The sequence below is a fragment of the Lissotriton vulgaris genome, chromosome 8 (assembly GCF_964263255.1).
Source record: "Lissotriton vulgaris chromosome 8, aLisVul1.2, whole genome shotgun sequence".
In the NCBI taxonomy this organism is placed as follows: Eukaryota; Metazoa; Chordata; class Amphibia; order Caudata; family Salamandridae; genus Lissotriton; species Lissotriton vulgaris.
The window spans coordinates 1,261,479,974-1,261,768,331 of NC_141696.1; the positions used below are offsets into that span (position 1 = coordinate 1,261,479,974).

The 288,358-nt window shown below is 45.2% G+C and overlaps 1 protein-coding gene across 1 annotated transcript; it reads right to left on the bottom strand.

The window, feature by feature from the left end:
- Positions 1-29,022: 29,022 nt before the first annotated feature.
- On the bottom strand, positions 29,023-233,399 carry WASF3 (WASP family member 3). Its single transcript, XM_086935176.1, has 10 exons — positions 233,161-233,399; positions 197,573-197,674; positions 127,728-127,870; positions 112,807-112,941; positions 109,731-109,884; positions 96,294-96,411; positions 95,224-95,399; positions 85,144-85,407; positions 70,465-70,832; positions 29,023-30,301 (listed from the first exon to the last, which is right to left on the bottom strand). Exons 3-10 carry the CDS (start codon positions 127,858-127,860, stop codon positions 30,144-30,146), a joined length of 1,506 nt encoding a protein of 501 aa, XP_086791302.1. The 5' UTR covers positions 127,861-127,870; positions 197,573-197,674; positions 233,161-233,399; the 3' UTR covers positions 29,023-30,143.
- Positions 233,400-288,358: the final 54,959 nt, after the last annotated feature.

The window sequence follows — 288,358 nt, forward strand, 5'->3', positions numbered from 1 at the left end:
ACTCTTCCCTCTGAAACGGTTTCATTTCACGGATCTCATCAAGAATCAAATTTAACATGTCCTTAACTGTCGTCTGCTCCCCAGCAGTAAACTTTGTATCCAGATTGAAAATTGGGCTAAGTGGGGTACCATACACAGAGTTAACGGTATTAACAGTTTTAGCGGTGTTAGTGATGTTATCATTATGACCCAAGGTCTGAGTCTTACTCAAAAGAGTAACCTGCTCATCCCCTTGTGGGCCAGGTCCTGATGAGCTTTTGGGCATGGGCGTGGAGACGGAGATTACCTTAGGAGTGAGACTGGAATCTGCAATATAGACTCTTTTGTATCACTTAGCAGACCTGCAGAGTTTGCGGTTTCTAGGTGACCGTCAATGCCCGAGGAGCCCAATAATCCGGCGGGTGTAGGCAGTAGTAGTGGAGCGCCCATAACTGTATTATAGAGTTCAGGACAGTCTTTTTCTCAAATAAAGGAAATGGTTTCTGAATCTGTGGTGCTACCTTTTGTCCTGCTTGACAATCTTCCAGACCAGTATGCTTTTTGGTTGGGTCGTCTGACTCAATGACTACCAAAATGCCACTGTGGCTAGTCGGGGCAGAGGAGTCTGCTGGTACCACCCCTTCATCCTCAGAGCTCTAAAGGGGGGATTCAACTTTGGCATTATCTTGATCATTAGCCGTAGCGGCAACCTCTTTCGCCTCTTTAGCCTGTTGACGACGTGCTTTCGCCTTAACACGTGCATTTACGAGTTTGCCCATCCTAAATCCTTAATTAAAGAATGCAGCAGATGGATTATGGGTAATGTAGTCTGATAATCGGCTGATCTTATAGAGATACCGTTTTTAAGCTCTATATAACAGACTTTGCGAATATATAGGGTAGTAGAGGGATTTCCCCAACAGCATCAGTGAAAAACGAGTGAAATGAGTTTTGTTCTTTTTTTTTTTTTTTTGCTCACCACGTTCAAAGCTTTGCTTTCGCCACTTGTAGATCAGTGAAACTGCTTATTTTTTTCCAGACCCGCCACAGCCTTCCACAGCCTTTAGTCTTTAACCTTTAGCCTCCAGTCTCCAATTCCGCCGAACGTGAGTCGAAGAGCTGTGCGGCCAAAGAGAAATGAAGAAGAGCCTCCGTCCAGCGGCAACAAGAAGCTTGAAGTTACCGGCAGCCGCGTTTTCAAAGTCACTGCTGCCAACGGGTCCGAGGACCGAGAGAACGCAGCTGGAGAGTTCACAGTACTGCCGCTCCAAACAAACAGAATCAAAAGGACGAAGCGCCGGGTGCCAGCTATTCCAGTCCAGGAAAACCGAAATCTTGGCGGAGTTTTCATTTCGACATTGCCGCTTCAGCTGCTCTAGTACGCCAGAAACGCTCCGAATAGCAGCAGCCGCCGCCATCAGCCTCATGCAGGGGGGAGGAGGAGCGAGGGAGTCAGGTGCACAGGTGCTACGTGGAGGCGTGGAGCTCCACTGTAGCGGTCAGCCTTCGGACAGCCATGCTGATCCGAGTCTAAGAAAGGTGACGTCCTACACCAGTTGTAACTTATTTAGGACTCTTTCCTGGGCATTGATAAGGAGACCATTACAATAGTCAATATTTGACATAACCAGTGTGCTAATAAGAGTCCTGCCGGCGCTGACTAGGAGACAAGGTAAAAGTTTATTTACCATCCTGATGACATGGAAAGATGAAGAGACAACTGTGTTGGCACGGTGTATGAATGACAGCTTGTAGTCAAACAGGACACCCACATTTCTGACGGGAGATGGAGGTGAGCCTAGCTTAGCTGGCCACCAAGTAGGGGACCAGCTTGGGGAGAGATTACCAAAGATCATCACCTCTGCCTGGTCTGACTTTAATTTGAGGCAGTTGTTTGCCATCCATGCACTAATGGCTAGCATTCCCCCTTGAAAGTTTACCGCAACTGCCCCTCTGTCATTGTGTACCGCTAGCACAAGTTGTTTGTCGTTGGCGTACGACGTTAGGCCCATACCATGGGATTTGATGACCCTCGCCAAGTCCGACAGGTATATATTAAACAAGGTCGGACTCAGCGATGATACTTGCGGCACACCACAGGGGAGTGCAAATAGTGGGGAATTGAAGTCGCTGAGAGTCACTAGTTGAGTCAGATTGGATAGAAAGGAGGCCAGGAGGGCCTTGGCTCTATATCAGATGCCGATGGCTGAGACACAGTCGATCAGGGTGGCGTGGTCGACCGTGTCGAATGCTGCTGATAGATCCAACAGCACCAGGACCACGGCACCCCCACTATCAAGTATCATCCTGATTTCATTGGATGCCTTGAGGAGGGCTGTTTCAGTGCCATGCCATGGCCCTTTCTGAAGCCAAATTGAGTGTCATCTATAAAGTTATTTTTGTCAATAAAATGTGCCAGCTGAGTGTTCATAACCTTTAAAAAAAAATTGCGGGGAATGGTAGACATGCAATTGGCCTGTAGTTTTTGGTCTCTGTGGGGTTAGGTTGTTTTTCTTTAGTAACGGCTTGATGACTGCCTTTTTCCAGTTTCAGGGGCAAGTGCCTGTCATGAACATCGAGTTGCAAATGTTTGCTAGGTTGGGGCCTATAATGTTGGAAATCAGCTTCAAAGTAGCTGGAGGGCAAGGGTCATTGGGGGATCGGATTTTGACAGTGAAAATTAGGTCCATGATCTCTTCCTGAGAGACCTGGCTAAATTCCGAGCGATTAGCAGTAATCTTATCAATCGAGCTGATTTCAGGGGGGTTTATTGTCACTAGGAGCGTCAGTCAGATTGTCGGTCTTGGTATTAGCTGAAAAGTTGGCATAAATACTTCTAACCTTTTCTTGGAAAAAGCTGGCCAGAGAGTTTGGGTGGAGACTATGGGGGAGTTGGTCCCTGGTCCTGATAACTTGGTCTCTACATGGAACAGCTGTTTAACAGAGTCTTGTGCTGTTTCAATTTGTTTGAGGTAGTGATAACTTTTCTCCGTGATTATGAGAAGTTTGTATTTGGTCATTGCCTCCCTGTAGCGGGTTTTTTCTGCAAGGTCGTAATCTCGACGCCTGCGTCTTTCTTGATTCTTGCACCTGGTTTCTCGATTCTTAGTGTCTCAGAGAACAAAGGGGTGGATGGGGAGTTTAGTTTTGGAAGTATTTTAAAGTGGTACCAAGGTGCTAAATACGTTATGGAGCCATTGTGTGTAGTTGATGGCCCCCAGTTCAGGATCTTGCAGCAGGTCTTGCTGGGTAGATAGCAAGTGTGATTTGAGGACATGTGGGGCAATGCTACCTCACGCCGTGAACTGCTTGGGGAGATGTTACCTGGAATGACGGGGGGTGTTCCTCTCTGTCTGAATGTTGAAAAGAACCGCAGAGTGGTCCATCCAGGATAGCGGGAGGAGCTTCTCTAGGGAGATTTGCTGGTGGTTGGAAAACAGCCCCCGTCTAGTGTGTGGCCAGCAGAGTGTGTGGGGCTGGTCACTAATTGGGAGAGGCCTACCACCTTTAGTTCTGCTATGAAGGCTGAGGTGTCCTGATCATCGTGGGCTTCTAGGTGGAAATGGAAGTCTCCCAGGACGATACAATTGAATTCTCCTGCTAAGGGTTCTAATAGATCGCTCATGGCCGAGAGGAATTGAGCTTGTGAGCCCAGTGGGCGGTACAGAAGGATGCCCCTGAAGGAATGGAAGTGAGTGAGCATTATCGTGAAGGTAAATGCTTCACAGATCTTAAAGGGAATTAACTATGTGCTGACTGAGTACTTGTCTAGGTAAACTAGCGCCAGGCCTCCTCCTTTTTTGATAGTTCTGTCAAATCTGCAGGCACAGAATCCGTCAGGGGTTACAGTGCAGAAATCTGGACAGGAGGTGAGGGTCACCCCAAGTTTCTGTGATGAACAGAAGGTCTAGTTTGTAGCCCTCTAAGAGGTTCAGTATTTCGTATTTGTGCTTGGGAAGGGAACGTTCATGTATGAGTGCTGAGTGGATTTGTTCGTGGTTTGTAGATACAGGGTGAGTGCAAGTGGGCAATGACCTGTCGGTAGCATCTAGTGTGAATGGGCAGTTTGGGCAGCAGGTGGTGGACTGCATGACTAATGTCTACAAGTTAAAACAAGGGCAGGTCTGTTTGTCGTTAGTGGCGTGAAGTAAGTCTTTTAGTTGCTTGCTGGTGTAGGTTAACGCCTTGCTGTGTGAGGCTGGTTTGAAAGGGCCAGGGGGCATGGACCTGGGCCCGGTTCAGGCACGGATGGGTGCAAACGGACTTACCTTTGGCACGCACGCTGCGTGTGTCCGCTGCGCATTGCGACAGGCATCTCAATTTTATGGGCAAGAGATCAACTGCTAGTCTGCTGAACTGCGTAAGTTTACCAGAAGTTGTGAATCACTTGCGGTGTGCGCATCTGCATTCCCTCCACGCAAACTGAACAATCAGTGGAGGACCGGGGAAAGCGCCGAATGAACAATGTGAGTGCTGAGCAATTAGAACAGATTATGTGCAATTCGAAATATTTACAAAGTAAAAACGATTGATTTTAAAATGAGCTAAGTGCAGAATCACGGGAGCCCTTTTTCAGGCACTCCTGGTTACAGTACCAAACGAAGTGGGTGTCTGTCCTCAAGCGCGTCCGCTGCGTGTTGCGGCAGGCATCTCAATTTTATGGGTGAGAGATCAGCTGCTAGTCTGCTGACCTGCGTGAGGTTACCGGAAGTTGTGAATCACTTCCGGTGTGCGGGTCTGAATTCCCTCCACGCAAACTGAACAATCAGCGGTGGACCGGGGAAAGCGTTGAATGAGCAATGTGAGTGCCAAGCAATTAGAACAGATTATGTGCAATTCGAAATATTTGCAAAGTAAAAACTATTGATTTTAAATACGATTGATTTTAAAATGAGCCAAGTGCAGAATCACGGGAGCCCTTTCGCTTGCGCTCCTGGTTACAGTACCAAACAAAGTGGGTGTCTGTCCTCAAGCGCGTCCACATCAAAAGTTCTTTGGATTCTGTACATTGGATTCCAGTTCAACAGAGAAACCAATTGAAGTCTCTTTTGTATTGCTCACTGTGTATATTAGATAAAGGGACCTAGTAGCTGCAATTTATGATGCGACCATACAGGCCCACTAGATTGTTGAGATCCTCCTCCTCCTTCTCCCACCACTTGGTCTGAGGGTTCAGAAAGTGAGAAGCATGGGTCGGGCATTCTATGTCAGGAAGCGGAGGCGAGGATTTTGCTAGTCCTTTCTCCATTTTATTGGACAGCAAGTTATTAGTAAGAAAAAACAATACACCATGGACTACCCAAACCAACATGGCAGCGGTAGTCATGGTAACATAACAACCAATCAGAGTCCAACAGTTAGCATATAGGGAGTCCCAGCTGTTAGTCCTCCCTCTTTCTCCATTGCTGCCTCGGCAAGATAAGTCACGCTTTTCATATCTTTGTCGTGGCAGTTTTTGTTGTGATTGTAGACAGCTTTATTTGGATATCGCTTGTTAGATATTGACTTTGCCTTTGTTGTAGGCTGTGTTTCTAACGCGGTAGGCTTTCAGCCCGAGCGTTTCTTCTTCGCGCGTGCGCGATCTTGGTGTCGGCTTCTGACGCCGATCAGCTGTTCTCCTCAGCGCTCTTCGCGCTTGAGTAGAAACGCGCTGAGGCACTGCGCTTCTTTCGTTTTTTGGCCTCTTCCCTCACACTGACGCCGTTTCCAGTTCAACAGAGAAACCAATTGAAGTCTCTTTTGTATTGCTCACTGTGTATATTAGATAAAGGGACCTAGTAGCTGCAATTTATGATGCGACCATACAGGCCCACTAGATTGTTGAGATCCTCCTCCTCCTTCTCCCACCACTTGGTCTGAGGGTTCAGAAAGTGAGAAGCATGGGTCGGGCATTCTATGTCAGGAAGCGGAGGCGAGGATTTTGCTAGTCCTTTCTCCATTTTATTGGACAGCAAGTTAGTAGTAAGAAAAAACAATACACCATGGACTACCCAAACCAACATGGCAGCGGTAGTCCTGGTAACATAACCAATCAGAGTCCAACAGTTAGCATATAGGGAGTCCCAGCTGTTAGTCCTCCCTCTTTCTCCATTGCTGCCTCAGCAAGATAAGTCACGCTTTTCATATCTTTGTCGTGGCAGTTTTTGTTGTGATTGTAGACAGCTTTATTTGGATATCGCTTGTTAGATATTGACTTTGCCTTTGTTGTAGGCTGTGTTTCTAACGCGGTAGGCTTTCAGCCCGAGCGTTTCTTCTTCGCGCGTGCGCGATCTTGGTGTCGGCTTCTGACGCCGATCAGCTGTTCACCTCAGCGCTCTTCGCGCTTGAGTAGAAACGCGCTGAGGCACTGCGCTTCTTTCGTTTTTTGGTCTCTTCCCTCACACTGACGCCGTTTTCGACGGCAAGAAGTATTTTCTAACTGGAATTTTATAAATTTTAGTTTAATCTCAGTCAGAACTTTTGTGTTTCAGGTTTTCACTTGTGTTAGCCTGTGTGGTACCTGTGTGAAGGGTTTCCCCTTATATATAGTTGGGGTGTTTGTGTATGGGTACCAGTTTTTCTGCTAAAATGCAGTCCGGTCCTTCTACTGTCGAGGTGGTGGCTCCTAATGATCAGCCACAACTGACCCCTTTGCACCCTCCTGCAGAGGTTGACAGGCTTCTCTCTTCTGCGATAGCTCAAGCTCTGGCACCTCTGCAGGACAGTGTAAACAGACTGTCAGCCCATGTTTTTAAGAATGATACAGGTGTTTTTGGGGACAGTGGGGCAGGGCCCAGTGGTGTTCCGTGTGCTCTACCACGTACGGCCAGAAAGCGTGACGCGGGGCACCTGGAGGGCTTCAATAAATTATCTGAAGTGTTCCGTAAGAGTGCGCGCACGCTTAGAAGCGCACCCTACCGGGGGGACGACTCACCCGGAGAGACTGGTGGTTTTGCCACCCAGGACCTTGACCCGGAGGAAGGGTTCCCCATTGAGGGAGATGATGAGGAGGACGAATACGTAGATGAGGATGAGGACGCTTCCTCAGAGGATTTTTCTGATGTGAGCAGGTCTTGGCGCCCAAAGCCCAGCGCTGCTAGTCATACGGAGGGTGATCTTGCGCCTCCTAATATGTTTGACCCATCTACTATTGTAAGACCTAGGTCATCGGAGTGGTTTCCTGAGCAGTCTACAGCTGATTATGTCGCAGCTAAGCTTCGACAGCCTTTACCTCAGGATGTTCGCCTCCGCCTGCGTTCTGAGTGCCCACGCCCTTCCCTTCCCTTTAGAGTGGCATGCACCCCTGAGATTGATCCCAAGTTGTGTACCTTCTTCGCCAAATATATCAAGGACCCAATAAAAGGGTATAGATAGGTCATGGAAAGCCTGTCAGGATAAACTCTTGGATGTTGTGGGCCCTCTCACTAAAATAATTGAAGTGGCCCAACGTTCTAAGGAGTCGGGTTTACCGATGTCAGTTGATGACGTTGCTGGTTGGTCGCAACGGGCAATGTGCCTTCTTGGCAATGCCAATTGCGCGCTTTCGGCGGAACGGCGACGATCCTTGCTTCTTAAGATTGATCCAAAACTAGGAGAGTTGTCGTCTTCTGAGGCAGGCCCTATTGCACAGGGTGCTTTGTTTGGTGACCCCTTTGTGAAGGAGTTGGGGACGTTTGTGGCAACCTTTTCTGCTCTGGACAAAGCTCAGGCTTCTATTAAAAGATTTTTTCCCAAAAAGGTTTTTGGCGGGGCCGGCAGAGGCAGGGGTCGCTCTTCCGGCCGTCAAGTCCAGCAAGGCCCCAATAGAGGCCAGTACAAAAGAAATAACGGCTGGAATGATGGACGACAGGGTACCTTTTACCCCTCCAGAGGAGGCAGAGGCCAAGGCAGAGGACGTGGTGGATTCCAGTCCAACTCCAGAGGATTTAATGGTAAGATTTCGTATCATCTCTCTGGTTCAAATGGGGGGAAGGTTAGCGTTGTTTCCCCAGGCCTGGGCGTCAATAACTTCAGATCCTTGGATTCTAGAGACGGTTCAGGGGTTTCACATCGAATTTTACGGTTCCCCCGTTCAACCTTCTCGTCCTCGTCCTCTAGTTTTTTCTGTCACAGAACAAGAACTTGTAGATTTAGAGGTTCGGGCGATGTTACAAAAAGGCGCCATTATCCCCTCGGTGCTTCACCCAAACGGTTTCCTCAGCAACATCTTCCTGGTGGAAAAGAAAGGCAAAGGGTTCAGACCAGTAATCAACCTCCGCTCCTTCAACGAGTGGCTAATTTACAGACACTTCAAGATGGAGGGCATCCATCTTTTGAGAGCCCTTCTGTTACAGAACGATTGGTTGGTTCGCTTGGATCTGAAAGATGCTTATCTTTCGGTTCCAATCTTTCCTCCTCACTGTCGATTCCTCCAGTTTCTGTGGAAGAATCAGGTTTACGAATTTCGTACGCTTCCCTTTGGTCTTTCCTCAGCACCTTGGTGCTTTACCAAACTCCTGCGCCCGGTGATAGAGCATCTCCGTACCCTGGGGATTCGTCTGATTGTTTACCTGGACGACATTCTTTTAATGTGTCAGTCCAAAGACCTCCTTCTTCACCATCTTCAGGTTACAATAACCCTTCTTCAGTCTCTGGGCTTCATCATCAATGCCCAGAAGTCGGATCTCTTTCCTCGACAGGAAATGACTTTCCTTGGCTTTCTGATCATAACTACGGATGCGACTCTTCACCTTCCTTCCGAAAAGATCTCCAAGATCAAGAAGGAGATTCGCAAGGTTCTCCGGCGGGATCGAGTATCCCTCCGCCAACTGGCCAGGATTGTGGGCTTACTGTCTTCATCGATCCAGGCCATTTTTCCAGGCCCTCTTCATTACAGGGCTCTTCAGAGACTGAAGGCGTTTCATCTCCGCAAGGGTCTCACTTACTCGGAACTGATTTCCTTAAATCTGGAAGCCCGATCGGAGCTTCTTTGGTGGTTAGATCACATGGATGCCTGAAACGGGAAGGCGATTTTCGGTTCCCGTCCGGATCTTGTGATCGAGTCAGATGCCAGTCGCCAGGGTTGGGGCGCCTGTTGCGGCTCACTCTCGGTGGGCGGCAGGTGGACGGAGGAGGAACTTCACCTCCATATCAACTGCTTGGAGCTCCTTGCGGGCTCGTTCGCAATCCGCTCCTTCACCTCGACCAGGGTTTAGTGTTGTGTTCTTCTTCGGATGGACAACACGACTGCTGTCAGATACATCAATCGGTTGGGAGGCACGCATTCCAAGGTCCTAGCGGATCTTGCAAAAGACTTCTGGAACTATTGCCTTCTTCGCCAGATCTCTGTCACGGCGGAGTATCTCCCAGGCGATCTGAACACAGTAGCGGATTGGCAATTCAGGAATTTTCGGGATGCCAGCGACTGGAGGCTGGATCCTTCAGTATTCCGGAGAATTTCGGACCTTTGGGGTCTTCCAGTGATGGACTTATTTGCGTCCAGGTGGAACGCCCACCTGCCCCGCTTCTACAGCTGGAAACCGGATCCGGGGGCGGAAGCAGTGGATGCCTTCCTACAGGACTGGTCCCAGTTTCCAGCTTATGCGTTTCCCCCCTTCCTTTTCATTCAAAGTGTGGCGGCTCAGGTCCGCAGACAGAGAGCTTCTCTGATTCTGATCACGCCAATCTGGAGAGCTCAATGCTGGTTCCCTTCTCTTTTGGAACTGTCCTGGGACAAGCCTCTTCGACTTCCGTCGTTCGACCTCATTCTGACGGATCCCTTGGGTCACCCGCATCCGCTGGTTCTCCAGGGCCATCTACGTCTCATGGCATGGAGGATTTCAGGGGACGTTGGTCTTGTGACTCGCTTTCGAGAGACGCTGAGCTCCTCATTCGAGGAGCCTAGGCCCCTAACACCACTAAACGTTATAGATCAGCATGGAACAGATGGGTTCGTTGGTGTGTGGGAAAACACCTGGATCCCATGGGCTCCTCTGTCACCGACGTGATTAACTTCCTCGCTGATCTTTTCAAAAAGAAATTGGCGTACAGCACCATTAATTCTTTCAGGTCGGCAATATCTGCTGGGCATGCCCTTGTTGATGGCTCTCCGGTTGGCGAGCACCCTTGGGTTTGTAAACTCCTTAAAGGTATTCGCCTTTCGCGTCCCCCAGAACCCCGTTATACAGGATTGTGGGATGTTAATGTGGTCTTGAATTTTCTAAAGTCCTGGCAGGATAATCAGTACCTTTCCCGCAAGGAGCTTTCGGCCAAATTAGCGATTCTCCTCTGCCTGATTTCATGTAAGCGTGCTTCAGATGTTCGTGCACTGGATATATCAGCCAGGGTTTTTACCCCAGAAGGGGTTACGTTTACTGTTTCAAGAAGAACTAAATGTAATACCAGGTCAGTAACTTACCCGGCTTTCCCAGATTCGCCAAAGCTCTGTGTTGTTCGTTGCCTTAAGACATATGAAGATGTTACTCTTGAGCTCCGCCCTCCGGGCGAGAGACAATTGCTTATTGCGGTTAAGAAAACTTTCAAGGCAGTTTCCTCTCCCACCATTGCCAGATGGGTCAGGTGGGTTATGTCAGAAGCTGGAATTAGCACCACTGACTTTGGGGCTCATTCCACTAGAGGTGCAATGGCTTCCAAGGCTATACAGGTAGGTGGACGCCTGGAAGATATCATGAATGCAGCGGATTGGTCCTCGGATTCGACTTTCAAAAAGTTCTACTTTAAGCCAATCCATGAGGCTGCTTCGTTGGTGGCGAGTAAGCTTTGAACAAGCAAAATCCTCGCCTCCGCTTCCTGACATAGAATGAGAAATTTCCTAGTTACCACAAAGGAAAGTTTCAATTCTATTAAGGAGGCGGAGGCGAGGATTTTCCCACCCAGGCTTTATCGAGCCTTCCCTCCCGAGACTGGACTATGATGATTTTACTACGTCTAAGGGAAGTATCTCTTTTCTGTGTTTTAATGTTCTCATTGATAAGCTGTGCAATGCTGATTAATTTCTCTTTGCAATTCGTTCCGTTTACTCCATTGCAATGTTCTTGAATTCTTCGACATTGTTCTGGACGAGATATTATTATTATTGTTTCTCTTTCCTAGGCTCCGATCAAAAAGCGGACTAGTGGTTGGATGACTTCTTTCCTGCGGCAGCACCCAAGAAAGAGGAAGGACTAACAGCTGGGACTCCCTATATGCTAACTGTTGGACTCTGATTGGTTGTTATGTTACCAGGACTACCGCTGCCATGTTGGTTTGGGCAGTCCATGGTGTATTGTTTTTTCTTACTACTAACTTGCTGTCCAATAAAATGGAGAAAGGACTAGCAAAATCCTCGCCTCCGCCTCCTTAATAGAATTGAAACTTTCCTTTGTGGTAACTAGGAAATTTCTCATTATCCTATCTAGTTGCAAAATTATGGAATGAACTTCCGATTAGGCTAAGGAAGGTGGAAGGTGAGAGCTGTTTTAGGAAGCAGCTGAAAACCTGGCTGTTTGCGTAATCAGATTTAGTGGGCGCTGAACTTAGTCCTAGCGCTGGAAGACCCTTGCTTGATAGGCATGCACTTTATAGGTTCCAATGAATTGTACCCAAAATCGCCTTTACATCCAGTGACCCTGCCACTCTTTTTAACCCTCCTCCCAGCTTCTTCTCTAAACCTACCTTTCCTTTCTCGGTTTGATTCCTTTTCCTCATCACAACAGCAGTCCTCAACCCTTATTCACTACATTCCACACAACAGTGCTTCTTTTGACTTGCTCATTATGCACATGAATATCGTGCCTGTGTTAAAGATGTAGTTCACAGGCAGCAGGGCATTGATAATGTTGGAGAGAAAGATCAAAAACAGCTACAAGTGGCCTGCTTCACTTATAAGTGTCATTTTGTTGTTACAGTGCTGATGCACAAATGTTAGTCCCACGACGCAGCATCATAACAGCCTAGTACTAATGAATATTAGTAATACTGTGAGGCATAAGCATTACCTGTTGACTGGAAGCACAAGTTACTACTTGTGTAACAATACATCTGTAAGAGACATTAGTTAGTGATAGATTCCTTACCTTAGCATATCTCCAGGCGTCATACTGGATCCGGAAAGTGTTTTGCTTAGCAGTACCCCTGTGCGTCAGTAGGTGGCATCCTGCAGCTCAGCGTCTGTCGCTGGCATCTTATGCGCCAAGATGACATCACAGAGACTACTTAGGCGCCACCCATGCGCGCTGGCCTCAGTTCTGTACACGACTTTCCGCGCCTGGAACGCAGAGCCATGCAAGATACTGACCACTGGTGCATTGAAACTAGGGCCGTGCAAGGGAGGACCTTAACCCTAGTAACCAGTTCGCAGAACGTGGAGGATGGGCGGGCCGGTAAGGAATCTATCACTAATGTCTCTTACAGATATATCTTTACACAAGTAGTAACTTGTTCATCTGAAAGAGACACGTTAGAGATAGATTTCTTACCTTAGAATAGATACCCCAGCAATACTAACCCCAGTGGTGGGTCTGCGAACAAGATTACAACAGAAAGTCACGGACAACGGAACGGCCAAAGAAGACGTCTCTCTGGACTTGACTGTCAAGGCAGCAATGGTTGGTAAAGGTGTGCAGCGAGGCCCACGTAGCTGCCTGACAAATGTCCTGCAAGGGAACGCTGCGTCCCAAGGCAGTAGTAGCTGCTCTCACCCTGGTGGAATGGGTACGCAGTCCCACAGGAGGCTCCTTCTTAGCCAACGAGTAACATGCATTGATGGACAGAACGACCCACCGAGAGATGGTGCGTTTGTGCCCGGCACAACATTTTTTGGCACCCATGTAGCCAACAAAGAGCTGGTCATCCACCCGGAACTGCTGTGCGCGCTTCAGATAGAACGAGACCGCACATTTTTGGTCCAGACGGTGAAGCCTCTCTTCCTCTTTTGAAGGATGCAGAGGCGGAAAGAAGGTGGGCAAAGTGATGGTGATCCTGATGTGGAAGGGCGTGACAACCTTTGGCAGGAAAGAAGGACGGGTCATTAAAACCACCTTGTCCGGAAGAACAGAAAGGAAAGGGGGCTTAGAAGAAGGAGCCTGGAGCTCCCTCACTCACTCTTCTGGTAAAGGGCAGAGGTAATAGCTACCAGGAAAGCCGTCGTGAGAGTGAAAAGACGCAAAGGAAGTTATTAAGGGGCTTGAAGGGAGCGCACATAAGATACGTCAAGACAAGGTTTAAGTCCCATTGAGGCATGATGAATGGAACAGGAGGAAATGTGTGCGTAATGCCTTTCGGGAAACAATTAACAACCGGGGACTTAAAAAGAGAGGGCTGATCTGGAAGCCGTAGAAAGGCAGATAAGGCCGAAAGATAATCTTTGATAGTGCCCAGAGTAGAGCCCTGCTGGGCCAAAGAGAGAAGGAACAGAAAGACCTCGTAAAGAGCGACAGAAAGGGGATCCACAGCCTTAGCTGTGCATCATGCCACAAACTTGTTCCACCTGCAGGCGTATACCGGTTTAGTGGAGGGATGCCTGGCTGCCAGAATGACATCACATACTTGGGGGGAAGATAGAAAGCAGTCAACAGTCGCCGCTCAATCTCCACGCACGGAGGGGAAGGCTAGACAGGTTCGGGTGGAGGACCATCCCCTGCTGCTGCGACAGAAGATCCTCCTGAAGAGGCAGACGGATCAGGGGATCAATTGCCATGCTGAGTAGCTCGGGATACCAGTACCTTTGTGCCCAATCCGGAGCCACAAGGATGACTTGGGCCTGGTCATGCCGAATCTTCTTCAGCACTCTGGGTAGAAGTGGTATAGGCATAAAGGCGTACAATAGACTGCAACTCCAGTCACGACAAAAAGCGTCGCTGAGCGAGTGCTGCCTTGGACATTGGAATGCGCAGAATTGATGACTTTGCGCATATTCTTCGGTGGCGACTAGATCAAACCAAGGCTCTCCCCACTGCAGAAAGAGACCTTGCGCCACGTCCGAGTTCAGACGCCATTCGTGATCCATCATGCACCGGCGGCTGAGCTTGTCCGACCTGGCGTTCAGCGAACCTGCCAGGTGTTGAACCACCAGGGTAATGCCCTGATGTTCCAGCTACGTCCAGAGGAGCAGAGCCTCCGGACATAGGGTCCAGGACCCCACCCCGCCCTGTTTGTTGCAATACCACATGGCGGTGGTGTTTTACGTGAACACCTGCACTACACTTCCATTGGCAGAGGGAAGGAATGCTTTCAGTTCAGTGCAAGTCGGATCACCGGAAGCTCTAGAAGGTTGATATGGAACTGGGACTCCGCCGGAGACCAGAGGCTTCTGATCTCTGCCTCTCCGAAGTGGCCTCCCCATCCCAGGAGGGACATATCCATCACCACTGTGTGCTCCGGTTGGGGAAGGGATCTGCCATTGACCCAATCGCGATTCGTGAGCCACCAATGCAAGTGTCGTGCAGTGCCTTTCGAGATCTGGATGTGATCGGACAGGTTGCCCGGATGCTGCCCCCACTCGAACTTCAGGTCCCACTGCAGAGCTCGCATAGCCATCTGGCATGTTGCACTAGCAGGATGCAGGAGGCCATCAGGCCCAGGAGCCGGAGGGTCATCCTGACTGAAACACAGGATAGAGGCTGAAAGATTGGAATCATAGCCTGAATATCCCGGACTCGCTGCTCGGGAGGATAAACCCAAAACTGTGTCAAATCCAGAACCGCTCCGATGAAGGGGAGCTTCTGAGAGGGACTCAGGTGCGACTACGGCACATTGATGGAGAACCCCAGCAAATGCAGGAGGTCGCCGTAGTCTGAAAGTGGGTGGCGACTGCCTGGGGAGAGCCCGCCTTCAACAGCCAGTCGTCGAGGTAGGGGAAGACTGACACCCCTGACCTGCGCAGGTGAGCTGCAACACCCTCATCACTTTCGTGAACACCGAGCGGCGCTGGTAAGGCTGAAAGAGAGCACAGCAAACTGAAAATGCTCCTGGCCTACCGTGAACCACAGGTAATGCCAATGGGCCGGCAGGACGGGGATGTGAAAATATGCGTTGCGCAAGTCCAAAGCTACCATTCAGTCTCCAGGGTCGAGAGCAGCCAAGACCTGAGCCTGAGGTCCAAAATGGGGCGCAAACCCCCTTTGTACTTCTTGGGGACCAGAAAGTAGTGGGAATAACAACCATGTCCTACTTCAGGCCCAGGAACGCGTTCGATGGCCCCCTTGGCCAAGAGGGCCATAACTTTCTGCTGGAGAAGCGCAAAGTGATCCCCTGACATGCGGTGGAACTGAGGTGGCATGGCCGGGGGGTAGACTCGAAGAGAAGGGAGTAGCCCCTCCGGACGAGCTGCAGCACCCACTTGTCGGAAGTGACAACGCCAATGGGAACGTGATGACGAATCCTGCCACCCAATGGCGTGGGGTGCGACCCGAAACTCACACTAGGAAGGCTTCAAGGTAGACGTCGCGGAGGTGGACCGAGTCTCACGCCGGCACCCTGACCCAACTCAGCGGCCTCCACGCCGACGGGCAAGATGAGTCGGGTTCTGCACAGGTTTTTGACCGAACGAACAGGCAGGGGCGCGTCTGCCATGGCCATGAAAGGAATGAAACGTAGATGTAGCCGGGCGCGTGGCAGAAAGGCCCAAGGACTTGGCCATAGCTCGAGAGTCCTTAAAACGCTTCAGTGCCATGTCAGCCTTATCACCAAACAGTTGTGTGCCGTCAAAGGGCATGTCCATGAGCGAGCTCTGGACGTCCAGGGAGAACCCAATGGATCTCAACCAGGCGTGATGCCAAAGCGCCACGGTCGTAATTGCCCTACCGAGGAAGTCTGCAGTGTTTAAGCCAAAACAAATGGCGAGTTTAGCCGCGTCCTTACCCTCAGCCGCAGCCTGAGACAGCACAGTTTGGACCTCCTCCTGGCACTGAGGCAACACCTCAGCCACGGAATCCCACACCGCATGGGAATAGTGGCCCAGGAGACATGCAGTGTTCACTGACCGCAGTCCTAAGCTGGCCGAAGAAAACAACCGCTTGCCAAACTGCTCCAATTTTTTGAGTCTTTATCCAGCGGAGCCTTGGGAAAGGCACTCTGAGACGTAGAAGCTTGAATGACCAGATTTTTGGGTGTAGAATGAGTGATCAGAAAGGCAGGGTCACCCGGAGCCGGGCGACGACGCCTGGCAACGTTCTTATCCACAGGGGCCCTTGTGGCCGGCCGTGACCAAGTGCCCAACAAGACTTCGGTGAGGGCATCATTAAAGGGCAGCAGCAGCTCCGATGAAGTGGACGCTGGTTGGAGCACCTCAGTGAGGAGATTGGTCTTCAGGGTCACAATGGGGAGATCGAGGTTAAAGACCTCAGCAGCCCGACGGAGCACCACTGTATACGCGGCACCTTCCTCCATAGGGGGCGAGGGAGAGGCAAACCCCGGATCAGAGGAGATGTCAAGGCCACCAGCCTCCTCCAAGTTGTCCACCCAGTCCTGCTCAAAATCACACTGATGAGCAAGCGGGTCCTCAGACCCTTCCCAGTCATCCTCCTCCGCTGGCGGCGTAGGCACAGGCCTCGGCGTTAGGGCAGGGACCGGTGAAGGAATAAACGGCACCGGGAACAGTGCCGGGAACTCGCCAGTTCCCAATTCAGATGCCAGGTGGGGATAAATCCCTCCGGGAACCGGGGCAGAGGCGGAACCAGCGTTATCCACCGTGGCAGCACCGGGGATGGAGCCGGTAGAATGGGACCTCTTGGCGCAGAGGCCGGAGCCAGGGGCGCAGTATCCTACGGCCCAAGGGCTGATGGCGGCGCTGGGGCTGTATCTGCCGCAGGAGTTGACTGACCAGCAGGATCCAGACACGGGACCATGGGGCCCGAAGGCGCACTGGCGGGAGCCCGAGGCCTAAACAGGTGGTCCATGGCATCTGTGTGGGAGTCGCCGACGGACCCAGGTAAGGCAGGTAGGCCGCGGGACTCCCAGGCTTCAAAGGAACAGCAGGGGCAGAGCCGCTGTCCTCCTTGTCCGCATCCGAGTACTGACGGGGACGTCGGAGAGCGAAAACGCTTCTTCGACTTTTTGTGCAGTCTCTTACCCGAATCCAAGGGTGAAGAGGAGTGGTGGTGACGGGTCAGCGAGCGGTCACGGGAATGACCCTTGGATCTCGAACGGCGCGGGGACGAGTGCCAAACTTCAAGCAACTTTCGGCGCCGTTCCCTCAAGGCCTTCGGGCCATAGCCCTGCAGTCTAGACGGGACCAGGAGTCATGGTCACGCCACCGACATATTGCGACGGCAGGTCCCGCAAGACTTAAAACCAGGCATCCCTACAAGCACCAGAGAAAACCAACACGAGACAAAAGTCTCAAAAAGATAGTCAAAAAATGACTAGGGTACGTGCTCTAACCAGATCTGCGCTTACTGGCGTGGAAAAATAAAGAACGGACGCCAGCGCGCATGGGTGGCACCGAAGTAGTCTTCGTGACGTCATGATATGATATGATATAAAGGGTTTTGTAGCGCGCTCTGTTACTAAAATAGTATCCTGGTGCGGAAGGGGAGGTCAGATTCCGAGGAAAAAATGGAAATTAGCAGAATTAGAGGGTGATGTTGAACAGATGGGTTTTCAGCCCTTTCTTTAAGGCCGTAATGTTAGGAGCAACTCTAAGAAGGAAAGGGAGAGCATTCCAGGCCCTAGAGGCCCTAACCGAGATGGACTGGCCACCTAGTCGGGAGAGCCTAAATCTGGGGACCGTCATTTGGCACTGATTGGCCAAACGGAGACATCTGTTAGGGATGTACAGGGCAAACCTTTTTCTCAAATAGACAGGACCGGTCAGATGGACCGCGCGGAAGGCCAGAACAAGAGTTTTAAACATAATCCAGTGGGCAACCGGAAGCCAGTGGAGGGTCTTGAGACAGGAGCGGACACTAGAACTGATGGGGAGATTGAACAGAAGCCTGGCGGCCGCATTTTGGATGACCTGGAGACGTTGGATCAGGAAGGCTGGGAGACCACAGAACAGACAGTTGGCATAGTCGAGCCTAGAAAGGATTAGGGCCCGCAGCAGCGTCTCCTTGGCCTCTCTCGGAAGGAGGGGAAAAAACCTGCGGAGGGCCTTGAGAGTGGCAAAGCAAACCCCCCTAAGTTTTTTAATATGGTCTTCGAACTTAAGATTATTCCCGAACCAAACTCCAAGGTTTTTTGCTGGGCCACCAATGGATTTAGGGCAGGGCAAGTCACGAGGCCATAAGAGGTCACTAAAATTGTAAGGGAAGGAGCTGTAGAAGATCACCTCAGACACTATCCTCATTGCACTTGAGCTGAGCAAGCGCTAACCAACGGAAGACGGATGAGAGGCAGAGTTGGACCGCCAACGTATCCAAATTGTCCTTTGGCCAGGTGAACAAAAGTTGGGTATCGTCGGTGTACGCCATGATTTTGGCCCCCAGTTGTTCCGCCAGATAAATCAGAGGGGCCAGGTAAATATTAAAAAGCAGGGGGCTAAGAGTAGACCCCTGGGGGACTCCTGTAGAAAGTTTCTTGGGGAGGGAGGCAAAAGGAGGCATCCAGATCTGTTGGGTCCTATTGTCCAGGAAGGACGTCAGCCAATCTAGTGCGGGCCGGTGATACCGACGGCCGCCAGTCTAGTGAGGAGTAATGTATGGGGCACCGTGTCGAAGGCGGTAGAGAGATCCAATAGAATCAGAGCTGCTCTGCCACCTCCGTCCAGGCACTCCCGAATAGCCTCCGACACTTCGACAAGCGCCATTTCGGTACTGTAGGCGGCCCGAAATCCTGATTGAGCGGGATGAAGTGCTTGGGAAGTTCCAATAAAATAGTCCAGTTGTTTAAAAGCGATCTTCTCGCAGACCTTTGCTAAGGCAGGCAGTAAGGAAATAGGGCGGTAGTTAGAGAGTACAGCTGGATCAAGCCCAGTTTTTTATAAAAGCGGAAGCAATTTGGCTTGCTTCCAGCAGAGCGGGACAGTAGCAGAGGAAAAAGAGAGATTGACAATCTGGGTAATCTCATTGCTTACTGTTTCAGCTATCTCACCCAGGACCCTGTCAGGGCAAGGATCGGAGGGAGACCCTGATTTCAAGGCTGCAAGGACTGTAGTAATGTCGGACACAGTCGGGGAGAGAAGAAAGCGAACTGCTCCGTTGACTTCGGTATAGCAGTGGAGGGGGATCTGGGGGGGAGACTGAAAACCAGCACAGACAGTCTGAAGGTCTTCTTGGATTTTAGCAGTTTTGTCTTTAAAAAAACCAAGAGAGCTCTTCACACCATTGCTCGGAGAGGGGCAGTATAGGCTGTGCGGCACATGGTGAAAGGAAGCTTTTTACAATGGAAAATATTTCCTTACTATTATTGTTAGCTTTTCGATTCGCCCTGCATAATAGCGGCTTTTAGCAGATTTAATGGCAGCATAGTAGTTTTTTTGCGCCGCACGCAGGTCACTTTTAGCCTTGGGTTGGTAGGTTGGTCTCCACGCCCGTTCGAGTTTCTTGCAACCCAGTTTTAATTCCCGAAGGGTGTGGGTGAACCAAGATTTGGAAGGCTTATGCGTCATCTTGGCGCATAAGACGCCAGCGACGGACGCGGAGCCACAGAAGGCCACCTACTGACGTGCAGGGGTACTGCTAAGCAAAACCTTCCAGATCCAGTCTGATGCCTGTTGATATTCTAAGGTAAGGAATCTATAACGAACGTTTCTCTTTCAGATAAGCACTTTTACTGCCTTTTTATTTCGAAATTTGGCACTACCAACAGGTGGCACCAGATGGCAAATCCCACACCTATTATGGAAGTGCCTATACTAGCGGAGACGGCACTTAGAGTCTGGTTGCAACCACACATGAAGTCAATGAGGCAGCAGCTTTTGAAGGCACATTTGTTCTCAGCCTATTGTTGCATTCTATCAATGAATAACCCAGTAAGTGACAGGACATACAAAATTAAGTCAGAAGTAACTTTTATTAGTTTTTGTTGTAGGTAATCCATTTTAAGGTGTACAAACAGATATACATGGCATATTTAGAACACATTTTCTTTACAATTCTTTAAGACAATTTTATGTTTGCATTGGTAAAATACTGACTAAAAGGAGATGTTAAAATACTTCTTTAAAAAATTGGCAGAAAAATGATTTGGAGTTCTTTTGATTACCAGTATGGTACGTTTTAATGTTCATGCTGAACTATAATCACATGCCTTTGCAAATGCTTATGCAAAAATCTAATTGTTAAACATATCCCTGCTCTTAAAAGAAACCACCACAGTAAAATACAACTGTGACGAGCAGGAATCAGCAAATTCCAAACACATAGTTTTTTCAGAAATGATTCACAGTAAGAAGAAATACCTCTGTTTGTGTACCCGTATATCAGCTGGGAAAGGAAATCATTTATTTTGCTGATGCACACTTTCAAATATATTAGATAAGCATGCCACAACAATTGTGCACAATTATGGACTTATTATGGACTGACAAAATAATTTCAGCAGGGGACAAAGAGCAAAGAGTAACCCAATTGTGGAAAGTCCTTCATAGAAGCACCACCACTGTCTCCATAAAATCATCACACCACCAGGTTATGAAAACGGCGAATCAGAGAGACCAGCAGTCTTCGGCTAGTTTATGATACTGAAAATATGGGGCAGTCCTGCAAGAAGAACCATTGGTGGCCGGATAAAGCAGGACTCCATGGGCCACTTGTCATCTTTGTACTTTAGAGTACATGCCTGTCATCTAAGCTTAAAATATTACGGGTGTTGGGCCACTTCAGCCTGCAGGGCGTGTGACAGAATCTATTTAAGATATGAAAACTAGGGGATTAGACATTAAGAAGATTCTTGAAAGTAAATGAATGACAAAAAAGGAGGGGAGCTGGGTATATAGAAAACGTTAGATTGGGAAGATAGCTATTAACTAAGGTATTAAAAGACCAGTGAGTGATTAGAAACTTACTCCCTGATCTCCCACTGAGGATCAGATAACAAAAATCCCATCAACATCCTATGATTTAATCATACAATTCTAAATATCCATTTATTTTGTTGCAACTTCAATAAAGTAACTTCTGACTTTTTGCAAAGGGCACATCAAGGATTTAAAGAGGCAATTATTGTTCTTAAACTAAACAATCTTCATGGTCTCTGAAAAGAATACTTTGTGCTTACATGCTATTTGGAATATCTGTGCAATACTACATTTCTCTAACAACAACACATTTTTTGCTGCAAAGTCAATTTTGGGAAAGCTATTTAGAGAGGACACCGCAGATTCTGGAACGGCATTAATTGTGAAGTATTTGTGTGCAAACCACATTAATCTACCCATCATTGTGTGTTTGTGCCTTTATGCATAAGACGATTCAGAGATACATTGCTGCTTTAATGTACTTGTGTGTATGAGGCAACCCATACCATATAGAGGGAGGTAATGTTGCATGGTAGCAGATGGAGAGAAGTACAGAAGATAAATCCAGCTTAGACCACCCAAATCATTAAACTGCTTTCTCGCAGAATGCTAGATGGGTGAAATTTTGAATACAATGTGTGCATTTGTTGAAACAGTTTATTGTTATTATAAACATCTGTAGAGTGCTCGATTATCTAAAAGACATCCTGGCTCTAAGTAATGGTAACACTCATATCGGTCAAGTTCATGTCGCAAAAAAAAAATTGCAGATGAATTTCCACAGAATGTATAGCGCAATCCTTAATCCACAAAAAGAATGCTTTGTAGAACTAGATAGCAAAACAATGGCTACTTCAAAGAGAAACAGGGCTACTCCAAAATGCTGGTTCATTAGTGTCTGAAATTCTGCCACACTTCCTTTGACGGAGGGTTCCACCCGAACCTGGAACTCATTGTAGAACATAGTTCCACTATATAGAAACACATTCCTCAGTTACAACATAGACGTGGAGCTGCAGTGCATAAATTTTACAATTATTTGTCCCTTTGCTCTTAAAAGGTGAATGTTTGGTTTACCACTGAACAAGTATAACAATGTATGTCATAAAAAGCAGCACACCAGACGGAATTCCATGCTTCATAAGACATTGCTGAACTTGATTCAATCAAACAAACAAAGTTTATTCGCTATTAAGGTAAATGTAAAATCAATGGTTACGAACAAAGTATACCAATTTCTACTGAGCCAAACGCAAGTGCACGTTCTGATGAATACTAGAAAACTCACTGTCAAATGAAAGGAGAATACTTTGAACTTACTGCCATCCTCCAAGATCAGACTCTGTGTAATATAGCAAAAGCAACAATATTCACCAAGGACAGTGAGGAAGTCTTGGAAGTCTTCTTTCAAACTCAAGGAATGAAAATGGAGCTAATGAATTTACCATTTTCCCCCATCTCACACAGCAATAGGGTCCTATTGCCACCAAGAATGTGGAATTGTTGGACACTGCTACTTTTTGTTTCTGGATGTAAGGAAACTCTGGATAGCATGTATAAGCAGTTATAAAAAGGGTCTGTAATGTGACTGGTTCTGCTAATGACCTCCCTGTAACCTGCAACAATTAAGAAAGTGAACTGAAAAGTTTTTCTGCAAATTGACCCAGAAGGATTTTCTGAGGTCTCCTCTTATGAGTGAAAGCTCAGGACTACTGAAATAATCCTGTGCTCTTCAGTGCCATGCAGTACCTCCTTTTCCAGATCAGGCATAGGTTAGCACTGAGTTTCCACTTTATGTGCTGTAACTACCATTAATATTCATAAATGCTGAACACATAGGATGTACTTTAAATATCAAATTGAGAATTCTTAGCCCTATGACCGCTAAAATAAAATAAGTAAATCATTATTGGAATAACTACATCCCTGCCTATAAGACACATCAGAATATCCATAATTAAAGAATAAAGATAAAAAACCTGAATATTCTCCATGTACTTGCTTTTTTCTTAGAGAAATATAGTTCAGTTATTCTAGTGAGGGTTGCTTTTTGCGTAGTATTTCCATCTTGAGTCAGATAAGTTAGGACTAGATGCCTTTTTCTTGGGGACAAAGCAACACATAGCATCAACCTCATCGGGGTCAATAAAGAAAATTCTGGAACTCCCACCCGGATCCAGCAAGCTCCATCATTCCTTAATCTCGGAAAGAAAAAGAAGACCCTCGTCCGTAACAAATAACTTACCCACATATAACCACAGGGATGATGGGCCAAAAGTGGAAACCCCCTATCCTGCCTGTGTTTCTTTCCTAATATCATACCCTAGAATTTAAGGACAGAAGAACACTTGTAATTCTTTGCCTAACTTACAAGCAACTGTCAGGGAGGCAAGGTTCACACAGAGGTATGGCTGTGTCCTCACTCTCCAGATGCTAGCATTGAAATGGCACAGCATCAAATATTAGTACATCCCTAATAGGTTAATAAAGTGCATAAGCAATAGTAGCCTAAAAAAATTACTAGTGGTTAAAAACGGGCAAAAGATATGTAAGGTTGGCATCTGGAACAGCAGGTTAGTTCTAGATTTGTTTTATAAGACTATACTATGCTTTGACCGATCCAACAACAACTCTTTCTAAACATGCATTCAAAAGGGAAGACAAAGAACATCTCCAATATTGGTTTTGAATACTGAAGGTTGACCAATTGATACTGGACATAAGATTCAGGTCTTTCACTTATTAGATTTGTTTAGGGTATTGTACAGTACACATACATCACCAGATGGCTTCATGGTGCTTAGAACACAATGATTAAAACAAATTGTATTTAGGTAACTACCAAGTAACTTTGAGAAAAAGTACCAAATGAATTCATCTGAAAAAGATTGCTTTACGAAAGGAATGATACATCATTGAACAGTGATGGATAGCGTCTCTTGTAGAATTCCAAAAGTATTGTAAATAGTAAATTATGATAATGTGTTGAGACTCCAGTTCCGACTGAAGTCCATGAATGAATAAGTTTGATCCAATTGCTTTTCAGCAATAAGATAATATAAGATAATAAACAAATTGTTGAGTAATCAGTAGAGGCATTCAGGTGTACCATGTCAAAGGCATACGAAGGATACTATGCTCTTTGCAGATTAAAACTGATCTGAAAAGCCTTACCAGATTTGAAAGCACACATTATTGTGCACATAGCAAATTAAGTTACCGATGTATATTCCTTTGTACAAGACAGACCTCTTTTACACTCCTCTCTCTCTTTTTTTTAAATTAGGCATATATAAGTCATAAAACATCTGTTTGGATTTCATGATCTATAAGCACAAGCAAGAGCACAGTCAAACCTACATATGGACTTTGAAACCGTACATATGCTGGCTTATTGTGGGCACACTTGGTTGATGCACCTAAGAGCAACACCAAGAGAAAAAAAAGATTGTTGAAACTTTGAGTGAAATTTTTAGTGCTATTCAGAGTGTTGCCGACTTCTTTTCATTCGTAGCCGACACATAAGATGTGTTAACTTTTCACAAGCAGTTTCACATATTTCTATATAATATTAACAACGTTTAATATTATTAATGTAACACTCGCTGTCTTGTTCAACTGTGTGTGTTTGATGGAATAGTGCAGCACACGTGATTTGTGTTTAAATTAGTGGCAGGGTTATCAAACATTCATAACATTTACATCATCTGTGGTTTGGAATAAGACCATACAAACTAGTGGTTATGCTTCTAATCTGGTAGACCCGACTACTGACTGAACGGTCACAATTCTGCATTAAAATATTCTTCACTCTCCTGTGGTAAGTTACAGCTTAGATAAGCTATATATCCATCCCTTTATGTTGATCCCTTCAACTTTGCCTGTCTTTGACAGGTAGGTTCCCTTGAACTACTTTGGAAAATATGACCCTCTTGCCCTCTACATGGCTACTGTGTACAACTGGGTAATGGGACTGCTATTATTCTACACCAGGATGGAGTTAGGGCAGGCAAACTCTCATCTCATCTCATAAATGTAAATTAATTTCATCTATCTGCTAATTCCCAACAAAGATCCATTCTTGGTGAGGTCCCAGACCAACATATGTGGCTCTCATTGCCCCCAAACTCCACCAAGCACACACCTCCATGTATTATGCTCTTACAGTTAAGCTATAAATTGTAGTAGCCACAGTATCTGCTGGGCAACCTGCTTCAGCATCTCATTGGACAGAGTACCTATAATAACACTTCCTGACTACCTCGTAAGTCCTTTTTAAAGGAAGGATCTTGACTAGAAAGAGGACCTAAGAGACGGAAATAATATATCTTTGGAGCAAATTTCATCATGCTTACGTTTCACACTTCTTACTAACCTCGTATTTCTGGTTCTGTTCTTTGTGCTGCGGGTACAGCTGCAGGTGCCAGCACAGGCGGTATCACATGGGAAATTATAATTTACAGGGGTCAGTACAATACAATGGCAACTTTTTGAGGGTATTAGTTCATTAGCTAGGTAGAAGCAAGACTCTGGAATGAGCATAAAATAGTAAAGAACACAGACACAGAAATAGTGGGTTCTGCATTATCAAAGCTAGTAGTTGGAGCATCTGTGGTATCTTCAAACAAATATCTTACTCTTCACAAAACAAATTGTGCGTAACGTGTTGGGATCTGAAATTGCACTTTTCATTAAAATATCGTCAAACAAGATGGTTTGACATACCACGTGGTGCTGATTAGCTTATTTATATAGACAGTTGACATTGTACTGTAGAAAGCAAATCTGCCATCCCAATCTGAAAATGTTGGGGTTAACCACTTGCGGGTAGCAGTGGAAATGGTGTGTTTCTAAACGGAGAGAAGCTGCTTCTTACATACAATGATTTATCCTTTTTTTTTTTACAAGCAGTACCCTGCCAGAGGGTTGCAATGTTTGTTTGGAATCCTGGCATGATCCTTCCAAGTTCAATAAAAAACAGTAATGGGCTATAGCACCTTTATCTGTGATGCTTAAGACACTTCATTTTGTAGTGTGCACATTGTAAATTGTCGGCCTTAACTACATATTGCTAGAAAGGGGCGCCATGATCTATTGAAAAATTGCAGTTGCAGAGGCTAGATTACATTATAGGTAACTCAACCTTTAATTCCATACTGTAGCAGCTACCTCTGCAGGCGAGACTTGCACAAATCCGCACCATCAAGAAATGGGTCTGCCAAAGTGGAAAATGTATTGTGAGCGGTAACAAGATATGGCTGAACTACACTATTCAAATACGTGACTGCAGTTAACAACTGTGAGACTCTAGTGTGGACTTACAACAGCTTCCAAGAAGATGGTCGACCAGTTAGGAATATTGAGCATGTGGACCACTCGGTCTGGATGACTTCACACAGTAAGTAGACAAGCGAGTTTTCATAGCGCTTATGCTATTGGATTTATTAGCAGCATTCAACACCTTCAACCACGTCCGGCTGAATACAATGGACATGTTGCTTGAAGAGGCGTGGTACTAGATTAGTTTCATTCATTTTAAACTGGCCATTTACAAGTGCTGTCTCTAATCCTCCCACTCTTTCAACTCATTCTTTCCTACTTCATGACAAAAAGTATATTTTTGCCAATTCCATGAAAATACATTTTGCTCACTAACACCTGCCAAGTGGAAAAAGTGTACCGATAAAAGCACCTTCACACATTTACTACTACAAAGCAAAGATTCAGCCACTTTACAGCTTAACTGATGTGAGAAAGCAATGCATACTTTCTCAATATTTAAATGTTATAATCAGTTGACAGACGAAAACAACTTAGGCCATGGCCAGAAAGCTTGGCTACGGTGATTCCATTTAACTGCACGGATGTTATACCTTGTGCTGTGGATAGGTTTATAAACCTTTGTTTAGAACTTCCACACATGAAAAAGACAGCACACGGTACAAACTATACATGCAGATCGACTGAATGTAGCATGGTATTTACTGTTGGGGTTAGGTGTTGCAAGCGGCTCGAGGCGGTGTCGCTCACAGATCATACTCCCTCCCCACACTCAACCACAGTAATAAATAGCATATTAGGTTCAGCACATCTGTATATATAATCTACAGATGTATAACAGGTTGTTAGAGAATGAGGGCCTGGTAAAAGTTCATGAAAATAAGAGTCCCCAGAAAGGAACAGTAATAAGAAGTACAATTGTGCCTTTACTTAATAGAATGAGCCAGTTATTGTAACAGAAGGAGACAGTACTATGCTTCTTCCAGGCCGGTAATTAGAAAGTAGTGGGGCAGCAACCTGTAGGAATGCATGCTCTCTGGTTCAAGAATGAAGGGTCCCTAGATTATAGTGAAAAAAGCCCCTAAAAACTATTAATAAAAGACTATTGTGTAAAAAGAAAGTGATGGATGTTAAAATGTAAGTACATAGCATCTAATGGGAGATCTCATCATCTGTAACTACAGAGCCATGCCTGGCTCACTAATACCATGTGAAGATGTTCACTCGTGGTGTCTCACTGAGGGGTTATAAAACAGGCTGCCACACCTTAAAACATCTGACAAAATGCTGCAAGCACTAGAAGAACAATTTAAGAATGAAGGCAGAGATCCCCAACGAACACCACTTCCGTAGATTAAACTACGAGCTAGTTAGATTGTCTTCAAAAAGTTTTCAGTAAAGAATTTCAGACACATAGAATTTGTTCCTCAGAAACACTACGAATACATGCCTCCTACTAAGGTGGAACCGGAAAGTAACATTTGTGATTAAAAAAAAACCCTGTGATGGAGACACCCATTCTGGAAACTGTTCACTCCTTAGCAGAACACCAACAGATGATGAAGGCCTCTGGCTTCTCAAAGAAGTTCTTAGCATGAAGAGCTGAAATGGTGTCCTTACAATTGTGCAGTAGAAATACTATTTTGAGGAATGTGATCACTGGTGAGAATTACTGATCAAACAACTGATTAAAATTAAATTCTGAAATAATCTTTAGAAATAACTTTTATTACCTTCCAAAGACAATTGTGAATGGGCGTCTAAGAAGACTGCAATGGAAAATCTCAGAGGGACAGGATGACTGGAATGAGTTCTTTGGCCAGAAAAAACTATCTTTATCAAACAGTTCTTTAACACATATAGGAAATTGTTGCATTTCGGTCCGCATTAGAATCATGTGCCATTCTTCACCCAAAACTATCAATCTGACAAAGAACAACCCGTGTGTGAAGTTATGGCTTAATATGTTGACTTGTTTTGACAACAAATCTATAACTCCCAAAGCGCCTCTCCAAAGCTAAAGAGATATCCCGAAGCATGACAAGGTTTTATAGATTTAGTTTTTAAGTTTACGCGAAGCCACTGATGCAAACTAGTAGTATGTTAGCTACATGGACTGTCTGCCTGATTTGGACCCCTGTACCAACTGTCAAATGTAAAAATAACTTAAAATCGATATTCAATGTCTTCTAAACAGCACTATGAAAGGAACACTATCTGTGAGTATCTGCAGTAATGTATATGAGTTTCACTACAGAATGGAATGCAAAAATGTAGAACTTGCGGACAGATGCAATAATTGCAGAGTAACCTTAACTTTCGTCAGTTAAAACTGGTACAACTCGTGCAATGACCCTGGTTTGCAGATTCTGGTGGGATGCATGTGGCCATAGTCATATTTCTGCTCCGAATCGCACTACAACTTACACGACTTTCACTTCCCTTTTAGCCACGGGAACACTGGAACTGTTTGACATCAACACCTAAATAAAAAAAAAAGAAATGAAGGTGCAAGGTACAATGTGTTCAGCAGGTACAGACATTAACAAAGACATTGTACAGGAAGATCAGATTGCAAACATAAATAGAGTGGTTTCATTTCACGTTAAATTTAGAGCCAAAGAAGCACACCTGCAGGATTACAAAATATCCCTCATTACAATTACTGAAAGGGCAATTATTTAAGATTAAGGTGAAAAGGAAGTGTGCTGTAAAAAATGCTGATGGAAATAAAATGCAGTAAATTGAGACCAACATACCCAGTCTAGCATGTATGATCCACCAAAGGACTGCATGCTTTGCAATTCCAAACAAATGTCAAGCAGAAATAAAAGTATTTTTCACTTAACACAAGGCTGCATGTGTTGTTCCAGCTATATGCCCATTCTCCTTGTACTGGCTAACATACATTTTTTGGGGTACCATTTGTATTTTATTATTAACGTTTTATAAAGAGAACAATATTGCTGAACAGGCCAAACTATGGCAGTGACAAACATGGAGGAATGAAAAATGCAGATTTACTGCAGAGCCACAATATTAGACATATATGCTCATCATGCTCTGACACTACTAGTCTCCCTCCTTACAAAGTTCATAAAGCAGAAGATAACCTCATAACGGATAGCAGAAATGGGCATTATTAAGACCACAGAGTAGTGTGCATTGCAAAATATTATTATTTAAAAAAATACCCTAATGTTAATATGATGGAATGCAAACAGGAGCTTGAGTTCAGTACCTGACCGGAACCAAACAACAACTTCAATTAGAAAAATGATTTGGAAAACATCTACAACGTATCAACCTTTCGCAGGATGGTGTTTAGTCAGCATGGCCAGAACTGGCCCATAATCTTGATTTTTGGTCAACAACGTAGGACATATGTTGTACCAGGTTTGAGAAAAGCAAAGGATCAAACGTTTTGTACTTCTGGAAAAACAGGACTGAATCTGTGTACTTCATCCCAAATAAATAAATAAATAGCTCAGGTGGTCTTCCCCCACTTTTCGTTTTCACAGTCGTTTAAAAAGTACCAATTCACCTAGTTGAAATATCTGCACGAAAGTGCATCACTCTGGAGTATGCGGTGCTAAAGCAGATGCCTTCCCTTTGGTCTCTGTGCAGTGCATCGATCATCTCCTTCAGCAACAAAAGTTATCTGGTTAATGGTTGGAAGGTCGTGTTACATCAAGAAGCAGCAATATGCGCATCGGTAGTTGAAGAAAATTGGTTTTGTTATTACAATGCAAACACTAGAACCCTACCTTTCAGTGCAGTGCTGGTCTGCTATTATAACTTTAGTGGCACTTAGTATACAGCAAGTATTGTAAAACATGTTAGATCAGGTTAAAACAATGACTGCATCCTTAGAAAAGGTCCTAACTACCTACTCATAATTCCAACTCATTAGTGAAGACAGTGCATTGCTACTGCTTTTCTTCATGGTTAACAACTCTGAAGTCTGTTCTTCAATATTAAATAAACTGAATGTGCCTGACACATTTCACTATGGAGGCATGCTCTGGCCTCAGTCTGACCAGTCGTTTTCTTCAAGCTCGGATTCGTCATCGGAATCGCTGTACTCTACGGCAATGCGCCTGGAAAGGATGGTGGCCACATCATTTCCTACTGGTTCCCTTTTAGCTTCTTGTTCACGCTGTTCTTGTACCTTTTTCAATTGAATGCCTGTGGGTATATAAAAAAAAAGATAAGGTGGGGGATTGTACCAGCTCAATCTTGATGGTTTACCAATGGCCGAGTGCAGAGACAATTAAAAAATGTCATGTTTCAACAACAAAGAAAAATAGGACAAATATAGTCATAAATGATAGGTTAAGTCTTGACATAGACAAAAACAAAGGAGTCACATGAGAAAATATTTCTAAAGTATTCCTAAAAAAATATTTTCTTCCCCTCAAGATGCACTATAGCACTTTGCCTTCAATTTTCCAATAAGAAACAGTAAATAAGAAACATGTAGGGCTATGTATTTACCCAGTTCAGAATGTTGGTGCTAATTGCAGCAGCCGCCTGTCAAAGAGTGAGGAACAGATAATGGAAAGGACTCAAGATGAGCAAACACTGCATTAGCTCGGAAATAAAGCATCAAATATCATGAGATGGCAACCTGGGCAGAACACGGATGGCCGCAGCGCCATGTCTTCAAATCATGCTTTGGGCACATGATTTCCTTAGTATGATCAGCAAGCCTATGGCCTAGAGGTTGAGTAAAATAAATAAATACATTTTTATTGTGTATTTTGAGACAAAGTATTTGATCTTGTGGGATAGGTATCACAGTGGAGCTTCACTGGGCTTTTGAGTTTGAATATAATTAGTATTCTTATTTTAAGAATACAATGATGATGTGTTCATCACCAGTCATTTATTGAACAGTTGCAAGGCTCAAAAGACCAAAGGCTTGAATGCACAGGGGTTCAATGTAGGTTCAGGAGGGCAGATTCAGGCAAACGTTTCATGGGTATGGAAATACTGTCCATTAAAATTATCTGTATTCAAATTTATCGGATATTGATATATTCAAAATCTGGTATGGATCCAACACCTCACTATTTGTAAAATGAGTTCTTACTGGCATCGAGCTGTAGGACACGTTACATATGATAGACACAAAGTCATGGAATTCTAACACTATTCATTACATTATCACTCAAACTCGAAGGTCCAGTGAAGTAATTCTATTTTTTGTAGAATATGGAATATACATTCTACAGTTTCTCTAGGAGATTAGGGTCACTTAGAATGTCGCTTCAGCTCAGAAGGTGATATTCCCCATTGGCGCTACTCAGGATCAAGCTCATCTGCTCCAGTAATTTTGGCAGGATTCTTCCCTTACATTCATTATTGTAACACTACATTGAAGATTAAACATTTCCGGTAGTGGACTATTTATTGCACTTGGTGCATCTAAGTGGAGCATCAAGGACAGTTATGAATATCTAATTTGATGCATAATCAAAAAATGAGATAATTTGGTCAACAGTTAATATGTGCATACTGGACTCCAGAAGTCCAAATGTAAAGGTGAAGTGTGAGGTGAACCACAGACAGGACCAAAATAAAGACTACAACAGGACTTGTGCAAACAAATAGAAGCTACTTCATTAAGCCCACATGTGACCAATTATGTTGCATCTGGACTGCTGAATAAAGAAGCATTGGCAAACGCTTCAAAGGAGACATCCCTGAACGTGTACTTAGAGAAATGTTTTATGTATAATAACTTGCTTTCATAGCAACTTGCTGCTCTTTAAGCCTTTACTTTAAAAAAAAGGAAGCACAGACAAATTAAAACCTCATCATAAAAGAATCTGACTCTACCACGTTATTGCAATGATCACTAACCCATGTCAATGTTGGAGCAACCTAATGAGAAAGGATCTTAACTATCTGCACATCTATTTTTCTGGCTTTACCAGAGGTGGGAAAGTTGTTTATGACTTCTATGAAAATACCAATGATTGTGAACAGATCCTATTATGAATTTTAGTTCTCAAACACTAGACTGGAATAGCAGAATAATCTAACACACAGTGGGGGAATAGCAAGGGCAAACAGGAACTCGGAGTAATGTGAAAAAAGATAAATTAAATAAATTGGTTTTGCCAAGATGACAGTACCACCTGCCTGTCTGGCCCGGAAAACACGTAATACAAACAGTGGTGTGTGCAGTTATTACTTACACAGAAAAAAAAGCATTCATGGGTTAATAAGTAATGACACCCAGGAGAAAAACGAAACTGCTTCAAATATAAAGGCTAAGGTATTACTCAATGTGGTTTCTACAAAAAGGTTATGTACATTTTTAGATCAAAAATGTGCTCAGAGCTCATGTGATCACAAAATGAGTGACTGTGTATAAAAATACAATATTGGCCCAATAGATTATTCCAGTCTAACATGTTTGATGTATTATAATTCTTAGTATTCAGTAGATGAATATTGATCCTAACGTTTATGTCAACGATGTTTTGTCCTTGCTAAACAGCCATATCATTAGGACTGGGGAGTGGAGAAACTTATCACATTTCTTTTTTATAAAAAAAAAAAGAATAAAGAAAGGTATTTAGAAACATTATGCTGAAAGAAATCATTGCAGAGACATAAAAAAAGAAAAGGGTAAAAAATGACGTGTATTGCGGAGTAGAATTAGGGTGGGTATATTTACTGAAGGCTTCTGATGGATTAAATTTTAGTTTCTCATTTTACTTAATAGTAATATGTAGTTTTGTTAACTGCGAAATTTTTACTGATTGATATTGTGATGCCCTTATTACTCAAGGGTTATTGATTAGTTCATAAATTAGCAATATGAGTAGTAAGAAGCTGAATTATACCCCCCTAGAGAATATAGAGCCACAATAATTATTGGCCCCTCATTTCTGGAAGCCACCCTATTTCTCAAACGAACAACGAATCTCAACTGTATTTAGATCATTTTGAAAAATACAAAACGAAACTAAGCAGAATGTATTTTTACGTGAAAATTCTGATTGAATATCTAAAAGATTGGATACAACTACTAGGCTAGGTTTGCAATGGGCAAGTGATTATTACAAATGACCCAAAATTGTGACACAGGTTTAGTCACATTTCTACAACTAGTGCACATCACCGGATGGTTACAAGCATTAATATGGCTTTCGAACACAGGAAAAAGAAACTGCAGGAAATTTGCTAATCTAGAAAAACAGATTCTGAAATCTGTTTTTTGTTACTAAATGTATCCTGGAAAAAATTGAAAACTGCAATGCTGAGTTCAAGAGAATTAAATCCAACAAGAACAAAGTACAGAAATATATTAAAACCTACAGCAATGAGTGTACTTATCCCTACTTCCTTGAGGAATGTAATTATCATACAAATCAGTACAACCAGCAATCAAACACCATTTAGAACTGGGGAAGCTCCAAACAGAAGACATGTGTCCCCTTTTTCAGAGTACTCTGCCAGTTGTCAAAGTCTGACACCTGGACTATGTACCCCAGTCACGATTCTTGGAAAGAACCCAGCTGGGAGTATGGGAAAAATGGAGACCTCAACACCAGTACTTTCAAGCAGGGGACAAAGAGCACGTTTAACCAATGTTGGCCACTGCAGCAATAAAACTCTCAGATAGCATGATCCCCATCTTTAATTTGTCAAACATACTCTCTCATCTGCTGAAATAGCTCTTCTAAGTAAAGGTCTATCTTTCATACCAACTAAAATTACTGATTCCTTTAATTTAGAGAAAGAAATGTTCATTTTTTTCAGAAAACAGCCCTAAAACAGACTTTGCATCCAGCCCCATTATCAACAGTAACCGATGTACAGGCCTAATGCCCTCTTTGAAAAACGTGTCATAGGGATTTCCAAACAGAAAGTAGGACTTTAGTCTCTTGGAACATCAGCAAAGACGAAAGCATAGTTCTTAAGGCCCTCAAGAATAACAGTGAAACAATTATTAAGCCATTTGAAAAAAGTGGTGAAATACTGATACAGGACATAGAAAATACAAGACAGAAATATTGAGACAACTATCCAACTAGACCTAACGCAAACCTGTTAATAAACACTTACAACAATTGAAGAAAGAGCACTGGAAACTTACTTGTCAGACAAAATAAAATGAAATTCTTAACAATAATGGATTCCTGTGTTTGAATACCATCCATAAAGATCACAGCACCACTGTACTCTACTCCTTTTCTGAGATTTAAAATAAAAAAATAAAAAAAATACCCACCAAGTAGACCTATTGTGTTCGCTTGTTGTGTTTTGGAATCCATCTATTTTTTCCTTGAGGACATTGCTATTTCAAACCTCACCTACATTAGACATAGTGGGGACTTCATCATAAACAAACTAAACTGAAAGCATGCAATTTGACATGAAACTGGAATGTTTGGTATGGTTAAACTTTGAGACTTTATGCCACAATAGATCCCACAAAGATGGTATCCAGGTTATAAAACAGGCGCTTGAGCAGCAATCAGACATGGTGCAATAAAAGTTCCTGAAATCACTCCTTAGAGTTGCAAAATAAATTACTTTCAGTTAGATGTGGAGTACCATCAACATATTCCATGGACCTTATTCCATTCCAAAATTCGCAATTACAGATGTTAATAACCTATAATAAACACATAACCTTTTTAATGGAGGAGAGAGATAAAATGATGTTTTTGTGATTTGGCATAGACTGGTAGGGACCTTAAAAGTCTTCTATGAATGGCTCAGTTCATCTTATCTGGACTCCAAATTCACTATGAATTTCAATAAGACCGCCATTAGTTTCTGCAAATGGCGTATCATTTGGCAATGTCTGAGAAAAGATTATTTTTTCTGTCAAACTCTTTTTTTGAGCACATATGACGGTATACATTGGAAATAAGCCATTATACACGACAACAAAGTGCTAATGGTGGATTCAGTTGTTTATGACATGGCTTAATAAAGATTTCAGACAAAAGTAAATTTGACAGGGTCAGCTGGTTAGGTGAGTAAACAAGTAGAGTGCCCTCTAACCCGCCCCATGCCTGAAACAAACAAACAATAAGCCATGCAGGAAGGCAAAGTAAAAAGGGATTCATTTAATATGACAGGTAAAGAGGTATCGGTTGGGTTGTGCGGGTTGTTACAAGACCAAGAAATTTTGAAAATGCTCTCCGAGCTGTCTGGAGGATCAAAATTAAAAGAGCTTTAAAGCTCTCGTGCGGGATGTACAGGCAGTGAGCAAAAGGTTTTCTTAACCCCTTCGCTGCAGGAGTAATTCCCCCACGGTGCGGGGGGTGGGGGGGGGGGGATCCGCTGCGCCACAGTGCTCGTGACGAGCCCAGCTCGTCATGACTCACAGTGGAGCTGTGCTCATGACGGGCTGGGCTCGTCACAACCCCGTCCACTGATGAATTCTCACACACAGGCAGGGAATTAATTGCCCGTGGGTGGCGCGCAGCCGTTATGACAAGCCCAGCTAGTCATGAGCACATCTCCACTGCACTGTGGCTCATGACGAGCTGGGCTCGTCATGAGCACTGAAGGAGTTAAAGAAAAGAAACCAGCAGTCCCGTTTTATATTCATAATTCTAGTATGAATCTAACAGTATATCTGCCATCCGTTCAATAGTTAAAGCTTGCCACATCTGTCATGCCATTGTGTAATAGAGGGTGCTGTGGTTTTCTTCCAGGCAACCGCCAAGGTCATCTTGGCCATAAAATGGCGTGCTTACTTGAGGTTTGGCGTTTTAATGAATCCTCACCTAACCCCAGTAGTGCAAAACCTGGTGGAAACTGGAATGGGGTAACCCAGTATCATTTTAACTTATCTAAAATTTCACCCCAGAATGGCTGTATGATTGGGCAGTCCCACCAAATATGCCGGAAGTCACCAAGAAAGCCACAACCCCTCCAGCAGAGATCTGTTGTGTTAAGAATTATGGTTTTGAGTTTAGTGGGATAGTGATACCAATCGAACTAGACCTAATAGTGGGCCTCTCCAAGTCCCAGGGAGTGACTGTGTCCGGGAATATCTCTACACACTTTCTGCCATTGTTTTCCAGATATGGGGTCGCCAACGACCATCGTCCAGAATTGGATGTGGTGTGGTCGATGGGGAAGCATTGAGTAAATGTGAGTAAAGGGACAAAATTAGACCTTTGGTTCCCCCTGCTTGCCATACTAATTTCTCAAAATCGAGAGTTCTCTGGTGGCTGCTAGCCAAGCCCCCACTTGTAGAGCCCATTGTTTCAATTGAGTGTAGTGGTAACTTTTGGAATGGTATTCCAAAGTCTCATCAACAGTTTTCGAAAGTGAGAAAATCCCATCCATGAAAAAGCTCTGAGATAACGAGACATCCCCTTTCCCTCTAGGAATCAAAAGGTACTGTTGTGGAGGCTGGGAAGAAGGCAGGACGGATGTGTATAGGGGTATATGCGGAAGAAGAAGCAGTCCAGCCAGGCAGTCTGGCATCTGTGTCCAACACTTTGAGGGTCGTTCGTGTTGGAGTGCTCAGCAAGCGTTCAGTGGACGATGAGGTCATGGCTTCCAAAGGACATCCCAGATATACTGACCTACCAATTCGACATCCATGTGGAGCCAATGTTTGTCCAATTCTCTTTGGGACCATTCTGCTATAATCCACAGCTGTGCTGCTTTGAAGTACAAATAAAAGTCTGGCAGGGGGAGGCCTCCAGTATCCTTTGGGAGTAGCAGTTGTTTGTAGGGGAGTCGCGCTCTGCGATTTTGCCAGATGAAGCGCAGGACCAAAGAAAGGAGCTCCATGAAGAATTCTCTGAAGAGGTATAAAATGTGTGGCAGCACTGTTATTTTAGTAGCATTGATACGCCCTAACCATGAAAGGTACTTGGGGGCCCAATGTTTGAGATGTAGTTTAATTTGACGAAGTAAAGGGAGAAAAGTAGCTCACTAAAGGTCGGAGATCTTGGGGGTGAGTTAGAGTCCTAAACGATTATTTTTTCTTCCATTTGAAAAGGGGTCGTAAAAAGCAGTTGCTCCATAATGTGTGCCGGGAAGAGTCTGGGTTAAAAGAAAGGATTTATGTACGTTCATGCGGTATCCCACCACCTTCTAATAGATAGCTAATTCTCTTTGTAGAACATTTAAGGAGGTGAAGGGGGCAGTGAGGGAGAGCAGCATATGATCTGAAAATAGAGAGATCTTGTGTTCTACAGATCCAAAAGGAATGCCCTGAATCTCAGTTATAGCTCGAATGGGCACTGCAAGGAGTTGAATTCTGAGAACAAATAAAAGCGGTGAAAGTGGGCATCCCTGGCGAGTACCATGACAAACAAAAAACCACCACTTGTGAAAGAGGATTTACATAACAAGCATGGACCATGCCAATTAATTTGTCGTGGAAGCCAAACTTATGAAGGGTTTGGAAAAGGAATAACCAGTCCACGCAGTCGAAGGCTTTCTCAGCGTCTTCAAATGAGGCCCGATTGGTCTGGGTGAATCAGTTCAAGAAGGATCTTTTCTAATCGGGTGGTCCAAATCTTAGTATAGAGTTTTGCATCCAAATTAAGTAAGGATATAGGCTTGTAGGAAGCGCAATACTGAGGGCCCTTTCCGGGTTTAGGGAATACAGAAATTAGTGCTTCACTCATCGATGGAGTGACCTCCTTGTTAATTGCTATGTGTTTAAATAGAAGTGTATAGTGTGAACTCCGCACTAAGTCGAGTGGGACTTCCGCGATTTGAAATTGGCTACTACCAATCGGACCTTTTCCTTGTCTATTGGTTGCTCAACCCCTCGTTTTGGGTCACCGATGCTTGCGGTATTGCAATTCTCGCCAAGTAGTCTTGCTGAGCGGATTACCCTCTCCAAATTGGATTAATATATTATTTTTCGTGCTTTACCCACAGCTGGCGTGCTACCTCATTTCCCTTATAATATGTTAGATGATTAAGTTGTAATAGAGTGAAATTGCCTCTTATTATTGCTAGCGTTTAGCTTACCCCTTAGGGGAGTGATATTCCTCTGTAATGTAAGTGTTGGTGTTTCTTTATGTCATTTTTCTGCAGAACGAAGTTCCGCTTTGAGAGCCAATCTACCCTGAGTTTTCGTTTTAGTCAGGGCAGAAGAAAGGGGGTGCATTTCCCTCTGATGGCAGCTTTAAAAGGGTCCCTGGTATTGGAAAAATTGGTATCTTGGGATTTATTTAGTTGAAAGTATTCTCAAATAGTTTTGTGTAACTCGCCACTAAAGAGACGATCTCTAGTAAGGGACTCAGGAAACAACCAGCGACAGAGTTTTAGAGTGGGGGTCCCCACCCTAGGGTCAACTCAACTGAGGCATGGTCAGACAACGCAATAAGGGGGAAGTCCACTGTTATAATAACCTGTTTTAAAGATTGGCTGATAAACACATAGTCTAGTTGTGATTAGGAGCAAATGGAATGTGATAAGGTGTACTCCTTAGGGTTGGGGTGAGTCGTTCACCACGCATCCACTAGACCAGGGGTACTCATAGTACAGCCCGCGGGCCGGTGGCGGCCCGGCAAGCCTTCCCTGGCGGCCCGCGGACCTTGCACACAGCAAACTTTTTTTTTTTTGAAGAGTGTCTGCAAACTAAGTTACAGCAGCGCTACTCCGAGACTCTGCTGCTCTGTGGGGGCCGGCCGGGGGATTCCTGCCATAGTTGGAGTGGAGCTGCCGGGGCGCTAAGAGGTGAACAACACAGCCTCCTTAACATGCTAATGGTCTTTTAAAGACCTGTTAATGTGCTCAGTGCGGCTATGTGTGCTCCGAAGCGGTCTCAGCCCGGGCTGACACAGAGGCAGGGTGAGAAAAGAGGGAGAGGGAAAGAAAAAGAGACTAAGTGAGGAAGGGAAAGGGAGAACGGATGAGGAAGTAAGAGAGGGAAGGAGGGAAAGGGAGGGTCGAAGCAGGGCTCAAGTCGAGGTACCACGCTGGTGGATGGCGTCCCCCCACTTATTTTACCGGGAGCTCGATAATTGGAGCAAATGGAGAAGCACATTCACTATTTGGCCTCTCTGGGGTGAGATTGGAGCTCATTCAGAACGCTGCTCACGCGCTGGCTTCTCTGATGCAATCGCATCTAAGGGGCGAGCAAGAGAAGGCAATGAATCTGAAGGTGCAAGCCACCTTTCGTGACATCACTTCTTGTTGTGACGTCAGCGTCCCCCCCACTTCTTTTTTTAGGACTTCTGCCCTGGGTGGAAGGGAAAGGGAGGGTAAGAGGGGGGGAAAGGGAGTGACAGAGGGAGTGAGGGAGGGAAAGGGAGATCGGGTGAGGGAGTGAGAGAGGGAAAGGGTAGGGGGGAAGGGAGGGAGGAAGGGAAAGGGAGGGGAGGGAGGGAAAGGGAGACAGAGCGAGGGAGGGAAAGGGAGACAGAGTGAGTGAGGGAGTGAGAGAGGGAAAGGGAGGGAAAGGGAGTGACAGAGTGAGGGAGTGAGAGATGGGGAGGGAGGGAAAGGAAGGGAGTGACAGAGTGAGTGAGTGAGAGAGGGAAAGGGAGACGGATCGAGGGAGTGAGAGAGGGAAAGGGAGACAGAGGGAGGGAGACAGAGAGAGGGGGACGGAGAGAGAAAGAGAGCAAGAGAGAGATGTGTGTATGCCGGGTCTGGTGGCTCAGTGCATGAAGGTGTCCGCTGCAGGGACCAGTGATCAACCTCATGGTCCGTTTTTTATTTATTGCTCTAGCCCCGCCCCCTCCCCCACTGGCTCCCCCCCCACCCTCCCCCACTGACCCCGCCCCCACTGGTGCGGCCCTCGGACACAATTCACAGTGTAAATTTGGCCCCTGAGAGAAAGTTTATGAGTACCCATGCACTAGACCAATCGATCGCAGGGTAATGTTGCAAACCTTTTGTGAAGCTGCCTGTGCATGCGCTGTGTGGATGTGTAATAGCCATCTGTGGGCCCCTAATGACATTGAAATCCCCCAAGAGTATACAACCTCCCTCAGCATACCCTCCCCCCCCCCCCCCCAAATAACTGGAGAAAAGTGACTTGGGCTGAATTAGGGTTGTAAATCAAGACAATCATACATATTCTATCCGATATTGTTCCCTTCACCATCAAAATTTGCCCTTCTTTGTGTCGGTTTTGCTACTAAGAGGGTACAAATTGAGGGAGGAATGAAACAGAAAGGGCTATTTCACAGTTTTAAGTGGGTGCTGAAGATTGATAAACGGTTGGGTAATGCTTATGGCAAAGCAGTGTTTCTTCACTGTGCTTCAGATGATTCTCTTGAACTATATAGTAACGCTCATCAGTAAGGTTTTTCCATATCTCGTGTCTTCTTCCCAGGAAGTTAAGGCCCTTGACAATCCAAGTTAATGTGGTCAATACCACTGTTGTTATGTTATGTTAATTTTGACTTGTATAGCGCCAAATCACCGTCAGGTCTCTAGGCGCTAATAACAGGTGGGAAGAAACAACAGCTGAGTGAATGGAAAAATACGTGTGGTGGTTAAAAATACGCAGTGCTTAGGGCTTCTCTAAGGCGTAGAGTTTTTAATGATTTCCAGAAGTGCAACAGATTTGATTCTTTGCGAAGAGGCTCCGGTAGTTTGTTCCAGATCTGTGGCAACAGCACAGAAAACGATCTCCCTCCCTTGGTGGCCAGTTTGTACCGGGGACAAGACAGCAATTGTGCATTGGAGGACCTTAGTGATCGTTTGGGGTTGTAAACCTCAAGACGTTCCTTGATGTAGGCGGGTGCTTGGCCATGGATTGCTTTATGAGCTGTGCATAAACTTTTAAACTCCACCCTCTGCTTTATGGACAGCCAGTGCAGTTTGCGCAGCAATAGGGAGGCATGGGTCCGTCTTGGTAGCCTAAAGATCAGTCTAGCTGCGTCATTTAGGACCACTTGTAGCCTACCGGTCAAAGTTTTAGGCAAGCCCAGATAAAGGGCATTCCCGTAGTCCAATCTTGAGATTATTGTTGCAGAAACAATTGTGCGAAGCGTAGGAGTGGAGAGAAGAGGCACTAGCTTTCGTAGCTGTCTAATTAAATTTGTACAGGTCCCTACTACTGAGGAAATTTGGCTGGCCATTGACAGCTCATGGTCAACCTTTACACCAAGGCTTTTCACATTTGAGCATGGTTTCGGGGTAGGACCTAAGTCCTGAGGCCAGAACAGGGAACTCCAAGGTGATTCAGCGGCTGAAATCACTAGGACCTCTGTTTTGTCAGGGTTGATCTTTAACGAGTTTGTTGTCATCCAACTCACAGTGTGTCTAAGGATGTTTTGGGCCTGGGTCTGTGCAGATGCTGTGTTGTCGATGCTGAGTAGCAGCTGAGTATCATCGGCATAGTTGAAAATTCTGCAGCCCATGTTTACCAGGGAATCAATTAGGGGCTGCAGATAGATGTTAAATAGAAGTGGGGATAATGCAGAGCCCTGAGGGACTCCACACTCAATTGTACCCAGGTCAGATGTAAGGTCCCCTAATTGAATCCTTTGAGTCCTCCCAAAAAGGAAGGATTTAAGCCATTGATAGGCTAGATCTTGTATCCCAAAAGCGGCCAGTCTGTCCAGAAGCAGGGTGTGGCTGACAGTATCTAATGCCGCTGACAGATCTAATAATATCAGGGCACACGGTTTCTTACTATCAGCCATACTTCTGAGCTCATCAAGCACTGAGAGCATCACCAGCTCAGTGCTATGGTGCGCGCGAAACCCCGCTTGGCGTTCCTGGAGCAGGTGGTGAGTCTCCAGGAACACTGAGAGTGATCTCAAGACGTGTTGTTCTAAAGTCTTGGACAGAAAAGGCAGCTGGGATATTGGCCTGTAGTTTTTTAGATTGGCAGGGTCAGCCTCAGACTTTTTTATTAGGGGCCTAACTCGTGCTTCTTTAAGGCTTGTTGGTAGATATCCAGTATCTAATGATTTATTGAGTAAGGAGATAATGTGACTCTCTAAGGTAGGGAGCGCCATTCGGAAGACGCTAGGAGGACATGGGTCCGATGGGGACCTGATTTGGTTCCACTCATAAGCCGCCCAAGAGCTGTTGTGTCTATTTGGGGAAACTTAGAGATGGTATGTTCTGAGGGGGGGATTTGAGAGTGCAGCAGTGAGGAGCAACTGCTGGAGGTATTATTAATGTCAGAGAGTATAGTTTTCACTTCGTCAAGGAAGTAGTGTTGGAAGGTGTTACAGTCTATCAGGGTTTCTGATTTTCCTGCTTTCTTGCTTAGCTCTGTCAACATTTTAAAAGTTTCTTTCTGTGTATTTTCTGCGTTGTTAATTCGGGATTCATAGTATTCCGCTTTGGCTAACAGAATGCACTTTTTATAAAGCTTAAGAGATGCTTTATAATGGTCCCGTTCTATATGATCGTTTGATTTCCTCCAGCATCTCTCTAAATGGCGGAGCTTTCTTTTACATTCCCTCAGAGAGGAGTTGAACCAGGGGGCCCCTTTCACTGCTCCGTTGATCATATGTTTCCTTTCGGGTGCTATCTGATCGATGGCCTGGCTAAGATTTTGCACAATGTTCGCATACTCCTGGTCCAAATCACCATGGGTATTAAGCAATTGTGTGCATTTAAGAGGGGTGTCCGTCAGAGTTATTTATTTATTTTTTTAAATTTTTTGAAAACCTTTATTGTGCGATTAGAGGCATACAAATACGGGCCTCCAACCAATCAGGCCGGCCACGACACATTATAAACGCACAAGAGTCATCATTGAAGTTCCCCGGCAGTCACCCAGTGGTATACAGGCAAGCAATCAATCATTAAGAGTCCGAGTGTAACCGCTAGAAGCAGGATTAAATGAGGTTAATTTTATAATATAAGAGGAAGTATAGCAGGATCAATTGCAGCTTTTCAACATCTAAATACCCATGGCGGAGTATACGTAAAGCAACAATACAAAGGGGCTGTGATAAATGAAAATAATAGCAGCAATTGACAGGAATCAATTTATGGTCGCCCCATTTCAGATCAGTTCCCACCACGGCCCGCCACACACCCGTCACCGCCTGAATGCGAGCTAGCACGGATCAGAAGAATCAGAGCAGCAACGTAATAGCCATCCACTATACTAACCCCAGTAAAGAAAGAAAGAGGGGAGGGGTAGAAATGAGAATGTCAGAAAGAGGGAAAGAGAGAACGCAGCGCCATTGCACTCGCTCCACGGCGAGTAAAGCACGCAGAACTGGAGGACCCGCTATCGGGCCAAGTCATGTAAGACATGCTACATGTGCAGTCAATATCGTGGAAGCGGGAAAGCAACTCCTTCACTATCCGCTAACACTCCATGGAAGATGCGCGCAGACACAGCGCCCCGATAAAGGGATACAAAAGAGCCATAGAACTAAAGAAAAAAGAAATCCAACAACAGAAAGACCCCATCCCTCCCACACCACCCTGCAACCCTGCAGAAGGCTACGGCCTACCCCCCCAGCAGCGTGCCTGTCGCCCTAAATAGAACCCGAAATATAGAAGAATCAGAAAGTAAGAAAAAGAACACAACAGACCAAAATAAGAAGAAAAGGGGAAGGGGAAAGGGATCCAGTGGGAGAGGAGATCTGCAATCGAACATTCAGCTACTACCCCCCGCCAGAACACAGCTGAAAACCACATCAGAGCGAGAAGGACACAACCTCAAAGATCAGGAACAGGAAAAAGAATCGGTCATATTGTCACAGCTGCGGGTAGTCCTCATCCACGAACATTAACCAGTAGTCCGCCGAAGCACTTCTGTCTCACCCCTGTCCTTTCCTGATCATGGCGTTCGTGCGTGACAAGGTGGTAGGTAGCAAGCAGTTCGGCATGGAGTACACGCAGGATCGAAACAAGGCAGGCGAAGGGTGCAGTCTAGAGGACCCCAGTCTCGGACAGCAAAGCAAGCAGAGGCTGCGGCAGACCAGACTGTCAAGTAGCAACATCAGGAGCAACAAACAGATTGGGTGCAGCCCCGCCGTCCAGACCAGCGAGGTAGCCCCTGCAAGGCAGCCGCGGGACCACACTAAAGCAGTTCGAATCAAACATCTGCCGGGCTCCCCAGCCAGAACGGCATGGGCGACTCCCAACGTGGGGCCCTCGGTCATGTTCGCTACAGTTGAAACGTCCTGGAGATTCGGGCCGCTGACATACAATCTCGTAAGTGCACGGCGGCATCACACTCCGCAGCAGCCGAGGAGGGCAAAGCAGCACACACCACCAGTCGAGCCGCACTCATGGGGGACGGGCCAACAGGCATGGCGGCAGAACCGCTATCTCGCACAACAGCGTCGAAGGCCATGGCCGCACGCAAAGAACATAGGGCGGCCAAGACATCACCAATTGTGGGCTCACACCCACAAGCCTCAGCCATCGTGTGGTTCAACAAACTAGATTCGCCGCCCCAAGCAGGTCCGGGACCCGGGGCGCCGGCGGTCATCTTGTCATTGCAGCAGGGACTCTCCGCTCCTTAACTTCTGGACCGGGCGTTCGAATAAAGCCCACCGGAGTCACCTCGAACCCCAGCAATGGCAATCTTGGTGCAGAAAGATGGGCCACCAAAAGGCAGGAGTCGCTGGCGCCACCGTCTCACGGGCGCCGCCCGCCGAGTCCGGGCGAAGGGCTTCAAGATGGCCGGAAAAGGCAACAAAGGGGGGGGACAAGCCTCCTATACGGTCTACCCCCGTCTGAGGCGGGCTGCGCCCCGCCACAGAGCCCTCGGGCCACCAGACCGGGTCCGGTCAGTCGCCACCGGAACAACCGCACAACGGCCTCTTCAGCCGACCCCTCTCCACCACCGGGGGCTGGCGTCAGCACACCACTCCGGCCGACCGTCGCAGGCGAGTCCCCGGCCTGCACGCCGCAGAGGCTCCGGAACAAACAAGGGCACAACTCCAGATCCGCGGCACCCAGGAGCCCCCGGGACGGACGGTAAGTGCCAGCAAAGTTTCACCTTCCCATATTTAGTCGATTGTGTCTCCTCGGGGCAGGATGAGGTGCAGGATATGCGCTTCAGGCAGAAAGGTTGACGGAGCCGAGCTACAGTGCGGCCATCACGGTCGCAGGCTTGGCTCCTCCCCCCTCCGTCAGAGTTATTGAATCAACTTTATTCCATTGACGTACTTTTTTAATTTTTGGGGGTGGTTGGGACAAATACCCATCTATTGGAATATCACATTATTAAATAGTTATCCGACCATATACAGGGTCGGATATCTGTAAGAGCTACCTCCGGATCTGAGGTCCAAATGAGATCAAGAATATGGCCTTTGTTATGTGTGGGTGCCTCTACTAATTGTTGGAGGCCAAGTGTGGTCATGGTGGTCTCCAACTGTCGAGTTGCTACGTATTTATGAGATTTGGCCAAATGAACATTAAAATCCCCAGTTACTAGTACTTTCTGGTAGCGTGTGCAAATATCCGAGATAATGGGGGCAAGCAGGTCATTGAACAGCGGTGTAGATTTTGGAAGGCGATAGACTGTAAGAAGGGCAAGGCAAGTGTTTTCTACTCGAGCTCGGCGGAGAAGGGTAGGTCAGACTGCGCGGACACGGGAGAATGGAGCTAAAACCCTGGGCTCTTCCCTGATGTTTAGTCCCGACGACCCCTCATGTGGCATGTAATCCTTAAGCATTAGGCATAGGAGTACCCACAGAGGTAACGAATGACACACATGACACTAGCATGTTTTCCCTTGCACATTAATAAGGTCCTGATGAATCGCGGGTGACTAGACCCACAGCGTGAAACATGTCGACCAACATCACCTTTAGCCTCATCTAGGGTCACCCGACCTAACCTGCTGACACCTAGTGAGCTAACCCCACTTTTTTAACTGCAGCCAGGGGACCCCCAGAATAAACTGAATTCCGGTACCCCTTGCTACATTTTAATATCCCTTGCACCACTACACCTAGCCCAGCCCACACACCCCCACCTCACCATAAGGCAGTTGGAAAAAGATCTCCGCCAAAGAGCCCCTCTTCGAGGTGAGCCCGTCGGGGATTGCACCGCCTCCCCGACGAGGAGCAACCGCCGATGATGAAGCATGACATCCTTCGGGGTGTGTGAGGCAATTACATCCAACAAAATGGATGCCCCAGGATGTTACTCTAACATCTGTGGTCATGCCAACTAACACTTCCCTCACTTTCCATAGGAACAGTGCAGCAACCTCCCTTTGTTTCCCAAGTGTTTTTTAAAGTAATCTTCACCCCAAGTATATCTGCAAGGTCTACCGTTTCTGATATTAGTTTGATAACTGTTAAAAAAATTTTAAACAGAATTGCCACGCCCCCCCCGACATTATCTGCACGATTGTGCCACATAGCGTCATAATCGCTTGGAAGGGCGGCAATGATGTCTGGTAGTGAGCTATCACCCAACCAAGTCTCTGTGAGGGTTAGGACATCTATGTCCTCATTCTGGAGGAGGGTAAAAATTTCTATATGATGTTTTTGTAACGACCGCGTGTTCAGACTGGTCAATTTCAGTTTTAGTTGGGGATTCATAACCGTGCTACCGCTAGTCCGTAAGATATTGGTCTCCTTTAGCTTAGCCAGAGTAGTTGTACTTAAAGTCTGGGTATTTGAATCTAATAGGTGTAGCTCCCTAGGAGAGTATGTCAGTCGTAGGCCAGGGGAATTGGCCCCTGGGCCCGGTTGTGCGCTGACGGGCGCAGACGAGCTTACCTTAGGCGCACCTTCGACGCGCCACCGTCGCGCCCGCTGTGCCCGTCCGCTGCGCTTCCTAGGTGGGGGGTCCATTTTGTACCAGCAAGGGCGGGAGGGCCGAGCACTGCAACGCTCGCCTGCTCCTCACCCAAGATGGCAGTGGCTAGGGGCTGTCACCCAGGCAGCTCCTAATCGGCTGAATGGGCCAGCGGCAGGGCAAGAAAGCAAGTTGAGGCAAATCTGAGCAGTCCCTTGTAAGCCCGAGAGTGCGGTTTGTAATTTCACAATTTTCGGCAGAGTGAATAGTTAAAATCAAGCTCAGTGAAAGTAAGATCAATAAAGTATTAAAACAGCACACACACACTCAGAGGTCCCGGCTTTCCGCCTCGGGACTCAGGCACACTGTCAATCGGTGCTCTGGGAACCGTGATCTTTTATACCAGCAAGGGCGGGAGGGCCCAGCACTACAACGCTTGCCTGCTCCTCACCCAAGATGGTGGTTGCTAGGGGCTGTCACCCAGGCAGCGCCTAATCGGCTGAATGGGCCAGCGGCAGGGCAAGAAAGCAAGTTGGGGCAAATATGAGCAGTCCCTTGTAAGCCCGAGAGTGCGGTAGGTGTGTAAGTTGGTGGAATGATCCCACTTCCTGTCCTCCCTCAAACCCTTGTTGATTGTTTCCAGAACTAATCTTGTCCCTCTTCCCCTTCCTGTGTATAATAAAAAGTCTTCTGTATGGATCAATAAATAAGAAACACTACAACCCAAAATGTGGACTTTGTTACCCACAATCGAAAACCAGTTGAAAAATAGTTGGAATAACTGTAGGAGTGTGGGCATGTAATTCACAAACCACATGAAACCCCTATACAAAAGTAGCTAATGAATAAGGTAACTAGCACAAAATAGTAGTAAGGAACATTAGTGAGCTATATAAGGCTCAATGAGCGTCTTCCATTGACCCTTGGGAGTCAAACACATTGTATCCCAAGCAAATCTTTCCCCACTATGGGACCTACTGTACAAACTATTTGCATACATCAGCAATGATTGGCAAGTAAGGGAGTCAAAGGGTCTTAAAAAGGCTGCCACAAAGGATCGAAGTTGACTGCTGCAGCTGAGGGCGCTCCTCTCCCCGAGTCTCCTGGAGCAGCTTTGTGAAAGCTGGAGTCCGGCTGCAATATCGACAGGGGGTCTTGTGTATGAGGCTTCCACCCTATCGGTAGAGTGCTCAGGATCTGAAATCTTCACGCCAAGTAGAGCCGCGCCTCAGGCAGATCAAGTGATGAGATGTATTGTGGTAGGAAAAGGCCAGGCCAAATTGATACGTCCATCTAGATTTAATATTTTCTTGGCAAAGTTTCTTTGTGATTGGCCTGAACTGTTGCCTCCTTACCAGGGTTTAAAAATAAAAGCAGAATGCCCCTGAAAGGTCACTTTATTCAATTTTCTTGCTGCTTGGAGAATGTCTTCCTTTATTTTGACAGAATGTAATTTTGCAAAGAAATGTCTGGGTCACCTACACTCTCCCTGGATCTACGGACCTACCCTGTGGACTCACTCTAGTTTGACTTTAGGGCCCCCCTCACCCAACAGTTCTGAGAATAGCCCCCCATAAACGCATCTAGGTCTGGGCCTTCTGCTCCCTTCTCCAGGCTCCTCAGCTTAATGTTTTGTGTCTAGAGCGATTTTCAAGGTCCCCGCAATACAAAATCGTGGTGTGGAGATGCGTATTTAGATGGTTAATAAAGCTGTAAAGTGCTTAAAATGTTTGGGCCCCTTCACAGTAACAGCATCACCTCAGGCACCTCAACCTAGATGGCCTGCCTCTGGGTCAGACAAGCCAAATGGGTGCTTAATGCTGACTAGGTAGCAGGGAGTAGCTATTTGGGAGTGGAGAGGAACAGTTGGCAGAAGAAAGGAGAGCTATAACACCGATCTGTTTTGACATAGAGATGCCAGGGAGGGATTTTCCTATTGATCCCAGCACCCTTCTAGAAAGTCAGGCCCTAGCCACATTACGAGGGAAAACCTGTTTTGACATTGTTAGGTAGGAAAGTGGCTAAGAAGCTAAAAACAATTCCTATTTTTTCCCCAAATTGGTTTGGGAGCTCTATTGTTTTGTGTTATTTGCATTAACAATGTTGGCACCGCTTGATTTTAGCACGCACGTCTCTGGGGACCAACTGCTGCTTGTGCCATAGCTACCAAGGGTTGAGCAGAGAATCTCTCAGAACTGCGTTTTGAACAACAGTGAATTTGTTGAGTTCGTAGGGGTGCTGCAATCCTTTATTAATAACCCTATTTTGGACAGGGCCCTTTCTAATCTTCAGCTATGCTGTAAATGATCATATGTCTAGGATACTAACCCTCCCGCAACCCTGGGGTGTTGACTCTAGCACATGTTATGTGCATAACACACCAGCCATTTTTAGGGTGGCCTCTCAGAAGGCCATGTTGTTTAGCTGTATACTCGAGTGCTAATGGAGTCATGCAGTTCTTCAAGTTATTAACGATTAAACCGTGAACTGTAAGCCTTTCTCTTGTTAAATCTACAAATCTGGGGATAATTTGTAAATTCCGTTAGTTCGCTAGGTTTAAATTCTACCAAAAAGTCAATGTAGGTCTTCAACTAATTTGGGCACTACCTATTCATCTGTCTCAATTAACCTCTTTGGACCTTTGTGGCTAACCTTTTAAGTAATAAGCAATCTCGGGTTACTCTTTTCATACTGCCTTTATTTTAATGAGTTTTATTAGGGACCCTTTTGTAGGAAGTTGGCTCTTTATATGATATACCACCAAGGCGTTATAGTGTGCAAAGAGACCAGATAGTTCCCCAGAAGGGTACAGGGCTCAATGTAAACCCAAAGTGCTCCATTTGTGGTAGTGTGGTCGAGCAGCCTTAGGCCTAACACAGAGGAGTGTAAGACATTTGTTATGCACACAGTGATTTATAAATGGAGACAACTTAAAAAGGAGATCCACACCAATTGGATAAGTTACTTACTTTCAGTAACGCTTTATCTGGTAGAGACATGATCTAGCCGCAGATTCTTTACCTTTGAACTTCCCGCCATCAGGCTGGTTCCAGAAGATTTTTGATAGGAGTACCCATGCGCGCCAATAGGTGGTGTTGGTCGACTCGGTGTGACGTCGCAGGCATCAGGTTCGTCGTCGCAATGATGTTTGCGTCATCAATAGAGGTGCCACCCCGGCGGCCTGATGTCAGTACTTTTCAGGACTTTCTACGCCAGAAGCGCAGAGCCGTGAAGTAACTGACCATGGTGTGTTAAAAAAACAACTAGGGCCCAAAGGTAGAGCCCTGAAACTATAAACTGATCCGCAGAGTGGGGAGGATGGGTGGATCGGTAAGGAATCTGGGGCTAGATCATGTCTCCACCAGATAAGGTGTCACCGAAGGTAAGTAACTTGTCCATCTGATAGACCTATCTTGACGTAGATTCCTTACCTTTGAACAGATACAAAGCATTACCATCCCTAGAGGTGGGACTACAGAAAAGCTTCAAACCAAAAAGTCCTGCAGGACAGAATGCCTAAAAGGCCCTCTCTGTGGACCTGGTTGTCCAGGCAGTAATGCTTGGTGAACGTGTTCAGACATGCCCATGTGGCCGCTTGGCAGATGTCAAGGATCAGAACACCGTACTGGAGAGCCGTAGCTGCTGCTTTAGCCCTAGTAGAATGGGCCCTACGGACTTCAGAAGGCTGTTTCTTTGCCAAGCAGTAAAAATTTTATCCAGAGAATGGCCTATCATGAAAGGCGCCTCTTCCGTACAGTGCGCCCCATCTTTGCTCCAAAGCACCCTAAAAAGAGTTAATCATCCACCCAAAACTCAGACTTCAGGAGGAAGATAAAAAGATGTCAACTGTTGCCGCTCAATCTCCACGCAAGGAGGCGGAGAGTGGGCACGTTCAGGTGGAGGACCTTCCCGTGCTGCTTCAACAAAAGATGCTCCCAAAGGGTCAGCCTGATCGGAAGATCGATGTTCATTTGCAAAAGCTTTGGATACCACATTCTCCATGACCAGTCCAGAGCCACAAGAATGACTTTCGCCCATTAGCTCTTGATCTTCAGCACTCTGGACTGGAGTGGTATTGCCGGAAAGGCTAACAGGAGGCATGTGCTTCACTCGAAACAAAAAGTGCCACTGAGTGAGAGATGCCTTGGAAACTTATGTTGAGAGAGACCTTGAGCCACCTCCAGATGCTGACGCCACTCGTGATCTGCCAGGCACCGAAGGCTGAGTTCATCTGCTCTGCCTTCAGGGAGCCTGCCAGATGTTGAACCACCAGGGAAATGCCCTGTTGCTCCAGCCAAGTCCAGAGACGCAGGGCCTCTTGACAAAGGGTCCACAACTCCACCACACCCTGCTTATTTCAGTACCACATGGCGGTAGTGTTGTCTGTGAACACTTTAACCAGCTTCCTAGAGGGATGGTGAGAAGGTTTTCAGTGACAATCGGATTGCACAAAGCTCCAACAGGTTGATATAGAGCCTGAATTCCGCCAGAGACCAGAGTCCTCTGAGCTCCACCTCATTCAAATGGCCGCCCCAACCCAGAAGCGATGTGTCCATCACCAGATCTGTGAGATCTCGTGGGGAAGAGAAAGGGGTCTGACCCTGGCCCAATCGTGATTTGTCAACCACCACTGAGGTCGTTCGCAGTGGCCTCCAATATCAGAACCAGGTCGCTGAGATTTCCCCAATGATGCGCCCATTGAAACTTCAGGGCCCACTGCAGAGCCCGCATGTGCCATCTGGCATGATTCACAAGCAGGATGCAGGAGGCCATGAGGCACAACAGCTTCAGAGTCATTCTCACCGAAATCCAGGATAGAAGCTGAAACATCTGTATGACAGCCTGAATATCCTGGACTAGCCAGTTGGGCGGATAAGCCAGAAACTGCACCATGTCCAGAACTGTGACTTCTGAACGTTGATAGTGAACTCCACCGAGTGCAGGAGTTTCACCAAACTCTGGAGGTGGCAGGCTACTGCTTGGGACGAGCCTGCCTTCAACAACCAGTTGTCGAGATAGGGGAAGAATGGAACCCCTGATCTCCACAGATAGGCTGCGACCACCTCCAGAAGGGAGTACAGTAAACTGAAAGTGCTTGGGCCCACCGTAAACCGCAAGTAGCGACAATGGGCAGGCAGGACGGGAATACAGAAATAGGTGTTAACATAAGAATGGGACCCCCTCTATTATTACTGCAATGGTCAGGGAAAGAGAGGAAAAGCAAAACACTATCAAAAAATATTCCCCCTTGACCTCTATAATTTTAACGATACACATCCAACACTTTAGTTATTGTATTTTAATACATAAGGGCAGACATCAACATTTTTTTAAGCTTTATAGTTTTATTATTTTTTTCACTTTAGTTATATTTCTTAGTACAAAAATTTCTCATTTATCAGTTTGTCACATCAGTTTATATATTTTCAAAAAACACATAATGTAAAACATACAATACTACAATACAATCAATAAAAAGCCATTCCATGCAGAGAAAACAATATATGAAAAATTGAACATTCTCACAACTACATGCACCCCATTCTTATCATACATACTGCATTCATTCTTAATTCTGCGTCTGAGGGATCGCAGATAGAAGTGCGAATTAATACGCAAGATCGACGCGTTTCGGCAGTGTAGAACCGCCTTCCTCAGGACCTATCTTGCAGAATACTCATATATTCACAAGCGATATTTTATAGCCCCTGCATGGTTGGGTATCTGTAACGATAAATGACATACATTTGTTTCAATTATTCTTCATAATTCATATCTTTTTTGCATCATTTGAATTATTTGCGTTGCCCTATGTACAACCAAAAGGAACTATTCATTTACATATGTCATTCTTTAGTTACTTTATCTCTCATGTGGTTGAACCTGAAACAAGCAATGCAATTGCATCGCTGAAGCTCTCATCACAGACACAAAACCCTGACCTCATCAGTTATTATAGGGGTTTTATACCATTAAGGGTAATTTAAAGTTTCATGCAACATGTGTGCTATTATTAGAGGAGACTTATTGGATGAAGGCTATCTCATATATACACAGTTATTACTAAATAACAAATTGAGGGTATTGTCACTTTAAGCAAAAGGAGACGTAACTGGATGACTCTATATATGACTGTCTGTTTATCTCAGAGGAGTCTCCCTAGCTTGAGGCTATCTCATATATGCACGATTATTTCCACATAACAGGTTGAAAATATTGTCACTTTAAACAAAAACAGACGTAGATTTAGTAGATAGTATACCTTCAATTTTATCAATGGACTCCTATCCAACTTCAAGCAATGACTTCAGGGCTTATTTTTATGTAACTTCCTGTATCAGAGTGAGAACAAATGTTGTCACTTTTCTGAGATGGTGCGGTTTAATAAAGGAGTTTTCAAGTAATTGTATACAAAATGCTTACCAATATTATCAGGTATTGACTTTTCCACTAGTTATAGATGCGAAGGATGGTTGTGTTCATTTATTTTTAAGACCGATGTTTATCTGCAGAGACCCAAAAATTAACAACAAACAGACCCTGTCTTACTAATGCTTGGTATTGAAAAGACATGTTTAGGTTTCTTACTGGTGTTGTCTATTTATTACTGACCTTACATCCAAAACGCCTGACCCTTAGATCATGTAGCGACTCTTTCAGTAATCACAAATGCGAGGGATTGTTGTGTTTCTGTGTTTTGAAACCGTTGTATATCTGCAGAGGCCCAAAAACAAAACACATAGACCCTGTCTCACTGACGTTTTGCATTACACGAATTTTAGATTTATTATTGGTTTAGTCGAATTTAATACTAACCTTGTAAATGGGTAATTTAAATTCCTCCCGCAAAACGTCTTCTGACGGCGGATAATTAGCGCGACCTGAGACAACAACGCGCCCTTCGGTGTCTGATCCCGGGGAGATATCAATTTAAATAATCTGAAATAGACGACAATGCACCCTCGTCAAATAAAAATTTTTTTAGCGCTCGCTTGTCTTTTTAAATGCTATCGCATTTACCTAATTGCCAGCCACGCTGTACTTACTTTTGTTTCTCTCCCATCAGGTCAATAGTCTTCCAAACAAACCCGCACTCGTGCTACTCGGGTAGCCTGACATGTTGTCGTTCTACCAACGTTATATATATGGTGTTTTGGCGCCATAAGGTTGATCACATGATTGAAACCCTGGCAACCAATACCCAGTGGTGTTTAAGGAAGTGTTTACACCACTCTGCGGTCAGATGCATGTCGTCATCGGGAGCGCCTAAGATGCGGTCACGTGATCGGGATACCGCAACTGCCATTACTAAGTGGTATTCTTGTTACATTTTTACTTGTTATACAGAAGGCATTATAGCACTACTTTCTCAATGGAATTCAATATGTGACATCTATATATACGGTCTATTTAGGAGAGTTATTCTGTCACATACCAAGAAATATTCTCGTTCAGGCCCCTTCTAACACTGTCAAAGTAAAAAAATCCAAAAACATTCCCGCTTTTTCCTAGTTCTCTCCGATAGTTCCCCTTTCCTGCATTGGATTTTTTCAAGAATACACCACTTCAATTCCGACTCATTGTGGTTATGATCTATACAGTGTTGAGTCAAAGGTGATGTCAGCTTGTTTGTTCTCAGTGAGAACAAACAAGCTGAATAGATGTATAGATCATAACCACAATGAGTCGGAATTGAAGTGGTGTATTCTTGAAAAAATCCAATGCAGGAAAGGGGAACTATCGGAGAGAACTAGGAAAAAGCGGGAATGTTTTTGGATTTTTTACTTTGACAGTGTTAGAAGGGGCCTGAACGAGAATATTTCTTGGTATGTGACAGAATAACTCTCCTAAATAGACCGTATATATAGATGTCACATATTGAATTCCATTGAGAAAGTAGTGCTATAATGCCTTCTGTATAACAAGTAAAAATGTAACAAGAATACCACTTAGTAATGGCAGTTGCGGTATCCCGATCACGTGACCGCATCTTAGGCGCTCCCGATGACGACATGCATCTGACAGCAGAGTGGTGTAAACACTTCCTTAAACACCACTGGGTATTGGTTGCCAGGGTTTCAATCATGTGATCAACCTTATGGCGCCAAAACACCATATATATATAACATTGGTAGAACGACAACATGTCAGGCTACCCGAGTAGCACGAGTGCGGGTTTGTTTGGAAGACTATTGACCTGATGGGAGAGAAACAAAAGTAAGTACAGCGTGGCTGGCAATTAGGTAAATGCGATAACATTTAAAAAGACAAGCGAGCGCTAAAAAAAAATTTATTTGACGAGGGTGCATTGTCGTCTATTTCAGATTATTTAAATTGATATCTCCCCGGGATCAGACACCGAAGGGCGCGTTGTTGTCTCAGGTCGCGCTAATTATCCGCCGTCAGAAGACGTTTTGCGGGAGGAATTTAAATTACCCATTTACAAGGTTAGTATTAAATTCGACGAAACCAATAATAAATCTAAAATTCGTGTAATGCAAAACGTCAGTGAGACAGGGTCTATGTGTTTTGTTTTTGGGCCTCTGCAGATATACAACGGTTTCAAAACACAGAAACACAACAATCCCTCGCATTTGTGATTACTGAAAGAGTCGCTACATGATCTAAGGGTCAGGCGTTTTGGATGTAAGGTCAGTAATAAATAGACAACACCAGTGAGAAACCTAAACATGTCTTTTCAATACCAAGCATTAGTAAGACAGGGTCTGTTTGTTGTTTATTCTTGGGTCTCTGCAGATAAACATCGGTCTTAAAAATAAATGAACACAACCATCCTTCGCATCTATAACTAGTGGAAAAGTCAATACCTGATAATATTGGTAAGCATTTTGTATACAATTACTTGAAAACTCCTTTATTAAACCGCACCATCTCAGAAAAGTGACAACATTTGTTCTCACTCTGATACAGGAAGTTACATAAAAATAAGCCCTGAAGTCATTGCTTGAAGTTGGATAGGAGTCCATTGATAAAATTGAAGGTATACTATCAACTAAATCTACGTCTGTTTCTGTTTAAAGAGACAATATTCTCAACCTGTTATGTGGAAATAATCGTGCATATATGAGATAGCCTCAAGCTAGGGAGACTACTCTGAGATAAACAGACAGTCATATATAGAGTCATCCAGTTACGTCTCCTTTTGCTTAAAGTGACAATACCCTCAATTTGTTATTTAGTAATAACTGTGTATATATGAGATAGCCTTCATCCAATAAGTCTCCTCTAATAATAGCACACATGTTGCATGAAACTTTAAATTACCCTTAATGGTATAAAACCCCTATAATAACTGATGAGGTCAGGGTTTTGTGTCTGTGATGAGAGCTTCAGCGATGCAATTGCATTGCTTGTTTCAGGTTCAACCACATGAGAGATAAAGTAACTAAAGAATAACATATGTAAATGAATAGTTCCTTTTGGTTGTACATAGGGCAACGCAAATAATTCAAATGATGCAAAAAAGATATGAATTATGAAGAATAATTGAAACAAATGTATCATTTATCGTTACAGATACCCAACCATGCAGGGGCTATAAAATATCGTTTGTGAATATATGAGTATTCTGCAAGATAGGTCCTGAGGAAGGCGGTTCTACACTGCCGAAACGCGTCGATCTTGCGTATTAATTCGCACTTCTATCTGCGATCCCTCAGACGCAGAATTAAGAATGAATGCAGTATGTATGATAAGAATGGGGTGCATGTAGTTGTGAGAATGTTCAATTTTTCATATATTGTTTTCTCTGCATGGAATGGCTTTTTATTGATTGTATTGTAGTATTGTGTGTTTTACATTATGTGTTTTTTGAAAATATATAAACTGATGTGAGAAACTGATAAATGAGAAATTTTTGTACTAAGAAATATAACTAAAGTGAAAAAAATAATAAAACTATAAAGCTTAAAAAAATGTTGATGTCTGCCCTTATGTATTAAAATACAATAACTAAAGTGTTGGATGTGTATCGTTAAAATTATAGAGGTCAAGGGGGAATATTTTTTTTTTTTTGAAAATACTTTGTCAGGAGGGCAGACAAGTTATTCACAGTAACAATTGTGTTCATCGGGATTATGCCAGTATGTGGTCTGAGGAAAGTCACGCGTAAAAATATCACAATTTTAACGTTTGTGAACAACTCCACCTTATGGCTATACAAGAAATAAGAGCAGTTCTTCATGCAAAAAGTCTCATTCAACAGTACATCATACCCTATTCCTATGAGCAACCTTCCCAGTTATGACACCGCAATCTGTTCTTACCAATTTTAAATAACAGAAAAAAGAAAAGTTCTATAATCAAAAAACTCAACTAACGTCATCGTTTCAGTAGAATGTCGCATCTTTTCACATTTAGCTGTTGTACATTGCACACTGTCAGTACATTTTTAAAGGCATTAGCAATTTCACACTTCACTCCAACAGCAAACCCGGGTTCCATATAGAAGTTCGCCCCTTTTTAGTCTTCATCTTCCTCCGACTCCAAGTCATCACTCTCTGGCAAGGGTGTGCAAGGCTCCCCCCTGTATTTATTCCACGGCAGCCACACTTTATTCCATTTTCGGGGGCAGGCCCGCAGTACGTATACCGCCCTCTCCTTCACCATTAGAAGGTCCATATTCCCAATCCACCCAGACACCGTAGGCAATTCCGGAGCACCCCATTTTTGTGCGATGTCTCTTTTAGCCACCGTGACAGCCAATGTGACCCATAATTGTTTGTATCTGTTCAGGTCAGTAGGGTCCCAAACGTTCAGCAGACATTTACGGGGCTCAGGTATGAGGGACACCTCAAGGGCTTGGGAGATCGTGCGCATAATTTGTCTCCAAACATTTTGGATTAGTGGGCAATCCCACAGTGTGTGGAGTAAAGTTCCCTCCTCCCCGCATCCTCTCAGACAGAAGGGATGTGGTGCCCGCTGTATCTTGTGTAGGAGTGTTCTGGTGTAATATGTGCGGTGCAGAATTTTAAGCTGTACCAGCCTGAACCTAGCCGATATACCCACTTCTCTTGGTGACGCAAGCGCCTCGTTCCATTCTGTGTCATCCATATCGCCCAGTTCTCCAACCCATCTCTCCCTAAGTTTCTGCGTGGGGTCTGGCATGTTGTTGATCAATTTTTTATATGTGAGAGAGGTTGCCTTCTGGTCCATAAAGTCCGTCAGTAACCTGTCTTCTAGTGGGGACGATTCCGGGAGTGTGGTGTCAGGTGGGATTGCGTGTAGCAGTGCGTGCCGGATCTGCACATACCTGTACGTCTCAGTGGGCCCTAGACCATACTGCTGTTGTAATTGTGGGAACTCTACCACCGAGCCCTTGTCCCAAAGGTCTCCCACCACAGAGATCCCGATTTGGTCCCATCGCGAGAAACCCCTACTGGACCTCAAGTTCCCCAGTGATTTCGTGTCCCATAGCGGCGTCATCAATGTGATCTTTCCCTTCCAACCCAGTCGAGCCTGTGCCGTGTGCCATAGGGTCGCTGTATGTAATGTCGGGCCAATCAGTTTCCGAACCTGGGAGTGAGTATACAGCACCGATAGCATGCCGTCAGTTCCCAACTGCGACCAGTCCGCCTTGTAAGCGGGGTCTGCCCGCGGGACGTGGATCCAATGTTTGATTATTTTAAGCTGGGATGCCCAGTAATACAATTGAAGATTGGGTAGTGCAATTCCCCCTTCAAACCAGCTTTTTGCTAATTTGTCCTGTGCTATACGGGCTGGGCCATTATTCCACAGCAGAGCAGATACCAGTGCAGCGACTTGTCGGAAGTAGCGTGGAGCTACCACATAAGGGGTGTTCTCCAGCACGTAAAGGAATCTAGGGAGTGCCATCATTTTATATAACGCTGCCCGTCCCAGGAGGGTGAGCGGCAAGGTAGCCCAGTATTTAATGTCCGCACGTAGACGCGCCAGAGGCGGCATCAGATTTTCGGTGTGGAAGTCCGCCGCATTAGTGGTGACGAAGATACCCAGGTATTTGAATGAACCGGTCGTTAACTGCAAGGGGCAGTCATCCCGCAATAATGGCTCCGGGCCTTTGAGGACGAAGATTATAGATTTGGACCAGTTTAATGTGTAGCCCGATGCCTTCCCGTGCCCGTCGCATAAGGTCAGTAGTGCAGGAATACGCTCATTGGGATTAGTCATGTAGATCAGCATATCGTCTGCATATAAGGAGACCTTGTCCTCCCATCCCTCCTCCCAGACGATGCCTCGAAATAGTGGTGTTGCTCTAAGCAGGATAGCCAGTGGCTCCAGTACGAGCGCGAATAGTAGGGGCGACAGCGGGCACCCTTGTCTCGTCCCGCGACCCAGGGGGAAGGTTGGTGAAATGCGACCATTCGCTACCACCTGCACCATCGGTGATTTGTATAGTAGCCGTACCCACGCGATGTATCTTGGGCCGAAACCCATACGCGTAAGGACAGCAAACAGGTACTCCCACTCCACCAGATCGAAGGCCATTTTGGCGTCTAGGGATAAGATGACTGCCTGTTCTGTAAGGAGATGTGCACGTGCCATGACTCCATGGACCCTCCGTAGATTAAGTGCTGTGCTTCTATGTGGCATGAATCCCGATTGGTCAGGGTGTATTAGGGTGTGTAGGTGTTTGGTCAGGCGACTCGCCAGGAGTTTCGCCAGGATCTTCGCTTCCACGTTGAGCAAAGAGATGGGTCGGTACGAGGTGCACAGCGTCGGTGGTTTCGCCGGCTTAGGAATGGCGACTATAGTGGCCGTGCGCTGGTCCAAAGGGAGCTCCGCTCGGCTCATACTTTCAACATACATATCTAGCAGGGGCTTGCTCAACAAGGGAGCCGATGCTTTGTACCACTCCACGGGTATCCCATTAGAACCTAACGCCTTGCCGGACTGCAACGACTGTATTGCTAACTCGATTTCGGTGGCTGTCAAGTCCATGTCTAGTTCTGGTTGTGCTTCTTGTGAGAGTGTGGGGACTGCAATGTTGTCGAGTGATGCCGACGCCTCCTGTTCAGTAACTGCCCGAGTTGGTGTGTATATTTCCTGATAATGGCGCGCCAGGGTGCGTACTATTTGCTCAGGGTGTGTCAGCAGCTGGCCCTCCTGTGTATAGAGTCTTTGAATACCTCTGTTGCTACCACCCCGCCTGTCTAACCAAGCCAGCAACTTCCCCGCCTTGTCTCCCACATCATATATCCTGTGTGCTGTGCTTGCCAGGTGACCCTTCGTGACCGATGTGAGATGGGCCAGGTGTTGCTGTTGTCTGAGATGCAACATATGTGTAGTGTCAGGGGTAGGGTTGGACATGTGGGCGGTATTTGCAGCGTTAAGTGCCAATTCTAACTGAGCCAGTTCCTGTCTCGAATCCCGTTTGTGTCCTGTAATAGCCGCTATGGCTGTGCCTCGTAGGACTGTTTTGTATGCCTCCCAAAGTATTGAGGGCGAGGAAACCGTCCCTGCATTCTCTACAAAGTAGTGCGATGTGGCCGTCTTAAGCTTCTTCCTGATAGCAGGGACCGTTAAGTAGTTTGGATATATTGGATAGAGCCTGGCGCGTTTCCTGTCCTTAGACGTAATATGGAGGGACACAGGGGAGTGGTCAGATATACCTCTGGGCAGGATGTCTAGTTTGTCTACTGAGCCCAGTCCCACCCCCAGAAAGAAAAAGTAGTCAATGCGGGAGAGACTGTCGTGCGTAGAAGAGTAGTGTGTGTATTGAGTCGCTGTGGGGTTCAGGTGTCGCCAGACATCCGTGAGGCCTAGCGCGGTCAAGAAACCAGGAAGCGCGGAAGTCCTCCTCTGGCGGTCCCGTATGGGAAAGGTGTCTAGCAAGGGGTCCATAATGGCATTAAAGTCCCCCCCAATAATCATGTCGCCCTCAGGGAGATCAAGAAGGAACTGGCTCAGCGCCGGCAGTGCCGTAGAGTGTAGTGCCGGAGGGATATAAACAGACACCACGTTAAGGGGTTTTCCCTCCCACTGGCCAGACAGTGCCGCAAATCGACCCTGATCGTCCGTTTTGTGACTCCGAACCATGAAGGAGGAGTTCTTTTTGAGGAGTATCCCTGTGCCCCTGGATCCTGTAGTGAATTCAGCATGCACCGCCATGGCATACCCACGCCTGTCGAGCGCCTTGCACGTTGACTCAGCCAGATGTGTTTCCTGCAACATCACCAAATCAGGCCCGTGGCGTTTGATGGTTTGGATGACTAGGCCCCTTTTAATTTTATCCCCCAGGCCTCTAACGTTCCACGTGAGCAATCTTATAGGGGGCACTCCTATTACTGGCTGGTCGCCCTCAGCGGGGGTATCTCGATCCTGTCTGGCCATTTAGGTATACATCTAGTGGTACTGATGTGAGGAAGTGAATTGTGACATATGTGCAATGATTTGTGCCGGGACACCATGAGTGTACGGCCTGGAGTAATACCGTTGCCCACACTGAAGTAACGATGACGAGAACATTAACCATAACATTATAACTCCCCCCCCCCCTGCCCCCTCCCTGCTCCCCTGCACCACGGACGAACTCCCGCCCGCTTCCCCAACTTTGCAGAGTGCTTTATCCCATCCCTGTGCATCTTACTTGCTCGTGGGGTAGGTGAGACCCCACAGGCACCGGCCAGTGCCCGCCCTACTCAGCTCCATCGGCATCAAGTCCCCAAGGGCTATAAATATGTTGTCCCACCTGCAGTCCATTCAAATCAGCCCCGAACAGGTTGTCCAGAGTCAAGTGGGTCCCTTTCGAGATCTGAGCCCAGTTCTGTTGTGTCTTCTCCATTCGCGGGGCTGCCGGACGGATGATCTGTCGGCCCTCTGTTGCGCTGGTGTTGTCGTTCCCTGTGTTGGCGTTGGGATTGCCCCACTTGTCTCCATCCATCAAGCCATTCTCTAGCTACCTCTGGTGTGTCAAAAAACCACGTTTTCCCCTCAGCCACTATGCGCAATTTGGCGGGGAATAACATTGAGTATGGTAGGCCCCTGTCTCGCAGTGTCTTCTTCACATCCGTGAACGATTTCCTTCGCCTAGCTACCTCTGCCGTATAGTCCGGGAAAAAAGCCAAAGTTGAGTTTTGAATCTTGATAGGTGGAGAGACCCTTGCCGCCTGCAGAATTGCGTCCCTGTCCCTAAAGTTGAACGGCCTGGCCAGCACCGGTCGCGGAGTAGCGCCTGGCTTAGCCGCTCCACCCGGAACTCGGTGTGCCCGTTCTACGGAAAAAAGTGTGATAGGCCTTTAGGTTTCAGCTGGGTTTTGATTAGATCCTCAATGTACAGATCCATTGCGGCTTTACCTTCCGACTCCGGCAGGCCCAGGATGCGGACGTTGTTTCTCCGCGAACGCCCTTCCTGGTCATCGAGCTTCTCTTGCAACTGCTTAGTGACTCTCTCCATGCGTTCCATGGCTACTTGCAAGTCTGAGGTGTCCTCGATGAGCGACTTCGTAACTACCTCCACCTGGGACACTCTTTCCGCCATTTTCTTGAAGTCCGCTCGGAGCAGAGTCACCTCTGAGGAGATGGAGCCCACTGTCGTCCGGACCTCGGTAAGGGTTTTCATGACGTCCTCTAAGGTTACCTTCGGGGTCCCGCCCGTTTCTGGGGCTGTTCCAGCAGAGTGGCGGCCGCTACTCTGAGAGTGTCCAGACTGGCTGTACGCAAATTTATCCAGCTTCGCTTGGGTCGACGCACTCCTCGTACCCTTGTTCGCCATGTTGTTGCGTTGGTGGGGGGAGTAGGATCACTCGGCCGCCGGGTCAGTCTCGTTTTATGAGGTGTGCGGTATCTCCGGTCGCCAGGCGGGCAAATGTGTGTCCCACTGGAGTCAAGGGGTATCGAATAGTAGCTGCAGGGCTCAGGCGAGTTGTTGCCAGTGTCCGCGATGATTGGCACACCGGCCCGTAAGTCGGTCTAGTGCGGATCAGTGCTCTGCCACTCCCCACCTTCGCGCTCCTTGTAGCGCTGCTAGGCGCTGCGTTGCTGTTGTTGTACACAGGAGGCACCCTGCGGAGAGTGCCCAAGTCCCCCTGCGCAGTGGTGTAGCCTCGTTAGGTTAGGATTGCCTAAGTATCAGAACGCTATGCAAGTTGGGCACCACTGCAAAGGTCCTCACACGATGCCTCCCTTTCTACATTGGGGTTCAAATTGTCCCCCCGTTGGGTCAGGGCGCAATTCGGGTCTGTTGTAGCGCTTTGGGGGGATGGCAGTGCCCCCGGTCAGGGAGTTCTGCACCTCAGCATGCACGGCGCGTCCGGCCGCCCGACCCACTCAAGATGGCGCCTCCTGGGGCTTCGAGAGACCTTTGCCGTCCCTGGTGATCGTGCTGCCTCCGGGCGATATCCGCAGTTAACCCCGGTCCCCACAGTCCTCCTGGGTCATATAGAGGCAGGCGCTAGACAGGCGGCGTGCGACTGTACCTTTTGTGACGGGGTCCGGTTGTGGTCGGCTGGTTTCGCAGCGCCCCGGCCGAGGAGGGCGGGCTTCCGCCCGGGTTCGCCGGCTACTCCAGGCCGGTGCGTCCAATCAGGGTCAGGCCGTCGCTCGTTGCTGCAGGATGATGCAGTTCCCGGCGGCCGATTGTCACCGGGGTCGGAGCTAACTGTGCCGCTCGGGTCCCCGAGCCGATGTCGCTCCTTCGAGCGGGTACAGGATCGGATCAGTGTGCGGATTGATGATACGGGCCGGTTAGCCTGGAGGAGCTCCCGTTCAAGCTGCCGCCATGCTCGGCAGTTGGCCACGCCCCCGGGGAATATTTTTTGATAATACAGAAATAGGTGTCCTGCATGTTCAACGCTAGCATGCAGACTCCCGGGTTGAGGGCAGATAGGACCTGAGCAAGGGTGAGCATCTTGAACTTCTCCTTTTTGAGGAAGTAGTTCAAGGATCTGAGGTCCAGGATTGGAACCAGAAGATAGCAGGAATAGCAACCATGTCCTATTTCTGGCCCGGGAACCTTTTTTATCGCTTCTTTAGCCAAGAAAGTCTTGACTCCCTCACGGAGTAGTGCAAAGTGATCCTCCATCAGCTGATCATAAGTTGGAGGCATGGAGGGAGGGGTAGTTTCAAAGGAGAGAGAGTAACCGCGATGGACTATTTGCAACACCCACCTGTCCAAGGTGATATCTCGCCAGTGGTGGAGGTGATGGCATATCATGACACCAAATGGGCACCTGTGAGCTGGGAGGATCGGACTAGGAAGGTTTTGTGGTGGGGGAGGGGGTTGTGGCTTGACCAGACTTCTTGCATCCTGACCCACGAGGTTGGGGTGAACCACATCCACGGCCCGCAGAGGCAGCTGAACTTGCAGGGTCCTCTGGCTGAGGTAGGGTTGGTGCAGTTGGATGCCCCTACCACAGCCACGAAAGGCGGACACAGGCCAGGATGACACAGTGACATCATGACACATGACACCCAATGGCCACCGTTGAGGGCATCGCTCTGCCCAGAGAGTCTACTGTGTCTAAGCCACATCTTATGGCAAACTTTGCTGCATCCCTCTCGTCAGCAACAGCTTGGGAAAGCAGAGCCCGGTCTTCCTACGAGAATCTAGGGAGAACCTGCGCAACCATATCCTAGAGCGAGTGGGAATAATGGCCCAAGAGGCATGCAGTGTTTACTGACCGAAAAGGCAGGTTAGTGGAATAAAAGATCTTCTGTCCAGCCTTTTGGATACCCTGTCCGGAGATGTGGAAGGGAACATGCCTTGGGAAGTAGAGGCTTGGACCACCAAGCTCTGTGGGGTGGGGTGGGCAGAGAGGAAAGCTGGCTCACCCGGTGCAAAGTGGTGGCAGCGGGCAATAGTTCTGTTCACAGAAGCCCCTGTGCTAGGCTTGGACCAGCTGTTGAAAGGCAGGAGTTCCAAAGTGGAGATTCAAGGCTGCAGGACGTCTGTCAAGACGTTAATCTTGACTCCCACCGTGGGGAGCTGCAGGTCCAAGACCTTCACAGCCCTACGCACCACCATCGCAAAAGAAGCTCCCTCCTCCGTAGCCAGGTTAGGAAGAGACAGCATGCCAGGTTCTGGGGAAGTGTCCAGGCTGCTGGCATCACCCAGGTCCTCACACCAGTCCATTTCTTCAATTTGAAGCAGGATTTCTAAGGCATCCTGCTGCCCCTCTCAATCATCATCCATCCCTAGCCCTTCAGAATAATGCGGAGGGCACGGCAAGAAGCGCATCAGATCTGTCTAAGCCGGTCTTGGCGTCGGTGGACGCCCAGCCATTTCTGTGTCATCTGGAATGGCGATGGGGAGGCGCCAAATGTCTCAACGTCTGACGCGGCGATGAGGGAAGGTCGTAGTAGTACGACCGGTGCTGGTCCGGATCCAGGAACGGATACAAGAGGAGGCCGTGGCGCAGGAGGTGCGCAACCCACAGGGTCTCCTTCTACTGAGCCTGCGGGCCATAAGGCACGCCAGCAGGGGTCAGGCCACCCAAATATTGTGCACATTGCATCATAAATTTCTTTTAGTTCGGCGGGGGTCGCTCCCAACCATAGAAAGGGAAGAAATGCAGAGCTGACCCAGACACCCGCTCCGAGGAGCGGAAACCTCAAACGTCGAAACTCCTCCATTTCATTGCGTGATGGACGGGGTCTAGTCGAACCACGCTTCGGATTCTTGTGCTTCTTATGGTGCTTCTTACCTGACCGCAATGACTTCAAACGAGAGGAAGAAGACTTCGACCCCCCTGGGGTGCTGCTCGGACCTTCCTTTCGACGGAGATCGGAAGAGAGATTGACAAGGCCACCTCTGTGGTGCCATCCGCTGGGCCACGATTAGCTTTAGGGACCGCTACCGCAAAGCCTTCCGCACCATGGGCAGGCAGTTGAAGCACGACTTTGGATTTTGGTCGAGCATCTGGCACAAAAGACACACCAGGTGGGGGTCTGTAGTCAACAAGGCGCGGTGACAGGTGCCACCACGCCCAGAGGTCTTTTAGTAGACATACCAACACACCAAAAGGACTCGACATAAAGCCGAAAAAAGTCTGTCAAAAAGTGAAAGGGGGCAGCTCTCTTCGACGGATCTGCGCTGTCTGACGTGGAAAGAAAAGAAACTGACGGCAGCACACTGCTGTGGCGCCAATATTGATGCAACGGATGTCATGATGACGAACCAGACGCCTACGACATTATGCGGAGTCGACTGATGCCACCTACAGGGGTACTGCTATCAAAAATCTTCCGAATCTGTGTCTTGATGTCTCTATCAGATTTATAAAAATAAGGTTTTAAAGATTTATTTTAAGACCAATAAATACGCAAAAAGGTAAGTACGCTTTTCATAAGAAATACTATTCACTATAAAAAGTGTCACTTAGTGCAATTTTCAGTACAGCAACGTTAACCTATGGGAGGAAAACAAAAATGTGGTTTTGCCAGTAAGCATACAACTTAGTCTTGGTTTTCAGAATGAAAAATCAGCCCAGGCTAGTGGCAAACATGCACCTCCAGCGGCACAGGAGCGGCTCAGTGAAGGGTTCAAATTTGGAATTTGGCTCCAATGTTACCCAATGGAGAACGGGGGTAATTGAGGAGATGCTGCTCACAGGTAACACTGTTTGGTAACCCAGTCTATGGGGGAGGAGGGGGAGGGAGACAGGGTACGCTCAGGGGGGCCATAAGGCAGAGCAAAACTTACACCTTTAGCAGAAATCGGTTTTGTGGAAAGGCTGCCGGCTCAGGCCAGGAAGCTAGACGAAGAAAACCCTAAACTTTCCCAGGGAAGTGGAGATGCTAGGGGCGTAGGGACACAATTGGGTGCGCTCCCCAGGGGTTTCAGTACAGGGGTGTCCTTAGGCGTATGAAAAGTCTTACTGGGCAGGTCGCTATCTGGGGGAGTCTTTGAGTTAAGGCTGCAGTCGTCAAGGTGGAGCCCTGCAGTTTCAGCCCACGGTGGACTCTTGCTCAGAAGCGCCGGGGAACCTTCACAGGACCAGTGGGCCACTTGGACTCGGGCCATGGGCATCAGGTGTAGAGGTGGGTCTGGTGGTGGTTTCATGTTCCTCAGGCTGGAGGACTTTTTTCAGTAAAGTTTTTTTTTTCTCGACAGGTCCGCAGTCCATGAGAGACATTTGCCTTTGTCGAAGGCAGGCAGTTCTCCCAGGGCTTAGGAGGTCCCTGGGCTGCAGAACAGGTCATCTTGTGGCGTAGGATCATCAAGTGTTTTAAGCAGGCTCGTAGGACTGGGGCCACATCACTTGGTGTCTGCAGTGTTCAACGCTGGTGCGACGCTGCAGTGTCCAGCTCTTTTTAGGTCGTCAAGAATCTCATTTCAGGGTCTGGGGTGCCACTTAACTACTAGATTTAGGGGCATTACAAGGGAGTGACCGGTAGAGACCGATGGGTCTCTCCAATGGGGTGTCTACACCAACTATTATACCCCCCTCCTGTGGGATGGGGGCCTGGCCCTAGCCCTGATTGGATGCATCCCACCATCTTCTAGATGGTGGGCACTAAAAAATGTGCTTGCCTCCAGCACCTAAGGGGTGGAGTTGGCAAAGGGGACACACCTCATGTTCTCCCTTAGGTTTTCCAGCGGGTTCTCCTGCCAAAAGTGGGGGTTTAAACTGGGGGCTGCGATTTGCTACTAGCAGCAGAGGCTGGGTTTGCATTACAAAGGCAGCAAGGCCTTTGAAGCTTTCCTCCTGAGCACTGTGCTCATCCTGAGGGAGGAAGTGTGACACCTCCTCCCAGTATGGTTTTAGTTTCTAGCCTAAGAGAGCAGTGGCTCTCGCCCCAGGGGTCCAGAAACAGGTCTGGTGATGGCAGGGAGCCTGAAGCCAGTCAGACCACACCAGGGTTGGAAGGTTTTCAGGGGTCAGGGGCACCTCGGAGGTGCTCTCGGTGTACGTTTCAATAAATCCCACACTGGCATCAGTGTGGGTTTATTGAGAGGAGTTGTTTGGTACCAAACACTCCCGGGTTCAGTAAGTCACTATGGTGCTGGGAAACTAGAGTTGTTGAGTTTCCAGCCCATGTAATCTCTACGACTTCAATGGCATTTACAATATTAAGAATAGATTTAAATATTGTAGGGGCATATCTACTCCTGCAGATATGCCCACACCTGAGAAATGGTGCACCCTGCCATAGGGCTTGTAGGGCCTGCTAGAGAGGTGTCTTAGCTATACCTTTGGCAGTGCATCTTGGCATGGCACACAAGCAGTGCGCCATGTTTTTTACTGCACCAAGACATGCAAGCTGCAGTGGCAGTTTGCATGGCCTTGGTGAGGGGTCCCTGGGGGACCCTCCTCAATCCCAATGTCCTAGGTACCATGGTATTATTTACCAGGGACTTACAGGGGGTCGGAAGTTGCCAATCTTGGTACCGTTTTTACGGAAGGGGCTCTGGCATAGGAGACCTGGTTGTCAGGGACCCTGTGCACTTTCAATCAAAATCACATCTCTTTTCAGGCAATAAGTGGGGGGCTAACCATATCAATAGGGGCACTTTTTCACACCTTTTTTGCCATAATGCATGTATCCCAATACATGTGGCTTATCACTTGCATGATTTCTCATTCAATGCACCCAAATAGTCTGATATGTACTTTTCTTACAGGCCTGAGTGACCAGCTGGGACACACCCTTATTCTGTTTTGCCATTCCCGTTTCCTTTTCTGTGGTCGCAAAGTATTTCCTTTACAGTCACTTTTCTAAATAGCTGTATTAGTATTTTTTTTTTTTAGAAAGTCGTTCTTAGTCTCTTCACTTCCTAGTGCTGATGACGATCCAATAATTTTTTTAACAGAGTCAAAATGTCGTTGAAATAAAAACATTTGTATCAATAATCATCCACTGAATACTAAATATTGTAGTGCATCAAATTCTTTATATTTGAATAATCTATTTGTCTAATGTTTTGTTTTTGTCCAGATGTCTGTCACTTATCACTCTCACTGTGTGATCACATGAGCACATTTTCGGTTTCAAAATATTACATAACGTTTTTCAATTGAGGGTTTGTATGACCTTCCCTTGTGAAGCGGCTTTAGCTACTCCTTGATGGCATTATAGATTAACCCAAGAATGTTTTTCTGTTTTTGTGTGTAAATAATATCTATGTGAGCCACTGATGTTTGTATTACATGTTTACCCAGGGCTCCTGGTGAACTCACTTTGGGTTGATCGTGTTACTTTATACTGGACAAAGGCTAGACATTAGAGACTCCAAGGAAACAAACTAATCTCCATTTTGCCACTCATCATATTTCTCAGGTCATTCGAGCAGACTTCAAACTTAGAGTTTAGCCTACCCGCTCTTACATTGTCAACTCCACACAGTGCAGAAGACTAGCAAGAGCATGCCTTATGGCATTCGCAACTTCCACATCACTGGAGACAGCCAAGCTGTCACTTGAAAGAGATTTCTTGCATTAATTGCATTAATATGTGGACAAGTGCAGAATGCTGTATATGAAGACTAACTTCATCCTGGGTCAATCTATCAACTTCACAAACACCATACATGGATGCATAGCACTGGGACTCCTAACTAGCTCTAAAGCTTTCATGCGGAGGTATGCTCACACAAAGAAAGGTTACGTTAAACTGAAAGGCCAAATTCTACAGAGAAGCTGGGATAAGAAGCCATGCCAACGAATAACTTGTTTTTAATAATAATTATAGTAATCCACATTTGTAACGCGTGAACAATCACCCGTAAGGGTCTCCAGGCACTGGGGGCTGTCGGAAAGATTAAGCAAGCAATTGGCCAGAGTCACATGGTGCTGGGCTAATATGCCGCTGGCGATCGAACCGTGATTCCCAGATTCCAGCATCAGTCGCCCTGGCTGCGGCGCCACACCTCTCCCTTAATAGAGTGCAGGCTTGGGATAGATTGGCTGGTGAAATTTATGAGTCTAGTCCTAACTAGAATCCTGAGAGGGGTTTTATTCTGAGTGGAAGCTTTAATAGGTCTTTGACTAAGTCAATTACTGAAGCAGAGGTGAATGGAAATCCCTAAAGGGGGATCAGACGTCTCCTATGTGGCTAGAAACCTTATCGTGGCTTTATACAGAAGACCAAAATCAGGTTCATAGTATCATACACCAGTAATATTGTCCACCTGCCTCGAACTTCTTGTACTCCTGTGTACTTTCCTCAAGGCAATAATAAAGTATACATTGTGTGGATTAATTGAGCAGGGCCAAGAAGAGTTGCAACACTACTCACTAAAATAAGAGCACAATGCAAGGACCATAGTGACGAGACTGACAAATCATGTTCCATCCAGCTCACTGTGACCTTGGAGGGCGGGAACTACTGATGAAAGTACGGACAAGTATGGCTGTGGAATGTGGTAGGAGAGTAACACTGTTGTCCCCTTGTAAGCTCTTTAACTGCCATACCTCATTCATAATGTGGTATAACAGTGAATCCATGGGGTGAGATGCTGGACTTGATGGAAGGAGTTCTCTCTGTCTAGCAAGCATGAGACAAGAAGAGAAGTTTGTTGAGGAATTGGCATTTCTATATCATTGGTGCCGAATGTTTTAGAGGGTATTACTATTTGTACAGAAAACATGAGGAGTCATTAAATGTTGTGGCACAAAAACATGCTCAGTGGTTTGCTTGAAAATCATGACATGCAAGGTCAAACAACTGATGGATTTTCTTTTAACCTCTACAAGGTCTAAAGAGAAAGTTTTGATTTACATTCATTAATAAATTGTGCATGCTTATAGGTCACTTACCCATACGAATAGCAGAAAGAAGATCGCTTCGAGCATCACCTCCAGCCTGATTTATGGATTCGTGCCTTTTCAATTCAGCTATCAATGGACAATGCATTGGGGAGGATCTAACAGAAGAACCTGAAACGGCAGGTCCTGGAGGTGGAGGTGGTGGTCCCGGTGGAGCAGAAGGTGCTGTAATAACAAGCCCAGCAGGGGGAAGAGAACCAGTATATGTAAACCCAGTCACATGTCCAGAATGAGAAGCTAGTCCAGGGAGTTGGAGAGGACTAACAAATGCAGTCTGAGCTGAAGGGATCACAGGTGGAGGCGGTGGAGGAGGCGAGCCTGGTTCCCTGTAATAATCCATCTTTGAAGTAGAATGCCTGCTGTGGAAACAATAATGGGACTGTCATTCCTCAGTTAAAGGGAAGCAAATAAAAGTGATTAAAGCATGCTTTTTAAACACAAACTAAAATACAAAAAGAGAACCATTCTCTGGTGCCAAGGACTCATTTTTTTTTAAATGTGTTTGCTAACCCTATTGTATTTTCTATCTCTACCAAAATTCAGAAATGTACTTGACATTGCAGTGTAAATTTTTTTGTGAAAAGCAGCCTCAATATATTTACATTCTACAGAGTGCAGCATTCGTGGTTTTTAAGATCCTGTTTTCTTCATGTACCTTGAGGAGCACAGCAAGAATGTCCATTGTCTCTTCAGCATTTCAATATTTACATCAAATCACATAACTTGTACAATATATCAACAATTATGCTTCAATACCAGCTAACGAATTTCAGGAAAAGCCGTAACAGATCATGCTGTAAGTGGATGATAAAGTTCTTTATTCCTCACTTAAGTAAGGTACTGATTGAGGAAAATCAAAGGATCTGACAACATTTGAAATCATTTCCGATTACAAAATTAATGAAACAAGCATTTAATGTGGCATGTTTGAAGGCATTCCATTCAAGAAACCGTCTAAACCAAGGGTACCTCCTAACATCTCCCCAGGGGCCAAAAACTTTTGCCTGTGATACGACTGAGGGCTGCACTGATGCCAGAAGGGTGGGGGTCAGGAGTGGGAGGATCCAGGGAGCGGTGCCGGTAAGGTGGGTGTAGGGGAAGTGAATCACATGCATCTAGTTGCTGAATTGCCTAATGTGAAGCCAGAAATCCTGGAGTTAATCCAGGCTTCCCCATTTTACCAAATTGTGAGATCCTAATAAATTGTTTTATTTCAGTTTCCCACCTTTTTCCTCATTATCATATAAAAGGCTGTCAAAATACATGACTTCAGGAGGTGCATTGTACAAAACCTTCTCCTGTGTTTCATTTAATACATTATAATGCTGTTATGTATAATAGGAAGCCAGACCAATTAGTGCACTTAACAACTGACTCACATCTTAGTTCACTACTGACAGTGTTATCAGGGGGTGTGGGGGGGAAGAATGACTAAGTACATGTTTGAACACAATGTACCAGATGTAGGTGGCCATTTACCGACCGGTAACAGCCGATTTCGGCCCTTACCGACTGGTAAATGGTCATTCCTGATGTAGGTGCCCTATTTTACCAATTTGGTAAATTTACCGAATCGATAAAGTTACCGAATCGGTAAAATACCGAATCAGTATTTTTACCGATTCGGTAAATTGGAGATGTAGGTGGGACTCTTCTGAGTCCCACAGATCTTACCGAATCAGTATTTTACCACCCAATTCAATTGGGTGGTAAAATACCGAATCCAGGTGTGCATGCACACCTGTGCCATGTGACAGACAGACATGCCCTTAGGGCATATCTGTGTGCCACATGGCACACATGCCTGAATTCGGGGTGCTAGAGGGTGTCAAAGTGACACCCCCTGCACCCTTGCAAAAATCGGTATTTACCGAATCGGTAAATACTGATTCGGTAATGACCATTGATTCCTATGGGCTTCAATGCCCATAGGAATCAATGGGCATTACCGATTCGGTATTTACAGAATCTTAAATTACTGAATCTTAACGATTCGGTATTTACGGATTATGAATTACCTACATTTCCCCCCCTCTAATTTACCACTTCTTAAATACCGATTCGGTATGAATCAGTATTTTAGAAGTGGTAAATTAGAATTACCTACATCTGGCCCTATATCTTTTAAAAAACATACTTCTCAATGCACTGATATAATGCAATGTGTTTACAGTGAAACGGTTCTGCATGTTATGGAAATACACTTTTTGAAATTTGAAGACAACTTGTCATATTTTTTATACTTTTGCTTCAAAGTGTCTTTAAAAGTAAAGGTGTTTCTAAAGTTAAGCAGCGCGGGATAACTTAGTTACTTCCTTTCTTTAACTTCGATTAACCTTTAAATAAAGACTTGCCCGATTATTTTGCTTCTTTCTCAATGTTAGTGCCGCATTGAGAAAACAGGAGCCCAGTGCAGATAATGACCAAGGGGCTACATGTAAAGGTCAGGAGGGCTGCATGTAAAGGTCAGGAGGGCTGCATGTAAAGGTCAGGAGGGCTGCATGTAAAGGTCAGGAGGGCTGCATGTAAAGGTCAGGACGGTCGCCTGGGGCCCCCGGGCGTACTCTGAGTATCACTGGGCTCTAGACGATGCTTAAGGAAAACTATGAGAAGCTATATAAAATAACGTTGGGATGCTCTACCCTTACCAATAATTGGAAACCATAATATTGTAAAATCTATTACTTTGCCAGGTTTTAATATTATATTTGATAGAATTTCAAGGTGTATCTCTCCGGAGTTTCAACAGACTACAAGAGCAGATATCTTTTATTAGAGTATTCAAGCTGCAATGTCCTAGTTTTTTAACATAGAGGTTGTCTGCCAACAACCCATTCCCCCTCCTCTTTTATGGTCAGTGAGGTGTTGTAGTATTCTTGAAAAGCATGGGTAGCAGTCAGGAATAGGTTGTCTTCTTTTTTTTCTGTCTTTCTCCTCTTTGGCAATCACTTTTATTGGTGAACACTTTTTATGACATCTTGCCATGACAATAAAATTGGTAGGTAATATATGAAGCAGATCTTGAATCAGCAACTCTTGAAGCCTTAAGACTTTTTATGGCAATGACTAAGGTGAAAAGTGGTAATTTCAAATGTATTCAACTACACAGATCTTTGCAAGGAATTTATGAATGAAGAATTATGTTACTTACCCAGTAAGCATCTGTTCTTGCCGGATGTACCATGTTACAACGCATACCATTACAACTACCTACTATTACAACGCTACCATTACAACGCATACCATTACAACGCATAGCGCTTAGAGGTGCTGGATAGTGGTAAGTATAATTTACTATTCCAACTCCAGTCCCCGTGGACACTAGGGAAGGTGTTGGATAGTAAATTATACTTATTCCCTATCCTAGAGCGCCCCCCAGCGCAATGCGTTGTAATGGTATGCGTTGTAAAAGTTGCGTTGTAACAGTAGGTAGTTGTAAAAGTTGCGTTGTAACAGGTGTATACCGTTCTTGTCCTGTAGAGCTGTAGATTTACATGCTTTGCATACTCCTGCCATCTAGAGTTTGGTCCGGATGTTTGCAAGTTAGTTTTCTTCGAAGAAGTCTTTCCTAGTCAAGAGGTAAGGTGACTCCTTTCAGTGATAGAGACCATGGGCATCGACTCCATTGTTTTTCCGCATGAGGGTGAGAATGGAGTAAGTAAGTGTAGTATAGAGATGTCCATGCATATGAATATATAATCAAGAACTGCAACTATAGGTGCAGGGGCGGGGGGGCCGTGGGCAGGGGCGTATGTGAATCTACAGGTCTACATGCCACGAACAGATGCTTACAGGGTAACATAATCCGTTGGAGGCATGTGTGCTGTAGATTCACATGCTTTGCATAGACTACAAAGCAGTATACGCACAAAAAGGTGCCTAACCTGTAGGTGTTGCAGTTGTTTGAAACAGTGTTTTAAGTACTGCTTTTGTCTACATTAGCTTGTTGGCATGCTAACCCATCTACATAATAGTGCTTGGTAAATGTGTGTGGTGTAGACCATGTAGCTGCCTTACGTATGTCCGCAAGAGTAATGTTACCTAAAAAGGCCATAGTAACCCCTATTTTGCGAGTGGAATACACTCTAGGGGGTATGGATAAAGTCCTTTTAGCTTTTGCATAGCATGTTTGAATGCATTTAACAATCCATCTTGAAATGCCGGATTTAGAGAGAAGATTGCCTTTGTGAGGTGGAGTAAATGCAACAAACAGTTGTTTTGTTTTGCGTACATTTTGGTTCTATCTATGTAGTACAATAAAGCTCTTTTGACATCAAGCGTGTGAAAAGCTTGTTCTGCTACAGACTCAGGTTGAGGAAAAAACACAGGTAACTCAACTGATTGGTTGATATGAAAAGCAGAAACCACTTTGGGAAGGAATTTAGGGTTGGAGCGAAGAACTACCCTGTCTTTGTGGAGCTGAAAGAAGGGTTCTTCCAAGGTTAATGCCTGTAGCTCACCAACTCTCCTTAATGAAGTGATTGCAATGAGGAAAGCAACTTTCCATGAAAGAAACGGATCCCTGACAAAATATAGAATACAAAAATATAGAATACCCAAAATATCGATGACAAAATATAGAATGACAAAATATCGAATTCCTATCTATAAACAGGTAAGTACAAAAATATTGAATCAAAAATATCGTTAAAAAAAATAGTCAGTCAAAATATCGAATTTTTTTAAATGTCTTGAAAAGAATGTATAATTAATGAAATATTAAAAATATTTAACTAAAATATACTTAAAAATACTTAAACTTAAAATTATTAAATAATTAATTTCAGTTATAAAAAACATACAATTTTTTATATATATATATATATATATATATATATATATATATATATATATATATATATATATATATATATATATATATATATATATATATATATATATATAACATAATATTAATAAAAAAATGGAAAATATTTTTACCGTAGGATAGTGGGAGGGTAAAATTTACTATTACCCCTCCAGTGAGTGCAACAGTAGGGAAAGCGTTTATGGATCCTAATGTCTCAAACAGAAAATCCTCTTATAAGAATTCTTTGCATAGTACCACCCAATGGTATTGTGCAGCCCTGGCAAGGAGTTCCTGATAAGATACATTATCAACAGGTGGAGATGGCTTGGCAGGGTAAAAGTCTGGATCATTGTCTAATGGAGTGTCAATTGTATAATCCCTCCATGGATCTACTGGTGAACGTGTGTCCCCCGCAACAATACCGTTCCTGTCATGGTGTGATTGCGAAGAATCCGGAGGTGTGATTTGAAAAGGATTTAAAGTCAGAGAAGAGGCTGGTGGAGGGGATGATGGTGGTGGATGAAAACGGCTGGTATCAACAGAATTCTTTTTTTAAAGGGATCTTGTAATGAATGTCCTCATCAGGAAGCTTGTGTTTACGAGGTAGCTTAGTATGAATATGACCCGATTCCGGGTGAATATAAAGCCTCTTCTGTTTGGGATCCATTTTCAGTTAAACAATGTCTAAATTTGAATCCAAAGTGACATCTGTCGGTTCAGGTGCTGGCGTTTTCGGTGCCGATATGGACTGGTCTTAGGGTGCAGAAGATTTCAGCTCCAAAGACGGTTTCTTTTTCATCATGCAGGATTTCAGCTTCGAGCCGGATTTCAACTTGGAACCGGAAGGCTTAGGTCATGAAGAGGGTTTGTGTCGACCTGGACCGAAGCCGGAAGGCTTGGCTAGGTGTTTCGGAGCTGAGCCGGGAGGCAGGGCATCAGAAATGTTGTCTCAGTCCAACCTTGGCCAGAAGGCAGAGGTGGTGCCAAAGCATTACGTTTTCTGATAGTGGACTGATGGGACAAGTGGTCTTCTGAACACACATCACCCTGTCCCTGTGGAAGTTCTTCGGCATCGAGGTCTATCTCGAGCTACGAATCCAACACGGAGAAGGCCTCCTCCTCCTCCTCCTCCTCCGCCGCTGATACACCAATATCTTCTTGACCGGACTCTTCACCGAAGATATCCAGTGTGTCTTTAATGCTTTGATGCTGCATCTCTCGAAGTCAAGCCCGGCAATCGCAAAGAGTTTTTTTCAACCAAAATTATCTGCAAGTGTTGCCGTCTTCTTCTTTGTGCTCCGGAGGCAAGGACAAATTACACACGTGGTGCGAGTCAGTGCACTGATGCTTTGTGTGGCACAGTGGGCAGAATTTGAACGCTGCTCGTTCCATTGACGGAGAGCTAAACTGATGCGGTTAGGCCAGAAGGCTGTCCACAAAGCTTTCTGATCGAAAAGTAGATTTCGTTAACCGAAACGATATGCGGAGAGGTGAGAAACGTGCATGAAACAATACAGTCAACGGTAGAGAGTTCTGTGCACCGAGGGGAATGCCGAATAACTGTTTCGAACCTGAGCACAGCAATATACGTCCAAATCAGATGGTGGAAAAAAACACATCTAACAATGGAGTCTATGCCCATGCGCACTATCAACGAAAGGAGGAGTCACCTTACCTTGTGACTAGGAAAGATTTCTTTGAAGAAAAACAACTTGCAAACATCCAGACCCAACACTAGATGGCAGGAGTATGCAAAGCATGTGCATCTACAGCACACATGCCTCGAACATAAATTGTTTTGAGGTGAGCCTATGCCAGTTATCACCAAGAATTCTAAATATAGCCTTAATGATAAAATAAGGGGAAAAAAGCCATTAAAGTCTAAACCAGCAACTGGAGGATACAGGAGACTCACTAAAAATACATTGGTACCTTTCCACCTTTATATAAAACATGACAAAAATAAACAGGTTTGCTTCAACCAATTGTAGATTTCTAGATACAAAACATTAACTGCACATTTACCCATTTCATATGTGGGTTTGACTAGCTCTACTGTGATACCCTAACATGACTCCAGCAGCTGCCCTAGCACTGCTTCCCTGCTTGTGCATTTACTGGAGCAGAGATACTATGGTGTGTGGAAGTCACTTTGTAAACTTAGCCTACGCAAGCTACTCCCATTGCTGTTTTCCCCACTCATGTGTTTTCCATTATCCAAGTAAAGATACAACCGGATATTAGATTTACATTCTGAATCTTCATCCAAAATTCAGAGAGGGTTTGAGGAGTTTTTGATTTTTAACAGGCAGGAAAGCTAAATAACAATAAAAACAATAAAGTAAATAGATGGCCTCACGTTTAGCAGAATATATTTGTTTTACTGTGCATGAACAACACTTTTATGCAGATCCAGAGATTTACATCTCACAAGTGTTAAAAATAAAATGTGTTTCTTAAGACAAGCACTATTTAAACTGGTTATGATTCCTAGTTATTTCGGTTTGTTCCTGCATTTACCATGGAGGGTGGTAAGTGGGTTAATTAGCATTATGTTCCTGTGGACCCTGTCACTCCAGAGGGGGAAGAGGTGGTCTCTCTATCTCCCTCAGAGTTTCAATAAATGAATTGAGAGTTAGTAGCAGCTTCCTCAGCTACTTCTGATGACCCTCCTCCAAAGAGAACAGTTCTTGATCCAGATCACAACACTGTTCATAATGACCAAGAGGGGAGATCTGTACAAAGGGCTCATGTAACAGAATTCCAGGGGTTTTAGCAACCTGATGATGACTTTCCACAAACAGAAAGTCAACTCTAGTTTAATAAGCATGGCCTCTTCCTCACTTCTGGCATCTGGAGACAACTTCCAGACAATGGATAAAATGTTGAAGGTGCTTCAAATGCCTCGGTCCTGATAAATCCCAGTCCCAACCTGAACACTCTCCAAAAGGCATTACAATGTGTCAATTCCCACGTTGGGGACTTGGTGATCACCTTCTTCTATTTTCCAAGAATTAGCAGTGAGTGGTTCATGGTGAGTGGTTTCATGTCATCATAACTCATGGCTATTCTGTCAAGTTGCCTCATCCCGCAATTCAGAGCCACTCTACCTACTTACTGCCTGTACATCACCAAGCATTTTTACAAGGCATGTCATCTATCCTGGCTAAGAAAGCAGTGATTCAAGTTCCTCTGAAGTAGAGGGAACTAGGTTTCTAATGCATTCTTTTTTGGGTTACAAAGAAAAGCGAAGTCTCTGACTCATCCTGGATTTAAAAATGATCAACCATTACATTCCACAGATCTACTTCAAAATGTTTTCCCTACAGACTGGGATTCCTTTGGTGGATCCAAGATCTTTCCAGAGATCCCTGGATTTGAAAGATGCATGCTTTCATAAAAACTGTCATCGCTTACTATGATTTGTTGTGAGGACCCATAATAACCAGTTTCAGGATCTTCCCTTAACTCTGCCATCTGCTCCTCAAGTGTTCATGAGGCATTACTACTTGGTGAATGCTACGGGTAGGGATGTGGACGTGATTCCGTCCCCTTCCCCCCCCCTCTATACTCATTCAGGTACACATGTGGTTCCATACCCCAACTCACCAATGACTGAAACGAAGCACGAGTTGGACAGACTTGATCAAACATCTTTTTTATAGCTAGCAGTTTAGTTGTTGTATATTGTAATCAAAAATGTTAATTTCTTTGCATTTTCCTGCGAAACTAAAGGTGTATAATCATGTCACCACTGCATTAAGTTAATTGTATATGGCATACGCTGACACCCTGCCTATGCTGCTCAAGCAATTGTTACTGTGACACTACGCAAACGATTATTGCCACTAGAAAATCACTTGTACATTTTGTTGAAAACCACTGAAGATTTTTTTTTTTTTTTAGATGAAGGCATTACTACTTATATTGGCATCTTCACAACTTAAAGGTGTTCAATGCTTTCCTCATATAGATGCTTGCTTAATATCGGTCTTCTCCTTTTTGGTGGCAGAATCAGACACTTAGAAAGTAAGCTCCAGCCTGCAGGAGCTGGGTTTTCTCCTGAACTTGGAGAAGTCTCATCTAGTGCCAGATATCACCATCAGTTCACCAGAGCCATATTCATCACCAAATTGTGTGCTATCTTCCTGCCAGAGGACAGAGTTTGCAGGCTATACTGATTGTTGATCCTATCATCAGCCTCGTTACGGACAGATTATAGATCCAGGCTCTTATGCCAGCAACCACTGCAGTATTTCCGTGGGCTTGTTGCACCCAAAGCCCTTGGTAGTTCACCTTCTTTCTCAATGGAGACCAGACTCACTAGACTACAAGACCTGCATTCCTGTGACTTTTGCAATTTGTCAGGCCCTGGCACAGAGGTTGATCCCAAATCATTTACAGGTGTACTTCCTTGGCCTCTCGGACACTGGTAGTCCTCACCATGATGCCAGCCACTGGGGTTGTGGAGCCGCTTTGGATAATCAAGTGTTGCAGCGCTGTTGGTTCCAAAAGGAAAAATTCCCACTCCTTCAATTGGAGATAGCTCTCTGCCACTCAACTGGCTCTTTTTATATTTGCTCCTCTCCTTCACAGTCAAACAGTCTTAGTCTAGACTGAACCTCAGATGGCAAAAAACAATCTCAACAATCAGGGTGCCAGTTGGGATCTGATCCATGCTAGGGTGGCTAAGACCATTTGTTTTTAGGCAAAAACACATAGTACCACAGCTTGAAGCCTCTTCTCTCCCAGGGGTCGAGAACTAGCAGCAGTATTTGCTTTCACTTGTTGATCAAAGTGTTTCAGAAGCCAACAGCCCAATTAGGTCAGCCCGAGCTGGACCTTCTTGCCTCAGAAGACACCAATCCTCTTCCCCAATTCTTTTAGGAGGTTTGGCATCACAAAGTCTGGCAGAGGATGCACTATCTCTAGTTTGGCCTCTGCTCTTAGCTCCTCCTTACCAGAGTGCTGAGGAAGATTTGGAGGGAGAGGGCATCCTCCCCACAGTGATGAGGAAGATTTGGAGAGAGAAATCATCTATAACCTTGATAACACCGTTTTTGGCCTCATCGCCCCTGGCTCCTGAGCCTGGTAACAACTCTTTCCCTTCAGTATCCCATTTTGTTCCCTCAGGTACTATGCTGCCTACACCTCAAAGCCTTGAGTTTGAGCATCTAAGTTTGCAGTCTCAAGCTTGTTCTAGATCAAGGGCATTGGACATTCAGAAGTCCAGGAAGGCATGTACCATTCCAGTTTTGTGAAACATTGAGTTAGTTTTGAATCCTGGTGCCATATGAAAGGTATCTTGAGCCCAAGATCTTGTAAACCCTTTCTCATTCTAGATTTACTACCAGGAACGGCTGGTGTCAGGGAAAAGTGTCAGGCAGCGCGGGTGAGATCTGGTTGCATCGCCGTTCTTCTGCTCCTCTGCAGCACAGGTTGACACTCCTGAGAGGTGCGCCGGCATTGGCCTGACCACTCTGGATTTGCGCTCCTATGGGGACTGTGTGCCGGTGTCTGCTATCCCCAACCCGGCAATGCAACTCAGGTTGGAGACATCTTAGTACGTATGCCGGTTTGGCCATCGTAGGAAGGCCAGCTAAATCTACATGCGCACTGAGCAGCAGTGCCCACCACTCCTCCTATGCCCATTATCGCAATGGCCCCGCCCCCTAGACTCGGCTCAATGAAGTTAAATAAAATGATAATAAACCTGTGTTATTATCATTTTATTTTACAAGTTTTGCATCTGTGCTTGCTTGAGGGGGTGGTCCAGTCCTCTGCCATAACAGAGGGGTTGCCGCTATTTATTACAGAGTGTTTTTAAAGGGTAAGGCCCCCTCCACATTTGAGGCTCAATGGGCAGCAGTTAGTACCTTCAGAGTCACTGTACTTCCTTCAGCTGTGCAACTGCTTAGAAGTTTCTACAACAAACATCCTAGCCTTTACTCTCCTCTCACTACAAGGGAACTGAACACAATTTTACAATGTGCCTCATGTGAGCCTTTACAAACTGCTCCCTTTTCTTGACTTTATGTGAAAAGGTCTTTCTGGCTAGCTATTACTTCGGCCTGGAAAATAGAGGAGTTGGTGTTTTGGTAATTCCTCCTCCTTACTTAAGGGTTTTGTTTGATCAAGTTGTTTACTCCTAAGGCTCCTTTTCCATTTCATGTGTTTCTGAAAATTGTGCTCCTGGTATTTCATCCTGAATGGCTGAATGATTGCGACCACACTTCAGATGTGCACAGAGCCCTTCTAATTTAATTAGGCAGCACCAAAGGAATTTTGTGCTTCAGAATCCCTATTTGTTACATTTGGAACAGCTGGTAATTTTTAGAAACCCACTTCTATGCTGAGTGGTTAGGTTTGGATATCTATAATTCAGGGATATTCAGCCCTTGGGAAGCCTCTTCAGTGGGTGTTCAAAGTTGCCCTGTGAGCGATATAGCTGCCTCTTGGGTAGAAGCTATTGGGGTTCCTCCTCACAAACTTTTTAGGGCTCTTACTACTGCATATGATATTCTAAGGCTTTTGTTTCCTGCTGCTGCTTCTGTTTAAACATCCACATTATTTTCTTCAAACATTGTTGCATCACATCCCAGAGTACGATTTTTATTTGTGTCTATTTTATCAGCTTCGTATGTCCTTGCATATGATGAGGAGGTAATGTTCCAATTACTTACCAGTAATTCAGCACTCCAAGTCCTGGTCTTCCTTGTTCTAGTCCTGCTTACACTCCTCTTCCATTCTGGACAATATAACCGGATGCTGCTTATGACTGCCTTTGGTATTTGGCAAATCTAGAAGGATGGTGGCTAGCTTATTCAAGCGGAAGGTCTAGTAAAAGATTACTGGTAACAGTTAAAAGTCTTTCTTCCGAATTACAGTAACATAGTATAATAGTATATATGGAGCTCTGCCGCTTCATGTATGTAAGAACTGTGACAAGGAAACCCAGGACTAGGAGTAATGAAGATTACTGGTAAGTAACTGGAGCATTGGTAAGGAAGTTTCAGGTTGCATTTCTGAGGCAGGTTGAAGGCGACTGGATGCCAGCTATGATTCAAGGTAGGAATTGCTGGTCTTCTCTAACTGTAGTATTCTCCCTCTAGTTTAAGACAAACCCTTGGATGGACAAAGTGAGTCTGAGACCATCAATGGAAAGTGAGTGCCAACTACCCAGGTTCTTGCTGAAGATGTGAATGAGCTACTTCTAGTTATGGTGCGTAGGTAGATGCTATGGGTACAGAGTTGTTCCACAGTGAGAAATTCTTGTAATGGAAATGCTCCTACCACCCAACTGCCCTACTCAGCCTGAATGCCAAAAACTGTGAAAGGACTCAAAGCCCTATTTTCATATCCTGCTTACCCCGAACAGTCAAGGTATGTGCTAGGATAGTATAAAGTTGCTTAAATACCTGAAAACACGAGACCACAGCTTTTACCAATTGCTTCAGATGCAGAGAACTGTCTTTCTTAAAGAATGAGGATATTTTATTTGCTCATGTTCTGTAGTCACCTCTGGAAGAAGTTTGATTAATTTAAATGGTTATATACATTTAATTAAGGTAAGTTACATTTTTGGGATATTGTGTAGGATTTCAGGGCCCACAAGTAACAGGAAATATATAGTAATGATAGTGCGGTTGGTGATGTGCCAAGACCTCTGCATGAGGTAGACTTGTTTTGATGCTTGGGCTTAAAGATGATTTGCCCCTTCTTGGCTAATAATGGTGCGTAGGACTTAAAAACAAAGCAAAAAAAGACTGTGGTATATGCTTGTATCACAGGAAACTCGACCATGTCTAGTATTTGTACTGGTGGTAGGCAGTTCAATATGTATTGGTGTCAAGGATTAGAATTCTGACTTCATGGGAGGAAGACTACACTGGCTGTCTCTGTATCAGTATGGGTAGCTGGAAGGACTTTGTCCACTGTACAAGTGTTCCTCATCATATACCATGCACAAACCTTTGTGCCTGAATGGCCAATCTGAAGTTAGATCTCCAGTGCAACTCGTCACCCAAGGACTGTGCCATTAGCAAGCAAATGGAAATAAGTGTTGGACATATAAGCGGAAAATGTAATTAGAACCTCTAAAGCTAGCTCTCCTCCTTTCAGGGTTGGGGTAGCCTCCGCCTTTCTACATCTGCCAACAGAAAATCAAGGAACTGCATGAAGTTCTTCCATGATTAGTATTCACATCCAGAGACCAATATCTGAACACTGGTGGCTTATACAGTAGCTGCTGCAGTTGCATTAACCTTTTTTAATTCAAGTGTTTGACTGGAACTGTGCATGGGAATTTTTAGGGTATATGGATGCTGCAGTAAGTAGAATCAAATCTAGCTTTAGATGCAGTTTCTACCATTTGACATTTTTTTTAGTTCTACCGAAGACAGGAGCAGAATTTGGAGACTTCAAACAAGATTTGTTTGAAATGTATCATGTTTTTTCCCTGAGTTAAAGCTTTCGTACTTCAGTAAGGCTCTTAGAGAGCCGCCTTCTGCATGCAGAAGTTTGAAAGCCCATTTAATTAGATTTGCGATAGCGAATTCCAAACAAATGATATGTACTGGGACGGCTTGACTTAACATTAATATACGTGAAAATGTCCTTCGCTGATATTCAAAATGTTCCATCGGACTAAACAAATATACCCTGTGGCATAGGTTATTGTTGGTGCAATTTTGGCCCTATATATTTAAAAAAGTGCTTGAAAATGCTGCTTGCCAGAATAATTGTAGAATTTCCTTATGGCATAAGTTTGTGCTTCTGCTTTTTGGTTTATCTGGTGAAGATGAGAAGGAACTTCTAAGGTTTGAGAAAACCCACAAACTCGCTCCGCATGCCATGCACACTGGTCCTACCGAATGCAGGTGAACCCACTGCCCAAGGGCATGGTCAACAGAGCCCAGCGCTGTGCAAGAAGGAAATGGATGAGAGACTACTCCGATAAGGGAGCCAAGAAAAGTCTTTATGCTATGAGAGAGAAGGAGGGAGGGAGGGGTGGGGGAGAGCTGCACCTAATCTAGAGACTGTGCAACAAGCAACTCAAAGACCCTACGGACGGAGGAAGAGAGAGGAGAAGGTGGGTAGAATGCCTAGATTGGGAACCCACTTTCAAGCCCATGGAACCCGCTCGGCAAGTCAGGTATCGAGCATGGTTGTAGTTTGTAGTGTTGCACTTTTTGTTATAAATAAGTACTTATCTTTGTCCAAGAGAAGTACTGGGCTGGACAATTATCTTACTGGGTTGCTGTATGTAGTGTTGAGTGCTGAGCCAGAGTAACCCCAAAGTATCTATCCTTTAAGAAAAGTCTGTGACTGCTCGTCATTGCAACCACGAGCTTCAAGTGCTGAAAGGATTGTACTTGGCTAAGTTTGTACAGCCACAGTGGGACCAGCCCTAGGACAGCAGACAAAAAAACCCTCAGCAACAGCTGTGGCCCCGTGGCCCCTGTATGCCCCATGGCCCCCAAGCAGGGTCTGAAACAAAGTTTTCTATATAATCCAAGTGAAAGATGCGTATCAGAAAATATATCATATTTGCCAAGTGTTGTACGCCAACCAGTCGTTACAAACTTTTTTTTTTTTTTACTTTAGCACATACTGTCAAAGTTTTGGAATTTCACACTGCTATGAATACAAGTTGTTGTTTGTACTCAAAATAATATTGCTCTTTTAACAACTCCAAAAGGCTTTTGTGAGGCATATTGGATTTTAAACCTGACCAACAGGTCTCTAAAGAAAAAAAAAACAGAAATATAATCAAGCACTTAAAGGATTTATTCATCTTAAGTAATTTTAGCTCTGTTATCCATCTTAAATCAAAATGCATTGTGAGTTAAGAGTTTTACCCATATTCAGCTGCTGCTAAATGCACAGAGTTCTGTTGTCCTTCTGAAATTTGAGGAGGTGGAGGAGGTGGCTGCAGAGGTCTGTTTAGAGTTGCATGCCTCAAAGTGCCTGAAGATGGTCTGTAGTCGTGCTCTTGTGCAGGATTTGCTCCCATATACGATTGTCCATCCCCAGGTCCGTAGGCGGAAACTCCTTGCTGCTGATGAAGTGAGTGATTGGGAGTAGGAGGGTAGGAGTAATCGGTTGCATCTGATGCATGAGACCTAAAATCAGTAAAGGGACTGGATCAAGAGGACAATATAACAGAGTACTCCCATTTTTACATGATCTATAATACAACATCAAATAAAGCATTTGAGACATTATAAATTGCAAAATCAAGATGGAACGCATTATAGTTTACGGCACTGGTACTCCGATAACTTGCTCCACCAAGGGACCATGTATTTAAAGTTGTGACAAATGAGCAAAGTAAGAAAACCCAAGAAAGTGAGTACATGCTCCCAATGAGGAATTGGCAAGACAATAAATCGTTTTATTAATTTCCAATACATTCTTGAATGTACCGGGACTTGTCATTGGTAAGAAGAAGCTCCTGGGGAAGAGCGGGCCAAAGTCCAAAAATAGCATTAGAGATATACTGCAAAAAACTGGAAAAGATCCAATGTGGTCTTACACTCATGGCAAATACTACAGTACACATTACATGACAAATCTAATACGAAACATGGAAGCAATCTATGCCCAAACAGAAAAGGTGCGCATCAGTGTCATCAACGGTATCCCTGAAGGGAGACTTCTATTCACCATATCAACAGTGGTTTGAAATGCATGAAGCACACCGGCCAAACAAGGCAATAAATGACTATTCTGTGACTGTCTGCACAGTGAAATCTGATTAGGATTCACTGCTTACCGCCTGCATCACTGTTCCCAACAGGAATTCCCCGACAGCCACTTTCTAATTGCAAGGGCGGGATGACATAGTCGAATATCGCACCTTCTCTTTGATCATTAGAGAGACCCCAGCCCTCAAACCCATTATTGCCTGAGTACTTTTGTTATGTTATAGACAACACTGTACAAAATACTACATAGAGTGGGCTCTTGCTCCTTTTTGGATGGCTTTCTGGTCTACCTCAGTCCTCTGCTTTCTATCCCTTGCACCATTAATGGAATCCTCTATGCAACAGGATGGCCACTCATTGGGAGACCCATAAGAACCCTGCATGGTACACTCTTTCATAAAAGAAGATGCCCCGCAAGTGGCTTTACTCCCCATTACTGTATCTTTACCGACCCTGAAGAATTACCCTCACTTTTGATTTAATGTGCATCTTTCTACTGCTGGTGTCATGGAACTATTTGTATGTTTGATTTTTGATTTAGCCCCCCATGGGAGTGTATATCCGGACACTTCCTCTGCGTTGTGTGCAGTTAAAAACTATTTGTGCTCTTGCTTTCGCTCCCTGGACCTCCCCACTCAGTCTATCCATTACCACCCTCCCTCACAATACTGGCTACGGATGCCCAGGACTACTCCATGGTGCACCAAGTAGTAAACGGCAGGGTTGGTGATTTTCTGGATGCTGCCGGCAGCACCTTCTTTTGCCTCAAAGTGCATCCTTTCCTTAGTCTTCCTTCCCTCCTATGCATCACTCTCCCACTCCATGGTGGCTGCTGGAATTAACTGTGACAATGTCAGATGCTGTTAAAATAAGTTGCCACTAACAAAGCCAGTAGCAGCGATAGGAAGTCTAAAAAGTATAGAAAATAAAGTTTTCATTCTTTTAAGATGGCCACCAAGTCGTACGACACAATGTGACAGAAGGCAGCAGTCGCCTTTTTAGTAAGAAAATACTTCAAAAGAAAAACACAACCAATCTGACCCAGAAAACTACCAACCAATAACAAACATCCTATTACTAGGAAAACTATTTCATAGAAAAGTGTTTATTCAACTTCCAAAATGTATGGGAGAAAAAAATGACTTGATATCATACTAAGTATTCAGCTTCAGAACATGCAGAGGCACAGCGTCAGCCATCATATCCAGTAGGGATGACCTATGATATGATATGATATATGATAAATGGGACTCGTAAAGCGCACGTACACCTACCGTTTCTTGGCGCTGGGGTGGGAGGGCTGTACAGTACGGATCAGGTGAACTAGTTGTGAGCCAACGAGAAGAGCCAAGTTTTCAGAGATTTTCTAAAGTGGGCGTAGGAAGGGAGGAGGCGGAGTGCGGGGGGAAGGGAGTTCCAAAAGAGAGGGGCCTGGGTGGAGAATCGCAGGCCTCCATGTTTTTTACGCCTGAAGGAGCAGGGGGTGAGAAGATTGTGGTTGGAGGAGCGGAGAGCACGCTGGGGAGCATATCGATGCAAGAGGGAAGAAATGAAAGAAGGTCCCTGGGAGGAAAGAGCTTTGTGAATCAGGCAGCCAAGTTTGAAGAGGCTGCGCTGGGCAACTGGGAGCCAATGAAGGTTCTTTAAAAGAGGCTTGCTGTGGGTGGATCTTGGCAGACCATAGACCAACCTGGCTGCCTGATTCTGGATAAGTTGGAGACGTTGTGATTGATATGCTGGTATGCCCACATATAGGGAATTCGCATAGTCAATGTGGGAAATAATGAGCCCCAGGGTGACCTGTAGAAGAGCTTCGTGATGGAGAAGTCTACTAATTTTGCGGATACAGCGCAGGTGGTAGAAACAGGTTGATACAACTGAGTTAATTTGCGCTCTCATAGAGAGGTCCTTGCAAATGGTGATGCCAAGGCTCCTAACAGTGTCAACAGGGGAAGGGGAGGGGCCAAATGAGAGTGGCCAGAAAGAAGAATTCCAAGGGTTGCCATGGGGACCGGTGTGAACTAGCTCAGTTTTATCGGGATTGAGTTTGAGCTGATTTGAGGTTCATCCAGGAGCTAATGAGGTTCATGACAGAGTGGACGTTTTGTATGGAGGAGGGGGTTGATGCTAAAGATGAGCTGAAGGTCGTCAGCGTAATTGAAGATGGTGACAGATTTTTGTTGAAGCTCCGAGATGAGGGAACAAATATAGAGATTAAAGAGAAGTGGTGAGAGCGAGGAGCCCTGCGGGACTCCACAGGCGAGATGCTTTCCCACTGAGGAGAAAGGTGGGAGGGAAACTGCCTGAGCACGATCCTGAAGAAAGGAGGTAATCCACTTCAGTGGTAGCCCCCAGGTGCCGGCATGCTCGACACGTTCGAGTAGGATGGTGTGGTCTACAGTGTCGAACGCCGCCGACAGATCCAGACCTAGTACTGAAGGGATCAAGTGGCTTCCCTATTGCATCTGGACCAAACATTTAGCACTGCCCACCACCACATGCTACTACAAAGATTCCATCACTCAGAATGTGTGAAAATGATCTAAAATGGAGTGCTTCTTACCTTGGAGGAAAACAAAGCACAACATTTCTACCACTTTTCACATAAGCTCCTCACACTTGGCATCCCTCATATTTCCTCTATTATTCAGCATCCACCTAACCCCTTAACAGACCCGATTAAATCATCCAGCAAGGCTGGAAGTAACTGCGCCTCTTTTACGGCCAGCCTTGCTGCTCGTAAGCAAGTACTACGCACCTCTTGCAAGTTTTCAAAACACATAAATAAAAGGCATTGTCATTTTCAATGCCAACTTCTCAAACTCTCACAAATGCGAGACCTATTGCATTGCAAATGCTTTTTGTGCTCTGAGACGGAGGCGGCAACAGCAATAGGAAGGCAGGGACTGTAACATCAGGCCATGCGTTTTAAAAGCAGGAGGGAGGAGGCAGCTGCAGCCAAAACAGGCCTCTGTCTTTGAATGCATAGCAAATGTGGCAAGATCAGAGCAAGATTTACAGCCCTGTTTACAACAGAGATTGCTAAACCAAAAACGCTGGTCTCACTGCTCCAGCATTAAGAAAGAAATAGTGCTTACAAGCTCTGAGTAACAACACATGCAACAGGGACAGTCCTTGAAAATGGGCACAGCTTCTAAAGCCCATATCTTGAATACAGCAGGTCTCGGAGAGACAGCGCGAGCGCTGCCTAGGTAAGACCTAATAAAGGGGCATGCAGGGCTCCTCGAAGATGCCATCTCACTGGAAGCCATAGACAGTGCACCTATCTATTCATCCACCACACTAAGTGGTAATTGTTTTCAAGAGGGATCCTACAAGACAATAGTGACGAGACAGTGCTCTTGCTACTCTGATGTGCAAATGACTAATAAAGAATTACATTCCAAACAGGAAATAGTGATGTGTTACCTCTCAATTGCACCAATCGCCATCCTGTACTCATTTAACCAACTTTTTTTATATGATTTGTATCCATTATAATTACCTAAGTTTGAATTGAATACGTACTTTCATCCATATTTGATGGCTACCATCTTGTGTTACTGTTTCTTTTTATTTCATTCACAAGGTCAGAGTTGCAAAAATGTTGAGGAATTGCTATGCTTGTATGTGTCTGCAAACAGTCAGCACTGTTGTCTGGGTTTCAATTTTTGTTTTAAGCTGAACATTAATAGCTCAGTTGGCTGCTGCCTTTTTAGCTCTGGTCTTTAGCTTTTACAAACCTGTAACAAAGTCAATTTCATCCAGCTTGCTTGTTTAAGCATCCCTTAAATAGCATAAAGAATGGGTGTTGCATCAGTACCCTACGGCCACTGGCTTGTTTTACTCAGACACTTCCACTATTGCTTTGGATTCTTGTCACTCACACTTTGGAACAGCCCAGAGGAGTATCTCGCTCACACACCGCTGTTCTTATTCCGCCTCCGGGCAGTCCTCCACTGCAATGCATGAAGTGCATTGTTTTGAGGAGCACCAGTAGCTACCAAGCACAATTTAGTGAACAGAGGCGCCATTTTCAAAAGATGACTTCTACCACTAAAAGCAACATATACACGTTCAGCAGAGCAAACCACTTACTTGAAGCATAGTGTAAATAAGTATGTAAATGCATACCATTTGTAAAGTATTATTTTTCTTCAGAAAAGAAAATCATGCACTAGATCAATACATCAAAAAGATAACAAATGTTTCCTTTTTTCAGAAATAAGATCTGACTAATATAATGCATTAACATACATATTTACGTTATATTCGAATTAAATACTTTCTTACGAGGATGGCGTGTGTTGCAGCAAACCTGCTAACGCGGGTGCCACCTCAGGGAATTTCCAGCAAGTGGAGAGTCTGCCAGCTTCTACCCAAGTTCTATGATGAAGCACTATGAAAACAATGGTACATACAGCTGCATACAAGCACTTCCAGAGGGACAAGCGCTATTTGAATTGCACTTACAAAGGGCAGGAGTAAGGCTTTGAGGTGAAGAACAGCATTTGTTTTTATGTTCCAACTGTATTAAATTGTAACGTTTCAGATGTTCTTGATGGCATTATTTGGTATTCAAAGAAATATCTTGAAGCTGTAGTTCGACGGTGTATATAATTGTATTTTCAGACTTGTAAAGCCATATATACTAGTCTAATATTTCTTAGAAATGCATCTTGGTTTGCATTTTTCATGTCGCTATCTACCATAATAAGCTGTCAGCATGTTTAGTGGAGGCAAGTAAGAACAATACTGTTGGCAAAGCGAATAGGTCTGGCTTAGCTTTTTATAGCTAGACGTAATGGCTTTGATACTGCTTGTTAGATATGCATGTTTTTGGTAGAAATTGGAAGCTTAATTATGGGGAGTAAATATCTGCTAGCGGCACAGATCCCAGATTACTTGAATTTGAGCAGTCTGCTGCCAGTAGTCTTCTCATGATGGAAGCAGCAACCACCAGCGATGCTGTTGAGGAGGATGTGGTGAGACAAAACAATTCTCATTCTGCAAAGGGGACCTAAGCAGTGCCTTATTACAACAAGCTGATAAGAGTTATTCATGCAGAAGATTGGGTCTTTTTGCCAAGTAAGGCAAGAGGCAGAAGAGTTGGTCAACTGTTCAAGTTCGAATCTAAGCCAGAAATCAGTAACTTCTACATCTCAGTCTTCGGAATACGATTGTGTACCCACACGTTTGAGTAGTCTTAACTACAGGAAAGAATAGTGCAGCATTATGCAGAACCCAACACGTTCAGAGTGTGTCTACTTCTAGTTTGTTTTCCTACAGATATAAATGTTTGGAGCATCTGGCAGATAGACAGCTTTGAGCATTAAGGTTCAAGGCAGAGGAAGGAAAAAGACAAGAAATGGCTTCAATATCTGGAGACAATTGGCCTACTGTACTGTCACTGAGAAAAGAATATAGGAGGTATTTTCACAACAGTTCATTTACATTGCGGTCATCCACACAATAGGGAGAAAACACACTAATGAAAATCCACACTTAATTTTAATAGTGGCCAGCACTAGAATGTCAGGGAGGCTCTCTTATTATGGGCCTAGGATGTTCAGGTACCACTTTTACACAAAGTAATCGAAGGCTAGCATGCTCCGCAACTATTCTATAATTCTGGTACAAGTGAGAGTTGGAGTCTGAGTCATGAACCCCATTCAATAAAAAGACGAATTTGGGAAAATGGAAAAACATGAATTACAATAATGAAAACAATCCCTGTGAGTCTGTGAAAATAAAGTACAAAAAATGCCATCCAAAATAACGATAAAAACCCAAGAAGGGTGTTTGCAAGAGCATTTAACCACTATAAAGAAGCAGGAAAAACAAAGACATAGCACTATGTAGAATAAAACAGGAAAATGTTTAAGAATATAAAACACAAATTCAGTGATCAACTGATTTGTGCCCCACAAAGATAAAACAACTACCAGGAAGTCCTTGCCACAATGTAGGGAGTATAGGAACAGTGGCAAGTTGTTAGAACCATTAGGAAGGACTAACAGACCTTAAAGAAATGAGCAAGAACAGGGTACATGTACGAGAGTTAAAATTACTCTATTCATCATATACCTGGAAACAAAAGCGTGTTCTACTTGACTGCAATGAGGACCATACAAAAGATTTAAAAGTGGAAACACCCATATGCACCATAGAGAGCAGCATTCCCACATTTCCCACCAGTCTCTTCCGCACTTCCGTCGTTTATTCATAAAGCTCACATATAGCATAAAGCACCGGCGATTGATAAACGCATCAAATAACTTCGGAGTAAATTACACGTGACCTCTATACAGTAGGGGATAGTTGACGTGACTCCCGCCCTCGACAGCTGTGGTGGTCAAAACCTGGAGAACCTCAACGAGTAATCTGGGCTAGGAGGAAAGAGTGATGCTGCAGACACCCCTGAGAGACTGAAATACTGAGGCACGTTCCGAGGGTGAAGGGGCATATGCAATGGGATGTCCTGGATGCCTCCAAAATGGGGGTCATATGGATTGGTTATGGGATGATAACGTTTGCTGAACTGCAGCACCTCTATGACCTCTCTGGGAGCCAGTATCTGCGACACCTGTTGATCCGGCAGGTCTTGCATGGCTTTGAGGATTTGTTGCAAGACGGAGCATAGGACACACCACTGGAATCCAACGTCTTGAGGGCTCCCTGGACTAAACCTGACCTATCTCAGAATTACAGCACCATGCTCATCCATAACCTCCCCCCGTTGATAGGTTTGAAGGACAAGTGGGAATGGGATTTAGGAGCTCTTGAAAACTATGCTTAGCGCGAAGAATGTCGATACCCCAGGAGGGTGGCCATAAGAGGGGTATTCGTTCTGATCCAACAGGAGATCTTGCACGTCACCTACTTTACAAGGACAAGACTGTTTCGCCTGGAGAGACTAGACAGTGACCTCTGCCTATATGCAATCTGAAAGAGACACTGCTCCACACCTTTTGACATTGTCCCCGAGTACAGGGATACTGGTGGGCTATCACACAGAAGCGGTCCTCAGTAACCAGAGAAAATAGGGTGCTCACCAGTGCTTAATTTGAGCTGGTGGGGGCCACAGTCACCTAAAGTAGGGGACCAGCATTACTTTTCCCACGCCAGACATTTTATTAGCAAGGAGAGGAAAACACACGAAGTTTGGAAAGACACAGGATGCGAAAGGCAGAATAACTGTCACAAACCGGTAGCAGGAATCTTCTGGAGTGATATAAAGGGGCAGAGAGGGTCAGGTGGTGGATTAAAAAGGCATAAACTGGATGTAAGACTACCAGCCTTGGTATTTAGTGCGCTGTTGTGTAATTGCAGTGGCCGCAGGCTTCTGAGCAGAGATTCGGCACTGGAACACTCTTTTACAAATTAAGCACTGGTGCGCACCCCTCAACTGGTGGCTCAGGGTATGTAATAGAATGAAAGGTGGATTTGTAGAGCGCCAATCGTCACCCATGAGTGTAACAAGCACTGAGCAGGTGAAAGTAGGCATGAAGGAAGGTTGGGTCTGAGGACAGGCAGTCTCAATGATGCAAGAAGACTAATTGAAGAATCAAGAAGTGAGGTGGAGGCCCCGATGTGTTGGGGAAGGCATTCCAGGATTTGGTGGCTTGGTAGGAGAATGATAAACCTCTTGTTCTGCTTCAGTGGATATGGGTTGTGTGTGCACAATTTATAGTGGGGATGATGAGCAGCGTTGTCTGATGGGAAGGTTAATGTTAGGGTAACAAAACTTAAACAAGTACACACTCCTATTCTGTAACGTGGACCGGCATTAGTAAGACATGACAATGTTAGACACTGGGGGTGGGTGGTGGCGGAGGCTATCACGGGACATCTTTCCCCACTCTGCACCTCTGGGAATCCAACATGGGTTGGTGCATGAGAGACTAAGAGCTCGTATACAAGGCTCAGGACTGCCCAAGGAAACTTGTTAAGTTATGGGATCCAAGGTGTACCCTAGAGGACATTCGGAGCTGAGGAGTGGATTGAGATGGAAGTGACGGCGCACGGACAGGCAGCAAGTGGTCGTTATCCCTGGCTTGCCGCAAGGAGTCCTGGGAAGAGACTGAGTCGGATATGGGGCTTTACTGTAATTTTATCCTTGAGAGGTGGCATGTTCTGAAAGCTTTTTCATGCTCTTTATACTATTTTCGGTTGTGTTCTCGATAAATGCAAATAAACATATATTTGAAAATATAATTGGAGTAAATTATTTGTGGTACATCTAGTCAACAGTAAGAATATTTAATTTAGTTCAAGCAAGTCCCTGTCTAGCAATCTGTTCTCACAATCCTTAGAATGTGCCTAGAACCATTCCATTATTATTTTAAAGAGGTGCAACAAACAAGTGTCATCAAATGAAAGAAACTACACACCTCTACCCTTTCTCGTAGCCTAGCTCAAATTGCCTCAACTAGCAAATAGATAACTTGCACTCACTTTTAGTATTGTCCCATAGCAACGGTGGCCCTCATTACGTGTGGACACTTAACCTTAATTACAACGGGTCCCCAATCGAATTATGAGATCTACAGGAATACCATGGTTCTTTACCATCACCCAGAGATTTTAGCTGCTTTCAGATGAAATAACTGGCTAAAAATCTGGGGTAAAATAAGGGATTCCGTAGGAATAGAATCAGGAATTCGCACATGCCCCAATAAATCAATTCCAATTCCAAATTGTGATGGGCTATATTCCATCCCCTCCTTCCCCCCTGCCGAAATCCCAGCTCACTTTCCAGATCACATGTAAGGAGGGCCAACTTATGATCCTAGCCGGGATACAATATGTACTTTCGATTGCTTAACTTCATTTCTAACCCAGTATTTATTAGTGTGTCGGAGTAACCCACCCAAATGGGATCATATAAAGTAAAACCATAAATTATCACAGAAGAAAAAGAGAATTGACATGCAATTGAAATTGCTATTAAGCAACGTGAGCAGCAGAAAATATGCTGTTTTTACTAATATTTAAAAGTTGACTTGATCTTTAAATTTCCTCCAAAAATCTAAACATATTTAATGATAAAGGACCGTGTTCTAAAAAAAATCCCTACTTCTACCCTTTAGTAGAAAGATATACAAACACATAATTGGTAAAGTTAGTGATAAGAAGCCAGACTGTCAGACAGAATGCAATGAAGTCACACTGAAATATTATTGGTTTGTCACAAGATTCGAACTATTCTAAAAAGTAATATGAACAGACCTAGTATCTGGGGATAGTGATCCCTCTGAAGATGCCCCGTGGCCCACATTCTGAGATAATCTGTTGTCTGGTCTAAGCTCTTTGTCGTACGCCATCATGTTCCACTCTTGACGCCTGTTCCTGGCTTTTCGAACCTTTTTCACTTCACGGGTTGTGCCATCTACGCGCTTTTGTTCCTGAGAAACAAATAAAGCGTGGAAAAAAAGAAGAAGAACAAAAAGGGTGTCAGAGGAGGCATATGATCAAGAAACTGTTTTGACAATGCAGATTGTACTAACTACATTGCAAATATCTCTATACAAATCTTAGACTCCAGTTCCTTTTTTACCATCTTTGGATGTAAGCAGAGATGAGCTGAATTAAGGCAGGAAGAAAAAAATAGAGGTAAAAACACAGCAGTTTGACTCACAGGAGGGCCGGGGTTTCCTGCAGACACTAATGGTACCATGTTGGTTCTTTGCTGCAAGTACTGTTGGCATGGCAACGATACCAGGAGTTGGATAGGCGCTTTGACCCAGTAACACGTGTACAGATGATTTCTGGATTTCACTAAGACCACTGGGACTATTGAAAAGTGATAGGAAGGAATGTCCACAATCAGCACAAGGGAGCTTTAAGGATTCTGGCCTATGCAGCTGTGTATGGTGTACGGTGCACCCTGCTGCAAGAGGTAAGAGACGCTCTTTCTCCTGCCCACCTAGAGTACTCATTTTGTTTTTGCTATTTCAAACCAAATACTTTATCCATGGAGCATGTCTGCCCAGCCCTCTTCACATATGTAAGCTCATCATATACCCAGACACGTTATTCATAATGCAAGTACTATGGAATGTATAGTGAAGGGCTCGATCAAGCTTTCAGGGAAGGAGTTAGACAGCACAATATTTGAGTACTGAATTAGGTTTTTAACCTTAGCTCAATTCAAAGTTAAAGGGCATCATTGGGTTCTTCTTTGATCAATATTATGAGATTGTTGTTGTTATTTTATCTGATTGCTGGTACCAACACACAAGGTATTCAAGCTGAAATTCACCACACTGCATGTACCGTACTGGAAGGATTCATCACACCTTTTGCCTTCTCTTTTCTTTCCTTTTATCTTCTGTATCTTGAAGCATTTTTTCTTTCCAAAGGTCAAAGAAGTAGGAAGGATCCGTGTAGAACTTCAAACCATCTTTTTTATCATCTCTGTATACATATGAGGAAAAAAAAAACAAATGGTGAAAAGAAAGAAAATAATTGGAAATCCGTGAAGAAATGAACAAATTAACCTTTCATGATCTTCTATGAATTACTATATTTGCATCATAGACATCATAATCCAACATAAACAACATTAAATCCAACAGACTGATCATTAGCAAGCTGAAGAAAAATACTGAAGTGCCTAGCAATGGAAAAAAGTGTCGGTTCACTAGAAACATGACAATATAAATGCCAGTTCTGAAACTTTCTAAAGAATTACGTATTTACTACAAGCAATGATACAGAGAAGTTAAGCAGCGATGCATTTTTAAAGTTAAATTTAAGTGACTGGTCAACTGTAAAAGTGGTAATCATAGGTTTTAAAGGCATTTCATAACGTTATGGTATGATATTCGGGATTTATAGAGCGTACAGCATCTCAATTGAGTGTCCCGACGCTAAAACATCCTGGTTGTGGCTGACAAACAGGCACTAGGTTGCTGAGATGAAATACTATTGCTGAAATAACCATGTTTTCAATGATTTCCTAAAGGACAAAAGGTCCTGTGTCAGTCTAAGTGCCGGAGGGAGACTTATCCAGGGGAGCCCTACAGGCACCTGAAAGGAGCGACCCCCATGCCCGATGGAATTTAGGAATAAGCGCGAGATGCAGCGCAACGGATCTCCGAGCACGAGGTGGGCAGTAAAATTGGACTCTATTCCTGAGATATGGGCCCCTGTGCCATGGAGTGCCTTGAAGGCCAAAACCATTGCTTTAAAAAAGGTATCCACTTGCAGATGGGGAGCCAGTGCATAGCATTAAGGTGGGAGGACATCCGAGTCCTGGGGCCGAGCATGAGTATCGCCCTAGCTGCTGCATTCTGTACTACCTGTAGTCGATTTAGCAGGTATTCAGGGATACCCAAGTACAGAACATTGACGTAGTCCAGCCTAGAAGTAACTAGCCCCTGGACCACAATTTTCCTGTGTGCTACTGACAACAGAGGAAGGAACTGCTTGAGCGTCTTAAGTACTCCAAAGCAGATCCCCACTACAGAGTGATATGGGAGTTAATAGATCGATTATCCTCAAGCCTGACACCTACGTTTTTTACCGTTTTCACTGAGGAGGTAGGAGGGAGACATATCCTGCGGCCACCTATTACGCCCGATATTATCAATAGGGAAGACAAAAAAACCATAATCTCCGATTTCTCAGAGTTACATTTCAATTGATGTGATTGAAGCCAAGAAAATACCTCAGCGAGGAAGGTGTTGATTGCTTCTCCTCTAAAGACTGCCTCCTTGTCGCAGGTAAAAAGAAGTTGTGTATCGGCAGCATACGGTACTATCTTGGCTCCATGGGCTTCAGCTAGATAAGCCAGGGGGGTCATATTAAGATTAAAGAGGGTGGGGCTCAAAATTGAGCCCTGGGGGGACAAACGCCTTTAGAACGGGAATGGATGCTGCAAAGAACAGTGTCCAGACCGTTTGTTGGCGGTCTTTCAGAAAGGAGGAGAACTAGCGTAGTACTGTGCCCCAGCAGCCGCACTCTTGGAGTCTCAGGAAGAGCTGATAATGGGGCACGGTATTGAAAGCCGCGGATAGGACCAATAATATCAGTATGGCCTTCCCACCTTTATCTAGAGTCTCCTTGGTGGTCTCCGAGACTTCTAGAAGAGCAGTTTCCGTGCTAAAGTTTGACCTGAAACTGGACTGGTTCTGATGGAAGATAAGATAAGAAGCACTCATGAGATATTCAAACATTCTGGCATATATGGAGGAGTTAGTACCCCCAAGAAAATTTTGAAGGAATTAAGTCAATATATGACTTTCTGCATACAATTTCCCCATAAAATTGGTTAAAAAAATATACGTGTGACAGGCTGTTCAAATAATCTGGATCAGGACTTCAATAAGATTTCTTATTTTATGTATAGCATTTTTTTTCACGCCTCCCCCCTCAATTTCTTTCATATTCGGTTCATGTGCCTTTCAAGTAGATTTTCAGTCACAAGAAGCAACTTCGAAAAAGCAAGATGGGAAAAAGAAAAATCAATTGCATAATACCAGTTACAATCATGGGCATCTTCATAAATATACCCAACTACATGCTGGTTCCAGGAACACATTTCAATAGGTAAAACCTTCCCTTGTGAAAATGATTTAAAAGAAATCATATCTGACAAGAAGTAAAGTTTTCTGCTGTTTTTTTTTTTTTAAAGTTCATTTAAACTAGAGGTTGCCACTATAACCTGCTAGCAGATAATCCTGACTGCCGTGTCCACATTTTGAGTATTGACCAACCCAATTTTCAACTATATGGCTGGTTTAAAAGGAAAGACAATACATTATTTATAAATCCTTATTTATAAATCCATAGACAAGAACTGTGATGTACAAGTAGGATTCCACCGAAGTAATATTTATTTCTTCATCATGGAAGTTCCTTGATGTTTATCAAAACTAAAATAGAATGGTAAGCTTATTCCAGGAGGAGAAAATTCCAGAAGCATAAGAGCAGAATGTCAAAACTGAACCACTTCTCAAGGGAAAACAGAGCTTGAATCTCCCTGATTCTTAACCATGGTGAGAGGGCGTAGTATGCTATGTCATGATAATGTTCATGTCCCCACTAGGAGCTTGTTTTCTATCAAGAAGAAAGACCTTTGTAAGGACATTCAGCAAAATCCTAATTGCTAGGATGGTAGAAAACGAAATTGCTTGTGAAATACATTTGTGAAAATCAGAAATAGCAGCCAGTTGTAATTTTCAAGAAGAAAACTGTAGTTAACCTGTAGAAATTAATGTAGAACAGTCTCTTCTTGACACATACTTGGATCAACCTGGTCCTGTAGACATGGAATTCAGAATCGCTCCCATGTGAAAGTGCTGTGCCTCTTACAGAATAACCATGAAGTCATTAGAGAAATTCAGGTATCAAATTTGAGTATTTAGAACTCAAAATGTAAACACAGTCAGGGTAAGCTGTGGTAAAGGATCTTGCCTCATACAGTGAATAGATTGGACTCGTGTTGGAGATTTTGGTACTCTGGAATTGAAGAAAAAGTGTGGATACTTCCAGCAGCATAGCCAGCAGGGAGCTATGAGGCTCATGTTTGTTTTGTGTTGATTTATTTTTATAGACTTTTTACGATTGAAATTGGTAGAAAAGTTAATAAATTGGTTTGTCACAAATCATTTAAAAAGGGTACTCCCATTGGAGGAGTTCTTTGGATCCTTGGCTCTAACTCTCAGCATCTCACTTTTCTTGTGGGGGGAAAGGGGTTTTGATTTGATGCCCCCCACTCAAAGCGGTAGAAGTATTTAGCAGTTCAACGATAACTTGTGGTTTCATGACTGCTTAACTAATCTGTTGTATGGTTTTAAAGGTCCAGCAGATACACGTTTTTGATTAAAAGATCTCACAAAAGCAAGTGTCAAGTTTTTATGACCATCCTTGACAGTGCCCATGAGTTTGTCTATTCCTATTTCTCAGACAATGTGTTCTTGTTGGACTGTCCATGGATGTTTCCAAAAGTGAGATGTATTTAAAGATAGAAATGTTACATTTTTATCAAGCCCTATTTCAAAACAATTATTGGGTGTATGGAGACACCTACCTCCGAGCAGTTAGTCTTAGAAACATTCCTTATTACAGGATTATGATGATTACCAACTTAACAATGAGACACAAAAAGCCTAAAATTTGCCGGGCAAAGATTTGCCCTATTGGGAATTCAGAAGTCAGCCCTGCTGTGTGTTGTATGTAGTCCCAAGAAATGAATTGGGTTAGCTGAGCAAAAGACAATAAGCTAGTAAGAAAGGGGTGTTCATCAGAAAGCCTCTTGGAAGCCCTCTTGGTTACAAAGGAAACCCAAAATAAGACGTCATGCTGTTACTGACCAGCATATGTTTGCAACTTTCGCAATTGGAAGCTTTTGAAGGAAGCAAGATAGCTGTGTTATGTTATGGGGGGGGTTTGTATAGCGCTCAGCTACTCCAAAGGAGTGTCCCGGCGCTTTCAGACCAACAGGTCAGCAACTAACACATAACACAACAGGAAATAGGACCAGTAGAAAAATAAAACTGAAAACTAGAGACAAAACAACCAGGTTTTAAGTCCCTTTCTAAAAGCAAGCAAATTGGCAGCGCTGCGGAGTGATAAGGGGAGAGTGTTCCAGAGCTGAGGAGCAAGACGTTTGAAGGAGCGTCCACCAGTCCGGGCTTTCTTCACCACTGGCACCAACGCAAGAGACAGAGTTTCTGATCTCAGAGCCCTAGTAGGTTTATAAAAAGTTAGCCTTTTCCGGATATAAGTTGCTCCCGTAGAATAGAGCGCCTTATGGGCCAAAGTAAGGGCCTTAAAGGCAATTCGCTAAGGTGGATAAAAGGTCAGAGGCACTGGCACGGCGGGGAAGACCATAAATGGCGCAGGCCGCCGAGTTCTGGACTACCTGAAGACGCTGCAGCAGGTAGTCGGGCAAACCCAGGTAGAGAACATTGGAGTAGTCCAGCCTCGAGCCAATGAGGGCATGGACGGTAATCTTGCGATGGTCAAATGAGAGCAGAGGGAGAAACCTCCGAAGCATCCTAAGCAAGCCTGTTGTTCTATGCCAACCTAATAGAGGAGCATTGTTTCACATCAATACAAGAGATGATTTCTTGCAAAGGTCTTACAAGCAGCCACTGCTTCACAGGGCTGGGCACACAGAAGAAGCTGGGCACCGGCAATGCAGCCAATGATGCTGTTTCACTGTTATGCAGGAATTCAGGCATCTAGCCGAACATTCAGTATATATTCCACAGCTGGAAAAACCCACACTTTCTACGAATGACTACATATTTTTTTTAAATCACAAAAACACCATTTCCTTTTTAATTAAGATAATTGGATAAAAGCACCAGTGCTTTCATCACTGCGAAACCTGACCATGAGAGACTGCTGTGAGATCTTAGAAATTACACTTGTCAGACTCAGAAAACGCCAGCTCCTACTTGATTCCTTTTCAAAGCTACAAAGCTAATGAAATGATGTGATGTTACAGTAGAATAGTCTGAATCATACTATGACTGTGGAAAACACTTAAAACATTACCTGCAACCAGCAAACGCTAAGGAATTATCCTCCAAATTGGCTCCTAAATGCTAAGATGGCTTTTCCCACTGTGACTAATATCCAGTTTGCAGAACCTAGACCAGTGTAGGCTCCACTAGCTTCTTTTTTCACGAACCACTGAAATTATCCATAAAAGCACTTGCATTTCCTAAATTCACGACTTTTGTCTGCCCTGCTACAGAGTATTACGAACTACCATTACAGTCCTTTACAAAGAGCATTCCAATTACCTTACATTAAAACCTTTAAGACTATGTTGATGATTGTCCGCACATTACACCACAAATATTTTTTTGGCTTCTGGCCAAATGTTTACTATTATGAAATTTCATTTGTTGATACCGTACATTCTTATGCACATACTTGTGGACTCATGCATCACACTCCATTTGTAACACCAGTAAGTACTGAAGTGTAATTCTATGTATTTTAGGACTTTCAATTGCGAGCCGGCCTCTCTGAGTAGGTATGAACATTTCATCCACCTCTCTGATACTGACAAATACCACACTGAGCCCTGCTCCTGCGTCCTTTAGTGGAATCAACGTTATTAGTATTTTTATAAAATGACTATCAAGGCCATTATGATTTCCTGTACTTTTAAGATAGCCACATAATCATGCTCTTTGGGTTTTGTATTTTCATTACAACCTACAAACTCACAGTATTATAGAAAAAAATCCTGGTTCAAGTCCAGTTATTTCTTGTTCTATGTCTTTCCCGAAGGTGAGCAGTTTCTTTCACGTACGTTCAAAGAGACATCCCTGGACCTAAGCAATAGAGGAAATGAGGATGTGCCAGATGTCCAAGTGCCACCAAAATCATCATCACAACATGCAGTGCTCTGGCCCAGCACAACATTTCATTCATGTGAAGCTCATCTTCACTGTCTTTCCAAAGCCACAAAACCCTCCATGTATCTCATACTTCGCCACTGCTACTTATAACACTCAGTAGTTGACCACCTCAAGTACGGAGGAGCCACTTCATAACTGTCATCTCATGCTCCGATGTATCATTTGCCCCAACACGTGCTGCAACAATTCTTGCAGCTGTGACGTAGGATACCTGGGATGAGGGTACAGTCTATCTGAATGACGTTCTCTCACATACACGGATTGAGGTTACACAATAGCTTGATTACATCAACCTATGATCTTGAGCCATGCACTTCCAACATTGCCTGAGACGCACTGAGCCACCAGTACTTTGTCCGTTCTATTTTTACAGTTTCAGGCGGTAACAGCAATTACCATCGCTACCACGGTTCAATGTACCCAAATGCAGTGGCTGGAAAATAGAGCTGCTCTGCTGGTTACAGGAGTAAAACACACACTACATGTTATGCTTGAAGGGGACCAGCTACACTGGCTCCCTCTGAATCAAATGAGCTAGGTCAATAATCAAGCCACCCCACATCATTGGTTCCGCTTTCTTTGTGAATAGGTTTAAGCATAATCTGCTAGACCACAGTCGTTGGCCCTACTCTTAGAACTTAATGAAAGCGTAACAGTTAAAAATGAAACCAACCAATTCTCGTGGAAAACTTTGCCAGATCAAAAGGCCAAACTGACCTTTGGTAAACAGTTTAAGACCCGATCGCTATCAACATGGATAGGTATTGGAGAGTTAGCACTATAAAGAGTTTGAGAACGAGTACACTACAAAGCATGGTAATATCACACAAACCATAACAAATTAGAACGCAACAGAACATAGGAGAACATGTGGCTGCAGCATGGCACTCAATGCCTCTATAGCCACACAAACAATTTCACAGCCTTCAACAGAAAACCGCCCATGTGCAGTCTACAGCAGTTTGTTCCTCCATATTCCTTCTGTAGCCTTTGCCACCAGTGCCATCATGCCATCATAGAAGGCTGTAGGAAAAAAAGGTTCATGTGAAAGTGATGAACCAGGCACCAACTGAAAGCAACAGCACAGAAAGCAAGAGCGAGACAGAGGTGAGAGGTAGAACGGAACAGAAGAATACGGGGACAGACAAAACAAAAGTAATAATGTGTGTGTTGTGTAAGTGCGTGGGTGAGTGAGAGAGAGACATGAAAGAATGAGAAATAGAGCGAGCAGGAGAGAAATTGTACCCATCAGGGATTGCCTTCAGTCTTCCACAGAAGCGTTGCGTCAAACAAGCAATCTGAATTCTCTGCTCTGTCATCAGAGGCACTTAAACTAACTGAAGTGGGGAGGGGCCACTGGCTCAGTTATAGCTGTGCTTGTAATCTTAGAAGGCATCATGGAAGCTACACTCAGTGCTAAACAGATATTGGTCTAAAGACACCCCTAATTTGTTAGGACTATCATTCCCCTAATGCCCTCCAACCAAGTTAACTACCCAACCAAATGATCCCATCCGCCACATGCACGCAACAGGTCATTGGCATTCAACAGCCCAAGCCTTTAAGGGTATTGCTGCATCACACAAGGATTTACCATTGCATCTCAGCATCTCCTATCAAGGATTACACAAGTAGACACTACTCAAAAACTAAACCTACTCCATCTTTCCTGTGTCATATGAACACATTGCTCCAGCACTAATACACCCTTGTGCTTCAGGTACTAATAATTAATCATAATTAAGGTTATGTTTCAGAGCATTTGCAAGGGCTTCTCAAAGTTGCATCTGCAGTGGGAAAAGTGCACGGTTTGACAATGTTAGCAATGTACCAGGAAGGAGTGGTTACACATATAATGAATATACATCTGTTCTGCCTGAAGAAAGTACTGCTGAGTACATTTCCATTGTTGGATGATGGTATAACTATCTGTGATTAAAGTTTTTGTCAGGCCTCTCACTGGAGCTCCTGTGTTAGTTAGCTGGATAAAACTTGGCTCTCAAAGAAATATTCTGCTTATGAATTGTATTTAATGTTCTGGTGTTGACTCGCGCAGCTCTTCAGTAGAGACTGAGGGACACTTTCGGCTTTCATCTATACTTCAGCAGGGATATGGGGATTGAAATATGGAAGCCCGAGAGGAAAGTGGTAAAGAAAGCAGGTAAAAGATCTCTGAGGAGTAATAATATATGATGAGTTTATTGTACCAGAGTACGCTAATGGTGTCAGTGTGTTATGGCACTGTACCTCAGTCTCAGTGCACCAAGCACAAGCAAAGAGTGATAGGTGCTCCCCCCAAGAATGGTGCTGCTGTATGGCCACAGCCGGGTTCTGGTGACTTGGCCCGGTTCTGTATAGCGGGCAATCATACTGCACTGTCATTCTCTGTTCTCTTTTAACTCTGTAGTGTGGAGTGCGTTCAGGCCACCTCGTGCCTCTGTGCCGCTAGGGCCTGGAGGAGGACTAACCATGATGCCTTGACTGAGTCACTTGTAGCAAGAGCTCTCTGCCAGTGATGCAAGTATGCCCCAGCACTGTAAAACGCAGTCGCTGAGCAACAATTCAAAGTACCATAAAAACCGCTGAAGTTACCCAGTGAGACACTCCATATGCAGGGACATGGTTGTGTCTCTGGCCTCACTACCTATATAAGGCAACAGAATCCTGCTCCAATGAGGACTGGTGTATGGTGCGGCATGAAAGAGACCGATTTCTTTGCCTCCAATGCTTGTTCCTTCTTGATGTGGACTCTGAAGCAAAGATGGCAAATACTGTCACTCGTGCTGTCCGACTCTCTCAACATTGAATTGCTCTCCTATGGGCTGATGCAAAATCTGAACGTCATTTCCAACAAAGCAATGGGTGAAGGGGGCGGACCACCTGTCCCACTCCATATATTCTGTCCTGTGGTCCAATCCAAAATCTGAATGCCACTTCCAGCAATTAATGACTGAGCAGGGCAGGCCAAAAGGTGCTTTCCACATAAATATTGTTCATCATTAAATAAGCTATAACAGACAGAGCAATCACCCCGAACTACAAGCATTGGCAATGCCAACAGGTCTCACTTTGAATGGTGTTAGCCCACCTTCTGGCTTTGGCATGGTTTGTTGCCAAATATGTAAAGCAATGCTTGTTGACGATACTGAACAGCATCAGCATAAAAAAAGTAAAACTGGCTGACTCTAGCTCTAAAACGATGACTTATGCGTGAGCACGTGTCACCATAAATGCATACATCATGACGTAGCACTATTTTACCTTCTTTTTTCACATTTACTTGTAAAACGTCGAAATAAAAAAAAATTAAAACGGCAAATGCACATCTTGAGTGGGGGAAAAAAAAGATGCACCTAAGTATATCATAAAGAAAGATGCAACGCGGTATCAAATCGCAGCTGTCAGTATCTGTAAAGTAAGGACTAGGACTCAAGAAAATGGGACAGGAAACAATGGAGGAGCGGGGATGCAAGCAGGTGAATGCTGCAAAATGTCAGGCAAATCAATGGTGAGAGGGGCTGGGGAGCAAACGAGGAGCTGGGGGTTTCAAACATAAAAGAGCATAAGAAGCTGAGCAGGTTTGGTGAGACCTGGACATTTACAGATGAGGTACCGGCCCCACCTACAACCCCCAATTACCCCCGCCCCCTCACACACACACAAAAGTGCTCCTACAGGTCCTGGCAATAGACATCGTGGGTCCATTGATTATGTGCCAAGTCTGGACAGATACCTTCCCAGCCATGCTCAAGGGCCGAAACTAACCAATCAATGTATTAGATTTTATAGTTTACTAACGCACCAATCCATCGCCTCAGAGTGACTTTGTAGCGCTTAGAAGCATAGTGTGGAAAGCACATGGAGATGTCAAAAAACAATTGTATCATACTTGGTGTCCTTGTTTAACACCAACTGTCACTTTTCTCAATTTATGCTGCATCGCACCCTTCCCTATAAGGTGAGCAACACAGGCACACGTGCGCTCCAGGCCAGATGACCATGCAATGTCTCGTTGATGAGCCCTACTGCTCACCAGGCAGGCCCATACACAAGCGTGTTCACATTATTTTTCCTTACAGGCTTCCTAGGGATTAGATCAAAGTCACGAAACTCCCCATGGAGAAAAGCTGCTGGAAGCGTTAATCCCAGCTCAAGCTGCACATAGGTGGCTATGATCAGGGAAGGCAGCCCTGACGCCTCCTAGCTTCTTGAGCCCAGTCTGTGCAGGTCACAGGGAATCTGCTTACATCTTCTGTCTTGCCTCGCCTGCCCCCTGAGCTGCAGACAGCCTCAGTCCCAGCAGCTGCCATGGCTGGTGCCGGCGTGCTGCCAGTCTGTGTAAGGGGTTTACTCGCCGCAGGCCAATCGTGGTGTCAGACAATACACCAGCTCTGCTCACTGGTGCCAGGTCAAGGGACCTGGAGAACTCCTGCTAGAGTCAGCAGTGGATTCGCTCAGAACTTAGTCTATTTATTTAATTTAATTGTATTTTTTATTGAGCGCATGAATCGTCCCCGAGGGGGATCTCTTGGCGCTTGAGCAGCTCGTGCTGGACGTGGTCAGTGAAGGAGTTAGAGATAAAATAGCCAGGTTTTCAAAGATTTCTAAAGGAGGATAGGACTGGACAACTGTGTAACAGGAGGGGTAGTTGATTCCAATATTTGGGGGACAAAAAGGAAAATTAGCGCCCCCCCTATACTTAGCACTACGAATACGCTTAGGGCATAAAAGTAATAACTTGCAATATCTGAGAGCGCAAACTGGGATGTATGGCTGCAGCTTATTTCTAAGATATTGTGCCCCATTTCCATACACCGCTTTAAAAACCAAACAGAGGTGTTTAAATACAGCACGTTTATTGATGTGAAGCCAAAGGAGAGAATGTAACAAAGGTTCAAAAGGCGTGCGAGGCGGAAGGTTGAAGACAAGACAGACCGCTGTGTCCTGCACCACCTGAAGTCTGGAAAAGAGGCCTTCATTCATTGCGGTTCAGTTCAAATGGAGTGGGAACCCAATATACCCTTGCAGGTATGGGCAATGAAGTTTTGGGGGATGTTGGAGTAAAGACTTTCAATGTCCATTGTGACTAGGAGTTCTTTTGAGGGGTCAAAGTCGTGTCCATCTACTATTTTGATTACTGCTGTGGTGTCTCTAATTTAATCAGCTGACCCAGTGGCAAATGGTCGAATGAAAAAGTCAGCATATTGGGCCAGAGGTTTAAGAATTGAATTACACCCAGACACAATGGGTCTACTGGGGGGGTGCTAGTATTTGTATGCACCTTTGGAAGGATATATAGTGCCGTAATTGTGGGAGATGTATTAATCAAAAAAGAAGCCTCTTTAGCACTTAACCAGCCGCCATCAAAACCTTCACGGCTCAATGCAGCTATAGACTCTGACAATTTCTTTGATGGATCACACAGTAGTTTTTTATAGTGTGCTTCACTGGACAATTGTTTAAGTACCTCCATTCTATATGATTCTTTATCCCAGAGGACAATACCTCCGCCCTTGTCCGCGGGTTTGATTATTGTATTGGGTAAGGCTTGTAGATTTTTTAAAATACATATATAATAAAATATGAATGTTTTTTTGAAAGATATTTTTGCCCAGTGTATGATTCATGGTTCTATTGATAAATTGTGACTATAGACTCATACTAGACATTCCGCGCAAAGACCACATCTCTAGTCACCTGAAAAACCTCCACTGGCTTCCCGTCAATAAGAGGATCACTTTCCGCCTCCTAACCCACGCACACAAAGCACTTTACGAACTTGGACCCGAATGCCTCAACACACGACTTTCCTTCTACACCCCCTCCCGCCAGCTTCGATCCTTCAACCAAGCCCTTGCTACCGTACCTCGCATCAACAAAACCACCATGGGAGGTAGATCCTTCTCCTACCTCGCAGCTAAAACCTGGAACTCACTCCCCACTCACCTTCGCCTCACTCAGAACCACCTAGCATTCAGAAAGCAACTTAAAACTTGGATATTCGACAAGTAATTCCCCACCCTCTTCAAGCGCCTTGAGACCCTACGGGTATGTAGTGCGCTATATAAATCTTTGACTTGACTTGACTATCTCTATTTTGATTTACTCCACTTTCCACCACTATTTAGGGTGAGACTTCAAATAATTGTTACAAACAGTAGTCAAAACTTTAGATAAACAGTATCCCTTGTACGTAAACCTCTTCTCTTTGAAAACTTCATTCATTGCGATCAGCAGAGTGTTCCCATAGTTCAAGCAACTCACTACTACAGCCTGGACAAGGGTTTGTCTGGTCTGCATGGGAACCCAGAGAAAGGCTTTCCTAAGCATGCGCATAACGCCAAAACATGACCCGATTCTGTGGGGACCACTATGGCGAGTGATCCTGGGCAGTGGAAGGACCGCCTCAGACACATTAAAGGAGGTCCCACTGGGCCGCAGGACTATGAACTTGAATAAAGGAATGGCCAGGCTCAAGTTGACCTACGAGTACTCTGATAATATAAAAAGAGAGGGGACGGACCCAATATTGCCCAGGAATTTGGTCTGGTATCCAGTAATATTAAAAACAATAGTTCCCTCAAATTCACTTAGAAAAACACTTTTAGAATCAATGACTGGGCTGCTAATCAATGCTCGCCCAGCAGACGCTGAATTTGGAAACAATTTCTTTAAATGTAAGGCACAATAGTGGACGTCTGTTCTCAATTAAAGATTGCCCATAGTCATTGACAATGGTAATTGCAAATAAATTATATTGACAATCGAATTATCAGTATACAATGTTCATAGAAAAACCACGTAAACAAACAAGTTCTTTGGAAGAATCAAAGAAAGGTTAGGGGGGGCGAAGCAAACGCCCCTCTGTCCGTAGAGCTTCTTTATTCTTTTTTCTGTTTACCACATCTAGTCAAAAACAGCAGAATCAGACCGAGAAAGTTTTCACTTAATGGTCTAAATGTCCTACTCAAAATACACAGGTAAAGTAGTATGAGTTTTTAGAAAAGCCCATTTTAAAGAATATCTTCAACAGTAATTTGCCCCTGGCCAGACCTGCATCTTTTGCAAGGATGAGCTCAAAAGCAATGACCAGGATCCAATGCTGGAGACGTTTAGCAGCCCTCAAAGGCGATGTACGGACTACTGTGCCCCAAAATGAAGTTACCACAGTTTGTACGTAGACAAATTCCTTGAACTCATACACAAAATGTAAAAATCACTATTTAGAAGGGAGGTGTCCACCGGAGCACCTTTTTGAATTTAGTATCCTCAGCCTTTGAACATTATGTTCCTAAGTCATACCAAATTCATGCATTAGCAAATAAGCACATATCCAATAATGCATACCTGTATGATGAAAGAATGTTCAAAGGAGGTGGCTTGTCACATGTATTGTAGATATCTGTAACTGGGTTAGGGATACTATTCTTTGACACCACTTGCTGATCTTGAATAGTGGAACTTTTGAATGCTTTCCTCATATTGATATCTTGCAGCGAAACTGTAAAAACAATAAAAAACATCTTTAGTTTCAGAGCAATGCTTAATTCCTGAACTACTAATAAACAAGGATAGCTACAAATAATATAATTACATTAAAAATACCTCAGTGTTGTTTGCTAAAATTAGGTAACCTCCTGAATACACAAGCAATATTAAAAGAACTTCAACACAACGTACACGTACAAAATAAACTGAAATTGGACATTAAAGAGTGATATACAGATTTAATTTCTACTGTGCAACTTTGCCCGGGCGGTTTATTCTATTTTGTGAGAGCCATAGAGATTTCAAGTACAGTTTATATTTGCATACAGGATAGTGATTGTCTGGCTATCGTCTGTACCCAGGGTGGGTGAACCCCAAAGTCTGGCCTGCAAGACATCATTCACGAAGAAGGAAACAAGTTTGAATTCTGTGTTGGTCTAGGAGGCACACAAGTTTAGATCGGATCCACACAACATCCGTAGAGTGTCAGGATTTAAAAGAACGCTTTTTTTTTTACAACATGGGGAGTTGGTTTTCTTTTACCAAAATAACCATGCAGTGTCAAAGGAAAGTTGAATACATAAATGGAAGTACATCAGCATTGAGTACTAATCTGATTGGGCCCAACAGGATAGGGGGTCAGGCTCACAGTAGTAGTGAAAGGGAATATCACTCGCAGGAGGTGGCTGACTTGCCATCAGTACTCTTGGGTGACTGGTCACTCCCATACCATGTGAATGAAAGAGCCCGGTGTACCCCACGTCATCGAGTACTAGCTGGGAACGGGGTTCAACATGTGGTACAATCGAGTTGGAGAATAGCAAACCCTATGAAAATATTTATATTGATCCAGTCTCACCCGTGCTGAGAGGTTTAACTCGTGAGCAGCCATTTTTGCACCACGGTAGTCCTCGTCATCAATCTGTCTGACGTCTGCTATCCATTTGGTTCAGAGCTCCACGAAGGGACCAGGAGTGTTTTTGACTAAGGTTCGGTATAAACCAGATATGCCCTTAGTCTCAACTTTGGTCAGGGAAAGCTTTGCTTCTAAAAGGGCTGAATGGAGGTATGGGATTCAACCTGCATTTATATTGGTCATAGGCATGCTTTAATTGCAAGAATCAGAAATAACTCGGACTTATGCGAGTCGTAGTCAGCTGTCAAGTCTGTGTAGGATTTCATGTGATTCATGGTCCAAACATCCCCCAGATTGGACATACCTGTGACTTATGGGGGCCCGCCAGCACAGACACTACAACGATCCAGTTAACGGACCATAGGGGGGTTTCTTCGGTCAGTTTCCTATTCCATAACACCCACTAAACTAACTGTTGATGGTTATTGTCGTAGGGACTGGGCGAGAGGCTTTGGGTTTCTTATAGGATAACTGCACCAATACGCCATGGGATTCCAGTCAATACAACTTGATCAGAAGTGCCGGATTTTCCCGGATTCCAAACATCCAGACATGGATAGGGAGAGCTTGGACATCCCAGTAGTAGAGCTGTAGGTCCGGGATTCCCAATCCATCCTCGTAGGGTGTTTGACAGATTTATTTCACGCCACTCTCGAGGCCGGGAGGAGGGTGTGGGTGGATTCCACAGGAAGGACCTCAGATTAGCTGTCAAAGTTTTAAAGACGTGGGAAGGTATTGTAAAGCAGTAATTTCGCAGTGGGTAGAAGATTTGAGGGAGTGAGATTGTTTCCTATAGGGCTCCACTACCTGTAATAAGATGATCCTTCTGAGACACTTCACTCAAGAGGGATGTATACGAACCTGCTCAGTGGAAATAAATGCATTACCTATAAAGAAATCCTTGTATGCTCCAGAAGGGAACACCTAATGTATAGTCTTTCTATCCATTCGGATATATATACCATATTTGCTGTCCCACAATGTTAGCACCCTAGCCATACGATGTTTCTGTAGAGGTAGAACAACAAAAGTCTTTTGGGAACATTCGAACCCAATGGGAAATGAGAACTCGAAACCAAAACCAGTTTCAAGTTCGGACTATCTCTCCCTGCAAGAAAAAATAGAGAAATACAAAGAACGGTAAAGGGTATCTTAAACCATACATGGCTTTTTTGTCCCCATGTATGAGGAAAAGGCACTGGCCACTGTGTACAGTATAAAATTATACTGGGTTTGTTTTGGGTTCTTGCCCCGCGTAGAAAACACAGCCTGAGGTCCATCCCTCACCAGGCAGGCTGGACCCCTTTCTATGTCAGAGTCTAACAAGATGACCAGTCCTCCCTGTAGCCTTTACAATGCTCTTGCTAAGACTTCCAGGGGCTGGATGAAAACTAAAAGCAAATGTTTGGGAACTAAACAGAAATGGGGTTTTCAGGCATCTGCTTTTAAAACTGAAGGGCCACCAAAAAGAGACGCCCTGTGACAGTGGGAAGCATTCATCCACAGTCGGGATTGCACGTTGCCATGCCAGCTGCAGAAATAAACGGAATGTGTGCACGGCAGAAAGACTGCAAGAAAGACAGGAGGAGAATAATAATTATAGAAAAAAACACCACAAAAGTAACATAATTGGAGGAAAGGGTGTTTACAAACCAACAATGTAAAAACGAAGAGGAAATGTTAATTGCTGATAATTTCATGAGAAGGGCTCTGGACTGATGTTAAAAACAGGAGCCGAGGGTTTGGTGCTAATTATGGACAAGGTCTCTCAGAGCTTCAGAATGGGCGGCATGGCTGTTCTCCATCCCACTTTGTCACGTTCTCACCCGGGCAGGACCGATGAAAAGGAAACCCTATATTCACCTCATCCCCGTCAGCTATTCCCAGGCTCACTCCACAGCAGCAGACGCAGATGCCAAGCCAGCTGAACACATTCGAACAATGAGCAGCGGCCGTGGAGGAATTAATTACTGTGGTTTTACCGACGGCTCGGCGCGCGCGCACAATCACACTACGCACCCTCCTCCACCGTGGAATCCAGCTGGGTCACTTTGACAGCGAGCCGATCAATCCGGTCCTGAAGAGAGTTCGCGCGGACGTAGAAGTGGTTCGCCTCATTAAACAGCTCCCCAAATATGTCTTCGGCATGTTTGCCTGCAGAGAGAAACAAAAGGCGGGAAAGATGAGCGGCTGGAAAAAGACACGCGCGTCTTACTTTCAACAAACACTCCAGTTAAAACAACACTTCAAATGACACACAGGAAAGACACAGGATCCACTCCCTTTAAACAAAAGAACCCAAAAAGCCATATATAGGCTTTATTATATTATATTGTAACTCAATACTTTTCACCCAATAGAATGTAGTTTTTAGGCATCCCAGTTTAAATCCAAAAAGAGCGCTCTAGCTTCACATTAGCAATACTTCATCGCAAAATTAGACATTACTTTCTCAATGTCTAAGCTTAAACATCATATAAGCACCACCCCAGTGCGCAGGCATCAGCTTACTTTGAGACTTCTTCCGTGCCGCAAACTCTGAGCCACATAAAAACAATGTGTGACAAGTGTGCAGTGTCTAATGGGATCTTTAGGGTGAGGAGCTCAGTTCGCAGAGTGGGGAGGATGAGAGGGTCAGTGAGGAATCTGCGGTTAGAGTTTCTCCTCGAAAATGTTTTACCAAAGATAAGTAACTTAAGATTTTTCACCTTGGTATAGATACCCAAGCAATACCTCACCAGAGGTGGGTCTGAAACTGGTCCAGAACAAAAAGTCCTTGCACAAAGAGCGGCCAAAATGTTGTTTCTTGACAGGCCTGATTATCCCAGCAGTAGTGTCTCATGAACATATGGAGGGACACCCATGTGACTGGTTGGCATATGTCCAGGACAGGTACCTTGCATGCTAACACTGTAGTAGTGACCTTGGCTCTAGTGGAATGGGCCCTCAAATGTCCAGGATGCTGCTTTTTAGGTTTTGACTGGCCATGCGCTTTGCGCATTTGCCAAAAAACCTCTTGAGTTGTGTGTGTGGGTTTCGGTCGGCCCTCGTCATTCATTGGCTGGCTCCATAAATGGAGCCTAGCCATTGGACGAGGGGCCTGTCCGTCAATGCCGGACCAGACACGGGGGCGTTCCCGAGATTCTTTGGCTTTTGCCGACGTCACGCGACGTCAGCCGAAAGCCGGGAACGCCCCCGAATCTGGTCCGGCATTGCCGGCACCAGTGACTATCCTGTTCCTGATTGGTGAAGCTGCGACGTCACTGCTGGTCCGCGAGGGAGCCCACTCCTCGGGAAACTTCGCCGCCCGCCTGCCTGAGCTAGAGACGGGCCGCCGCGCTGCCCGCGGCGACCCGGAAGTGACCGGCCGGCCGGCCAATCCTAGCGCGGCCGGCCGGAAGTGCCCGCCCCCCCCGCAGCCCGGGGGAAACCTATCGTAACTCTGTTCCTTTAGTAGCCAGACTTGCCCGTGTTTAGTTCCTGATACCGCCATTTGCAAAGTAATTAAACTAGTTATTACTACTAATTTTTCAACGTTCTCCACCAGTCCTGCCTCCCATTACAGCCTTCTGCCTCAAGGCCTCGAGAGTGGTCATTTGTTTTTCGGCGAAAGGGCTCGTGCTGACGAGAAGAGCACGTGGCTTCCTTGAAGCATATTGCATGTTTCACTATTGCTTCATTCAAGACATTCCAAACCCAGTTCTGACACAGTCCGTTGTCTTTGATTTTTGCCTGGTGAACAAGAAGGTTTCTGACAGGAAACGGCAGATGTGCAAGGTGCCGCGTGTACACTGAACACTTACAACACAGATGCGTACATCAGGGGGCGAGTCGTGCTGCCGGGGTCGAGGGGCACAGAGGAGTCGACTCAAACAGTACCCGACCTCGAGCGGAAGATAACTCGGGAAAGCCGGCTGACCACAACAGGCTCCGAGTGCTGCGAGGGTGAAGCCGACGAGAAGGGGGTTGAGTGCTAGGCAGAGGCAGTGCTGCATGCACCGGGGGCTTGGCTTGTAGGGCAACATCAACCTACGCCCCCAGATGAAGGGACCGGTGAATTGCAGGGGGTTGCCCCTCCACCCCCCCTCCTCATAAATGATGTTGGGTTTGAACTAACAACTTTATTCGTACCAATCCAATGCAACATTAAGAATTCAGGTGATTAAAAAAACTCTCATTGTTATCCCGTTGCCATTATGCAGTGCAAAATTCAGCAACACAGGCCAGGCATTCGTTCGGGCCTCTAAGCCCGTATGTGCATCCACCTGTGTTAGTGAGGGTTGGATGTATTCCAGGTATCCATCCACTAGCTCCAGACTATTAGTCAGATTTGTCATACATTTATTTATTTATCTCATTCTTCCATTGTGTACCGAAAGTAATCCTTTTCATTGTTTTGCGCTGCAGCAGGCTTTTCTTTTATTGCTTCGGCCAGTACTCAAGTGCTGCTGGTGTCAAGCCTGTGGCACTGCCTGTGCTTGTTTACGTTCTGTGAGTTTTCCAATTATTTCATGTCTCAGAAAGTGCCCTTATTTTCTCTGTAAATGTTGTGTGCAAATCTCTCTAGCCTATGCAGATAGCAGGTCTGACTTCCAAGTGCGGAAGCTGGTTTGATATTGTTTATTACCCCGATTAGTCCTCTTCCCTCCCTCCTTCCCTGGTTGCACAATTTAGCCACCAGCTTGGTAACAACACAGGAGCCGGCGAGGGGAGAAGAGTTTTTTTTTTTAACTATAAAAAACAGTAAAAATAAAAGAAATACGTGCATGCTACGCCTGTTGGAGCGGGACATAGGCACATTATCTTTATTGCATATTATGTCCATGCTTTTAGCTCCTCCGCTTTTCTTTTTCTTCCTGACCCATCGATCTGTACTCCAGCGTTTCCCTCTTCTTTTCCCCTTTACTCCTTCCGCTGCTGTACCATTGTTCCATGCCTTCCCCTCTTTCCCCCGCCCCACTTCCTTCTTCTGCATTCACCACCCCTTGTTCTGTTGCCCTCCCTTCCTTCATTATCTCTCTACTCTATCCTCCCATCACCCCCACTTCTGGTCCCACTCACTCCTCTCACGCCCTCATACTCTTCTGCATCTCCCACCTTCTCCCTTACCTCCCTACTCTACCCACCTGCAGCTCTCGCTTCTACTGTCACCCACTTACCCTCCCACCTCTTATTCACTGCAGCTTCCAATGTCCTGATCCCCAGTCGCTCCTTTCTCTCTCGCACTCCACCCCTTCCTGCCCCTCTTTAGGCCTTTGCAGATGTATTCCCCCCCCCCCCCTTAGCTCCTCCTGCATTCCTTTTCCCTCATCCCCTCTGTTCACCCGTTCTCTACTCTCTCCTTTCGTGCCTCCCTGTTCTGTCACTCACGTTCCCTCCCTCTGCTGCTACCACACTTTCTCCTCTCCAAACACTTTACTCAGACTCTCACTGCCCGCAACACTCCGGGTGTTCTGCCCTCCTCTTTTGTTCCCTCTCTCCGCAATCTTGTTTTTAATGATCAGTTCTGTGGTTCGCTCTGTTTCTGACCGCCGGGTCCGTGTTAACTGTGCCATCCCCTTTTATGTTCGGTGTAAAGTGCTCCCATGCCGCGAGATCAGAGCTGCGAGTGGGAGGTTGCCTGACAGGTGGCAGAGAGGGGACAGACCAAATGTAGTGCTCTAGGGCAGAGTCGGGTAGTTAAACCTGTACTTAGTGCCCAGGGTCATGATTGACCAGGAACACCTGTTGAGTGCCTAGACAAGGTCCCAGGAAGATTAATCTACACTAGCGTTCTCCAAAGTCGGTCCTGGAGGCCCAGATCAATGGCAGATTTTTTTCATATCCCCATTCAGAAAAAATGTAGTTATCTTAAAAATCTGGCATGGATCCGGCCCTCCAGGACCGACTTTGTTAGAACCCTGATCTACATCATTCAGTAACCGTAAATCAGGTATGATGTTTACGATTGACTGTGACATACATTATTAACATACGCAGTTGTTTATAATTATATCATTAACACAAGTTTAGATAATCAATACTATTTGTACTATGCCTGGCTAGAATCCACGTTTGTTTGAATGATTAATGCTGGTTTTCTTACACAGTAATAATAAGCTTAGGTCCCATATTGTCCCTACGATGTGTACAATTCTCACGCTAGTTCCTCTGAGATCACCCTCAAGACACAGGATAGAACCGACAACTGCTTCCCAATACTGAAAGCTGCCCCCCCCCCCCGCAGTGCCTTGTAGAGCCGCTGCCCCGTTGCCGTTCTACCCGCTATTCGAAATTGGAATGTATTTCGTAACAGAGAAAAGGTACTCAGAAACTGTTTTGGGTCTAATCCAGCGCATAGAAACGGTGGGCGCTATATACACACCAAACTATTGCCATTGGAATTATTAGTATCATCATTATTAGAGTTATTATCAGTTGTGTTGACGGAAAAGACACATTGGAGAGTTGTTTGGCCTTTTAATATCGCAGGTTCACCTTTACTGCTATTTAAGCTAATGCCCGTATAGGTGAAAAGTACCGTGAGCCTCGTGCTTGCCTGCCCAACTTTGCTGCCCTCTGGCCAGATGTTAAGCGTGGCACCTCCAGCCTGTCCTGGCTTTCCACCTGCATGCTGGGAGTTCTGAGCCTATATAGTCAAGATTAAGAAAGAAACGCAACCCCCAGCGCGTAAGATGCGCTTGAACAAAAAAACAGGGCTTTCTCAAGGTGCCACCCCACATGCTTCCGCGCTGCATTTTTTAATTCAGGGATAAACTGTTCCAGTTTCATCTTTTATAAAAATTGGGAGAGCTTGGTAACAACAGTGCTAAACCCTGGGGGTCTGTATTTTTCGGTTTATGTACAACTGTCTGCCACACAACTGCCGGGACATGCTCTCCTCCCGCGCCCAGCGCAGAAACACACTGTGCAGCAGCGCACGGCGCTAATTATCCGTCTTTCCCTCCGTGACAAGCTGAAGTGTCTGAGTTAAGTGCCCGGAAGGGACGCGGACATTGGCAATAAGATAAATACACACTAAACTCTGACAGTCCGGCCGCCGGACTCCGCGCGTTCGGCAGCTCGGAAGAGTGAGGTGCCATCTGAGGACAGGAAGGTGCCAGCTGAGGACACGCTGAGGTAACGTGCCAGCCGAGACCACTCTCGCATCAGTGTCGTGTTTGTTTGTTTTGCAGATCAATGATGGCACTCCGTAGCGCCGATGACAATGTTGAACGTAGCGCTAGGTCTTATACAGCGCTAGTGCGATGTCACACAATGAACTTGAATGACACCAGACACCTACAGGGAGCGCCGAGCCCATTTTTTAGGTTTTGCCTCGCCAAAAAGATGCGCTCTGCGCATCTTTTTTGCGCAGGCAAAAACCTAATGAGTACTGTGTGTGGGTTTGGGTCGGCCCTCGTCATTCATTGGCTGGCTCCATAAATGGAGCCTAGCCATTGGACGAGGGGCCTGTCCGTCAATGCCGGACCAGACACGGGGGCGTTCCCGAGATTCTTTGGCTTTTGCCGACGTCACGCGACGTCAGCCGAAAGCCGGGAATGCCCCCGAATCTGGTCCGGCATTGCCAGCACCAGTGACTATCCTGTTCCTGATTGGTGAAGCTGCAACGTCACTGCTGGTCCGCGAGGGAGCCCACTCCTCGGGAAACTTCGCCGCCCGCCTGCCTGAGCTAGAGACGGGCCGCCGCGCTGCCCGCGGCGACCCGGAAGTGACCGGCCGCCCAATCCTAGCGCGGCCGGCCGGAAGTGCCCGCCACCCCGCAGCCCGGGGGAAGAAGGAAGTATGGCGGCGCCCGCGGGGCTCCCGTGGCCTGGAGGGAGCACCGGGAGATGCGGAGGACGTTGCCGGTCTCCCATGCCAAAGAGGGAGACCGGAGAAGTGCCAGCGAGATTGCCGCCGTCGATGTTGCCGGTCTCCCATGCCGAAAAGGGAGACCGGAGAAGTGCCGCCGTCGCAAGGTGCAGGTGAGTTGATCTGCTTGCACAGGAGGAGCCCCGGGGAAAGAGAACGTCCCTCCTCGGCCCCGGAGAGTCCCGAGGAGCGGGAGCTCTCGTCCAGCAGCCGCCGGACCCGGTGAGTGCCTGCAAGGGGAGAGGGGCGTCGGGACACATTGTCGGTGTCCGCCCCTCCCCCCCTCCCCCGTAGTAAGTCACCATGTCCCCTGCGCCTCTGTCCCGTGCATCCCCGTGCGCCTCCTCCTTCCCTCGTGGTGTGTGTGTGTATGTATATATCGACGTAGCTGTTTACTTCTTTAAGGAAAAATATTTGTTACATAGTGCACGAGACGTGTACATATTCTGATGGAGCGCACTGCCGTGACTCCTGTGATGACTTTAGCATGTCAGCAAATTATTTCACCGTAGCAGTTGAGGCCTAGCCGACGTGTCTTGTTTACTTGTAGTTCACGGGCCATAAATATGCTTCTGCCTTGTTTACATGCAACTGAACTTGACAGCTAGTGCCGGATGTCTTTGTTTGCCACAACGTTCTTGTATTTTTTTTTTGACTGGGTTTGTGGTTACTTTAGGGCACGTAAGGACTGTTTTTTAATTTTCTAGGCCAACGGATTTTAGCCAGTCTAAGCGAACATAAACATTTCGCTTGTTGGCTTTGTGCGTATATATATCTCAATCTCGTTTATCACGATTTGCAAGTCTGTCAGAGGTCCCAACTTTATCCTATGCAGAGGTGGCTAGTCCGGTTATCGAAATCACCCAAGATTGGTTTCCTGTTTGTAAAGCTGCAACGAACTTGGACCCTTCTTCAGTCTGTTTATACTGCCAATACTATTGTAGTCTTCCAAAGGTACAATGATTCTGCCTGGCGCTATGACTTGTGGCTGAAAGAGTAGTATTCCTTAGTCTCGATGGGTCCTTAATTTAAATGTAAACATTAGGATCAGCTGTTTTCGGTTTCTCTTGCAAACTCAATTTTTTGCTCTGAGAACGATAACTGTTTTCCTTACAGTGAATGCAAGATGTGTACTTGGTGAACAAACGGACTAGGAAAGTAACGTTTTAGTTTAGAAGCTATTTTGGCGAGATACAAATCTGAAAATGGATATTTCCCTCGTAATGCAATTTGAGGGATGCCATGTCTAAAGGCAAAGTAGCAAGGGCCACTGCAAACTAACTAGGAGTGCTAAGGCCCGCAGGGCGAACGAAGGCGTGGGCCACTTCGAGGGTAAGAGGGGGCGCGGGAGATCGGAGAGCTGGAGAGGGGGCCTGGCTGGGGAGGTGTGTGACGGGGAGAGGGCAGGGGAAGGGGTGTGTTGTGGAGACGCGCAGATGGGGTGGTGTGTGGAGCAGGGTTCAGAGGAGGAAAGAGGGTCTGAAGTGGGGAAGATGTTCTGTGGGATCCCCACGGGAGATCAGGACTGGGAAAGGGGCGGGTGATATTTGCACCAGGGCCCAGGGGGCGAAAACGATCAGTAGTTGGTAGGGTTTGCAGGGGGAATGTGTGGGATACTCTTGGAGACGAGTCCTGACAGGGCACGAGTCGGGGGGTACACATGGGTGGACGGCGAGAGAGAGAGAGGTCTCGCACTATAATGGTTACTTTGAACAAATTGTGTGTTTTCAGTGCTTGTTTATTCCATTCCCTTACTCTGCTTGAGTGACGAACTCTCCTTAATGGTATCTCCCTCTCAAACTCCATATTACCCTTGACGACCCTTCCAAGTGAAGTGAAGTGTCCTCCACTTCTGGGGTGTATGGCTTGCCTTAAATTGGTACCTATACATTCAGGTTCTTCTTCATCACTTCTGGTATTTTGAAACTCCCATGACTGGTCCTTGGCCGTTGTACGTTTATTTGCAAAGATCTCACCGCCCTAATCGAATCGAAAGGCAGTTGCCACGTGGTAGAACACACTGCCAGATCAGCAGTCCACACAATTTATGAAATTACCATTGGACAAAGCTTTGGGAAATTGATTCTAGTCGGATACTTGCTTTAGGAACCTGAACTGATGCCCTTGAAACTTTGTCTTTTAATCTTGATAGCATGCCACAACCCTTCTGAGATTTTACCAGCAAAGGACCATATTTTGATGCCCATAATTTGAGATGCATTTTTTGCACATGTCTCATAATAATTTGCCTCTGTGTGCCCCTGTTGCCTGCTTGTGCCTCCGTGTGCCCCTGTTGCCTGCTTGTGCCTCCGTTTTCGTGCTCCTGTTGCCTGCTTGTGCCTCCGTTTTCGTGCCCCCGTTGCCTGCTTGTGCCTCCGTTTTCGTGCCCCTGTTGCGTGTGCCCCTGTTGCCTGCTTGTGCCTCTGTGTGCCCCTGTTGCCTGCTTGTGCCTCTGTGTGCCCCTGTTGCCTGCTTGTGCCTCTGTGTGCCCCTGTTGCCTGCTTGTGCCTCTGTGTGCCCCTGTTGCCTGCTTGTGCCTCCGTGTCCCCCTGTTGCCTGCTTGTGCTGTGTGGGTGTGTGTGGAGGGCTCTGTGTGGCTGTGTGTGTAGGAAGCTTTGTGTGGCTGTGTGTGTGGGGGGCTCTGTGTAGCTGTGTGTGTGGGGGGCTCTGTGTGTGTGGGGGGCTCTAAGTGGCTGTGTGTGAGGGGCTCTGTGTGGGGGTGTGTGTGGGGGGGCTCTGTGTGTGTTTGTGTGTCATTTGCGATAGATAAAGCTAGTGGCATTGTAAATGACAATGCCATTTATTTATGTTAAAAAAAACATAAATAAAAATAATGTCAAGAGCAATGCCAATAGCTCTAACTTTAACAAAGGCAAAACCATTGCATTGTAAATGCTTGTTAACTAATGAACAGCATATCTTGACACAAAATACAAGCTATCAAGAGATGCTTAGTTTCTGCACCGCCTTGCACTTTTTTGCTCCAGCTGATCATCCAACTTATTTTCTTTGACGCAATCAGTGTATAAAGAAAGAGCTCTCTACAGGTCCAGGCGAGGAGTCTCTCCTCCTCTTTAGAAGGATGAGGCGGAGTGATGTCTGGCCAATATGAAAGGCAGTAACCACCTTTGGCAGAAAAGAGGCATGTTTCAGAAAAAAGGTTGTCTGGGTAGAAGCTGGTGTTTAGAGGGTTAACAGAGAGCATGAAGCTTGCTGGCCCTCTTGGCCAATGTAATGGCCACCAAGAAAGCAGTCTTGATAGTTAGGTGAACAAAAAAACAAAATGGCCAAATGATAACCTTTAATGGTGCCCAGGTGAAGGCCTTGCTGGGCTAAAATAACACAAACAATAGGACCTCCAACAAGGAAGGTGAGAATGGGCACCTTGGAGAGAGGAGCACCAAGCCACAAATTTGTCCCAACAGCAGACCTATACAGTCTTTGCCGAAGGACGTCTAGTTGTCTAGGCAGATCAAAGGCATTTAACTGTAGATGCACAATCTTCATGAAAGGAGGAGGAGAATGCATAGTCCGGTGTAGAACTCTACCCTGGTGCTCTGACAAAAGGTCCTTGCGAAGGGGCAGCCTGATCAGAGAACAGAAGTTCATGCTTAGAAATTCAGAATACCAAACTCCTTGGCCAGGCCGGAGCCACATAGAGCAGACGAGGGTCTGGTCATTCCTGATTTTTTTGAGAATTTAGGGCAGGAGTGGTATCGGTGGGAAGATGTTCAGGAGTGTCGGGTTCCAGTCTAAATGGAACATGTCCCCCAAGAGAGAACCTCTTTGGAAACACCAACATGCATAAATGACATTGCACAATCTTGGCGATGGTGAATAGATCGATCAAGGTTCTACCCATTCTCGGAAGAGGCCTTGTGCCTCCTCCATATGTAGATGCCATTCGTGATCTGCAAGACATCATTTGCTGAGCTTGACCGCCCTGGCATTCAGAGATCCCGCCAGGTGCTGCACAACCAGAAAGATGTCCTGCGGCTGGACGAGAGTTGCAGGGCCTCCTGGCACAGGGTGCACAACCCCACCCTATCCTCTTTCTTGCAATACCACATGGCAGTGATGTTGTCCATTAACACTGGAACCAACTTTCTTTGGATGGATGGGGGGGAATAGTTTCAATGCTCAGCAAATCGCTCTCAGATTCAGGAGGCTTGATGTGGATTCAGGACTCTGCAGGAGATCAGAATTCTCTGATCTCCATTGTCCTTGACGGATGGGGATATGAAAATAAGCATCCTGTCAGACCAATACTTACGTCCAATTTACAGGGTCCAGGGCAGACAAGACTTGAGGCAAGGTGAGCATCTTGAATTTCTCATTCTGTAGAAAGGCTCTAAGAGGGTGCAGATCTAGTATATGATTAAGTCCTCTGTCCTTTTTCGACACCAGAAAGTATCAATAATAGCAATAACGTCCTACTTCGGAGCTGGCACCTTCTTGAGGGCTCCTTTGACCAAGCAAGCCTGCACTTCCTGACTGAGCAAGGAGAGATGGTCCTCCGTCAGCTGTTCTGTGGATGGTGGCAGAGGAGGCGGGAGTTTCCAAAATGGAAGGACATAATCCCTCTATATAATTTGGAACACCCACTTGCCGGAGGTTATGCTGCCGCATTGAGGCAGGAGGTGCCAGATCCTGTCACAAACAGGATGACTGTGTTGGGTGCTAACTAAAGCAGCTTGGAGGCTGCAGCTGCCGGAGGGGTGGGGGCCTCGATGATATACTGTGCACGACTCCTGCATACTTTTTGGGACCCACACCTCAGTCAAAGAAAGGGCTAGTTAGCCTGCTGGGCTTGGAGGCGTGGTGAGATTTCAGATGCCAGTTGTGCCCAAACCGTGGGTATGGTGCTGTGATCAGGAAGCCAGAGAAAGGCCCAAGGACCTAGCAATGGCTTAGCTTTCCTGAACACACTAAAGCGTGGAGTCAGCTCTGCCACTGAACAAGTGGGAGGCTTCTAATGGCATGTCAATCAAGGATGATTGCACATCCCTGGAAACCCAGTGAAACGCACCCAGGCGTGGCCACTGAGCATCACTGTAGAGACCATGACCCTACCCAGAGTCTGTGGTGTTCACTCCGCACCTGATGGCGAACCCAGGAATCGACCAAGCCTTGGTTCACATCAGGGTAGCTCTCTTCAGCAAGCATGGGGAGCAGCTGTGCAACTGAGTCCCATGATGCATGGGAGTATCTGCCCAAGAGGCATGCAGTGTTCACCAACCACAAAGCCAACCCGGGGGACCGGAAAATTTGCTTGTCAAAAGCATCCAGCCTCTTGGATTCCCTATCTGGTGGAGTGGAAGGGAATGTTTTGGGGTTAACGTTGGTTTTGAGGCCGGTACCACCAAGCTCTCAGGGGAGAGATGCTGGGAGAGGAAGGCCATGCCTCCTGGGGTGGGATGATGGTGACAGGCAATCATGCGGTGTACAGGAGCGCCCAAACAAGGTTTAGCCCAGGCACCAAAGATAACATCAGTGAGGGTTTCATTTAGGGGGAGCACATGTAATATAACATTGTATATCAGAAATAACCAAAGTAGGTTTCCACAATATAACTCAATGGTTGAATGATTAATTTCGAGTTATCAGCCTTTTTTGGAAGGGGCCTTTATATTCTCGATGTGTGCCTTCGATCTCATGTGCCAAAACAAGTATAACTATGAAAAAGTTGTTTGAGTTTCAAGTTACATTAGTCAAGGACCACAGTTTCTCTGTACTAAACGATACCCAGGTCCTTTTGACTCTATAGGGGTACCCCATTGGTGATAATGGGTTGAATCCATCATCAGTCTTGTTTCCGGTTCAGGGAAGACCTGGCTTGGCAGTTCGAGCTGGACTGTTCCCATGAGGCACAGGGTCAAGACTGATTTGCATATAGGTGGGTCTGAACTGAGGAAGCGAAGTGAGCTGAAGTATGATGATGGATTCAACCCAGATCTGCGACTGGGGGTGAGTGCCTGAAATATCTCTGTGTTGCCTCAGATCTTTCCATTTGTCATGGGGAGCTTGTGCTACGGCCGGTTTAAGGACACAACACAAGCTCCCAAAGACAAATGGAAGTATTCAACCGCACCATGTGCGGTAGCATTGTAATGCTGGGGTCTGCACCGCCTACCGGAGGACATCGTAATAAGGGCCAAAGTGTTTTTGTACTTTTTAACAATATGAAATAGTACGACTGCCGAGAATTTCTGTAACATTGTGGGAGTTATTTTAAAGTATGTGTTTCATTGAACTGTGAAAAAGGCTTGCAGTCAGTTTCTTTCAAAGTGATTCAGTGTAATTGGAAGAGCCCTGGATTTGTCGTACCATGTGCAAAAAATGGACTTCACTACAAAACATAGAGCTGAAGTATAGTTTATCATTTATTTTGCCAATAAATCAGAAGCTCATCTGTGGAGACAATCTCGTCAAGTACTTTATTTTCTTGGTTTCTCGTTTTATGAAACAAATAAGCAAAGATTAATTGTTCTGATAAAACAGGAAAATAATCAGCTGTCTGAACCCAGAGATATGGAGAAAGATTTTAACATTCCAGCACCCTAGTTGGAAGTGCCACGGACACATACAGGAAATAGGCTTGGCCTTGGTCTTGAGCAGAGTCCAAATCCATCTCTCGAGTGAGGTGGAAAGAAAAAAGTCTTCAACACCCAATACGCATTGCACTTCAGGTGGTAGGCAGGGATTCTGTACATTAATAACGAAATATAATACCCCTGTAAACAGGAGGAAATCATTTCTATAGCACAAAAGAAGAGGGAAGCAAAACGACGAAGTGTGTTGCAGTTGCCTCTTTAAACTGGATGCATGAAATTGCTTAAAACTTAATACCAGCAAGACTGTCTGCCTAGCAGAAGGATTTCACTCTCCTATTGGGAGTCTATTGGTGGCCAGAAGTGCTAGGATCCACTCCTAAACCTAAGTCAGTGGTTAAAAACCTTGGTGAATGGATGGATGATTCGCTATTCTTTGAAACCCAGGTTAAAACTCTAGCAAGCCACTGCTTTGGTATCTTGACACATTTCTTTGTCCTGCTTCGGGAAGTTGAGAAGCTTAAGGAAAGTCCTACATTTAATACTGGAAGAAAGCCAGGGGGTCGTAGTCCATGCGACTGTGACCCTTCAGCTGGACTATGCAAACAGTTTGTACCATGGACTACCTTCTTATCTGATCCACAGACTTCAAATGGTACAAAATGCAGCAGCGAGATTAACATGATGGGTTCGGTTCCATCATCACATCTCCCTGGATATCAGGCAACTCCACTGGCTCCCTGTAGCGAAATGTTTTGAGTTCAAGTCCTTGGCCTTTCGTGCCCTGCATGATAAAGGACATGGGGAACTCCGGCATAGGCTTTGCCTGTACCAACATGAAAGCACGCTGAGATCCAATTCCCAGCACCTGCTCTGTGTACCTCGCTATGCTAAGTCACGAATGGAAGGAAGATCCTTCACTGTGAGGACCACCAGGTTGTTGAACTCCTTAAACTCTCATATGTGATTGATTGAATTAGAACTTGAGCTCAGGAAGATCTTGAAGACCTGGCTCTTAAGTCAAGGATAGCCCCCTGTCAGTCCGGATCACCACATGGCTTTCGCTTCCCACCGGGACACCTCTGTTTAAGGAAGCTGTCACGCTTTATAAATGTTATTATTATTATTATTATTGTGAAACCTGAAATCCATCATGGGATTCTCTACTTTACAAGTTCGCCAACTGCTTGTTCATTGCCTTGTCATCTCATGCCTAGACTATTGTTTTGAACCAACTGCAAGTTGTTCAAAATGTGGCCACAAGGCTTATATTTTCCATCTCTAAATTCTGTGCATCCTCTCAGCTCCTTACAAAGCTCTACTGGCTTCCTGTTGAGAAGCGCACTAAGTGTAAAGCACAATGCATTTCACATAACATCTCTTATAAAAAAAGAAGTGTCAAGTCTAGCTGCTTTGATGCAGTCTTATGCTTCTACGAGAGCCTTAGGCTCGGCAGACTTGAATAAGGATTTTATACCCTGCCACAGAAGGGCATGAAAGGAAAGATGCTCTTTCTGAGTCCTAGCCCCAACCCTATAGAACATTATGTCACCGTTGCTAAGAAAGACTCAATACCACCTTAGCTTCCGGAAGCAACTAAAGACCTAATTGTTCTCCTTCTAATCCTATCCTGCCTTTCTGCTCTGCTGTTGTCCAACCTCTGTCTAGCGCAGTGAGGCCCCGTCCGGTGGCAGCCGTGCGCTCTAGAAATTTTTGTAACGCAACGTAACATAACTAGCAACTTCCCACAGTGCTATTATATAGACTAGGGTGTAGCGATGATTAGCACAGGCACTCCCCAGCTTCACAACCATTACAGTCTTCTTTTCACTGCTGTGGATGGAAAGGCTTGGTAACCATTTATATCTACACCCTGTAACTGAGATGTGCTGACAATGCAGAAGTCCGAAAGAAAGGAAGGGTAGTGGAGAGATGTACTCTGTTCTGGCTCCTTGACATATATCATCAAACAAGGACAACCCTTTATGCCTACAGGGAAGGAGGTCAACATATGAGATGTGTACAAATGCCCCGTGGGATTCACTCAAAATTAGAAAGCCTTCAAATTATTTAAGGAATCCAATAGTTAATAACATCAGCATAGAATAAATGTTAGAGAAAAACTGGAGTCCAGAACTACAGCTGGTTTTCTGTTGATTATATGCATTAGCAATATAAATGCATTCATATATGAGTGGATGGACCAAGTGCAGACGGCATGGTGCTCCAACGTGAAACAATGTTTAAAAGCACATGTACATTAAGACACTGCGTAAACCCCTAGTTAATCACAGTATTTCTTGATATCAATTGCGGGGAGCTATAAGTTCCATCACAGTCCCTGCTTTTAAGAATTCAAACACAACCAAGGGGGGATTTTGTGGATTGTTCCACCCCATGTGAATTTAAGGGTCTACTTGTACTTTTGACAGTCCAAAATACATACATACTTTTAAAAATGTGGATAATATGTGAATAAAGCACATTATTTTGATAGATCTGGTTAGTACTGCCAAGATACCATTTCATACTTACTTAAACTGCTAAGCTGGCGAATGATTGCCGCCAGAGTACTGTTGGTAACGCACTCTAATTCACTGGTGATTCCGTCAGGCACCGCCCCCCGGCAGAGGTGCCTTGGTTCTATGTTCCTCTTTACTAAAGGCATGGCTCAAAACCTGTAACACAAAAAACAAAGTGTTTGAATTTCTCCAGTGCTATGAAACTTACAATCAGAAGAATCTTCAACTGGTAAACAAAAGAACAATTTCTGCTGCGCTGGAAATTAATCTATATAATTATCACATCTAGCTGGTGTGGACAGTGGAGGTTTAACCGAACTCTATATGTGCAATCGTGTTTCGGTCCATTTCCTTTCATTAGTTTGGTTAAAGAGGACTGCAGTCGCTATTTTACTTTTCAGTCAGTATTTCAGTTTTTCATTCTCTGGCTCTCATCTAAACTTGACTTTTGGAAGCTTAATTTTACCCTGCTTTCTTTGGTCTTTTTAACCTTTGTTCTGTGTGAGTGGATCTTAACCAATTCTATTTTTGCAACTCTTTCAGTCTGCCAGGCTCTATTTAATAGCCACTTGTTGTAGATCTTTCTTTGCAAATCTTTTTAGGTTTATCCTGCTTAGCGCTTGCAAAATCTCTTATAAAAGATAATTTTAAAAATGTTTGATTCATTTTCTTGCTTCCTATTGGACAGTGTGTTATATCCTGCTTAGGTATTAATCATCTCCTATGTTCCTGGCTCCTAGCTGCTCAGCCAGCGTGAGTGTTCCGAGTGGAATGTTGGTGTGATGGGGATGAATGGACTGTTTAGGTGCCTGTCCGGTGAGGTGTGACAGTTGATCATGGGCTGAGCAACAGGCAGGCTGCTCCTGGTGGGGCTGCTTTACATGGATGCTAAGCTGCAACTTAGTATAGTAAAGAAACTACAAAGGTACTCCTCGGCTACGTCTGGTACATCACAACACAGTCCCTCCTCCCTCATGTAGGTTCTTAAGAGCTTAGACCAAGTACTTCTTCCTGTCTGCGTCTGCTCACCTGCAGAGGAACTTGTTTTTATTTTGTACTGTAGCACTCTGAGTGCATCGTTTTGCAGGCTATCTCTACCTGTAACTCCCACCCTGCCCATATTTGTTGTTGGTTGCCCCATCTTTTTCCCCACCTCCCTCCCGTCACTGCTTGCCCCCTCTGGCCTCCTGTTGCTGTCCAGAGATCCCCTCTCCTCCTCTGACCCTGCTTTCCCCCATGGTTGCTTGCCTCCCTTAGAGCTGCTTCCAATTGTCCTTCCTTGCTTCGCTTGCCATGAAGTTGATGTTTGGATTCTGCCCTAAATGGCGCGATCTTGCTTCACAGTTAATTAGTGTTACTGCAGACCCATGTATGTATAAAGGAAATCTGACAAGGTACTAACTACGAAGCTTGCTAAATTGGATGGCACACTCTTTTAAAGCACCTTCAGCTGTATGAGGGTGCAAACTGCTTTCACAGCCCGATTCTGATTCCACGCCTGCAGAAATGTCACTGCGACACTTTCCGGTGTTTTACAGTACACTGCCTAAATTTTGTTTTAATTGGCCATAAAAAAAAACAAAAGGTTCCAGGTAGGTCAATTCGCTACAGTGCACTGAAGGGACAGGATGTGGCGTAAACACAAGAACTTCTGACTTTGAAACCGTTCAACCAGGTTCGAATTTCAACATCGGCTCAACGGAATCTTGTGATTCTGGTCAAATCACTTAACCTCCCCGTCTATTAGGCTTGTCAATGTTTGTTTCCGTGTTCAAGTATATTATTAGGATCTGGAACTCAAAGAGGTCCACATAAATACAAACAATAATGTGCAAAAAGCAATTTAGAGACACATACAGTAAAATGCATACAAGTTGAAAAAGTGCAGAAGGAAGCCGTGTGGCTTAGTACCTTGCGCAGCTTTGAAAACCCGGAGAAACAGATAAAATGCAAAAATGCGAAGGGATGGGTTAGGCGTTACAGTGCAATTCTTGAACAATGCAGGAAACTATGCATACTTCATACAGTTCAACAGATAAAGAATGCAAAATGGGAGAGAAAATCTAAAACAAATGCAAAAGGAATTCATTCAACTTTGCAAAGCAATACTAATGCAATACTTGTAAATGTAAATGTGTTTGTATTTATATAGTATAGCGCGCTTCTACCGTGAGGTCTCGTAGCTCTGTATTCATACCGCTGTAGAACCCTTCCTGGCTTTCCTGTGAGATGTCCACTCCTGGGCACCCTCCCCAAGGTGAAGCCAGGCATCCCAGCGCTTTCGGGGCCGTTGTGGAGATTAAGCAAGCTATTGCCCAGAGTCACAGAGTGGGACCCATGATGAGACTAGGCACTGAGGCGAAATTTATCAGGTCTGGGGGGATTGAGTCCAGGAGCCGCCGAGGCGGGAATTGAACCCTGGTCCCGGGCCAGACCTCTGCATCAGGGTCTGCCGCTCTAACCACGGGAATTGAACCCTGGTCCCGGGCCAGACCTCTGCATCAGGGTCTGCCGCTCTAACCACGGGAATTGAACCCTGGTCCCGGGCCAGACCTCTGCATCAGGGTCTGCCGCTCTAACCACGGGAATTGAACTCTGGTCCCGGGCCATACCTCTGAGGTTCCGTGACGATTTGAACCCGTGTTTTCAACATTGTCGTAAATACATAATTTTGGTATCAGTGAACCGCAAATGATCCATTTAGCATATCCTGGTGTTTTCGCTATGCTACGAGCAAGAGCACTCCTGTTACGAGCACATTTCTGATCTACTCATGGCATCCATCTTAGATCACGGAAGCCATTTTGTGTTTCTTGCCCTCACGTAGACAATGGACACGCAGTGACCCCTTTCACCTAAAGGACACGTAAGCTTTAGCCGGAGATTCACCTTGCTAGTGACACGTGCACCTTAGAACAGAACACGCCATGGCTGCATGACTCGACAGAAGCTGCCTCCTCTGCCCGAGGCCAGTCCTGCTATACTGGTTCTCGTGTTCGTTGGCCTGATCATGATTAGGCGGCCGAAGCTGGTAGCCTTGCCCATTTACGACCCACAAACATCTCTTATCCTGCTTTTCTATCTTCTGCACCTGGCTCTGCTCCTTTCCTTCTGGGCCTTTATTAGGGGGAGGTAACGAAATTTACGATGAGGCGGTCCAGGTCTTGAATGAAAAGTTGACATGAGATTATGATGGAAAAGTGGGAACCCCTCGTTCGTAATGTTTTGACATCAGATATTGTCGACGATTCCTGTGCAACGCCAAATATTTATTGTTTAGGACACAAAGGTTTGGGAATGTACTAACATGTAAAGAATTTGCCTCAAGCCCAATTTTTAGTATATAAGGAGCAACCCTTCTTGTACAAATTGAACAGGCTCCTAGATTCTGCCCGTGTGTAGTTTCTGTAACTTCTGTGTCCCTGCAGTAATAAACCTTTGGTCGTTGACGCCATCATCGAGAAGCCCGTGTTTCTGTTTATTTGTGCACCGAGACAGGTAGAACTCCGGGGTCTTCGGGTGTTATCCCTGACACCTCTGGACGGAACCAAAAAGTCCAGAACTCCAATTGGCGCCCAATGTGGGGCGACGTCATTCGGTACCGGTCCAAAAGCCTGAAGAGTTCGAGAAGCTTCGTGTGAAGATTCCTGAGGGAGGCGCCCCACTTTATCGATCCCGGCATATCGCAAAAGTGGCCTGACGTTCTCTTCCACGAGGGTTCCCGTTCAGGACGGCTGCAGTGGTCCGTTGCCTTGACCGTCGCCCTGTCTTGGACCCGAGGTGCAGTCCTTAGTACGGCGAGACATGACGGGTTTCTCCTTGGTGACGTCTTCAGTGCCTCAGTTAAGTATTAAGTGGTTGCTAGTTGGTTACTTCGTAAGGGTTGTTCCTGTTTGGATAAAATCCTTTTAGTTCTTGGTTTGGTTTGGTTTCGTAAGATTATCACTGGTTGTTCTAGTTACGATAATCATTTGGTTTAGTTTTGGGTATCGATACATTTGTTCGCTTCGGTAGGCCTAAGTTCTTGGTTCGAGTGCACATTTCTGTTCGTGTTTTTGTTTGTTCTGTGTTCCGGGTTATAAAATGGTAAGTCGGAAAAATTGTATGTTGTCGTGTTTTGGTTGCAACAGTGATTCCCGGTTGGAAGACTCATGTCTGGTTCCTCCGATCGGAACTCCTCTTTATGATCTATATTGTAAGTTTGGTGTGGGTCCTATATCGTATAATGAGGTATGGGTCCGTTATACAGAGAAAGACGGTGTCCTTAGTTGGCCACTGCATGGTAGTTTTGAACCACAAGTTATTGACAATTTAGAAACGAAATTGTTCAAAAAGAAAGCCCGGCCGGCAATGTTTGATTCTCTTCGCTATTGGCGAAAAGAATCTAAACAGAGAGAAATTAAAAAGTTGAAGAAAGAACAGAAGGAGCAAGAGTTGACTTTAGAGCAGTCTGTCAAGCAGCTGCAAGTCAACGAATCCGAGAAAGCAATAGAGGTGGCCAACAGAGAGCGTAATCTAGCGATAGACAAGTGCTATCCTGCCTTGCCATCGAGTGCAACTAAGATAGTAGAGGACCCCGAAAATGATCCTCTGTTGTCTTACTTGTTACGGTCACCTCCACCGTATGCACAGGGTGCTACGGCTCCACCTTTACCGGTTGCTGGACAACCTGGTATTCCTGCTCCTGCTCCCCAGAATCAAGCTCCTGTACCTCCTGTGGTCAATGTTAATGTTCCTTCGGCACCCCCTCTTCCAGGGTTGCCGGCTTCTTTGCCTATACCTGTATCACTTACACCTGCTAGTTCACAAGCTACTTTGCCTGATACTCCTACTGTTTCTGTCCTATCCGTTCCAACTGCTACTGTGTTTTCTGCTTCTGCTAGTATTATGACTCCACTTTCTGTTCGTCGGAGAATCACTGATTCTGTCTCGAATATTCTATCTCCCTTCTATAAAACTCTGATTAAGACTCCTACTTCTGACTCTGTACAGAGACGCAGTCAGCTTCCCAGTACTGAAGAACGGGGAATATTAGATTCCACAGCTCTTAGATGGATTTCGAAGAGTAGGAGATATAGTACTAGAGATGTATTAGATACATTCATGCAATGGAATGAACCAACACAAAGATATGTGTTCGACGAAATGTGCTCCCTTTTACGTGAGGAATTAGAAGAAGATGACTCTGAATCGAATTTAGAAGAATTAATTAGTGTTCAGAAAGAGTTTGCTGCTGGTACGATAGTTGGTCAGAATATAAAAGAAGCGATGGAACTAATTTTAAGTTATAGGAATAATCCATCCCTTCGTTCACCGAGGGAGTTAGAGAAGAGTAGTACGAAGCAAAATCACCAATATCCAATGAGGGAGGTTCCTCCAATTTGGCGTGAAGCTGTGCAAGCTAATGCAAACCTTGGTATTGTAGCCGCTCCGGCGCAATTCCAGAGAGTGTGGATACACATTCCATGGAAGCGAGCTGAAGTGTTAGCAGTAAAGCAGGCCTTGCCAGATCCGCGTAAAAATCCAGCCGGATATTATAAGGAGTTAGCACAGACAGTTGAGGCTTGTGTGATGAATCTAGCGGACATTGACATGTTATTTGGGAATGTAGTTCCGCAACCAATTTGGGCTAAAACTCGTAAAGAGAATCATCCAGTTGCTCTAGGTGGTGATTGGGCAGCTATAATTACGGCAGATGGTCAGCAAACAGGTGGTTCCAAACCCGAACCCCTAATTGCTAATTTGCCAGGTAGGATAATTGACTTAATGAAGACTCTGATGCCAGCATTACGCGTTAACTGGGACAAGTTGTCCGCATGCAGGCAAAAGAAAGACGAAAGTGTTTCCGACTTTTTCACAAGGTTCGAAGAGACTTTCGTAGATCACAGTGGTCAGGATATGAGCACAGAAGGAGGACAGAGACTATTCGTTGATAAATTTGTACACAATTTGTTGCCAGAACTTAGTAATAAATTGAAAGATTCCGAAAGTGCGTGGGCTGTCTCTACGACTGCGCAAATTCTTGCAACTGCCCAGTACTATGAGAATAGGGATAAAGAGGAGAAGGAAAAGTCAGAGAAGAAAACGAAAGATTTAAAAACTAAAGTTCTTTTGCAGCAAGCATATCCGCCTCGCACAAATCAGACCAATACACAGCAAGGGTCATATCAAAGGACAGATTATGGTTCTCAGAGACCGCAATACCAATGGAATCAGTGTGCGTATTGTAAGAAAGAAGGTCATTATAAAAATGAGTGTCCAGTCTTAGCACAGAATAACGCTGCAGCAGCTCAGAGAGGTCGTGGTGGTTTTGTGCAAAATTCTAGGGGTCGAGGACGAGGTGCTATGCCTCCACAGACGAATGATCGCCCTTCTAATCATTTTGATCAGCGAAATGGACAGTCTGCCCAACAAAATAGATCTCAACAGTATCACGTTGAAGACTATTGTGAAGTTGATGAGGGATTTCAGCAAACGGAGTACTAGGACAGCCATAGACAAAGAGAGGGAGTAGTATCAGTTCCAGTGGATCAGAGTGGGCCTTATGTCGCAGTAGCACCATCAGGTGTAGTCGAACCGTTTCTGTTGGATACTGGTGCAGCAAAAAGTTCTATCATACATGAGAAACTCCCTGGCGCACCTTTGTCTGGCTTAACAAATGTTTCTGTAGGTTTTTCAGGTGCCCCTGTTTACAACCCTGTATCTGGTCCTTTGTCTATTTCTGTTGGACCCCGTCAATTGAAAGCACCTTTGATTTTGACGACAGGTTGTAATGAAAATCTGCTTGGTTTAGACTTGTTAAAACGACTATATGCGACATTGTACTGTTCTCCGGAAGGAGTACAACTTACATTGGGTAGAAGAATCACCTCTCGAATGTACTTGTCGATGGATGCGCTCCCACCAGAGCTGCGTTCTCTCCCTGATACTCTTTGGGCGACTGGTCCTAACGATGTAGGTATTTTAGAAATTCCACCATATGTAGTCACTTTGAAAGCAAATGTAAAATTTCCACGAATTCCTCAATACAAAATCTCTAGTGAAGGTGAACGTGCACTTTTATTGATTGTGCAAGATTTGATTTAAGAAAGGCGTGGTTGAAGAAACTAGAGGAAATGTCTGTAACAGTCCTGTATTGCCAATTTTGAAACGTACTGATCCTTCAAAGCCTCCAGTATATAGGTTTGTTATCGATCTCAGAGAGGTTAATAAAATTGTGATTCCACAATTTCCTGTGGTTCCAGACATCACTGCATTGTTAACGTTGATTCCTGCAACAGCCACATGGTTTTCAGTTATCGACTTGAAGAATGCCTTTTTCAGCATTCCGATAGCCGAGGAAAGCAGAGATATTTTCGGCTTCTCTCTAGGAGGTCGAAGCTTCAGATTTAAACGTGCTCCACAAGGCTATTGTGAGAGTCCATCCATTTACAGCCAGGCATTAAAAAGTCAGTTAGATTCCTTTGTACTTCCTCCTGGTTCTGCTTTAGTGCAGTATGTAGATGATCTTCTAGTGGCTGCCGATGACAAGGAAACTTGCAAAGCAGCTACAATTTCGTTATTGCATCATTTGTCTAATCTGAATCACAAGGTGTCACCTTCGAAAATGCAATAATGTTGCCAAGAAGTGACCTACCTAGGTCATCTCTTGTCAAAGGAGGGAAGGAAGTTGACCCCAGAGAGAATAAAAGCAATTACGCAGATGAATGTCCCTAGCACACAGAGAGAAGTACGTGCCTTTTTAGGTATTACCTCATACTGTAGGCAATGGATCCCAAATTTTTCTCTTTTAGCAAAACCGTTGGTAGCTTTGACTGGGAAAAATGTTCCGAGTCCGGTGCCATGGTCTGCCGAATGTCAGGAGAGTTTTTCTGAGTTACGAAATGCACTGTGTTCAGCTCCTGTTTTTGGGTACACCTGACTACAGTAAGCCATTCACGCTCTATGTTCACGAAAGAGAAGGTTGCGCGTTGAGTGTTCTGACACAGAGATTTGGTGATAAACAACACCCTTGTGCGTATTTTTCATCAACATTAGATCCGGTAGCTAGAGCGTTGCCTAGTTGTTTGAGAGCTACAGCGGCAGCTGCGGCTTCCATTCGACAATCTGCTGGTTTGGTGATGAACAACATGCTAGTGGTCATGGTTCCTCATGCTGTGGATACACTCATGAACCGAACTAAGACACAACACCTTACCAGTGCTAGATTATCTGGCTACGAGCTGACACTGCTAGCGAGTCATATTCAGATCAAAAGATGCAATGTATTGAATCCAGCAACATTGTTGCCGACTAATCAGGAGTCGAGTGATTCTGAACCCCATGATTGTTGTTTCAGAACCGAGGAAGAGACAAAAGGACGAATTGATTTAAAAGACACTCCGTTGTCAGATCCAGATGGCACGTTGTATGTTGATGGGTCATGCTTTAAATTGGAGAATGGCGATGTGACTGCCGCTTACGCAGTAACAACTCTGAGTACGATTGTGGAGACTGCAAGAGTGAGTCAGAATTCTGCCCAAGCTGCAGAATTAATTGCTCTAACAAGAGCGTGTGTTTTAGCTAAGGGAAAGAGAGTGAATGTGTTCACAGATAGTCAGTACGCGTTCGGCGTGGCCCATAGTTTTGGACGTTTGTGGAAAGAGAGAGGTTTCATTACGTCCCATGGGACTAAGATTCAACATGGTCAACTAGTTAACGACTTGTTGGAATCTCTAACCTCGCCGACTGAAGTTGCGATTGTGAAATGCAGTGCTCATAAAGCAATCACGGATGATGTTGGTCGTGGGAATGCTTTTGCTGATGAGACCGCTAAACAGACAGCTAGAAATATGATGAGTAGGATGTATGTTGCTACGTCTGCAAGATGGATTTCTGAGTCTGGAATGTGTGAGGACACAGTAGAAAGCGTGAAAGAAATTCAGAAGGAAGCGACTGAGGAGGAAAAGCTTGCATGGAAAGAGAGTACGGGTAAATTGGACTCGAGTGGGTGTTGGATTGATTTGTCGGAACAACAGCGTTGGATGTTGCCTGATGCGTATGTGCTTGCAGTGGTAACGATGGCGCATGGAGCAGCGCACATCAGTTCTAAAGGGATTTGTAAGATGTTGGCTCCAGTCTGGAAGAATGATGGGATTAGTAAGTGTGCAGAGAGAGTGGTGAAAAATTGTATGGTATGCCTGATGCATAATCCTGGCAAGGGAATTCCGACACCTGCTGGTCACTTCGCTCCTCCTTCTTGCCCCTTTGAAGTGATTCAGTTAGACTTCATTCACATGGATCGTTGCAACAATCTAAAATACGTCCTAGTGGTAGTTTGTGCTTTCTCCAGATGGATCGAAGCTTATCCACTGAAGGACAATACTGCCTTGTCCACTGCCAAAATTCTTCTCAAAGAATACTTCCCTAGGTATGGAATGCCATGGATTGTATGGTCAGATAACGGAAGTGAGTTTGTAGGGAAAGTTATGCAGAGTGTGTGTGCCGGTTTAGGGATCAAGCAGAAATTTCACAGTGCGAACCATCCCCAGTCTGCTGGTTTAGTTGAGGGGTACAATGGCACCCTCAAACTAAAACTTGCTAAAATACAGGCATCCACGGGTTTGTCCTTGCCAGATGCACTACCCTTGGCTTTGTTATCTACGAGAGCGACTGTACATTCTAGAGTAGGGCTTAGTCCTTATGAAATAGTTTTTGGTAGTCCCGCTAATGTTTGGGGAGTGCCAAGGCCAAAAGAATTCTGTTCTCTGGAATATCCAATGTTGATTGATTACCTTTACGACTTGACTGCTAAATTGAGTCTTATTCACCAACAGGTTTTCGATGCATTGCCAAAGCCACCGGAGAGTCCAGGTCATCAGCTGAAACCAGGGGACCACGTTGTTGTACGGAATTTTGCAAGAACGAAAAATCTTCAACCCAGATTCGTTGGCCCCTTCCAGGTGCTGCTAGCGACGAGAACTGCTATTCGTGTGGCCGGACGGAAGAACTGGATTCACACGACGCACGTCAAACGTGTGCTCCTGCCACTTCCTTACGATAACTGGGTGAAGAAGGGAATCGGTGCCTCTGAGTTTGAACAGATTCCCAGGTTTATCCCTTTCAGCGATGCCGAACTAATAACTGACACATCGAACTCTGGCTCTCCTCCTGAAATTACTCCTTTGAATTCTGAACATTTGTCCTCCGCATCAGAAGAAACTTTGCCATCTGCGAACTTAAACATTGCAACGTCTGCTGAAAATACACTGTTTCCAGATCAAACAGCTCCTGCAAAACTGAGATACAATTTACGATCTCGCAATATGAACAAATAAAGCAGGAAACTGCCTATTTTATGCATTTGAATACCGTACATTGCCTCCAGCCAGGAAGTTTGCTATTGTTTTGTTGTTTTAAAATTGCCTTGCCGTCTGGGTAGCCGTAGGGTCGTGGCTGTGTGCCTAGTTGAATCTGCGGGGGTCAGACACAAGGTCGATCTTTCTGTTAGTTCTGGGAACTCCCAGGGCTGATAGAGGCATTTTCATCTACGTACACATCATCAGTGGTCGCGAGCGGATTGTAGAAGATGGAGCTTCCTGAGCTGCAACGAGAAAGTGTAATTTATGTTCGCAGAAATAGACTGTACAGAATTCTTCACAGCAAATGCTTTCTAATGCAATGTACAGTTACGTTTTTAATTGTTTTGATAACGTTGGTGGGTGGAATCGTCTTTGGTGTGAATTTGATTTTTATGCCAGTAACTACAGTACCTCCCCTTGATCCTGCTACTTCTACTGTTTCTTCTATGCATTCTTTTCACTCGTTTCCTGAACACGAACAAGCTCGACGCTCAGAATTCATTAACAACACATTTGTACAGCTTCTGCACCAACACCAACTGGTAGTTAACACTACAGACTGCTGGGTGTGTGGCTTGATACCCCACACTATGGATAAAGGCATTCCCTATCTGGTTTTGCCTTTTAGCTATAGTGGATCATTTCAGGCCTTTCAGACCATTTTTGCCTATGCCCTTGAGACCTATCCTCCGCGTCCACCACGTTCCACTAAATACAACTCTGCAAACAAAGCTTTAGTTCAGGGAATTATTGACATGATTAAGGACGTCAATAATACTCCATCTTACCCTAGAGACGAATTAAGAGTATATTTGAGTTGGAATTCTACAGAGTATCGCCTTAGTTTGGGAGAAAGCAAGCGTAAAAGCTCCACTCCAGTCTGGGTCGTGCCTCACCGAGGTCAGGTCTGTTTGCAAGGAAATGGGAGAAATCCGAGAGCTCAGCTAGGGAGGAGTGAGTGCGTTGAGACTTACGTGTTTCCGTCTAACTCTTCCCCTGCCTTTCTTACTGCTAGGGGTACCTACTTCATTTGTCAAGACAGAGCGTATACATGGTTGCCTGCTGACTTTTCAGGTTCATGTTATATTGCTCGACTGTTGCCTCCAACGTACACTGCTTCCTCAGACTATCACAAGACCAGAGTAGCAAGAGGTGTTTTCAGCAAGGAAGATACCGCTGGTCAGGAAGCTGGAGACTTCTTCAAAGGTTTCCTTCAGTTCTGGGGGCCTATGGCCAATAGTAGAAATCTACGTCAGCTAACACGGGTAGTTGAATCTACTATTACCGAAACTGCTGGTGCCCTTAGCAACTTGACAGCTGAGCTTCAGGCGGATCGACTCATGACGTTGCAGAACCGTATGGTTCTAGACGTAATACTTGCAGATCGAGGTGGGGTATGCAGAATGATCCAATCGAGCTGCTGTGTTTTTATTCCCAATGACGCTCCAACTGTCTATGAGGCGATCTCTAAGCTACACAAGATTTCCGACTCTATACACGTAGACAAGGGAAACTGGTCCTTCATGGAGTGGTTTTGGACTCTGATATCAGCGTGGGGATGGAAGGTTCTGATGGTCATTGGTGTCATCTTAGTATTTCTATTCTCATGCTGCCTGATTATCCAGTGTGGTCCCGCTTTGTGTAGTCTCTGTGCTGCAACATGTTTCAGAAAACCACCTGCGTTTGGAGAAAAGGCGCGAGAAAGAATGATGATGCAGCAACATGTCACTGACCTGATGAGCATAGAGATAGACTCGGACATAGAGTAATTGCCTACGTAAGGGCAAAAGGAGGGTCTGAGGTTCCGTGACGATTTGAACCCGTGTTTTCAACATTGTCGTAAATACATAATTTTGGTATCAGTGAACCGCAAATGATCCATTTAGCATATCCTTGTGTTTTCGCTATGCTACGAGCAAGAGCACTCCTGTTACGAGCACATTTCTGATCTACTCATGGCATCCATCTTAGATCACGGAAGCCATTTTGTGTTTCTTGCCCTCACGTAGACAATGGACACGCAGTGACCCCTTTCACCTAAAGGACACGTAAGATTTAGCCGGAGATTCACCTTGCTAGTGACACGTGCACCTTAGAACAGAACACGCCATGGCTGCATGACTCGACAGAAGCTGCCTCCTCTGCCCGAGGCCAGTCCTGCTATACTGGTTCTCGTGTTCGTTGGCCTGATCATGATTAGGCGGCCGAAGCTGGTAGCCTTGCCCATTTACGACCCACAAACATCTCTTATCCTGCTTTTCTATCTTCTGCACCTGGCTCTGCTCCTTTGCTTCTGGGCCTTTATTAGGGGGAGGTAACGAAATTTACGATGAGGCGGTCCGGGTCTTGAATGAAAAGTTGACATGAGATTATGATGGAAAAGTGGGAACCCCTCGTTCGTAATGTTTTGACATCAGATATTGTCGACGATTCCTGTGCAACGCCAAATATTTATTGTTTAGGACACAAAGGTTTGGGAATGTACTAACATGTAAAGAATTTGCCTCAAGCCCAATTTTTAGTATATAAGGAGCAACCCTTCTTGTACAAATTGAACAGGCTCCTAGATTCTGCCCGTGTGTAGTTTCAGTGACTTCTGTGTCCCTGCAGTAATAAACCTTTGGTCTTTGACGCCACCATCGAGAAGCCCGTGTTTCTGTTTATTTGTGCACCGAGACAGGTAGAACTCCGGGGTCTTCGGGTGTTATCCCTGACACCTCTGGACGGAACCAAAAAGTCCAGAACTCCACCTCTACATCAGGGTCAGCCGCTCTAACCATTGAGCCACGCTTCTCCACTTGTATTATAGAATACATAATCTTATTCACACAGAAGTAAAACAAAATACAGTTAAGATAAATTAATGTTTTTCATGTGTTTGAAATTGTTTAAGTGTTTACAAAATTAAAAAATATTTGTACAATCTGTTTCAGATAGAGGGGTGAAGAGACATTGACGAGCTTCCTCTGCCGAAGTTACATTATATTTCATGAACAATATCTTATCAGTTGACTTCGCAATGAACGTGTCAAAGGACAAGAAAACCACATGGTTTAAATCTTGGACATAGTTCAAACAAAGGTCAAATAGTTTCTCGTCCCTAGGTAAACCTTCCCAGGATCCCATCACAACTCGTCGCGGAAGCAAATTCAACCTCAGTAATAAAATCATTCTGCGCAAACCACGAGGAAGGCTAAATGAAACATACAGTTGAGGTTCTTTACAATTACTGCTCTCCACTACATTTAGCACACTGAGCACAAAGTAAAATGTCCCTTAAGTGACTTACTTCATAAATAGATTTTTTAATCAGGTTTTGAAGAAGCTTGGGGAGAGGTGCCTTCTCATCCTGACCAATTTTGAACAAATTGAGAGCTTTCAAATAATTTGAAAAAATGGCACTTCTTCCCTTCAGGTAATCCAATATTTCATGTTTTAGTGCAGCATGGGCAGTGGTCGAAAAACCGTGACTCCACCTTAGAACTGCTTCCATGGCAAGCACATTTGTAGGGAGGAGCCCAAATTCTAGCCGAAGGGCGGATGAAGCAGCTGAATAATTTAAGTTACAAATTTGGTGCTAAATACTCCCTTCAACCTTCTCATAGAAGGACCAACACCACTCCTCCATTACTTCACAGGCATAACTCAGAGAAGGCGGGATTTTAATCTTGGAGACCGCAAGAACATGGGCTAAGTGCCTTTACCCACAGCACTTATATAGTCTGTGAATAGCTGACACTTGAGATAATGCCTTACTTCTACACCGGCTAATATGATCTTTATTTAAACAATTGCTGGAAAAACTTCTGCCAAGATATGGATACAACTTCACAACTTCCAATTTATTGGTCCCCTACAACCAATATAAATCCTCCCCATCTCTACAACCCGGAGACCTTGCTCTTAGGAATGTTTATCTTTAAAAAATGTTTAACCGCATAGCTGCCCAGTGCAGGGAGGCACCTCTGAAGTCCTATTGAGGTTAAATCCAATAAAACAAAGTCACAACCAACATTCAGCAGTCCTAGTTTAGGTGGATCCCTTTTAGTCTGGCCAACTCTACATGGTAGACAGTGAGTGTAAAGAGAGAAAAGTAGGGGTGCAAGTAGGCACACTGCTTCAAACCATTGTGTGACTCAATGTTGCTAGACAAGCCCTGGTTACCTTCCATCAAGACCAGAGTCCAAGTGGAAGAGTGCAATGATTAGCCTAAGGACATGAGCAGGAATCCCCAATGCAGACAATTTCCTCTACAGCATCCCACAGTCAATCCTATCGATGAGCTGTGGAGAAAATAGATAAAGGCAGACTATAGAGACATACCCTTACCCTACTTTTCAATTAGCGTTTGAAGGGTTGTAATATTATCTACGTTTCCACAGGTCTTGCGAAAGTCAGACTGCTCGACCATAACAATATTATTACCAAATGCCCATTCCTGATGGTGAAGAAGGATACTCTTGGCAAACAATTTCCTGATCGAATCCAATAGTGCAATATACCTAAAACTGGCAGGAGAGGTATTAGGGCCATTTTTATATAAAGTACAACAACCCTTCCCTTTCAAGAAGGCGGAATAACCCCAGTCACGTAACAGTAATGGAACACAGTACGCAGAAAAAGCACCCATGCAGACACTTCTTGTTTAATAAGAGATATTGGGAGTTCTTACAGACTCACCGCCTCAGAGGACCTTGCACCCTTAATAAAAACCCTCTATCTCCTCACAAGAAGGCCATATGTATCAAAAGATGCAGCCTCAATATTAAACTCCAACTGAAACCTACAGCTAGAATTGGAGGCTTTTTAACTGAAAAAAATATTGGGTACACTCTTTATCGTGTATCGGAATGGCCTTGGTCTTAATTCTAGAATTACAATATTCGGCTGTTAAAGACCAATATTTGCGCAGGTTACAAGAAGCAATTTCTCTCAACTTAAACCATTTCTGATCCTCCTCCTTTCTTCGTTCAAATGTCTTCAATCTAGTTCTCACTTGCATCAACCGGTTAATTTCCCTTTGCCCCTTACCAAGGAGTTTATATCATGGCTTACCTTTTTCACTGCCCAAGGGATGATAAAAGGGAACTTAACATAGTACTTCTATTTTTGCCCCCAAAGGTTCAAAAAAGAGACAACTTTTTTTTCAAATCAGGAGATAGGGTTATGGGATAAGGTAGTGGGGGGCCTAAGCTCGCTGTTTTAATATGAGAGGCCAAATTCAGTAGGCTATTACCTGACCAAAAAGTGCTCCCTTTTGTTCTATTATAGACTACGGAGTCAGGTCAGGTCAAGTAAGCTTTATTCGAATTCACACATGAATCATAAAAGCTACAAAAATATCAGCCATAACAAAAATGATTTAAAACCAGTATAAAAAGTTTAAACATGTAAAAAAGCTTAAAAACTAGAGTACATAGATACAATCATCAAATGTACATTCAATTCCATTTATATTTTCGATTGTGGGCTACAGCTACTTCCTGCAATTAAGAACGGCCAACAGAAATCGGGACATTAATCAGATCTACAATATAGGGGGCTCCTAATTCCGCATGACAGATGTAAGTTGCGCTACTTTTCAGAACGGCAAGGAGGTTCCTTAAGAATGCGTTTTCTTCCGTTTAGAGACAATCAATCTGCCCCTGCCACCATAGTTTGGACCAGTACATGGCAGTGGGTCTACATTTGGCTTTGTAAATGGTCAACATTTTCCCTCAGTGTTTAATTCCTTGAATGTTAGCAAACTGTAGCAAGGCCCTAGTAGTTTTAACGTAATGGAGCTACCTAAATTTTATTACACATTGCCACTTCCCAGTATGATTGAACAAAATCCCCAGGTAAGATTATTAAGTTGTATGCTGAATTTTTGCACCCTCAATAAAAATGTCACGACATCGAGTGGCCTTATGCCCGATTTTCATTGCAAAGGTTCTGCCAATGTTGATTTTTAAGCCGTGGTTCTGCATAAAAGTGACAAATTTGTCAACTAAGTGCTGGAGTGCAAGAGGAGTACAAGCCATTAAAACAGCATCATCGGCGTAAAAGGTGCCGGGACTACGGAGTCAATACTGGAGTTCCAAGAGTCGAGCGCCTTCAGCTCTAAATCAATAGCCACCGAAAGAATATTATGATCGCTCAAATCCATCTTCATTACCTCAAATTGAGAACAGTTACCAAACATTTGGTAAGATACCAAGACACCACCATATAGTAGATTAAGGATTGCCTTGAAGGGGAATGAATAGTAAAAGAAGCTAGGGTATCCTCTGGAAACCTGCCATTTGGAGCAACAAATTCATTTGAAGTAAAGCATTCCAGGAAATGTACACCCCGCCTGTCTGATTTAACATTTATGGGTAAAATGACCTCAGGGATACATCATCCAACTCAGAATTTCCAACGGTCACGCATGTACAATTCTAAATGTTGGCAGTAAAATTCCTCACAATAATAATCAACGGGCAATCTTCCGAGGTACTAAAGTTATGTACAACAAAGAGCATATAAATAAACTAAGGAACCATAAGATCTCCCAGGAGGGATATAAATATTTACCAACAGGAATGTTGAAAATGGTCCTCCTTTAACCTTAAACAGATGCAGAGTTTTGAGGGATGAACAAACACCTTGGAATTCCAATGTATGCAACTACGGAGTAAAATGGGTATACCTCCATTGGTGTGGCCTTTTATGGAGGGTTTTTCTGCGCAGGAAAATAAAAAGTAATTCTCATATTTTAAATCAGAACATAACCAAGTTTCCTGCAGGCAAATTATCAATGGACTAGAACCTTATAAAATGTAATTTAGAGTTAGACTGTCCCAGGCCCAACATATTCCAAGAAACAATTTTACCCAAAGGGCTACGTCTGCAGCACTATAAGTTTTGTATTCCTTTTTGTGGCATTCAATACACCTGCAACCAAACTCCAGGGTGCTACCTCTTCGCCCATCCCATAATCCCGGACCCACTGGTCCTCATATCACACAATGTTCATCACTCTGCTTCCGGGGTCTCTACCAATAGAGATTGCGATGTCCTTAATTTTGCTGCCGCCTTCTACTGCATGAATTCTGAGCAGAGTCTTGAGAGCCCCAGCTTGAGCTATCAAACTTAGAATTCGTGATCATCTCAAATGGAAAAAACATCAATGCCTTTTTCCAGAAATGATGCATGTTGCCCAAGATCAATATTAAAACAATCCTAGAGCTAAATGCAACCCTGGAACTCGGAAGGGGAGCAATGGGATCCAGATACACAGGGTCAATATCTCTACTTGTTATCAAACTCAGGCCTCAATTTCTAATGAGAGCTGCAAAATGAAACTTCTACTGAATGGGCCCTATTCATCATCAACCAGAGAGACAAAATTCAAGCTATTAGAGAAGTTGCCTAAATCTAGTCCTACAGCACAAATATATTTATGTTTTGGCCCAGCGGTTGAGCTGATGGAAGAAAAGAAGGAGCCTCCACATTAAGGGTTCTAACAGACATGGGAGCAGTGTGTGGGGACAGTTCTCCACAAAGGGAGACTAAGGAAGATCTTTCGGATACCCTCTCAGCTTCTTGGGGGACCCGCAACTTTCTTTTTCGGTGCTCAGCAATTTGACATTCACAGCCCGTACCCAATACCCTCTTTCACTAAACCCACTTTCAGGCCGCCCCAGTTATTATGGCCCATTACCCCCATATCTGGAATTAACCCCTTCTTCTGCCGAGGGCGGTTTAAGAATGTTGCTTCTATTGAGAGTAGGGTGCATGCTAATTATTTTCGGTGAATCGAGCTCTGGACCTGGATGGAAGGGAGCATTTTTTGGCACTTCTACTTTAAGTGGCTGAGTAATGGGGACAGACTCTTCTACAACATCAGAGAACCTTCGTAATTTTAAACTTGCATTTCATAATATGCTGAAATCTTTTCTTTTTCCCTTTAAGGCATATTACCCTAGAACATCCCAGTGGCGCCCCCTTAAGGGGAAAGCACCTTTTGTTGGAGGCCTGGGTGAAAGAATACTAGAGTAATCATCATAAGGAATGACAACTCCAGAGGGAGGGGGAGACCCTTTTTTTAAATATCAGAAAAATGGGGAGGGGATTCTCAGTTACAGTTACATTTGCACTTTGGGCTAAATGACATCGCACTTCAGACAAATGATTAAAATAGGAAGAACAGGGAATGTTGTCAACCTTTTTAGTGGCCTCGTGATTACCGTTGAATTGCCCATAGAATGTGACGCCAGGATAACCAGAGTCACCCACTTGAATTCCAATTTCTGTCTCACCATTTTTTGCCACAATGCTATAGTGTGGGAGGCCTGAGATTTCACTACAATGCCACTTTCTTCCATCCTTGGGCAAACAACAAAGTTGGTTAGGTGCTGCACTCCCATTAAGATTGGAGGCAACACATCCAGCACATGATCAGAATTAGCAACTGATCTATCCAACTAAGTCAGAATAGAAGTTAGAACCTTCTCAACACATAATAAAATATCGGAGTGGGCCCTTCCCTCTCCTACCCATTCCCCCTCCTCTTCCAAATTAAATGACCGCACAGGTCATAATTCAAAGAGTGCATTGAGCCCAATAGAGAAACCCTCGAAGATAGCGTACTACTAAACAAAGTCAGTAATGATGGAAGGCTATGTAGACAATACAACGGCGGGCCCAAGACCGAGGCCTAAGCAATAGGTGGTTTCAAGTTGGCCTCCCGAATCAGATTCTCCTCCATAAGAGCGGCAATGTCTGGCAGGGAATAATCTTCTGGTACACCAATGTCCCCACTGCACAAATCCACTCAGGGTCCACCACAAGTCGCTCGAGTGGTCACCTTTAAGTGCCATATTTTACGGCACAGAGACAGCATCTAGGCCAACAAAGGGAACCAGGGGACAGGATTTGTACCCAAACTTGACGCCAACGATGTTAGTCGTGGGAGCAGCCTCCACTTCTTCCACTGGACAGCATCATTTATTGGATAGGCTTAGGGGACCAGCCAGAGCTGAATTGTGGTTTATTCCACTAGCCTGCCATGAAGAGATACCCTGGGAGAAAGCCATATCCAAACTTGCATTGTCTTCTTTATATGTTCCTTTAGCCATTTCCAATTCCTTATTTCCTACCCTGTAATCACTCTTTGAGAACAAAGACAGAAAGGAAGGGGGAGACTTCAGGAGAGAAAGAAGAGACTGTGGTTTCTTATGCTGAATAGTTTTTTTCATATGTATTTAAAGGTTTGGGAGAGCTGAGGGAAGTAGCAGTTGAACCAGAGGCAGAAATTAAATGACCGGAGCGCAAACACCTCGATGGCATCTTATGAAAACATCATAAAAGAAAGTAGGCCACCCACAGAAGACCTACACCTGATTACGTTTTGGTTGATTGACTTCAACAAATCAAAAGTAATCGAACTTGATTGGAGAGCTTGATGAGCTTACAGTACTCGAAGTCCTGGTTCACTAACTGCTAGACGTACTAGATGCAAGGTTGAGGGGAGAAAACATCGAATTCACAGACCGCACCCTGACCTAGCAGGACTGTCTCAGGGAGGACGGGCTAAACCAGGTGTGGCCACTTTAACGGCCACCGTACCGCACCCCCTTCAGAAATCTGGGATCATACTTTCGATATCTCCCTACACAATGATTCAATATTTTCGGGGATCAGAGCTTGGAACACACTTGCCTACTTCTTTTGGTCCTCTCCACCCAGCACAAAATCCACAGGGCAAGGGGTCTTACCGTATTCCTCTGAAGCGCCGCAGCACTGCTGCTGAAATGCCTGCTCCAAGAGACGTCGTTAGCCCACACAATGTAGGCACCACTTCTCTGCTCTGGTGAAGTCTCTGGGTTGGTCTCTTGGGACGGTCGACTTGACCCCCTGGATGCCAGGCAGCTCTGCTGCACTGCAAGCGAGGAATCGGGCACGACAAGCAGAAAGGGGAGGGCGGGCAGGACCAGGCGGCATTAGAAAGGGCAGGTGGGGGGAGTGTTACCCTACCTCAAACCTCCAGTACCCAGCTGCACAGTGCACACAAAAGCTGTGTGGTGTGCTGGTATACAGGCAGGTCAGAGATGTCTCTGTTGCTTTACAGGCCCCCAGTACTTGGCCGCCGATACCTCAGGTGCTCCAAGTCGTCCTGCTCACTCCGCTCCTCTCCCCTGATCTACAACTACGCTTCTGACATCACACCCTGCATACTGCACTCTGGGATCTCGGGGCATGAAGTAGTTCAAACTAATATCCCTGCCTATCAAACACTATCATACCTAACTTGCCACGAGAAGCCACCCCTTAGGTTATAGTGCTGGGAAATGTTCCTCCTCTTAAGGCCGGTTCTACTGAAAGTTGTATCCAATTAAAGAACAAGATTAAACACTGGTTAGATTCTAATTCCACGCTGGTGTCCCATGCTGGAGGATGGATCAATATGGTCCAAAGAGTAAACTGGACTGGCAAAAATTGGCTTAAAGTTAAAAATACAAAAGCGTTATGATGCATTCAATGTTGACTGTCATAGCGTTTTTCTTTACTGCGTCATATCGGGTTTTTTTTCTCGACTTTAAGCCATGCTGCACAGCAGCTACACTGCTGTGTAGCATGCAAAAAAAAAATATGACAAAGCCTATAGATTTTCCACAAGCAAAACTTGCTGGCTTTGCCAATGCTTGCTTTTCTGAAGCACATGCCCGGGTAAGCCCTGAAAGTGAAACGGTCTGTGCTGTAATTGACTCCTGACTCCAAAGAACAGATCCGTCTGGGTCAGGAGTCAATGGCAGCATAGATAGTTTCGCTTGTAGAGCTCACACCAAAAGTTATCATGCTGTCTGCTGTCCTCTGCTGGCCTTCTTGTGAGTCTCTTTTATCCTTTCTCTTCCTTTGTCCCTTCTTTAAACGTACTCTCTCTGCATCACACTTAGATTTTGTACTTTCTTAGTCTCTTTTCCTCTTTGGGAGCGTCTTTCACTCTTTTGCTGTCCCCGTCTCTTATTCTTTATGTGGGTGCCTCTGACACTTTGCCTCCGTCACTTTCCATGTTTCACAGCTTTTAAAGCTATTATTTTCGTTGGTCTCCTATCTGTTCCTTTTGCAGATTTTTCTTAGTCTCTCTTTACACGTTCTATTCTTAAAAGTGTGTTTGATACTTTTTCTTCCCATGAATTGCTTACATTTTCAGCAAATTGAACTTAACCCTTCACTTTTTATGTCTTTTTCATACATTCATATGTGTCTGTTGGTTTTAGTTATTGATTTACTTGCAGAGGTAGGCGTGTTTAGAATAGAAATGATTCACTTAGCAACAACTTATGTAGAGTACATGTATACGTTTTTTTGGTAGACCATTCATAAAATGATGCAAGGTGATTGACTGAAGAGTAATAAGATGAAAGGCATTAAAAAGCTATTTACAAGTAAGTTTTTATTTCTGAGGGGATTTGGGTGTTTGGTACAGGTGTACAGAATAACTTCTGAGGACATTTAACAGGGCTACTATGACTCTACAGTCATTGCTGAATGGGAGACCAAGTAGGTGGAATGAGGAGCGGGGATGACCTGAAGCAAAGGTGTATTTAGGAACGTAGAGATTGCTGGAGCGCAGTCAGCGATTGCAAGGGTAATAGATGTGGAGTCGACCATTTAAGTGGGTGGACGAATGGGCAATCAACTGAATTAAAAGTGAGGATCCTCAGCTGGTCTTTGTAGATGGTAGACAGCCTACATGGAATGGTATTGTGGGAAACTGAAAATGTACTTTTTAGCAAAGCTGATCATACAGTCAAGGGAAAACGATTGTTTAAGGAGTATACAAGCAGATCATTGTAATAAAACCGACTCAATGCATGTATTGCAGAAGGTATTGGTGGTGGGAAATGGGAACCAAGTGATTTTTTTTAATTAAGTCTTGTGTCTTCAAGACATGCTGTATTAAGGATATGGGCTTTAAGCTCCGCCTCTGTTACACCCATGTATTTCATTGACTCCTTTCAGTGTCTTTTGGAAATGCTTCTTTTTCATTGGTTTGTTTGTCAGTCCTCCTTTTCTCCTGTTGTAACCTCCCATAAGAACAGCCCCTCTTACATGTGTCCTTACTCTGTATGTTTTATCAACTGTTAGTGGGCACTCTTTTGTTAATCACTTCATCGTACCTGGCGTTGCAGGCACGACAACTACGCTCTTCCCCAACACTTTGTTCCTGTAATTAAAGTGGTGGGGTTTTTTTCATTTCACTTCCTTATCCTGCGATGGGACCACAAAGCTTGCGTTCCCGTTAGCTTTAACAATGGTGGCCACACAGCTTTCTTTTTTGCGGTGTGGCTCACTTTCCGGTTGTAAGCCAACGTTCTATTGGTTTATTTTATTATTTCCATGTCGCACTTAATCTTTTACAATGGCAGCTGCACGCCTTTCTTTTGTGCAGCTCGTCCACGTCTTTAAAACAATAAAAATGGCAGTGAGGAATGCGGGAGGTCCCTCAATAGCTGCCAGTGTCTGAGCTGCTCTCTCATCACTCTGGCTGCTCCCTCTGCAAGGCCACTCGGCTCTCAAAACTGCTTGCGCCATTTGCTGCCTCCTGGGCTGTCCTCTCCCAATCCTAACACAAAAAGCGGGAGAGGTGCATCGAGCAGCCCTTTAAAGGCACGGGAGGAGCTCAATCAGCCGCAGCCACTGCTCCTATTAACGCATAGACTGCTAAGCTCTCTCAACTGAAAATATCTCTCCCACCAGGAATGCAGCTTCTGAACTGCCTCCTCGATCCAAAGGCTCCACATAGAGGCAACTGTACCGCAACCTCCCCTCCCATGTACGATGCGGCGATCTCTGTTGGAAGCATGGTTGGTAGTGCATTGCATTGCACTGTGGGTGAGTAAAATGCCCTGAATCTGTTTTTGTTTAAATGATAATGTTTTTATATTTCGTTTTCACAAACAATATCACAACAGTAGCATAAGTAACATATCAAAAACCACAAACCAAGGAAAGGGTGCAGTACCACAGGCTGTTACGAGGCGTCCCAGTGGAGTTGTAAATTGACCTCAATTGGCCACATAAGGTACAACACCATTAATGCAATAATAGAAATTAAAAAAAATTGCAACTGACATACGTTTCCATTTCTTTTCTATCGGAAGTGAGATTTTTGTTAGCTTACCTTTTAAAAATACACCACAACAATGGTGGATTTTTAAAACATACACTAACAAAATTCGCACTTTAATAAAAACATAAAAACGTATGCTCAGCTGCAAAATTTCACTTTATAATTGCATAACGGGTGCAGTACCTTATGTGGCTAATAAAGGTCCCTTTACAACTCAACAGGAACACCTAGTAACAGCGTATGGTACTGCACCCTTTTCCTTGCTTTGTGGATTTTCTTTCATTACTTATGCTACTGTTGAGATATTTTTGAACAAACAAAACAACTAAAAAGCACTACCATGTGCATCGCCAATTCCTCAAAATTTCACTAACGAGAGACCTATTGCATTGAAAATGCTAGTTATAAAGAGGAGCTGGAATATGGCTTTCATAGACAGGGACAGGGCTGAAGGATTCAGAATGCATCCATAACTTAAACACAATCACAATAATTCTGACTGGGGGATGAAGGCTTAATGACATTAGGACGGAAAGAGATTGGTGAGGGCAAGAGAGTAGGCTTGTACGAAGCAGAGACAGAGGATTTAAATTCTAAGTAAGGAAAGCAAAAGAAATCATAAGGCCATCTGGAGGAGGGCCATCAACTGAGAAAGAGTAGATTAGAATTTGGAGCAGTGGAGTCTGTGATGGAAGAAGAAAACGAACTGTGTCTCATCATCTTTGGGGCGATGCGAAAAGCAGAATGAGAAGATTTGATCCCAGAAGGAAGCAATGTAGACTGAGAAAAGCAAAGGGTCGAGAACACCCAAAGCCAAGTCACTGATTCAAGAAGGACATTGACCTCCTCTCAATAAAAAGATCACCAAGAAAGCCAAGGCAGCCTGGTACTAGCACTCTAATTAGGAATACAAATCTGTTCCTTTCAGAAAGGGACTTCAGAACTAGTTCAAGTTTCCGTACTCTTTAGGCGTGGCTGGCACAGGTAAGAGCGGTGAGGTGGGGAAGTCGACAGACGATGGGATAGGTAAAATTGAATAAATAAAAAATAAAAAAAACACTTACCTTGTGTTCACCGTGGTGATGTGGCGAGCGCAAGGTAAGTGACTTTATTTTGTATTTAATTTTACGTACACCATCATTGTTGACTTTCCCCCCCTCCCACCCACCCTGCCTCACTACTCTTACCTGCCACACATGGGACTCTTACATCTGGGTGGCGGCAACGCCCTACTCCATGGCCTCCCTGCACCACAGTGTCCTCCCCTAGGGACACCCTACCTGCTGCAACACGCTTCATCAAAAGCCTGAAGAAAAATGACTGCATTTCCTGTACCCTGATGGATCACCAGCGGCTCCCCCATGCCGGCCTAGACCCTCTTCAACACAAGCTGCATCACCCCACAAAGCCAACACAACCCGCACACCACCCTGCCTGGTTGACAAGTTCGGAACCCGAACCACCCTGCATGGTTGACAAGTTCGGAACCTTGGGGCTCTCAGCACCCTTGCATCCCGGACACCATCTGAATGGATACACATTTGTACATAAAAAGATAAACAAGGCATCAGGCCTCCTCCATTTTTGCAACCATGAACATTCCCACTCCTGCTCTAATTTATGAAAAAGCTGAAGACACCCCTTTTAAAAAACACTACTTCATGACAAAGTAGCAGTCTACCACATCAAGTGGAGTACCAGTCCTCTTCCTGACCTCAGCATGGATTAGTGCTGGTGCTCAAACCTTGTCATAAGGAGATGTGAGGTTACAGCGATCAAGCAGTTACAGCACAGCCTTTCACCTCATTCAGATTAGAGGCAGGCACCAGAACATCAAAGGGAGGAGATGTAGCTGAAGGGCCAGAGCTGCAGACTTTAGAGCTCATAAACCAAGCGCGAGTCCAGGCTTCGGTCCAACATTGTGTGATTTGGGCAAATAACTCAATAATCCTGTGCCTAAAAAAAATGTGGCTTGTGTAGAGTAATATGTGGCTCATATAAAGCGTGCTGACGCCTTTGGGCCAAGCGAACTGCTACATTTTTTTTTAGAAAGGCAATTTAAAAAAGCACTTTGGCCATTATCTTGTAAGAGTGTTTACCGGAGCTGCTAAACTAGACAGATCATGGGGCAACCCTGTATTCTTAAACAAGGTGCCTAGAAGAATGCGTTCTATCCTTCTCTTGTAAACAGACCACGTTAACCGCAAGAAAAGCAATTACTCAGGAGGCGCTGGCCTTGGTCACATAAACACTCCGGCCTGCTCTGCATATTTTTAGCGCTCCAGTTAATCTGATTAAATCAATGGCACAGTGCACGGCTGTGATTAAAAGGACTGCCCACCCTGCAAGGCGGATAACTTTATTCTTTGCAAGTGGAGGACGACTGGGCTACGGGAACATGTTCATCAATTGGTGCTTAACGACCAGAAGGGTCGTGAGGTTTGGGTTGCATTCGTTTATCGCATTCATTAGAGCGCTTTTATACAAAGCAAAGGATACAAACTATATAGTAACTTTTTCGCAGTTTTATTTAGCGTGAACTTGGTCCAAGGACAGGAGCACCAGATTACGTTACATAAAGTCACATTTTTTTCTTTTTAGGCACGGGGAGATTAAGCGCTTTGCCTAGAATCACAGGGTGTTGAGCCGTCGCAGGGACTCGAACCTGGCTCTGCAAAGTGGGGAGTCCGTTTGGAATAGGAATATAAAGGACGAAACGAGAGGCTAAGTCGGTGCGAGCGTGTGATGGAATTTAGAGAGGGAAAAAAAGAAACCAACATTTACAGAGCAAAGGGACGCCAGGGTGCCTGATGAAAACAACAAGTGAGAGCACGTGGTGGAAGAGTGGACAGAAAACAAGCGCAAAACTGCACACACTGCAGTGGGAGGGTGAGGCATTTAGCTAACTCCACATACAGAGAGGCGCAATCGTAAAGAGGCGACTAGACTCAAACTTGTGTGGGGAGTTGCCTCTAGCTATACAGGGAGTCCTAATGAGGAGCATGTTAAGAAGCTAGGAGTGAGTCAAGGGCTCAACCCATATAAACCTTTAAAAAGTGTGTGATGGCATTTCCACTACTCCAGGCCTTTTAGTGACTTGACATCCATGACAGAACAGAACTGAAACACAAAAGAGTACAATAACATGGAGTAGTAACAGCAAAATAATGTTAAAAGGGATTAGCTTTCATGAAAATACTTAGCAACTGAGCATGAAGAACTACTGCTACAACATATGTCTGAACTTTGCATGCATGCTTCCATAGATTCATTCTCGAGTGTTTAAATTGAGTTCTTGTTTGAGAAAAAGGGATCGTGTAAAAAGATTTCTTGAAGGATTTTTTTTATATATATACCGTTTACAATCACTAATACTTCTTCGCATAACAAAGATCTTCCAAAAACGATGGTAGATGCGTAAAAACTGACTCGCTTCTAACAGGAATGATGGCCCAATTCAGAACACTTGAAAAAGGTGTTTGCTGAACCAGACTAGTGTGATAAAAGGACTGAGTTGTAGATATACTAATGATTAATCTCTAATGTGTTGCAGCAGGCTTAAACTTGGGTTTGATAGGCAAGTGTTGCAAACCTAACACCAACTCTGTATGATTTTCAAAGGTAGGGTGTAGTGTCCTAGTGACCTATGAACCACGCGGACAACTTCTTGCTTAGGGAGTTTCTTTATTCAGGTCTTACAGCCATGGTGGTCAGCAGTGAACTGCCCTCTCGTCCCCCAGCTCCTCCCTTTCCTCCCGCCCTCGGCCTTCCCTCGGGCTGGTCCTAGTGCCTGGTCAGTGTGGTCACTGGGCACTGTCTGTTGACTATATTACACCTCCCCCCTCGGTGGATGGTGGCATAATGACGTGTCCCTGATTAGATCACAAGTTCATTTCTTTAAGGTTCTTCCATCAGACGCGATGGCTTCTTAATCACACGTCTGGGGCGTGCTTAAAGGTCGGGGTTGTCGCTCTCATTCTCATCAGTGACCTCCATTGGTGGTGAGCTGTTGTTTGTCAGTATCTCATGGTCTTCCGGCTCCCGTTTGGGATTGGCCAGTGACTCGGTGACAGTGGGTCCGCACTTTTTGAAGTATGTCACATTTCTGGTGAGTCTCTTCCCTTCAGTCTCCGCGGTGATCATGGTTCCCTATTGTTGGATTACCTTGAGTGGAACCTCGTTATATCGACAGTCAGTCTTTCGGTGCTGCTCTTGTCTTGCCAGCACCCAGTCTCCTTCTTTTATTTGCGGGGGGGCCGCGTGACGTCGCTCGTCCGCATAGTCTTTCATCTTTTCCTTTTTTTCTTTGTCTCTTGCCGCGATCTCTTCGTGATCAGAGTCAGAATCCATTTCTGGCGCAATCAGATTCATCATTGGTATTCTGGTGCGCACTGGGCGTCCTAGCATGATGGTAGCGGGACATTTGCCCGTAGTGGAGTGAGGCGTGTTTCGATAGGCCCGCAGCACCTCGTCAAGTGCTGTCTGCTGGTGCTTTCCGGTCAGTTCTGCTTGCTGTAGGGTCCTCTTGATCGTGGCCATGAAACGTTCAACCATTCCGTTGGCCTGGGGCCATAGTGGCGTGATCTTGCGATGTGTGAAGTTGAGGTGCTGGGCGAACTCAGCAAAGTCATGGCTATTGAAAGGTGGTCCATTGTCCGACTTTACCACTAGGGGAATTCCCCAGGCGGCAAAAACCTCTTCCAGGATGGGTATGGCACTCGATGCTTTTGTGGAGGTGCACAGCTGGGCGATGGGGAATCTGGAGTATTCGTCCATGATGACCAGGACATATTGGCCCGATTTGATCGGCCCGAAGAAATCAATGGCAATGTGTTGCCAGACGCCCTCTGGTAGTGGGGACATTTGTAGCGGTGCAGGGGGGTCTGGACGACTTACGAGTTGACATTGCAGACAGTCCTTCAATGTCGCTTCCACCATCTGATCTAGTGTTGGGAACCAGACCCTTTCGCGGAGTGCTCTTTTTGTAGCTACAACGCCCCGGTGCCCCTCATGCGCTAAGTTGACAACCCCTTGTCTGAGTTGTTGTGGTATTACTATTCTGGTGTCTCGTAAAATGAGTCCATTGGCGGCTATCGACAGTTCTTCATGGACATGTTTGAATGCCGCCATGTCAGTGTTGTTTTGTCCATTGCTTGACTTGCGTCTCCAGCCGTTGGTTTGGATCATGTGTTTCACTTCTTGCAGGGTGGTATCCGTTTGTGTTGCTTCACAGATTGCATCCAGTGGTACAGCCGGAGGCCTCGCTTGATTCACTACGAAGTGAATGTATTCATCCGCTATTGATTGTTCTCGTTTGTTGTCTTTGATGGGGTGTTGTGACATGTAGTCTGCTGGGTTTGCATCCTTGCCTGGCTTGTGGATGATGGTGTATGTGTACTCTTGCAGCCTTAGGCCCCACCGCTCTATTCTTGGTGGCATTTTTGCTTTCGGGTTCCCGAAGATTGTGATTAGGGCTTGGTGGTCCGTTATGAGTGTGAAGTGTTTTCCAAAAATGAAGATGTGGAAGTGTTCACACGCCCAGACAACCGCCAGGCTTTCCTTTTCTGGTTGCGAGTAGGCCCTCTCTGTGTCCGTCAGGCTTCTGCTAGCATACGCTACTATGTGCCTTTGGTCTTCGTCCCTGTCATACTGTGCCAGGATGGCACCTAATCCTACGGGACTGGCGTCCACCGTTATCTCCGTCTTCATTGTTGGGTTGAAGTATGCTAGGTTCTTTGCTGATTCAACAGTTCTCTTAATTTCCCGAAATGCTCCTTCACACTGGGTGGACCACTGGAAAGATTGCCCTTGTTTAGTGAGCTTCCTTAATGGGTAGCTTAGTGTAGCATAGTCGGGAATATATCTGGAGCAGTAGCTGGCCATACCTAGGAACGATCGTATATCGCCAACGTCCTTCGGGCTTGGTGGGTCATTCAGCGCTGCTACCTTTTCTGGGTCTGGTTTCATTCCGTTTCCAGAGAACAGGTGTCCGAAAAATTTTAGTGTTGGTTTGTGCAGTTCACATTTAGCTTGGTTAAGTGTGAGGTTCGCGTCCTGCAGCGCTTGACAGACCTCATTCAGCGCCTTGTTGTGTTCAGCCTCCATTGCTCCGTATACGAGGATGTCGTCACTGTAGTTCAGGACCTGTGGGATGTGGTGTATTGTTCTCCTGATGGCCTCTTGAAATATCTCTGCCGCTGATGACACTCCGAAACTTAGCCTCTTATATCTGAATAGTCCAAGATGTGTCGAGAATGTTGTGATGTATCTTGACCTTTCGTGCAACTCTAGCTGATGGTATCCTTTGTTGAGATCCAGTTTTGAGAATATCTTTGCTCCGTTGAGGGACGTGATCATGTCACTGATGTGTGGGCCAGGATGTCTCTCTCTTTCAATGGCTGTGTTGGGCGCCCTCATGTCTACACACAGACGAACTCGGCCAGTTTCTCCTTTCTTTGAGACCACTACGACCGGGGAGACCCACGGGGTCGGCCCTTCCGTTCTCTCGATGATGTCTGCCTCTAGCAGGTCTCCGAGTTCCTTCTCCACTGCTTCTTGGAGGTGAAATGGAATTTTTCGGTGGTGTCGTGCCACCGGTGTGACTTGTTCATCTATATGTAATTTTATTTGACAGTTCTTCAGTTTTCCTAGGCCTTGGAACAGCTTTGGGAATTTTCGGATGAGAGCTGGTTTGTCAGTGACTCTGAATAGGACATCCACCAGTTTCAGCCGTTCGGCAGTTGCCAGGCTCAGGAGGCAGTCTGCTTCGGGCCCGTCAATGACGTGGATGTATGCTGGTATTGTCCGGTCTTCATAGGATAGGTCAGTTTCGAACTTCCCGAGGCACGTCAGTGGCTTTTCAGCCATCCACGTATACACTTGCACATGGGCCTCCATTAGTTCGGGTTGTGGATTCATCCGGCGGTATTCAGTGGCTGGTAAATAGTTGAGCGTTGCCCCACTGTCAAGCACAAACTGGGTGGGGTGAGAGCCAACGTTGATGTCCAGACGCGGGTATTCTTTCAGTTGGTCTAGGTCTGCTACCCGATAGAGGTATTCTTTTCGAGGAGCAGGTGGTGGAGATCGAGATTCTCTGGAGGATGATCGCCGAGACCGACAGGTCCTGCAGGAGCGGTCACTTGATTGTGAAGACCCAGAGGACGAGTCACGTTTGTCTTCGACAGCCCTGACATGATGGCGACTGCTTGAGTTCGGGTATCGTCGGTGGCTTTTCTTGTGGTCACTCTTTGATATGGCCCCGCACATGCTTTCAAAGTGGTTGTCTCTCCCACATTTCCGGCATTGCTCTCCCAGCGCTGGGCATGCGTCTGCATGTGGGAAGTCGTAGCCGCATCGGTAACATTTGGTGTGCTTGTCCGACCGTCCTTTCGTGTATCTTGCGTCTTTGTGCCCCCGGTGAGATTGGTGGTGGTGTTTCTTGGACCTGGATGAACGATCACTTGGCGGAGACCACCTAGGTTCGCGCCGAGACTGCGTCCTGAAGGCTCGCTACGGTCGCTCGCTTTTCCCGCTTTCCATGCTCTTTGCATGCTCGTCAGCTTGTTCCTCTATTCTCGTCATGTCCACGATTTCCGTTAGTGCATAGTTTTTCTTCAGTAGCTTGCGTCTTAATGGTTCGGAGAGGCATCCTTCTATGACTCTTAGTCGCATAGCGTCTTCCTTCGAAAATTTATCAAACTCGCAATGCTCTGCTAGGCGATCCAGACGAGTCCCGAACGCCTCCATTCGTTCATCTCTCTCTTGCACGGCCCGGTTGAAAGTGTACCGCTCATAGTCAACATTCTTCTTGTGCAGGAATTTACCGTTCAGGGCTTCCCGTGCTTTAGTGTAGGACACCAGCGATTCTGTTGGCAGTTCTTTTATGATCCGTCCACCGTCCCTGCCAATCAGGTTCCTGAGGAAGAGTAGTTGGTCTTCATCGGTCGTTATCTTGGACGCCTTCATGAAGTTGTCAAAGTCTTCTATCCATTCTTGCCACCGCAGGCTCATACTCCTGCCAGACTCGACAATAAGGGGCTCGGGACGCCGCAGGAGAGATGCTCGCGACATGCTTTCCGGGGCGGGGTCGGGCATTGTTTGCTCGTAGGTCTTGACGCCTTTTGCAGTCTGTGTTCACTCTTTTGTCCGTTCTTGTTGCACTCGCCAGTGCTGATTTGTTATCTCCGTTGCACTCGCCAGTGCTTGTTTGTAAGTTTCGTTGCACTCGCCAGTGCTTATTTGATACCTTTGTTGCACTCGCCAGTGCTTGTTCGTTATCTCCGTTGCACTCGCCAGTGCTTGTTTGTGTACTCTGTTGCACTCGCCAGTGCTTGTTTCTCTGCACTCGCCAGAGCTTTTTTTTCTTTTTAGTACCTCAAGACTGTTGCCTGACTTCAAAATGGCCGCCGGCAATCCCTCGCAGTGGATTGGTCGAGGCCGCCTGACTCCAAGATGGCCGCCGGGAATCTCGTTTCTGGCGGGATTTCGGCCGATTTGATTCAGATTTTGACCGGGAGCCTGGCTGGGTCGGCGTTTTCACTCACCCAGACCGGGATCCACCGCTGGAGGCACAGGGGTAAGGCAGTCTATTTTTCACCGCCGAGGTGGGCACTCGGTGGGTGGTTGTCTTGCTACGCCGTCGCCGCCGAGGTGGGCACTCGGTGGGCGCTCCTCAGGTCCGCGTCTCGCCATGCCGTCGCCGCCGAGGTGGGCACTCAGTGGGCGCTCCTCAGGTCCGCGTCTCGCCACGCTGTCGCCGCCGAGGTGGGCACTCGGTGGGCACTCGGTGGGCGTTCTTTCTGGCTGCACGCCGCCGAGGTGAGCACTCGGTGGGCGTTGTTCTTCACTGCACGCCGCCGAGGTGGGCACTCGGTGGGCGTTCTTTCTGGCTGCACGCCGCCGAGGTGGGCACTCGGTGGGCGTTCTCCTTCCTTTCCGGTCGCAGCGCGCTCAAGACTCCATACGTGGGGCGAGCCCGGGTCAGTCGGTCGCCAGTCGCTGCAGGCGCTAGTCACACGCACAGGGTGTCTTTTAACCCTCGTCGCCAGTTGTAGTGTCCTAGTGACCTATGAACCACGCGGACAACTTCTTGCTTAGGGAGCTTCTTTATTCAGGTCTTACAGCCATGGTGGTCAGCAGTGAACTGCCCTCTCGTCCCCCAGCTCCTCCCTTTCCTCCCGCCCTCGGCCTTCCCTCGGGCTGGTCCTAGTGCCTGGTCAGTGTGGTCACTGGGCACTGTCTGTTGACTATATTACAGTAGGGTATTGTCCCTTCTGAGCCAGAAGCTATTAGACCGAGGCAGTAAATAGACCTCCATTTGACCTGGCCCTCTTGTTAAAGCTTGAACATGTGTAGCTCTTGTGGCCTCTTTCTTGCCGCTATCCCAGCTCCCCTGCCCACCCGCCCTCTTTAGCAGTGGACAAACAGTTAATGTATCTACTAGGATGGAGCAGCTGGGCAGTGTCCTGCCTCAATAGGGCCGGCTGCTCTGTCTTACTAGCTCATGTTCTGGTAAGATTGCAAAACTCATGAATGATGATCAGGCCCCCAGAACCCCTACTGCCATTCAAGGACAGTTAGACAAAGCGATACAGGCAAGTAAATATTACAGAGGCATTTCCCCGTGAAAATCAGTGAAAATCAGTGAGAGATAAAATGACCTTGTTTACAGATATGAAGTTCATCGAACAATAATAAAGCATTTTAATATGTTTCTTTCATTCATTCTTTGAGCACTACTATAATGCGGATGCCTTTGTAAAACACACTAAAGCACCAATAGTTCAAACATGTTTTCTTCATATTTAAGCAGACTACACATGCCAATAATTATTGATCATTTTAGTGTGTGTGTTAGCTAAAGCACGTTAATCCACACCACTTTCCAAATTTACATGTGGGCAGTATATACATAATTAGTGCTGAATTGATAGATAACATGCGAATAAAAAAATAAAAAAAGCAAAGGGAAAGTAAAATGACGCACAAATCCACAGAAAACGAATTTGATGAACCAGTTGAGTATAAATAGGAATTAGTCCCTCGCAAAAAGTACGTTCACAAGGATTTACGCCTCTATCTCTTTTCACCAAATGAAAGGCGGGGTGAATGGTCGAATCCTGACAGATGAAAACAGGGAGGAATGTCAGAAGATCACAAGGTGCACTTTCTAATGAAAAAGGCAGGCAAGGCTCAAAGACAGAAGGACTTAGCGTCAGTAATAGGACAGCATATGAAACACCCAAGTAGTAGCAGATGGTAAGTACGCTTCAATCACTCCAAGTTCCTCAAAGTGTGAGAGGATTAGACCTAGTTGCCAGAATATCAAAAAGCCCGGGAAATCATTGAGGTCCCCGATTCACAAGAGACCAACTCCTGTGAAATCAATAAAATGAGCACCAGGCCGCCATAGAAGGTATTTGCACATCAGTAAACTCTAGAAAAGCAGTGTCTCAGGTACAGGCTCAAAAGTACTGGAGAAGAGTGCCAACAGGAAGACAGTGGACATAGAGATGATGAGTTTTGTAACGGGAATGTCTCCTGCATTATATGTAGGTGTGTTTTCCTGCCCTGAGTGCCCTGTCGTTTGTGAATCTGATATTCTTTTATTTTGGCCCTGTGACATGCTAATCTACCATATACTGGCCTGTTCCCAACAATGAGAGATGCTGCCCTGGCCCTGTGGCCTGGAGGGATGCACTCAGCAAGATCTCATAGAGAGAGTGAACTGTTGCCCTCATCATGGGTTTAGAAGTGTGGCTCAATGGTTAGAGCGGCAGACCCTGATGCAGAGGTCTGGCCCGGGACCAGGGTTCAATTCCCACCTCGGAGGGTAAATGTAAATGTAAATGTGCTGGACTTGTAAAGCGCACAGCTGCCCGTAAGCGTCCCGGCGCTTGCTTAGGGAACCCGTCCTGGTATTCCCCTGTGAGAAACCACAGCTGGGTGTCCACAAGGTGAAAGCCAGGCATCCCGCCGCGAGGGGCCGTAGTGGAGATTGAGCAAGCTATTGCCCAGAGTCGCAGAGTGTGACCCCGTGAGTTCATGGGCCCCACGCTGCAACTCTGGGCAATAGCTTGCTTAATCTCCACAACGGCTCCAACTGCACTAGGATGCCTGGCTTTCACTCTGTGGGTGCCCAGGAGTGGGCAATTCACAGGGAGAGGCCAGGAAGGGTTCCTCAGCGGTATGCTTACAGCGCCTTGATGCCACGTCTGGGGTGATACGTGCACTACACAAGCAACACTACATTTACATTTACATTTAGCACAGAAGGCGGTGGTGGCAGTAGACTGTGTTTTGTAACTCATAGTGTGACTAGACCTTTGTATCTATGTCAGGGGAACATGGTCTACTGTCCACTCTGAAATAAGGATCCACTTTTCTGTGAGATTCAGAAACTTGCGCTGACATCCATTATGTATTGCAAGTAAGTGTGTACAGTGAGCATATAGTCCATACACAGTAGTAGGCGGAGTGGGGTTGGTGTAGGTGGGTGTTTCTGAGTTCACGTCAGGGGATCAGTTTTGGATGCCTCTCATTTGACATGCCACAAGATGGAAGATGATGACCGCTTCACCAGACAGTGGAAGTGAATTGCCTGCATTCCTATGGCTGCAGGATGGACATCTAGACACTTAAGTGAGGAGGATGGAGAAAAGGCTACCTCTACCTTATAAACAAAGGACTGTTGAGTAGTTCTTCCTGAGTATTGCCTTTTGGTTGATGGTAGAATTTGAAGGTGGGACTCCATTTTCCATTGTGCAAGATGGAGAAGTTTCAGGCCAGGCCTGCCTTTTTGTACACCCCTGACTAGTGGTCAGAAAGTCTGGTGACAGACAAAGAGAAACCTCACACGTCACTGTGTTCCTGTTGTGGGTGCTTCTACTTGGACACAGCCCTATTGCCACCTTCATTGAGAAGCATCACTTTTCACAAATGCTGCATCTAGACAGCAGCAAGAGAATGACACCTTGAAAGAGAACTAAGCCAAAGGGTGAGTCAGCAGATTCACATCTCCCGCCTGGAACATGTGTATTAAAGTGGGAACTAAACCACCCCACCTGGTTCCAGTTCCAAGTTCTACAGGATGAAGGACGTGAAAGCACTGCAGAGTACTCCAAGGACTGCAGTGTGACCAAGGCTAGTGTCTGCCAGATAGTCAGTCTATCTGAGGTGCAGGATATTACCTGAAGTCTTCACTTTCTGCTTGAGGTGCTGGGAGTCTTCCTATTCCTAGAAACCGGACTGCCTCCTGAGACATGGAAGCAATATCATTGGCCCTGAAGGAGGCGCTACTGTCCAGAAGAAGAATGCCAGCATGTTCGTGGACTGAGGAACACCCAGATAAAGTGGACTGCCTGAGAGGGCAAAGCCAGGAGTGACCATTTCTGCAGATGATATCCTGGTCTGTATCCATGGTTAGATTAAACACACTGGGGGGTAACTGTTCCTATGGAAGGAAGCCGGCCCGTTAGGCTATGGATTGTTTTGGAGGAGAGAAAGAAGAGTAGAGATGGCTTATCTAAGATCGATAAGTGTTAGGTTGGAAATAATACAGTGGGGAAATGACTCGGATTTAAAGAGTCGCCCTCACACACCCGTTAAGGTGTCATGCTTCACCATAGGGCATTTGGGCTCCTCATGGGGGTGGTGCTGCAATCCCCATGGGCCCCGCAAGAGGGCTCTTTAGCTGAGATCTTTTAAAAGAGAACGCCATAGTGGTGAGAGCGGGTGTGTGGTGTAAGTGCAAGGGTGGGTTAAAAATACAGATGATGCACCAAAAGGTAATTTATTTCTTGGTCTGTAAGGTATGGTTAAAAACAGAAAACTGTAGACCTTCCACCAATGAGGAAGTGTAGTCTGCGTTCAAAGAAAGTGAATAGTGAAAAAGGTCATAGGGTTGACATTGGATAACTAATCTGAGGTGTTGGTGGGAGACATTTTCTCGACAACACATCTACGAGCCTAACTAGGGCTTGTCCCACAGGGTCTAGACCTATCCCTTATCCCTGTCTGCTTGTAATTTCTGACACACATTCACTTTATTTATTACTCTTTTCGGTCCAGAAGAAACGGAAAGAATCCGGTCTAGAGGCGTGAAACATGTCTCATCCGCATATGAGATGACATCAAAACCGCAAGATCTTATCACTTTGGCTAGAGGGCCCACATGGATATTAGAAAGGGTGTGGCTCAAAGACTAGCCCTGTGGCACCCTTTGTCCAGTACCATCATTCTAGAATTGAAAAGCTCAAGCTGTACTGAATGAGTTTGGTAAGCTAGAAGGGGTAAAGCATTAGGCTGGCTGAAAACCTAACAACAATCTCCAGAGTCTCTGAACTAAAGTTGCATAGGGGATTGTGTCGGAACGTTGTGGACAAGTCTATAAAACCAACACGGCTCCAATGGGAGTCAAATTGAATCTAGAACCTTCATTAATGAGGTTTCCATACTATAGCAAGCACAGAATCCTGACTGAGAGGGATCCAATAGCGAGGGGGTTTCTAAAAACGCTATGGAGTTGACGACTGACCAAGGTCGCCAGGCCTTTTCCAAGAAAGGGAAGCAGAGATATAGGTCTATAGTTTTTCATCCCTCATGGGTCAGCCATGAGTTTTATTTAGTATCTTTCTGACACAAGCAATTTTCCATTTTACAGGGAAGGATTCTGTGCTCAAGGAAAGATTGAGCAGGTCGGTGTCAGGGGCAAGAAGGGCTGGGGCCAGAGTGGCCATAATATAAGGCAGGGCAGGATCATTCGGAGACCCAGATTTCTATGTATTAATCAGGGTCAACACTTGTTCAGGAGTAACTGGATTAAAAGTATCCAAAAGCATTGAGTGCATAATGTCTGGCTAATTAGATAAAGTCAGCTCTTCTGGCTTCGTATCATTGGGAAAAGAGTTGTAGATCATTCCTCAAAGTGAGTTGCAAGATCATCGCACAGAACCTGAGAGGCTGGAATTGGTGAGGCATAAATTATGGGATTAGTGAATTTCTTCACAATTCTTTCACAATCTTATAAAGTTGTCTCGCTGAATTGCCTGCTGAATAATCTTCTATAAAGGACTTTCTTGCTACTTTGATGTTCTTATGATAGTTATCTAACACTGTTTTAAACATAGTTTTGTCTCCAGGAGATATGGTAGTTCTCCATTTCCGTTTTAGCCTTCTGCAGGCTGTTTTTTCCCTTTTTAAAGATTATGAGAACCAGGGTGATGCTGCATTCTTTTTGTTCCCGCTGACTGAGTGGAGCAATGGTATCTAATGTCTGGAAAAGTTCTCCCTCAACATAATTTAAGGCTAGATTGACATCTTCATAATTCCTCAAAATCAGGGGTGGGAGGCAGGAAGGAGGTGGGGGGGGGGGGGGGGGGGGTTGGAGACCAGAGTAAATGAAGAGGGTACTACCTTCCTCCATAATCTTGTCAATCTCTGGGCTCTTACATTCACTTTTTTAGAATTTACTGTGTCAAATTAGAAGCTAATAGCAGATTGATCTGTCCAGATCAGCGAAATAGGAAAGCCTACGTGTGGGTTGGGTGAGGTTATAAGTATTAGCTCCAGCATATGTCCTACTCTATGCGTAGGGTCTTCACGCTTTGATAGAAACCTAAGGAATCCAGGTCTGAGAGCAAGCGTAATGTGTCTGGATCGGAGCTCAACTCTGCACGATGGGTAAAATCACCAACCAACAAGAAGTTCTCTGATGCTAGAACATGAGGTGCCAGACATTCTATCAGCTTAGTCTAAACTCTTTCCTGCGAGAGGTCCCCAAAGTCGCTTCTGACAGAGTTTCCATGTCAGAAATCCCAGCACAGAAACCCTTCCGGAAACCAACATCGTAATCCGTACGGCGTTAAACACCATCCATAGGGATTATGTGCCCGTTCTGACTGGCAGACAGGCTCCCTGAGCCCGTTGGAAGCCAGCCGGAATGTCTGTCCGGTTTCAAAACAGACAGCCTCCATTGCAATGAGGCGGTCGCTTTTGAAACCGCGTAATGAGGCCCAAAATGTGAATGGGCTTCTGAATGTTTCCTCTCTTGTAGCTTCCTTAAAGTAATTTCAAGGCTGGCATAAGGCTGGTCTCAAAATGCAAATTGTTTTGAGCAACATCATTCTCCCCGGGCTACATTTGTGGACCACATTATCCTAATTCAGTAATTTTGATGTAATGCTCCTTTAGTATTAAATCAATTTTTATTGGCAAGCACGAAGCAAGACAGAACAGGACACAGGCGCCTACAACCCTGCGGGCTGGCTAACATCTGAGCAGAACAAGGCAACTGGACAACGAATGAGAGCATACCAACTGAATTTTAACACAGCACGTCGCCTACAACCCAGAGAGGGCCGGCCGCGAGGAGAAACGAGGCGGCTACCGCTTCCCCAACACATGGGTAGCCATATGGGCCAGTGTGCTGCCAGGCAAGCGGGCAATGGTAGGCGACAGCCTGCGACAGGTCAAATATTCATAGTGGGGCTGCTTTTCAGAAGAGGCAAAATCAATAAAAAGATAAAGTTAACTCCCCTTCCCACCTCCTCCCCCTCCTGTAATGCTCCTTTAAATGTGCTTGTGCTAAATGTTTGACTAGCACTTTAGCAACCCTAGTAGTAGCCACGTTGGGTATGGTTCTCAAGATGTAAATTAGAGGCTAATTATCACTTGATGTAAACTAGAGATTGGTAACACTAAGCAATTAAAACAGTAGCATCCTTGTACTACCCTCTCATACTTGAAAAAGCACGGTAAATCACTCGTTTAGAGGTATGTCACAATGTAGTGCTTCAATTACTCACCAGTAGTTGCATTACTCTGAGGACTACTCTCAGATTGATTATTTACACAGTTGAGGCCCATGTGCCTCTCAGATATACCATAAAAAAAATAAAAGATCACCCCATTCCTTACATTCTATTTATTTACTAAGCCCAACACCAAGAGGTGGAATAGAACAACAGGGTGGGAGGGAGGGAATAATGAATCAAGGAGAGAGTAGGGCTCAGAGTAATGCAAGTGCCAGTAAGGAATCAAAGCATTATCCCCCTCGTCCCTCTCACTTTGATGAATTACACATTCGAGACATAGCCAAGCCAATAGGACTAGGACAACTGTACACTTCTGCCCAAAGAAAAATACTTTTTATTCTGAAAACATCTGTATCACCATTACTTCACAGTGGACAACAATTTTGACCCCAAGACATCATTTACTACAGTGCCTTGCATCACTCAATGGTGTTTAATAAATATAGACAGAACCACCCAGGTAGCAGCTCTGCAGAGTTCTATCAATGATGCCCCATGGCATTCTGCAAAAGAGGCTCTCTTTTGAACCCCTAGGGGAGAAGACCCTCCATGTCGCTTATAAGAAAGAGAAACCAGAGCTTAGACCTATTTTTTATGGATCTGGGTTGAATGTTTAACCCCTTCGCTGCTGATGACGAGCTCAGCTCGTCATCAGCCACGGTGGTCGTGTGCAGATGACGAGCTGAGCTCGTCATGAAACGATGGGTTTTTGTAAATTGCCGCACAGCGGAAAAATTACAGCCGCAGCAATGTGGTTAAGATCCCCTACTTGCTGAACCAAAATTAATTAATAGGGAAAACGAAAGCCTGATATCTGCTATCTCAAGATAAACCAAAACAGCTCTCTGAACATCCAAACAATGGAGGCTGACTACCCCAAGGATCAGGAAAGAAAAAGGGTACAATGACCTCTTGCCGAAAGCAGAAGGATGCATTAATCTTAGGAATAAAGTCAGGCCCTGGCCATAACACCACCCACTCTTGAAAAACCTTAAGGAAAGGAGCTTTGCAGGAAAGGTGGCCCAATTCACACAACTTTCTGGCTGTAGTGATAGCCACTAAATAAAATACTTTATGTCAAGATCCTGAGGTCAATTGAATGAATATGCTCAAAGGGCAGATATTTTAACAAATGCAAAACTAATGAATGATTCCATGCTGGAAAAAGCGAAAGGAGGACAGGACAGATATTCGTGAATCCCTAAAAATAACCTGCTTACCAGTCCTTGGTCATCATCCAAATTACCTGGAGCCCAGAACACATTTACTGCGACACACTGAATTGTAAGGCTTGAATAATTCAGCCTAAGCAAAACCCATCTTTCAGAAAATATAAAATTAGAAGCAAAGAAAAGAGCAGAAGCAGTTACTTTGCCAAATACCACTTCCTAAACAATGTCCAATGGCTCGCATTAGATGATCTAGTGGACAGCTTTCTGGAAGCTTAGATATAGGTAGAGGCTGAATCAGACAGCTCCTGGGGTCTTACCCCTGACCTTTCAACTTCCAGGCCATTAATTTGAGTTTTACTAGAGAATCAGCCTGAGGAATGTGAAAGACCAGAGGAAACTATTGGCAGAAGCTTCTCCCGATCCATCTTCTTCACTATAAGAAGATGATACCAGGAAAAGTGGTGCCAGATTGGAGCAATCAGATCACCAGAGCCCCTTCTCTCTTCACCCGGATTAGAACCTGCTGGACCAAAGGGGGTTGAGAAAAAACAGACAGAAGATCCCCCGGCCACTAACAGAAAAAAAGCATATATTCCCCATGTTTGTCTTCTATCACTGAAACTAAACCGGGAAAGCTGAGAGTTGCGACAAGTCAGAAATAGATCCAGCATTTGAAAGCCCCACCCTGACAAATATAGGTGAACAACAGGTAAGAGACAAAAGTCATGGGAGGAGGTAATCTCCTGATTCAATTTGTCTGTAAGAATATTCAAGGTCCCCTGAATGTCGACTGCTCTCAGAACTGATGTGAAACTGAGCCCAAGAAAATAATATGATCCGAAATTGTTGAGAGAGAAGGATTCCTTACCTCCCCCCTTCCCCCTCCCCTTTCCCCCACCAGTACAGCTGAGTTATGACTTTGCAGATCCTGGTAGTCCGAATGAACAGTATGATGGCAAAGGATTAGGCACAAAAAGGTTCAGAGAGCCAGGCGAACTGCCTCCAGCTTACTCCATTTGGAAGACCTGATGCGTGAAGCACATGTCCAAAGTGCCTGGCTCTAATGCTATCCAGTCCATGCGCACCAACCCCTCTCACTAGCATCTGTTGAAAAAAAACTAGCAGAACTGGAGGGCACAAGGTAACCTCCTTCAAAAGGTTCACAGGATCCAGCCACCATGTTAGCTCTATCTTCATCTCCTTAGTCAGTGGGATCAAAAGAGAGGTCCTGGGAGACGTGATCCCAATGATGCAGGATGATCCGCATCAACCTGTTCAAGTAGAACCATGTGAAGCAAGCACAGATTTACCCGGGTGCATTACGCTCACTTGTCTCAGATACAGGCAAGACAGACATGGTCACAAATAACTGGGTCTCCCCTCTCCTTGTGTAAATGCAGGTAGAACCATGCCCAGGGAGCATAGAAGATCATCACTGGAAAATACTTCTGGAGCTTAATCGATGCTGAAACCCTTGGATGAACTGTTGTCATCAGATATGCAATAGGGGATTGAATGGTGAACAATATGTCCTGGTCTGTGCTAAACCTGCAGCTATAAAAATTCGATCCTGCTCTGGCAGCAACTGGGATTTCTTGACATTTAAAAGAAATTTGTGACTTGTCAACATCTGCATCAACTTGTGCACATGAACGGTTGTCTGCTACAACCAAGGGGAAAACACTAGTCAATCGTTCAGATACTGACCAGGTATTGCCTGCTGGTGAAGTAAAGCGGTCAAAGCAGTCAACATCTTCATAATTACTCGAGAGGCCATATTCAAGAGATTCTCTATTCCAAGGTTTAGAACCCTTTACAGAAAAAGCCTTACAAGACCAAGTATGCGTCTTACCCTCAAAGGATTTTCTGTGTATTCCATCCAGACATTCTCTAAAGAGCTTTTTCCTTTTTATTGGGAACTTTAGAAACAGCACCTTTTTAGAGACGTCAGCATTACACTCTTTGAGCCATATATTTCTTCTTGCCACCATCCTACCTTATTTTCTAATCCAGCTACAGGAGAGGCAGCATCTCCCCACCAATCGGAATCCCTAGCTCATGGAGAGGTGTCTCTCTCTCCAACCGGGAAGTGGAGGATTGCACATGCGCTGATTCCGGAGAGTAGAGCCTGCAGCTAGAATCATGGCATTGCTTCTCTTTAATAACCCAAGCAGCCTCCGCCTCCTTTCATTCCCCTATTAAGTACTCCTGCTACTGCTGAAGCAGAGGAGCCTGCCCATACCCCAGCTGGAGTACCACACCCGTCCATGAAGGAGTTTGTGCCACAGAAAACAACAGGATGTAAGGAGGGTCTTTTTCATTTGCAAGAAGATGTGTCTGAGAAGGACAGGGGGCCTCAATTGTGCGATTCATTTAACCGATAGGAAAGAGAGGGTAATTGATCAGCAATTATGTATACAGTAGAGTACTACCGCTGGGAAAGGTGGTCCCGATTCTACGGTGTCAGGCTGCTGACCCATAAACCAAATAATGTGATTGAACCCTCCACCTTTTCCTGCGTGTCTGCGCTTAACACACTCCCTGTTGACTTTCAATGTACAATAAATCACAGATAGCATTTTACAGATGGGTATATGTCAGCACTTTTCAATAATCACAAAAAAAATCAATTTTAATCAGTTACTCAAACCGGCAGACAAATCAAAATGTGCAACTCAGTAAAACAAGAGGGGCAGGCGGCCAAAGGATGCTGCTGATCTGTCAAGATGGAGTTTGTGGTTAAATAGCCAAAGGAGCGAGCAAGCGAGCATGTGTGAGAAAGTTACATGCAGCAAAGCTAAGAGCAATGTAGAAGTTGTAGTTTCTGCGAGCAAGTGCTCTGATTTTAAGTTTCTCATTGCAAACTTCGAACAGCAGAAACGTTGGTTTGTTTTAATGTGCATGTTTCCCACACAAAAAAGAGAATTTGCTCCTAGAAATAGTCACACACTGCGAATACCTATGTGTAAGCTGCAGGTCACTCTTAATAGATGGATCTACTCCTGAGAAGTAAAAAAATGCTACCCCTCTTATTTACAGTGCTACTAATGGTGAGAACCAAGTGCAAACTAAAAGGAGGTCTTGAATTAGTACTACAAAAAAAGCAGGCCCTGGGAAAAGAGGGGACACAATGCATCATAGGCACTTTAAGGTCTACCTTTCTGAAGTTGTTTAAATTCAGTTATTTTAGGAGTTTTGAACAGCATATTAAGGTCATTAGAAAGAGCTAAACGTCGTGGCACAAAGCAGACTAAAAAAGGTTTCAGGAATAGTTCATGTCGAAACGGAAGCAGCAGCGTGTGAGCCTGTATCTGGAGTGCTTGACCACTGCCCCCTGCACTGTAGACCTTCAGCGAGCACCAGCCTGGATCATGGACCTCTGGGGTTTCTGAAGTGGAGGCGGCTAAATTCTACTCCAAGGCTGCGCTTTAAGGATTTTCGTTGTCTGGGAATTGGCATCTTCAGTGACTGTTCTTTTCTGGCAAGTCTAAATAGCCAGGATGATTTTCATGAGCAAGATGAATTGTAGATTGACACACTTAAATAAGGTTTTCATTTGTGGTGTAGGTTATAGTTTGGTGTTAAAAAAAACAGCCAGGCTCTTTAATTTTTGGAGCATCCTCGGTCGTAAGGGCCTGTTGAAGGAAGCATGAAGTTATCTGCCCGTCAACGCCAGTATATCAATTTTAATGAGAGAAGTGAGAGGAAGGATTCCTTAGGACATCGCCCAGCGCACCTATCCAACTGCCCCATTCCTGGCAGCTGCCAGGACCTGAGGCAGAGTCAACATCTTGAATTTGAAAGGGAAGGAAGTGGCTGACATTGTAAAGATCAGAACTACTCATCCGTCCATCCATTACCCCTCGCAAGGAACCAGTGAGAGTAACATTACACCGCCACTTCTGTTGTGAGTCTGGCTCTACTGCCCCCCACCCCTTAGAGGAACTTGGGGAATCCCTGGGATGTTCCATTCCTTCTCTCAAAGGATACCCATGAACTACCTGTGTGCAACATGCTGGTCTGTAACATGGCAAAGATGCATGGGCAAAAGTACACTCCTTTGCATGGGCCCATGCCACCAGCAAATCAGGGAATATCCACATCCCATTATGGCGGTATTGCATGACTGCCCTGCACAAGCAATACTACGAAGGGGGATGCAAAATCATCTGCGGTCCTTTGTAATCATAAAGTGCAAACACACATTACAAAAATCCCCACTGCTTCCAAGGCACTTCCTTACCTATAGGCCCCAGGACAGAGTTTGTAAATACACAAAACTTTGAAAATCCACTGAACGTCAAAGAGGAAATGGCCCTGGAAACCTGCAGCAAGCTAGAGGATGGTGTTGACTTGCACCAGCTCGCAAGTGCAATGATTAGAGAATCAATGCCTTGCTACACAGTGGCAGGACCGAAAGAAAAAAACTTTTTTTTTTTAAACCGACAAGCTGCCACTAGCACGCCTAAAATGTACATAAATTAATAAAGGTACGCTACTGCTCGCAGCTCAATCTTGTCTTCCCAAAGTAATAGTAAAATGTTAATTTTAAGTTACAGGTTTTCCAATTATCACAATTACCCCATTAAAGCCAGGGTAGGACCTCAGCAAACGAATGCATCTACTACAGGTATTTGTGTTTGACTTCATAGTCAGGGGTTTCCAGTATTGGCAGAGCCACTCATATTTTCCAGCATTGATAAAATGATTAGCAATAAGTTGGGTAACAGACATTTGTCAACAGTAGCAAGAGACCTTTCAGGGCAAATGTGTATGTTACATAGTTTCTTTTTATTTAGTTTTCATCGTGCAATGCAGAAGTGCCAATGTGGAGTCAGTCAGATTTAGAAGAGTGTTTGGCATGACCCAACTCTATTGCTCTTTAAAATGGAAGGCCGACATAGTACTGATTCTGCCTCAGTCCACTGGTGAGTGGCCTTAAAATGTCACTGACAGGGCCCAGCATTGCTAGTATTTTAGTGACACAGGAATGAATCTGAACCAGCCATTGCAGCCGTTCAGGAGAACATCTATCATATGAATGACCCTTACCAAAAACTGTGGGTCTGTCACAGGGGATGCAGCCTGAAAGCCGGCCAATGGTAATGCTGACTTGGAATAGTCTGAGCTTCAGCACTGTTTGCCCTTCAGAGTTGATTCTGACAAATCACTACAGTGCTGCCAAGTTGCTGTCAAGTGTGACATTTCCGCTAGCCCTGGTTTATTAACCAGCATGCTTCTGCTTTCTGTTGTCTAAATAGAAGACAGGGTTTTAGATGTTGGCATAGCCCGGCATCAGATGAATAGGACATGTTTAGGTAACTTACTTAGACTAGATACCTTCTTCAGGTAGCAGCCAGTGATATGAACTCCACTGTCACATTTCATTATTCTTTACAAGGAGCACCCATCCAAATGCTTTGCGCCCAAGGCATAGCGCTGATATCCTATGGCTCACCACACACATACTGCCCTGGTGGGAATACATATACCTATAGAGCAGAGGTCTTCAAACTGGGGGGGCCTCAAGCGATCCCAGGGGTGGCGCCAGGCTCGGGCCAAAAGAAGCATTATGCTGATAGCAGTGCTTTGTTTTAAGAGGGGGAAAAATTTGCGCCAGTAAGCCGCTCTGTAATGGGCCATCACTAACATCTTTTGTCATTATATCCTAGCCGGTTGTATGTGTAAAAAGCGAAGGGACTCCAAATATTCTTCAAAACCCCCACCCCCATTTCCAATAATCACACTGTGGATACTTTTACACGTTAGTAAGGCCTGCCTGACCAGAATAATAGGTTTGGCAATCATGTATTTGGTTGCATTTTATAAAACGGTAACATAATTTAACTTCAATGTTTAAATATGTCTCATGTTCACATAAGTTGAGACATATTTAAACACTGCCAACTTAATAAAATAATTGTGATAAACCAGAATGGTGAGGTTATGAATCTTATTTCTTTACTGGGGGGGCTCAGCATTAAAAAGTTTGCAGACCATTGCCATAGACTCAAGACCATAAGAAAAAAGATACGGCCACACCAGTTTGTGTTGGTGAGAACTTCGCGGCAGGTTGGCGCAGCTTGTTGTAGAGGTTCGCCCGTCGCATGCCAGCAAACCCCATCCATGTTCTTAAGGTGTTAGAGAAGCCACGGTTCCAGTTCCTTCTCTTTGCCTGTTGCGCCGCTCTTGCAACAAAGGAGTGGCCTTCTTACCCCTAGCAAGAAATTAAGTAGAGGGCATCTGCATCATAACCATTTAATAAAGCGAGGCAATCTTCACTTCCTCCATAGAGCACACACTAAATATTTTACAAAACCTATGATAGCTACAGAAACACATTGTCATGCAAAATAGTACTTTGATCATTACACATACACAACGCCCCAAAAGTAGTTACAGAGTGTGCGATTGCAAAATAACAGTTTGCAATTTACAAAAAAGAATGCCTCACTGTTTTACACAACAAAACCTCTTATTTATGAGGTTATTACCAATGGTGTGATGGTCTTTGTTGCAAGGGGATGGTCAAACCAACCCCCCACCACACGCCCCACCTCTCAGGGCCAAATATACAGCTTGTGGTAATCAGACTTTTAATCCTTTTAGGGGTAAGGCCTGCCTTAAATGCTGAAGTTGCTGCCCCAATCCTACAGGAATGCATGAAATAATGTTTTTCTGCGTGTCCAGCTAGTTTCAGGCTGGACTCCATTGTGCGAATAAACGGATGCCGAGTGAACTGGGTGCCATCCGCTTGGCGCAGCAAGTAGTTTATTCCCGGTTCAAAGTATACACGGACGAAGGACACCGGGCAATAAGCGGGGTCCCCAAGGCTACCCAAAGAAATGGTCCTACTTTGCTCTCACATAGAATGGCTGCCAAAAGAGGAGGGAGCCAGGTGGCTCCAAGTATTTTAAACCCCTTCTTCCTCCCCTCAACAGCCCACCAGTCCTTGGAAGTGACACTCCCTCGCCAGAGGGGTGGGAGAGATAAACCCTCTTCTCCTGCTGTAGTTCCCCGCCCCCAAAACCAACGGGAATTGAGGGAGGCTGGGGAGAGAGTAGAGCAAGGGAATGCTGTACTAAGCCCCTATCTACCAAAATGCTGAGCTGTGCGAGACATGGGCAGCTCCATTTGGCATCTCCACTTGCACAGTCCGCCCAGGAGCTAGACTTCTGCATTAAGTGGTTCAGTCTAACATGACATCAGTGGTGAGGGCAGAACTCTACACAGGTGGAGATTTGACAAACGCAACACGTTCCAAAACATCTGATCTGGCGCAACGCAAAACACTTGCACACAATATACAGTCAGAATGCCAACCTTCATTTGTCCTCAGTATGATCACCAAATTTCAATATAATGGTGTTGCAGAACTATCGGTTTTTCAAGTTCCTGTCACGTACCTCACACAGAGTCGCACTATAGAGTTTTGAGTGAGACATATAGATAAATCAAAATCTCCCTGCCTAAATCTGTAGCATTCTTTGGTGACCAAACAGGAGGCTGATTAAGTAAAGGCAGTACTAAAGAAGAAAGCCACAGAGGGCAGTCATTAAAGACGGCCCATTGAGTTACACACTCCCTGCTGACACATACAGTCATCTTCAGGACACTATGTATCCTAGTAAGACCAACAGAGAACCCCTTACCATCATGGATGGTACATAGAGTACCGTAAAATTGGGTAAAAATTACATCCGTTTTTAGACTGCTCAGAAACCGAATAAATTCAGCATGAAGAGTCCATAAATAACTGATTCAGACCCTGCGATGAAACCGAAGCGGGTCTGCAGCATACATGTTGTCCACTAGTGAAAAAACATCAATACAGAATAGATCATGAAGGTAGCTCCTTGGAGCCAGTCATAAATGCAATTTACTAAAAATACATATAGGAACATATCGGTTTGTACCTTCATAGCAAAACAAGCATTGACAAAGTTAACAGGCCTGGCTTGCATTTTAAGTCCTGAATAAAACCTTTTAAAAAGGCTATTGCAGGGGAGGAGCTTAGCGCGCATCCAAGATGGTCGCGTGAGCTGTGAGCTCCCGAAACCCTCGCCGCCTCCACCGTCTATCCTGGCACTAATCCTGGTCCTGACGACTGGTTCTAGTAGCTGAGACTCTCCTGATCTGAAAGGCCTTTTTCAGACTTTAAATCGGATGCCGGACGCCCGAATTACTCATTCCTGATGCCTGAAGGCCTACACCGTGGCTCATCCCGGGACTTGGGCATCCGGAGCACCCCGAAAGTAGTTGAACAACAACGGCGTGTTGAAGGGGACGCATATCCGGGGTCTACTTTCAGTTTCGCTTTTCCTGGCTAAGAAGGTCGGGAGGTGGCTGCCTAGTGATCAAGCTGGCCTGTGACCGCACTCGCTTGACTGCTCTTCACCGGCACCCTGCACTTCAGTCTCTCGTTTTTCCTTGTGGGGAGCCATTTACACCAGGTCCCAAATGCCCCTGAGGGGCACGCAGCCCACCATGGCGGGCAAGCCTGATAGTGACAAGCGGTCCCTCAAGAACGCGACTCGCGGTGGCATAACTCAGACCACCATTATGGACAGATTTGCTCGCAACAAGGGCTCGCCTAGCGGGACTGGCAAAACCCCGGAGGACCTTGGTGGTGGCCCCCCTGAGTCGGAGGAGCCAACTCTTCGAGACGTGATGGGCGCCATTGCGAGTATACAATCATCGATGGGCCAACAATATGAAACCTTGGCGGCCAAGATTGACACGGTGGCGGTGGATGTAGGCTTGATTAGGGCAGACTTGGCCAAGACTAATGAGTGAGTCAAGTCGTTGGATGTCAAAACAGCCAGTCTCACCACCGATGTCTCCAACCTCCAGACTGAGATCCGGACTCTTCGGACCTCGAGTGACCAGTTTGCCCGCCGGCTTGAGGATTTCGAAAGTTGCGCTAGGCGCAATAATGTCCGCATAGTTGGAGTTCCGGAGTCCTCAGCCGATCAATCGACGGAATTACTTGTTGAAGATCTGAATCTTAACCACCTCGCCCCTAAGGGCCTGAGTAACCTTTTTGCGGTGGAGCGTGCTCATAGAATCCCGGGCGGAAGACGCAAGCAGGGGGCTACACCGCGACCCATCATTGCGCAGATCTTCAGTTATAGGGACAGAGACGCCATTTTGCAGGCCTCCAGGACTAGCGGCCCCACCAAGTTCGAGAATGCGTCCATCAACTTCTACCCTGATTTTACCCCATCGGTGCAGAAGCAGAGACTGGGATTTTCTGGGGTGAAGCGGAGACTCAGAGACCTGGGCATGAAGTATGCTATGCTTTTCCTCGCCCGATTGCGCATTGAACATAATGAGCGGGTGCTATTCTTTGATATGCCAGAGGTGGTCAGTGACTGGTTGGACACACTATCAATGCCACGGGACAATGCAGAACAATCCAGAGGTGCTGAAGGCAGCCAACGGGACCAGGAGGAGTAGGGACACCAGTGTCTGCTACCATCGTACCGTGTTGCGGTGGATTGTTATCCTTTTTAGGGTCAATGACACTCTTAAAGACAAACCCTGGGGCGGCGGGGAGTTCGGGACTTTTCCTCCTCCGGGGGTGTTTCCTTTTCTACTTGTAGATTAGTTTTCTGGGGTAGGGCGACAGGCACACTGCTGAATGGGGTGGCTTTCTGGTTTTATCGCAGTGGTGCAGGGTGGGGGTTGTTGTTCTGGGTATTTTGGGGGAGGGTTCTTTTTACTGTTTGCATTGTTTTCGAGGCTACGTGTTGCTGAATGGTTTATTCTGCGTTTCCTTCTTGGGGTTTGGGGGACCCTGCTACTTTTTCGGGATAGGGGTAGGGGGCTGAGAGTCTTGAGTTGGAATGTCAACGGCTTGGGGGACAAAATAAAACGGGGAATTGTACTCCAATATGTAAAGCGCCATTCCCCCGACATTGTATTACTGCAAGAAACACACTTGGTGGGGAACACGTTCCATGCAATGGACCGAAGGGCTACCGGTTGGTGGCAAACTCGGGATTCACTTCGGGTTCTAGAGGGGCTGGGGTTATGATCCGTGGTTCCCTTCCCTTGGAGATTGATGAAATGATATTGGACGATAGGGGGAAGGTATGCAGCGATTGTCGGCAGGTGGGAGGGGAAAACGGTCGCCATCCTCTCTATATATGTCCCCCCGGGTTTGCAGGCCACCACATTTGTCGACCTGGGGAAACTGGTGTTGAGGCTTCCTGATGGGATTCTGGTGGTTGGAGAGGACTTCAACTCGGTGGTTAACGGCCTGGAGGATCGCCATCCCCCCAGGGCTCTTACACCATCGCAGTCCTGCCTGAGTGGTTTCTTGGAAACGTTTGGTATGGTGGATTGTTGGCGGATGCTTCACCCAGGGCAGGCTCAATATACTTTCCACTCCGGGGCCCATGGGAGCTTAGCTAGACTTGACTATATTCTTGTGCCCGCAGCCCAAGCAACAACGGTGCGAGAGGCCCGACATTTGCCTAGAGGCATCTCGGATCACTCCCCGCTATGGATCCATATAGATCTCCGATTAGACACAGGGGGCCGGGTCGCCCCAATTAATCCCTGGCATCTCCGTGTTCCGGAGACCAGGGCTGGGGTGCTCAAAGCCATTGATCAATACTTCGTTGAAAATGTGGGATCGGTGTCTTCGTCTGTGTCCCTATGGGAGGCCTTTAAAACTGTGATACGGGGTCAGACGCTTTCGCTGGTCGCCAGCTCTAAGAAGTGCCACAATGGAGAGGTGGAGCAGCTGGAGTCTGATATAGTGGCTTTGGAGAGGGATCTTGAGTGTGGGGTCACGCGTGAAAAGGTGCATGTTTTGCAACTGAAGCAGTCTGATTATGAAGCCTTGGTTACGAATGCTGCGAAAGCCATGAGTCGAGAACAACAGAGCCGTTTGTATGATGTGGGTGACAAGGCAGGGAAGTTGATAGCTTGGCTGGACAGGAGGGAGAGACTGAATCGAGTGGTACCGGTGGTTGAGCGAGTGGATGGTGTACGCATGACGGATCCGTTGGAGATCGTGGAGGAGTTCGCCTGCCACTTTCGAACGGTGTATGCGCTGGTCTCCGACCGGCCGGAGGAAGACTCCCATCTTTTGCTTAGGGATATCGCTTTGCCTTGCTTGTCCGAATCTGACAGGGAGCTAATGGAGGCGGACTTCTCCACTGATGAAGTAGCGCTCGCTATTCGCTCCATCCGATCTGGAAAAGCCACGGGCCCGAACGGCATACCCATCGAGCTGTACAAGTTGTGTCCGAACAAAATGGCGCCGTATCTTTGCTCGATGTTCGTGGAGTCCAGGGAGAGGGGTTCGCTTCCCCGTGACCAGTGTTTAGCGTCTATCGTGGCGATCCCTAAAGAGGGTAAACCCCGTGAATTCTGCACATCCTATAGACCTATCTCACTTCTTAATGTGGAGCCTAAAATCTTGGCAAAAATGTTAGCTAACCGTCTGATTAAAGTGATCGGTGATTTGGTGCACCCGGACCAGTCTGGCTTTATTCCGGCCCGCAATACCGCATTGAATTTACGCCGTCTTCATGACGTGCTGGCGAGGGTGGAGACGCTGCGTGAGCCGGCCATTTTGGTTTCTTTGGATGCAACTATGGCATTTGACACAGTGGAATGGCCATACCTATGGGCAGCGCTGGCGAAGTTCGGCTTCGGACCGGTATTCATCGGATGGGTCCGGTTACTCTATGAGGAGCCCCTAGCCCAGGTTGTCGTTAATGGTCGAGTATCGACTCCCTTTGTTCTGGGGAAGGGTACGCGACAGGGGTGCCCTCTGTCTCCGCTGCTTTTTGCCTTGGCTCTGGAGCCCTTGGTCGCTTGGTTGCGATGGGAGCCGTCCCTCAGAGGTATCAGGTGGGCTCCCGGTTTTGAAGATCGCATCTCACTTTATGCGGACGACATTCTTCTTTACCTCACCTCGGAAATCTCTGGGGGTATTGTTCGACGTCCTTAATTCCTTTGGGAGGAACTCCGGACTAGTCATCAATTGGGGGAAGTCTTGCGTTTACTCGCTCACAGACAATGCTCCACTCGTACCGCGCAATTGTCCGATACAAATTTCATCTACCGGATTCAAGTATTTAGGTATCTATGTCTCGCGTGATTCAGCTGTCGGGTATCAGCGCAACTTACTCCCCCAGCTTATTCGCCTAAAAGCGGACGTGAAAGCCTGGAGCAGACTGCCGCTGTGGGCAGAGCAGCCTTATTCAAAATGATGTCCCTCCCCAGATTTTTATATGCGCTCCAAAACACACTGGATCTAGTGCCTTCCAGCTACTTCCACGAGATAGAGTGCCTACAAAGGAAACTGCTGTGGGCTGGACGTCCCCGGATTGCCTTGGCTAAGCTTACGCTGCCTTGGTATGATGGCGGTATAGCGTTACCGGATAGAAGACGATATTACTGGGCCTCACAACGGAGCTCAGTTAACCATGTGATGTATGGTCCAGCTTCCAACCCGGCTTTTGCTATGGACAAATGGTTGCTGCCGGGCGGGGACTATAACAGGGCGCTTTATTCCAAACGGTCTGATGTTGCATTGACAGGGCCCACCAGAGTTGCGGTGCGGGTCTGGTATAACGCTAATGCTGCTACGGGCTGGTCGGACACTCTCACTCGAGCGACTCCACTCTACGCAGCCGAGAGGTTAGGCAATTTGTGGACCACCAAGGGATTCGAACAATGGGACCTCATTGGGATTAGTAGGGTGGGGGACCTTTGGCGGAAAGACAAGATAAAGTCTTTTGAAGAGCTGCAACTTGAATCCAAACTCAGCAATCGAGAATACTTTCGGTACCCACAGGTCCGACACACCCTTTCCTCTCTTTTTCCGGCCGGCACGCTCGTTCCAGAATCTTCACCCCTGGAGGACAGAGTAATCGACGGACATGTCCCAGACAGTACAATCTCACTTATATATAAAAAGCTGATAAATGACCGAGCGGACCTGCTTCTACAGCTCCGTACGGCCTGGACCAGTGATGGTCTGGAACTTGATGATGAGGACTGGCAGGCGGCGATATCCTCCCCAAAGGAGGTAGCAATCTCGGCCCGTCTGAGATTGGTGCAATTGAAAATCCTACACCGAGTGTACATGACGGGTCCACGCTTGTTACGTATGGGGTATGCTTCGGATGATTTGTGTAAGCGCGGGTGTGGAATGGTGGGTACATTCCTTCATATTCTGTGGGAGTGTCCGGCGGTAGTGTCTTTTTGGAATCGTGTGCATGGTGTTATGGCCGAGGTGACGGGTGTTTCGCTGTTGCCTGAGGCCCGAAGGTGTCTATTGAATGTGTGGGAGCCCAATGATTATAATGTAGCGCAGACACAGTGGGCCACCTTGGGTAATATGATCGCTAAGCATGACATTGCACAATTGTGGGGATCGTCGAGGGCACCCAGTCTGTCGGCCTGGTCTAGAAACGTGGACTGGTGCATGTTCCGTGAAAAAACAGTCTACATTGCTCGGGGCAAGCCCAAGAAGTGGGGGAGGGTGTGGAATCAGTGGAACCAGTATCGTGGTGAAATTTGTACTCCCCCTTTTGTGCCTCCACCGGAGGTGTTACATTCCCCTTAGCGTGATGCTCCTTCCAGTCTGGATTTTTGTCTATGTATTGCTGACTTGCTCTCTTTCCCCCTTTCCCCCTCCCACCTGCTCTTCTTATAGCTTTTCAATTTCGCTTGTCACTACATAACAGTTGTAGATGTGGTGCTCCCTCACCAGAAGGATTACTTATGTATCGGCCTTGAGTTTAGCCTCCGCAGTTATTTCTTTAATTTTTGGTTGGTTGGTTTCTGAAAACCACAAAACAAAGACCTTATTCCTCCTGCGATTTCATGTATGACATGACATGTTTGTTTAATTGCCGCCGGGCCCTAGGGTTGTCGGCTGAAGGGCTGTGTATTCATTCATCCTGTTATGATCATCGGAAATGTTGCCAGCCGACCCGACGTGGCTGTATGATTGCTATTGTATATCCATGCTTATCAATAAAGCTTTTTAAAAAATTTTTTTAAAAAAGGCTATTGCAGTAAAAAAGAACATATATATATATATATATTCTGATACAGTGCATTTATGAGATAAAGAATTGAATGCAAGATGATTCAGTGTTCTTCTCAGTTCTAAGATAGTGCCTAGGGATTTGCAAAGCAAGTACTACATAGCAAGGGGAATGATACACCAAACAGCCTATAATAAGATGCGAGGCATTATTACCACTCTGGGTACAGTCAAAGGCATTCTATGCATAAGAAGTACAACAACAGGTCTTCAGATGGCTGCCTATCAACCAGATCTAAGAAAAGAAGGATTCCGCTAACCTGTTGCAGCAAAGTGCAGGATCCTCACCTCTCAATACAACAGAAGAAATATTTGAAGCCGTAGGCAAGGTTTTAGAGGATAATGTGCTGAGGTAAAGGACACTAAACCCACTAATCACATTTCAGAGATATTGAATCATAAATTAAGTCAAATTTCGGATGAACACTTTTCCAGGCCAGTTTGGTATGGCCAGGGCTCCGAACTAACAGCACTATTACAATGGCCAAAAAACTATATCTCACACGGCAGAGGGCATCTCAGAAGGTTTACTCTCTTGACAATACAATAGAGAGGGTTTAAAAGACATCGTGTTCAGTGAGTGAACTAATACATGAAAGGGGAAAACATACTATTTACTTTGGGAAACTTTGAATATTGTCACAAACTAAAGCCTAGTAATCACCTTATGTACATACTGCTAATTAAAACTCCATGCACGGGCAGGGCAGTCACTTCACCGGGCCCCCAGGGACAAATGGATGCTAGATTAAAGTATTAACAAAAGAGGATGCTGACAAGTTAATCCTGCTCTGACTGCGATGTTGCGAGCTCTGCATGCAGCCAGTACCTTCCAGATGGCCCCGCATGAATGGGACAGCCACGGGGGCAGGCAAAGGGGATTCCATATCGTTAGAGCAGCTGCTCGGTTACCTTCAGAAAAAAGTTACATGACGCTAATTATGCCCTCTAGAAATGTTGTTATCCTTGTAAACTATTCACAGTCTACAACAACAAACAAGTTTCACGCAGATTTCACTCCACACCAAAACAAGGTAATTTAAAATTGCACATGGATCAAGGTTTACGATGCTTAGGCCTGGAAATGTGGCAACGTTTTTAAAGCAAATGCGGGCGACCTTAAGACGTAAACTGATTATCCAATGTTTATCCTACCTGCACTTATATTAATTGTACTACGCACTCACACTTAAGCCTTTTTTTCCTCTATAAGACAGTCAACCTCATTCAACGTTCGAGGGATCTTGGAAGAAAAATGAGGGAAAGAGTGTGGGTGCGGGGGGGGGGGCATTGGAGAGTTGACACTTTTGACAGCTTTTCTAAGTAGCTTTTCTAAGTAGTGATAGCTGTTTCAGAACTCCTCCATCCACGTCAGGTGTAACTCCCATTTTCTCTTGTAGGCTGTAGGAGTCCTCCGCAATCACACCTGTTTACCGCCTGTCCCCTTAACTTTAATATAGTAAAAGAGGAGGCGCGGTTTGTGACGTCTTGTAGTCAAATCAATAACCATTCACCGCCGCCTGGATCAAGGGAATGGAGAGGATGAACCTGTGCTTTGAGAATGGTGTTCGAGAGCTTTCTCCTGCAGCTTCTGGAAGGAAGGTGGGTTCAGCAGGCCCAAAATAAAAGCGACACCAAGCAGTTTAGCGTCATCCTCTAAAAGTGTCTTTGTCCTCCTTTCTGAGAAAGAAGTGGGCTCGCCAATGGTTCCATTACACTATACTTTCAATATTTAGGGCACTAACCCCTAGATGCATCAAGCATCCATTTTGTAGGCCCATAGGAATGAATGGGAAGACAATCTCAATTTGCGATTCTCAGTTAGAGAATCTCAAATAGAGATTGCAATTTCAAGGGTGCCAGGGTGTCCAAAGGACACCCTGTTGCACCCCTGAAATCTGCATATGGGTACATCTTGCACACACACATGCCCTAAGGGCATGTTTGTGTGTAAAATGGACATTTGAAAGTTTTTGCAAATTACCATGAAGTTCAACTTCATGGTAATTTGCTCCCCTAATAACGAAATCGCAAACGTTTTTACTTTAATGCATTGCATTTAAGGAATCTCAATTTGAGAGTCCTTAAATGCAACAGCAATTTAAGTCATCGCAAATTGTGATTTCTTAAATTGCGATTTTTGCATTTGGGATGATGCATCCCAAATGCAAAAATACCGGTCGCAAAGGGGCAGATTCTGAGAATCTGCCCCTTTGCGAGCGGTTTTTAGCTTGATGCATCTTGGCCTAAATGCTTAATCTTTGTTTTCTGCTAAATATGCAGAACTCTCTTATTATATCATTTGACGAAGTGCAATATTCATGCAATCAGTTGCCAACCCCAATTGGCAAGACCACAAAGTAGAAACAAATGAGGGACGTTTCATCCACAGCTCAAAATAATTTGCGGTCATTAGTAAGGAGTATCAGTCCCGCAACGTGGGTCAATTGTATCTGTCACACAGCTACCAAGTAAAAATATATTTGTCAATGTAAAATCCAAAAAACAAGAAGGTGGCACGACATTCCAAACACCTTAACAATATTTGAAACACCAACTCCTTAAATCAATCAACCGTTGATGTCCTACTCACTAAAGGACATTTCTTTTCTGTCAAACCAAAAAATACACCAGAGAATAACAACAACAACAAGCATTGGAAATGCAATAGGTCTCGCACCATTAGAGTTAGTGCTTTTAGAATTGTTTATGGGTTTTTTTTGTAAATGTTTAGCATTTTTGTTTCCTGTAGCCAATGCTAAAGAATTACAAATAAAAAAAGCCATAAACATTTCTTAAAGCTCTAACTGAAATGGTCTGAGACCTATTGCACTGTGTGAGGGTGAGGGGTTGAGGGTGAGTGAGGGTGAGGGTGTGTGAGGGTGAGTGAGGGTGAGGGGTTGAGGGTGAGTGAGGGTGAGGGGTTGAGGGTGAGTGAGAGTGAGGGTGAGTGAGGGGTTGAGGTTGAGGGTGAGGTGTTGAGGGTGGGTGAGGGTGAGTGAGGTGTTGAGGGTGAGTGAGGGTGAGTTAGGGTGAGGGGTTGAGGGTGAGTGAGAGTAGTTGAGGCTGAGTGAGGATGAGTGAGAGTGAGGGTGAGAGGGGTTGAGTGTGAAGGTTTGAGGGTGAGGGTGAGGGGTTGAGGGTGAGTGGTTGAGGGAGGGTGAGTGGGTGAGGGTGAGTGAGGGTGAGGGTGAGAGGGTGAGTGAGGGTGAGGAGTTGAGGGTGAGTGAGGGTGAGTGTGAGGGGTTGAGGGTGAGTGAGTGTGAGGGGTTGAGGGTGAGTGAGGGTGAGTGAGGGTGAGGCTGAGGTGTTGAGGGTGAGTGAGGGTGAGTGAGGGTGAGTGAGAGGTTGAGGGTGAAGGGTTGAGGGTGTGAGGGTGAGGGGTTGAGGGTGAGTGAGGGTGAGGGGGTGAGGGTGAGGGGGTGAGGGGTGAGGGTCAGAGTGAGAGTGAGGGGGTGAGGGTTAGGGGGTGTGAGCGTTAGGGGGTGTGAGGGTGAGTGTGAGTGAGGGGGTGTGAGGCTTCGGGTGTGTGACGTTGCGTGAGTGTGTGTGAGGGTGAGTGAGGGTGTGAGAGGTGTTGTTATGCAAAGAGTCTGGTCAAATCCAAGCACTTAACTTAAAGTGTAAAGCGCACGTTCACGCAGGCATGTATTCTGGCACTGAATAACATATGTTTATTGATACCCAGTCCAATGGTACTCACTTTATCGACATCAGAAGGATGAAAGGCTGAGTGGCCCTGCTGGGATTTGAACCTGTGACCCCGAGGTCGAACCCAGGCCCCGGCTTACCCAAAAGGGAATACTGGGCACAGTGAATGTGCTGTGTATCCAAGTTCAGATCTTCAGTCCATTTAGTTAAAAGATCCTGTTAAAGGGGCAGCCCTGAAAGGGGATCACACAACTGATGGGCGCTGCCATTGCCGTGCTAAATACAAACCCCCAACACCAGCTGGATACTGGTCAATGCAAACTGAACCAAGGATATGCTCCGAAACCCCAAACCAGCCCATGTAAAAACAGACTGAGGTGGCATTGCCTCATTGACCCACATATTCAATCTGTGGGTACCGACCTGTATTTGGGCGAGTGTGTGTGGCTGAAAAGTTAAGTATAACTCTTGAAGCACGTCGGAGGAGGTGTAATCCACGAGTGCCTTGTGGAAAGAACGGGGCTTGGTCTGGGTGAATCCCTGATTCATGAGTCTGGAGGTAAAGAAGGCAAGTCCAAGCACAGCCTTGGCCTTGAAGCGAGAGACAACCAAACACAGGTCTGCGACAGACGGTGATGTCACAGCACATTCCACGACTTCAAAGAAATAATGGTCTGTTCCTTGATCCACAGCGCCAGGAAGCTGCTGCCCGTACGGATAAACACTGGTGTGAGCCGCAGGGAACTCCTTCTCTGTGCAGAAGGAGCGGCTCAGCACATCCACTCAGGTCTTGGCCTTGTGCTTCTAGGCACTACAATTCCGCACACTAAGTAAACAAGCAGCTTTTCATGCACAATTGCATAAGTTGCCACAACTGTTGAGTGACAGTGCGCCCTGAAGCCGTTTATCCGTCAGTAGCTCCACTAAAAGCAGTGAAGTCTGCATCAAAGCATCTGGTTTCATGATTGTCTCGAACAGACGGCGGGCAGGGGAGGGGGCGGAGTAGCTCCACTAAAAGCAGTGAAGTCTGCATCAAAGCATCTGGTTTCATGATTGTCTCGAACAGACGGCGGGCAGGGGAGGGGGCGGAGCGGGGAGAGGGAACAGACGGAGGGAAGGCCAGATAAGGGGAGGGGGGAGGAGAGTAGGAGGAGGAGAGTAGGGGAGGCACGGCCTAGCGGCCGTGCAATCAAGAAGTGAGGGGGCGGGAGAGTAGGCAAGGCAGGCGGCTGGGGGGAGGGAGGAGGGGGGAGGAGAAATGCGACGCGACATGGCAGGCAGGGGAGGGGGCGGAGCGGGGGTGTGGGAGGAGTGCGGGAACAGATTGCGAGGGGAGGAGAGTAGGAGGAGGAGAGTAGGGGAGGCACGGCCTAGCGGCCGTGCAATCAAGAAGTGAGTGGGCGGGAGAGTAGGCAAGGCAGGCGGCTGGGGGCATGTGCACGCGCTTTTAAGCTCAATGCGCATGCGCATTGAGCTTAAACGTCAAGGGCACTGCAAGGAATCGCCACGATTCCTTGCAGGTTGGACAAAGAGTGGATAAGCCCCCATAGTCTCGCTTGCTCGATGCGCATGCGCATTGACAGGCGAGACCTAAAAATGATACAATATACATATTTAAAAAAAGATCTTTGAAGAATTAAAAGAAGACGTTTTAGAAGCTACACTGAGAAGATGAACAGTAGGTAGAGTACAAATGCAAACAAGCTCCGACAAAGCCAACTATTTTAGATTTGGGATAGTGAAAGGGACCACTTAAGCTTCTTTACAACAAATTCAACAGTACAAACAGTACAAGTTTCCCCGATTCACCACAGAGGCCCATCATCCACAGAAGCAGTACATAATTCACCCATGCAGAGCACAGCTACAGCACAGGTAGACACAGCGAAAACACTTTGTACAGGCAAGCAACAGGTTCTTCCTGCACTGTATCAGAACACACTATTCATGAAAAGGACAGATACAGAATCTGCAACTGCAGCGGGACCGTTCATCAACCAAAAGCAGCCAGTACAGTAAGGGCACCAGGAGGTCTCTTGCAAGAAAAGAACAGGCACAGCACAATCATCCATGTGCAAGCCTTGCCTCCAAGACTCATCTCCCATGCCTATGGCCTTCATCCCCACACGCCCCTCAGCCGGTCTATACAACAGCGGCAGCAGCAGTGCAACACTTTACGACAATACAACAGACCAGGACTGGTTGCAGCAGAATACGGTCCTTGAAGACCAATGACACAACTGGTTCAAAGCAGGCATTGAAAGTGCAAGCATCGAGTGACCATTGGACTCCATGTTACAAATCTACCTTGGTTCCAGTCCCATCCTTTCGCTTGCCACATCAATGCACTCTAGAACCTCCTTATTTGAACTCATGGGTCTATCACACCTGAAAACAGCAACACGTCCAAAGCTGGAGAGCCGTGTTCCCATGGCATGGGGTCACGTGGTAACCCTACACTTCATTCATCCACTCTCCCTCCGGCACTGAGAACAGAGGCAGCACAGGCAGCGTTGGCTTCACTTTAAGGTACAGTAAGACCACAGGTAGCAGCAGAGTAGCTACCACAAAAACACAGAACGAACCAGCACAAATGACAAAGGGTGAACAGGTGAAATACTTGAAGCAGCATGGAAGCTTCCCTCTCTGCATGTGCAACAATGCAAGCTTACCCCACGTACATAAAACAAGTGCAGCACAGCAACAATGCTAACTCTTCACAAGTTTAAACATACAAGCACACTCACAGTGCCGGATTGGCCTATAGGGCAATCAGACAGTGCCCAATGGGCTGGTCTGAAAGGTTAGTGAGTGGGCGGATTTTTTGGATGGTGCTGAGCCCGTTTTATGTTCTGCTGGACCGCTTTTTGCTTTTAATTTACATGTTATTAAATCAAACCTTGTCTTTAACAAACGCAAACCCATGGAGTCTTCCTTACCTTACAAAACACTTCTAGGGCGTTTCTTTGCAAATTCAAAACGGCCTCATTTTGGCAAAATGAGCCACTTTTTAAACTTTCTACATAATAAGGGACACTTTTATTTTGGTGCCCAGGCCTATTTTTCTTGTTCCCTGTACACACACCATCATCTTTCCAGGTGCCGCACATCCCGCTGAAGCATAGGGGTTTTCGCACCCTAAGCAGTTTCTAGTTATCCCAAGGACCAGTGCTTAACTTGAGCCGGTGGTTTCCGGTGCTCAGCACCAGCACTTACTCATCACCACTGGCGTTTTAGGCACTGGGAGATTAAATGATTTGCCCAGAATCACAAGATGTTGAGCAGACGCAGAGACTCGAACCTGGTTCCCCAGCTCAGAAGTCGGCAGCTCTGGCCATTACGCCACAGCCTCTTCCCCCTTTCATGCTTCTGTTTTAGGCAGTGCTTACAAGAGAAAAGGGTTAGTGCAAGCTGCCTCCTGACGAGAGCCCCAGGACTTTTTTTTCTTTTCGGTTTGTTACTTTTTACAAATTAACTACTGCCAAGGACTATGCATTATCTCCGTAATCTGTTGGGACGTTGCTGTGGTTCTTATTCACATATACTTTACTTGATTCTGTACACAGTCTAGTATGCACTGAACATTCCTTGGATAACTAAATGACTTGCCTCTGGATTCACATGAATCCTCACACATTTACACTTGATCCTCTCCGAGACCAAAATGTCCCACACTGAAGGATTGGCCAGACCGCCATGTCCTGGCAAACATCAAACAGCCTGTCCCTCACATGATCCTTTGAGGTGTCTTAGCGTTGTTTCACTCTTTTGTTGTTTATTAATAATAATATTAGGGGTAAGAGAGTGAACACTTATACCCTTACTCTCCTGTTGTTTGATTGTAAAAACCTCAAACAGCGCCTTAAGTGGCAAAATGGGTTTCAAGCTTCCTCGCCTGCTGCGACAACCGTTTACACATTCAGTTTGACATATAGGGGCAACACAGATCACAATCTCGCAGTTTTAGTGTATGAAAAAGGCCGCTTTTTTGAAAACATGTGCACATGACATATTTTCACCCTAAGCCTTGGACTTACCAAACTAAACCTCACTATACAACCATGTTACCTACGACAATACCCAATCCCTTAATTATGCCCCTCTCCCTTACATTTAAACCTGCACCTTGAAACGCCTATCCTGTTATTAAACTGTTGACCTTTACTCCCTTCCACTTTAACCTACGTCTATTAACTCCCTAACTATCTAAGTATCATAAACCTTAACTTTTAACTTCCTCCAATGTGTAACTTTATTGCCACCCCCTCAATGTCCTGATTCCCCTATGTTCACAATAATATCTTAATCTATGAACATGGCAATGAACCAGCGAGCCACCACTCAGAAAGGCCTCAACTTTCAGACCCACCTTAACAAACCCTTTGTTCCCAACTATCATGGAGTGGTTCTTCCAGAGCCTCCTTGACTTGCATTATGTATAGCTCCATTCCATAGTTAGTTAAGTGAACCCAATCTCCTCTAAAAAATTACGGAGCATCAGATCTCAATTCTGGATGCTCCAATCAGCCAAAACCCTCTTACTTAAAGAAAATTAGCATGCCCCTATTGATCTTGTGCCAGGCCTTATCAATGGCTGCAGGCCTGTCCTCGTCCCTCCACGGTCTCCTGGGTATACATTCCAAAAATATCATGAAAGTGCTTGCCCAATCTCTTAGTGGTCCCTCTTCATCTCCTTCTATGATGATGGGCCTTTCTTCACTACCATGTCTTTTGCCCCAAAGCGTAGCATCAAAATGTCTGGACATATGTGCCTTCTCATCAACTTATTCAGACATAGCAATAATTTGTGCCACTGCATACCACCTTTTCCATGCCAAGTAACTTTATACAGTTACCGATTGAGCCCAAGATTGGCACCTTGCCCCTTCTGCACTTCATACTGTCCCACCCATTTTACAAATGAATGTCCTATTATCCAGATCAATTCCTGTTCGACATCATTTTTTTGCAGAAGCCCCGAATTAAACTGGCAATGAAAATTCCTTAATCTACAAAAAAGGGGTCACCGTGCCATTCTACCTTAAAATGGTGGCCGATGCACATAAAATGGTTGGCCAAATACCCACCAGCCAAAATAGAGCCTGGATTGACCCAATATGCCAAAAAACCCAGAGGCACAGCTCACAAGGTCGGCTACTCCCCCCCCCCCCTCACCAAAGCCCATTAGTTGAGTTTAATTGTTGGGTCATCGCTAATTAGTCGTTTTTGCAATACCATTTATCACAGTACACCGCTCTGAATACTGCTAAAATATCTGATATATACCTATACAGTGTGCTTACTGTCAGTTCTCATTTATATGTACTTATTGAGCCGCCCTACTCCAATCCTTTCTATCATTACTCCACTGCCTGCTGGTACATCATACTGAAATGTCAATAAAGCTATTTTTTTAAAGCAGGTTCTAATTCAAAATGATAGTTTTTCCAGCATTTAGGAAAATAAGAGCAAATATAGTTAAACACATTGAAGAGCACTTGTGAAAGATCATTCATTCTATCAATTTGCCAGATTAGAAAGCTAAACAAACTAAGGCCTTTACAGTTCCATTCTATAAGCATGGTACCGTATCTCACTATGGAAACAGTACTTGGCACACTTGATGCGTCTCCTTCAATATCATCTAAGCCAAACCATAACTACAAAGAATTCTAACCCTTAATCTCTAATAAAGCGTCAACTCAAGGAGCATTGCCACAAACAGCTGAAATTAAACTCGCTGGCAGAAGCAGAACCAAATAGTGAAATTTTCATAATGATGTGAATAATTTGTGAATTGCTATAATCAATTTAGGCCCTTGCATATCCCTTGCATTAACACATTTCATGATGACCTGCAAGATCACCTCAGCAATTAATGGATGAACTCCATATTTTAACTCTGGGCTCACGGGTTGATTCCATAGAATGTTTTATGGGTGTAGTTATACTGCCTCCGGGGGTAAGGGCCCCTCTTGTTTCTTGGTGGATTCCATATAGTGTTTTTCTGGTGGTTTTACAGTGCCTCATTGAACCTGGACAGTCTCCAACCAAATGCCATCTGAGGAATTTGTTTCTCTCACAGACATGCACACACGCACAGCTTTGCATATATCCCAAAGAAGAACAGGCATTCGCATAGCCAATAGGTCTCGCATTTGGGACCTTATAAGTAGTTAGCCATGCAACAGTTGATGTTGTTGCACCAAGGATATTGTGCTGCATAACTGAATACTTATACGGTCACAAAAGCGAGACCTATTGGCTATGCCAATGCTTGTTTCTCTTTTGCCACTGTTGAACAGCATTGGTAAAAAGCACTAGCAAACATGAAGGTAAGGCCTATTGGCTTTACAATGCTTGTTTCAATAGCTGGTGAATGCAAGAACATTCCCCCAATCGATTATACAGCCATTATCAATGGTATATGCACAATAGGGTCCATCTGTTTGGCCCAGAAAACTGGGGAGAACTTCGAAATGTCCATATGCATGATTAAATGTTTGTACATTATGATCTGCCAGAATAGCCCCATCTACTTCTTTGATGGCGGGAAAGGGTGCAGTGGCACATCATGATCCACTGTATCAAAGCAAGTACATATCCAATATTAAATCTGGTGCAATTCGGAAAGGCGTGTAAAATGCCAGCACTTCACCACCCGCACATAAGACGAGCCTCAGGAATGAATAAAGGATTTAATTTAAATTAATACTATACAATGCACTCGCCAGATACCACGGTTCATGCAGCTTGCGATTGCTTCAAGTGTGAAAAGAAGAACACCGTGCATGTTTTAAGGAAAAGAAAAGCCAATTTGATATGAAGCAAGATGCTTGGAAAATAAAGCACACGCAAAGCAGCCCCTGCACAAAAGCAAAAGACGACCATCTAAACAAATTGAAGCACATACCAAGAAAATAAGCAGTTAAACTGAAAAAAAGACAAACGTGCTAGGGATGTGCAAGTCGATCAACAAACCTTGAGAATTACTATGCGCCACAAATGATGTCTTCATCAAGTGTCATAACTGTGGCAGCAGCACTGTGAACCCAGGAATAACTGGGGCGCGTTGGCAACACAGATAAGCTTCCAGCTACGCTCACATACGCGCATTTTAAAATTTAACAACACCAAAATGTCATCGATGTCCAGAGAGCACATCTACTAGCAAATAAAGATTCTATACTTTACTGTGCTCTAGGAATCATCAATTGAGCAGCTGTTTGCTCCCAGCCTCTGCATCAATCAGCCACTGTCAGACAAACGGCTGCTGTGAACACCACAAACACATGGCTGTCAGGAAAGGGAGGGGAGGCCAGCGAGAAGCAGGTGGGCCTCATGTTGTAAAAAAAATAGGTTCATGCACCCACCTAACGAATGGATGACCAGCCAGCATTTCAAATGAAACGTCACACTCACCGTTACTCTAAATACAAAGCTAATATCATACCAAAATAAATGAGAGCGGATGGGGCCCTTGTGTAATATAACTGGTGGCCATGTAGAGCGCTCCAATACCTTTGGGTCGAGTTGTTGTTATATAAACAAGCAATGGCCGCGCAGCCGTGAAACTGACATGGCTGCGCGGCAGCAAAAGTAAAAGTGATCGCGGGAGTTGTGTGCGCGTGCGTGCGAGAAAGGGAAAGAGATCAGCAACCGCGCACTCTTGCGCGCGTTATAGCAAGCTGGTGGCCGGCTTAGCAGCACTTGAAAAAGCCGCTTACTAAATGTATCGCTAGATCAGCGCATGCGCTGGACTCTAGTGAGACCTAAAAAAGGACAATGAAAGTCACCTTGAATTCAGAATAGATCAATATGCCACCATATAGGACCTGCCCACCCCATTCCCATTCATTTCAGCTTATTCTGCAAGATGGTTTTGGCAGCAGCATTACCATTAGAACATGTAGGGAAGCAATGGGGGAAGGGGTCAAGGGCCGTGGGCACTGCAATATCGGCACTCCTTGGCCTGAAAAGAAGCAAATGCAGTTATGCGCATTGGGCCTTTGTGGTCATGTACTTCTGAAGCAATATTAGCTTGCCATGACTGATTTTTTCCACACCTCCTAGCCTTTATGAGGCACCATAAAAGCCAGTAGTCTAGATGCCCTTTTTCAGCCACAATCACTGCTGAAGATGGGCCAAGTGGGCTTAAAAAGAAAAACAAACTTCTAAAATAAACCAGAAACAAGAAAACTCACACACAATGTAGGCGGGCCACAAACCTCAGTCGTAGCTTTGGAAATATTCATTTTCAGAACGGCAGGAAATCATAAGGTAGGGATATGCGAAGCAGTCCATAACTTACATTAGTAGAGAATGCTCTTTTTGAAACCTCTACCTAAGTTTTCCTTAGTGGTGCTAACATGTCAGTTGGCAATGGCACAACAAAAACCATATTATGAAAGGAGGAAAGACAAAAGGTCTTCCATCCATGTCCAATCTGCTTTTAACTCAAGTATGTGCCAAATGTAATGCTCATATCAGGGGAGAGAGTAATTGCCATTGTTGCAGGCTATTTGCAAGCATTTCTCCTATCACCTTTTGTGCATTTGAATTAATCCCTTAAGTGGACACGGTTATGCACACACATGGGCCATTGCTTGCTGTGTATCTGGGTCCAAGTTATTCCTCACTGATGAGACCTTACAAGGTGTGGAGTTGTCCATGTACTTGATCAGTTTCATTGAGAAGCAGGGTCAGTAATGATTGGTATAATGTGGGCCTCTTTCTGGAGTTTCTGTATAATGGGCAAATAAGTATTGCCACATTCTACCCAGAGTGGCTGCCAATTGTTTTGACTATTTACAAGCATTTCTCCAATTGCCTTTTGTGTGTTTGATGTGGAAAAGTGTATGCCCAGACAGAGTCCCTGGTTTGCTGTGCCTCAGGATCTGAGCTGTATCTCTATGACCAGGCCTAACTTTGCTGAAAATTGTAATAGAAAACAGATCAAAACACAGTGAACCAAGTGCAATTGAAGCAATCCCAAAGTTACCTTAGCATTAATTAGCACACATTTACAAATGGTGATTTATACCATACATGCAAGTATCAAGTAAACAAATCTTGAAGGACTTCCATGGATGCAGAGGAATTAGAGGTGGGGAAGCCATACAGTGGACAACCGACAGCCAGCCAGCCCCTAAATAGCACACAGGGTGGGCAAAAAAAGCAGGAAACTGAAGTATCCATGCCAATTGACCCTTATTGCTTGCTGTCTGCCAATCTACTTAGCCACATCAAAGAGCCATTGGTGGAGCACCACACTTTCTTAGATGCCCAACCAGTTCCTTGAAATGCCAAGGTGACTGTAGTACAGTGTTCTACGCTATTTCTAACTTTTATTCTTTACGTTTGATAGTGAATCCGTATTTTGACATGGTGATTTGCTCGAGCATTGGGGCTTAACTTGAAAAGGAAGTTATGAGTCACAGTCGTGTTCACATTATAACGCTCCTCCGAACTAAAACCACAATTAATATCTTTTACAACACATTTGGAGCAAACAGCCAATCCTTTTCTCATCACATTTAGGCATAATTCACCATACCAGGCTACACATGGCCTCTGACTTAATGATTATTGATAAAGTAAGCATCCGTAGCAGAATGGTGACCAGTCTTAGCATAATAACGATCGTAGAAAAACAGTGGTAATTTCTTTGCATACTGAGTAGCATATTGGTATCCATGTTTTGCAAAATACTGGTCTTGGAATAATGATGTCCATTCTTCGCATAAGCATGGTACGTTTTGCATTATTTGAGGACCAATGGCATAATAGTGCCCACTAGTAGTACAAAATTGGCACTGGCATAATAGCTGTAATTCTAGGCATACTGAAGACATCAATGGCATGATCCTACACACCTCTGACATAATGCTGCACCAGACGATAATATCTATTCATGGCATCCATAACATGCTGGTACATATTCTGTCATAATAATGGCCCTGGTATCACACTGGCAATTCTTGTTTTCATTTGCATACACTGCCATTTACATGCAAGTAAAGCTGAGCATGGCTACAATATTCCAGTGGCTGAGGGACTGAGGACCATTACATCTTTTTGTTGCTTACCAGCCATGCCTAAGGCTACGGAAATATTTCTAACAATCCCCAATTGCATATCCATCCATGCATTCTCTCATTAATCAATTCATGCAATCCTTAATTAATGCAGGCATTGACCCATGAACCTACTCATCCACCCATCAACTCACTCGACTAGTTTTCAAAGCACTGAGTTGTTCTTGGACAAGTCGAATCCTTGAGCTCCTAAAATATGAGGCCATGGGATACCCTCAAAAGAGCTGTAAGATACAGAAGAGGTGGGACACATAAATGGAAGTGGCGGAGAGGTAAACTAGGTCCAATTTTCTTGAGTTGGGGGATTGGGAGACGGGGTGCCAGAAATGACACACTGAACAATGGAAGTGGAGTAATGAAGAGGGGGATGAGAGTGTGTGTGGTGGTGGGGGTGGGGGGTTGGTCGCAACTGATTTAATGCATACATACTCAGAAAAGTGTCTTAGGAGTGCAATGACTAATGGCAAATGTGCGTGTATCTGGTTAGGTTTGATACTATGATAAAAATCAATAATAATTAAGGTTTACAAAAAAAGAATAGGTAGAAAATGGTGTAAAAGTTGACAGAACCTAACTGACATTAACAAACTTCATGGCTATAGATGTACTAGAGTACTTTGTGATACCTCAGGGTTAAAAAGGTGGTCTCCAGAGAGGAACATTTGCAGGACTGTGAAAAAGGTGGTAGGGTCCAACTACCTACACGGGCTATTCACTATGATATTCCTAGTAATATAAACACACATTACTTTTCAAATGCTTTTTCCTAAATGCTGTCGGGTGCAAAGCCCCAAAACAAAAATGCATCCATATGTTGTGTGTTTATTTTCCGTTAGATGCATCTAGTGCCCAAACACCCATTAGGATTTAATCCCAGCACCTGTGAGAGGAATCTGGAGTTAAAGTGACATTTTAGAGAACTGGAGAGGAAAAATGGAACGTTTCTACCAGTGTTGTAAAATGCAACACAACTGTTATGGTACAGAAGAAAGAAGCCAGCACCAAGGGCGTAGCTACCAACAGTGGGGCAGATGCAGGGACACCAGTGCCCAGAATTGTGAGAGGCTCACTCCACCCCAATTAGTGGCTATTTTGTTAACCACACCAGGGCTGGGGCCCAATTTACTTGCTTGCATTAGTGTGATTGAGACCTGTGCTTCTTCACTGTCCAGTACTGAAAATCCATGGCCCCCACTGTGTAGCCATTCAAAGGGAGGCGCCTGCAGGAAGTGAAGAGCTAAACATGCAAGGACCGCACAACTGAAGGCGACTATGAATAAACCGGGTGGAACTGCTGTGCACAGGTCTAAAAGCATGCGCCTTATAGGCAAGTGCCCATAAAATCAGAGCACGACTAAAAAAAAGTCAGTCACTATGCAAGTCCATGCAAAACAAGAGGCAACCATAGACTGTTTGATTTCTTACTGTAGTAACCATAAAATAAAACGTACAATCATTTTCTTTTTTTTTGTACCAATCATGCACAATAATCAATGTTCTTCAGTGTGCAAGTAAAGAGCTTCATGAAGCAAACTAAATACCGTAAAAGCACACCAGTGGTGCATATAATGATGTAAAACAGCTTAAAGGAAATATCTACTTACCAGTCGATCACTAGCTACATATGAGTTTCTGCAAATATGCCCCAAAGGAGACGGATTACAGTCTCTGCGAAGACTCCATGTGGACGCCAGGAGAAGAGGAACCTAAGATATTAAAAAAAAAGGACTTACAATCATACGTTCACATTATGCAATATGTGTGCCTGCATTCCAGAAATAGATTCAAAACAGCTGACAATTTGGCATTTTGTTAAAATAGTTCTCTCGTTGCTCAGCCAAATACAGTTATAACATATTAACTGAAAATGGAGTGATTGCTCAGGACTAGAACAACCTTATTAGGAAAGGAATTGAAGTTTTATTGCAAAACTAGTTTTTTTTAAAATAGCAGTGCACATTCAGTGCTTCTAAGAAACATCCATGCGAAATAGTGCAAAGTTATGCATTGATCTGGAGCTACTTCGGAGAACTTATGTTTTGCTTTTTAACATTCAGGGAAATGTACAACAAATGATGCACAGTATGTTAAGAAACATGTCAGATACTAAAATCCATCACCTTGGAGAATGGCCAATCACTTCTACCTTATATGGCATTGCTTAGGACTTGTCACTTGAGAAAGACCTCATTCAAACTTAGATTTGTATAATTTATTTGTTTGTCTTATACACGTATACAAGGCCAACGCCTGACATTGTGCCTCCTGAATTTGTAGGTTCTCTGCACTTCTGATTTCTACTGTACTCAGGCATTGTACTTTATAGGCCCTTTTTTAGACTCCAGGAACCTTAATCTACAGTTAAAGAAATATGCTTCTAGTTTCTGACAATCTTTTAACACTTTTGATATTTTGTTCAACTTCGCTGCAAAAATTGAGAACACAGGGACAGGGCGATACAAAAAATGGGCGCCAGTGTTAAAAGATATGTTTGCTCCAGTGCTCGGGAATGTAGACGTTCAAACGCCAAACCCTGTTCTTAAAACAATGTTCTTAGACTTTGGAGCAGAGCAACTGCAAATTGCGCCAAGCACCTTCAAGTGATACAAAGTATTTACTTTTATAAAGTATCTCTATACTCTTTAAGTCTTTCCTCTTTTTCTTCTCTACCTTCCAAACCTTCTTCAGTACAATGCGGTTTCTTCACATCCCTATTTTTTAATCCATGAAAATCTCTTTTTAAAATTCACAAGGAAAATAACTTTTTGCCAAGCTTGGATAGCTCCTTCTGGAATCGCTACATGTACAATTTTTCTCCTTGATGCCCGAGGCTGATGTTGAGTTTTATTAATTCCTGATTTTGATCTCTGTGAGTAGACTCTGGGATGCATGGCTCTGGTCTCTTAAAAACTACTGGTGATTAGACATCAACATCTAGCTCAAATCTGAAACTGGACACTAAAATCATTGTAATTTGATGCAACTTTCACGAACTGAGATTACTAAAGAGCGTCTTCCATTTCCTTTAGCCATTCTCAATATATATTATTTACCCCTACCGGAATATGGGAATATTATATGTCATGCTCTTCACAAACAATCAAATGCACATCACAACCTAAAGAATGCTATAATCCACTTACTTTATAAATTAGGCAAGTTTGATCCCCCTTTTTACGGCAATCAACTCACTGAACAGGCTTACACCATGACCGTGTAGATCAATCCTCTGAAGCAATGGTATGGGGCACTGAGCACATTACAGTACAGCTACCTCCAAAAGACCAGCAATATACCCTCAACATTTCATACGCTGTCCACATTCATTTACAGATTTCAAATTGGATATTCCAGAGCACAGACGTATGTACGTTGAAGGTTGCTCTTTCCGAAGACAAGCTGAAAGACAGGAATCTCCTAAGCAATACGGCCAACTAAACCTCAGAAAAACATTGAAAACCTGTGATTTAATTCATAACATTGCATTTTAGAGCAAATCAGCCGTCTCTTGCTGCATCATGACATTTCTCTACGGCACCAAAAGACTAATATAGTGCACTTAACAAGAACCACTAATAGATCAATAATAACAGTACAGATAAACTAGAGATTCAAATACTTTTTAGGTCTAGCTACAGGCAAGTTCAGCTGTCTGCTAAATCTGATGTAAACAATATAAAGAGTGCATCTTTAGCTCACCCCCATTCTGTCACTTGTCCCTTTGGGTTGATGCCCGTCATCCACTGCTTGGATGGACTTTCAGCAATGATAGAGTCATTTTCAAATTTGTATTAAAGAATGGTCATTGGCATCTTCATTCTCCTAGATCAGAGCTTCTCCTATGGAGAGAAATTGGTGGCTTATCTGCCTCTGCTGTGGGTCGCTCATTTCCCTTTTAGAGCACCCAGCAGATCAGGTGCTGCTCTTTTTCAGCCACTCAACCACTGAAGTCTCATTTAGAGAGCTCAATGCCTTCTGTCTCTCTCCCATTAGGCCACTCATTTTACATTCAGAGCGCACGCAGGATCCCTATTGCTAAAAGGAGTGATAAGGAGCACATTCCGCATTCAGAATGTCCAGTGGCCTGGCAACCAGCCACAAGGAAAAAACCTGTATGGCTCATTATTTAAGTGACTCAGCCAGTGAACTTCACTAGATATAGATGGAATTCTGGTCATCTAAGATGTCCACCACATGTACTTTGAGTGGCTCTGTGAAGTGGTTGAAATGAGTCAATGGACCAATGAATTGATGTTTTAAACCATGTACCCACTCATCCACTCACTCATCACACTGGCACTCTGTCGCTCAAGCATCCATGGACTCATTCTTGCCTTCACAAACTTGCAAACCCCACAATATCACAGACACATAGCAACCAATTAACAAAGACTTGTGTTCATGTAATAAGCGAGACGTATTGGCTTTACCAATGCTTGCATGGATTGCATTGTACGTGGAGCAGAGTCCCATTTTGATTGTTCCTTGTTCCGAAAACTTAATTGCATTAATTTAAAACTTTTTCCTAATGCAATCAATAGTGTTGCCCTATGCACTACCCTGACTGGGTGCTCAAAGGACAATTTTCCTGTTTTTCATGTGAATCAGAGCGCGTGTGGTATCAATTTAGTAATCAACTCTGCAACAACTCTTTTAAAAAAACATTTTTTAATAGCACTGTTGTGTTAGCGCCAACTTGAAACCCTGGAACCTTACCCAATTGTTACTTTTTATTTGTGATCAACTGTGCCAACAGTACAATAACTTGAAAAGCAAAAATCCACAAATCTTTGCTGAAAATAATCCTCATCCTCCCTCTCCGTGTAATTGCAAGAATTTCCCCTAGGATGTGTTTTTATGCATGAATATCCACTCAAGCGCCTTGAGGTTAGTAGTACATATACACAAGATCAAAAATAACTTTGTGAGAGAAATATTAGAACTTGCCAAATTATGAGAAGTAACCATAGGGAACCAATACCATCAACAATAGTTTCCATACTCTAATGGAGAACAAGTATTTGTTAAATGTGATTGGCCTTGAATGAACTTAATCACAATGACTTGTGAAGTAAATCAGGCTGCGATTGGGTCTCCAAAGCGTTTGAGACCATGAGGAAGCAAATCAAGCGTTTCCCTTTCCTATTTCTAATAGGTTTGCACTTCCTAATAGGTATTAGACCAGTGGGACTGCAGAAGCAACTGACTGGAAATAGACAGAACTGACTACAAAAGCCACTGTTGCTTCAGGACAAGTGCTTTTTTAGAAGGACAAGCACAGAAAAAAACCGCATAAATGATATTATGTTTTTATGAAACTGTTTCCTAACAAGGCCAAGCAAATATCCATCATTAACCTTCAGAAGTGAGTAAATGTCACAGTACGTTTTCCAAATGTGTCCTAGTTTTTTCCCTGAATACATGATGTAAAATTATTTGACTGAAGGATTACACTAACAATGAACAAGTTTGAATGAAATTCCGAAATATATGATCCAAGTCTTTGGTGCAGTACAACTCTGCCCATCCTTCACACTTCACAACGTCCTAACAAATACATGACACAAATGTGCATTTAGCACGAGATTCTTAAACGATATTAAAATAAGTGTTACATTTGACATTATTACTTAAGTGCATCAACTGTAGGACTGGTGAATGTACTCTGTGTTTACCCATATTACACGAGGAATTAATACACCACCCGTACTTAGTAGTTATGTACTCACTATAAAGATGAAATTCGACTTTCATAATGTGTGCCTTTATACACTGAATGAGGTCTGCTGTTTAGATAACTGGATAAGGACCATCCTCATATGTACAATCTGATTACACTTGAAAACAACAAAGTTTATGTAATGTGTGCACTAATGTTTCATATATTTCAAATCAAGAATATTTATTGAGCGCACATATCACCAAAAGGTCTCATGGCGCTGGTGGACGACTCGGACTTTCCGGCTAGGGAGAAGATCTTACTGGTTTTAATTGATATGTTTTTAGCTCCATATGGAAGCAGTTGTGATTAGTTGCAGTACTTAGGTGAAGGGACAATTTGTTCCAGAGATTGGGCGCCAAGAAAGAAAAAGATTTTCCGCCATTATTAGTAGTACGGACTCTAATAGGGGTAAGGAGAAATGTGTTACTGGACCTTAATAGCCTGCGAGGCTGGTACCAGCTGAGTCTCTTTGCCAAGTAGCTGGGGCACCTACTGTACATAATCGTGTGTGCTAGGCAGAGTTTTGAACCTGGTTCTCTTCCTTACAGGATGCCAGTGAATGAGTTTTAAGCTGGGTGCTGAGGGTGATCTAGACCGAAGACTCAGCACTAGCCTGGTCGCGGTATTTTGCCGAACCTGTAGCCTGGACAACAGATCTTCATTTATTGGTTTCAACAAGGCGATCCCATAATCCATCCATCTGATGATGAGTCCCTGTACTAAAGGTTTTCTTGCTTCTGTCGGGATTCATTTAAAGATTTTGTGCAAACTGCGCATGACGCCAAAGCAGGTGCCTATCATTTGGTTTACCTGGTTCTTCATCAACAGTTGTTCATCAATTAGAACACCAAGATTGCGCACTGCCTGCCTAGGATTTGGACAAGGACCCAGTTTGGGGGGCCACCAGTCTTTTGACCATTACTCTTGTGCCTTCCCAAAGAGTATCACCTCGGCCTTGTTACCGTTTAGTTGCAGATGTTTAGTATTCATCCAACTGTCAACATGCAAAATGGAATTAGTAAAACGTGTTTTTGTGTCCATGGGGTCAGGACCAAGGGTGATCAGAATCTGAGTGTCGTCAGCATGTGACACTACGTCACAGCCGTATGACCGGATCACCCTGGCCACTACATGAGACCACATTTTCCATCTGAACTGTGGTGGTTCGATCGGTTAGGTAACTCTGGAACCACTTCAAGGCCCTCCCTCTGACACCAATCTCCCAGAGCCGTTGTTCCAGATTGCTGTGGGAGATGGTGTCGAAAGTGGCTGACCGGTCTAGCGTAAAAGGATAGAGGATTATCCCTTATCCAAAGCCAGTCTGATGTTGTCCACAGCTTCCACCAACGCTGTTTCTGTGCTATGCGCAGACCTTTAATTCAGACTGTGAAGTATCCAATAGGCCATTGCTTTCAAGATGGATTACAAGTGGTCTTTTAACTAAAGACTCCAGCACTTTCCCAAAATAGGGAAGTAGCAAGATTGGGTGATAGTTGGCCAGAATTTTAGGGTCTGCAGAAGGGATTTTTTAGGATTGGCCTGACTCTGGTGGCCGTCCATGTCATTGGGACCGTTGATTGTAACAGTGATCTATTAAATAGGTCAGTGATGTTGTCAAGAAACAAAGGGGAAATGGTGGAGAAGAAGCGAGGTGGCATTGGGTCCAGTTTTGAGCCACATTTGATTTTCAGCAAGGCCGTTTCCACATCTTTTGAATTAAACTGGGAAAAATCTACCAGTGAAGGAGGGCTGATCAGCTCGATTACATCCTTGTCCAGGGTGGTTAAAGATTCGGATGGTGGAAAAGAACAATGAATTACAGAGATCTTGTCCTCAAAATAAATCAGGGAGTGAATCCACCCAGTCCTGAGAGACAGGGGCACCAGTCTGAACTGGGATAGTCGAGAATTATTTTAAGATTTTATAGAGTTCCTTGTTGGAGTTAGCTGCCTTTTCAATCTGGTGTAGGAGAAACATTTTTTTGGTTAGGAGAATATTTTCCATATAGCTGCGAGTGATACATTTATATTTATCATGATCCAGCGGCTTTTTACTTTTACGCCATTTCCGTTCTGCAATCCTACATACGTGTTTCTGTTTTTAGTTGTTCATTAAACCGAAGGTGCCGAACTGGGTTTAAGTGTAACCTTAGTGAGAGGGGCAACCTTGTTTAATGTTGTAGTTATTGCATCCTCGAGGGTGTTGGCTGCCTGATCTATACTGACCTTATTGCCTGAGAGAGGAAACTCCCCCAAGGGAAACTTAAAGTGTGCCGAGAATGAAGAGGGAGTGACTTTCCCCCAAGACCTTCTCCGTAAAGTTTCCTTTCCAATCTAATTTTTAATAGTGTGCACTGGGATGGTAAATTTCAGTAGACCGTGGTCTGTCTACAATAGTGGAAGTGAAGGTTCAACCAAGATGTTGTTAGAGTTGGAAAACAACAGGTGCAAAGTATGACCCGCAGAATGTGTGGGGCCCGTCACCATTTGGACTAACCCCAGAGTGGCCATACTGGTGATCAATTTATTTGTGTCTGGGTCTGATAGAATTTCTGCATAAAGTCTCCTATTAAGAGGAATTTCTCCGCGGCGAGCACATGAGGGGCAATTACCTCAAGCAAAATATGTGTAAAATCCTCTCTCAGCCCAGGGGGTCTATATACTAAGGCTCCTCTCCAAATGCCCTTGCATCGCCCATCTATTCTAAAAATGCAAAGTTCAAGTTCAAGTTCCTCTGAACTCATAGATTCTAAAGGGGTGATTTCCAGGACTGCAACTGTGGCTATGGGAAGACCTCCCCCTCTTCTAACATTTCTATCTACTCTAGTTATGTTATACTGGGGTGTGGGGGCATTTACCACATCGGCATATTCGTGGAACCAAGACTCCGTTATCAAAAAGATGTCTGGTCTTTCCATATCCAGAAGGCTCCATATTTCAATAGCATGCTTTGGGATAGATCGGACATTTAAATAGATACCCTTTAACAATTTAGAACTGTTGGTATTATCACATTAAGAAACAGAGTTTGTTAAACTAAAGTTCCCTGGTGTGCTGGCAATTCCTATATCATCCAGTATAGTTGGTTTTTCCCACAAATTGTTGTTTAGGTTTTTGAGCTCTTCACTGGATTAGTGCAATGTTGCCATGGCTTACCCCTCAGCGTTTCACCCTGAAAAGGCAGAGCCAGACCGGAAAATGGGCAGGGATCCTGGCGCTGGTCACGGTCTGGCGCAGACAGGCTTGCCTTTGGCAGGCCCATCTGCGCCTGTTTAAATGTAGTTCTTAGCCATGCTTACACATGTCAGTAAGTCAAACATACGTTTATTTTACACCGCAGTCTTTATAACATTGGTACGATAAAACTCATGATTCACTCATTGTAAAAATAAAACAGCTAAAAGCCAGCTAAGCCTCCAATTAAAACAGCAACATGTCGCTGTGCAACAGTGCAATAAAATGTTCTACTTTTTTCTAAAACCTCATTCAGAGACAATAAAAATCATCCTAAGGCACAGGCTACATCTAAAAACCTCATGCCGAAAAAGAAATTAACAGCTTGCCCCCTTTCCATAATACCATATTTGTGTAAAACTGGCTTCAATGGAGACTTCCATTGGGCTAAAAACAAAACCACCAACAATCCACTAAAAGATGCTTTAGATCACCTTTCGTATTAAGGCCGCATTTACAAATGTTATCCTCATTTAATAACCTAACCAGGTCAGAGATTAGGACCTGGTTTACCCCAAGTCTAAATATTAACAAGCATCGTCTTAATTGTTCATTGTATACATTCTCCAAATAAGGAAAGGTCTTCATCCACGATCTCATCAGAAGGGATACTGATTTCTTATTCCTAAAGTAGCTTATATCTTCTTCGCTAGCAACCTGTTTAGTTATTCTTTTAAGCTCGGTTTTACTCACCCTGATCCGATCGATCTCCTGTGCTATTGTTATCTTCTTGCAGTGATTTAGGATTCTTCTTCTGACTGACCATGCCCAATTTAATTCACTCAAATAATTAATTTTTTTACATAGCAGTGACATTTTAAGAAGCTCTTCACTAGCTATTCTTACCCAGAATGTTATTATCTCTGCAAACGCTGAATAAGAACATGACATTAGGCCGATTTCTATCCTGACCACCTGTAACACCGTAGAATATAGGAGAGAAAGCAATCTTTTACAATGCCTCTCCTCTTCAAGATCCCAATTGAATTTCCAACTAATACAGGCAACTTATGCACAGTACTGGAATTGTGGTCGTATCATTCTCGGATAAGCGGCCAGTACCGGTCTTAGGGAGGGGTCACCATATAGTTTATCAAATTTCTTAAGGCCCCCAAAGAAGAGAGTTCTTTTGCCAGTCGGGATTCACTGTGTTCTTTCCAAGACAGATTATTTGAAAACCACATTCCTAAATATTTGTACTTGCTAACGATCTCAATCTTAACTTTATTTGCACTTACACATGATTATTCAAAGGATTTACTGTATGCTTCATGTAACGTGAACCTAATATACTGATCATTCATATTTGTTGGTGTTGAAATGTGCACATGCATATTAAATGTGCATTCTTGCTAATACTTTAAGTTGGCAATGTAGGCCTATATTTCTTAATGCTGCATAATTGCTGGTTTACATTTGCTGCTAACATGACACTTCTTGCAGGTATTCAGAGGCACTGTTAGTTGTAGAATAGATACATTAGTGTACTACAAATGGAGAATGAGTCTGATAAGAAGACCTCGATAAAGAACATGGAGGGCCAGAACGTTAAATGAAAAGCCCATTCAGAAATGTTTCAACCTGGCTTGCGTGTGAGAAGATGTCATTCCCAACGTTTTTGCAGTCTACAGCGTGAGAAGTGGAGAAAGAACTTAGACCCTGATGATGCGTGCAAAGCAGTGTTGCCCATTAGGTCTCGTGCGTTATAACACAGCGTTCACACCATTGGAGAACAGATCCTTTTTTACATCCCTGCAGATCCCTTCAGGTTCCCTTACCGCAGCTTCCCTGGACATTGATACGTTTAGATCTCTATGTTTTTCTTGATTCTTTGCTGAGTGTGTCTTAGGCTAATACTTACTTGCATGACCCAAGAAGATTCTTGACCGAGCTTCTAAAATGTTGACAGATTTCCTACTTATTTTTTCCTTGGCTAGTATTTATTTCCTTTATGGAAATTTCTGAACTTGAGAACTTTCGATTTTTAGGACCATCCTTTTAGTTGGACTCTACTTTAGGTGATTTCGATTTACCCATGTATTGACAACACAAGTTGTGACTCCTCTCTGAGCATCAGATACTTCTATTGATCTATTCTATTGCTGTGAACAAACTGCTTGTTTGAATAATATTGTTCTGCCTCAATTTCTTCTGTAGGTAGGGCCTGCCTGTTGTTATTCTGTACCCAAGAGTTGTGTATCTACACTTGATTGGGGCACACCAGTAGGTGAGTGGGGGGGGGGGGGGGGGGGGAAATCACTGACACAGACAACCAAAAGTGTGTGAAAAAGGCCGCTTTATTGGAATCAGGTGCACCTACAACAAGTCCCCCTTGGCCTGTGCCGAACAAAACTACTGCTCACTAAATAACAACTTCCTGACAGACCCCCCCCCCCCCACCCCCACCCCTAAATGTAACCCCAAACATTGCAACTGTAATACAACATCCGCTCAGCAACCTGCCCCTCTACTGAATGCCCCCAATGACCTCCATGACCCCACCCCCGCTACTCTACAGTCCCAGGCCTCCAGCAAAACCACCCTATCTCCTTAGGACAGCGCCCCAAACAACGCACCTGTTCCAGCGACAACACAACTGTAACCCTAACCAGTGCACCATCAACCAACAAAACCCCTCGAAACCCTGTCCAAAAAACTCCCCACCACCCCAGAAAAACCCCAGGGCCAAAGAAAAACCTGTCCACAGGGAGGGAGGGAGGGCCACAAAAAATGCATAGGACCTGGCTGCTGTGTCACCGCACCACAAACAGTGTGCGGTGACACAAAATGGCCGTTTAAATAGAATCCCAGCCCAAAAGGAGCCCAAACCGCCCAACCAGCCCACAAACGCCAGCTACGGCGAGCCCCTGGTGCCAAGCTCCCCCCTCCCCCCCCCCTCCCCTGGTGCCCCAAACTTCCCCGGGGGGGGCGAGCCTCCCGCTGGTCGGCCACCCCCCCAAATCCCCATTCTGAATTTGTGATAAATCTTCTTAATCCTCGTCCTCGTTGTATAACCAAATGGTTTGCACGGTTAGTTGATATGGCTTCATGAAATACCAACTCTCCTCACCCCTCAGTGCGGATAAGAAAGGTTTTTGGATGAAGATATATGGTATGATGCTGTATCACCTTTTTTCACTGACTAAATTAACCTAAAATTTACTGTTATCCTATGGAATTTAATAAAATTCGAAAAGCTGACGAGGAAAACCAAGGATTTATAGTCATGTTCGATCACCAAGATCAATAAACCTGTATTATTTCATTGCTGCCCTATAGCATGCAATTCCTTTCCAAATTTTAAAAACATACCACCCTGCTCCACAAATCATAACGTTTGCCTAGTTGCTTTCAAGCCTGCTGTTTAAAACTGTTGACGCTTGTCTTAATCCATTGTGGTTTGCTATCTCCAGCAACTTAAATGATGCAGCGCCCTGCCTCACTTGACAACTAGTTATATGTTTAATCCTCTGGCACTGCTACAAGATTAAGACACTTCGGATAGTTTAGGCTTTGCAAAAAAAAAGATATACTTCCCTTATGTGCATCTGGAAATACTCAGAAACTTGCTTTTTATTGTACGGTAGCTAAAATCACAAAAACGTGACCGATTCAATGTTTGGAACTATGTGCCATGCAAGCTACAATGTACAAGCAAAAGCATATTCTTCAAATATAATGGGCAACATAAAAAACACATAACTGATGCTGTACACCTAAAACCTACCATGACACATCTGCGGGTAGTAAAATACATATCATGTAACATTAGGGAAATGGAAATTAAATTGTGTCCACAGTTTAACAACATTCTTCAATAAGACAATTGGTAGCATCCAAGGATCTTGGCTCTATCAAGAAAAGCACATAACAAATATCTTAATGAATGGTGCACTTTAAAGGACCAATAGCTAAATACCATATAAGGAATGAGGACATCAAAGCTATAGAGAAAGTTGGTTTAAGCTGGGCCTTTAAGCTATGGAACACAATGCACGTTTCATATCTAGCTGACCACTAAAACAGTGACATTCAGGAAATGTTGATGTAAAATAGACCAGAATATACTCCTAAATTAGGTCAATAAGTATGAATCTGAACAACCTAGTTTCACATCCACCAATTGCAAAAGTGCGCCTTGTGCCTTATACTCTGGCTTCTTCAAATACAGCAGTAGAAATATTGAAGAACATCCTGTAAAACTTAAGTAAACTACTTTTGAGGTATAAATGTACCCTGAACAAAAGTTTCACACATCACTGCTTGAGCCAAGAATTTTTATAGGTGTATTGACGTAAGCAGGCAGGAGAAGTAATAAAGTGCATTAAAAGAAATATTTTCTGGCATAAAATACCCCATGTGATTTACTGAGATTCTCATCTCATGAGAATATAAAGGACACTAACTGAATCATTACATGAATTGAGGTTTTCATGTTAAAAGTCAAGGAAGAAAAATAAAGACCACATTCTATATTCAAAACAAGGGTCACATGAAGACAAATCGTGGACATAATTATCTCAAGCTGTCTTCTAGCATAACCACTTGACTATCACACAAACTACAATGAGATTGCATAACAACGAAATGAAATGACAGAGGATTTGATTAGCCTTCCTCGGGTAAGGAAACAGTGCATCAAGGACACAAGCACACTAATTAAACCATTATTCACATATCTTGTTAATAATACACAATAGCAAATATTAAAGTAACAGGTTGGAAATTAAACACACATTGATTCACTTTAGAAATGCTGCTTGGCTCACAGCATCAAGAGTGAATAACTCACATAAGGATGGAAAATAGGAGGCACAAATGGGGAGAGGACAAGAAGGTCTTTATGGAATAGAAAGTTTGAGAGTACTTTACCAGACGTAAATCAGATGTTTAAAGTTGAAGACAATCTGGCTATTTTGCAGACCATCAGGATAGCAATGAGTCCCACTACGGTCAACTATAAACTGCAATTTATAACAAGCATTCACAATGCATTGGCTTCGCCTATAGGATTAATAATACGCTTTTTTTGTTGTAAGTTGTAGCTTAGTAAGTGCTGTGCAATACAAGTTATTGAAATTGTTATGCTTTTTTTAGGGAGAAACGCAATATATTGTGCGCTCCTATGATTCAACAAGATTATGCCAATGATAATTGCGAATCTGTGTAAAAGTGTGTATAGGAGGAACACAGCTCTCAACATATTGACAGTGCTAAAGAAAATCAAAATGCAGTGGCCTGTAAAACATTACGGTTTTAGTAACTTATATTGCACAACTGCTCACTAAGCTACAACTTAGGACAAAAAACAGCTTATGTTAAATCGCATAGGCGAGACCAATGCATTACCAATGCTTGTTTAGCATGCAGTTAATTAGTACAGACAGGTATGATGTGATAAATATATTTATTTATGGTTAGTCCACAATATAAAGTGACAGTCTCGTTGGCTTGGAGGTGCGTTACAGAATCCTATCTCAAGGGAGTGAAGTATTGTCCTACCAAAGTCACTGATATGAAATGGAATATATAATTTAGTTGTACAAAATGCATCCAAGACTTTGCTTGATTGCGGCCTCATGAAATAAATGTTAGGCACACTGTATGAAATACAAGATGCTGTGAGAAATATAAGATGGGGGTACTGAAATAATTTGAAGACCTTAACAATAAAAGTTTATTTTTGCATGTTTCTCTTTGGGTTTATCATAGTCGGCGCAGACCACAGGGCCACCTGGCTGCGAAGCAGTGCTGTGGGCAATGCCTGCCCCCCACAGAGGGTGATGACCGTCATGTCAGCAATGTGCCTGTTTTTAGAGTGCAAAGAAAAGCAGGCTGTTGTAAATAGGATGGTGATAGATGACAGGATACTTCTAGTTGATTACATGTAGATTTATTGTAGGACACAGCTGAGTACAAAACCCGCCAGCTGACCAGACCATCAACTGACACTGGTAGAACACTCTGGTACAGATTAGAACACTCACATGTATTCTGGGAAGCTAGGGAGGTAGGAACACTAAGGAAGGGCTAAAGACTACTGTCAGCCATATTACAAGAAGAATCAATATACAACCCATCTTCCTCCTTTACAGAAAAGAAATGAAACAAACATAAAAATAAAGCTTGAAGCATGGGGGACAACAACAAAAATAATAACAACAGAAAGGAGGCCTAAGACGACTTGAACTAATTTTAGTTCATGAAGGCAAAAGAGCATTTTGGGGCAAAGAGTGTAAAAGTGAAGTGTGAGGTGAGACACAACACTTAAAACAACTAATAGGCATCACCACTACCTACTCCCCTTAGACTGACAAAACAGGAAAAAGATAGTGCACTCCCTCCAATCTGTCCTTGATCAGCAAAACAGGCCATATTACAAGAAGAATCAATATACAACACAGGCAGCAGGGGTGAGTTGCCAAAAAACATGAGCAAACAGAGGAGTATGACGCCTAACTTAAAAACGCCCAGCAGGGACTCTGTCCCTGAGAAGAAGTGCCCATGTACCAAAGGGTCCCAGCAGGCACTGGCTGTATCCAGGGAATGCAGGATAGTTGAAGCGATGGACATTAAATGTGTATATGAATAAATTCCTGCCAAAAAAATGATGGTGTTGGAGGAAGTTCTGGGGCAACGAGTGCCCTCAGAGCACCAACGAATGATGCAGCACCTTGTTAGGAAAAAAAACCATCCACTGGGAAATAGGAGTTGCAATTTCTTTCCAAACGCGGTGTGGTCTGGTTTGACGGAGTGAATGTACCGTTCTCAGTGGTGACATGACACGGCTTGTCCTCCTTTCTACTTTTGGGGTACGCTGTGGATTTCGCGTTGTCAGCAAATGCTGCAATATTATTATTTTTTTAAACTATGCCTAGCATGACCCTGTAAAACAACGGTCGACTGATCGGGCACCTACTGTGCACATAGGTAGGTGCAGCCCACAGACTCTGTGCTCTGCCACTTCTTTCCTGTGTGCCAAACTGCAGGGTTTGGCCTCACCTCGACTAAGAACAGTTCTAAACTGCCAGTATACCAGCGGACACTTGTATACGTCACTGGAAGAAAAGTAACAATCCACTGTGTAATGTTCTTGATATGAAGCACTGCGCCAAGCTATATAATAGTAAGCAGGGTGTGAGAGATGTGACGAGATGGGGGGGTAAGATGAAAAAGGGTTGGCGATGAGGGGAGAGCACATTATTCAATCACCGTCCAGGACGCAGAAAAGAGCTCCCTGACAAGCATCAAGGGAGAGGAGAAGAGCAGCGGCCAGAGCTGCTGACTGAGTTGGGGGTCCTGGTTCGAGTCTCAGTGGCGCATCCTCCTCGGATTCTGGCCAAATCACTTAATATCTCACAGGTGATGAGTTGGGCTACAGAAATGTGTTAATTTAAAGTATCACACAAGCTGAAAAAGAGGCAAAACGTTATGAAAAAAAGCATAGGGACAGAAAAGAAAGAGCTCCAAATTTAAAGTATCACGCAATATGAAAAAGCAGAGAGGCAAAACTTTAAGACAAAATTGTGGTAAGTACAAAAATACTTAAATAATAAAGAGTTTGTAATAAAGAATAACTTGTTTATTAGGTGAAGTTCATCCGAGTAGAAATCTGTGGCTCTCCCTCTGGCTGGTCGATCAGTAACTGCCAAAGAGTGGAACTGTTCCAGCCTGATAGGAATGTGGAAAGCACTAGGCACAGTGCTTCACACTCCCTAAATAAGCATTTGTAAATGCAGTAAAATATGCTACAGCCAATATAAATGGAGGAAAAATAAGTGGCGAGCACAGGAGCCAATGAAAAGCCAGGGCAGCAAGGGGGCGGGATGTAAGACCCTTTTAAGATTTTAAGAGTAATTAAAAGCTTTGGGAAGGCTTTGAAACTGCTAAAAAACACCTGAAATGGAAGGTCACTAACAAGTTTCCCTTCAAGCATTCTTTTATATGATGTGTAACAACATTGAATGTTTCTGTTTTATCAACCTTCAGAAGATACACTTAATCGTTCCTCTTTATCTAAACTTTATATGTCACAGTGTAAGGGGTTATTGGTGTACTAAGCTTCTAATAAAATGTGGGTGGGGTGCAAGAACTAGAAGGTGGCCCATGATGGACTAACTTGTGTGCTAAAAAGTATGAGCTACTGACGAATTTGTCCAGCGAAAAGCCAACCTCACTGCATGCTTCTCTCTTTATTTGAGCCCATTGGCAAGTCAAGGATTGTCACAACAATCTTTAGCTCTCGCCTTGCCCTCTCTGATTCTGCGTGTGTTTGTGGGTGAGAGAGGGAGGCAGAGCAGGGGTGCCTGGAGGGTTGGTGATAGAGGAGGCGGTGGTGGCTGAGGTAGGAGGGTCCATTGTTGTGCACGGCTGTGTAGGCTTGTGTGAAGAGTTGGAACTGGCATAGTTTCATGAGACAGTGTAGCTGCCTGCGGTGGGGGCTGATGTGAGTGCGTGGAGAACGTTTGTGTGAGCGTTTTATTATGATGAAAAAAAAAAAAAGGAAGAAACACCATGGAAATCAAAGAAAATTATTTTCAGAAAAACCCACTGGAGCAAGAAATAATGTAACCTAGAACACAAAATGAGTGCCCCAATTCCAACTTATACACCTCCTATACCGGTTGACAGTATCAATAAAGGATCTCCAGATACATACTGAAGGGACACAGTGCCTCTTACTGCTTGCTTCGTGTAGTTATAAAATGTTTTCAAGGTGGCTCACAGGGGGAGACAAGTGGATAAAAGTTGGACATGTGGGGGGGGGCGCTAGATGGCGCCGGACCGAGATGGCCACGCTCATGTGAGGCTCCCGCCGACCCGGGCGGATAAATCCTTATAAACCACATCCTTCATCGAAAATAGACATTTCCGACATCACCACTCAGACAAGAGAGTAGTGCTGCCTGCCCTGCCTGAGTTTCGGAGCCGGGAGAGTTACACAGCTGCCGATATTTGCACTAAAGATCAGCTTCGGCACGAGAGGAGTACGCCTGGAACGCCCCGCTGGAAGAAGCATTCACACGAGGCCGCGGCTTCGCGGGGTTGGCTCACGAGTGTCGGCCGGCTTGAGGGTGTCGGCGGGCCTTGCCTACAACTGCCGGGGGCCTAGAAGAGAGCGAGACTGCTGCGGGCACCCCCAGTGAGGCGGAAGAAGGGAGAGGCGCAGTGCCCTGCAGTCAGCACATGAAGAGCCTGGCGCTGGGGCGCTATGCTGAGCGTAGACACCGGTGAGGCCTAGGTCGCGAACACTGCCGAATGAAGGAGGCCGCCGAGCGAATTTGCAAGGACACCTAATTGAAGCGCAAGTATCGTGGTGAACTTTGTGAGGAGCGGAAGGTGCGCTATATAACCGTGGGAGGCGGCTTCCATAAACAAAGCGCTAGACGCAGTCTGCCATTTTCTCTGCAGGGTGGAAGCGCGCTCTCTCTACCAGGGTTACCGCGGACACAGGCTACAATGGATGCTATATTATGCCTGCTCCTCATCGCCCAGGCACAGTACCACCTGGGGTATTATCCGTATCTGCCTAGTATTTTAAGAGCATTAGAGCTACGTCCCTGCGCCTGTCCTGGTCTAACTGGCGATTATAGTGAGGTGCTGGGGGCCGCTGCAGTGTTCGGGAGAGTGGAGCCATTTTGTGTGTTCCCCTCAGGCGCAGACCCTAGCCTTGACCTCCCTACCGTGAGCGTACATGGGGAGGACGGAACCAAAGCAGGCGAAATTGACTTTTGACGCACGAAAGGCGTCCAGCTCCAGAGAGCGAGAAGATGATGACCCACTAGAAACCAGAGTGTAAAGGTGGAAAGCGCTTTTGGTGGGGATGCAACAGAGCCTTGCCTCTATCGATTCCAAAATGGACGCTATGAATAACAGGCTCGAGGCAGTAGTGACGAAGCTGGACAAATATGAAGAGCGGCTAAAGGAGGTGGAACATAGAGTGTCGGACTTGGAAGAGGGTGCAGGGACCAGACAGCAGAATATGCAGCAAATGGATAAATTGCTGTAAGTCATCGCAGATAAAAATGAGGAGTTGGAAGCTCGTTCCCGAAGGAACAATATATGGATGCTAGGCCTGGCAAAATCTACCAACACTGGGAGATTGGAGGATTTCTTGGAGCGTTTGCTGGACTGATCTGTTTGGTGAGGACTCCTTTTCTAAGCACATGGTCATCAAAAGGGGGCATAGATCGTTGGCAGCACGTCCCGTCCCCCCCCGGGACCCCGCCACGCCCAATAATCATGCGGTTCCTGAACTACCGCGACAGAGATACAGTGCTGCGCATAGCGCAGGAGAAAGGCGAGGTGAAGTATGAGAACACCACCCTGTTTTATCCCGACTTCACCCAAAATGTACAAGAGGCCCGGCACAAATTCATGGCGGTAAAGAAAAAATTGCAAGCACAAGGCATCCAATATGCAATGCTATACCCTGCGAAGCTACGGATTCACCATTGCGGGAAACCACATATCTTTGGCACACCGCAACAGGCAGAGGAGTACCTTAAACGGGACCGACGATCGGCCTCGCGAGAGGAAGCAGAAAGAAGGCGCTCGAGATCCCACTCGCCGCTGTCGGAGCCGGGCTGATACTGGAGTGCGACACCAGAGGCAGTACTGGACCGTACAGTTGCTATGGCCATAATGAACGCTATGCGGACTGGTGATGTATAACTATAGTTTATAGACTAAATGTACATTTTGCCGCCCGGACACTCGCCCCCGTCCCGTCAGACCGACCCCTGTAGCACAGGTGGTTGCGGGTGGGTGAAATAAGGAGGTTGAGTGGGTGTGACATTGGCCCCTAGCGGTCCCCAATTGTGGGCATTCCCCCCCTTCTCTTCTTTCGTCGTAATTTGAGGGCATTTTTGGGAGGGTAGGGCACATGCACGGCGTGTTTGGGAGGCTGTTGTGGGAGGTGGGAAGGGAGCAACTGCAATAGCACCACTAAGTAGTAGGATTTCTGTTGGGGGGAGTTGGGGAATGTTATGACCGGCGAGTTGGTAATGCCGGAAAGGATGGGAGAGAACTTTTGTTACATGGATGTATGATTACCTGTTCTCGTACAGTTTTCACAATAATGCAATTTAGGATGGATGGTAGGGATGACGGATGATGTGAGTGATAGGCACACTGTTGCAATATTAACGTGGAATGTCCGCGGGCTATACAACCCAAGGAAAAAGAGACAAGTGCTGGGTTACCTAGACCGCCATCACATTTCAGTTGCCATGTTGCAGGAAACGCATTTAAACTCTGAAACCACACCCCAGTTTGCATCACAATTGGGTGGCTTACCGCTCCTTTGCATCTTACTCTACTTATCCCCGGGGAGTTACGATTTTAATTAAAGGAGGGTTGTCTTTTGTACTGGGGGGAACAGAGTCTGATGCTGGAGGCCGCTACTGTCTCCTGTAGGGCAGACTAAATTCACACGACGTGACCTTCACCAACTACTACGGTCCCAATTATGATGAGCCCCGTACACTTCTTAAACTCTGAAAAGGGGTTCAGGAGCTAGGTACTACATTTGTAGTCTGGGGGGGGGATTTCAACACTGTGATGCACCTGCACCAAGATAGATCTAACATATCCCCTGCCCATTACACTAACACCTGTCATACACTACAAGAACATACGAGAGACAGCTGCCTTGTGGATTCTTGGAGGCACATGCACCCCGATGGGAAGGAAGGTACCCACCTCTCGGCGGTGCACTCCTCTTGGGCCAGGCTAGACTACATTTTCTTGTCGGCTGGAATGGCACACTGGGTGGTGCGGACGACACATTTATCATGTACATACTCTGATCACTCCCCTGTTCTTGTTGAACTGCAAACCCCGATGCAGCAATCCCCATATAGAAGCTGGCGTCTCAATTTTTTTTTTTTTTTTAAATATATTTTTATTGCAGGAATCAGTAAATTTTTACAAAGCGGACCAGCATTATAAGTTCAATCAAAATTAGTAGGATACATCCCATCGTCCCACGACAGGATGGTCCATTACACAGCCATTTAGCCCACAACCCGAGGGTCGGGCGGCGATTACCAGTGGGGACTCAACAGGAAGTCGAAGCCGGTCCGGATGATCCACTATCCGTCATCTGCTTTTCTAAACCATCCTACAAAAAGGGCAAAAGAAAACCCCCCCCCAAAACACTATGAACCAAACAGAACCCCCCCCAACCCCGCCATCAGTGCACGGTAACAGCCGTAAGAGGATCTATGAGAGGACCCCCGGGGAAAGCAACAGACATGTAAAGTGCAATCGTCTATCGGGACTCGGGGCGAGCAGCATCCTCACTTTCGGAATCGCTGGGAGCGCAATAATCCCTGAGGGCCTGCACTAATGTCTTCCATTCTAACGCTGCCTCCTGCGCCTTCTCGTTGTGATGTCTCCTAGCTAACTGGTATCGCAGCGTACTTTCCCCCGCCGCCCATTTCAAAAGTTCGCTGTGCCATCGGACCCCCGTTGGACCAACCCGTGCCTTCCAGTTCCTAGTCACCTCCCGTTTAGCAAGGAGAAGCCCCAGATCGATGAATTTACTAGTGATTTTGTTTTTGGGGGTATGCGGAAACCAGTGCAGGAGCCCCACTGCCGCATCAACCGGTAAGGACCTCCCCATCACCTCCTGCAGGGTATCCCCCACTTCAAGCCAATAGGAGGACAGCCCCGGGCAAGACCACAACATGTGGAGGAGGTCTGCATCAGGCGCACGGCACCTGGGGCAGTCCGCAGAGTCCGTGGCAAAATATTGTTGGATCTTCGCCGGGGTCAAGTATGCCCTGTGGAGTACATAGAAGTGGACCAATTGAAAGCGGGCGTGGCGCGTGCCCTTCCAGGCCCGCCTCATGAGTTGGGACCAGGTCGTCTTCGGGATCTCCTTCCCTATGTCCTCTTCCCAACGGGTTCTTAAGGTAGTGAGGGGGGCCAGGCCCTCATTGATCAGTCTGCCGTATAGGCAAGTAACCGCCTTAACCGTTCCCGCGGACATCATGACGTACTGGCACACCGGAGATGTAGGAGGTTCCTCCAGTCCGTGTTTCCAGTGCGCCTGAATCGCTCGGATCAGGGCCGTGTGCAAAAGAAAATCGCCGCGAGGAACCTCAAAGCGGTCAACGAGCTCCTGAAAGGGCAATAGCGCCCCGTCCTCGTATAGGTCACCCACCAACTGTAGACCCGCGTCCTCCCAGTCCGCTAGTTGCGACCAATCACCGCCATGAGGCAGGGCCGTCAGCATACCCAGAGGCATTTCGGGTGCATATGGTATCCGCAACTGGCCCCGGGCGTGGGCTCGGTTCCAGCATAACCGAATGGTCCTCTCTTCGAGCGTCAGGTCCTGCAAGGCCAAACGTTGTCGCAGCGCTGTGAAGGAGATGACATGCCTAGCCATCCCCGTGCCCCTCCTGTCCTCTGGGCCCCGGAATTCTCTGGCGACCTCCTGGGTGAAAAACTGGAGCTGCGCTGCCAAGTAATACTTCTCAAAGTCCGGCACCGCAAGCCCACCCTCAGCTTCTGGTCTCGTCAGGGTCTAGAGGGCCACTCTTCGGCGGCCCGAACCCCAGAGGAATCCCACCACCATTGACCGTAACAGGCGAAATGTGGCCGGCGGGATCCAAATCGGCAGCGCCCGGAAATAGTACAGCAGCCGGGGGAGCGCCACCATTTTAAGCAGAGCAATCCGCCCCGCTACCGAGAGCGGTAGAGTAGCCCAGAAGTCCATGCTGCCACGCAGCGCTCGAGTGCTGCGAGCTATGTTCCCATCCAGGAGGTCAGACGGTTCGTGGTAGACGTACACCCCCAGGTACTTGAAGCAGTCAGGTTCCCACCTAATCTCCCTGCTGATATCAGGGCTGGGTGTACCCTTGCGAACCGGGAAGAGACAGGTCTTAGCCCAATTTACCCGAAGGCCCGAGACCTCCCCAAATGCCGTGAGCGCCGATGCAGCCCCATTCAAGGCAACAACCGGGTCCTCAAGAAAGAGCAACTGGTCATCTCCGTACAACGAGATATAATGTGGGCCCGAAGGTGTCCACAAACCGTTATAGTGGGCCCCCGACCGGAGTAGCAGCGCCAGTGGCTCCACCGCCAGCGCGAAGAGAAGCAGGGATAATGAACAACCCTGCCTCGTGCCTCTCTCCACCGGGTATTGCGAGGAGATCAGCGGGCCTGCCCTTACCCTGGCCGACGCCGAGGCATACAGTACCGTGGTCCACCTAACGAAGCCCTCGCCTAGGCCGAACCGCAGCAATACAGTGCGCAGGAAGTCCCATTCGAGGCTGTCAAAAGCCTTCTCCAAATCTACCGAAAGGACTACCGGGCATGGGGCGTCCACGAGCGGTTCTCCCAGCAAGCGGAACAGCCTACGGATGTTCATGGTCGTGTTTCGCTTAGGAATGAATCCGGCCTGGTCCTCATGTACCAGAGAGCCCATGTGACCTAGCAACCTCGATGCCAAGATGCTGCTCAGTATCTTATAATCGACCGTCAACATTGACAAGGGACGGTAGGATGCCGGATCGGACGAGTCCCTTCCCGGCTTGAGGAGGGGAACCACTAAGGCCTCGCACATCGAGCCGGGGAGCCGACCCAGCCGCTTCGCCTCTCTGTAAACTATCAACAGCCTCGGTGCCAGTAGATCAGCGTAGGCTGCATAAAATTCAATCGGAAGGTGGTCTAGTCCTGGGGTCTTATTCCTCGCTATCTTTTTAATGGCGCTGCGAATTTCCCCCAGTTCAATGTCGGAGCCCAGAGCTTTCGCTACGTCAGGCTCCACCATTGGGAGCTCTAGGGGTCGCAGGTAGTCATCGATCAGGTCGGGGTCCCTGGCAGAGCGACTGCGGTACAAGCATTCATAGTAACGCAGGTAACAACTCAAGATCTCAGGCTGAGTGTGCACTTCGGCCCCTTCCGCCGTGCGCCTGGACGTCGTTAGAGAGGTCTGGCGCGTGGGATTAGCTAGCCACGCCAGTAATGCGCCCGATCTGTCCCCCTCCGCAAGCGACCTAACAGTATAGGCCTTATAGTCGAAGCAGCGCAACCGCTCGACCTCCGCCGCTACCGCCTCTTTCGCCGCTGCCGTGCGCTCCTGAAGTTCAGGACGCCCGGGGCGGCGGAGTTCCAACTCACGGAGTTTCCGATCAGCCACAGCCAAATCATCAAGGATGATTCGCCTCATGCCCACCTTTTTAGAAATGCAGAAGCCCCTGACCACCACCTTAAAGGCGTCCCATTCCAACGCCCTCGATCCCGCAGTGCCCCCATTGGACGCAAAGTATTCCGAGATCTTATCTTCTAGGTCCGCTTTGAAGACTATGTCCTCCAAGATTTCGGGACGCATTTGCCAGGTGGGTACAGCAGGAACCCCAGGAAACCAGCGAAGGTCCAGCAGGAGAGGGTTATGATCTGAGATGGTCCTGGTCAGATATTCAGACCGGACCGCTGCTGAAACCAACTCTGCCGAGCCCAGAAACCCGTCCAGTCGGACGTGCAACTCGTGCAGACCCGAGAAGTAGGAATAGTCCCTAGTGTCGGGGTGCTGTGCCCTCCAGATGTCCGTAAGACCCCAGTGCGTCTGCCAGTCCCTCCAACCTTTAGCCACACGGCGAACCGGAGAGTCAGGGAGGGGGGGGGGGTTGCAAGCGGTCAGCCTCCACATCCACTATTGAATTGAAATCCCCTCCGAGCAGGAGGGGCCCGGAGAAGAAGTGGGCCAACGAGCCCGATAACCTGGAAAGGAAGGCAAGCTGGTCCACGTTAGGCGCATAAACACAGCAAACGTTTAGGTCCCTCCCCCCCAGTGTGCCTGAGATGGCCACGTAGCGACCCTCCGGATCCACCACTGATTTCGTAACCTGAAAAGGAACCCCAGCTCTGACTCAAATCAGCGCCCCCCCTGGCATACGCTGAGTACGAAGTGCAAAAGACCTGCCCTCTCCACCTACGCTGTAGCGCCGCCCCTTCCGCCTTGTTGAGATGGGTTTCCTGCAGCAGCGCCATTTGCACCCCTCTACGCACTAAATAAGCGTGGACTTTGTGACGTCTAGACATAGTGTGAAGCCCCCGTACATTCCAAGTGATGCATTTCACATTAGCAACATCAGCCATTGTCCCATATCGTTCGTGCAAAGTCTCTCCACCCGGGTCCCAACAAAAGGAGAGCAACAATCAACCCAGCACTGATGGCGGCCATTTTCCCCAACCAAAAAACAACAACCCCCGTTCGAGCCAAACCCTTGCCCACCCTCCCCAGAACAGGACCCAAATAGTACCATCTAGTTCCCATCCAAACCATACCCCCAACAAACCCACAGTCCCCAACTAATCCTGCAGTCGCCACCGCAGGAAGGCCTTAAGGGCTAGGTGCGGGCTGGGCGCCGGCAATGGGCCCTCGATTCTCGGGCTACCGAGACTAAAGTGAGCCCGAGACAATACCAAAACCCCCCATGTCACGAGCAGGGCACCCCACCTCCCCTTCACCGGAGTTCATGAGCAATCGCCTACCCCCGCCACCCCCGCTGCGGGCCCCCACCCAAATGGACGCAGCTCACCCAGTCATCCCTGTCCATCCAATAGGTCCTCAACCGAGTTCGGAGTGATCACCGGCATGTGGACACTGTCAGTCACCGACTCCTCCGAGTCCGTTGGTGCCCCCTCGTCTCCAAGGTCCGCTTCCTCCTCAATGGGACCATCTCGTGAGCCAGATAGCGTAGACAACACCTCCAACACTCCCTTTCGCTCCGCCGACGTCTCCACAGTCGAGGGCCTGCCTGACTGGCCACGGCGACTCCGAATTCTTTTGGACCGCCGCCGCTGTCCAGGCTCCACTGCCAGTTGAGTTGAGGAGCCAAAGCCATCTTTTCCAGCTCTATAAAGTTCGAGCCAGCTACAGACGTCTTCCGGGGAATCAAAGAACTGAGTCTTGTCATCAACGATGATGCGGAGCCTTGCAGGAAACAGGAGCGAGTATTGGATGCCCTTGCTCCGGAGCGCGCGCTTGACCGCCAGGAAAGAGAACCGCCTGCGCTGGGTCTCATATGTGTAGTCCGGGAAGATATTCACTTGGCTATTTTCCACCTTGTAGGGGCGGCCTCGCTGGGACTCTGTGCGCTCGCTCCAGGGTGTAGAAGGAGGACAGGCCCTCCGGGGCCACCGTGTCCCGTAGCCAGGCTTCCAAGTAGGCCACCATGTCGCCATCCTCAATCTTCTCCGGCAGGCCCACCACTCGAATGTTATTCCGTCTGTTACGTCCCTCCGCATCCTCCGCTCGCCGCTCCAGGGCATCAATCCGGGATAGGGCATCCTTCATCGTCGCGGCCAGGGTTCTCTGTGCTGGCTCCAGGGTCTTTACCGAGCCCTCCACTTCCTTGACCCTATCCGAAAGCTTGCCGTGGTCCGCTCTAAGGAGGCCCAGACTCGTCGCAACCTGGGCAATGTCCTGCTGGAGGGCCGAGCGCGTGGTCGCGATCGCCTCCAGGACCCGGTCAAATTGTTGCTGCAATGGCGCGCCACCAGAGCTCTCCGGGTCCCCACGGTCATCCTTGTCCGGCGCCTCCGAGTCCGAGGCGGCTGGGGTGGTCCCCTTGGCTCCTCTCAGTTTTCCCATGGCGCCGGAGTCCCACAGTGGAGAGTCAGTCAGAGGCGCCACTGAGTGCGGGCGTCGACTATGTCCCACTCGGCTGGTGGTCTTCGGGTCGACGATCTCCGTCTCCAGGGCCTGTTGGTCCTCCACAGCCTCGGGCCGCGCCACCACTGCGTCGTCGGAGGGCACTGAGGAGGAGGCGGGGACAATCGGCGCCAGGTCGGGCAGGCCCGTTTGGCCGATGAGGATCTGGAACGAGGGTCACCACCACCACCGGAGACTTTGTGGCGCCAAGGCGCCGTGCCGCCCATGGAGGTCAGTCACTCGGCGGGATGCAGCTGGGTGCGGCTCAGGGGGTCGGCACCGCAGGCAGGGCCGCCAGGCGTTCGTGAATCGAGGTCCACGATAGTGTGGACCTCCAACCACCCAGGAGCGATCACCGCGTTCAAAGTCCGATCACCGCGACCCCCAGACCATCTCCTCACAGGGAGATAAAAGGTGGAGGGTGCGCTGTGGCCGACGACGCTCCTCCAGATTAAGGGTCCCAGCTAAGGAGACAAAGAGGTCCGGGCGCCATATTGGGTCGCACTCCGCGGGTCCCCAAACTTCGATTTTCCGTCGGATCAACCCGTGTTCGAGTTTCACCGGGCGCCTCGGCAGGTCCCAATCGGTCCGATCATCGGTTTGCGGGGGCTAGGGTGCCCCGCGGACTCCGATCTGCAGGATAATCACGGGCTCAGTCCCGGAGCCGAGCTCTCAGGCGACCATCGCCATCGGCGTCCAAGCCACGCCCCCGAAGCTGGCGTCTCAATCCCCTACATTTGCAGGATGCTGTCTTTAGGGCGGACCTAGAGCAAGATATCCAAGACTTTTTTGAACGTAACATTGCCTCAGTCCCTAGCATTACTACGGTATGGGAAGCCCTCAAGGTTACAGTTCGGGGTTTGTGTATTTCTTGGGGTGGAGGGGTATTGAGGACACTGCAGCATGATCTCAATCGGCTGGAGCAGATACTCAAACAATTGGAAAATGACATTGCCGCAAATTCTAATGACCAGGACCCTAAGAGCTAAGATGCGTGATACAATGTCTGAATATGAGGAGCTTGCTCATAAAGAGGGCAAGTTCCGTGGCAAACCATATATGGCTAGAGTGTATAGAGAGGGTGACCGACCGGGGAAAGCTCTCGCCACTGCTGTGCGGCCCCCTAAATTCTCCAATTATGTCACCACAGTAGAGAATGCCCAGGGCACACTTTGCAGAAACCTTCCTGACCTACTCCATACTTTAAGAGACTTTTATAGCGCACTGTACTTCACCCAGAGAGGGGACCCACTAGACCTATCGGCCTACCTGGACGATACAGCTCTGGCACGGCTGGGTGATACCCAAAGAAAATTTCTTGATCACGATTTTGAATTAGACGAGATAACGGAAGCAATAATGCAAATGAAAATCGGGGCGTGCCCCAGGATCGGATGGATTGCCGATTGAATTTTATAAAACGTATGTCCACATCCTCGCACCAATCCTTAGGGAAGTATTCTACACAGCGCGTGACGAGGGTTGCCTACCGGAGTCTATGCGTGAAGCCATAATTAACTCCCGGCCCAAGCCAGGGAACCCCCAACAAGTTGCGATTCATACTGACCTCTATCCCTACTAAATTGTGACACGAAAATCCTGGCAAAAGTCATAGCGACCAGACTGATCCTCCTCATGCACAAATGAGTACTGCCTGATCAAGCAGGGTTCATACCGAATCGAGCAATAGCTCATAACCTCAGAACCCTGGCTTCAGTCATGCAACATATAGACCCTACCAGCTCTGCAGTGGCAGTGTTTTAGACGCCACTAAGCCATTTGATTCCCTGGAATGGGACTATTTGATGGGGATATTAGGCAGCTTGGGATTGCCCATTTCTTTCCTTTAGTGGATCCGACTTTTGTATCACCGGCCTATAGCATCTGTGCTCCTCAATGGTGCGAGATCCCCCTCCTTTCCCATCTCTAGAGGAACGCACCAAGGATGCACCTTATCCCCAATCTTATTTGCCTTGGCTATTAAACCTCTTGCTGCAAAGCTGCGCCAACACCACAATGATAAAGCACTAATTTACCCGGCCAGACAGTTACTCATATCTCTTTATGCGGACGACATAACCCTATACATCCATAAACCTCATGAAAATCTGAATCCGGTTCTAAGGGAAATCGCTAAATTCAGAGCCATATCCGGTATTCAGATCAACTGGTCCAAATCAGTAGTTTTCCCCCTAACGAACACCACCATGCAACACCAACTGGATTATCTATTGGTCTGGGAGATGGATGAAGTCAAATATCTTGGCATCTACGTCACTAGGGACAAAGAGGCCTTAATGAGGGCTAATTATGGCACAGCCAAGGATAAAATTACTGACAATATTACTAAATGGTTGACTTTGCCCCTATCCATGGCAGGAAGGATCTCATTGATTAAAATGATACTACTGCCCAAACTATTATACCTTTTCACCAACATCCCATAATACCCCGGCAGATTCTTTTTCAAAACACTCCGAACACAGCTTACAAGATTCATTTGGGGAGGGAAGCAGCCGCGTCTAAGCCTTAACACTATGATGCTGCCTTGTTGTCAGGGAGGGTTCGACGTGCCCAATTTTGAATACTGCTATTATTGTGCGCAAGCCCACTTTGCAACATACTGGTTTCATCCACCACCTTATATGCCCCACCTCGCTGTGGAGGACGGCTACATGGCGCCGACCCCCCCGTCGACTTACCTCTTCACGCAAGTTAACGAACGCGGGCGAGACCCATCCACGTTAGACTGTACGGTAGTAGCCTTGCGGAAAATAGTTTAAAAGCTGGATGCCCCGATGTTGTACTCTCCCAATATGACTTTGAAACGCCATCCATTGCTAGCCGTCACAGAGGAAGGGATCTGTTGTAGGATGCTTGAAAACCTGAAATATTTCACCTGGGGAGATCTTTATATTGGGGGGCGCTTTCGGACCTTAGACCAATTCTTTAACCAGCACGCACCCACGGTTATGGACACCTTCCTCTGCACTGACCCTGGGCTTTCCCGAGGAAACGCCTACACTAGAAGCACTGCAGATGTTTTTACAGAAGGTACCCCCCAAGCATGCGGTGTCCCTGCTTTACAAACACACACAAACAGCGCAACCAAACACTATATGCAGAACCAGGCAGGACTGGGACAGAGATCTAGAGGTTACACTCTCTGATGACCAATGGAGCGCAGCTGCACCCACACGGAAGCTGTCACGGGTAATAGCAGGCTGCGACTGATACACTTTAAATTCCTACACAGACTATATCATACGCCTGTAGGGCTCCATAAATTCCACCTCCGAGACAATGATAAGTGCACCAGATGCCGCTGGGAAGGCGCGGATTTCCTCCACCTGGCGTGGACTTGCCCACAAGTCGCATTATTTTGGAAGCAAATTTTTTAGGGTCTATCCACCATGTTGGGGATAACGCTCAACCATTGCCCATTGGTGGGTCTCTTGGTCCTATCGCACAACATTAATACTCCACATAAGAAATTCCTAGCTATAGGCCTGCTTTTGGCGAAAAGACAGCTTGCATGCCCGCTGGGGGAGGGGGAGGGCTCCTAAGTTTAAAGGATGGATTCAAACCATGACCACATGGCAAGAGAACTTGGGCTATTCTGCGGAATCGCTACCCCTGAAATCCCGCCCAAAGGACATTTGGGGCCCATTGACCAGTTATCTGCTAGCACAAGAGGGCACTACTGATCAAAGTCAAGGGGACACAGAGGCGAGAGAGGGAGATGTCTGATACAGCACATGACGAAGCCCCTTAGGTGCTCTAGGTGCGTTGGCTGAACGGGGCAAACAGCGACGATGGGCCTGATGGCGTGAGTGTGCTGCTAGAAATTATGTACTGTAACCCCCACAGGTAATGAATGGAGACGATCCTATCAGAAGAAAGTGGTTCATAATTGGTTCAGGTTATGCGATTGTGTATTATCCAATGGCAACTAGTGGCGAACTGTCGTTATGTATGTTATCTGTTATCTCACTTGAAGATGTATCCTATGGACTGTAACAAAAGAGAACGGACTGTCGTATAAGGTAATCAAGAGGGGGGATATAATTGTTGAATTTTGTAGATACGGGAAGGTGTACCACGTCAAGATATAATGCAACTTTTTGATCCGCCGGAATGTTCATTTCACTGATGTACAGTACTAAGCTTCAATAAAGGTTTTTGAAAAAAAAAAATAGTTAGACATGTGCAGAATCTTTTTTGATAACCACTGCTAAATATCACGAACATGAAGCTAGGATTGGGAAAAAAGTTTGTTATGCATAGAAAGTTCCAGGTACATTGTATCAGCTGTGATTATAGACTTATGATTCAGTAAGGCTATTAGTGAGACTAAACTGTATACAAATTTGCATAAACAGGAAGTGACAACACCAATTAGCAAGGATAACACGAAGCCTTGCATGCAAGTCCAGCTGATGACTCGACAGTGGCGTAGGAAATGTGACATGGGCCATATCGCAAGCAACTAAAATGGGCTCCAGAGCCGTGCTTGGGTAATAAAAGGCAGCCACAACTGGGGTGCAGTGGACTCCTCACAATTCATGCGCCACTGCACTTTCTGCACTATAAACAGATATATTCATCAAGCACAAGCATTAGTGCAGCGTGCACATTTTAAGCATTTAATCAGCAAGGCAGCCGCCTTCAGCACTTCATTTTAAGGGAAAGCATCACATGCCTGATAACCACTCGGGAAAGCTAGGATTCATTCATGATATGAATCTAGAGTAAGCATGAGATAGAAAACCATTTCTTAAGTGAAACAACTGCACTACTACACAAGGCCAAACAAGCACAATTTCGCACTTGGGTCAGACTTTGTAGACTGATATAACCCAACACAGAGAGAAATCTGACGTCTGCCTATCATTTTCAAGTGCCCTCGTTATAAAACATCTTAAAAAATGACCATAACTTATACTCCTCTGCATCTCATTCACCTACTAAATCCTTACTTGTAATGCAAATAAAAATAGTTTTCATACAGAGCGTGTAAACATGTTAGTCAGACCAGCTTTCTAAAGAAAACTTGAAGTTTCTTCTTTTAGAGACTAAAATGAGATTTGCCAAACAAATCAGTTCCTCACTAGACACAGGCCACAGTTGGGGATTTATTGTTGTTTACAGTTTATTTCTCACCAGAGAGTTGAGAGGCTGCCAGTATCCATGGCAACCTCGCACTTCTCCTTAACCTGGGCACTACAAGCAACCAGGCCGCATGCAGGCCGACAGCTCGCACTGGCTATAAAACACACTATTCAAGAGCTGGGGATCCCGGTTCAAGTCTCGGCCGCGCAGCATCCTGTGATTCTGGGCAAATCACTTAAACTCTTCAGGAGATAAATTGGGCTATTTAAATATTCTAATTTATTTTAAAAGTATCACAGAAGCTGAAAGAGCAAAAAGAGGTAACTTTGCGAAAAATACGTTGGGACGAAGGAAAGAGCTCCCTGACAAGTATCATGGAAGAGTAGAGGATGTAGTGCAACGGCAAGAGCTGCTGCCTCAGGAGCTGGGGATCCTGGGTTGAGTCTCAGAGGTGCAACATCCTGTGCAATTGTCTAATCTCTCCAGGCTATATAAATCTGTTAATTTATAAAGTATCACACAAGACATTTACAAATTATTTCGGCTACAGGAAAATGATAAAAGAAGACGAGGAACAAGCATTGGTAAATGTAGGGAAATATGCTACAGCTAATAGAAATGGAGGAAAAGTAAGTGGCAAGCACAGAAACCAATAAAAAAAAACAAAGGGCATGAAGCCAGCCCCTTTTAAGATTTATATGAACAACAATATATTTCACTAGCACAGATCAATCGCTGTGCAGGAAAAACCTAAAAATCAGCACTGGATCCCAAATTAAATTCTGCACTCTGTAGGTGATAACGATGCTGACAGTACAATGGGACGACACTGCTCAGAAAAGCATAAAAGACCGAAATGTAAAATAGTTACTCATTTTTTCATTTGCCTGGGGAGACATGGATCACTAGTAATAATCACATAGTAATGTGCGTGTGCTGGAAATATTACAATACATGTGAGCAAAACATGTTTAAACACATTACATCAAAACATCCAGTCATATTGATGACCAATCCAACTGACAGCCATAGGAAAGGCCTACACAGATTCTGCACAGGAATTGAAATACACAGGAAAGAAATTCTATTAAAAACAATAAATAAATAAATAATGGAAAACAATGCCAAATACAACAAGCATTGGCAAAGCCAATAGGTCTCGCCTAGGCAAGAGCTTTTGCCTCTGCCAATGTTTTATCAATTTTGTACACCAGAGTGGCTGGAGTGTCGTGAATTGGAGTGTTGTGGAGAGGAGTAAATTGGAGTGTCAGAGTAGCGCAGTGCTGTGGAGGGAGTACAATGTCGTAGAGTGGAAGGGCATAGAGTTGAGTGGAGCACAGTGTCAGAGCTGAGTAGAGTGGCATAGAGTGTCATGGACAGTGTACAGCAGAGTGCAGTGGCATAGAGGGTGTGTTGCATAGAGGAAGTAGTTTTGTAGAGCCGAGCCAAGCAGAGAGCACTGGTTTTGAGTAAGGTGGTGTAGAATCCATCAAAATACAGTGCAGGGAGTTAGAGTAGAGCAGTACAGAGTAGATTGAAGGGGTGTAGAGTGCAATGGCTAAGAGGGGAGTAGAATGCAATGGCATAGAGGGGAGTAGAGTGGCGCTTACTGGAGCAGGACTCAAGTGCAGTGGTGCAGAGTGGCACCGGGGGGGGGGGGGGGGAGTGGCGCATGGGGGGGTGGAGTGGCGCATGGGTGGGGTAGAGTGGCGCATGGGGGGGGTAGAGTGGCGCATGGGGGGGTAGAGTGGCGCATGGGGGGGGTAGAGTGGCGCATGGGGGGGTAGAGTGGCGCATGGGGGGGTAGAGTGGCGCATGGGGGGGTAGAGTGGCGCATGGGGGGTAGAGTGGCGCATGGGGGGGTAGAGTGGCGCATGGGGGGGTAGAGTGGCGCATGGGGGGGTAGAGTGGCACATGGGGGGGTAGAGTGGCACATGGGGGGGTAGAGTGGCACATGGGGGGGGTAGAGTGGCACATGGGGGGGGTAGAGTGGCACATGTGGGGGGTAGAGTGGCGCCGAAAGGAAATCACCAAGATGCGCACGCTTTGCATTGCAAGCAATGCAACACATGCACTTCTTTGCTGCAAAAGCTCTGCCAATGGCATTAGGTCCCCTCCTACGTGCGTTGCGTAGGACGAGACCTAAAAAGGAAACAACATTGTGGTCTGGCCTTGGCAAAATGGTGCAAGTGTTGCTTTTTTGTAATGTTTTTATTACAAGCATATGCCACAAAAATAAACAGAAGGGAACGGAAAAAGACAACATGCTGCCATCTAAATATAGGGACTTCATGCTTGTGTTAATTTTTTTTAAAGCATTGCAGATAATCTTAATAGAGCAGTATGGATTGCTTCCTAGCAGGCAGGTGTATATAAACATTTTGATTATTAATGAACACCACAGGAAAGGTCTTAATGGGACAAAGAAAAGCTACTAAAGATGATTTTATTTATTTTTAAAACAATAAAGTATAGAATAATATATGCATTGACAAAGTAAAGCCTTGTCAATTAAGTGTACTTATTTTCTGGTGGATGTGCACATGTGATCAGATAAAATGCTGTCACTTACAGTGCAGTAGAGCCAAAAATGGAGTGTGCTGACCAATTCCCCAATGATGTATTCTTTTGGAGGCGAAAGTAAAATATGAATGGCAGTTCAACAGACAGAAGGATGACCCAACCCCCTCTAAGCATTTGTACATGTCTTTTGTTTTATTACTATTTTTGATTTTATGAGGCTGGCAGTTTAAGCTGTCTCTATGGCAGACCTAAATATGATGGTCTCAACTCACAAAATATCCTTTAAAATAAATAAATCAGAAATGAGCTTCCATACAGTTACTCCTACGTTTGGGACAAGCACCAAACTTTTTTTTTTTTTTTAATTCGCACAGAATTCCATTAGCACTACTGCGAATCCACAACAGTCGACAATTCCCAGAAGTACTCGCGTGTGCCATCTATGTTTGTATGCAACCTGTAGCCAGGTTTTGATTCAACATAGCAAAGTTTGCACGTTTAATTTTTCTTTGTTTCCCGATGGGGAAATTTTTTTTCCCTGCACAGAAACACCCGAATTTACACCCACATAATATTTAGGTCTGGCAGCATCCAAGAACTTATGATTTTGCTAAAAATCACTTTGCCACTGGATTCAAGCAAGCCGGGCTGAAGACGGCTGAAATGCCAGAAACCCATCCTCGGAAGCTTGTTTCCGGTCCAGGGAAGGCATGGCTTGGCAGTTCGGGCTGGACTGTTCCCATGAGGCACAGGATCAGACTGATTTGCATATGGCCATGTCTGAACTGGGGTGGCAGAGTGGGCTAAAGAATAGTGATGGATTAAACCCAGATCTGTTGACTGGGTGTGAGTGTTTGATTGGTTCAGATGCTCCGTCCATCACCACCCCCTTTTGTACCGCTTTGTTCGCCATAAGTTGGCAGGGTAAGCTCAGACGTGAGTCCCTTGCTCACTTTGCCACTGGATTCAAGCAAGCGGGCTGAAGACGGCTGAAATGTCAGAAACCGGTCCTTGGAAGCTTGTTTCCGGTCCAGGGAAGGCATGGCTTGGCAGTTCGGGCTGGACTGTTCCCATGAGGCACAGGGCCAGACTGATTTGCATATGACCATGTCTGAACTGGGGTGGCAGAGTGGGCTAAAGAACGGTGATGGATTAAACCCAGATCTGTTGACTGGGTGTGAGTGTTTGATTAGTTCAGATGCTCCGTCCATCACCACCCCCTTTTGTACAGCTTTGTTAAAAATTAAACATGTATTATACCTATTTATAAGGAGTTCAGTCAGCCCTCTTTATTCTTTAGTCAGTTGTGTCATTCAGCCCTCTTTATTCTTTAGTCAGTTGTGTCATTCACTTTTTCTTCTGTTCACTACAGCATATAGCATGAATGGCATTCATGGAACACATCTGCAGGTAAATTAGTTTCTTTCAGCGCCAGGGACTTCTAAGGCAATGTGTTCTTTTAGAGATTTTGCTTTATTTGTTTATTATTTTGTTTTATATTGGCGATAGCCAAGCACTCTCCCAGCAATGAAGATTTGCAAAAACCATGACAAAATAATCACTGACAAAGCCAAAAGGATGTCTACCAACACCAAATCTATTGGCTTTGCAAATGCTTATTTTGAGGTGTTCCCTCCCCGTTGCAATGCTTTCTTTCTAAACCCGACAGAAAATTAGAAGCATATCAAGGAGAAAAAAAAATACTTTCGGACAGGCATGGTTTTGCATTGGATATGAATGACTGCCACAGTGATAAACTTGCATTTTTTCTTTAAATGAATGTATATTATTTCTGTTCCTTTTAATTATAAGGGGTCGGAAAAGTAGCTCACTACTAGCTAGATACCTTTGCAAACGACTTTCCCAAACTACTTTGGTAATATAAACATTTATCAAGAAGGCCCAACTTGGATAATATAGTAAATGAATGTTATCGATGCCCATAACTTCCCCACTACCTTTCATGGGATGCCAAGTGCCACAATGTTAGTGTAAGTGGTTGTGCTCTGGGAAAAAACAGCTTCTTGCTCCTGGGCAACTAGAATATCCTGTAGAAAGATCCTTTCATACAGTCAAGACTATGAATTCAACAAAAATGCTGTTATCCTGGCTGAAATTAAATGGTAAAATGGATGGGGTATTAAGACAGTAGCACGCCATCGCCAAATTTTCTATCGGCGAGTTTGCACACCAATTATAGAACAAAGATATGCATCGTTCACTGCTCTCAATAAGCATTTACAGTTCTCTTCATTCCAACTATCCCCATTTCTTGGCCTCACTGGAGTGCATTCATCTTCAATGCACATGCACTTTTAGTGTAAACTATGTAAACCTTCTTGGCAGTGCTTAATTTGTAAAACAATAAGTGCCGGGGCTCAAAGGCCCCCTCTAAAGCTCGTCACCAGCGCCGCCGAATACGGGGCCGACACCCACGTCAGCCACCACCAAATGCTGCCTGACCCCCGACTTTATCCCTGCAGGCTCCGTCCCACGCCTGCCCTTTCACCCTCCGGTCCCTCCACTCCTCCCACCCTAGAACCCCCCACCCTCTACATCTCTCTGTGTCCCAGTCCCCAAAAACCAGCACCGGTGGCCACTACCCGCAACCACCGGCCCTAACCATGCACATAAAATGGGAGTCCCGATGACAGCGTGGGACTCCGCCCCGGCTCTCCCTGCCTTGCTGCTACCCGAAAGCAAGCAAGTCTTCGACACAAACAAATCAGTGAAAATCCAACGCGAAGAGAAAATCCCCAAACCGATGCTGTCTCTCCAAAATCAACGCTCCGGTCTCCAGCATCCCGCAGCCACAGAGGTACCAGATAAAGGCCTCCTCCCTTCGCCAGCCCACAGCCACCCGGGAAGGGACTTTGTCCTCAGGCTCTGGTGCACTGCACGGAATGGGGGGAGCGAGGAGCCTCCATCACTCACCTCTCCTCCCCCGAGTCGCAGCCGCCCGCGTGAACGAATGAATCCACCTCGGCCACAGGAAACCCCGTGGAGGGACCACGAGCCAGATTAGAGGGCCACTCTGCCGGGAGCATTCCGCTGAGCAACTCCGGTGCAAGGGACCGACTCGCCGCAAACCTGGCTCCCATCCAAACCTGGCATCCCCAGGGGAGGCTGCAGATGCGATGCACGCGCCACCTGCACTATTTCCCTCAGTCTGCATCTGATGACGAGGCGAGCACACACAAACACCCACCCCGTCAGTCCCCCAGACCTTCAGCGACCAATCGGGAGCTGCTGAAGGCCAGCCCACGCGAAAGGCATCAGACACGAAGACTACAACCCTCCCCCAATCCCCATTCCCTCAAGAAGCTCTCTCAGCCCGTTCCGAGGGAGGGGGAAGGCGCGTCAACCGCAGAAACAAAGACGGCTCCCGGAGAGCCCGCCCGCCCGCCTTCCCCATCCCGGTGAAAGCCCGAGGTCCGTCACCAGCCGGCCGGAGGGGTGAGAGCGAGAGGCCGGCCGAGCCGCACAGACGAGTCGACGCGGGGAAGGCACAGCTAGCCCAGCCCTGAAAAATCACCTTCACCACCACTGACTGACTCGCGAAAGAAATCCGTTGCCCCGGCCCTGTCCATAGCCATAGTCCAGGCCCGGACAAAAAGTTCCGGTGCTGAGCACCGGAAGCCACTGCTGACAAATGTGAAGAGAACATTTGCATTCTTTAACCAGGACTCAAATAGTAGCCGTCAAAATGTTCCTTACAACACACCCACGCGCAACAGTCTGTCGGAACGGATTAGATTGATGGTTAATGACTGCCCTCCAAGCTATGCCTTCAGAGCCCAAGGCGAGGGAAAACGGAGAGGTGCGAGGTAATTACGCACTCACCAGTCCACACGAAAGATGCTATTGCCACTGTGAAAAGATGAAATAAAAAGAGACGCTTAGCTCTGTTATCAAGATTACGCACTGCTTCGCTGTGCCTAAAACCGTTCAATTTTTAACATATTACACGGTGCACAGGGATGCATGCAGCAGTCTCAAACAGGATTTTCTGACAGGTGGATCAGGTTATAGGTTCAGCAATCCTGTATTTCCTCCAAAAAAATACGAGGTACAACTAAGGAAGGTTTGCAAGAAATCTGGTGAGTTGTTGACACTGATAAGCAATTGCAGTCTTGGACTGGTACTTCGATTGTCTGCTGATAATAACAATTACTCAAATGCATCATCATCATCCTGGGACTTAGTATTGGATTTGCACAGGCACCATATGATCTGCTCTCTTCTGCCTATTCTAACTGTAAATAAACTTTCATTGCAAGGTACATCAATTCTGTAATGTGGCATAACTACTGGAATGAAGAGGAAATCTGAGTAATAGGGATAGTAGTACAAACATGACCTCTGTTTCTTGCTATGTGAAGATATCCCAACGCTTCAAACAAAGACTCAATAGCACATTGGATGGATAGATGAATTAAACTATTTCGAATTTGCTAAATGTATAAAGCAATATGTATAAAGCAAAATCTGGTGCAAAACAAGGAATCGCAAAATTTACAATTCCTTATTTTGCAATTGCATTTAAGGAATTGCAAATTTTGCGATTCATTAAATGCAATGTATGAAGCAAAAAAAATTGCAAAATGTCCTTGAGGAGTCGCAAATTACCACCAACATCAAGTTGGTGGTAAATTGCGAATTCCTTGAAAAATGCACATTTTTGCATTTTTCAAAGTGCCATGTGACGCACATACATGCCCTTAGGGCATGTATGTGCGCCACATGTGCGCCCATGCATATTTTGGGGGTGCAACAGGGTGTCCTTTGGACACCCCTGCACTCTTGAAATTATTCTCATTTTGCGATTAGCAAATTGCGAATCGCAAATTGAGAATAACTTCCCATTCATTCCTATGGGCCTTCTGGCCCATAGAAATGAATTGGAAGGTATTCCTTAATTGCGAATCGCAATTTGCTAATCGCAACTAAGGAATTTTAAGAAATTGCAAAAAAATGCGATTTTGTACATACATGCCTATTTGCGATTCTCAAGTAGCGATTTCTTAAAAATCGCTATTTGAGAATCGCAAATCAGGTTGATGATACATATGGCCCTAAATCTTGAACCTAAAATCACAAGCCCCTCAGTCCTATATTTTGGTACACCCAAAAGGAGCATAAGTGGAAAAATAGGCTAAGTGGACGCTCTAGAGATTTCCAAAACAGAACATTGCATTAGGCAGCATTTATTTGGTGGACCTCCATTGTCCCTGACAAGAAACCTTTTCTTCTATCAAGGAAAAATGCTAAGCCTATTACACAGAGTTAAAGTCAATGGTTGAAGACTGCATGTAGTAGATGAAGTTTTTTTTAAAGTGTCTGAAAACGCTGTCTTGGCCAGAAAATGTACCCACTTTGCTACATGTCCTGGGTATGTAAACAAAATTCTTTTTCAGAACCTGAATTCTGAAAAAAGAAAGGAAGTGTACTGTATTCACCCATGCAAGATAAAGGATAGATCTCACCTTGTAGAATAACTATAGCCCTGTTTAACAATCAAGTGATGGAAAAAAATAAGAAGGGAAACTGTTAGAAGGAAGGTGTTTAACTCCCCTAGGTATCTTGCAAAGGGGATAAACCCTCCACACACACACATACACCCCCACATTAGAGTGATGATTTACAGACAGAACAAGATTAAAAAACAAGACAATGAAAGAGACTAGCACCAGAAGGAAGGTCCCAAGCTGGCTAGATCTGGAGAGGTAAGAGCTGGTATTTCCTCCTGTTCATCAGCTGTATACCTGCCCACCTGAGGGATATCATCGTCCAGGCAAAGAAGCCACTACACTGCCTTGATGTGAAGCTCATCTGCTAAAGGGCCAAGATCTTTGTGAAGACCATAAAAATGGACTTCGGGTCCAATATTAATACCCTAAATCGATGATGCTAACCCAGCTATGAGAAAAGCCAAAGCTGCGATGCCTTAATTGCACCCTAGAGGTAGGTATCTTCGAGATCTGGGATGATATGAATTCAGCTGCATGTACAAGAAGAAATGTTCACTGGATATTTGTGATTTGAAAATACTTTTTCCAAACCCAGTACTTTATCATTTGCCATTCATTATTTGACTTTACCTCTGACCCAGAAATGCTCTGGAGTAAATTTCTAGGTAAAACTCACTAACTGACATGTGGGCGCAGTGGCCTCTGCTTCTACCTTCATTCCTTGATAACCTCTCTTCCCATGCTCACCCCAGACTTGACAGTATTTCTGGCAAGGGTGTTTGGATGAAGCATGAAACTGGAGGCATCACATAAATTTATAAAATTATGTCCAAATTATGTATAGAGGCCTTCTTTGATATAACGCTTGTACAATATCACAAAGGAGATTGCAGATCTCATTTTGTGCTTTTCCTGGAAGGGCAGAGAATGCCTTCTGCTCTTAAATGTACTATAGATCAGATCCCCTAAATCCATGTTGAAAAGAATATGCCTATTTTATGGCATCTTGAAAATGAGGTCACTTCAAACTAACTCTCATCCCCTCCGCATTGTACATGCAGAGCTATCTGATTCTCTAGCTGCAGAGTGGTGGCATTTACCTCATCATTCAGTCTGAGGGCCTGTGCCTCACTCTGGGTAAATACATCTGGGGAATCCTTGACTGACTGCATTTCAGAAATTATGGCTAGGAGAATGTTATTAGAGACTAAATAATACAACTCTAATAGGTTGCATTATACAGAGGCCGGTAAAGACAGATTCTCGAACCTCGCAATGTAACTCCTTCTTGAGTTATGGACAATTCATCTTTGACATTTCTGTATTTTTGATATTCATCTTCACTGATGTGAGGTCAAGTGTCCTGGTTCCATGTCTGATGTGTAATTATATCTTTCAACTTTAGCTTGTCAATTACATTTCTCATAGCAGTGATAATCTGGGCTAACGAAAGGCAGCTGGTGTGTTGAATTTTGCGATGAAGTTGATATAAGCTTCAGCTGATTTGGATGGAGCATCATGACCTTGAATGGGCACTCTGGAAAAGTAGTCAACAGGGTTCTGATCCTTTTCTGGACAATGTACAATATTATAATTGTACTCTTGTAGCTAAAGTCCCCAACGTTCATTGCGAGGCGGCATCCTGGCCTTTGGATTGCCAAATATTGCTAGTAAAGCTTGATGATCAATTATCAACATAAAAGGCTTTCCGTACAGGAATACATGAAAGTGTTCACACAACCACACCACAGCTAAACCTTCTTTTTCAGGTTGTGAGTGAGCATGTTCTGGTTGGGACAAACTCCTAATTGTATACGCCACAATATGCCTTTGAGTATTCAGGTGTCCACTGTGCTGTGCAAGGATAGCACCTAACCCAATAAGGCTAGCATCAACAACAACTTTAGTATGACTTTTCGGATTGGAATAAGCCATTTCAGTAGCATTCTCAATGGCTTGCTTGATTTTCTTAAAACTGGTCTTACATTCATGTGACCACGGAAATGAAACATTCTTTTTCGGCAACTCTTTCAATGGAGCTTTTACAGTGGCAACATCTTATATATTTCTAAAACAGTAGCTGGCCATGCCAAGAAAAGAACGCACCATAGAAAGATCTTGTGGGGGATCAGCCTTTGACAGCGCTTGTTCTTAAGCAGAATCTGGTCATAACACCATCAGAAAAGATATGGCCAGAGAATTTTAGCTTTGTCTGATGGAACTAACATCTGTCTGCATTCAAAGTCAAACTTTCTTCAGCAAACAAATGACCTACTACTTTTGTAAGAGCTTTATCATGTTCTTTTTTTGTATATCCGAAAACCAATATGTCTTTGCTGTAATTGAACGCACTCATGACAGGATATATGATATGTTGAATGACATCTGGAAATTCAGCATTGTCTTATGGAACACACATTTGTTTGCATTCAAAGTCAAACTTGCTTTGGCAAACAAACGACAAACTACTTGTGTAAGAGCTTTATCATGTTCTTTTTGTGTAGCTCCGAAAACCAATGTCATTGCTGTATGGTATGTCAAATGACGTCTGGAAACAGTTCTGCAGCGGATGACACACCAAAAATTTGTCTTTTGTATCGAAACGTATGTAGACAGGTTGCAATGTACCTGCAATCTTCGAGATCCAACTGATGATAACCTTTATTATAATCAAGGCTAGAGAGGAACTTTACACCATTTATTTGTGTTATCATGTCAGCAATGTGTGGACCTGAATGTCGTTTTCATTCAGTTGCCTTGTTTGCTCTACGGATGTCAACGCATATGCGTACCACTCCTTCACTTTCCTTTTTTGGGACTACCACAAGGGGAAAAACCCTGGCATTGGACCAGTAGAACGCTCAATGATTTCATGCTTAAGTAACAAATCATGTTCTTTTTCAATAGCATCTTGTAAATAAAAAGCAATTTGCTTATGTCTTTGAACAACAGGAGGGACATCCTCATTAATATGCAACTTTACTTTAATAGTCTTAAGCTTTCCCAAACCATGAAACAATGAAGGGAACAGACTTACTATTTTATTGTAAACATTCATGGTATATTTCACGGAAATCAGTCCCATATCAGCAGCGGTGCTTAAGCTGAGTAAACAGCCATTTGAGGGTGTCCCTTAAAGCACATGGATGGGTGCTTGCACCTTCGTTTTCTTGTGTTTCATCATCACTATAAATGAACCTTGACTTTTTAAGGGTGTTGATGCAGCCCGTGTATACACCTTGGTTTTGCATGGCATAAGCTGTGTTAAGGTATGCAATCTATTATATTTCTTCTCAGGCATAATGTTTATGGACACACCACTGTCGATGATGAAAGGTATCGAACAACTATTTACTTTCAGTATAATGTTTGAACAATTTGTGAATGACATTGGTGCTTTGGCATGTCGACTTTTCATTGACTGACATTTTTCTTCACATGCAGCCAGTCCGACATGCGCACACTTTTCTAAAGTAAACATTGACATGACAACGATCTTATTCACTTTCATTTGATACGGATATGGATTAACTGTTTGACAATGATTTAGATGTCAATTGACTTCTCTACTTGACGTCTCCTCTTGGCCGTGTGGATGCGCGCCGAGTGCTGCTTCTGGAATTCTCCAGAGGCCATTTTGTCTTCACACCATGACACACTTGTTTTTCCCTTTGCTGTGCACACCTTCACAAAATGGTTCTCCTACGGGCAGCCATTACATATCTGTTCAGTGGCAGGACATTTATCTTCATGTGGAAATGAAAATCCACATCTAAAACATAACTTCTTTTTACATTTAGGTATCACCTTGTGTCCATCAGTCTAATGCTTTGACTTACTTTTCATACTCATGACTGATTCATTCTGGGCACCTCCAGCCTCCATGTCAGCAGCTTGTCCTTCAGCTCGCTCTTCATATGTAGCAAGCATTTACATGCGTTCAAGACTCAAAGTTTCTCTCAGCATTCACCATCTGATTGAATTGGACAAGCATCCATCAATGACCCTGGCTCCTTCATAATTAAATTAATTGAACTTACGGTGTTTCATGAGTGTGTCGAGTCGTTCAACAAATTCATCAATGGTTGTGGCAACTTTCTATCAATCTTGACTGAAAATATATCTTAAATAGTCAACATTTGTAATTGGATTGAACTTGAGATTCAACGTTTTTTATTCTGATGGCATGTGATTTCTTCATCAGTTTGTGGCATTCTCTTTGTGACTTCCTTTGTGCCATCACCTGCATGAGTTTTGAGATATTTGGTAAACTTTTTGTTATCAGTATCTTCAAGTGCATCAATGAAATCTTCAAATGTCTCTATCCACATAGTCCATCTGTCGCCAATATTTAGCTTTTTGGCGGTATTGAATGATGATGGTGGTTTCAAGAAAGCAGCAGCATTTTAACCATTTGTGGGAGTGGCTGGCGCGGAGGGTGGAGTTCTCTATGTCTCGGTTTGCCATCTGGTCATCCGTACCATCTCTGAGGCCCTGTGAGAGGCTGGCCTCTTGGTCATCGTGGACTGTCTGTGGAATGGTGAGCTCTCTCTTGGTCGCCATTGGAGCCCTTCACTTTCTCAGAGACCTTTGGCGTTCTGAGCCACCATCCAGCAGCTTTGAAGGGATGCCACATGTATTGGACAGTTCAGTAAGCACAACGGCCAGGGCTTCTTCGTGGGTTTCATCCCCAGCCGCTGAAGTCATAGAGCTCTTCCTTTTTAAGGCTCTGGTAAGTACGTTGACAGTTTGTGATTGTCTGCTTCCAACCTCAGCGTTCTCATGCACTTGGCTGTCACTTTGTACTTTTCTAGACACCTTGTTGATCTCTACCTAGCAGCACATGTAATTGGGGTGTTATCCTGCACTTGACTGTTGCTTTGTACTTTTTTTGACACCAGGTTTATCTCTGCTTGGCAGCTCTTCTAATCTCAGCATTATCACTCCATACTAGAAAATGTCTTTATGCTGTATAATAGCGTGGTACCTTTATGTGTGGCCTAACCAACAGGTTCTAGACCAACAAAGTGTAGATTCTCTGTAAATGCTTTTGTTTCATCTGCTTCACAGTGGCTGGAATTGTTCTTTGATGCCCCACGAGCAGTTTGCTTGAGAGAGCCCTGTCAATCTTCAGGTTACTTATTCACAATCTTGTTGCCATTTGTAGCGTCTTCCCAGCCGGGATACCCTCCAATGACTACGCCACACATGGAGCTTGGTATCACACGTCATTATTCATCTGTGTGTAACTGCAAACTCAACATTCTAAAGCAGCCTTCCCTGGAATACACTCTATTCATTACATCATAGTTCTACGAAGTTCATCAGGAGCCAAAAGTCTTCCATCATTGTTAACTTGCAAGACACTACAATAGGGTATCATGAATGCATCTTTAAAAGTGATGCATTGACTCATGGAAGCCAATCTAACAGTCGTAAATCATCTGATTTATGGTAAAACTTCTTTTAATGAAGCATAGCATTGGCACCATTTGTTTCAACATAATGGAGCCAGTCTTAGTAAGGAGTTGAAGATATAATCTGTTATCAAAGTTTTTTTAAAGTTAGACAAAGGATTCAGTAGGCATAAGTTCTATGGAAACTGTACGCCAACATGACAACCATGAGCTATTGTACTAAGGTCATCAACTGCAGCGATGACCACCAATTCAGTTCCCATTCTGTGTCTAAAACAAGTTATAAAGACATTGAGTAGTGCTGCAGTTTCCACAAAGTCTTATAAATAATGAGTAACAGCACTTCCAAATAGCCTAGAGGGATACAGCCACAAGCTTTTCTTTTTAAATTAACTGGACCCCCACAATTGGACCCCTCACATTCGTGATAGGACCAGGCTGTCCCCCCAGACGGAGATCACTGGAGGATAGGTTTGACAGACTTTTCTATATAATTGTATAAAAGCCCTTTCAGAATAGGCTCCACTGGTCCTGACATATGGTATCTCAGATGCCACTCCCAAGTTTGAAAAAGAGACGAGAGGAATGCAGGCTCCTTATACTTTCAGATATGCTTCCACTTTCAATTAGATTTTGCCATTACCAACTTCCTTGTCATAAACCAGTAATGGCCTGTTGTAAGGTGGATTATTAGTAGGAGTAAGGCTGCACCTACCACTAACAATAAGGCCACCAATGCAGTATAAGAACCAGTCAAGGTCTCTATAAATTATTCCCTTAATCAACTCTGTGTAGCAGGTTTAACTTAGGAGACTGGTATGTAAAGCAGTCAAAAACACCAATATATTTAATTAGTAAGACACAACCCACAATGAAAATCTATCACTAATTCATAAAAATAGGACATATTCTTATCTTTAAAATGACACCAAAACGACAAAAATCCAATGTGGGTAACAGGAGATATGATTTCTTAAAAAATGAACACTTTCTAAGGCTTCGAAACCAATGGCTACAAATTGGGACATCTGGTCGCGCTTGACTGGGACAAAGTCAAAGATTGAGGCAGACCACGATGGAGCCCTGGTTGGAAGCACTAAGAGGGAGGTTTTTGAACTTTTCATCAAATTTTCACCTCTGCACTTTTCTGGAGGATTTTCTTTCTACATCGATCAACCCTCTCAGGCCGGAATCACAGCGACTTTGTCTGACTGGTTCCGCTGGAGCCATTGGTCAATTCCTGGAAGTCTTGAGCTCCAGAGCCTTCAGCTTGACGAACCTGAAATCCAGGCCTGGTAGCAGTGAGAGTTAGTCAGCTTCATTCTCAATGTCGGGTCGGTCACCTTATGGAGCCTTTTCACAGACGTTCTCAAAAGTTCTCCAAACTGCAGGAGGTGCTTCCTGAAGTTCCTTGTGGGTGTTCAAATTGTCCACAAGAAAAATCCAAGGTTCCAGAGTATCTGAGTTGCTCCTCAGAAGTTGGGAGTACAGTGCCCACAATGCACCTGCCAAATCCTTCAAAGTCCAGCTGAAGGCAGTCAGCTGGGTTCTCCTTGCTGGAGATGATGCTGGTGGAGTTCTTGTAACCTGTTGCTTTCAGGAAGTCCATACCTTCTCTTTTTGAAGTAAGGCAAAGTGCTTAGGGCTGTAGTACTTTAGTGTGCAGCAGGCACCGTCATTCAGAGCGCAGTCCTCTTGGTGCAGGGCAGGGTTCCAGCAGGGCGGTCCTTCCTCTTTTTGTAGTTTCAGGCAGCAGAACTTAGTTCCTATGCTGCTCTCACATATTTATCCAGTGTACTGGGGCAACAAGTAGGGGGCACCTCTATCCAATGGGGGGCAGGGTGCTACCCAAAAGTATGACACCTTCCTCCAAAGTGTGCCATATTTATGACCCACAAAGCACTGAACTTTAAAATTCGAATGGCAAATGTTGCTTTTTGGCTGTAAGATCTGGCTAAGCCAACCCACCGGTGTGGCTCATTTCCCTTAACACTCCCCCTCCACACCGCCTGCAAATTCAATTTCTGGGGCTACCACTTGCTCGGGGGTATAGGTAGACGGGGTAGCCCTGGCTGGCATTCCATACTGCCCTGCTCTCTTTGAAGACACGTTTGATTACCCAACCCCCTTCTTGACCTGTTCTTCTGCAGCAGCAGATCTTCACCCACGAGATAACCTCTGTCTCTATGCAGGCATCTTATCACCTCTTCCAAGCGGTTTGGCTCCGCCTGGCAAGACTGGCCAATCAGGAGAGGCTGCTAGAAAGCTGGATTTTGGTTCACAGGAAAGAAAGTTTCATAACTTATTTTCTGTACTGGTTATGATAAATTCAACAGTGGCAAGTTGTTGAATGTATCATTACCAGTCTTTGAAGTCCTTGAAATATAATTCTAGCTCACTCCTATCAATAGTTATACTTTATTAAAGTATTCCCATGTTTGCCTATGGAGCTACAAGCCTACAATAAAACATCTTTTAAAATGGCCTTGCTTATTTTTACATGGCACCCTACCCTGGGCACACCTAGGACAGACCTTATTGGTGATTTATATGTAAAAATAAGCTTGTTTAATACATTGAAAGTACCTTTAAATCCAAAGTCGAATTTGCATTTAGTTTATTTTAAAAGCAGCTTGGAAAGCAGGGCTGACTTTTAAAATAACTACAGGCAACACAGCAGTGCACACTTAAGTGCCTCAGAGCTGCTTGGCCTCTAAATCTACATGCCATATTATATACAAGGAACTTACAGGTAGGTTGTCAGTGCCAATTTTAATTACACCTAATTACCATATGCCTTTTTAATCAGAGCACTGCCCCTAGGCCTAGTTAGCGCAGCCCAAGGCGCAGTCAGAGTTAATTACCACCAGTAAAAAATTGGGGGTGATCAGGGCAAATAGTATGGCTTTCTTACATGGCCAATTAGAAACTGGTAAAACAGAAGTGGAATACAGGCACCATTCACTGTAGGGTTCAAAGCAAGAAATGGCATATTTAGCAGGTACTTGTATATTTTCTTTTTCAGGAATCCACAGGAGTGGGATGTATTTCTAGCTCTTTAAATTGTTTCTGTTTTTTCTAGGAATATGTCCCCTCTTGCCTGCCCCAAGAACCTTTTAAGAGGAGAAGGGATCAGGATCTTGTGTAGATTTCTCATTTGCGTACAAGTGAAGACAATGGCCCTGAAGACCCACAGATGGAGTGATAGCACCAGAACATAGCAGACCAGTGAGCTGTCACTCCGTTGGCAACTATATACATGGCAGCGTTGCATCAGGCCTTCTATGCTTTGTGCACACGAGGACGTAGCCCGCTGCTGCCATCAGCAAATCCAGACACAGTACTTTCAGTGCCTGTCTATCTATGGATCGATATGCATGAACCTGCAATGCTGGGATTGTGCAGGGCATGAAAGCCTCTTGTTTCTGATGAGGTAACAAGGCTCCACACATCCTTGCTATGCACTATGGGAATTCTTGTTGTACTTGAGAATCAAGATGAATAATAGTCAGTATGTTATGTTATGTTGTTATGTTATTTTTACTTATACCGCGCACAGCTGCCCCAGCAGAGGGGCGTCCTGGCGCTTTGACAATGCAGACATAACACAACACTAAAGAGGCTCAGAAAAATAGACCGCAGAGGAAAAGCTAGACAAATAAAAAGGTCTTAATGGCCCGTCTGAACTGGAAAAGCTCATCAATGAGCCTGATATGCATGGGGATAGAGTTCCACCAATTTGCTGCTAAAACTCGATAAGAGCGGCCACCAGCTCTACTCAATCTAAAACGCGGGACCACTGCTAAATTCTGACCCTGAGATCTAAGGGCACGTTGAGGAGTATATGGTGAAAGCAAATTCTCCAAGATTTGAGGAGACGAACCCTTGAGGATTTTAAAGGCCAGACAGAGGACCTTGAATGTAATCCTCTGGCGCACAGGGAGCCAATGTAGGGAGTGAAAGGATTTAGACACCGAGCAGTGCCTTGGCAGTCCTATCACCACTCGGGCTGCAGCATTTTGGACTCGCTGTAATCGAGCGAGTTCCGCTTGATTGATCCCAGCCAGTAAAGAGCTGGCATAGTCCAACCTAGACAACACTGATGCTTGAACCACCAGCTGTCTAGTGGATGCATCAAAGAATTTGAGGATCGGGGGAGGAGCCAAGATGGCGACTGGAGCAGACGCTTGAGCTCCCGGCTCCGTCGGCCCTTGGCTCCGCAATAACATCCTGCCTGCTATCCTGCTCGCTCCTGGCGGCGAAACGTGTGCAAAGACGAGCTGATCACTCCTGTACTTTCCTGAGATCCCAGCTTGCCCGGATGCCAGAGATACTCGTGATGGTGTTCCCCGCCCTGGACCCTCGCTCCATTGCCGCTCGTCGCCGGCCCCTGGAGGCTCCGCAGTGACCGGACCTGCTAGCGCCATCTCAGGCTGCGCGGTCCCGACCGCACTGCATACCGAGGTCTGCTGCCAGCTGTGCCTTGATTGTGAGGCCTGAAAGACTGCTGCACCCTGCGCCTGGAATATGAGGGCTGTGAGGTAAGCCCCGGAGGAACGGGTCTCCTGCTCCGATCTGGTGGAGCGCGCTGTGGGAAGCTCAGCGATCCGGCTCGCCGTAGGCTGCCGGCTCCTTCTTCTGTCACTTAACCCGCTGCACAACAACCTTAAGGAACGGGCGCTCGACTCTCCGCGATCCTTGTGGCGGTATAGACCTGAAGGGAGCTTGTTTTTGCCGCAACCCCCCCCCCCCCCCCCCCCCGCCCCCGGCCATTATACCGTCCTGCGGTAATCATGACCTCATCGGATTGCCCGCGACTTGGGGAGATAACCCGGTCCTGCCCGCTGACTGCTTCGCCCTCCCTGCGTCAAGCACCAGCTCCACAGTGCCGGCTCGGATCGTTGTCAATGCGGAGATGCAGCCTCCACCATCCTGTGGCTCCGTTCTGGCCGCCCTACGGGACTTTCACTCGCAAATGCGTAATGGTCTCCAGGCACTGAGTGAGCAGTTCGACTCAATGCTATCTGATGCGGGTCGTGAGCGCAACATTTGTCTCCAGCAAGGTGTGGATTTGTCAAGTGGACGTGCTACATTGGTGCCTGCAGCTGACTTTACCGGCGCCTATGGCCAGCTACTCTCCTATTCTGCTGCTGATACTTTGTTTCCCCCTCCTTCGAAGCTTGACTCATTGTTGCCTGCACCATCGCGCTTGCAGATGTATCCGGCTACGCAGCTCCTGGCTCCCTCGAGGACTCATTCACTGTGGCCTTCGCCTTATCCCCTGCGGAACTTTTGTGCTCCAGATGCCCTGTTGGGACTATGTGAAGTGGCCAAAGGGATCTCTACAGATGGTCGGCGGCCATTTTATGCTCCTGAATCACCTTCTTCTTCTGAGCGGCCATATTGTCTTTGTGTGCACGGGATGCGGGGCCTTCATATGGGAGCTGGCTTTGTCTTACACCCGCGATCGGGCCAGGGTTAGGCTGTTTATTAGCGCCACTGCTTCATGGGTTGGCGGGACTGGGATTGGAACTGTTTTGTGTATGCTGTGGGCACGCATCGCGAGATGACTTCTTCCATCTATGTTAATATTGTAATTTACTATAGTACTGCTGCTTTCGGGGTAGAAGGTTTTTAGTGCGTGGAAGTTGTATACGGCCGAGGGTCCCGGGCGCTCTGATGTTGAGTAGGCTCCTCCCCACCTTATTCTTTTTTGGGAGTTTAGATTAGATTAGTTTATTCTTTTCTCACTCCCTATATCATAGGTGTTAAAGTTTTTCTTTCTTCCTCTTCATTCTTCTCTTGCTCTCCTTTCTTGTCTATATTTCGGGTTTTACAGGGCGACAGGCACTATGCTGGGGGGGGGGGGTAGGCCGTAGCCTCCGCATTGGTGTAGGGTGGGGGGGGTAATTTAGTACTTCTTATTAGTTCTATGGGCCTTAATTTCTCTTTTGTGTTTTCTGCGCTTTCTACTCTGGTTCGATTCTGGGTCCGGGTTTGGGGTTGGCTGAGTGGGGGCGGCGCTGAAGGGGTGCGTAACTGCTAGTGTGGATGTCTTGCTGTTGATTTGCACCGCCTCACTGCCTGGGACTGTAATTTCCACTGTTGTTTTCAGAAATGATGCCGCTCTCCCATGTTGTGAAGATACTGTGCGGACTCGAATCTCCTTGGTTCCTATTCTTCACTGCTTTTTTCCTGATAAAATTACATAAAAAACTTTAAAATTAACCTTCATTCCTCCTTTCCCCCGGTGTCATGGCTCTTCCCAGTGTAACGCTCATAAACTGTTGTTATTTAGCCTGTTGATGCTAGGGGACCGTAATGCTTGCACCTGTGCTTCAAAAGTATCGTGACCGGCCTGATGGTTGTAGGCCCGTATTTGTTCTTTTCTTCATGCACAAATAAAGGTTTTCAAAAATTAAAAAAAAAAAAGAAGAATTTGAGGATCGGTCTAAGTCCTCTGATAATGCCATAGCATGAAGCCACCACCTTCTTGGTATGACAAGCAAAACTGAGGGATGGATCAAGCCATACCCCCAGATTTTTGATCTCTGATGCTGGGGAAGGAGTCACACTCAATTCAGAAGGCCACCACTTGTCACCCCACAGTTCTACCTGCTTACCCACTACCATAATCTCAGTCTTCTTGGTGTTTAACTGGAGACAGTTGGAATTCATCCAGTTAGCCACTGCTCGTAAACCGTCACAGAATCTGGGAGCCTCTAGATCTGAGTCCCCACTCAGTGTGACCGCAGTATCTCTCAGTTCAAAGATCAAAATGAGGCAAGGCTTCTTTGATTCTCACTGGAAACTGACTTTGTTGAGAGACACCACAGGCTTTTAAGCACTGTTGCACCTCTACTAATTAATGTGGTATCTCTGTCACTAGAAGGAGAAAGAGCAAAAAGCATACATAAAATGTACACAACGCTTTCCATCAGGATTGGACAATTCAGTCTTTGCCAGCCCCCATCACCTAGTCAACAACTTTCAAAAACCAACAATGTTCATGAGAGGCATCAGAGAAAGATGAGTGCACTGCTCAACTGGATGATGGACAGAGGCCAAGATTGTGTAAGGGAAGAGGTGTGGCGCCGCGGTCAGGGTAATGGATTCCGGAACATGGGGATCACGGTTCGTTCTTCGGGGCCGGCGGCAGATTAGCCCAGCACCATGTGACTCTGGGCAATAGCTTGCTTAATCTTACCGACGGCCCCCAGCGCCTAGAGACCCTAACGGGTGATGGTTCGCGCTTTACAAATGTGGATTATTATTATTATTATTATATAAGTTTTGACACATTCAGTTTTTAACACATGAATGTTTCCAGCTCAATATGTTGCTTATTTTCCTTAAATTTTATGTCTCAATTGCCCTTCAATACTCCTGTATTGCGAGGATGAGTAGAGTACAATAAAGATCCTGCAAAGGACCTGCTTAGTATACATACAAAACAAATTGCAGTCGAAGAAAGACTTGGCTCTAAGCCTACACGTAGAAACAAACAATAATAGTTAATTTTCCAGTAGAATCATCAGCAATCCTATTTAATACAAATTGCAAAGATATCATGTCTAAGGGCATGATAATTCAAAACAATTCAAATAAGTCAGCAGATATTATACTGGATTTTTCTCTAAAGTCCAGTACACCATCGCATCAGCCTTTAGGAGAATCTATTATGCATAAACCTAAGTAATTATAGCAAACCCATACTTCTATTTTGCAGTTAGACTATTGTAATTGCATTTATATAGCGCTAACTGCCCCTGACAAGGGGGTTGAAGCACTCTTCGGTGAGTAGCACACTACTCTGAAACCCAAAAAGGATTAGTGGTGAATTAGTATAGGGAGATATGAGATTAATTTGAGTGGTGTACATGCAAGTTTGTTACTTTGAGTGAAAAAAGATAGTGAAGGGATAGAAGAATGAAGGGTCTATAAAGTGTTTTTTGGAGCTCATAGCAGTAAGAGGAGGTTTGGGATGAGTAAAAGGGGGTTGAATGTGGGAAGAGTCAGAGGGAAGGGGTTAGGTAGGCTTGTTTGGACGATTTGAATAGTAAAAGAGGTTTGAGATGATGCAAGACGCGAAGAGTCTAGAAAGGGTTTGTCTGGGGAATCATAGTAGTAGAATGGGTTTCGGTATGAGTCAGAGTGGAGGTAGAGGATATATTGAAAAAGTATAGGGGGAGATATAGGGTAGTGAATTGGAGATGATGAATTAGAAGTAAAGTAATAAATATAAAGATACATAAGTACATGGAAGATATAAATGTATAAGGAAGATAATATATCTAGATTTACGTTGTATTTAATTTATTCAAACTTTCAAGTGTTACTATACTTAAAGCTAATTTATTTGCTTTTACAATTAACGTATGCTTTTTGTAATTCAATAATGAAGCAAATGTATATAGTTATGATAAAAATTTACTTATTCATGCATGCTAAACGTATAATAATATAACCATAAGTGATATGTACATTTGTTAAGCAGAAATACAAGATATATATATATAAACATAATTATTATACATGTTTATACAAAGGAATATACATATCTAGGTACACATATATAGTCCAAATAAATGCTTATATAAACAGGGATATGCTGTATATTTATGTTTGAGTATGGTGGTTATGTGGGGAAGAGCCAACTCTTGAGTAGTCTACTGAGGAGAAGGTAGTTATCCTATGTTTGGGGGTAAAGAGTTCCGTAGGTTGGCTGCTTGAACAGAGAAGGATGTGCCACCTGTATTTTTTTCCTTGTATGGTGGGATTTTGAGGCAAGGTGCCATGCACAGTCTGATATTACTAGTTTTCATGTACTGACTAAAAGAGGGAATGGGTAAGTATGACTGATATATCATGATATCCCTCCCAGTGACAGCCCTTCAGATGCCTCAGACGAGATATGGATACATGACTTTTCTTGGAAAATGTTGTCCAAATTGGAATTTTTGGATAAGACCCGCTGATAATGGCTGCTTGCCCTCCTACATCAGCTATTACTCTTTCAATATAAAATACTTCAGCAATTATGGTTAAATTATTAACCAAGCAATCATTTGTTCCCCATCATGTCATACATATTTTAACTGCTGTACTGAGAGTTTTAACTAAAACGCCAGCGGTTGAGATGTTTAATAAGTTGAAATCTCCCACAGTAGAACTTGATGATTCGTACAATTTTAATGATCTAGTGAACACAGGAACAACAATGCAGTATCTATTGACGAGATAATTGAGAAGAGTGTACCAAGAATTTTTACACTCATGATATTTACAAATTTCTCCAGAAGTAAATTTGCCTGAATTCAGTGCTAGTAAAGAGACTAATATGTTGAACTCAGAAATATATAGGAACTAAATTAAGGGACACCACAAACAGTAACATTTACAAATGTACGCCCAACAATAACCAGGAGAATGTTAATCAACTCAATATTTGATCTTAAAAGTAACCAAAGTCTGAAAAAAAGGGTGAGAATATTGAAATAATAAAAGTAAGGTGGATAAATGAAAAGAAATACTTTAAAATTGGATTTTTCTCCTTCTGATCAAGAGAACATGCAATCTGGAGCAAATACACAGAATGAGGAGAGACCAACTGTGAACTCACTAAATCCTAGTGTAGAGGAGTATATATGTGCGGCTAGAAAGATAAAAATCTAAATTAAAATGGAAGTGCCTACTTCTATGATAGTACATTCTCTAGGACGTAATGTTGATGTCGCTCATGTACAGGATACCTTATGTAACTTCTGAGTTGTCTTTGGACTTCTTTCTGGTCACCCGTGAAATATTGCCTTTAAATCAAGCCATATATATTGAGTATGATATACTCTATTTTCCACTAAAACAAACTAATTGTAGATTTAATTTTATCAAGCGTTTTGTAACTTTTTTTATACCATCCATTTTTATGAATATAAGGTGTTGATATTATGAACCACCTAAATCAAAATTGAACAGTGGAACATATCGCATGTACAAAATTAGCACCTATTACTGAACCTGTTTTAGGCCTACTGTGCCCTTTATAATACTTATTGGTTTTAAAGGCGCAGCTTCTCAGATCATAGTCTGTAAGAATAAAGAGACCCAAAATTCCCCAAATATCCCACCCAATGAGTTTTTAAGCTAATCAAAATGGCACTTGGGCCTGGGTGCTATATTAGCCTTTAACATTTGTTGAAGAGTGGCTTATCTTGATTGCAAGAGGACTATATTATATGTCTTCAAGAAATGCAGATGACCAGAGCTTTTCAAGGGGATAATTTTGTTGGATTAATTGGTATGTAATGATTATTTACAACAGGTTTATACCATCATGTGGGTAATCACTGGGGGACACCAATTGAAACCCCCTGACCTCGATGTCTTCCGCCCTCTCTGGGTTCAGCTGACGCCGACCAGACCGGGAAGAAAAAATAAACTTCTGTTAAAACACTAAAGAATGACTATCCTTCTTTCACATAGGCAGAACAGGAAGAAAACAAGAGGAAAAGCCAATCACGGACACAGAAGGGAGGAGCAAAGGAAAGTCTTGTGAACAGGAAGTCACTAAGAGAAGGAGGGAGGAGTGAACCCCACAGAAGGAAGATGCAGAGGAGGAGAGGACCAGTAGAAAACAAGGGGAGACTCCAGTGGACGATGGAGAGAACTATCTGCCCGAATCGAGAGGAGGAGACGCTGAACTCGACAGGAGTACAGACAAGTGGTGTGAGGAGTGGTAGTCACTCAAGGAGGACGTGCAGGAGCCGACGCAACTCAGGAGTGTTGTGGCAGAGGCGGTACGGGACGCGGATAGGGGGGTGGGTCGAAGCGGAGAGTCTTGGAAGGTTGGTAGGGAGGTTATAGACTACTGTCTTTCCCCTACCTTACTGTTTTTTTTTTTGTTTTTTTTTCTTTAACCTTTCTTGCACAGAAAGAGGAAAATGGGCAGGTGGTTTTTAGAAGTCAACCGACCCCACCACAGACACAGTAGAAAAATATATTGAAGTATGGTGGCATTCTTTGATTTTTCTGTCCCTAAGAAGGGATTGAAGTATTTCTTTCAACATAAAGAAACAAGAGAAATGGAAAAGACACTTCTTGAGTTATTTCATTTTTTTGGAAAACCAAGAAATACGTCAGGGACAGGGGCTCTCTCATAGGAAAACCTCTACTCCCAGGGAAAGTCCTTAATTGAATACTTTTCTTTTTTTAACACTTTTCCTCATGCAGTATTTTTGGCGCAACTATTTTTCTTCTTCATTCCGGGTGTGACGAAGATACCTCTGTCAGCGCGCACACATTTACCAGGTGTGCACTGTTCCACACTGCACCCTTTGTGTAGTATATTTCTTTTGGGCTCAAATTCACTCAGCATGTTTTCACTACACACACACTTCTACATCAACCTAATGTAGGCCAAGGGTGAATGTCACGGGGTCACGGAGTCACCTATAATATTCCCCGTGACTGACTCTCCGTCTCCCCTACAGGACTGGTCCAGGCCCTTTAAGGGAAGCCTGGATTTCCCGGACTTTGAACCCACCCCCCTGACGTCAGAGTTCGTCGGTCTATCCTCATTGGCCTCAGCAGAAGAAAAGGCGGACTCGGAAGACGCAAAGTTGTTGGTGAACCGAAGCGACATCGAGCTGAGGAGAGGAAGCCAACTGGAGGAGAAAAGGACTGAAGACGCCGAACCGGAGGGAAGACCAGGAGAAGCCGGGACGAGGAGAGCTGACAACTGAACCCCGGACCGAGAGGGAGACTCGGAAGACCCACCGAAGGAGAAGCCAGGGGGCCACCGTCAACATGTATCGCCCAGCCACGCTCAGGAAGACGCGTGGCTCAGCCAGGTATGGGGTCGATTTAAAGAACTTCTACGATTCAAAAGGGGGGGAACCGGGTAGCGAAGGGTGAGGGAGGGACCGTCGGTTCAGGGCAACCGTTTACTTTGAGCACTTTACACCACACACCTCGGGTTAGTGTTCTTTTGGTTCTCTGATAGTGACGGTTTTTACTCCTCCTCACGGATATTACCCCCACTCCCTGCCCCATTGCCAGGCTATTGTTTTTGAGCAGTGAGCTAACTGCCACGTTTCCTTTCTCTTCTTTCCACACGGGCGAGATGGTGAGAAATAAAGAAACCGACCGGCCTGAGAAGTGTACCGAAGACAAAGCTGGAAGAAAACAAAACCCCCTGAGAAGGACTGAGCTGCTTGCATATTGTAGAAAACCAAATAAATCTTGGTTATATCTTTACCTCAGTATTGGCTCCTTCTCTCCTTGTACACCCTTAAGGTTACAAGTGGCGAGCCAGATAGGAGAAATCCATCTGTTAAGATGGAGGCCTTGATCAATCAGATGAGGGAAGGACAAGCCAAATTGGAATGGGCTATAGGACAGTCCACTGATCGAGCTGACAGTGATAGGGCCGCGTTCTCAGCCGCTATACAACAACAAGCGGATAATTTGACAAAACTAGCCGAGTGACAAACCCAGCTCTTATCCACCCTTGGGCAAACCCGCGCCGCTGCCCCTCCCAGAGCCGTGGTGCCTATTCAGAAGTATGTAGCTGGTGATGATCCTATCTCGTTCTTTCTGAACTTTGAAAGGGCGGTTAGAGCCAGTGCCTGGCCGGGAGAACGGTGGCCTTTCTATCTCGCTCCTCTTCTATCAGGGGAGGCCCAAGCAGCGTATCAGCTGGCCAACAAAGACAGTACAGCGGCCTATGGACATGTGAAACAATTTTTTTAGACAGGCTCGGAGTAGATGATGAGAGTCATAGATTGCGGTTCCGACAAGAAAGGGGACATCCAAGCGACACACCCAAAACATTGTTTTACAAATTAAAAGATGCAGCTGACAGATGGTTGAAACCGCAGGATTCTAATATGGATGAAGTTATGAGTAAGATATACCTTGAGCAATTTCTTGAAGCCCTACCCTATGGAACTCAGAGATGGCTTAGGCAGCATGCAGGGCTAACGTTGGAACAGGCTATAGAAATGGCCAATTCTTATGCCCGAGCCCAAAACCGTCCTAACTTCCGAGAAGCTGAAAGAAACAACTACAATAAAGCCCCTGTGAAAATAGAAAAGAAAATAACCAAGCCCCCGACAGAACCTCCTTTCAAACTCCGTCCCCATAAGCTTGAACCTCCTGTTATGACTGGTCCACAATGTTATGTGTGGGGAATGGGGGCATATCGCGAGGTATTGTCGCAAAAAGAAAGAAAAAGAAGAACCAATGGAAGTGGGATACCTGCCCCGCGCCATCATGTATTCTCAAGAAACAGGCCCTACCTTTTACGTAAGTGTATTTCTCAATGACCAGAAGACCCAGGCCTTATTAGATTCAGGGTGCCGCCATTCAGTAGTCAGGAAAAGCTTAATACCTACCCCTTCTCTTTTGTTAGGTCGTACAGTCAGGATAAAATGTGTACATGGGGACATTCGAACCTATCCTTTAGCCAGGGTAACCATCACAACTGAAGAAGGTACAAAAGCGCAGTGCGAATTAGGAGTACTCCCTGAATTGCCTGAACCCCTTATCCTAGGTACTGACAATATTTGTTTTTCCACCCTAATGACTGAAGCCTTACAAAAGAGTAAGTTACTAGATACAAGCAGGTCTGGTTTGTTAGTTTCAGAACCATGGGCAACAGATTCCAATTTTCGAGCTGCCCAACTGAACGATGCCTCTCTGGCTCAAGCCTGGCAGAATGCCCAGGAGAACAAAAATCGGGGGAAGCTCATCTATCCATCTTTTGTGGAAAAAAAGGGCTCTTATATAGACGAGGTAATGACCAAGCGACTCCCCAACTAATTGTGCCCACCGATTTTCGTGACCAAGTCATGTTTTATTCTCATGCCCATCTCCTGGCAATGCACTCCGGCGCTGAAAAAACCACTGACTCGATCGTCCAACATTTCTTTTTGCCTGGGGTATATGCACAGGTAAAACGGTATTGTCAAGAGTGTCCGATTTGTCCGAAGCGCAATGCCTACATTCCTCCAAAAGTTCCTCTAGTACCCCTCCCGATCATAGGGAAACCTTTTGATAGGATTGGAGTTGACATAGTTGGACCTCTTCCTAAATCAACACGAGGATTCCAATATGTCATGGTTGTCGTAGATTACGCTACCCGTTATCCGGAAGCGTTCCCTTTAAGGGCAGCCACAACGACAGCTATTTCCCAAAGACTAGTAGAATTGTTTACAAGAATGGGTTTCCCCAAAGAACTGGTAACAGACCAAGGAACACCGTTTGTTTCACTTCTCATGAAACAGGTATGTGCCCTTTTAAACATCAAACACCTTCGCACCTCGGTTTATCACCCACAAACCGACGGTTTAGTCGAGCGTTACAATGGCCTCCTGAAAACCACCCTAAAATAACTACTAACCGGAGACGGGAAACACTGGGACCAGCTGCTTCCATTAGCGCTGTTTGTCTTAAGAAGCCAAATTCAGAGTAGTCTGGGGGCATCCCCCTTTGAACTTCTTTTTGGAAGAAAACCCTGCACCCTGTTAGAAATTACCCGAGATAGCTGGGAAAGAGAGGGGGCTCAGGACGCCCAAGAACTTTTGGAATATTCACATCAGCTAAAAACCCGTTTGCATAAACTAAGAACGCTCTCATATGAGACCCTTGGGAAGGCCCGAGTTAAACAGAAAACCTTTTATGACAAAGGGAAAAAGTGGAGAGAACTGGCCATAGGTGACTGGACTCTTGTCCTCTTACCCACGTCCACTCACAAACTCAGTAAGGAGTGGCAAGGACCCTTCCCAGTGGTCCAGAAAATAGGAAAAACCACCTATGGGCTAAAGCTTTCACCCTCTAGAACCCAAATATACCACATTAACATCCTAAAGAAATGGTTGGGTCCCCCTCCACATTCATCTCAGTCAGTATCTATCGCCACGTCCGTCCCACATACAGTGGATCAAGCGGTCCTAAACCCTGATCTCACTGAAGGTATGAGAAAAGAAGTACAGGACATACTCCTAAAACATCATCCCATTTTTTCAGATCAACCTGGTAAGACGACGTTAGCAGTACATTCCATCCCAACTCCCGCTGGAGTAACCATAAAACAAAATCCCTATCACGTCCCCGAGGCACGAAGGGTGTTGTTAAAAGCAGAAATAAAAACAAGCATTTGCAATGCAATAGGTCTCACATTAAATAAGTTTGAGCTATTGGCATTGCTAAATATTGCAACACCAATTGCAATGAAAGTCTATAAATTGTGGAGGAATGGAGAGGTGGCATTACGGGGCAAGATGGCCGCCGTAGCTCTGTAGAGAGTAGTCGCACTCTCACTCTCTCCCATCCGAAGATGCTGAAATACTGCTGAATCCAGGGATGTGGGGTCTGGTTAACCAGGTTCAACGTGCTCCGACAGATATATTTAATAAACCTGGCTGGTTTTGGGGTCTCACAGCAAAGAAAGTCTCAAAAAACGTTTTAAACTGGCTGATTTGGTGGAGAAGTGTGATAAGCTTCATGAAAGTGCCCTTCGAGATGTCCCAAAGATCCAAGGCAGACAGAGAGAAGCCGGCAAACACAGGACCGACTAAAGCCTCAGCCGCAGCAGTGAGAGAGGGGGCAGTTCCGAAAACTACCTCTCTGAAGAAAGCAGCAGAACTCCCTAGCCGGTCCTCAAAGAATGCGGCAGCAAAGAAGACTGAAAAACAGGAAAAGAAATCCGAGGCAAGTACCGAGACTCGCTCGGGAAATACTAAAACGGCGAGGGAGATAACAATGGAAGGAAAAGTGCAGCGCGCACAAACAGCACAAACAGCATATGCGAAGGATCAAAAGCGGCAAGCGACCCTACCAGAGTCTTTTACGCCAAGAGTATCATCAGCTATCCCACGGATAGAGATCCAGGAAATCGATCCGCGCCAGGAGAATCCGCTGGTTGAGAGGGCAGCGCTGCCGGTGTCGGCTGTCGGCGTCCATGGAGACGGACTGGAGGTGAACGCGGAAGCAGGATCGGCGGGCCGCGAGGACGCAGGCGTTGGAGGCGGCTTGGTTGCTGGGCAACCACCGAGCGCTGCAGAAGTCGGCTCAATGCGTGCAGAGCATAACGCAGAAGCTGTAGACGCTGCGGAAATCAGAAAGGCGAACATGGAGGCTGGTAAGAACAAGGAGAATGTTTCAAACCCGCTAGAGAACCAAAATAATATGCTGATGATGGATGCTCTGCTGGCTGTAGAGTTAGAGTCACATAGTAATCCTATACAGGGTGCAGGATCAAGTTGGGGCAGCACCCAGAGCTTAACGGACCAGAAAGGGCTGCTTCTGAGTCTTGACACTGGCAGAAACATTAAAAATATAGATAGAAGCATGAGGGGAGGCTCTCCTGAGTTTTTCTCGGTCTATGAGGAATCAGACTCATCAAATGCTAGTGAACAGGAGCCTGAGGAGTCAGAGGAAGAGGAGAGTACTGAGCGCACCTCTGATTCGGATACTAGCAAGGGTTCCAATGAATTTGCGACGAAAAAGAGAAAAGGATTGGGCAGTGATAAGAAAAGAAATGGTAGAGGATCAAGGAGTAGCATGACTAAGAAACTGTCGTGGGACTATGCTGCTACCTCAGAGACCTACAAGGAAAACGAGCAGGAGGGAGCGGAAAAGGAGGGGAGGCAGAATACACAAAATGTAACCCTTGAAATGCTGTTTGGGACTTTAAAACAGATGCAGAAGGAGGCAAGAACTGAGAGCAGAAGGGCAAAAAGAGACACAAAAAAACTTCAAGCGTCACTAAGGAAAGTAAGCAGAAAACAGGAAGAGGTTGAAGGGAGAGTCTCACAAGTTGAGGAAAGGACAAGCAGGGTGGAAGATGAAGTGACAGACTGGCAATCTTTTAAAACGGATCAAGTAAAGGTGGTTGAAGACCTCCAATGGAAACTAAAAAGCTTTGAGAATCGCCAAAGGAGGAACAATGTGAGACTTTTGGGGCTGGAGGAAGGAAAAGAGGGGCAGGACCCCAGAGGTTATGTGGTTAAGATTCTGGAAGAGGCCTTTCCCGAGTCGAAATGGCACTGGGATGTCGAAGTGCAGAGAGCACATAGGTACCCATTGTTCAAGAAAAATCGGGGAGGGCAAGAGAAGGGGCTCCCAAGAGCAATGTTGGTTTTTCTAGGCAATTTTCTAGCAAGACAGGAAATAATAGATAAAGCTAGGCCTGATTCAAGGAAGATAGCTGACGGGAACTCTTTTTTCTCCAGTCCAGACTTCTGCCACGTTACTGTGGAAAGAAGGTGGAAACTGAGGCAGATGATAGGGCCCTTCCAAAAGCAAGGGGCAGAAGCGTATCTATTGTTCCCGTCAAGGCTGAAAGTAATCAGGAAAGGTTATACCAGAATGTTTACTTCGGAGGAAGACGTTGCTAGTGGACACCGGTTCCTCGTACTAGTGCATATTTGGAGATTTCAGGAAGAGCGTGTGACTTGAGCCACCCCTGTGAGCCATACGATTTGGAATCTATATACTGTGTTGGGCGGACACACTGTAAAGATTAAGATTTCTCGAGACTTGAGCCGAGACGCTGGCACCTACCCCACCCTTCTGGGTGGGCTGTGGGTAGATCGAGTATAGTTGCCCTAGATTTGGACAGGGCCTTGCAAATGAGAGTACCCATGTCCTGATGAAGCCTACATCATCTGGCTGAAACGCGACCGCGACTGCGTCAACACCTTTGATTTAGAACGGAGTCCCTTAGCTCAATACAACAAAGATTTGATTTATTCATTGATGCACCTACACAAATATAGGTTGGGTAAATGTGTTAACCCCCCTGGTGCCTGTCTGTTGGGACTACCTTTTTTGTATACTCCGTTAGATTGTAAGAGGAGATACATCTGTAAATTGGTGTATGTATATATATATTTTTTTTCTTATATATATATAATTCTTTTCCTTAGGGTACATATAAGTATTGTTTGTATTATATATGTTGTAAATTTGTATAGAATGTACATGTGATGTGTTGTGTATATATAATGTTCTCTGTTGTGCCTCTCTGGCTGCCCGCCCATATATGTATATATGAATTTATGGATATGTTTCTTTGATTTAATTTACTATTCACAAGAAAATTAATTGTTTCTTGTTTGAGAAATAAAAGTGGATTTATCCCTTCAGTACCATTTTTTTCTACTTTTTTCATCCGTGGATGACTCCTGCTCAGGTACGGGAGGGTGAGGTGGGCAGAACCCCTAACCATTTTTTCTAGTCCTTACTTCTGAGGTAAAAGCAGCAGAATATCTTGCAGAAATCTCGGAAGCTGGTAATAGTAAGGAGAGTAGAACTAGATCCAGAACCCCACCAAGGTCTCCCACGAGAACTCCACCAAAGACCCCGTAAGCTGGCAAGATGGTAAGATGATATTGACAAAGAGAGGTACTTAGCAAGGCTTAACAGTGAGGAAACCAGGATGGGAGAGAGTAGCGATTCTACAGACTACAGGGGGCTACACATAGGCCAGGATTGGCCTATTTGCCTGTAGCAAGGGGGGGGGGCTCCTAAGGGGTGGGGGGTAAGGGGGGGAGAGGGGTGGGTGGTGGGGAGGGGAGACAAACACGTTGGTTTTGGGCACAAACAAGGTGAAGGAGTAAAAGATAGAAAAGATATACAAAAAGTTGCACGGGGTAAGGTACATAAGCGAACGCAAGGGGAAAATGTAGGGGAAATTTCAAAGATAATCATTAAAGCTTGTTGGCTCAAATGGAAATTTGAGATAGGAAGATCTGTGAAATATAATGACCTGTAGAGTAGTTTCAATAAATATATGTGGACTTAATGAGTTGAACAAGAGGTTAAAATCTGCTTCCTTGTTAAAATCGCTAAAACCGGACTTAGTGTGCCTTCAGGAAACACACATTGAGGGTACTAGGGCCTATTTATTGGATCAACTTGGCTTTAATGTTTTGGCAAAAACCAATCAGAATACCAAGACAAGAGGGGTGGTAATCTTGGGCAAAAGACAGGACACATTAGTCAAAAGGAAGTTGGAGGATCAATGGGGAAGATGGGTCATAGCAGAATTAACGTTTAGGGGAGAAACTTTTACGCTTGTCTCAGTGTATGGATCTACTGGAGACGATCCAGATATTTTCCAATTTTTAGATGCAGAACTTGCACAGTGGCCAGAGCCTATTATTTTGTGTGGCGATCTGAATTTCCATGATGCAGATGGTAGTTTTCTAGATTCCAACAGGAAATATACGGGAAGAAAAAAGAGAACTTACAGGGCCTTAGCGGATATGGCAAGGAATAATTCTCTAGAGGATCCATGGCTATATTGCCACCCGAATCTAGATGGGAGTACCTTTTTTTCAGCTCCCCACCAGATTTTAGTTAGGTTGGATTATTTTTTGATTACAAGAGGTTTGGTAGATGGGGTAAAAATAGTAAGAGAACCTAGGATCATTTCAGATCATAGCCCACTAGTGCTAACTGTAAATCTTGGGCAAAAGAGAAATATGGAGCCAACACAATGGACATTTGACAGAATGCTTCTCCAGGATCAAGTGTATAGGGTAAAAATGTCTGAATGGATTAAGGAATTTTGGGAAATTAATAGAGGTACCTCAACACCAGGGATAGTGTGGGATGCTTGGAAAGCCGGAATAAGAGGAATGACCCTGAGCTATGTTATTACTGCACAGAAAAGGGAGAGGGAAAAAGTAGAGAGAGATAACAAATTAATTAGAGAGGCAGAGGAGGAACTTATGATGGCTATAAATGCGCACTCACCAATTGAGCAGATTTTATTGAAGTTAGTTGTTCTAAAAGCAGAGGTTATGGATGGGTTGGCAAAAAGGACAGTGGAGAAGTATATGGCTAATAAAGAGAAGGCGTATGAACTCAGTGAGAGAGTTGGTCACATATTAGCGGTACGAGCTAGACAAAGAGATGGGATGGCAGACATTAAGGAGATTAAAAACAACCAAGGAGTCAATGTTAAGGGAGCTGAACAGATCAGAGAGGTTTTTAGGCAGTTTTACATGACACTGTATCAATCAGAAGGAGATGGAGGAGAAGAGGACATAAGGGCTTACTTGGGGGAGATAGAGCCGTCAAAATTGGAGGAAGTAGACAGAAAAGAGCTGGAAGAGAAATTCAAGGTGGATGAACTGATTGAGGCCTTGAGTGAGCTGCCATCTGGGAAGGCCGCTGGCCCGGACCAGATCCCTGTTGAATTTTATAAAATCTTCCAATCCTCTCTGTTAGCAGATATGTATAATCTGATGCTGTTAGCACAATTGGGTGAGTCTGTTCCAAATTCTTGGGGTGGAGCAGACATCATCGTTATTCCAAAGAAAGGCAAACCGGCAGATGTCCCGGGCTCCTACCGACCTATCACGTTAATGAACGCCGATGTTAAGGTGTTTTCCAAAATGTTAGCAAAAAGGTTATCTAGGAAAATTGAATCCTTGGTTATTCCCTCTCAGCATGGATTTGTCCCAGGCAAGGGAACAACCCACCACACTAGGCTAGTAATTACGGCATTTGATGTAGCAGATACCCTAGAAGACCCAATGGCAGCGGTGTTTCTCGACGCTGAAAAAGCATTCGATAGGGTCTCATGGAGATATTTATGGGATGTTTTGAGGTGGCATGGTATAGGACCAGGATTTATAAAGGCTTTGCAGACATTATATATAAATCCGACGGCCAAGATAAGAATTAATAGAGGTTTTTCGGCTGCAGTTAACATTCAGAGAGGTACAAGGCAGGGCTGCCCCTCTTCTCCTCTGCTTTTTGCTCTATACCTTGACCCATATATAAGAAAATTGGAAATTAATCAAGAGATATCGCCATTAGTATTAAATGGTCGTAGGCTTAAATCATTAGCCTATGCGGATGACGTCGCTATCTTGACTCCAGAACCCTCAGTTGCCATTGGGGCAATTTAAGCAGAAGCCGAGAGGTTTGGTCAGTTTTCCGGATATAGCTTGAATACCACTAAAACACAAATAGTTAAAAATCAATGGGTAATTTGTAATGATGATAGAGTGACGAATATGGCAACCTACCTAGGAGTACAAATGACAGCAGAAGTAAGTAAAATTGTGGAAAAGAACATGGATCCTTTGATTGTTCAAATGAAAAAAGATCTGGAAAGAATGAACAATTTACACCTGTCGTTAGTTGGATGTACAAATATAATCAAAATGATGATCTTACCCAAATTTTTGTATGTGTTCAGGGCTGTACCTTTGTTGATTGAAGCTAGCTGGTTTAGTGGTATTGAGGCTATATGTAATAGGTTTATATGGGCCCAAGGTAAAACTCGGAGAGCCTATAGGTACATGACACTTCCCAGAGAAAAAGGAGGATAGGGGGCACCAGATTTTCGTTTATATTACATGGCTACTGTGTTGCAATACATCCAAGGTCTTATTGGTGGAAACCCTGATGATGTAAGGCTCCAAAAGATGTCTACAGAGGTTTATGCTGTCGCACTCGGGGCAAATACTGAGAACTGTTTTTTAAAATGTATTGACTACAGTTACTTTAAAAGGACTAAGTTCAAAACTGTAAAAGCGGCAGTGACGATCTGGAATGCATTCTTAAAGAAAGTAAAAATTGGGAGGTATAACAGGTATGTCTTATTATTTAGCAACAGGTCACTCCCTAAGGAAATTTTTGCGGATCACACTATGGCAGAGTGGGCTCTAAGGGGGGTCACGCAAATTGGAGATCTATATTCACAGGATGGCTTTAAGCAATTCTCAGAGCTAAGAGACACATATGGTTTAGATAATAGGGGATTTTTCAAATATCTACAGGTTAGAAGTTTTATGAACAACAAAGTTGGAGGACCAGCAGGTTTTAATAAAATAGAAATAATGGAGAAAATAAAATTGATGGGGGACTGCTCTATCAAATCCTTTTATGCAGCATTGGTGGAAAATAAGCAGGATGACTTAGTTAAATTTAGCAAGAAATGGGAGGATAAACTGGGAGTTGACAGTAATTTGTTTTATGATTCTTTGAATTTGGGTTGTACGATACTATGTGCTGCCCCGCTGCAATCACAGCATTATAAAACATTGTATTCTTTGTATTTTACGCCAGCGAAGATTGCAAAATGGGGGGGGAATCAAGGAATCAATTGTCCCAGATGTAATGAGCTGGAAGCAGATAGCGTACATATTTTTGCATCATGCCCCCAATTACGAACATTGATTAGTGAGATTGAGGGGTTTTTGGCAAGATCACTGGGTATTGAGATATCTCTTACGCCGGTTTGGATTATGCTAGATGTGAATAATGAAGAGCAGGTTCACTATGTTGAATTTCTGTTTGTGATAATGGCTGTCTATAGGCTCACAATTGCTAGGGCTTGGCTAGATAAAAGCCCTCCGAGCTTTCAAACCTGGTTGGCAAATACTCTGTATGCACATAATATAGAGGAAAAAATCTATGCTCGAAAGGGGAGAAGTGGAAGACGATTGGGGACAAGAATTTGGGAGCCAATATGTAAATGGAAAGAGAGGCAAAGAAGGAGTAATTAGGGGAGGGGGGCGAGAATATGTTGATGGTATCGTTGTTATTACTGCTTTCGGTCTTCATCTTTTTGATTTCTTGTGTTTACTTTGGAGTTTGCTTCTTATTATAGCTGAACTGAATAACGTGTAAGTTTTTTCTATTGTATAATTTGTATGTTAGTTTTTTAAGGCAGGAGTTTAAACAACGCAAAAAAATACAGTAATGGACAAAATTGTGATATATGTAATGCTCATAATGATATGTTGTAACGAAGAAAAATAAATAAAATAAAAATATAAAAAAAAAAAAAAAGAAAGTCTATAAATTGTAGGCCACAAAATGGTGTATTTATTTTTGTAGCAATGGTGGCATGCTGCGCTTTAGATGAATATGTTTAAAACTAAAGTGCGCCAAACTGCGATTGCTACAATGGTTAATTGTGGATGCGTTAACAATTGCTGTGTGCACCGATGGCTGGTGGTGTGTGTACCTGTAGAAATTGTGCACTGATGGCTGGTGGTGTGTGTGCCTGGTAGAAGTGTGTACTGCCGGCTGATGGTGTGTGTGCCTGGTGAAAGCGTGCACTGACGGCTGGTGGTGTGTGCCTGGTGAAAACGTGCACTGATGGCTTGTGGTGTGTGTGTGCCTGGTGAAAGCGTGCACTGATGGCTGGTGGTGTGTGTGCCTGGTGAAAGCGTGCACTGATAGCTGGTGGTGTGTGTGCCTGGTGAAAGTGTGCACTGACGGCTGGTGGTGTGTGTGTGCCTGGTGAAAGCGTGCACTGATGGCTGGTGGTGTGTGTGTGCCTGGTGAAAGCGTGCACTGACGGCTGGTGGTGTGTGTGCGCCTGGTGAAAGCGTGCACTGAAGTCTGGTGGTGTGTGCCTGGTGGAAGCGTGCACTGATGGCTGGTGGTGTGGTTGTGTGTGTGTGCTTATGATTGTGTGTGTGTGTGTGGTTGGGTGTGGGTGTGTCTGGTTGTGTGTTTATGTGTGTGTGGTTGTGTGTGTGTGTGTGGTTGTGTGTGTGCTTGTGTGTGCGCTTGTGGTTGTGTGTGTGTGGTTAGGGGTGTGTGTGTGTGTGGTTGTGTGTGTGGTTATGGTTGTGTGTAGTTGTGTGTGTGGTTGTGTGTGTCACTTTATAGTTCAGAAGTAAAAGTACAGGCTCGGGCACGCACTGGGTTCTTATATTAAACCTGGGAAGTTAAGTCCCAGCTTGGGTACGCGCTCAATGCTCTCAATAGCCTTCCTAAAGTAAAGTTGTGGATGGGGCACGTGCTGGACTCATATTGCTAAGTGCTCCCTCAGTTAAGCGCTGGATACTTACATTGTGCCAGGGAGAGTGTAGCCTTAGGGCTTGAGCGGTTGACCTCAAAGCGGGGGAAGCAGGTTTGAGTCTTGGCATCAACGCTAAAAATCCTGTGATTCTGGGCAAATCATTTAATCTCCCCATCCCTAACAAATATGAATGTGTCCATTTAACAAAACTGATGCTCCTGTAAAGCGCTCTTATATCTGTGGGTCATGCTGTATAAAACATAAACAAATATGTTCTTGACTCGGGTACGTGCCGGATTCTAAATGTATACATTGCTTGTAAAATAGCTCTGAGGGCATGCAAAGTATGCTCATCTTATGCATGGTTACTAAATGCTCGCTCCGGCAAGCGCTGGCTGCTTACACTATGCCATGGAACTAAAGTTCTGAATCGGGCATGAGCTTGACACCTGTAATCCTAGCAAAGTAAAGTCCCCCCCCGATCACGCGCGGGATGCTTACAAAGCACCAATGAAGTAAGCATCCCCGTGCGTTTTCCCGCGTACTATTTACATTCATTGAAGGCTCACTCTGGCACAGCAATGAAAAAGCAATAGATATGAAAACTCGACAGATCTTGTGGAAACAAAAGCGTTTAACATTTACTGTTGCCTTTCTATCCCTGGCGTGGGCAATGCTCTTATGGTGTTAAACACAAATTATTTCTGTGTTTTCCGTAATAATGACGTGCATCGGCAGTCTCTAGAGACACTGTGCATTGCAATATAATTCTCAAAAAAATGCCGAAGTGAGCATAAGTCTGACAGAGAAATACGATATATACTAAAAGGTATTGGCTGCCCATGTAATTCTGCATATGTTCAAAGTATACAAACTCATACATTCGTAGTTTATACGTATTAAACTCAGTGCGCATAGTCTGTTGGTTCAACTAAACGAAGCCCTCCTGTGGGCAAAGCAAACCCCAAACACTAACCACACGCTCTGCACAGAAGAACGCTGCGAGGCCAAGTACCTGTATAACAAGCAAAGCAACCAATCAAGCGGAAAACGAAAGCCGTGGAAAACTAGATGTGCCGGCCGGCCAGCAGTGAATAATTAGGGGAGAGAGAGGGGAGGTGCTGGGGAACAGATGTCTCAATATCCTTCCTAAAGTAAAGTTGTGGATGGGGCACGTGCTGGACTCATATTGCTAAGTGCTTCCTCAGTTAAGGGCTGGATACTTACATTGTGCCAGGAAGAGTGTAGCCTTAGGGCTTGAGCGGTTGACCTCAAAGCGGGGGAAGCAGGTTTGAGTCTTGGCATCAACGCTAAAAATCCTGTGATTCTGGGCAAATCACTTAATCTCCCCATCCCTAACAAATATGAATGTGTCCATTTAACAAAACTGATGCTCCTGTAAAGCGCTCTTATATCTGTGGGTCGTGCTGTATAAAACATAAACAAATATGTTCTTGACTCGGGTACGTGCCGGATTCTAAATGTATACATTGCTTGTAAAGTAGCTCTGAGGGCACGCAAAGTATGCTCATCTTATGCATGGTTACTAAATGCTCGCTCCGGCAAGCGCTGGCTGCTTACACTATGCCATGGAACTAAAGTTCTGAATAGGGCACGAGCTTGACACCTGTAATCCTAGCAAAGTAAAGTTCCCCCCTGTAATGGCCGGATTTTCTGCTCAGCCCCTGGGGGCCCCTCTAACCCAGCCAGAACGTACTCACCTCCCTCCTTAGAACGTATTCACAATGGATATAGATATATATATGTACAAGTCGTACCTAAAGATGGGGAAATAGCAATAAACATGCATAGGTTTTCTACCATATCTTATTCACATCGGTTAGTCTCGCGGCCTCTCAGACCCAGACTGATCTACCCCAGGGCAGATGTGACACACAATCCGGCGTGTCTACACACGGGCCTGCAGAACCCAATGCTCTCTTTTCCAAATGATCTACAATCCGGCAGATCTCCACGTTGGTAATCCCCCCCAACGCTCTCATTTACACACGGTTCACAATCCGGCGAACCTCCACGCTGGTAATCCACCCCAGCACTCTCATTAACGCCGTATATCAACGACGACCACTTTCCTATGAGCACCTGTCGGAACAATTTCTCATTTGTCTACTTGGGATAAAATAATAGAATTTAGTACGGTTTCCGAATAGTATGATGTACCTCTTATTCTTGGCATCAAAGGTCCACTCGCTTCCTATTTATTTGATCACCACTTACCTGATCGGGATTACACATCCGTTCACATAAACAATCATCAACTAGAAACTGCGTTTACCAGGATTGAACAAGAATACACGGCACATATCAGTTCACTAAGAACTAGGGTATTTATTGTCAATAAACATATAACACAATACTATGCAACACAGATTCTGCAAAGAAAAAGGTAAAGATTAGAATGCGCGCTCATTACGGAAAGGGCGGAGGTCACCTTAATAATGTGAAGTCGGGACTCGGCAGTCATCTAGGTTCCCTTCTCGTCTCTGTGTCTTGGCTCGTCTCGCAGTCACACCCCAGCCGTCACAAGTACACGTCTGCACCGCTAGGCTCAATCTCGTCTGCTTCCCTCCAAGCCACTGGAACCTTGCTGGTTATTAGCTACCGTATCTCTCTCTCTCTCTGTTTCAGTGCGCTCCGCGCTAATTCTCCTTCAGTCTTTCTCAGAGAGTCTCGGTCTTAAATCTTTTTCGGACTTCAAAGATGGCGACTGTCCGCCATGAAATAATTAATGGCAGAGATGCTAACGGCTAGCTGCCGCCTACAGAACTAACTCTCGACTCACTAACACCTTCGCTAATATCAAAGCCTGTTCCTTCATGGAAAGCTACGGCCAGTAACCTGCCGCCCACCAAATTCTTGTACCTCCCCGTACCAAGGACACGTTCCCAGCCGGCCGGCCTGAAGTTGTGTCTTCGGAGTGGAGAAAAATACATTCCTTCGATAAGGGCCAGCCTGAGCCGGTTCTCTCCAAGCGAACAACAGCTTGAAACTGAAACATTACACTTGACCTAGAAGGCCTCTCAAGCTACCAGGCAGAGGGCAAGATGGAGTCTGTCCCGTTTAAGGCCTACAGGGCCCACAATACGCATAACTCCATGGAAAATATCCTAACACGCTAGTAAAAGGACAGATCATGATTAATACTCATATATTTATCCCCTAGCTTGAATTCATAAGCCCTACTCTACAGAAAGGGGCACGAAAATACCCTACTATGTAAAAGACAGAGGTCCTATCTATAGTCCTAATCCCTATGCTATAAGCATGATAGACTGGAGTCACTCTCCATCATTCTCCCTCTAAAAGGAGCCAGGAAAAGTCAGCCATTACATTACACCCCTTGACTCCAGTCTATTAACTATATTCTATATGGAACTCACATCAATAGAAGAATAATAGGAAACAAAATTAACTGATCTATGTCTTTTGCTAAGTCTACAAAATTGGAGCAGGGAAGGAATGCACTGAATAAAGCAACAGACAGCTACTAAGATACAAATGGCAACAATAATTCCCCCTAAAATCTGTCGTAAAAAATGCAAGTCAGGTAACCAATTAAAGAGCCAGTCGAATAAGCCCTGATCAATATGCTGTCTAATCTCTGCAGTCAAGTCGTGGAGTTTGTCAATATGGGCTTGGATTGATTTAGAATGGTCAGACAAATTAAAACAGCATAAGCCCTCAAAATCGGAACACTCATGTCCATGTTTTAACAAAAGGTAATCAATTGCTGCGCGATTCTGCAAAATAGCTCTACGTTCACCCTGGGCATCTAATAACAGGTCAGATAATACAGTAGAGGTTTGATTGATGGATTTAACCATCCAGCAGGCCATCTTGCCGATTGTCTTGGCATTATAAACGGCCAATGCAGGGACTCCAATAATAGAAAAAGCTAAACCAAGGTATTCCGATTTGGAATAAAGGTGAACAGAGGAATCACAGTCTTCATGTAATGACATCGAATCTCGCACCATACGGGAATGTGAACTAGGATGTGAAGAAAACATTAATAAACTTAATCTAGTGATAGCACATGGACCACCGGAAATATTTGCGGGAATATAGGGCCAAGATGAGTTCCCGCACGAAAAGAGCCAGCCAGAAGGCAATAACATTGAGCGATAATAACTAGGGGTAACTAACAAACGTTTACATGTCATATTGTTCTTCACGGAAATACATGAATTTGGAAGTCTCTTTAAACACAGCAATCGTTGATGAGCTGAAAAGGAAGTAGCAGCCTGAATTTTTAGTTGAAGGCATTCGGTGATAGCCTTGGGATCACATGTCATAATAAAACATAAATCACCTGGTGTGACATTGTAAGTTGTGATTTGGGAATGAATAGGAGTATCGAGATCGGGAAGAATAGTACATAAGGGACAAAATTCATGGGCCGCGAAATCGCCCAGAATAATATTTGGTCGGGCATGTGAAATATTAAAAATATGCCGTAAAGTCTCAGTAGATGCTGGGACGGCAACCAAACAGGTCGCCAAAATGTCAGTCACAGACCGCATGGGAGTAAGACAGAAATGTGGAGAGTTTGTCACTCTCTTAGCCAGAGTTATCCAGAAATTGGCGGAGGAGTCCCATGCGGCAAAGGAATGTGGAACTCGGGTTTTCCAATCAACCGAAGTCGGTGGGTTCTCTCCTCTCCCGGCGTAGCAGGCCAAAAGGAGTCCAACGCCGACACATCCTGCAGCAGCAGTCCAGAGAATGATCTGAAAGAATACAAACACAGGCCTTAATCATTCTCGTAGGTAACATTTATCAGCTGGGACAGCTTCCCAGCTATCTTTCCCTGGCCTCATCACCAGAACGGTGTTGTCATGACCGGTCGCAATAATATCAGCCTGTTCAGGGGGACTTTTAGGCGATTGCACCCATATTTTAGCTCCAGGAAGATCAGTTTATCCGAAGCCTTTTTGTCCTCGCACAGTTAGCAACGTTGGGGCAGAGCCTTTCTTGATCTCACCACTGAAGACAGGCATAATCAGTAACTGAGCAACACGGTCAGACTTTTTAATCAATAGGTCAGTCTCACTGCTATTAAGCAGGAGAACTTTAATCTCTCCCTGATAATCATTGTCAATTACTCCTCCGAGTACTTGAATACCTTTCAGGGCAAGGCCTGATCTGGGAGCCATTAATCCAAAACTACCGGCAGGTATACAGACACCAATGCCAGTTTCAACAATGATTCGATCTTTTCCTTTTAAATTTGCATCATTTACAGCATGCAGGTCTAAGCCTGCGGAACCTGGGGTCGCTCTACATGGACCCAAAGCTCCGGGGGTAATCTCCCAATACATAACAGTGTTAGACAAGGAATTAGGCTTTACATCAACATTTGGAGGAAATAAACGCATCAAAGGTGATTCAGCATGTAACAAAGGGCGATTATTCAAAATTAATAATGCCTGAAACAAAAAGTCTCTCCAATTTTTATAATGATCATCAGTCAATTTACGCAATTGTTCTTTCAGCAAACCATTCATTCTCTCAATCAGTCCCGAAGCCTGTGGATAATATGGAATGTGAAACACCCATTCGATGTTATTTTCCACACAAAATTCCTGTACCAATCTTCCACGAAAATGGGATGCATTATCAGATTGAATTTGGAATGGAACACCATAATACAAAATAAGCAACTCCAGGGTCTTAATGGTATTCACTTGGGTAGCGTTCTTGCAAGGGAAAGCGACCAAAAGGCCACTGTAAGTATCAACAACTGTACAAACATACTGACAATTTTTGCTCATAGGGAGCGGGCCAATATAATCAATCTGCCAAATTTGAGCGGGCAATTTTCCTCGATGTAACTGGCCTCGAACAATTTGAGGCACTTGCTTCTTTCTAGAATGCTGGCAAATGGGACAATGCAAAATGACATCTTTAATCAAAGAAAAAGGAATATAAATTCCTCGATCGGCAGCCCACCTGCTAGTGGCTTTCTCTCCAAAATGTCCCGCTTTCTGGTGGGCCCATTTCGCCAATCCCGCCAAATCAGAATCTTGCATGTCCACCACTGCCTCAGCAATTTTAGATTTCTCATCTGCAATGTTATGAAAGAATTTATCAAGGGAGTCTATCGGAGTGTGAGCATCCACGTGAAACATTGTCACAGTACTCTGTGGGAGCAACTCCCAAATTTCTTGCCATAATTCTTTTCCCCATAATTCTTTTGAATGCAATTCCCAATTATGAGAATGCCATGCTGGTAACCATACCGCCAGTCCATTAGCAGTGGACCAGGAATCAGTGAAAATATGACATGTGCCAGGCAATTCCTGTTTCAAAACCTGGTAAACTGCATAAAGTTCAGCATATTGACTACTCTTACCATCACCAGTTGTACTCAATAATTTCTGCGTGATTGGGTTGTAAGATACAGCTTTCCAATGTCGTTTCTCACCAATGAACCTCCCTGAACCATCCGTAAACCACACATGTTTTCTATCCTCCGCGGACAGATCATCAAATGATTTACCCCACTTGACGGGAGATTCCTGCACTACGGGTACGGAACAATCACTTCCAGTCTCGTTTGAGGGCGCCTGCGCCACTCGTTCATGCAAAACTGCCACACCTTTCGGACCCACACGTGCCCTGTCCTGAATGTATCATTTCCATTTAATCACGCTCGCCTCTTGAGCATGTCCAATTCGATGGGATTTAGGCGAACTCAAAACCCACTGCATAATAGGAATTTCAGGTCTCAAAATCACAGCATGGCCTAAGGTCAATTGCTCGGTATCCACCAGAGCCCAGTAACATGCAAGTAATTGTTTTTCAAAAGGTGTATAACGCTCACCAGCCTCAGGTAACTTTTTAGTCCAAAAACCTAATGGTACTTTTTGTCTGCCCTGCTTTTGCCACAGACTCCAATTTGCATACGGACCTTCCACAGACACATTCAAATCCACATCACCTTCGCCCACCGGCCACAAGTCCAAGGCGTACTGAATTGCTTCTTTCGCCAAATTAAAAGCATTCTGTTGTGATTCACCCCATTCAAATGCATTCTTTTTACGAGTGACTCGATATAACGGAGCCAAAATCTGACTCAAATGGGGAATATGCTGACGCCAAAAGCCAAACAAACCAATGAAACTCTGAGCCTCTTTCCTATTCTTTGGAACTGCAAAATCTAGGATTTTTCGCTTCACCTGTGGGATCACTTCTCTGTGACCCTCATGCCAATTAATTCCTAAAAATTTTACATTTTGGGATGGACCTTGTAATTTATCAGGATTAATTTCCCAACCTTTTGCTCGCAAACAATCAAGGATCTGATCTAAGTGGGACTGTACCTGATCTTGCGTCTCACCTTGAATCAAAATGGCATCAATATAATGACAAACCTGTATTTGTGGATTCACGGGCACCTCAGACAAATGCTCCGCCACCAGCCGGTGACAAATCGTGGGACTATGTACATAACCTTGAGGAAGACTCCGGAACGTCATTTGACGTCCATTCCTTGTAAAACTGAATTGTTCCTGATACTCAGGGGCAATTGGAATTGAAAAGAAAGCATTAGCAATATCAATAGACGCATACCATGTACCTGGATGCTTCTGAATTCTCTGAATCAAAGTGACAATGTCTAGTACTGCAACAGCCAATTTAGGTGTATGTTTATTCAATTCTCGATAATCAACAGTCATGCGCCAAGAATTATCACTTTTGCGCACGGGCCAGACGGGGTTTTTCCAAGCAGATGTGACCGAAATTATAACTCCCGCGTCAACCAAATCCTGAATTGTAGCATTAATTTCTTCATGGCCACCTGGGATACGATATTGTTTCTGAGAAACCACTTTCGTGGCTAGAGGAATTTTAATGGGGGGCATCCGTAAACGGCCAACCCGTACGGGTCTGGTCGAAATGTAATGTCTAGTTCCAAATTGATAGCAACCATCATCTAGATGCAAAGTCATTCCTTTTAAAATATCAATTCCAATTATATACTCCAAAAGTGGCACAACTAACACAGAATATCCTCTACGAGGAATCCTACCAATTTTAATTTCAAGTGTAGTTTGTACTGCGGGGGTTTCTTTTCCACCTAAACCAGTAATTGTGAAAAACTGTCCTTTAAATTTCTTTGATTTTCCGTGAATTAGAGTGGCCTCCGCTCCTGTATCTACTAATGCTCGGGCCCTTTGGATATTACGATGTTTCCAAAAAATCTCAATATCTACATAGGGTCTGTTGTCTCTGTGAGCCCACTTGTGTACTGGAGCTTGACCTATTTCCTAGTCATTTTTCCTACGTTCTGTCAACCAAGACAAATCAGGGTAAATGCTCTCTGTTTTCTTGGGTATCAAAATGTCTTGTTCATATCCATCTCCATTACGAAATGGATTCTTGTCATTTTCAAAGTACTGTGAATTACGATCAGAAAGTCTGTTACGATCCTCCCTCCTTCTCATATCAGGGGAATAATTTCTCTCCTCTCTATGTCGGCTGGAAACACGATCATCTCTCCCCCTTTCTTTTCCCCCCTCTCTCCCTCTCTCGTAATCACGATGAGGGGACACATCACGTTCATAACGCCGATCATCATGGCGATCAGAATCCACACGGCGTTTCTCATCACCACTGTCATCAGAACCACGATCATACTCATTCTTCCGCACACGACGGGCACCCTCCTTCCGATCCAAACCACGCTTACGAAATATCTCCCATAAGCGATTATTAGGCTCACCGTCAATGTCCTCCCTTTTGACACCATCAGCAATAAGAGCAAGAAACATGTCACGTCTAGAGAACTTATAGTCGCCAGCAGTACGACCCTCAGGTCGAGATTGTCTCTCAGGTTTAAACCACTCACCCAACTCACCAAGCTGACGAACAGACTCAAGCACAGCAGACAAAGGATTGCCAGTTTGATTAGTCAACAAAGTCATCATAACCTGTTTGTAAGCAACAGGCGAAGAACGGATAATGCGATTACACATAGAAGATGTTAAAAGACCATCCAGTAATCTGTCAGAAGTACTGAGAAAAATCGCAGTTTTCATCACTTCCTCTTTCAAACGTTGCGACGCATCGCGCAAAGTGTACCATGGCTTGTCATTAACAGGCCAATCAGATTCAGTAGGATATTTATGATTACAGCCGTCAGACGCAAGCTGGAGCAAAGTAATTTGACCAGCACCATTATAGTTCCGAAAATGATCTTGAATAGTGGAATCAGAACTCAAAGAGCAAAACCGTAAGCAATCAACAGCATCAAGCATAATACCAGCAGCGCCAAGTTCATAAAGGCGCACCATCCATGTAAGCAGGGCCTCACCAGGCCGTTGACGAAATCGTTGTAAAATGTCACTAACCTCCTGCTGAGTAAAATCCTCAATACAATCCAAAGCAATACCAGCCGGATTACCAGGGGCTTGTTGTAATTTGCGACGAAACACAGGATGAGCAGAAACCTCAGGAAGAGCTTCCGAGGAAGCCCGCATCTTAGATTTAGCGGAACAATCAGGGCAAGATACGTCATCTGAATGGGAAGAGCGAACACGGTCGCCATGAACAACAGTGTCGGTATAAGAAGCAGATTTACAATCACGTCCGGAGCGAGAAGATTCGCGCTTATCACCCTCCTCAGCTGAGGAGTCCGAAGCATTTGAATCCCAGATATTACCATCCCACTCATCAGGGTTCCAATCCATTCCGGCCTTTGCTACGACAAGACGCACTTTCCGTGTAGACACACGACCACGACGATGTTTGTACTTATATCGTGCAATGCGAACCGCAGCCCTTTCGGCTATGGTCTGATATGTTTCAAGTTTGTCGGCAAGCAATTTATTTTGACAGCGCAAAAGAGTATGCGCATTTTGCAATTCAACACACTGTCCTTCCATGTCCTTAAACTGCTTTTGCAGCTGAACAACCCTCTCATGAAGAATTCTGTATGCATTAAGAACAATCCAACCTCTGCGTCCTAAAATAGGAAGCTCATCACCCTTCACTACTGGCGCTTTCTGCAAGCAGGAAACCACATCAGCAGGCTCCGCCTGCTCCAAACAAGAAGACCAATTTTCACTCAAACCAGTAGAATCGGCCCACTCACGGGCCAAAGCCTCGTAAGGCGTAGACTCCCAGCCGGGAATCTGAATAGGTAACTTGAACACTGATGTCGATTTTTTCGCAAACATATTGATACACAAAAATTATATACACAATTATACACAAAATTTTACACGTACGAGCCGAGCGCAAACCAACAAGATCAAAACAATACAGCGCACACAGGCTTCGTAAACAGTTTGTGACGCCAGATGTAATGGCCGGATTTTCTGCTCAGCCCCTGGGGGCCCCTCTAACCCAGCCATAACGTACTCACCTCCCTCCTTAGAACGTATTCACAATGGATATAGATATATATATGTACAAGTCGTACCTAAGGATGGGGAAATAGCAATAAACATGCATAGGTTTTCTACCATATCTTATTCACATCGGTTAGTCTTGCGGCCTCTCAGACCCAGACTGATCTACCCCAGGGCAGATGTGACACACAATCCGGCGTGTCTACACACGGGCCTGCAGAACCCAATGCTCTCTTTTCCAAATGATCTACAATCCGGCAGATCTCCACGTTGGTAATCCCCCCAACGCTCTCATTTACACACGGTTCACAATCCGGCAAACCTCCACGCTGGTAATCCACCCCAGCGCTCTCATTAACGCCGTATATCAACGACGACCACTTTCCTATGAGCACCTGTCGGAACAATTTCTCATTTGTCTACTTGGGATAAAATAATAGAATTTAGTACGGTTTCCGAATAGTATGATGTACCTCTTATTCTTGGCATCAAAGGTCCACTCGCTTCCTATTTATTTGATCACCACTTACCTGATCGGGATTACACATCCGTTCACATAAACAATCATCAACTAGAAACTGCGTTTACCAGGATTGAACAAGAATACACGGCACATATCAGTTCACTAAGAACTAGGGTATTTATTGTCAATAAACATATAACACAATACTATGCAACACAGATTCTGCAAAGAAAAAGGTAAAGATTAGAATGCGCGCTCATTACGGAAAGGGCGGAGGTCACCTTATTAATGTGAAGTCGGGACTCGGCAGTCATCTATGTTCCCTTCTCGTCTCTGTGTCTTGGCTCGTCTCGCAGTCACACCCCAGCCGTCACAAGTACACGTCTGCACCGCTAGGCTCAATCTCGTCTGCTTCCCTCCAAGCCACTGGAACCTTGCTGGTTATTAGCTACCGTATCTCTCTCTCTCTCTGTTTCAGTGCGCTCCGCGCTAATTCTCCTTCAGTCTTTCTCAGAGAGTCTCGGTCTTAAATCTTTTTCGGACTTCAAAGATGGCGACTGTCCGCCATGAAATAATTAATGGCAGAGATGCTAACGGCTAGCTGCCGCCTACAGAACTAACTCTCGACTCACTAACACCTTCGCTAATATCAAAGCCTGTTCCTTCATGGAAAGCTACGGCCAGTAAACTGCCGCCCACCAAATTCTTGTACCTCCCCGTACCAAGGACACGTTCCCAGCCGGCCGGCCTGAAGTTGTGTCTTCGGAGTGGAGAAAAATACATTCCTTCGATAAGGGCCAGCCTGAGCCGGTTCTCTCCAAGCGAACAACAGCTTGAAACTAAAACATTACACTTGACCTAGAAGGCCTCTCAAGCTACCAGGCAGAGGGCAAGATGGAGTCTGTCCCGTTTAAGGCCTACAGGGCCCACAATACGCATAACTCCATGGAAAATATCCTAACACGCTAGTAAAAGGACAGATCATGATTAATACTCATATATTTATCCCCTAGCTTGAATTCATAAGCCCTACTCTACAGAAAGGGGCACGAAAATACCCTACTATGTAAAAGACAGAGGTCCTATCTATAGTCCTAATCCCTATGCTATAAGGATGATAGACTGGAGTCACTCTCCATCATTCTCCCTCTAAAAGGAGCCAGGAAAAGTCAGCCATTACACCCCCCCACCCCGATCACGCGCGGAATGCTTACAAAGCACCAATGAAGTAAGCATCCCCGCACGTTTCCCCGCGCACTATTTACATTCATTGCAGGCCCACTCTGGCACAGCAATGAAAAAGCAATAGATATGAAAACTCAACAGATCTTGTGGAAACAAAAGCGTTTAACATTTACTGTTGCCTTTCTATCTCTGGCGTGGGCAATGCTCTTATGGTGTTAAACACAAATTATTTCTGTGTTTTCCGTAATAATGACGTGCATCGGCAGTCTCTAGAGAAACTGTGCATTGCAATATAATTCTCAAAAAAATGCCGAAGTGAGCATAAGTCTGACAGAGAAATACGATATATACTAAAAGGTATTGGCTGCCCATGTAATTCTGCATATGTTCAAAGTATACAAACTCATACATTCGCAGTTTATACGTATTAAACTCAGTGCGCATAGTCTGTTGGTTCAACTAAACGAAGCCCTCCTGTGGGCAAAGCAAACCCCAAATACTAACCACAGGCTCTGCACAGAAGAACGCTTCGAGGCCAATTACCTGTATAACAAGCATTAGCAAAGCAACCAATCAAGCGGAAAACGAATGCCGTGGAAAACTAGATGTGCCTGCCGGCCAGCAGTGAATAATTAGGGGAGAGAGGGGAGGTGCTGGGGAACAGATGGCCGTGAAGCAGGGGGTGGGGCAGCGGAACCCTTTGAAGTCACGGCCTGCGGCCGTGAATAAGTGACGGCGGGGGGCGGGGCAGTGGAAGCCTTTGATGTGGCAAATGCTGCTGGCAGGGGGAAGCTCGTGCACGAGGAGCTTGTCACGTGATTCGCTTCTCGTGAACTATTGAAAATCCGGATCGTAAAAAGTCGATGGACGGCATTAGGTCTCTCTACGAGACCTAAAAATGTTGGAATCAGGCATCATAGTCCCCTCCAAAAGCAATTGGTCGTCCCCAGTACTTTTTGTGCCAAAACCGGACGGAAGTATTAGGTTTTGCATAGATTTCTGTGCTGTTAACAAAGTCTCCAAACAGGATGGGTACCCACTACCGAGAGTGGACGAACTTATCGAGCGCCTTGGGGAGGCTCAATGTATAACCACTATTGACTTCACCAAGGGCTATTGGCAAGTGCCCCTTCTTCCTCAAGATCAGGAGAAGACCGCCTTTTCGACACCTGAGGGTTTATTCCATTTTATGGTTCTTCCCTTCGGCCTGCATGGGGCTCCCGCGATGTTTCAACGTCTCATGGATACCCTCTTAGCCCCTTACGCACAATTCACAGCCGCCTACTTGGACGACATTGTTGTTCACAGTCCCACCTGGGAAGCCAACCTTCACCACCTGGAACAAATACTAGGGGCCTTACAAAAGGCCGGGTTACATATAAATGCAAAAAAATCACGAATGGCATTTACACAAGTCAAATATCTAGGTTACGTTCTGGGAGAAGGTCATCTGTTTCCCCAGCAGGAAAAGGTAAAAGCCATCCAGTCACAGGTCTTTCCTGCCACCAGAAGAGATCTTAGGGCCTTCCTGGGACTAGTCAGCTATTATCGCCGGTTCATCCCGCACTTTGCTTCAGTCTCTGCTCCCCTAACTGACATGCTAAAGAAGACAGCTACTTCTCTGCACTTTAAAAAACCCTCCCCTCAGGCTTACACAGCCTTCCAAAACCTTAAGGACGTTCTATCCTCAGCTCCAGTATTAATGACCCCAGACTTCGAGAAGCCATTCTTCCTAGAAACCAATACGTCAGGCGTAGGTTTAGGGGTGGTATTGTCACAACCGGACAACGAAGGCAGGGAAAAACCCATCATATATCTGAGTTGGAAGTTATTTCCTAGAGAAGTAGCGTACTCGGCGATTGAAAAAGAGTGCCTGGCGGTCAAGTGGAGCATCGACAAACTCCGTTACTACCTAGAAGGTTGCCATTTTACTTTGTTTACTGACCATGCCCCGTTGACCTGCTTGCAACAGAACAAAGGCAGGAATGTTCGCATCTTGCGCTGGTTTCTTTCACTCCAGCCTTATGACTTTGAAGTACACCATAGGAAGAGGACGAACCAAACTAATGCTGACTTTCTGTCCCGTTTTCCACTTTCCCCCAAACGGGAAAAACTAGGGGGGAAATTTGTCACAGGGTCGCAGAGTCACCTATAATATTCCCTGTGACTGAATCTCCGTCTACCCTAGAGGACTGGTCCGGGCCCTTTAAGGGAAGCCTGGACTTCCTGGACTTTGAACCCACCCCCCTGACGTCAGAGTTCGTCGGCCTATCCTCATTGGCCTCAACAGAAGAAAAGGCGGACCCGGAAGACGCGAAGTTGTTGGTGAACCGAGGCGACATCGAGCTGAGGAGAAGAAGCCGACTGGAGGAGAAAAGGACTGAAGACGCCGAACCGGAGGGAAGACCAGTAGAAGCCAGGACGAGGAGAGCTGACAACGGAACTCCGGACCGAGAGGGAGACTCGGAAGACCCACCAAAGGAGAAGCCAGGAGGCCACCGTCCACACGCATCGCCCAGCCACGCTCAGGAAGACGCGTGGCTCAGCCAGGTACGGTCGATTTAAAGAACTCCTACGATTTAAAAGGGGGGGAACCGGGTAGCGAAGGGTGAGGGAGGGACCATCGGTTCAGGGCAACCATTTACTTTGAGCACTTTACACCACACACCTCGGGTTGGTGTTCTTTTGGTGTTCTGATGGTGACGGTTTTTACTCCTCCTCACAGATGTTACCCCCACTCCCTGCCCCATTGCCAGCCTATTGTTTTTGAGCAGTGAGCTAACTGCCACATTTCCTTTCTCTTCTTTCCACACGGACGAGACAGTGAGAAATAAAGAAACCGACCGGCCTGTGAAGTGTACCGAAGACAAAGCTGGAAGAAAACAAACCCCCCCTGAGAAGCACTGAACTGCTTGCATATTGTAGAAAACCAAATAAATCTTGGTTATATCTTTACCTCAGTATTGGCTCCTTCTCTCCTTGTACACCCTTAAGGTTACAGTTAGTTAAACACATAGGAGCGGAACTTAAAAAGGTGAGTGAGCCTGTGGGCCACACTCCAATAACACAGTGTAAAAAGGACCTGGTCACTATTCCTCATCGTCACACTGTATGCTGCCACCACCACTCTCTTGCTGTTTAACTCCTGGTGAAGGCAGTAGCCTTCCACCACTATGAGTTTAGCGCTTTGGGAGCCTCTCCTGGTCAAACAAGGCGCAATCCATGAGACAGATCTATGTCATGGTGCACACATGATCCGTATTTGCCTATGACAAAAAATCAGCATTAGGGATCCAGACAACGATACAGTTGGGCACGCAGGGCAGGAGTGCATGTCTTTACCATGCAGAGGACTTTTCCGTCCCTACAAGGAGTTTGAGAAGTAGCACTGCAGAACTACTCTTATGTTTGCGTACATGTTTTTGTGAATTGCCCCAAAACATCCAACTGCCTATTGGTAAAGATGTAAGAGGCCAGATTCCTTTGTATTTACATCACTTGTGTTAAAATATTCTGATTTTATTCCCCTTTTAAAAGTTCTGGGGCCAATTAAAAAAGGCATGTAAGACTAGGTAAAAGAGTACTACAGGAGCATATGTCATATGCTTTGGCCACTGTTCGAATATGCTCCATTCAAGCTGGTGGTTTCATGGAAAAAGAATATTGCTATTGGGGAAATATCCTAGCTACTAATTTATGTATTAAGCTGCATAGTATCATCCAGAAGGCAAGTGCTATCTTGATCTGTCTGGTCTTGCTATAGTTTTTTAAATTAAATAGGAAAGCATGATAATAAACCCCTCTTTATGGAAGAGGAGTGTACACGATTCCAACTCTATTATTGTATGGTATTGGAAGTTTAAATCATTATGATTTAATAAGTCTAGCAAAGGTGAAATGCTCTTTTATGGAAGACTAATCTATCTCTATGACAACGTTTTCACTAAGAATATCCATTTAGATATTTAAAGAACAGGGACAGAATTTAAAGCAAATGCATGAGGATTGCAATGTTAGTAATGCCCTCAACAGGCCACTCTCTGGACCGTTACTTACCAACGTGTGGTACAAAATTTGGAGGGATTGTTGTGACTCGCACAACTTGCCTGTCAACGTTTAAAGATCACTGCAGCCGATGTATTGGTTAGGCCCACTAAAGGTCACTTCAAGACATGGCTGAAGTTGATCACACTTACATAAGTTATGAAAATGGCTTGTATCATTGTCGACAGATCAGTAGATTGAGCGCAGTTTGTCATTCTGCTACATTAGGAAAATGCATTTATATCTCAGAGTGTAAGAAAGGGCCTCTTTTTGTATTGCCACCCCCCAAATTTTAGGACTGATGCTGCTGATCTTTGGGTCCTGCTGACAAGGCCCCGGTGCTTGTGCTCAAACCCCTCAAATTGTATGAACAATCAGCTGATCCCAGATTGGCATATTTGACATACCAATAAGTCCTCTAGTATATGGTACAAAGTGTACCCAGTGCAAGTAATTAAAGGTCATTAGGGGACTGCAGCACTTATTGTGCCACCACTACAGTGACAAGGTGAAAACATGGTTTCAGTCTGCCACGTAGTCTAGCAACTTTTAAAATGTCAACTCTACATGGTAAAATAAACCATTTTGCAAAGTCAAAACCTTCCTGTTTAATATGTATAAGTCATCCTAAGGGAAGGCCTTAGTAGCCCACCAGTCAGGGTGCTAAATATTAAAAAGGACAATAGGATTCGACTGGTGAAATCCGCCCGACAACCATCCAACAATGGCCGAAAAAAAGTGAGTCGGGGAGGCGTTGTTAGGGGCACTGGAGGAGCAAGTGGCAGCCACATTATCAGTGTGTTTAAATACTTTTTTGTGTGTGAGTCTCCCTTTCCGAAGCAATATTATTCTAGAACTGTGTCCCACGTAAGCACAGCCCATGGTAGGACTGACTTAACTCGCCTTAACGTGTCCTGATAAAAAGTGACAAAAAGTGACTTTCTACTTGTTCAAGTGGCACATTTCAATTATAAATCAGGTTTACCATGTCTGTTGATTAGAAGCATCGCACTGAATAAGGCCAGGACAATAAACCTAGTTTACTAACTTAACCAATTTATTTAGCAAGTTGTATCGCACAAACTAATTATGGTGATTTTTTTAAACATACCGTTACAAATGGTTGTTTATTGAGCTCTTGCAAAGGACTTTTTAAAACATAACTAGACTATTTTTGCTGCTGCCTTGTAAAGTTGTCCAGAACTGCCATCTTATAAATAATCTTCACCGCATGAGGAGGGGGTGGGGCCTCCTACAGGAATCCACCTAAGATCCACTCTGCTCTCTATCAACGCCACCCTCAGCTCCTGCCCCCCCCCCCCCACCCATCCAAAAAAGGGGTCTCTGAGACTGTTGCCAATGTCTTTGGGCGTTTTCAACCATTTAATGTTGATCAGCTGCTTACAGCCTCCGACGACAAGCTGAAATCCCTTTTCCCTAGCACCATGTGATTTTGGCTTCTCACCGTGTGACCGTGTGAAGGGGGCTGAAATTGTGCAACACTCAATGCCACCGTATGCGTTGGCAGGTCTTCTGCCTGGGGGCCAGAATCGCTGTCAGTTTAAGTGCAGCTTTGCGTTAGAACAACCGCTATGTTAGGAGTGTACCATGTAATGCTGCTTTCCACAAGTTAGATGTAACACTCCTGTAGATTGCACTGTAGGGCACGGTATTTGGAAGTGGGCAATATTTTACCACTGTTCTGCAGCCTCTCAAAGCCATCTTTTGCTAGGGTTGTCAAACATTATGAAACAGCTATGGTTGCCCCCCCATGCCATCCACCCCCAACCTGTAGCCCTTGTTCCATCAGCCAATCGCACGCAAGCTGCACTCTAGTTTGCCTATATAATCCCCTTGCGCTCGCATCAAATGTACTCACTTTTCTCCAATTGGAGCTGAGAAACCGAAGTCCCTTTTCTCCTCCTGTGAGTGCTCACCACTCACTAGTGGTTCAAATGTAAACAACAGTGCGCTAGTAGTCTACTAAAATTGCCTTGTCATGGATTTGAAGTGCAATATAAATGTAAGGGCAAATGTCATTTGTTATTTTCTGTTATTTCTCTGCCATCCGCACTGGCTCCCCATACTTCAGGCTCCTGTCTGTGTGGAGAGTGTCTGTACAGTTTTGGGAAAAGTCACTCGGATTTTAAACGAAAAAACTGTGGTTCGATGATGGATTGACAAATAATGTTTTTGTAACAGTGAGAAAGGAACCTATTGGCTTGCTACTTAGTGACACTTAGTGCTCCCACATTTTTCACATCTGCTGCTACTTAGCCATCTCAGCATTTGATGCTTGGCTCTTACACTTGTCCTTGTGTACTGACCTGATATTCGCAGAGTGGTCTCTCTCCTTCACCCCTCCCTGCTTACTTCTGGGGTCTTTTTTGGATCTGGGGGTCGCTGATTTAGCCTTGAGTTGTGATTAACTAACAGATTGATTAACTATTGAGGTTCTCACCTGAAACAGCCTGCTGCCCTCCTACCAGGAAGCGTGACGCGCTGCCAGGAAGTGAAGCAAAATGACTTCTGGAGGGAGGAGGTATTGTCCCAGCTTCAATGGGGCTACCACCTCTGAGAGGCAAATATGAGTTGCCCCTTAGTTTTCCTGCTCAGTTGTGTAGGTAGACAGACTGGCATCTCCTCCAGAGGTGGAAAACTCGTTGCAGAACCGATTTTCCAGGAGATATGGTTAATTATACTGTACACTCCTCAGGGGTGTGCCCATAGCTCTGACCCAGGGAAGAAGAGTCTCAACATCTTGGATTTGGGCAGAGAGATGCACTGTGGGATTGTCTAGTGCTAACCACACATGACATGATCTCAGAAGGTTGTCCTGTGAGGATAGTAGCCAATTAGCTATCAAGTCTTTCCCAACCACAAACTTGAAATTGGTACAATAGTGGCACCCCTGGCTTCCAGCCTCAGAACACTTCCGGACTCGGAAAGGAGAGAAGGACTGCACCTCCTGTACCCATGGACCTCAGAAAGAAAGGCTGCACCATGGAAGACTACACCTGCTGAACCAAGGCAAGACTTCAGAAAGAAAAGGGTACTCATACTGTCAAAATCGTGATGAGAGGCCCTCAAGGGCTGGACCTGCTCCCACTTGTACCAAAGCCGAGTGAGTCGCCTTCAGGGGCTAGTGGGATAGCCTATTGTTAAGCTTCAGGGACCTAAAAGTTCAAGAGACTGGTCCCTGGAAGGTGCGCAGCTGACCAGGAGCCACTGATCTTGTCCTGGACTCAGCTCATGTTGCCGTAAGATTGAGTCCTAACCGCCAATAGGTGCCTCCTAGGCTCTGGACCCTTGGCTGGTGCTACAGTGTACTCTTTCTCCTCACACAACTTGCAAGCCAAAGGTAAAAGACAACAGATTTTGGGCACTGAGTCTAAGGTTCAAAGACTACTGCTTCTTGCCTGAAGTGGACATCCTAGAACGCCATTGAGATCCAAGACATCACCTGTCCATCAACGTTAAGCCCAATGTCAGCCTCAAGCTGAAAGGAACCCGCTGACCTCACAGTTGACAAGAAAAAGAACCAGAAAACTTTCTACAAATGAATGTAAAATCTTGACCAGGACCAACCAGCTGCCCGCATACGACTAAGACTTCCTTTGCGGTCAGGCTGAAACTTTGACTTCGCCCCAGACACTTGCGGCTCATAGACTACAGCTAAGAGTGCAAAGCTGTGATATTCAAACGTTTTAAAACTTTTGGAGTGAAAAGCCGTGATTTTATAAAAATATTTAAAAAAGCATAACTCTGGTTCCCTTCATCAGATTTTTTGTCATTCTGCTGTCTATAAAGAACAATATTTATTATTTTTGTAAATTGGAGTGGGATTTCTGTTGTGTTGCCTTTCTTACTTATTGACTTTTTGCTATTGACCAAGGCTTTACACTTGATTTTCTTTGAGTTAAGCCTGAATGCTCTCTGCCACAGCTACCAGGACAGAGCCAAGTTTTCATTTAAAGAACCCTAACTGGACCTGATACAGAATAGTGACATTATTACTTGCTGATGTCTCACAACCACCCCAACTAATAATACACTTTCTTAGATAGAACAAATTTGGAACCTGATGCATGCAATTTTTATATAAATATTTATTTTTATATTACTTCATTAAAATATTTGTAGCCTTTACATGATTTAACTCATGTTTTTATTTGTTTAGCATTGGATTGTATTAAGAAATTGTTTTTGTTCCTAAAATGAAATATTGTTACCATCTCAGAAGACATTGAATTACTACATATGCCTGACTGCATGATTGTTTGTTATAGATTGCATACCTTTTTTAAGTCTTATTAGAGATTTTTAATGTATTGTAGATTTGTGTTTTTAAAACTGTATTATTTTGCAGAACTAAAGTTGCTGAATACTACAATTTTTGTTGTTGTTGTTTAAATCTTTTTTTCCGATTTTTATTATCAGACAACATGAAGAGTGCACTGAAATCACGTTTAACAACTTCAAAGCAATGCAGTTCAGGGTACAAACAAACGTAATACTAGGTAAGTTATCAAGCAGGTTACTGAAATAACACATGGAATAGTGTCATTACAATGGGCAAGGCAATGCTAAGACATCTTATGATAGTACATTCTTTAGGCGTTCCAGACATGGTGTATTGCATACCGGAACTGTGGACATAGGGTACAACAAAATGAGGACAACGTAACCAAAGGAAGGGTAAGGTACTCGCCTGAGACCCATTTCCACATGTGTTGGAAAGGGGCCAGCCCTGACAGAGCTTAGTGGCAGTAGCTCCATGAAGTAGGGTCATATGTCAATACAATTGGGGCCTGCTCCATATATGTGTGCTTTGAAATGCGGGAGCTGGGTATCAGTCCCAATCACCGTCCTCAAGTTCCCCTGTGGTAGTGACCATGCCCTGTAGGTTTGACAACATAGCATCCCAGTGAGTGACCAGAGGGAACTTAAAGATGCCAAGCAGGTCCTCTCTGCGCAGTGCTACCCCCTCCGCCCTAGCCCAATTGTGTAGGGAACGGCCCCAGGCTATTGTGTGACGTGCCATCTGGGATTTCCATCTTTTAGTGATCAAGCACTTTGCTACAAATATCACCAGATCAAGAACACGGGTGTTGGCCCTGTTTTTCTTATTCCTGCTGAATAGGTGCAGTATTAACCTCCCACAGAGAGGGAACATCGTGCGATGTGCAGATATCCAGTTTGGTGGTCACATTGCCCCAATATGCGCTTATGGCAGGGCAGGGCAGTGCCACAGCATGTGGATTATGTCAGCGTCTAATAGGCGGCATCTAGGGCAAGCAGCGTCTGATCTGAGGAAATACTTATTAATTTGGGCTGGGGCAAGATATGCCCGATGTAATACAATTTTTTGTATTTGTTTATACTGCTGATTGTGCGGAATATGCGTTGGACTACTTCGGACGGCAACCCACTCCCTGTCTGTGAATGCCCTCCCCAGAGCCTGCTCCCAGTGTTGCTTCAGGGGGGTCAGTTGCTGAATACAACTTATGAGGAAAGGTAGAACACACGACTTTCCGCATTTGGGCCAGCGAAGATCTAGCCACATTTGACCTCTCATCCTCCATGAAAGGCCAGAAAGATTCAAGAGAGCATTTCCTAAGGATTTGGACAGGAGAGCCTGGCCTTTCTATATTACCTTTCGGCTTTCCTGGAAAAAGCCCAGTGATGCGCACTAATGAACAGCAGGTAAACGTCACCAGTCAACATAGATCCTTCATGGGTTTATCTGCACCTGCTGCCTACAAAGACATGGAGCTTTCCTTCTAAGGCCTTCCACGGTCTTCCATGCACACAAAAAGACTCAAACAAGCAGGGTCTTGTTGAATTTGTGCCAAGTAGAATACTGAGTACAAATGAGATCAGCAATTGCTATAAAAGAATTTCAGGTCCTGCATTCAAGAAATTCTTGCGGGAAGGAAATACAAATTAGGTTGATTGGTGGGTGATGTGTTCTATAGCAGCACTAGAGTCGGTTGTGGACACACTCATGGATGCCTTAAGAGTTGGATAGTCCATGCCCTGCAGGAACTTCTTTTGACTGTCCCATTGTGGTGCCTTTTTCATAGGCACTGCAGTGGGGCCACCAAAGAACTGCCCTCCAGAGACAAAAAAAGTTTTAATCTGGCAGGCGGTTTCTTATAGTTTTGGCGGTCTTGGAACAGGGCGGCGGCACAGCGGCCTCGCTCCAAGACCACCAAAGTCCTAATAAGGCCCAAAATCAGTGGTTCTTAAACTGTGGTCCAAGGATCCCTTGGGGGCCGTGAGGCCTATTCACAGGGTCCTTGACTGTGTTACGATATTAAATAATATTAAAATGAATATTTAAAGTTAATAAAGTATATACAAATAAAGAAGGAAAAATAAAAATGTGTAAACTTTTTCTATATTTGATTGTGAATTAAACTAAATATATTTTTTTTTTTTAAGTTTGAAAGCTTTATTAGAGAAGAATAGGTATTACAATAAGGTGACATCAGCAAAATATGAGAAAAAAGGTATACGATGGGATAAAGTAAATAGAAGCAGCCAATATCACAATGAAAAACAAAGCATTTTGAATTATGGGGAAGGGAGGAGGGGGGGAGGGGGGAGAGAGGGAAAGAAAACATGGTATTTATCATAGAAGATGGATAAGTAAAAATAGAAAATACATTAAATGTCAATCAAAAAGTACAGTAAAAACCATCATATTCAGTAATTGCTTGAATGAAAAATATGTAGTAAAGGAGATCAATATAAAGCTAAATAATTACAACATTGAGACTGAAAAATATCATGAAAACTGCAGGCAAGAGTACATGTGTTCAGGGGGGCTTGAAATTATCCGAAGAAAGTGGAGAGTAACTCTTTTTGGCGGATTGATCGAGGTATAGAGTAAGAGGTAGCCAGTAAAGTTCAACATTTCGGGAAGGTTTGCAGGAGGAAGCAAAGGCAACATCAAGTCTGTGTGATTGACATACAAGATTCCACCAACAATTTAGAGACAATTTGTTCAAAGATTTCCAATTAGAGACGATATGTTGTAATGCAAGAGCCAGCATAAGATCAAAAAGACCGTGAGAATGTGGGGGGAGATCTAAATCTTCTGAAAGGCTACCAAGAAATACAAAAGAAATGGAGAATTGAATAGAGATGTTAAAAATACGAGAAAGGCGAGAGAATATCTGAGACCAGAAAATACGAGTTGAAGGACAGAAAAAGAAGAGGTGCAAAAGATCTGCAGAGGGAGCATTACAGGTCCAACAAGTAGATACAGAATCGGGTTGAAAGCGAGAGATAGAAAGAGGAGAAAGGTATAGTCTGTGGTAAAAGAAAAATAGGGATTGAGTGAGAGAGGCAGTACGGGAAATCTTCAAGGATCGGGCCCATATTTT

Excerpts from the sequence above, each read along its gene's own strand:
- WASF3 (XM_086935176.1), bottom strand. The coding sequence starts at position 127,860 with ATGCCTTTAGTAAAGAGGAACATAGAACCAAGGCACCTCTGCCGGGGG. Across the intron at positions 95,400-96,293 it reads AAGAAAAGAGAAGGCAAAAG|GAACAAAAGCGCGTAGATGG; the intron begins GTGTGATGAATC and ends TTTGTTTCTCAG. Across the intron at positions 30,302-70,464 it reads TCTTTCTGCTATTCGTATGG|GCATTCAATTGAAAAAGGTA; the intron begins GTAAGTGACCTA and ends ATATACCCACAG.